At 44.0% G+C, this 288,358-nt stretch overlaps 2 protein-coding genes across 3 annotated transcripts in view; both read right to left on the bottom strand.

Moving 5' to 3' along the window:
* Window positions 1–49,933: 49,933 nt before the first annotated feature.
* Window positions 49,934–227,245, bottom strand: RETREG1 (reticulophagy regulator 1). Of its 2 annotated transcripts, XM_082258410.1 has the most exons (9): window positions 227,067–227,245; window positions 215,892–215,998; window positions 211,042–211,072; window positions 76,658–76,784; window positions 69,767–69,851; window positions 61,073–61,210; window positions 59,282–59,343; window positions 53,185–53,311; window positions 49,934–51,404 (listed from the first exon to the last, which is right to left on the bottom strand). In XM_082258410.1, the coding sequence occupies exons 1-9, from the start codon at window positions 227,192–227,194 to the stop codon at window positions 50,926–50,928; spliced, it is 1,284 nt and encodes a 427-aa protein (XP_082114536.1). In that variant the 5' UTR covers window positions 227,195–227,245; the 3' UTR covers window positions 49,934–50,925. The 2 variants fall into 2 exon arrangements, with proteins under 2 accessions (XP_082114536.1, XP_082114537.1); XM_082258411.1 differs by lacking the exons at window positions 211,042–211,072; window positions 215,892–215,998; window positions 227,067–227,245 and adding an exon at window positions 101,199–101,395 and having other exon boundaries at window positions 49,935–51,404.
* Window positions 227,246–251,947: 24,702 nt separating this feature from the next.
* The window catches only part of MYO10 (myosin X), a 312,628-nt gene continuing 276,217 nt past the window's right edge, over window positions 251,948–288,358 (bottom strand). Inside the window, exons 27-41 of the mRNA XM_082257742.1 lie at window positions 284,972–285,215; window positions 281,732–281,827; window positions 276,725–276,818; window positions 273,176–273,231; window positions 270,463–270,605; window positions 269,980–270,174; window positions 269,439–269,596; window positions 268,872–268,995; window positions 264,518–264,815; window positions 260,982–261,189; window positions 258,256–258,392; window positions 257,600–257,720; window positions 256,670–257,122; window positions 256,187–256,378; window positions 251,948–252,257 (exon numbers count right to left, since the gene is read on the bottom strand). Coding sequence (XP_082113868.1) covers window positions 252,150–252,257; window positions 256,187–256,378; window positions 256,670–257,122; window positions 257,600–257,720; window positions 258,256–258,392; window positions 260,982–261,189; window positions 264,518–264,815; window positions 268,872–268,995; window positions 269,439–269,596; window positions 269,980–270,174; window positions 270,463–270,605; window positions 273,176–273,231; window positions 276,725–276,818; window positions 281,732–281,827; window positions 284,972–285,215 — 2,627 coding nt within the window. The 3' untranslated portion in view covers window positions 251,948–252,149. The remainder of the gene's footprint in view (window positions 252,258–256,186; window positions 256,379–256,669; window positions 257,123–257,599; window positions 257,721–258,255; window positions 258,393–260,981; window positions 261,190–264,517; window positions 264,816–268,871; window positions 268,996–269,438; window positions 269,597–269,979; window positions 270,175–270,462; window positions 270,606–273,175; window positions 273,232–276,724; window positions 276,819–281,731; window positions 281,828–284,971; window positions 285,216–288,358) is intronic.

Genomic DNA, 288,358 nt, shown 5'->3' with positions numbered 1-288,358 from the left:
CCGAGATCGGAGATGCAGGGTGTCAGGCTGACACCTCGCATCACCGATAGCACCCCGGGGGGCGCGCAGAGCTGTATTATCCTGTTGCCGTCATGTCTGGTCAGGATAATACAACCACATTCCCGCCGTCAATCTGCAATAGGGCGGGCGGGAAGTGGGTAAACAAGTGCAGTGCATTCTTCAGAAAAAAAAAAAGAAAAGAAAAATCAGCTTTTTTGGTCAGTAATTTACACCTCATGCACGCAAATATGCAAAAATAAGTGCAAATGTCCATTTACATATAGTGCAGAATGAGAGAATATGTTTTCGTGCATTTGCACGTACGCATATACGCAAAAATGCATGTGAAGATGCGCAGATACATACAGAAAAAAAAAAAAAAGTCAGAAAAAGTAGATGCTCAAACAGGAGTATCATGTGCAAGTGAGCTAATTATGGCATCGCGAACAACTACCTGAATCTGTTGCATGTGCCACTAAAAATGGTGGCAGTTTTTTCTTATTTAACGCAGTGAGCTTTTAGGTCTCTTGCAAACTGCAGCTTGAAAAAGCTCAGTACAGCTTTTTTTTTTTTTTTTTTACTAAGCCTAAATACAGCCAATTAGGGCCCTTATACATGGGCTTCCGCATGTCCGTATATCATCCTATTTTTTTGCGGACAATTTACGGACATAATGTATGTCAATGGCATTTTCGTCCTTTCAGTTCTGTTCCGTTTTTTGGAACGAACAGAACCTTATTTTTCTTCCGTTTAAAAAATGGAACGGATGCAAAAGCGGATGTCAGCGGTGTCATCCGCAATGCCCATAGACATACATTATGTCCGTATATCATCCGCAAACGGATGGGATGATATGCGGACATACGGAGCGTATGTGTCATCCGCTCCGTGAAAAAAAAAAAGTGCCGGAGCGGATCACAATGCGGTCCGCTCCATGTGAAAGAGCCCTAAGTTGTAATGTGCCTATACACACAGGTGCGTAAACCAGCCCCATGCATTCTTGAGTAAAAAAAAGTTATAGAAAAATCTGCTTTTCTGGTCAGCAAATTACACCTCATGCGTGCAAATCCACACAAATGTCTGCAAATGGCCATTTACATATCGTGCAGAAGAATGCAAAAAAATGGATTTTTGTAAGAACTTACCGTAAAATCCTTTTCTCTTAAGCTCATTGACAGACGTAGTCTTCTTGATTCTCAAGAGCTGGGTTATGTTGTCTCCGCAGGAGTAGGACTAGGCAGAATGACAAAACGTTCTGGCTCCACCCTAGGGGCAGTCCCTGAGGGTATATCCTCCCTCTCTCTGCTACAGGGAATCAGTTCTGTTTAAAGCAGTACAGAGAATTTAACCCAACCCAACTCAATGATAGAGGGGCGGGTACTACGTCTGTCAATGAGCTTAAGAGAAAAGGATTTTACGGTAAGTTCTTACAAAAATCCATTTTTCTCTATCGCTCATTGACAGACGTAGTCTTCTTGATTCTCAAGAGCTGGGACATCCAGAAGCAGTGCCACAAATGAGGGGTGGGATTGACAAAATCAAATCCAATCTAGAAGGCCCAACCGGTGCCAAACTAGAAGTTTTAAAGGCTCATTATAAACAAAGAATGAGGCTAAAGAAAAAATTTTCCAACGGAAAAAAACCCTCGAGGTAGACCACTGGTCTCCTCAAATTGCGGCCTGCAAAACCTTGCGGCCAAATGAGGCATCAGACGATGCCATTACATCAACTTTATAATGTTTAGAGAAGGTATGCACCGACGACCAGGTAGCCGCCTTGCACACCTGGACCACTGACGCCTGATGGCGAAAGGCCCATGACGCACTAAGTGCCCGAGTGGAGTGCGCCTTAACAGGGAACGGGGGCTCCCGACCCTTAATAGAATAAGCCTGCACTACCGTCTGTCTGATCCATCTGGAAATGGTCGCGGCAGATGCAGGCAACCCCTTTTTGGGTCCATCTGGGATCACAAAAAGTGAATCCGTCTTGCGAAACGAGTCTGTCGTTTTCAAATATACCCTGATCGCCCGGACCACATCCAAGGAGTGCAAAGCAAATTCCCGAGGATGACTGGGCTTAGGACACAGGGAAGGTAATACAATTTCTTCATTCAGATGAAATTCTGAAACCACTTTTGGTAGGAAGGATGGATTCGGACGAAGAACCACCTTATCTCTATGAACCACCAGATATGGTGAACGACAAGATAATGCGGCCAGTTCTGACACCCTGCGTGCAGAAGTAATAGCCACCAAGAAGGCCACCTTCTGGGACAACGTGGGTAGAGGAATCTCCCTAATATCTTCAAAGGGAGGTTTCTGAAGAACCGACAACACTAAATTAAGATCCCAGGGGGGTAACGGCGCGTGCACTGGCGGAGCCAGATGTCGCACCCCCTGGATGAAATTCCGCACCAAGGAATGAGTAGCCAAAGGCTTCTGAAAGAAGATGGCTAATGCTGAGACCTGACCCTTGATAGTACTCAAGGCCAGTTTCTGCTCAACCCCTTGTTGCAGAAAAGCCAATATTCGACTAATCGAATAAGACCGAGGACGGAACCCCAAAGGTTCACACCATGCAATGTAGGACTTCCATGTGCGATGATAAATCTTTCTGGAAGTCGCTTTCCTTGCTTCAACTAGAGTAGGAATAACTGAAGCTGACAAACCTTTGTCCTTCAGCACCTGGGTCTCAATAGCCAGGCCGTTAAAGCCAGCGATCGTAAAGCAGGATGGAAGATCGGTCCCTGAGACAGTAGATCCTCCCTGAGAGGAAGTCTCCATGGGACGTCCGCCACCAGTCTGACCATGTCGGCGTACCAAGCTCGACGAGGCCAGTCCGGAGCTACCAGGATTACTGGGATTCCTTCCTCCTCTACCCTGCGAAGAAGTCTTGGCAGTAACGCGAGAGGAGGGAAGGCATATATTAGCTGGTATTGCCCCCACGGGGCGATCAGTGCGTCTGCGGTTTCTGCTAGAGGATCGCGGGAGCGAGCCACGAATCTCTGAACTTTCCTGTTGAATCGTGATGCCAACAGATCCACATCCGGGGTGCCCCACCGTAGGCACAACTGGTGGAAAACGTCTGGATGGAGGGACCATTCCCCCTGATCCAGGGTCTGACGGCTGAGATAATCTGCCTGCCAATTCTCCACCCCCGGAATGAACACCGCAGAGATTGCTGGAACAAATCGTTCCGCCCAGCGAAGAATGCAAGCCACTTCTTTGGCCGCTCGGACACTCTTGGTGCCCCCCTGATGATTGACATAAGCCACGGCCGTGGCATTGTCCGACTTGATCCGAACCGGGCTGCCCTGGAGCTGCTCGGTCCAGTGAATCAGACAAAGTCTGATCGCTCTCAGTTCCAATACATTTATCGGTAACCTGGATTCTTCCGGGGACCAAAGTCCCTGGACAGATAACTGACCAAGAATTCCTCCCCATCCGGATAGACTGGCATCCGTGGTCACTATCGTCCAATATATTGGCAGAAATGACTTTCCCTGGCTGAGCATTGGAGACCGAAGCCACCAAACCAGAGACTCTCTGGTCTGTTTGCTCAATCGTATCTGATTGTCCAGGGATTCCGGATTCCGATTCCATCTGAGAAGAATCTCTTGCTGAAGAATTCGGGTATGGGACTGGGCAAATGGGACTGCTTCGAATGAAGCCACCATCAACCCCAGAACCCTCATGCACGTCCGAAGGGAAGACCAGCTGTTGGACAGTAACAACTGGACTGCTGATTGAATCTTTCGAAGTTTCCCTACCGGAAGGAAAACTCTCGTCCTGACTGTGTCTAGAATTAGACCCAGATATTCGAGCCTCTGGGTGGGAACCAGAAATGACTTTTGCTGGTTCACCAGCCACCCGAATTCCTGTAAAGAAATCATAGTAATTTCTATGTTTTGTAGCAAGGTCTGAGGAGACTCTGCATGAAGCAGAAGATCGTCTAGGTAAGCTAGAATCGATATACCTCTTTGGCGCAGAAGTGCCAACACCTTTGTGAAGACCCGCGGAGCCGTGGCGAGACCGAAAGGTAACGCCACAAACTGATAGTGGTTCTCCTCTACGGAAAAGCGTAGAAAACACTGATGTCCTGCGAAAATGGGAATGTGAAGATAGGCGTCCTTGATGTCTATGGACGCTAGGACATCCCCTGGATGCAGGAAGGCTGCTACCGTGCGAATGGACTCCATTCTGAATCTTCTTATGTTGACGAAAGAATTGAGTGCTCTTAAGTCCAGAATTGGACGCACTTTGCCCTCTTTCCTGGGTATTGTAAACAGGTTTGAATAAAACCCTTGAAACCGTTCTGTCCAAGGAACGTGGACTACCACTCCTTGTTGTAGTAAATCTGTGACTGCTCTCCGCAGATCTTCTAAACGATCTGCGGATAGACGGATATTGGAAGGGAAGAATCGCGCCGGTGGGAGAGATCGAAACTCGATCTTGTACCCTGACCTTATGACTTCGCAAACCCATTTGTCCGGGATTCTGGAAAGCCATGGATCCGGGAACCGGCGAAGACGTCCCCCCACCCCAGTTATGGGTGGGGGCGCACCTTCAGGCTTTGGATGGTTTATCTTCAGGTCTGGAGGGGGCGGGCTTTTGCTTGCCCGACCAACGACCCCTGACGCCTCCTGCAGGAGCTTTGGAGGACTTAGTTTTTTCACCCGCTGGACGAAAAAACCTCTTGTGAGCAGAAAAAGAAGGCCCTCGTCTTTGACGAGTTCCTCTACCTTTAAAATTTTGCGGTAAAAAGGTGCTTTTTCCACCGGTGAGATCCTTAATGATCTCATCTAAGTTGGCTCCAAATAGACGCTCTCCTGAAAAGGGGATATTAGCCAATGCTTTTTTGGAACCTTGGTCGGCTAACCAACCTTTTAGCCACAGTGTACGCCTGAGAACCACTGCTGAGACTGATGCTCGCGCCATTAATGGAGTGGCGTCTAACGCCGCATCACATACAAACTGTAACCCCTGTATCATTTGTTCCAACAAATCTGATACCGCCTGAGGGACTTCTTCTAAGTCCCGGCGTAACCACTTGGTCCATTCAGTTACAGCCTGCGAAACCAGACCAATAGCAATTATTGGTCTGAAAGCTGATCCAATCAAGGAAAACATGGTGCGAGACATAGCTTCTATCTTGCGATCCACTGGATCTTTAAAAGACGGAGCGTCTTCTAAAGGAATAACCGTGGCTTTATTCAATCTAGCAATAGGTGAATCCACCACAGGTGGTTCTGTCCATTTCTTAATAAGGGTTTCCTCAAACGGATAACGCCTGTCAATGCGTTTAGAAATATTAAAAGTGCGTTTTGGCAGACGCCATTCTTCTTCGATTGGATTGCCAAAACATTTGGGCAATGGAAAAACCTTCGCCACTTTGATGCGCTTTTTAGTCCCAAAAGGGATCTCAGTTTCAGCTATTTCTGATGGAATACCCTGTAACCTTAAAGTCTCTTGAACAGATACAATGAGTGCGTTTACCAACGCTTCCTCTCGGGCTATGGCGGATGCCGAAACATCCTCCTCACTGTCTGAAGAGACAGGACCCGAGACACCAATACCAGATGAAGTACCTGCAACTGCAGAAATAGACTCAGAGTCTGAATCCGAAGTTTCAGATAATAAGGGGTTAGGCGGGGGTCGCTTTCTTGCGCCCTGTCCCTGACAAGCCACTTCCACCCGGGACACAAAAGTTTCCATAATAGCTGACAAAGATTCAATTGTCAATGGGGTGCTGGAGGATCCCGCAGACCCCTCGAGGGGATCCGGAGGAGATACCTGAGTGGCAGGGTCCATGTTAATACAGGACACCATTGCCAGCAAAAACAAAAAAACTTTTTCTTTTTTTTTTTTTTTTTTTTTTGTGTGTCTCCCCCTAGCGCAATAGCGCCCCTCAGAGTACCTGCTTCTCGATCCCAGAGAGAGAGAGAGGGACCCCCAAGGCTCACCAACCGATGCAGTGCAGTTTCCAACAAACTGCAGTCAGCGTCTGTCTTACACAGACTGGAAGGAGCTGTTTGCTTTTTCCCGGGCAGAAGGCGTGGCTCCGCCCCCTGTGTACGCCTTCCGGCGTTCCCAGCCCTCCACGAGGTAGCTGGGCTCACAAAACATGGCCGCCCCCATAGAAGAGACATAAGACTCCAAAAACATGGCGGCCGGCGTGACCTGAGGACATACATGCATTCGGTCTACGGCAAAATGGCGGCGGACCGCCGATATCGTCTTCCCAGCACATCCACCTGCACTCTGCTAAGAGGTGACATATGGATCTACAGAGATACACTGCACATAAGGTAGGATTATACCTCCTATGTCTGCTGTAATGTTACAGTCTGCTGGGTAGAGTGTTAGCTCTTGAACCAAGTCCACTTCCCACAAACACATGCTGTATTACAAGGGGGACTTGTAAGTATCAGATATATACTGACCATATATGGAGGGGCCCATAATATATACTGCCTCATAATGAGGAAAAAAGGGAACGTTTACTCACCATACCGAACCGACAGGCACCCTCTCTTCACAATACCCTCTCCACCGGGGTGGGGGGTTTGTGGACGCCTCGACTCTCTGGTACCTGGCGTCCAAGCGAGCTTTTAACTCGCAAAGTCAGTCCCTTTACTGGGACTCCGTCGCGGCCGACTCAGCGCACTGGTCTGCACGCGCTCTTAGGCAGAAACCGGGGTGACCACTGGATCTCAACATCCAGCCCGTCGCCCGGCCCCGCATACTTACTTGAATATGTCGCGGCCGACCAAGCGCAATGCCATGGTCTGCGCGCGCTCGTAGGCCGGCTGGGGTGACCACAAGTGTCGCCCAGTCCGGCATTTTTGCTTGAAGATCTCACAGGAAAAAAACACTGGAGAAAACTACCTAAAAAGAAAAAAAGTCTTGCCAGGACCAAAAGATCCCAGCAAGGAACTTAGGTCCTTACTCCTGACTAGACAGAAAAAAACTGATTCCCTGTAGCAGAGAGAGGGAGGATATACCCTCAGGGACTGCCCCTAGGGTGGAGCCAGAACGTTTTGTCATTCTGCCTAGTCCTACTCCTGCGGAGACAACATAACCCAGCTCTTGAGAATCAAGAAGACTACGTCTGTCAATGAGCGATAGAGAAATAGGTTTTCGCGCATTTGCACGCAAATTCGTTAACACTAAAATGTGCGCACATACATACAAAAAAAAAGTCTGCAGAAGTAGATGCTCAATCAGTACTATCACGTGTAAGCGGCCTAATAGTGGCATCCCTAACTACCTGAATCTGTTGCATGTTTTAAAGCAGAGTTCTGCCCGCCCCCTCCAAAAATTAAAGTCAGCAGCTACACATACTGTAGCTGCTGACTATTAATATTAGGACACTTACCTGGCCTGAAATCCAGCGATGTCGGCACCGCAGCTGATGTTTCCATCGGCTATCAGGTGCTGCTGCTGCCGCCATTGCCAGTAATGGAACCCATGCGCAAAGCGCGCTACGCATTTGGATTGGCTCAACGGCAGGGGGGGGGGGGGGGGTGTAGGAGGAGGGGGACCTAATTTCCCTGAAGTGGGGAAGGGTACCGGTTAAAGAACAAAAACGAGAAGACAGGTTTTCGCTCATTTGCTCGCAGAAATGCCAAAACGCATATGCTAAAATTTGCATAAATAGACGCAAATACATTTAAAAACATTTAAAAAAAAAAAAACCTGTGAAAAAGTAGATGCTCAAATAAGGAGTATCATGTGCAAGTAGTCATTAATGTGAGTCAGCCATAAAAGGATAGGAAGTGCTGAAAAGAATTCCACCATTCGTGTCAGCAGAGCAGGAAGAAGAATTATTATTATTACACATCTGATCAGATGAGAAGAATGCACACATTACTGACTGCAATCACCCAGACACATGTATAGAGTGGGAGCATTCATTTGACATGACATTTATTGTGTAGCTAATCACTGAATGCTGAAGCATGCTGTACTTTGTACGCCAAAGGATCCATGAATACATTAATCACCCGTGTACTGTACGAACAGATCACACAAAGCTTTCTATGGCTCACACTCAGCGCTCTGAACACCTATCTACATAAAGGACAGTGTATCCAGCTCTGCCCCATCCGTCACTGTCCATCATTAAAAAATCCTTACAACATACACTCAGTACTTACAGCTACTTGTCTGTCACGTTTTCTCTATGTCACTTCCTTTTTCCGGTCTCCCCATAAACCATTTCCTGTTTCCCGGCCACTCCCAGTGCAAACATGAAGCTTTGGCGACCATCTTGGGTGTGGGATACGCAATAAGTATAAGGTCCGCCTGCCACCTGCTGGTGTTTTTGATAAGTACAGTCTAGTCTGTAACCGTCCAAAACCCATCTTTAGTCAACATATAATAGTGATTGTTTATTGCTTCCTCAGCAAACAGAATTTAAAGTGGAACTTTAGTCAGAAAATTAAAATGGTTCTAAAGGCAAAAAGTTTTTTTTTTTTTTCTCATCTTAAAGCAGAGCTCCACTCAAAAGAGGAATCTTCGCTTGTTTGCTTACTCCCCCCTATCTCCTCTGTCACATTTGGCACCTTTCAGGGGGGAAGTGGGAGCAGGTACTTGTTTTTTGATAGATACTCATTCCCATTTCCTAGAGACCTTGCCGTGGCAAAGTTCGCTCCCCCTCCTCCTTCCACTGCCGCCGGGGCATTCAGAAACTGCAGTGCACTTCACACATGCGCAGTAAAGAAACCAGCTGTGAAGCCACAAAGCTTCACCGCCGGTTTCCCTTAGTTGGGATGGCGGCAGCGGCACCCAAGAATTGATTAAAAATCGGCTGGGGTGCCAACATTGTGGGATCCCTGGACAGGTAAGTGTTCTAATAATAAAAGTCAGCAGTTACAGTATTTTTAGCTGATGATTTTAAATTTTTGGGTGGGAGTGGGGGGCTGGAGCTCCGCTTTAATGTGTTCTGTGCACTAGGATAGAAAAAAAAAAAAAAACCTGTGTGCAGCAGCTGCCCTAATACTTACCTAAGCCCCATCTCGATCCAGCGATGCGCACGAGAGTACTTTCTCATTGGCTGAGACAGCAGCAGGCGCCATTGGCTCCCACTGCTGTCAATCAAAGTCAGTGAGCAAATGAGGAGAGAGAGGGGGCGGGGCCGAGCCACGGCTCTGTGTCTGAATGGACACACAGAGCAGCAGCTTGGCCTAGGTGCCCCTATAGCAAGCTTCTTGCTGTGGGGGGGCACTGGGCAGGAGGGATGGGCCAGGAGCACTGGAGAGGGACCCAAGAAGAGTGTGGCTGCTCTGCAAAACCACTTCACAGAGCAGGTAAGTATAACATGTTTGGTAATTAAAAAAAAAAACTTTAATATCACTTCAAGTCCTGCTAGGACACTTTGGGCTGGCCACTTTTGCAGGTATAGCTAAAACATTAGAAATAAGTGTCTATACTGTTTACAATCCAGTCAGGGCTGGCGCTACCTATAGGCAAGGTAGGCGCCGGCCTAGAGTGCACTTCAGTAGGGGGCGCTCAGTGGTGTTATAGGGGAGGGCTGCGGGCATAGCTTCCAACCACCGGCCGTTCCATCACTTGGCTCCATCTAATTCCCTGACAGGGACACGCTGGCTGTGCCCTTCTCCCTGCAGCTCCCCCCACTGGCACTCTATGGTCCAGGGCGGACTGACCAGTCGGGTGCTGCCCTTGACGAGCATTGAGTCAGGTGGCAGCAGGTGTGGGGTGCGGGGAGCGGGATAGCACCCGGCTCCAAGAGGCAGCGGCGGCGACGGGGAGGAAAAGCAGCGAGGGCAGGACCTCCCAGGACCGATGGACAGGCTGCCGGGAGCCGAAGAACGAGGATAGGCGGGAAGTGCAGGCAGCCGGGGACTGCTGCATCTGCCTGCAATCGGATCCCCTGGAAGAAGCAGCTCCACAACCTGTCCTCCTCACCCAACTACGAGAATGGGACCTGCCCACTGCTGGTATGGAGGTACTATACTGTCTGTGTCACATACACCTTCCTACAGACAGGGGCTGCAGACAGTGCAGAGGTCTCTCTCACTTCCCTCCTCCACATTCACCCACTCCCTCCTAACTCCTCTCCATCCACCCCCCTCCTCTCCACCCCCCCCCCCCTCCTCTCCATCCCCCCTCCTCCTCCTCTCCATCCACCCCCCCTCCTCCTCATCCTCTCCATCCACTCCCCCCCTTCCCCATCCGCCCCACTCCTCTCCATCCACCCCCTCTCCTCTCCCCTCCTCTCCATCCACCCCCCTCTCCTCCCCCCTCTTCTCCATCCAACCCCTCCTCTCCATCCACCCCCCTCTCCCCCCCTCCTTTCCTTCCCCCCTCTCATTCCCCCTCCTTTCCATCCACCCCCTCCTCCTCCTCCTCTCCCCCTCCTCTACATCCACCCCCTCCTCCATACACTTCCTCCCCCCCTCTCCACCCCCCCTCTCCCCCCCCTCCTCTCCATCCACCCACCTCCTCTTCATCCACCCTCCTCTACATCCACCCCCTCTCCTTCCACCTCCTCTCCATCCACCCCCCTCCTCTCCATCCACCCCCCTCTCCTTCACCCCTCCTCTCCATACACCCCCCTATCCTCCCCCCTTCCTCTCCCTACACCCCTCCTCTCCTTCTCTCCACCTCTTCTCTCCCCCTTCTCTCCTCCTCTCTCCATCCACCCCCCTCTCCTCCCCCTTCCTCTCCATACACCCCCTCCTCTCCACCCCCCTCCCCTCCTCTCATTCTGTCCACCTCTTCTCTCCCCCCCTTCTCCCCCCTCTCCATCCAGCCCCCCTCTCTCCCCCCTCTTCCTCTCCACCCCTCCTCCTCTCCTTCTCTCACCCCTCCTCTCCATCCCCCCCCCTCCTCCCCTCCCCCCTTCCTCTCCATACACCCCCTCCTCTCCACCTCTTCTCTCCCCCCCCCTCTCCTCCCCCCTCCTCTCCATTCACCTCTCCCCCCCTTCCTTTCCATACACCCCCTCCTCTCCTCCACTCCTTCCTCTCCATACACCTCCCCCCCCTCTCCTCCCCCTTCCTCTCCATACACCCCCTCCTCTCCACCCCCCTTCTCTCCTCCTACTCTCCATCCCCCTCTCCTCTCCCCCCTCCTCATTACCTAGCGCACACCCCTTAATCCTGCACGCAGCACGTAGCACACTCCTCAACCCTGCACTCAGTACCTGGTGCACCCACAACCCTGCACTATCTAAAAAGCGCACCCTGCAACCCTGCACGCAGTACCTAGTGCACCCCACAACCCTGCACTCAATACTTAGCGCAAACCCCTCAACCCTGCACTCAATACCTAGCACACCTCTCAACCCTGCATGCACTACCTAGGGCACCCCTCAACCCTGCAATCAGTACGAAGAGCACCCTGCAACCCTGCACGCAGTACGTAGTGCATCGCTCAACCCTGCACACAGTACATAGCCCATCCTGCAACCCAGCACTCTATGTGTAGTGCACCCCGCACTCCCCTGCATTCTGTGCATTACACACTCCTGACCCCTGCCACCTACACCGTATACATGGGCAGGGGAAAGGGGGTGCAGTCAAAGGCAGAGCCGGGGGTGTCAAAAATCCTTGCACCGGCCCTGAATCCAGTAATACACGGCCTCACCCTGCTCTGCACATGCTCAGTTGCTCTCTATTTTTAGGCATTTTTAGGCATTGGTAAAGCTGGATACACACTATACAACTTTTGTTGTTAGATTTCCTTTAGATTTACCTTCAACTAAGTAGTGCAAGGGCCTGCCTGATTGCATACAAATTGAAAGTGTTTAGGTTTGACCTATTATATGGTTTTGGTAAATCTAAAGGAAAAAATTCTAAAGAAAATTGTATAGTGTGTATCCAACTTTAGTTTGTAGATCTGCCGAAAGCTTTAAAGCAGAATTAAACTAATTACTAATCATCTAATGTTGGTAGCATAATTAATAATATGGAAGGTATAATCCTTGCTAAAGAACATTATTTTTTTTATCAAGTTGTCATGGGTAAAGTTCAGCTTTAACGAAACAAAACCCTCCTATCCTTTACAGCCAAGGAAGCTGCCATCTTAGCTACTATTTGATCTGCAACTGCCAGGGTGCTGCACCTGTGATCAGTAATGACACCAGCTATTTGATGGTTGAGGACACAAGCAAATGTGACAGTTAGCAGTCCAGGAATGTAAGTATTTTGAAACCGTTAAAAAAGATGGGTTTAGTTCCGCTTTATGATTTACTGCTGTTCGGGGGCTCTGGGCTTCAGTAAAATGGCAGCCTCTGGCAAGAAGAAACAGGAACAATGCTGGAGGCAATTTACAGCACAAACTAATTTTGGTTATTAATGTAGCATGTACAGTATGTTCCTTGCTAAAAAAACATTATTTTTTATCAAGTTGTTATGGGCAAAGTTCCGCTTTATAGTATATCTAAAGCCAAAACATTATTTGAGGGGAGGGTTAAAGCCACTTTAAATTTGTTTTGTCAACTATGTCTCATTAGGAAGTATTCCCTCCACTTCCTTTCTTGTAGACTCAACAGAATGTAGAAGGTTGTCTTTCCAATGTGAAGGAAATCCCCTCTTAGCTAGTTCTTTTTCTCTTACGTCCTCCGACAGTCGCCGCCACCTCTAAGTCATCACTATTCGGTATTGACTTCCGCTCCGCAGGAGTAGCTAGGCATAATACTTAGTCAAAAGAACAAAGACATTTGCATATACACACCCATGGGGGCTGTCCCACTTAGTCAATACCCCCCTGCATTGACCACTCCCAACTCAGTTTTCTTTCTGCCTAGCGTCAGGAGTAGTTAGGCTTTCCCTGTGCTGGGGCTACAGTCTCAGCCTTCTAATCTTCTTTATTTGATTTCTTTTGAAAAATGTCAGTTTTTTCTTCTTGTACTAGCTGTTTATTTTGTCAGCTTTAGTGTTAGTCATTTCTTCGGATGAAGATGGATTCATGCGGAGCTGGGATTCGGACTGACCGCCCTGGTTCTCCAGGGCAGAGGGTCAGATGGACCCCCAGCCCGCCATCGAGCGTTCAGCCATGGTCCATCCTAGCATTATGAACGACCCATCCCTGCTCGCAGCAGGGATGCAGCTGTGAGGTGGCTATCTCACTGGACAAATCTGCGATATGCAGTGTAATGTCCTTGGCAAACGGCATTCCCTGTCAGTTGAGGACAGCAGCCTTCCGTTCTGAGAGGCACCCCACGCCATCTGGTACAAGTAAGTACTTCTGTGTGGGGCCTCTGTTTGGGGTGGCAGTCCTGTGTTGCTGTGTGTCCCCCGTGTCTGTGCCTATTGTGATCCTTGTTGGGGTCTTCTCTATACATGCGCTGCGGTGCTGTGTACCTGTGTGGGGGCCCCTTCCCCTGTGTCACTTTGGTGTGTGTTAGGGGGTGCAGACTTTGTGTGTGTGGTGGCCGCAGCGGGGAAAACCTGCGTGGTCCGCCATCTTTAATTTGGGCAAGCATGTTGGCTTCACTGTGGGCTGATTTACATGCTGTTTTGGCGCCATCCGGCGCCATCTTGCGTGTGGCAGAACGATCGTTCCCTGCACATGTCGGCGGCCATTTTCCCGAAGTCTCCCATTCAGTTCTATGGGTAGCCATTTTCCCTGGGTCTTTTGCAGCTTATAGTTCAGCCTCTCATGATCTCACTTCCTTTTCCTCTGAAGCAGCGATCTAGGTGGTAACACTCTGTGGGGCTCTGCAGACTGTCTCTTCCATAACCTTCTGTTTTGTCATTTCTGGCTCAGTTTTCTTCTCCTATTGGGGGTCTTTTGTCACTGTAATATAGCGGTGGGCTGCGCACTCCGCAGCGGTGTTAAAGGGACAGTACCCTTTTCTTGCACTGTTATTTTCACCTCGAGCAATGGATTCTCAGGATAGCAAATTTCCTCCAGCCCTGGTGGGGGCCCCCAGTCCTGCTGTGGCCCTTGTTATACCTGATTTGGCCGCTGTAGTGGCGTCCTTAGTGTCCAAAATGGAGGTGCTGATGGCTGAACGTGCTGCTAGGAAGAGGCCCAGATTATCTCTCTCTCCTCTGATTCAGATTGTGATATGGCTGCTGCGGCGGGCGTGCCCTTTTCAGGGACTCGCTCATCCTTAGACCCGCTGGGGTCTGAGGGGGAGGCGGAGGGGGTTGATGTTTCTCCCCCGGGGTCGCCTTAAGAACGCACGACCATGGATGAGTTGATTGTTTCTGTTAAGGAAACTTTACATTTGGAGGATGAGCCCAGTCCTCCGGGCATTGTGTCATCATTTGGGACACACAGGACCCGCAAGTCGGCGCAGGTATTTTCCTGCCCCGCTGAGTTTCATTACACTGTTAATGAACTGTGGGGCACTTTAAAGCGTCCATTCCTGGTACCTAGTCGATTTAAGTTACTTTATCCCTTTGCATCGGCTACTGAATCGCGATGGTGTGTGCCTCCACAGGCGGATCACACTGTGGCAGTATTGAACAAGGCTACCTTGATTCCTACTGAGGAGACCCCGGTTTTTTTCGGGATTCCACGGACAGGAGGTTGGAGTCTCTGGCCCGCCATTCCTACATTGTGGCGGGTTCCTTGCTCAAACCTGTTTTCGCGTCCGTTTTGGTGGCTCAGGCGGTGGCTGATTGGACTAAGGTGCTTAGGAGCAACCTCGTGTCTGATTCTGTCCCACCTGCCAGGCTGGATATGGTGGATCAAATTCACCAAGGAGTCATGTATTTGTGCGATGCGGCCTTAAATGAGGCCCCTTTGGTAGCACGCCTATCTAGTGTCGCGGTGCTTAACCGTCGACTGATCTGGCTGAAGAGCTGGTCGGCTGACCAGACATCACGGAAAACAGTTGCTGATTTTCCCTATGCTGGTTCTCGCCTTTTTGGCGAGGCGTTGGATACCTTGGTAAAAGGCGTCATGGGGGGCAAGAGCACCATGCTGCCCCAGAACCCCAAGAACAAGTCCTTTCGTGGCAAGTGGGGTTTACGCTTCTCGACCCAACCAGGGGTCCTTTCGTGCCTTTCGGAATCAGACCAAGGGCAAGCCCTTCAAGGGCCAAGGTGGCCAGAAGAAGCCCTGGGCGGGCAAGCAGAAGTCCGGCAATGCGGTACGGCGGGTCAATCCGCCTCCACCTGAAGGGGCGCCCTCACCCGTTGCAGGGGTGGGGGGACGTTTGCGCGGTTTCCTCCAACCTTGGCTGCTCCGAATTCCGGACAGGTGGGTTCAGGAAATCAGTCGATCGGGGTACAAGATCGAATTCCTTTCCCGGCCGGCGGACAGAATTTTTCCCTCAGATCTTCATTTGACCCCAGGGCGCCTGCAGGACCTGTATCAAGCGGTGCAGGACCTCCTTGCCCAGAGGGTGATTGTCCCGGTGCCCCATCGGGACAGGTTTCAGGGGTTTTATTCCAATCTGTTCACTGTGCCAGAAAGGAGGGCAAGGTGCATCCTATTCTGGACCTGAAAGCTCTGAACCGCTTCGTGCGCATTCGAAAGTTCCGTATGGAATCTCTCCGTTCGGTGGTGGCCTCCCTGAGTCCAGGGGAATTCCTGGCCTCTATAGACCTGAAGGATGCGTACCTACACATCCCCATTTTCGAGGGTCACCAGAGGTACCTTCGGTTCGCCATAGCGGAGGACCACTATCAGTTGTGTGGCGTTACCTTTCGGTCTCGCTTTGACTCCAAGGGTCTTTACAAAGGTGTTGGCGCCTGTTCTAGGCCTGCTGAGGGCTCAGGGCATTGCGGTCTTGGGATATCTGGACGATCTCCTATTAAGATCAAGTGTCCGCCAGGACCTACTGCGCAATCTGTCTACCACGGTACAGACACTCCAGGAGTTCGGATGGACCATCAACGTCCAAAAGTCGACCCTGTTTCCTTCGGTTCATCTACCCTATCTTGGAATGGTTCTGGACTCTGCTCAAGCAAAGGTGTTCTTGCCGGAGGACAAGCTCCGGACCTTACAGGACGAATTCGGGTCCCTCAGGGACAGGCCATCCGCGTCACTCAGGACCTGTATGCGGTCCCTAGGGTTGATGGTATCGGCCTTCGAGGCGATACCCTTTGCACAGTTTCACACACGGTCTCTTCAAGCGGAGATCCTGACCAGGTAGGACAGACTACCTCAGTCTTTGGATCTGAGTGTCTCATTGAGTCGCCAAACCAGAATGGATCTTCTGTGGTAGCTTCAGTCCCCGGCTGTGTCAGAAGGCAGGTCCTTCCGTCCGTTGCTGTGGGCGGTGATTACCACAGATGCCAGCCTGTCGGGCTGGGGTGGAGTTCTGGGCAACCTGTCTGCCCAGGGCACTTGGTCGGAGGAGGAATCCTCCCTTCCGATCAACATTTTGGAATTAAGAGCGATCAAGCTCTGTCTCTTCCAGTGGTCGGACCGACTTCGGGGCCGTCCTGTTCGGGTACAGACGGACAATGCTACCACGGTGGCTTACATCCACCACCAAGGGGGCACCAGGAGTGCCCGGGCGGCCCAGGAGGTGACCGACATTCTGTCTTCGGCTGAGACTCATGTCCCGGCAATCTCAGCAGTTCACATTCCGGGTGTGGAGAATTGGCAGGCAGATTATCTGAGCCGCCAGACACTGGACCAGGGGGAATGGTCCCTACACCCGGAGGTCTTCTAAATGCTGTGTGCGAAGTGGGGATCCCCGGACGCGGATCTGTTCGCGTCTCGGCTAAACCACAAGGCGGAAAGGTTCGTGGCAAGAATGCGCGATCCTCTGGCAGATGCCTCGGATGTGTTGGGGGCCCCTTGGCATCAGTATCGTCTGATGTATGCCTTTCCTCCAATTCAGTTGTTGGCCAGGTTCCTTCGCAGGCCACGCCGGTCCTGGTACACCGACACTGTTCACCTGGCAGTGGCGCCTCCCTGGCGGCTGCCAATGCGGGAAGATCTACTGTCTCAGGGACCGATCTTCCATCCTGCTTTACAGTCGCTGGCTTTAACGGCCTGGCAGTTGAGACCCAGGTCCTGAGAGACAGGGGTCTCTCCCCTGAGGTCATTCCTACGCTGATTAAGGCTAGAAAAACTTCATCCGGTAAGATCTATTACCGTACCTGGAAAGCTTACTTCGCCTGGTGTGAGTCCAGGGGGTTCTCCACTCATTCATACTCGGTGTCGAGAGTGTTGGCTTTCCTTCAGTCTGGAGTGGACCAGCGCCTGGCGCTGGCCACAATAAGGGGCCAGGTATCTGCACTGGCTGTTCTTTTCCAGCGCCCTGTGGCGTCTCATTCATTGATTCGCACCTTCATTCAAGGTGTGCGACATGTGGCTCCTCCAAGGAGAGAGCCTTTACCTCCATGGGACTTGAACTTAGTTCTGCCCGTGTTACAGAGTTCTCCTTTTGAGGACATCCGGAAGATATCGTTGCCTCTGCTGTCTAAGAAGGTTGCCTTTTTGGTGGCGATCACTTCGGCTCGCAGAGTGTCGGAACTGGCGGCGTTATCTTGCCGCTCTCCTTACTTGGTAATTCACAAGCATAAGGTGGTCTTGCGACCTCATTCGCCTTTTCTTCCTAAGGTGGTCTCTGAGTTCCACCTTAATGAGGACATTGTCCTGCCTTCGCTTTGTACGAAGCCTAAGCATCCTAAGGAGGTTGCTTTGCATTCCTTGGATGTTGTCAGGGCGATCAGGGTTTACCTGTCGTCTACGGAGTCCTTTCGAAAGACGGATTCTCTCTTTGTCCTTCCTTAGGGACCTCGGAAGGGCATGGCTGCGTCTGCAGCGACCATTGCCAAATGGATCAGACAGACCATTGAACAGGCCTATGCCTTGAAGGAATGGGTTCCTCCCTTCCCTGTTAAGGCGCGCTCTACCAGATCTTTGAGTGCGTCCTGGGCCTACTGGCATCGTGCCTCGGTGGCCCAGGTGTGCAAGGCTGCGACTTGGTCGTCAGTGCACACCTTTTCGAAATTCTATAACGTGGATGTTCTAGCATCAGCTGATGCCTCCTTTGGCCGCAAAGTTCTCAGTGCGGCAGTGTCATGAGGGACCCTTGTTTTGTTGTGGGTCTCTGACGTTTGGGGTGTTTATCTCCTGGATTATTTGCTTTCCTGGGCTGTTGCTCCTGTTGAGCCTTTTCTGTTGCCCAGAAGGTTCTCTTACTATGCATGTAAGGTGCCTTTTCTACGGTTTCGTCTCCCACCCCTCATGTCTACACTGCTTTGGGACATCCCAATAGTGATGACTTAGAGGTGGCGGCGACTGTCGGAGGACGTAAGAGAAAACTGAATTTTTGTAAAATCTTTCCTGTAAAAGTCCTCCGACAGTCGCCTCCCCTGCCCCTCTTTTTGGGGTTTTTTCTTGTACACTTACTGCTATGCTACCAAACTGAGTTGGGAGTGGTCAATGCAGGGGGGTATTGACTAAGTGGGACAGCCCCCATGGGTGTGTATATGCAAATGTCTTTGTTCTTTTGACTAAGTCTTATGCCTAGCTACTCCTGTGGAGCGGAAGTCAATACCCAATAGTGATGACTTAGAGGTGGCGGCGACTGTCGGAGGACTCAGAGAAAGGAATTTTAGAGGCAAGATTTTACAAAAATTCTTTTTTTTTTCCTGTTCTGGTGGCAACCTGAAATTTTGGATTTACCCTGACTTTTTTTTCTAGTGACACTGGTGATCAGGACAATTAGAAAGGGTGAACATCCCTATCAGGACACAATAAAAGCCTGACGGTGGTTCTAAGCCCTCCCCACTATCCAAAACTAAAAACAATATTTTTACCTAATTTATATTTTAGCTACTGTGTATCTCCAGCTAATCCTGAAATATGTAATGAAGAGAAAGGTTCCGCGCTGAGGATAAACGATGGCTGCAGCCTCCATCAAATATAACCAAAGGTTATAAAAGTATAAGAAAGGGGGGGGTGGGGGGATATGGCGCTGCCTAGGAAAAAGGTGGTGACTAGTCGGGTGTATAACTGATTCAAGAGATGCATACAAATAATAAAAAATGAATAATGAATGAATGAATGAAAAATGAATAAATGACACCATAAATAAAATATATTTTGTGCATGTCATTTCATATATTTATTTATTTATGGTGTCATTTATTTATTCTTCATTATTAATTTTTTATTATTTGTATAGTCCCAGTCACCTTTATACTGGTATTTTACATATTTATGGTATAGATATTGATTTTATCATCAGTCCCTTTGTATGGTTCCATACACCTATATTGATTTCAGCATCTCTTGAATCGGTTATACACCCGACTAGTCACCACCTTTTTCTTAGGCAGCGCCATATCCCCCCCCCCCCCCCTTTCTAATACTGAAATATTACTATTCCTTCTGCCCCCGAGCCCCCCAGCAGCTAGCACACTCCTCCGCTCTCCTCTATGGGCAGGCCTGTCAACTGCCGGTCCTGTATTGTATAAAAGGGAGACCTTTTTGTAAGTCAGCCACCTGGGCTAGTGAATCTACTTTTGCAAGACACTACAGGATCTGGTCTTCATCCAGGTTCTGGCCTTTGGTCGTAAGGTCTTGCAAGCAGTGGTTCCACCCTAGGTATGCATTGTTGGTATCTCATGTGACCGTCCTGGAGGATGCCTTGGCGAAAGTATGACCTGGGGTCCCTAAGAAATTCCCATCATTTTCAGGGATTTCCTCTCACTTCCTGTTTGGCTTTGGGATAGGAAGTGAAGGGAAATCTTCGTAATGGGACACAGATGGCAGAAGAAAATTTGACAGGGGTTAAAACCCTCCCTTGCTCTATCCAAAATGAAAATAAATGTTTGCCCACAGTTCTACTTTAACCCTATAACTGGTATAGAAGTATGGAATACATCATGGAATTCAAAGAGTTAACACTAGCTCAGAACCGCAACCGTGAGCTTGTTTTAAATTTTATTGGCTTATAGGAGAAGGGATTTCTAGCAGCAAGAGGAACACCCAATTCACCTCTACTCTCATTTCAAGAGGGTCATGTCACCCACGAGGCCATTTGAGGCTCAGCGTTACTGAGCTCCCTGCCTGGCCACTGCACTTGTCACACAGGCAGGAGCAGCGACCAGGCCTCTTCAGTAATGTGGAGCCTGTTAAAAATGCAGGTTCAGTGCCATTGAGCACAGCACTACCAGTCAATGAACCTGACTGTGTGACAGACGAAGTGACCGGGGAGGAAAATCTGCTTAGTGACGCTGAGTCTGCACTTTTAACAGGCTCATTGTCACTAAGTTGACTGTGTGTGTTGGACGTACACATACACACAGGCAGCACTACCACTCACGGTGGGGATTGGCAACAATGGCTACCATGAGTGGCATCAGACCCTGACACAACCCTGCTTTTATCAATGCCTCTCTTGGCACTGATGCAAAATTTCACCAATTAAAGCAGAACTACAGTCCGCATTGGGCTTCTTCTGGGTGCACAATCTTCAGCCTCTTGATTGGCCGGTGGGGTATGATGTGACCCTTGCGCATGCGCACAGGAGTAATTAATTCCAGCACCATCTCAGTGAGCCAGGAATATCTGCTGAGCTGTGCAGGAACAGCTCAGTGTACGTTCAATAGAAGTATATGAATATACAGTACAGGTGTTTGTTATTGCAGAAGAGACTGGCCTATTCTGTAAAAAAAAGTGCTTGCCTGCTCACAATTTTTCTTTATTATTATATGTTTAGTTCCGTTTTAGGTGTGGACCACAATGGTGACATGGTTTTGGAATATAGAGTTTATGGTCTATTATTCTTTGCACTCTGTATCTCTCACTTTACCAGCACCAGACATACCCATGGCTGGCAACTTTCCTGACCTAATCAGTGTTCTTACCAGGTCTCTGGGCTACCGTTATGGGCTGACAGAAGAAGTGACAGTGGGGTCCCTAGGAGCAGCAAGGCAGCACTGGAGCAGAGGAGAGCAACAAGAGGAAGTGCAGGCTGCGTTCTCTCCTCCACCTCCTCTCTAAGGCCATTCAACTATAAAGACAGGCACTGCAGCAGGTATCACCATATTGATGATGCCTGTCACGGGAGCATGATCCCCACAAGTATACATCTTTCACTCGAAATCCAAAATCAAGAAATACAGGCTGGACAACCGCCTACTCCAGAAGCATGCTAATATTTTTTTTCTCTATTTGGTGTTTACAATTCTACAATCTCAGCTCCTTTATTGATACTTTTCACCCTGTAAAAAAGTCTATACATGTAGAGGTGGAAAAACAAACTTTGACGGTGTTCGAAGTAAAGAGTTATCTTTCCTATACCCTTACTGCCCATGGTTTTCTAATGTCGGCTTCCAGGGACCTCACTAGAAGTGCAAGGCTTTCCTCTCACCAGATGCTGATGTCTGAGGGGAAAAGGGACCGTTTAAGACTAAGAGATTTATTCCAACTGCAGCCGTATCCTTCCACCTCCACTATTATGGGCTTGTAAGCAGATGTAGGTTATTTTCCCAAATGGAGGTGGCGCTTAACTACAGTGGCTCTGCAGCTGGAGAGAAAGTCAGGAGGAACCTGGTTCCTCTATGTTTTCCTGGGTCACTGGGGAAGTAGTCCGGTTGAATGTTTTTGCCCCATGTCACTCTGGCCACCATCTTGGGTCAGCCAGAGCCTATTTAAGCAAGTTGGTAGTGCAGGGAAAGGTACCCCGTCTGTTAGGGACAGTTTTAGAAGTAGGGAAAGATTCCTGAAGAGGAGAGAAAGCTTAGGGCTGCATCTCCCCTGGACATCTTCCCTATTGGGTACAAAACGACCAGGCCACATTCTGCCTCTCTACAGACACTGTCATTCCAGCTGGAACCTGCTCTGTTCACATGAGTGTGCCTGGTTGGGCAGTCTTTCCAACAGGGTTATTGTGAACTGTGCTGCATTGCTTCAATACAAGTTTATTATTGCACCTGACTGTGTGAATTATTGCTGCCCCACCTCGCTGCATCCCCCTACACATGGAGGCAGTTGCCAGGATATATCCTTTGCAGTGGGTGCGGAAGGAGGACTGGGCTTCAGCATGGCTCAGCTAGGATTTGACCTAGCACTAAAACCGAAGTTTGATGGCTCTAACATCTCTCTGGCAGAATGGGAGGAGAGGCTGAAGAGTGCCGTGCGCCTGTACCAGGTTGTGGCCTGGCTGGTGGTGGAGCTGGCTATTAACGCCTTGGAGGCGGATGCCCGCCAAGTGGTGATGGCGCTGTCGGAGGAGTAACAGGCTACTTTAGAACAGATCGTGTCACATTTGGAGTCCTGTTTGGAGAGAAGCTACCACTGCTCTTTTTAAGGAAACAGCAAGAGGATGAGAGTCTCAATCCGTACACGTTGGCCATACAGAACCTCATTATTGGTCTGAAAGCGGGCCCAATTCGGAGGGCCCTGCAGGAAAAGGTTAGAGCGCAACCTACCACTTCCTTCCATGATGCGGTGAGGGATGCAGTCCCTTGGGAACAAGAAGAAGCGGTTGCAACGGTGGCAGTAACCAAAAAGTTTGAATGGTGTGTGTCAAAGAGGAGGCCCTAGCACCTTCACCCCTGTCTGCAATGCAAACAACCCTGAATAAACTGGCTCAGGATTTGGCTGCCATGAAACAGGAGGTAGCCGCCTCTAAGAAGAACTCACCTCTCCCCCATTGGGGCTAGAACCAATTACACAGGGATCCTGAGGAGGACCGAAAATGCTGGCGGTGTGGCTGTTATAAATACCTATCCAAGAGCTGCGGGCGGTCTGTATTTGGGGACCCATCCAGCCATTGTTAAACTACTAATTCCCTGGGCAGAGGGATGACCCCTGGGACAGACAACTTCAAGCCCCAACAAAGCTGAAGGGGTGGTTACTCCAAGCCCAGTGGTCTCTGTGCTAGTCAACTGGCAAGAGGCCCCATGTCTGATTGACTACCAGGTCAGAGGTCTCCTTCAGAGGTCTACCTATACTGGTTAAAGGCATCACCAGGTGGTAGAACGGGTCAGGTAGTCGTAAGCTGGGGCCCAGTAAATCCTGGGTATGTGCTGGGTAAAAACATTTTGAAAGACCTGGAATTGCCCCACCTACTGGCAAGATATTTACATTTGGGCAGGAGGGCCTGTGGCTGCGGCCTGCAAGCAGTATGGTTTGCACCCCACAAAACAAAAGCTAAATTTGGCACCCTCACAGGAGGTGGTCCTATCCCTCCCAGTGGAGGCCCACCATAAAAATTGAAGGCACCACCATTATGGTAGTACTCTGCAAGGATCTAGAAAGTGGATGGTGGGCCACACACTATCTAAGGTTCACCCCGGAAGAGTGTTGGTAGAGCTTGTCAACCTTGGGACAACTCCCATTTCGCTACCCAGGCAAACCTCCTTGGCAGACTTATACACTGTACCCCATCAATGTATCTCTAAGGCGCAGCCAGAGGTGGAAGCAGTGTGTGCCCCTACAGGCAGCTAGAGATGAGTCCCAATACAAGTCTCTACTGCAGCAGAGACTGCTCCATCAGCTATTAGGGAAGCACTTGCTGGTGTTCGCCACCAGTCCTACAGACTATGAATTGACTGAAGCCTTCAACCACCTGATTCTCACCGGGGACACACCACCAATTCAGGAGCGGTATCACCACATTCCCCCAACATTGTGCCAAGAAGTCAAGAAAATGCTCTAAGGTGTGGTGATCCAGGAAAGTCACAGCCCCTGTACCGCTCCCAGTGTGCTGGTGCGCAAAAAAGACAGCAGTCTGCGGTTCTGATTGGTTTATTACAAACTCAACGCATGCACCCACAGTTCCATTGGTTCTCTCCTCTCCCCCGGGTTAAGGAATCTCTCATGGCACTTAGGCAAACCAAATTCTTCTTCACCTTAGATCTGACCAGTGGCTACTGGCAAGTCCCAGTCCAAGACCAAGACAGGGAGAAAACCACCTTTATCTTGCCCTTTGGACTGTTTGAGTTTAATCACATGCCCTTCGCTCTCAGTAATGACCCCAGCACCTTCCAGCGCCTAATGGGAAGATGACTTGGGGAGTTTATTTTGGGACAATACTGGTTTACCTCAATGACATTAACATCTTCTCCAAGACATTTGAGGAACATGTGAAACATCTGGACCGGGTGTTGATCAAGAACACCAAGCACGCTATCGGGAGCAAGCTGGAGCACAGATGGGAGCGCACCCTGTACTGGTTGGTGGGGCAGCCTTTCTATGCCCTGATCTTTGAATGGCCTGATCCCCTCAAAAAGAGACTGCATTGAAGCATGCTGAGACTCTGTGTGCTGGGTGGTGACTGCCCCGGGAAGCCTACCAATAACGGCTGCAGATCTTCCCCCAGTACATGAAGCCCCTATTGAATGGTTTCTTCCGCCCCCCGAACTTGAGTCTCCTGCTTTTCAAGACCTAGAGGCTGACACCATCAAAGTCGAGAACCCGGAGGCCCCGTCTACTCTATTCACTACTACAGACTGTACTGATTCATCTAAGGAACTAATTACGGCCTCAGGTGAAAAAAGACTGAACGTGCTTCTGACCCCTTGTCACCTGAGATCTCTTGAGTCAACACTTGTTGGGGAACCTGTTCCAAGTAACTCTACCTAGGATCAGGGGAACCAGCGCCCTCTGGGGTCTAACCGTGGGCAGCTCCCTGAAAGATACTCTATGTTGTTTGAAATTGTTTGCTGTCCTTCCCTAATTTGCCTTTGGTTATACTATTATTACTGTCGTTATTTTTGCTCCCATGTTGCTGCACTGCTGAGGATCTGTTAAAGAGGGGGAAAGGGGGGGCTGTAGGTGGGTGCAATTTATTTTCTCCACTGCAGGTGGCGCTCAACTGCAGTGGCTCTGAAGCTGGAGAGGAAGACAGGAGGAACCCAGTTCTTCTGTGGTTTCCTGGGTATCTGGGGAAGTGGCTCAGTTGCATGCTGTTACACCCATGTGGCTATGATAATGACAGCAATCTTGGGTCAGCCAGAGCCTTAAATAAGGGTTAACCCTGGGGTTTGGCATGTTTTATGTGAGTGGGCCGTGCAGGGAAAGGTACCCTGTCTGTTAGGTTCTAGCGGTAGGGAAAGGTTCCTGATGAGGAGGGAAAGTGTAACCCCCAGCACAAGTCTTCTCCCCTCCCAAAGCACATATTCTTTCTCCACCCCCCCCCCCCCAAATCAAAGGAATGCTGGCTGTCACAGAGGGGACAGCCCCAGGCACCCCACAACAGAGGCAGTACAATTGCCCAAACAATTGCCCCCCCCTCAAGGCAAGTTAGGACACAGGGCGTTTAAATTCACGTGTGACCTGGGTGCAGTGCAATTTCAGCCCATTCATTTGAGTGGACTGAAATCATGCCACACTGCACCAAAAGTAGTAAATGCACTACTATAAAAACGCACAGCAACTGGATTGCATGGTATTATTATACAATGCGAGCAAACACACTGATTTTTTCAATGCGTTGCAGGAAACAAGCATGGAATGCAGAGGGAGAGGGCATTTGATTTGGGGAGTGGAAGAAGATTTGTGCTTGGAAGAAGGAAAATTGTGCTGTGAGGTGGAACTGAGAGGCAGGGCGATAGGGAAGAAGGGGGAATTGTGCTGGGACTGGGGTTTTTTGGAGGCTGGAGGAAGAAGATTTGCGTGGGAGGATTTGTCCCGGGAGGGGTAGAGAGGATTTGTACTGGGGTGGTGAGTGTGCAAATTAGTGCTTGGGAGGGGGTATGCTGCTTTTTGCTGAAAGGGTAAATTAGGGGAGAGTGCTGATAAAAGGAGCAAGCAATGAAATTACCCACTCGCCCAGCGCTACTGAGATAAAAAAATATTTGATAGCAGCCACTATAAAGATATCAATATTAAAATAGGTGTGAATAAGACTCTAGAAATGAAAGGCCCATACACACTAGCAGCGCTCAACTAGATGATAAACAAATCATATAAAACCAATAAATAAATGTATAAAATTCATAAAAGACCATATAGAAGACACTGTCCTTAAAAGTGATAATTTCACTTAAATTCTGCTCAGAGTTTAGTTTCTGCTCAGTTTAAAAAAAGAAAAAAGAAAATTCTGCTCAGAGGCCTGTAAAGTTCATATAATTCATGAGATTCCGGACTCAAATGCACTTCACCACGGTGTTAATTCAGACACTCCTGGACCACCATCACCACACCTCAAGCGTGTCCCCCTTAGTAGTAAACACTCACCAGACCCAGGACTTATGATAGCCTTGTCATGAATACACTGGTCTCTGTTCCGTGGTGGAGATAATCTCTGTGGCTCAAAGTGGCAAGCAACCGGAATCCTCGATAATTTTAACCCCTGAACTTGGGCCTCAGCAGTTCATACAGGCAACAGTGGCAATAAGACCATGTGAAGCAAATAAAAGGGACCAATAGTGTAATTCCGCAAAAAATAACACACTTTATTGATGACAACCCATTCCCCATACAATTGCAATCACATAAGGTCAACTTGGTCTCAGCATAACCAGCAAAACATACGTGGGCGTCTGATGTACATCGGTGACTCACCGCTACGTAACCAGCCAGCGGGAACCCGGACCCAGACTTCCGACGTGATAGCAGATGATTGCGTGCTCACGCCCTAAAGGCGTGAGCACGCAATGGTTACATAGGTTACGTAGCATTACACACCCTTGAACCCTGAAGTATGTGTTATGTATCCTAAACCTGACACTGACTGACTGCATTGGACATCCCAAACCCCTATGCTCTACTTTACACACTCCTGCACTATATACACAATAGTGTACATGATATACTTCTCACCAAAGTGTTCATTGTCTCATCAGTTGCTGGTTGCTATGCAGTTCTCCACTGTTTTAATGAAGTTCTTCTATAAGGTAGGCTCAGACAAAGCAATCAAAGCATAATTATAGGTATACGAAAGCATGGGTTTTGTTTAACCACATCTCTTTAAGCATCTCCCAATGCTAAGTGATTGGCAGTGTTGGGGGTAACTAGTTACAAAGTAACTAATTACAGTAACTAAATTACTTTTTTTGGTAACTAAGTAAAGTAACTAGTTACATTACTAATATTGGTAACTACACTACTTTACTAGGCTATAAGAAGTAACTACACTACTTTACTAGGCTATAGGAACGCGCTTTCCTGCGTTACCCAAGCCGTGCCATACAATCGTTATTTGGAAGAATAGAGAGGGATGAAGTTTATGACTTTTTGTTGCACTTTATGTTTTATTCTGTTTTTTCAGGTTTTGTTCTCATGTTTCCCAAAGCCTGTGTTTATACAATAAACTCTATGCAGAAAGTGTATCTTCTTCTACACGGTCAATTAAGAAAGAGGAAAGTAAAGTAATAAGTAGTGAAGTTACTTTTCAAATGCAGTAACTAGTAAAGTAATCTCATTACAATTTACAGAAGTAACTAGTAACTAGTTACATTTTTTGAGTAACTACCCCAACACTGGTGATTGGATACGCCCACATTTTGCCATGCTACGCGGGTCGCAGATCTCCATCCTTCTTCAGTGTCCCTTATTCTGAAGTTCAAATGTTGGAATGTATGGGATTGACCTGGAGTAAAGGTAAGTGAAAGTGGGTAAGCGAGGGCCCGGACTGAGCTTGCGTTATTCACACTTAATTGTCACGATTGTCAGTCTTATTTTTACTACTATCACTGTTAATGTCATTAGGCAAAATTGCCCATTTTATGCCTGCATACTGTCGCAGTTGCCTGTTTGTTGCCCTCATATTGCCACATTTGCTCATTTGTTGTTAGCATGTTATAACAATTGCCCATTTGATGTTAACACATTGTTACAACTGCACATTTGTTGCCTGAGTATTGTCACAATTGCCCATTTGTTTACCACGTATTGTAATTATTTCCCATTTTTAGTACACTGCTATTATGCTATGGCTTTAATTTTGTCACCTCCAGGGATTTGCAGCATTTGCAATATGCAGTGCATGAAACAGATAGGCTTAGACTGCTGTTTTTCAACTCCTGTAATTCCCCTGATATTCTACTGTATGCTGCTATTTTTAGTCATCTTTTTCTTTGAGGATTTCCCTTGAAAGTGACCTGGGGAGCTTCAAGATTGTTCTTATCTCTCATCTTGCCAGTTTAGGTGCTATTTATTGTTTAAGGTACCATACTTAAAAGGTTTTTCCACTTCTATTAAAATGTAGATAATCATTGCAGTTGGGAGTATTGCACAATAGATTATATTATTCCTTTGGAGCCTAAAACTTTTGCTCATGTTTATAGACTCAGTTTGACTTAATAGCATTACAAATGTTCATTTGTGTACTTTCATGAAGTAAATGTAGGGCAAATAAACAAAAGTACGGCTTTGCAATATGTGTATATTTTCCCATGTTTCATCCCTTAAAGTGGAATTCCGGCATAAAACTTAAATTAATACTGCTTCCATCCCATTTCTAACACCTACACTAACTACCCTGTAGAATAAAGATGCATACACTTACCCAGGGCTTTTTTTCACAGAGAATAGATGCAGGAACTCCCGTTTTTCAAGTCACCCCTTGTCTCCGCCCCTACCCACCTCCAAGCACTGTTTCTTGGTTCCACCCATTACCCACCTCCGAAGACCACCCCTTTTAGGTAATACAGTAATATTTGTGGTACTAACTAATTTGTATTGAGCTTGTTAATGATAACAAGAAAAGCAGTAGAATAGATCCCCTGCAGCCAGCAACAATGGACCACTCACAACAAAACACCCCCCTCCCTAGCAGCAACAACAGATCTTCTCGCAGCCAGCATCAGCAGACCCTCTGGAAGAATAGATCCCCCTCCCCAGCAACAATGGACCACCTACAAGAAAATACCAACCCCTTCCTCAGCAACAATAGACCCCTGGAAGCAACAACAGATCTTCCAGCAGCCAGCAACGATAGACCTCTTCCTCAACAGTAGATCCCTCCCAGAAATGACTGACCCCCCTTAGCAACAATAGATCCCCTGCCAGCAACAACACATCTCCCCAGCAACAGACCCCCCTGCAATAATAGATTCCCTCCAGTGACATTAGATCCCCAGCAACCAGCATCAACAGACCCTGCAGCAAACCTCCAGCACCCCTTGCAATTGCATACATTCAGTCCTGGAGGTGCCGGAACTGCGTTCCCCTGCGTTCCTGCTGAAAAAAAGCCCTGTACTTACCTATTCTCAGGCTGCTCTGGTCCAGTCACACACAGGGAGGGGGGATTAGTCAGGGAGGACTGTCTCTTTCTCAGCAGATACAAGCTGGCAGGAGGGAGAGGGGGAGAGACCAGCTGCTGCTGGAGGAAGAGTTCTGCAATTGTGGTCCATCACTAATCCTCCTCCCTGTGTGGGCCCCCCTGTGTGATCGGGCCCCCTACAAGAGGACCGGTGGTCCCCCCCTATGAGCAGCCCTGAGTAAATGCCTCTGTATTTTACAGGGTAGTTAGCCCAAGTGTTAGAAGGGAGGTGGGAGCAGTTTAATGATAAAGATTACCGGTAGATCATTTTATCCAAGAATTCCACTTTAAGGCTCCATGTACACGGGACGCTGGAAATGGCCGTTTAGGAGCAGTTGGGCGTTTTTTTCAGAAGCCCCTGAACCCATCTACATTTTATCTTATCTGTCCATGTACACAGGGTCGTTTACAGTCATTTGCAGGCAGTTGCGTTCAGGGACTGTTTTTAGAACGCAATTATTTGCGTTCGAACGTGTGTTTCCCGGCGTTTCAAACGCACAAACGCGTCCGAACGAGTCTGAACGTGTCCGAACGCGTCTGAACGCGATGACCCGCGTTTAGCGTTCGCGTTTTTCCATTTTAAAGGGGAATAATTTTTATGACCTCTAGGAACGCTTCTAAACGCAAACGCCCGCAAACGCTGCTAAACGCCCGCTAAACGCAGGTACAAACGCGACTGAACGGACGTTTCAAACGTCCTAAAAATTCCAGCATTCAAAGGGACTTTTAACAACGTCCCGTGTACATGGAGCCTAAAAGACCTTGTTAGTACAGATACAGTAAGTTGATCTGCAAGAATTGTACTCAGCTCCTGTTTTGGCAACACACAGTATTTTTTTGGACTGAATAAAAGTAGCACTGACCAGTTTTCTTTTGCTAAACTACTCACAGCCTCCCAGTATCTCCACAACACCAACACTGATCATTCTGTATTTCCTAGATCAGAACTAGATGTCCAATTAAAAAAAAAAGTGATATTAGGGTTATAGGTCTGGTGAACTCCAGCCAGCAGCTAATATATTCCTTGGGAACTCCAGTTGTGAGATTGCATGCCATTATAGTTTCTGGTTCCGTTCTTGCCCTTAAGTTTTGGGTGTTCCCACCATGGATTGAATGATACTACTTCTTCTGTTGCATTCTCCATACTAAAAAATGTAACAGAGAAATTGGAGTTCTTACAGTGAAGGACACAAGTCATGCACATAGTTTATTGCACATTTAGGTGAAAAGTTGTAGGGCCCCTTCACACGAACAACATCATCTTTTATCAATGTTAGCACCTGTTTGCAACAATAAAATATTACTGTAGTTTACACCCCACTGTGTTATTTTTCATCCCAATAAGGCTCTCTTTTTTTCTGGGCTCTTCCAGAAGAGTTTTTTTGCATTCAGTCATTTTAGCCAGGAGATGACTGCATTTAGCCAGGAGATGACTACCAATTTGGTGGTAACCGCTAGGGTACTTGCATTGGGGTATTACGTGACTGGACGCAGGGGAGCAAGCGTTTAAAGGAAATATACAGATTTGTTTCTAGACAAACATGTAAAAACTATCACCTTGATGTTAAATGTTTAAAGCATGGGTGTCCAAACTTTTGGCTTCTCTGGGCCACATTAAGTGTAGAGAAATTTTCTCGGGCCGCATATAAAATATACTTTAGTTAAGCTATATAAGTAATAAAACGCTGCCGTGCCCTTCCCGCGCCACAGCGCCCCATCCCCCAGCACTAATTTAACACAACTAGAGGATGATGAAATGAAATGGAATCCGTATACAGAGGTTTACTTCTTCTGAGAGATATTAAAGGAACACTCTAACCACGATGACCACTTCAGTGATTTGAAGTGGTCATGGTGGTAGAAGTCAGAAACACTGCACATGCTGGGATATGCCCATCCAATGCAGCCTAAACAGTGCCCATCCAATGCAGCTTCCGGAAGACCAGAAGAGAGAGGAAAGCCGCAGAATTACACAGAGCGGGGTACTCCCGCTTACCCGGCGACCGCTGTCATACAAAGTCCTTCCTCCTGGACCAGCTCCTATGATAGACGTCACCAATGTGCTGTCTATCATAGGAGCCGGTCCAGGAGGCGGGCTTCATATGACAGCGGCCGCCGGGTAAGCAGGAGATCCCCGCTCTGTTTGTAATCTGGCCACGCTCGTCTCCCCTACAAGGCAGCCTCTGCCTACAGTTAGTTGGAAGCTGCTGTGGCCGTGCCCCCGACTCGACTTCCTTCCTTCTCAGCAAAAAAAAATATAATTGTCAGGGAGCAGTGGGCCGCATTGCCTGCAGTTCTGGGCCACATGCGGCCCCCGGGCCGCAGGTTGGACATGCCTGGTTTAAAGGCCTTATAATCATTGGTCGATATACAATTTTTTTATGCAATTAGTTAAATTGTTACATTGTTTTTCTTTTTTTGTTGTCTAATTGTCACGATTGTTGCAGTGAAGTAGGGAAACTTTCCAGTAGTAAATCAATGTGCTTTTAGTAAACAAGAATGCTGCATATACAAACTAATTACAGGTAGGATAGGTACACAGTAGAACACGGTGTGGGAAAACCCACGATCTATCCAAGTTCAAAACACACTGCAGTTGCAAACTGCCGCAAGTGTCCGTGCCAGTTCACACATATGCAAAGCGGGAACCCTGCGAATCCACTGTGGGTTCCCACATCACACTCGACTCGCAGGCAGTTCACTCATTCGTATGCGAATGGCTGGGGGTGTCAATACGCAGTAAACAACACCCCCAAGATCAGTTAGCATATGGCAGTGCGAACTGTCAGTTCGGACATGAATCGGATCGCATAGGTGTGAACACCTATGCTATCTGATTCTGGTGCAGACCAAAAAAAGGGTCCTGTGTGACTTTGGTCTGAATGTGATGTAAATTCAGCCAACAAACAGTATGGCTGAATTGGCAACGCACAGACATTGCATGTGTTTTGCATAGCGGTGCGAATCTCATGCGATGTCTGATATCGCATATGTGTGAACCGGCATGATAAGTCAACAACACCCCAAACGCAGGTTGCAAATGCAGTGAATTTGCCTGCATCGGATTGTAGTATCAAAAGTACCATGCGATCCGGTTGCACTGTGTTTCCAAATGTAGTGCATGCGCTACTTTTGGTGTGATGCAGTGGCATTTGAGCCCATTCAAAATGAATTGGCTCAAATTGCACCACACTGAATCAATATGTGAATTGCACAAGAATGCGCTGCACATTCCTGTACGATATATAGTGTGAACTGGGGCTTATAGGTAAACAACACAGAGTATAAAAAGTGATACAAATACCCATATCTCACAAAAGTGAGTACACCCCTCACATTTTTGTGAATATTTTATTACATCTTTTCATGTGACAACACTGAAGAAAATACACTTTGCTACAATGTAAAGTAGTGAGTGTACAGCTTGTATAACAGTGTAAATTTGATGCCCCTCAAAATAACTCAACACACAGCCATTAACCACTTTAGCCCCAGCCCTATTTCGGACACTTTTTGTTCACAAGTTAAAACCAGTATTTTTTCCTAGAAAACTACTTAGAACCCCCAAACATTATATATATTTTTTTAGCAAAGACTCTGGAGAATAAAATGTCGGTCATTGCAAAATTTTTTGTCACGCGGTATTTGCGCAGCGGTCTTTAAAACGCCATTTTTTTGGAAAAAATTTGAAAAATCACATTTCACTGCATTTAAAAAATACTAAACAGTAAAGTTAGCCCATTTTTTTTGTATATTGTGAAAGATGATGTCACGCCGAGTAAATAGATACCAAACATGTTACGGTTTAAAATTGCGCCCCCCCGTGGGATGGCGACAAACTACGGTCAATAGAGATCTCAATCTGCGACGCTTTAAATTTATTTAACGGTTACCAGTTTAGAGTTAGTGTGTAGCTCTTTTTTTTTAATTATTGCCCACGCTCTGGCGATCGCGGCGATACCTCACATGTGTGGTTTGAACAGCGATTTCATTTGCGGCTCGACTTGCGTATACGTTTTTTTTTGTGCGCGAGCTAACGGTGACGGGGACGGCTAAATTTTTTTTTTTTTTTTTCCTATTTATTTTTTCTTTTTTTTTAAACTTTATTACAGGTTTTTAAAAAAAAAAAAAAATCTGATCACTTTTATTGCTGTCACAAGCAATGTAAACATCCCTGGTGACAGCAATATGTCGTGACAGGTACACTTTATGGAGGGATCGAGGGTCTAAAAGACCCTAGACCCCTCCACTACACTTCCCTGTATGCAAAACGCCGAAAACGGCATTTTTGCATACAGCCGTTTTTCAAATCTGCCGCCTTTTGCAGCACAGTAACCCGGAAGTGACGTCATGGACACCGCCTCCGGGTTACGTCATCGGAGACCCGATCGATGCCGTTTCCGGCATTCATCGGGACTCCATCCAGCCGGCGGACGTGCCGGCTGGGTGCTCGGGGCTCCCGGTGGGACGGTAGCCCCGAGCAAACCCTAAAAACCAAAGAAGCTGGACTGGTTTTTGTTTGAGGTGCTCACACTTGAAAACATGCTTAAAGGTACTGTTGTTGCTAGCGGTAACCCAGGGGGACCCACACTTAGCAGCTCCCTTGGGAGTAGTGTTACATTATTATTCTTGAAAGTTAAATGTTGACCTGGGGATCCACAAGGAATTCCCTTAATTTGCAAGGATTTTCTCTCACTTCTTGTTTGGCTATGGGACAGGAAGCAAAGGGAAATCTCTGGCAATGGGACACAGATGGTGAAAAATAATTTCACAGAGGTTATTACCCTCCCTTTGCTCTATCCAAAATGAAAAAAAAAAAAAAGTTGTGACTATAGTTCTACTTTGATTGTATATATTATTGTTATGTGTGTAAACAGGAGTAATAGTTTAGAGTTGATTGCTTGTGTATGCATGCCGCTATTGCCGTTGAGCACTCTGGATCGCTCTCCGTGGAGACAGAACGGCGGTCTGCCATTGTAAACACGGCAGATTGTTGTTCTGTCAGTAATGAACACAGACATCCTTTGTTCTTCTTATTTAGGAACACAGGTCTCTGTGTTCATTCAGTGAATACAACTCCCACACAGTTAGAAAGCACCCCCTAGGGACATATTTAACCCTTTGAGCAGCCCTAGGTTAACCCCTTCCCTGCCAGGGTCATTAGTACAGTAACAGTGCATATTTTTAGCACTGATTTCTGTAGTAATGTCACCGGTCCTCCCAAAAGTGCATATTTTTAGCACTGATTTCTGTAGTAATGTCACCGGTCCCCCCAAAAAAATGTCAGTTAGGTGTTCGATCTGTCACAGCCCGCTAAAAATCGCTGATCGTCGCCATTACTAGTAAAAAAAAAAAAAGACATAAATGAAAATTACATAAATCTATTACCTAGTTTATAGACGTGACGTGATAACTTTTGCGCAAACCAATAAATATACACTATTGGGATTTTTTTTTACCAAAAATATGTAGCAGAATACATATTAACATAGAAACATAGAAACATAGAATGTGTCGGCAGATAAGAACCATTTGGCCCATCTAGTCTGCCCAATATATCTGAATCCTATGAATAGTCCCTGGCCCTATCTTATATGAAGGATAGGCTTATGCCTATCCCATGCATGCTTAAACTCCTTCACTGTATCTGCAGGAAGGTTATTCCATGCATCCACGACTCTCTCAGTAAAGTAATACTTCCTCATATTACTTTTAAACCTTTGCCTCTCTAATTTAAAACTGTGTCCTCTTGTGGTAGTTTTTCTTCTTTTAAATATGCTCTCCTTTACCGAGTTGATTCCCTTTATGTATTTAAAAGTTTCTATCATATCCCCTCTGTCTCTTCTTTCTTCCAAGCTATACATGTTAAGGTCCTTTAACCTTTCCTGGTAAGTTTTTTACTGCAATCCATGTACTAGTTTAGTAGCTCTTCTCTGAACTCTCTCTAGAGTATCTATATCCTTCTGGAGATATGGCCTCCGGTACTGCGCACAATACTCCAAGTGAGGTCTCACCAGTGTTCTGTACAGCGGCATAAGCACTTCTCTCTTTCTACTGCTTATACCTCTCCCTATACATCCAAGCATTCTGCTGGCATTTCATGCTGCTCTATTACATTGACTTCCCACCTTTAAGTCTTCTGAAATAATTACTCCTAAATCCCTTTCCTCAGATACTGAGGTCAGGACTGTGTCAAATATTCTATATTCTGCCCTTGGGTTTTTACTCCCCAGGTGCATTATCTTGCACTTATCCACATTAAATTTCAGTTGCCAGAGTTCTGACCATTCTTCTAGTTTTCCTAAATCCTTTTCCATTTGGCGTTTCCCTCCAGGAACATCAACCCTGTTACATATCTTTGTGTCATCAGCAAAAAGACAAACCTTACCATCGAGGCCTTTTGCAATATCACTTATGAAGATATTAAACAAAATTGGTCCCAGTACAGATCCCTGAGGTACCCCACTGGTAACATGACCTTGTTCTGAATGTTCTCCATTGACTACAACCCTCTGTTGTCTGTCACTCAGCCACTGCCTAATCCACTCAACAATATGGGAGTCCATGCTCAATGACTGCAGTTTATTGAGAAGTCTTCTATGTGGGACAGTGTCAAAAGCCTTACTAAAATCTAGATATGCAATGTCTACTGCACCTCCACCGTCTATTATTTTAGTCACCCAGTCAAAAAAATCTATAAGATTTGTTTGACATGATCTCCCTGAAGTAAACCCATGTTGTTTTTCATCTTGCAATCCATGGGATTTAAGATGTTCCACAATCCTATCCTTTAATAGGGTTTCCATTAATTTGCCTACTATTGATGTCAGACTCACTGGTCTATAGTTGCTCGATTCCTCCCTACTACCTTTCTTGTGAATGGGCACGACATTTGCCAATTTCCAATCTTCCGGGACGACTCCTGTTACTAATGATTGGTTAAATAAATCTGTTAATGGTTTTGCCAGCTCACCACTAAGCTCTTTTAATAATTTTGGGTGTATTTTTGGGTGTATCTCATCAGGACCCTGTGACTTATTTGTCTTCACTTTAGACAGCAATCTTAGAACGTCTTCCTCTGTAAAGACACATGCATCAAACGATTAGTCATCCTTTCAAGTGGAGGTCCTTCTCCTTCTTTTTCTTCTGTAAAAACTGAACAGGAGTATTCATTAAGGCAGTCGGCTAGCCCTTTATTCTCTTCTACATACCTTCCGTCCTTTGTTTTTAATTTAGTTATTCCTTGTTTTAATTTCCTTTTTTCATTTATATATCTGAAGAATGTCTTATCCCCCTTTTTCATAGACTGAGCTAGTTTTTCTTCTGCCTGCGCTTTAGAAGTTCTTATAACTTGCTTGGCCTCTTTCTGCCTAATCTTGTAGATTTCCTTATCTTCATTGCTCTGGGTTTTTTTATAATTACAAAATGCTAGCTTTTTATTTTTAATGATTTGGGCCACTTCTGCTGAGTACCACAGTGGTCTCTTCCTTTTTTTGCTTTTACTGACAAGTCTAATGCAATTTTCTGTTGCCTTCAATAATGCACCTTTTAAGTAGTCCCATTTCTCCTGGACTCCATGTAATCCGTTCCAGTCTGATAAGGACTCATTTATGACTAATTTCATTTTTGAAAAGTCTGTTTTTCTAAAATCTAAAACTTTTGTTTTTGTGTGGTGTGACTCTTTCACAGTTCTTATATTAAACCACACTGACTGGTGATCACTAGATCCCAAGGTTTCGCCTACATTGACATCATATACCGAATCTCCATTTGTGAATACCAAATCCAAAATGGCCTCCCTCCGGGTTGGCTCCTCAACCACTTGTTGCAGAGACAACCCCAGTAGGGAATTTAGAATATCTGTACTCCTGGTAGAACTTGCTATTTTGGTTTTCCAGTTTATATCTGGAAGATTGAAATCTCCCATAATGATAACTTCTCCTTTCATTGTCATTTTAGCTATTTCTTCAACTAGTAGATCATCTAGTTCTTTAACTTGACCAGGTGGTCTATATATCACACCTACACGAGTTACTGCATGATTAGCAAACTGCAGCGTAACCCAAACTGACTCTATGTTGGCCTCACCAAATTGTATTAGGTTAGATTTAATGCTAAAATATTTTTAGCATTAATTTTTAGCATTTTAGCATTAAATTTTAGCATTTTTAGCATTGGCCTAAAATATTTTAATTACCACCAAAAGAAAAGCTCTATTTGTGGGGAAAAAAAGAACATGAATTTGACTTTGGTACAGTGTTGCACGACTGCACAATTGTCAGTTAAAGTAACACAGTGCCGTATCCAAAAAAATGGACTGCTCATTAAGGGGGAACACCTTCTGGTCCAGAAGTGGTTAAGATAATCCAATAAAGATATCACTTTTTACACCTTATATATCACCCAAGTAAGTGATTAACTTCAAGATGTCAATGCAACTGATCCCATCCTCCACAACCTCTGGCTCTTACTGATCACACTCCCCCCCCCCCCCACACACCATTGCCACTAATCCCACACCCTTCACCACAGCCACTGATCCCACTTCCTCACCACCATTGCTGCCACTGATCCCACCCCTTCAACACCACGCTCCCACTGATTCCACCCCCTTCACCACCACCACCGCTGCCACTGCCTACCCCCTTCACCACCACCGCTGCCACTGATCCCACCCCCATTCATCACCACTGCTGCCACTTATCCCACCCCCTCACCACGGCTGCCACTGATCCCCCTTCTCACTACCACCACTGATCCCACCCCCTTCACCACCACCGCTGCTACTTATCCCACCCCCTTCACCACCACCGCTGCTACTTATCCCACCCCCTTCACCACCACCACTGTTACTCATCCCATCCCACCACAGCTGCCACTGATCCTATCGCACCACCATCATTGCCACCCATCCCATCCCACCACCACTGCTGCCACTCATCTCATCTTATCACTGCTGCCACTCATCCCATCCCCCCACCGCTGCCACTCATCCCATCCCACCACCGCTGCCATTTATCCCACCACAGCTGCCACTGATCTCATCCCCTCACCACCGCTGCCACAGATCCCATTCCATCCCCCCATCACTACCACCATGGCTACCATTGATCCCATTCCATTCCCCTATCACTACCACCACCGCTGCGACTCATTCCAATCCCATGCTCCAGAGGGCTAATGCCTTAACCCTGTACACCTGGATAGGAGAGGTGGCGTGGTGGCATATAGATGATCCAATCCCCTCTCTGCTGCAGGAAGAAAATGGAGGAGATTAGTTCTTCTATATGCCGCCACTCCTATCCAGGTGTACAGGGGTGACGCATGGGACTGGGTCGCCCCAGGGGTCAGGGGGGCCTTCATGGTTTCTTGCACTGGGGCCCTGAAGGTTCTAGTTACGCCTCTGGGCTTTAGGGTAGTTGACATCAACAGACTCAATAAACTGATTCACAAGGCCAGTGATGGTGTTGAATTGGAGCTGGAGTCTTTAACAACAGTGTTGGAGAGGAGAATGTTGTCCAAGGTACGTTCAATCTACTCCCACCCACTCCACAATTTACTTTTCAGTCTGAGGAGTATCTTCAGTGATAGATTGATACACTCACAATGCACCACAGAGCAACAAGGAAAATAATTTTTGCCGGTAGCCATCAAATGATATAATACTTCTCTGTGAGTGCTGGATGTGAGGATTTAATCTGGTTTATGATCCAGATTTGTATGTAGTTTTTATATTATGTTGATATTAGGCTAACTATGGGTAATTATTTTTGGGTACTGTTAGAGAAAGTGGTGTCATTTGCTTATTGGTAGTTTGATTTTCTGTTATTTTTTTATCATTGTTATTTATTCTATATAGCATTTTATTAGAATAGTATGGTCGATCACAGTATAGTATTAATTTCGTTTTATGTGGTATTAATTGTTGCTATTGGTAATTTTATTGTTGTTGTGCCTTGTTTGTGATTTTTGTGTTGTCTTGTTGAATGTAATTATATTTTAGTAATTTCCCTTTGGGATTAAAAAACGTATTCTGAATCTGAATAAGGATATGCTGAATTTTTAATTTCTGAGGTCTTCAAAGATATACCCATCTATGGTAAGATCTAAAAAGACCCTAGACCTCCAGTGTTGTATATTATCTGAGGTCTTCAGAGATATACCCATCTATGTTAAGATCTAAAAAGACCCTAGACCTCCAGTTCTGAGGTCTTTCTAATTTCTGAGGTCTTCAAAGATATACCCATCTATGGAAAGATCTAAAAAGACCCTAGACCTCCAGTTCTGAGGTCTTTTTCATTTCTGAAGTCTTCAAAGATATAACCATCTATGGTAAGATCTAAAAAGACCCTAGACCTCCAGTGTTGTATATTATCTGAGGTCTTCAGAGATATACCCATCTATGTTAAGATCTAAAAAGACCCTAGACCTCCAGTTCTGAGGTCTTTTTCATTTCTGAGGTCTTCAAAGATATACCCATCTATGGTAAGATCTAAAAAGACCCTAGACCTCCAGTTCTGAGGTCTTTTTCATTTCTGAGGTCTTCATAGATATACCTATCTATGGTAAGATCTAAAAAGACCCTAGACCTCCAGTTCTGAGGTCTTTTTCATTTCTGAAGTCGTCAAAGATATAACCATCTATGGTAAGATCTAAAAAGACCCTAGACCTCCAGTGTTGTATATTATCTGAGGTCTTCAGAGATATACCCATCTATGTTAAGATCTAAAAAGACCCTAGACCTCCAGTTCTGAGGTATTTTTCTTTTCTGAGGTCTTCAAAGATATACCCATCTATGGTAAGATCTAAAAAGACCCTAGACCTCCAGTTCTGAGGTCTTTTTCATTTCTGAAGTCTTCAAAGATATAATCATCTATGGTAAGATCTAAAAAGACCCTAGACCTCCAGTTCTGAGGTCTTTTTCATTTCTGAAGTCGTCAAAGATATAACCATCTATGGTAAGATCTAAAAAGACCCTAGACCTCCAGTGTTGTATATTATCTGAGGTCTTCAGAGATATACTCATCTATGTTAAGATCTAAAAAGACCCTAGACCTCCAGTTCTGAGGTATTTTTCTTTTCTGAGGTCTTCAAAGATATACCCATCTATGGTAAGATCTAAAAAGACCCTAGACCTCCAGTTCTGAGGTCTTTTTCATTTCTGAAGTCTTCAAAGATATAATCATCTATGGTAAGATCTAAAAAGACCCTAGACCTCCAGTGTTGTATATTATCTGAGGTCTTCAGAGATATAACCATCTATGTTAAGATCTAAAAAGACCCTAGACCTCCAGTTCTGAGGTCTTTTTCATTTCTGAGTTCTTCAAAGATATACCCATCTATGGTAAGATCTAAAAATACCCTAGACCTCCAGTTCTGAGGTCTTTTTCATTTCTGAAGTCTTCAAAGATATAACCATCTATGGTAAGATCTAAAAAGACCCTAGACCTCCAGTGTTGTATATTATCTGAGGTCTTCAGAGATATACCCATCTATGTTAAGATCTAAAAAGACCCTAGACCTCCAGTTCTGAGGTCTTTTTCATTTCTGAGGTCTTCAAAGATATACCCATCTATGGTAAGATCTAAAAAGACCCTAGACCTCCAGTTCTGAGGTATTTTTCTTTTCTGAGGTCTTCAAAGATATACCCATTTATGGTAAGATCTAAAAAGACCCTAGACCTCCAGTTCTGAGGCATTTTCTCATTTCTGAGGTCTACAAAGATATACCCATCTATGGTAAGATCTAAAAAGACCCTAGACCTCCAGTTCTGAGGTCTTTTTCATTTCTGAAGTCTTCAAGGATATAACCATCTATGGTAAGATCTAAAAAGACCCTAGACCTCCAGTGTTGTATATTATCTGAGGTCTTCAGAGATATACCCATCTATGTTAAGATCTAAAAAGACCCTATGCCTCCAGTTCTGAGGTATTTTCTCATTTCTGAGGTCTTCAAATATATACCCATCTATGGTAAGATCTAAAAAGACCCTAGACCTCCAGTTCTGAGGTATTTTCTCATTTCTGAGGTCTTCAAATATATACCCATCTATGTTAAGATCTAAAAAGACCCTATGCCTCCAGTTCTGAGGTATTTTCTCATTTCTGAGGTCTTCAAATATATACCCATCTATGGTAAGATCTAAAAAGACCCTAGACCTCCAGTTCTGAGGTATTTTCTCATTTCTGAGGTCTTCAAATATATACCCATCTATGGTAAGATCTAAAAAGACCCTAGACCTCCAGTTCTGAGGTATTTTCTCATTTCTGAGGTCTTCAAATATATACCCATCTATGTTAAGATCTAAAAAGACCCTATGCCTCCAGTTCTGAGGTATTTTCTCATTTCTGAGGTCTTCAAATATATACCCATCTATGGTAAGATCTAAAAAGACCCTAGACCTCCAGTTCTGAGGTATTTTCTCATTTCTGAGGTCTTCAAATATATACCCATCTATGGTAAGATCTAAAAAGACCCTAGACCTCCAGTTCTGAGGTCTTTTTCATTTCTGAAATCTTCAAGGATATAACCATCTATGGTATGATCTAAAAAGACCCTAGACCTCCAGTGTTGTATATAATCTGTTACAACATATTGACCTTTACTGAATTCCGCAGTACAATGAGCAACTTTGTGGAGGTACCCATAGCTACCTACTGTTGTAATAAGATACAATTCTAAAAAAAAAAAAATGCTGTAATTATAAATAAACAAACACCACTATTACATTTTTTGAAACCTTTATTCATATTGTTATTTGAGCCCTAAATCATTTCATATTCCACCTTACATTTGTATACCGAACTACTTAAATTAGTAAAATATCAAAGTGCATCGTTTATCGTTACGCTGTAAGCAACCTTCAGCAAATTATACAATAAATAATTGAATAAAAACAAATGAATGAACAGTACACATAAAGCTCTAAAAGCATTTCTACTTTAAAACCAGAGGACCTTTTACAAACACAGTAAATTTCCTACTCTCACAGTTTACAAGTACAATCAAAGCATGGAGACAAAATGAAAAGAATTGTATTTTAAAGGGCTAGCCCACCACAACTAAGATTTCAGTTTTTTTGCTTGAAGCTGGAGAAGATAACTCCATAACAGTTGACTATAGGTGATGGGATCACTAGGATTTATGGAAACCTGCACTGAGAGAAGAAAGGGCCTATGATTCCAATACTCCTAAAAACACTTGTTCTCTGGCTTTTTTATGTATTTTATATTATTGAGAAAAAAAGAAAGTTTGGGAATACCCAGATTTTGATAGGAACTAAATATGGGGCAGCTCAACAATGGAGATATAAGACAGCAGGGGGGCAAATCAGCACCAGACTCTGCAAAGAACTGAAATGTTGGTTTATAAGTGGACTGACCCTTTCAGGTACTAAGGTGCATTTCTAGAGTCACTATTCCTTGTAAGCCCAGAGTAACCAATGCTAATGTGTATATTAATCAGGTTAAATTATAAATGCAGATATCATGTTAAATTATAGATGCCTATACTATAAAGAGGGCATCAAAGAGTTTATTTTCTGTAGTCGTAATGTAAGAATGGCACATCATAAGCTCAAATTGGCCTTTACTAGTTATTTCACAGTAACTATCATCTCCCCACTGTTACTATTGGTGGAAACGTCAAGGAAAGCTTTCAGTAAAGGGAAATTCTCAAAAATCTACAGCTCTTTCAGTGAAGTGAAATATACAAATGCTGGTTACAAAAATAGAATGTTACCAGGCTTTTTGATTAACAGCTTTTATATGTATTATATTATCTAAATGAGATTCCTTCTATCAATATACTTTATTCTAACTCTATTCTCAGCTTAGGGATCCAAAACAATTCTTACATTGTCATAGACTTACCTAATCTACTGACATTTTTTATTTTTAAGATACACATGTTTATGTTGTTGTAAATGAAAAGGTATTCATTATAGAGAGCACATTGATATCTATATAATATTATGCAGTGCCTGGACAAGGTCATCCAGAGCCCAGGGCAAGGATGCCAAACTGCAGCCCCCTTTCCCTTAGGGTTAGGGTCAAGTCGCACCCCATCCCTGCAATAAACCATTGCGCCCAGGGCCTCCTGCCCACCCCTTGTCCTGGCCCTGATATTATGGTACGATGGAAGAGCGTCGATCTACAATGAACCATGGAAACCATTCAGAGATGAACATTCATTAGACATTAGGGTTGATTTACAAAAGGCAAATATACTGTGCACTTTGCAAAGTGCAGTTGCACTCTGTAAGAGCAGTTGCTCCAGAGCTTATTAAATGGGCAGAAGCTCCATTTATGTGCAAGAAAAAAATGCTGTTTTTTTTTTTTTTATATTTCCTTGCATGTGATTGGGTATTCTTTGCAAAGTGAAGCTTTACCTCATTTACTAAGCTCTGGAGCAACTGCACTTGCAGTCTATTTGCCTTTAGTAAATCAACCTCATTGTGCGCAGGTGTGAAAATGTGTCCAGTGTTTTAAACTGAATGGCTCAATATGTACATGATTTGTTTCTTGCAGTCCTATCCATTGGCATTACAAATGAAAATGCTCCAGTTTACCCTGTTTAAGGGAGTGTGGCTGACACAGGGGCCTATGTTGGGATTTTATACAGGCACCAAGGGCACTACACTGCCCATGAATGACACAATGGTTTTTAATAAGCCCTTTAGTGTTATTTAGACATGTAACTAACTGTTTTTGGCTTTGTGAATAACAGACAGCAGTATCACAGGTATAAATATATTGGGCTGTGTCTGGGATATATGAAGCAATACAGAATAGACACTAAATTTGAAAGGTATAGCCCTTACCGCAACTACTAACAAAACTGATCACTTTACAACAGTAATGTAAATCAACACTGTGTTCACTGTGAGCCTGTACAGAGCAAAGCAGATATGGCATATATTGTGGCACTTGTCTGGTGAACATTAGAAGAAATATATTTATAGTGATAATAAACATACAGTGTTTAATTGTCAGTATCCATTTATATGTAGGTATAAAGATCATGCCACTGTTTTAATTTAATTTAGGTGCCTTATTTAGTAATTGCTGTTCAGGGATCACATGATGTTTCCCAGGTCATTTCTGTCCCCTGTCTGCTGATGTATGCTCTATAGCAGCAGAGGACTTATGGGCTATGAATCTGTGTCTGCATAGCGCTGATTGGTACTGTGCCGGTCACATGACACAAAAAAGGCTTTTAAAATACACTATCAAAATAAATAAATAATAGCAACAAAGTAATTTAAAGCCTATTACAGATCTTTATTTCAAAGCAAATGTTTATTTTTTATTTTTTGGAATAATGTGGTGTAGGCGGAATTTAAGTTGAATGACAATAGCTGTCACTTTGTTCACACTGTAAAGATATCTGGAGGAGGTTCTGCCAATCAAAGGCCACTCCAGCCTGTGTCTATGGTTGTGTATGTGCTGGGAGTAAAACAGCCTATACATGAATCCCTTTTTTAAACCAGTAGGTTAAAATAAAAAAACTGACATGGTTCCCCAATCTACCGATTAACTTCTTTACAAACTCTCTGCCAATTCCTGGATTGACATAAAACTAGTCCCTTCTGAACCTGTCGAATTTCGATCCATGTTTGCCTCGCTTAAAATGGAGGGTAAGCATCCCTCAATCAACATTGTATATTCCGTCCCAATAGTGTTTAGCAATAGGAGGACTTAGAGGATTAGAGAGAAAGGGGACTGTCATTTACTTCTGTGTATACTCCCACATGTGTGACTCTACAGTCATGTGGGCTGCACGGGTAAGAAAAAGGAGGAAATTACCATCTTAGAAGGGTACTAAAACTTGAGCATGCTCGGTAGATGTGGCAATGGCTGGTCTACACAATCTCAGGCTGCAGTGGGGACAAAGACAAGGAGGGAGGGACGGTGAACAAAATGATCAACCAGGTTTTTTGAAAGCTACAGAAATGTAATATTGCATGTATTGACAGTTTGTAATTATTTGGGTTTAATGACACTTTAATTAGTTAATGGCTGCATTTTTTTTTTTTTTTTACAATAGAGTAATCCTACTGTTATGATTCAGAAATTACAATTGTAAATTCTTGTCACGTGGCAAAATACTACTCCTATTATGTACCCCAGAATCTGGCCTCATTGGTTCATTGTTTCACATCTAAGCTAACCAAGCATAATAATATTACTGATTGGGACTTTAATACAGGTGTTGCTTTTTGTTTTTTGGGGGGGAGGGGGAATTAATTGGTTCCTAAAACCAATTTTTGCAATTGCATGTAATTTAGGAAGTGTAAAAAAATATATATTTATTGTGACATGGGAAAATCACTATATGCTGTTTGTAATTTTTTTTAAATGGAAAAAATAAACAGAAATTGTGTGGCAAGCTTTAAGTAGCTATGGCCAGAGAGGTAATAATTGTTCAGTAGATTGAGATTACCCTGGCAATAACCTCCTATGCAACACATCAATTTTAATATGCATGAAATAAGGCATTTGTTTACAATAGGTATACCTGGCTATTAAATGAATGGGCCCTATGTATACCTAAGAACGCATTTAATTTATGCCTTCGCATGCATGTAAACAAAGTAAATTTACATCATAAGAATATTTTATATGTAGACTAAAAAGTGATAATACATAGACAATCATCTCTGGCTAATGTAAGAGATCTAAAATTATAGGTTTCAAACTAATATTAATGTACCAAAGTAATATTTTAGTGACAAACATGCCATTTAAAATGTAAACATGTATAGGATGTTCGGCCTTGTATACCTTGTTTCCCAAAAAAATTTAAAAAGGAAAAAAAAAGTTATATACTCTGACATCTTTACAAAGTGCCACCTTATTGCAATTTCTATGTTAAAGCCCAACCCTGGGCAAAAAAAAGTTTTCCCATGCACTGCATGGGTGAACTGCTTGTTTTGTCCAAGGAAGAGAATAAAAGCTGTATACTCACCTGATCCTGTGCTCTACCGACAAACGGCGCTCTCCCCGATCCAGCTGTGGACTGTTCTTGACGTCCTTGTGTCCAAAGCAGGTCTTCAGGCTTAATGACATTAGGAACAGTCCACCGCAGGGAGGGGGGGGGGGGGCAGGAGCCATAAGGACCAGTCTTGTGTGGGGAGGATCAGATAGGTAAGTATATCTCTGTTCTCCAATCCCCTAGGCAAAAATTAATAGTTGACCCATGCAGTGCGGGCATAGCCCCACTGCATGAGATAACTTTTTTTTTGCTTTTGGCTTTAAGCATTTATAGCTGAGCGTGTATTCTTACTTGACTCTTGGGGTGCTTGGTGAATTTTTTCATGATCTGTGCAGTAATTCAGAGTGAAACATTTCCTCTGTGCAGGACCTTCCTGTAATAAAGATCAGTCACTGCTGTTCCCAATCCTTTGCAGGGTGATCGGTCTTGTATCCCAAACCCCTTCCCCGCTTTAGTTTTCTGCAGGCAGCTTTTAGTGGCTGCTGGGTTCTTTTCACAGCTCTGCTCTCTGCACAGGCTGTGTGACACAACGGTGAAGTCACTTTGTTTACATAGTAATATCTGCATTTGCAAAGGCATGTGGTGCACATAAAATGGATTTATATCCTTTTTGGCTATTGAGGAACATATATAAATGAAAGATTGTGTCTGGAGTTAGCTTTAAATTTTAAGAAAGTCAAAGTGGCATATGGTAGGACAAGGAATACCGAAAAGTACTTTAAAGTGTATATATGCCCTAACAATCAATTTCTACTATTTGATCTACTGTGGTCTGTTAAATATACCACTGGAAGCATTTTGTTATCTGTTTGATAATTGCAAAAAGGAGAAAAAAAAAACAGTTGATCTTGTCAGAAATTTAGGGATGTCCCGTCTGCACTTCCTGTGTTATCTGAAAAAGCCCTCCCATTCAGAACACAAAATGCCGTGCATTCTCAGCCTAAAACAGGACTTAGGATCTAAAGAGGTTTCAGGCATATCAGTAGGTATTTTTCTGTGCTTGCAAGGTCTTTGGGGCTCTTTCACTTGGGATGTCCATTCAAAAGTTTTTTAAGTCACAAAACCTTTTCAACCTCAGAGTTCTACTCTGCACCTGATGAGGGCAGCAGTGCCAAGAAGATGACTACTATTGGGGGTTGCATGCACAATTAATGTATACATTATGGGTACAGTAGAACAATAGCATACTCAGTATTAATAAAACAAAGGACAACTGTGATGCCTGAAATAAAACTCAGCCAGGTACTAATTTTTTAAGACCTCTCCATAAATAGTGGCCCAACGTTTACAATGTAGGCTTCCCAGCATATTAGTTTACTGATACATGCTGCATTGAATTCTCTAAGGAGTGAAATGAGCATACTTTCTTCCTTCAGCCCCTTGGGATCCCTCTTATAGGTGCTCCTAACACTAAAGGCAGGATCGTTCTTCTTTCAGCCCCTTGGGATCCCTCCTATAGGTGCTCCTAACACTAAAGGCAGGATCGTTCTTCTTTCAGCACCTTGGGATCCCTCCTATAGGTGCTCCTAACACTAAAGGCAGGATCCTTCTTCTTTCAGCCCCTTGGGATCCCTCCTATAGGTGCTCCTAACACTAAAGGCAGGATCGTTGTTCTTTCAGCCCCTTGAGATCCCTCCTATAGGTGCTCCTAACACTAAAGGCAGGATCGTTCTTCTTTCAGCCCCTTGGGATCCCTCCTATAGGTGCTCCTAACACTAAAGGCAGGATCGTTCTTCTTTCAGCACCTTGGGATCCCTCCTATAGGTGCTCCTAACACTAAAGGCAGGATCGTTCTTCTTTCAGCCCCTTGGGATCCCTCCTATAGGTGCTCCTAACACTAAAGGCAGGATCGTTCTTCTTTCAGCCCCTTGAGATCCCTCCTATAGGTGCTCCTAACACTAAAGGCAGGATCGTTCTTCTTTCAGCCCCTTGGGATCCCTCCTATAGGTGCTCCTAACACTAAAGGCAGGATCGTTCTTCTTTCAGCCCCTTGGGATCCCTCCTATAGGTGCTCCTAACACTAAAGGCAGGATCGTTCTTCTTTCAGCCCCTTGGGATCCCTCCTATAGGTGCTCCTAACACTAAAGGCAGGATCATTCTTCTTTCAGCCCCTTGAGATCCCTCCTATAGGTGCTCCTAACACTAAAGGCAGGATCCTTCTTCTTTCAGCCCCTTGGGATCCCTCCTATAGGTGCTCCTAACACTAAAGGCAGGATCGTTCTTCTTTCACCCCTTTGGGATCCCTCCTATAGGTGCTCCTAACACTAAAGGCAGGATCATTCTTCTTTCAGCCCCTTGGGATCCCTCCTATAGGTGCTCCTAACACTAAAGGCAGGATCGTTCTTCTTTCAGCCCCTTGGGATCCCTCCTATAGGTGCTCCTAACACTAAAGGCAGGATCGTTCTTCTTTCAGCCCCTTGGGATCCCTCCTATAGGTGCTCCTAACACTAAAGGTAGGATCGTTCTTGTTTCAGCCCCTTGGGATTCCTCCTATAGGTGCTCCTAACACTAAAGCCGTGGTAGCCATGATGAATATGCGGCCCATTTTCATTATTTCTCCTTGCTGTCAGTTCTTACCCTAAGGCTCAGTTCACATGGTCATGACCTGAAAGTCGCACACATTTTTATGGTGCAACTTTCCTAGGCAACTTTCTGGAGATTTGCTAGCAACTTGAGTATGACTTGATACCAGTTTTAAGCAACTTTCTGGGAATGCCTGGGTAATTAATCTTCCTGTAATGCTGGATTCAAATCACATCAATATAGATGAGGATCTGACTTAGAGGTGACTTCCATTAAAGTCTATGGGCACAAGTCGGATAGAAGTCACCTTGAAGTAGTACAGGAACCTTTTCTAAAGTCAGAGCGACTTCGGTAGTGCTAATTAAGACAGCTCTCATTGACTAACATGGGATTTCCCATGTCATGCGACTTGGAGTCTCTCAAGTTGGATCCCAAGTCGCGGCAGTTTGAACCGAGCCTTAGTGGCTATATATATATATATTGTAGTGAACCACCAACTGAAACATTGTAGTAAAAAGCAGGTTACTGCTAAGTAGGGCAGGGCAGCAGACAGTCATGTAACAAGCTCTAAGAAAATGTATGAAATGTTTTATGTATTTGTAATTTGCAATGCAGAGTAGCTACACTAAGCCTGCCGGTATAAGTATGTCTGCATGTTAATAAAGAACAGTACAGTGTAATTGTCCTTTCAAATCTATCCTCAATCAAGTATTACTAAGGCTAGTCATATTTTAGTGCAATAATGTGCCTATACAACTCATACACATTTTGACCAATCAGGTTGATGCAAACAACTTAGCTGGTATATTTTCTTCTTTCCAAACTGAGTGGCAATAACAGCAGTGCCTGTTTTTCACAACTCTTCACGGAATAACGCATAAAATAGGTTCCCAATGAAACTGTGAAAAATCATGGACTGCTAGTATTACCTGAAAGCATTTTAGAAAACTCAGTGTTAAAGCTGCACTTAAGGTAGATATACAGTAAAAGACACATAATAATGCCACTCTGCATTTAATAATACATCATTCAATGTAGTTTCAAATGCAATTGGTGTAAGTACCCTCATTTGAATTGGTTTTAGCCCCTATACAGAAGCACTCGGACTGGGAGTGGGTGGGGCAGAACTGGGAGCCAATCATGTGTGCTGCATGCAAATATACAGAGAAGGGACATGCTAATAGGAATAGAGACAAGAGTGAACAGAGGGATGACCTCATTAGTCTGTTGCTGCACTTTGGTTGTCCAGTCAGCAGGCTGTAGATAAAGGGAGGACACCACGGCATTCCTTAACTGTAATTTATGTCATTCGCCCAGCTGTGCTGTGTAAGGGGGCTGTGAAAATCTCAGTCCTGGATGGACAGAGATACAAATTCATTGGTAGCTAAAACATTGCCCTTATATGCATATCACATACCTGATATGACTGATTAAAGCTAGACAAGTTACCAACTGAATCCAGCCAGCCAGGGAATTTACATTATCTGCTGTTTCTGTGTACATGGTGCAACAGCCATGTTTACAACTCATAATCGGTAAGGCCCGAAAACTCATTTTAACTAGCACTATAGTTGGATTGCCTTATAGTATATAAGAATTTAAATTATTTTTACTTATGTATATTTTTCTTACACATATTTCAATCAAAGAGATAATGGCACTTTTCCTGAACTTAGTTCGAAACATCTCTTGGCCTGTCTAAATGGTTAAAGTGCAAAGAAAATTTGCAAGTCCATTTGGCAGATACAATCGAATTGCACTCTTATATGGCTATTCTGAGAGTAGAAGTTTGGTACAGGTGACAAGTGATACTAGAAACAAGAATTCTGCATTGTAAAATGGAGCAGCCTTGTACAGGAGAGGACCACAACTGTCAGCCTCTCCACACTTATCTTTACTGCCCATGGCTAGAACTATTTCAGTATTCACAAACATTCTTACAGTCTAAGAGATCTGTTTGTAAACTCTGGTATGCAACCAGTGAAACTTTTTTTAAGTTAAGTTGTATTCCTTTAAAATATAAGAACACTGTCTCTTACCTAACTTACATAAATAACGCAATTCAGCTCCATGCAACACCTCCAAGGGACAGTGGGGGAAACTATTAGTGAGACAGCTGAAGACATCTGCAATAGTTTACATAGGCCTAAAGTGACTAAAGGGAACAATACTTAAAGCTTACGATTTACACATTTCCCTACTTATTCTTGCTGCATAATTAATGCTTGTTTCTATGTGTTCCTGTGAGGCCTTCCCGTCTTCACAATCTGTGGTAAAAGGAGTGGAAACGTTGGTAGGTTAATGCCCACCCAGTAGGCTGGAGAGGAATCCTGAAGACTTTTTGCTCTCAGATTCCTGGCTTGATGAGTGCCCCACTTCCTCTTCTATGTCCTCCAGTTCTGACTGGTCCAAAAGTTCAAAGTCATCAGCTTCCTCAGTGTCAGTATCCTCAATGGAAGTAGGAGCAGGAGTTTGTGAGGAGAGAAAGACTGACTGTAGCTGGTCAGTGATGGCTGCTGAAACAGCGGCTGTGATGACCTCACTAGCCACACCGCTTACTAAATTATATGGCTGCTCACTGCCCAAAAGCAATGACAACGGTGTTACTGAGCTTTTTTCAGCTTTTGCTTTTTCACTATCTTTGTGTCTGCTCTTTGGAATGATAGGTAGACCTATGCTAGAGTCTTCATCATTGGAAGGGGAACCATTCTCAAGAGAAGGGAATTCAGCCAGGCCACTGGTGAAACCTTCCTCCTGGTCACTTGGCCGATCCAGATCTGTGTTAAGAAAACAAAAAAGATTATTGAAGTGCAGAAATAAAATGCACTTTATAAGCAAAAACCAGCGGGCTGAACGAAACCCCCCCCCCATAAGAGCTCAGGAAAGAGTACAGCGATCGCCCCCCCCCCGCTGATCTATTATGTTCTGACAGGGTGGGTGCCCCCACCAGAACAACCGGTCAGTGGCCAATGGATGAGAGTGCTGATCGGATCCTTTTCTGGTCACACTGCTGTACACATGGGCCAAATGTCGGCCAATTCTTATTGAACCGGCTGATGTCACACGATATTCAGCCCGTGGGTACTAGGCTTAAAGTGTTACTAAACCCAGGACCTTGCATTCACTATATCTGGTCTCCCACAGTACACAAAACATGGAAATGCAATTATTTTAGTAAATATAAACTGCTAAATACCTTTTCTCATCAGCAGTATATAGCAGCCTTGTAAATTCTATCAGTGTCCGCCGAGCACTAGTTAAAGCTTGTAGGAGGAGTTTTCATTCTTTTCTGATTGTCCTATGAGGCTGCATGACTCCTGACCCCCTATCTGGACAGTGCTGATTGGCCCTGTGCTGATCACATGCACCCCCCAAAAAAAAAAAAATCTCTAGTACACACTAAACTGAGCCTGTGCAGAGTGTCCCCAAGGCTCTGTACTCTCAGGAGCAGGTTGTACAAGAGTCCTGTGCGTCTTTGACTCAGTTTCAGGTCCGAATCCGTCAACAAATTTGGGCCTGATTCGTCCCTGAAACTGAGAAAGGGGACGCACCAGACCTAGCCTTACATAAATGAACAAAAGCTAATGGAGGACAGGCAGATAAATGAAAGGGCCAACTCCTCTATTTATAGACTTTGTTTCATTCACTATAGTATGGCTTCTATGAATGGAAAAGGTGGGTGGAAATCGAGGACATAATCAGCTTTCTTGATAAGTGCCTGTCATAGGTACCTCAGCTGTATTAACCCCCATCGCACTAACCCCCATTGCACTAGAAGATTACAGCGGACAGGGTGGGGGGGATTTAAAGGAGGAAGAATTTCCGTAATCCCACAGCCAGCACAAGGGACACATCAAATTGACTTTTGATTTGACCTTGTGCTGTTTTTTTTGTAGGCTTTGAAAATGTAATTAAAAATGTAAAGCATAAGGTCTCCCTGTAAAAAAAAATGGCAAGCAAATACTTGCTTTTCTCGCAGCATTATCAATAGCTTATGTAATCAACAGTAAACACCACTTGACATATCTTCATAATCCAACACTTCCAGGAGTGTCAGATTCATGGTCTTCAGTTGTGCTCAGTGGTTCCACCCATAAGCCCTTATGCCACAAAGTAGTGATGCAGGGGTTAGAGGAAGGGACCGAATATAATCCATGAATTGAAAAGATACAGATGTGTTTTGTCAACATTTTACCAAAAAATAAGTTCAAATAAGCACCATATGAGACACAAAGACTATGTTCAGTTATTATGCAACCAAATATGGTAATTAAAAATCACAAGTTCTACAATACCAGATACTACTTAGTACATGGAAAAATAGGGGGAGATTTACTAAAACTGGAGCATTTAGAATCTGGTGCAGCTGCATATGATAGCCAATCAGCTTCTAACTTCAGCTTGTTAAATTAAACTTTGACAATACAACCTGGAAGCTGATTGGTTTCTATGCAGAGCTGCACCAGATTTTGCACTCTCCAGTTTTACCAAACCCACCAATATTGTCTCCTTGGTTTGCTGCAAGTACAGTATATTGCAATAGTGATAGAGCCATACCATCGGATGTATCTGTCTGTGGAGTGTAGCCTTCTGAAAGGTTAAAGGTTCCATTTTCTGTCCAGGACAACTCTGATGGTTCTGTGTCAGAAATTGACAGTTCCTTGACTAATGTTCCTGGAGTGATCTACATGAAAAGATAGACAACGATAAGGTTAACTAAGGTTTCAGTCCGTTGCATTCACTGACATTATCATAGTACACTGAGTATTTTTCCTCACTGATTCACAAGAAATAGTTACTTATCAGGTAAAACACAGCTGTGTGCACAAAGAATAAATGTCTAAAAGGTCTTTAATCTTGTTTTAAATTGCTTTTTGCCTTGTTTACTTTTACCATGTTTCCCCGAAAAAAAGACCAGGTCTTATATTCATTTTGGCGCCAAAAGACACAGTAGGGATTATTTTCGGGGTAGGTCTTAACATATAACGTGCTGTCTTCTCTCGCCCTCTCCCTCCCTGCTTGTCAGGAATTCCCTGTGTGAACCGAGTAAAAGTGTTTGTAAAATCCTAGAATCCACTCTATTATTAGTATATCATGTACAATGTGTGTGTTCCTGTATTATAATTGTGCCAAATACCTTCCGTTACAGCGTCACTCGGCACTTCCGTGACCCCCCTGGAGCTCTTTTCTCTTAGTATATCATGTCCAATGTGTGTATTTCCTGTATTATATTTGTGCCAAATACATGGTTACATAGTTAGTCAGGTTGAAAATAGACACAAGTCTATCTGGCTCAACCAATAAAAAAAAAAAAAAAAAAAAAAAAGAAAACCCAACCATACAATCCCATATACACAATCCTATACCCACAATTGATCCAGAGGAAGGCGAAAAAACCCCAGCAAAGCATGATCCAATTTGCTACACAAGGGAAAAAAAATTCCTTCCTGATCCCCCGAGAGGCAATCAGATATTCCCTGGATCAACTTTACCTATATATATTAGTACCCATTTATATTATGTACACTAAATACCTTAGATACAGCGCCGTTGGGCGCTTCCGTGACCCACCTGGAGCTCTCTTCTCTTAGTAAGGTATATGAAGTCCAATGTGTGTATTTCCTGTATTATATTTGTGCCAAATACCTTAGTTACAGCATCGCTCGGCGCTTCTGTGACCCGCCAGAGCTCTCTTCTACCATATGCTCTAAGCCAAGCAGAGGGGAGGGGCTGAGATCCCCCACTGACAGTTGGGAAAAGAGGAGGAGAGCAGCAGGAGATCAGCTGAGCGCCAAGCGGCGTTGTACCGTAGGTATTTGTCACGAATATAATACAGAAACACACACTTTGGACATTTTATAAACATTATGAGTGGATTCTAGGATTTTTCAAACACTTTAAACTAGGGCTTATTTTTGGGGTAGGGCTTACATTGCAGTCTTCCCTGATAATCAGACTAAGTCTTATTTTCGGGGTAGGGCTTACTTTCCGGGGAAACACGGTGTCAGTTCACATGGATGTGCCCTAAAGAACAGCATGCATGTTACAACACTGTACACCACAACACACCACTTTGTTGAATAGAACTGACTGAAATGTCACTTTGCAACATTTCGATAAAGTTTGAACAAAAAAAGAAATAAGAAAAAAAAAAAAGTTAGAGTGATGCACTGTTTTCTGCACCTTTGTGCCACTCCCTTCACAGGGCACACCAGCGGCTGCTTTCTAACACAGCTGCTGGTGTAAAGGAGCCCTGAAAAGCAGTCTGATCTGCATTACTTCTTCTTGTTGAGCAGCTTAAATAGTCCTGTTTGGCACCATTTCTGAGTTTAATAATGCCTAGCCTCATTTAACCATTTCCTATTTGCCATGGGCGTCATGGACCTGCCTACTATAGTCTTCTGGACTACGTGAAGGAACATCATCACAGTTTGTTTATCAATGTGTGTAAATCTTTGTGTGGGGTGAGTGCTTAAGGATCTTCAGGTAGAACAGCTGTTGTAAAGACTATCATTTTTTTTTTACTACCAAACATGTTATGCCTAACTGTTCTGTGCAATGGTATTGCACAGAGCAGCCCCAAACCCCCTCTTATGGAGTCCCCCATCAGCTTTTTTGACTACTCCTTTTCTTCATCATCATCTTTATCCCTATCAAAACTCTGAGACTCTTGTTCAGGTAATAAGCACCAAAAACTTTTTTTTCAAGCAGCTATAAGGGTATTGGAAGACATGTTTGTATTTTTATATGGGAAACTGGAAATTAGTTTTAAGGAAAACATCGTTGTTTTTTCTTGTTCATGTTCTTATGATATATAAAACCTGAATTTTCATCACACCAAATAATTCTGGTAACACACTACTGAACTCTGTACACTACCATAAATACTACTGACCCCTGGACACTGCTCTACATACCACTCACACTGACCAGAACTTAACCCAGCCAGTTGGGCCAGAACTCAGAGCAGACAGACAGACCACAAACGAATTGAGCAAGTCAGCCCACAGTAAGTCCCGGTTCACACTACCGCGACTTGTCAAGCGACTGGTCAGCCTGACAAGTCGCGGTCCATTCTGTGCTACGGGAACCGTTCTAATAGGAGCGACTTAAGTCACTCCGACTTAGAAAATAGTTCCTGTACTACTTTGGGGCGACATCGGAGCGACTTGCATTGACTTCCATTATGTGAAGTCCGTGCAACTCGCGCCGAAGTCGCGGTGCACGCGACTTCACAGGTCGCCCCCAAAGTCGGATTGCCATAGTGTGAACCGACACTTACAGCTGTTCTGCCCTCATGATGAACTCCTGCATCTGACTTGTGGTGACCAATTAGTGCATGAAAATGAATGCCAAGTCTCTCACTGAAGCTAACTTTTAAGGTGGACTAAGCTTATTTTTTTACAGTAACATTTGTTTTGTTATATTTTTACGTTTTCTTCATGTCGTCTTTTTATATGGGTCTCGCTAGTTAATTTATTTATTTAAAAAAAAAAAGCCACACCCCGGTGGTCTTTGATCTCTTCCACGTTGTTCAGGTAGATCTCCACCTCTTAAAGGTTGCCTACCCCTGCCCTACTCTATGCAAAATTTGAAAAAATGTCTTTAGATGCAGCAGGTAAAAGAAGTATTGAACATGTCACTATTTTTTTAGGTAAAGATATTTCTAAAGGTGCTATTGACATGAAAATGTCACCACAAGTCAGTACCAACCCATGCAATCAATACATACAAAGAAACCAAAACAAATAAGTTCAGAAATTACGTTATGTGTAATAAAATGGAATGACACAGGGAAAAAGTATTGAACTCATGAAGAACGGAAGGTGCAAAAAGGCATGGAAAGCCAAGACACCTGCTGAAATCTATCAGTAATTAGAAAGTAATCCTGCCCTTTGTCAGTGCAAATTAATATCAGCCTGTTCAGTCTCAACTGAAGGCCTATAAAAAGGTGTCTCATTACCAAGGTGTCACACAAGAAACATCTCATGATTGGTAAAAGCAAAGAGCTCTCTCAAGACCTTTGCAGCCTTATTGTTTCAAAACATACTGATGGCATTGGTTACAGAAGGATTTCTAAACTGAGCACTGTTGGGACCATAATGGAAAGAACATAATTTCACCATAAACCTTCAATGACCAGGTGCTCCTTGCAGGGTTTCTGACAGATGAGTGAAAATAATTATCAGAAGAGTTGTCCAAGAGCCAAGTACCAGTTGTGGAGAGCTTCAGAACGACCTGGAATTAGCAGTTAGACTTGTTTCAAAGAAAACAATAATTAATGCACTCAACCGCCATGACCTGTATGCACGCTCACCACACAAGACTCCACTGCTGAAGAAAAAGCATGGTAAAGCTCATTCAACCACTTAAGCCCCGGAAGATTTTACCCCCTTCCTGACCAGGGCCTATTTTGCGATTCGGCACTGCATGACTTTAACGGACAATTGCGCGGTCGTGCAAAGCTGTACCTAAACAAATGTGACGTCCTTTTTTTCCCCACAAACAGAGCTTTCTTTTGGTGGTATTTGATCATCTGTGCGATTTTTTGATCATGCGCTATAAACAAAAAAGTGCGTAAATTTTGCAAAAATAACAATATTTTTCACATTTTTTTTATATGAAATTCCCCCCAAAAAATGTAAAAATCAAAATGTTTTAACATTCTCGGCCAATTTGTTTTATGCCACATATGTTTGGTAAAAAAAATCGCAAAAAGCGTATTTTGATTGGTTTGCGCAAAAGTTATCACGTTTACTAACAAAGGGAAAGATTTTTGTCATTTTTGTTGTTTTTTTTAACGAGTAATGGCGGCGATCTGCAATTTTGTTTGCGGTACTGCGACATTGCGGCGGACAGATCGGACCCTTGACTGACATTTTTGGGGTTACCAGTGACATTACTGCAGTATTCAGTGCTATACATATGCACTGTTACTGTAAAAATGACACTGGCATTGAAGGAGTTAACAGTATTGGAGAGGGAGGGGTTAAGTGTGTCCTAGGGGCGTGTTTCTAACTGTGATTGGCTGTGGCTACTAGTGTAAGAACAGAGATCAACGGTCCTACATAGTAGAACCGTCTGATCTCCATTCTTACACAGGGAAGAATGACAGGCGGTTTTGTTTACATCAGCCACCTGCCTTTCTTCCGGTGTAACGGACGATCGTGAGTGCCCGGCAGGCACACGCGTGGGAGCGCGCCTCCGGCGGCGCGCGCTCGCTCCCTAGAGCCTCACAGGCTAGCGACGTAGCCCTACGTCGCTTTGCCTGTGAGGGGCTGACCGCCGCAGTAAATAGTCGTGCGGTGGTCGGCAAGCGGTTAAAGTTTGCTACACATCATTTAGACAAGCCTGTGAAATACTGGGAGAATATAGTCTGGTCAAATGAGACCAAAATTGAACTCTTTGGATGCCATAAAACAAACCATGTTTGGAGGTCAAATGGCACTGCACATCCCCCCGTAAATTAACATATCAACAGTGTTGTTTGGAGGTGGAAACATCATGGTGTGGGGCTGTTTTTCAGCATATGGTCCTGGCAAACTTCCTGTTATTGAAGGAAGGATGAATGGAAAAATGTACCAAGACATTCTTGATAAAAATCTGCTGCCATCTACCAGGATGATGAAGATGAAATGATGGTGGACATTTCAGCAGGACAATGATCCCAAACACAAAGCCAAGGAAACTCAATTGGTTTCAAAAAAAGAAAATAAAGCTGCTAGAATGGCCCAGCAATCCAATTTGATTTGAATCCAATAGAAAATCTATGGAAAGAACTAAAGATCAGAGTTCATAGAAGAGGCCCACGGAACTTTCAAGATTTGAGTACTGTTTGTTTGGAAGAATTGGCCAAAATCACAACTGAACCATGCATGTGACTATTTTCTCCATAAAGAAGGCGCCTTGAAGCTATCATTTTCAACAAAGGATTTTGTACCAAGTATTAAATAAATTCCAGTTACCGTGTTCAATACTTTTTCCCAGTGTCATTCCATATTTTTTACACCTAACTTAATTTCTGAACTTTTTGGGGTTTTTTTTTTTTTTTATGTATGTATTGATTGCATGGGTTGTTACTGATATGTGGTGCAAATTTCATGTCTAAAGCACCTTTAGGAATCTATTGGTGCTTTTCCACTGCATGGAACCGAACGGTTCGGCTCGCTTTTGTGCTTTTCCACTGCATGGTACGGTGTAGGAACGGTTCGGTACGGTACGCGTTTTTCCACTGCATGGAACCGACTGGTATGGCTCTCTAAAACAGTACCACCTCGATTGTGGTTCCGAGAGGTACCATATCCCACAATCCTTTGCATGCAGTCACTACTAGCCACTGATTGGTCAGAGAATCATTGTTATCCCACCCACTTAACTTTAGTACTTTAGTACTACTTTAGTGGAAAAGCAAACCATACCAAACCGTACCGAACCGTTCCAACACCGTACCATGCGGTACCAGCAGTGGAAAAGCAAACCGGCCAAGCAGGGCCGAGTAGAGCCGAGCCGGTACTTGCAGTGTAAAAGTGCCATATTTACCTAGAAAAATGGTGGCGTTTTCAATACTTATTTTACCAGCTGTACATCTACATGTTAACAATATTCATACAAGCAACAGCCAAATTGATACATTTATTCTAAACATGTTGTTTACCTGAGGATATAATGCAGACAAATCTACTTCACTGTTTTCTTCTGGAGACTTTTCAAGTTTTTCTTTAGGAAAAAAAAGAAATATTTGGTTATTATCTGCATATGGTTAGCATTGTCTACATGATTTCAATCACATTTTCAGGAAAGTAATTGTTGCATGGAAACAGGGAGAAGGCTGCATTTGATTTGTATGTGTTCTTTAGTTTAGAGAAGGCTATAGAGCGTTTTATCTTGGAACAACATCTAATCTTCATACACAGTATTCTTTTATTTACCAGTATGCAGAAACTCTAGCTGTACTTTCAATGTAATGTAATTACAAAGTAATGTAATTTCTGTCATCTTAGCTTTTATATCCCAAGCCTACTAAAACATTTCGAGAAGGCAGCTCTAAAAGATTAAACTGACCATGCACATTTTCATGTACATAAAAGATACAACTAAATAGACTCTGCATAGATATATTTTTAATTTGTTTTTTGGGGCGAAAATGGCAAGATATACTACTTCACTATTGTATCACACTAAGGGTCCTTTCACATGGTCCGCATCGGCCGTTGTACTCCGTTCTGCTCAGCGGGGATCGATCCGCAAATCCCCGCTGAGCAGGCGGATGGCAGCTCTGTCTCCGCTCTGTGTGCAGAGATGGAGCTGTCAGATCCCTGCTGTCCTCTATAGGGGAATCGGATGAGAATGGACCGCCTGTCCGTTCTCATCCGATCCCGTCCGATCCGCTGGACAGATGGAAAATAGGGTTTCCATCCGTCGGATTTCACGGACAGGATCGGATAGCAGCGGGTGTCAGCAGAGATGTCTCCGCTGACATCCGCTGCCCCATAGCGATGCAAGGAGGATCCGATCAGGTCCGCCTAAAAAACTGACAGGTGGATCTGATCGGATCGTTCACGTGAAAGGACCCTAAAGGATTCCTTTATAATGCTACTCCCCTTCCTAAATTCAGGCTGGACAATAATCTGCATGTTAGCAGGCTGTACCTGATAGGTACTCTGAGATATGAGTACCTATAGAACACTGTATTTGGGACATGCACCAGATTTTGCACTCTTCAGTTTTAGTAAATCAACCCCATTGTCTGCTGTCATACCTTCGCACACTTCCTACACATACTGCCTACTGTCATACCCACTTGGACTCTTCTCCTGCACATATTGTCCACTAGGAATGAGCTTGGGTTCAGTCCACACCCATGTTTGACCAAACCTGGAAGCTATCAGTGCCGACCCAATCAGCCTTAACCGGGGCAATCCCTACCCTGCAGCTGCATGTATTCAAAGGGCTGGGGATGCTTTTGACACAATTGACCTAAAAAGTCTCCGGGAATGCCCTAGCTAAGGAAGATTGGGAAAGCAGAGACAGCTTCCTTCCAGGTTAAGCTGAACATGGGTTTGGATCAACCCAACATGGGTCATACCTTCACATTCCTCTCCCGTATAAACTGGGCACCAAGGCATCTTTCTAGAATTTTTGTTTTTTATCCAACCCTTTCAGTTTGATGTGTATGAGTTGTGTCACCAATGAGAATGAAGGGGGTTTTATTATCAACAGAGCAAGCATCACAAACTTTTAGGTAAAATGAAAGAAAGTATGATAATGAAGTCATATAAAAGAGAAGGATGTATCTAGAGTTGGCAGAGCTAGAGAGGGGCGATTTCTCTATAAATAGCTGTATCAGACAATAGAGGCTGCCTCCACTCTTCTGTTCAGTACAGCGTAATGCAGTTAGGCTACTCTGAGGTTATTTATTGACATCCAAAAGAAACAATTCACTTACTAGACCTGGCTTTCATCCACTGGCTGATATACGACTGCAACCCAAAATCCAGCTTCTGCAGAACTGGCTTCAGCTTGCTGTATGCTTTCTGTCCAATTTCATTGCATTTCAACAATGGGCACAAGAAGGCACACAATACTGTATTGAAAACAAAATGAAAGAAATTCAGAATGGCATTTTAACCAATGTTGTTAGCTAACATCCATGTTTACTTTATTTATAAATGTGAAATTCAGTGCATCAACCCAAAAAATAAATGTTATAATCCAGCTGGAGTTGCAGAATCACCAACAAATCAGTGGAACAAATGAAAAGCTAAAAATCATTTTTGGTGTTCAAGACTTTCCATCAGGGTCGTAACTACAGGGGTTGCAGGGGTTGCAATTGCAACCGGACCCCATGCTCTAGGGGGCCTGTGTGGCTCCCCTGTACACCAGGATAGGAGGGGCGGCGGGGGCAGCATGTAAAGAAATCACTGTCCTCCTTTTTTCTCCTGTAGCTGCAGGAGGAAAATTAAGGAGATTGATTCCCCTGTATGCTGCCCCCGCCACTCTTCCTATCCAGTTCACTTGTGTTCTGCTGTCTCTGGACCCCTGTGTGCTCCCCTGGTGCCCCCCCCCCCTACTGTGCTGCATCCCCCCCAATGTGCTCCCTTCCCTTTCCTGCCAGCTGCTGCAGGGGATGTGTCACAATAGAGAACCAGGAAATATGTACTTTACCAGCTCTTTCCTTTTCTGAATGGACAGAGTCCTAGTCAGCGACATTGTAAAAATATAAAAATAAAATGATAAAAAATAATACAATTAAAATACCAAAAAATAAAAACTACTGACACCAGTGGGTCCAGGATCGCAAAGGTCACACTTCGACCAGGCCCTGGGGAGGCTCCAAGATGGTAGGAAGGGGGCCAACTGTAGAACATGTGAAAGGGTCCCACTGCGGGACTGCAATAAAGGGCTCCGCAACGAGAATAAAGGGCCCCAGGATCAGTGGGAAGATCCCCAGGCTTGAAGGGAAGGGCCCTGGCCAGGTGTTTGGGGGGCCCTTCATGGTTTCTTGCACCAGGGCCCTGAAGGTTCTAGTTACGCCTCTGCTTTCCATATACTCTGGCATCATTCTAATTGGCTAATAAGAAACTTAGTAGTATATATAAAGGCTTTTACATGGGGCATATTTGCAGTATAAAAGGATTCGCCATTACACTTCTTGTACATTACACCAGTTTAAAAAGTACATTTGTCAGGTGAAAAAGGATTTACCATATTCACCAACATTTATTCTTTACCAGGAAAGGGTGGTTACTCTAACGTGCTCTATTTATTATAGGTAGAGATGGGCTCTGGCGTGTTAAGAGTCGTAGTTCCAACCCACCTCCCTGATCCCACCAGGAAGCTGACACGGCATACCGCCAATCACAGGCAGTGAGACATTTCCAGGTCTGTGCAGCTGCAGATTGGGAAATGTCTCTCTGTCTGTGATTAGCGTCGGCTTCCTGGCGAGATTGGGTAGGCCTGAGCCTATCTCTAATTATAGGGCAAATTTAGCATTCTTTCCACAATTGTCATTGTTCTATTTTCACTAGTCACCAGCCTATGCAGGCAAATCATTTCATTTTTTTTTTAATTAAACTGCAAACAGACCTCCTTCATCTGGGTAAGTATTTTCACTCAAAGGATTCCAGCACTAAGGATCAGTGTAATGTTGCAACTGGGATCACAAGTGTATGGGAATAGCTGCAGCTACCAAGCCTGTACAAAGAAATGCCAGGCTAAGATGAGCCATTGCTGTTTGCCCACCTAGTGTTTACCTGCACTTAGGGACAGATGAGCAACCCTGGAGACAGACGGAAGGATTCAGGGTCAAACATCTGCCCTTAACCACAAGTAACATATGGGTATGTGGATACATGTGAACAGTGACAGCTCCTCTCAGCCAGTTATTTATTTGTATGTGCTGAGCAGCCACAGCTGTTTGGTTACACGTGATCCCAGTCTCAAGGATCCATTGACTCTTGGGGCTGGAATCTGCTTTATGCAGATAATCCCCTATGTAAGGGGGGCTTTCTAAGGAGTGCAATGCATGGGTTCAATGCTTGTTTTGTCGAAGGGGACAAGATAAAGGAGAAAAATTGATTTTTGTAAAATCTTACCGTAAAATCCTTTTCTCTTAAGCTCATTGACAGACGTAGTCCTCCTTGATTAATATCAACTCGGGTTATACTGCCCTCTACAGGAGTAGGACTAGACAGGAAAGAAAACGTTCTGGCCACACCCTAGGGGCAGTCCCAGAGGGTATATCCTCTCACTTCCTGCTACAGCAAATCAGTTATGTCACAAAGCAGTGTTTAGAGAATTTAACCCAACCCAACTCAAAAACAGAGGGGCGGGTACTACATCTGTCAATGAGCTTAAGAGAAAAGGATTTTACGGTAAGATTTTACAAAAATCCATTTTTCTCTGTCGCTCATTGACAGACGTAGTCCTCCTTGATTAATATCAGCTCGGGACGTCCCAAAGCAGTGCCACAAATGAGGGGTGGGAAAATGGAAATCAAAATCCAATCTAGAAGGCCCAACCGGTGCCAACTAGAAGTTTTAAAGGCTCATCAATCACACGATGAGACTCAACTGAAATTCCAACGGAAAAAAACCCTCGAGGTAGACCACCAGTCTCCTCAAATTGCGGCCTGCAAAACCTTGCGGCCAAATGAGGCATCCGCCGATGCCATCACATCAACTTTATAAAATTTTGTAACAGTATGAACCGACGACCAGGTAGCCGCCTTGCACACCTGGACCACTGACGCCTGATGGCGGTAGGCCCAGGAAGTACTGAGCGCTCGAGTGGAGTGCGCCTTAACAGGGAACGGAGGATTCCGACCCTTAATAGAATAAGCCTGTACCACCGTCTGTCTAATCCATTTGGAGATAGTCGCGGCAAATGCAGGCAACCCCTTTCTGGGGCCATCCGTGATCACAAAAAGTGAATCCGTCTCACGGAACGATTCCGTAGTCTTCAGGTATACCCTGATTGCCCGAACCACATCCAAGGAATGCAACGCATATTCCTGAGGATGATTGGGCTTAGGACACAAGGAAGATAGCACAATATCTTCATTCAGATGAAAATCTGAAACCACCTTAGGAAGAAAGGATGGCTTTGGATGATGAACTACCTTATCCCTATGAACCACTAGATATGGGGAATGGCATGATAATGCAGCCAGTTCTGACACCCTGCGTGCAGAAGTGATAGCCACCAAGAAGGCCACCTTCTGGGATAATGTAAGCAAGGGAATCTCCCTGATATTTTCAAAGGGAGGTTTCTGAAGAACCGACAAACACCAAATTAAGATCCCAGGGCGGTAAGGGCGCGCGCACTGGCGGAGCCAAGTGCCGCACCCCCTGGACACCAAGGAATGAGTAGCCCAAGGCTTCTGAAAGAAGATTGCTAATGCTAAAACCTGACCCTTGATAGTGCTCAAGGATAGTTTCTGCTCAACCCCCTTTTGCAGAAAAGCCAAGATTCGGGTCACCGAATAGGTACGTGGGGGAAATTCCAAAGATTCACACCACGCGATATAAGTCTTCCATGTGCAATAATAGACTTTGCTGGAAGTCGCTTTCCTTGCTTTAATAGAGTAGGAATAACTGAAGCTGACAACCCTCTGTCCTTCAGTACCTGGGTCTCAATAGCCAGGCCATTAAAACCAGCGACTGTAAAGCACGATGGAAGATCGGTCCTTGAGACCGCAGATCCTCCCTGAGAAGAAGTCTCCAAGGAGCGTCCGCGACTAGCCTGTCCAAGTCGGCGTACCCGGCTTGACGAGGCCAGCTCGGAATTTCCAGGATAACTGGAGTTCCCTCCACCTCTATCCTGCGGAGAAATCTCAGCAGCAATTTGAGAGGGGAGAAGACATATAGTAGCTGATACTGCCTTTACAGGCCGTTCAGCGCATCTGCTGCGTCCGCTAGAGGATCGCGGGTGCGAGCCCTGTTGAGCCAACCTACCAACAGATCCATATCCGGGGTGCCCCAATGAAGGGACAGCTGGTGAAATGCCTCTGGATGAAGAGACTATTCCTCTTGATCCAGAATCTGACAGCTGAAATAATCTGCCTGTCCACCCCTGTGATAAATATTGCGGAGAGAACTGGAACAACTGTTCCCCCAATAAGAATGTTGGCCACTTCTATGGCCGCCAGGGCACTCTTGGTGCCCCTTGGTGATCGACCTAAGTCATGACCGTGGCATAGTCCGATTGGATCCGAACCGGGCTGCCCTGGAGCTGCTCCGTCCAGTAAATCAGACAAAGTCTGATCGCTCTCAGTTCCAACACCTTTATCGGTAACCTGGAATTTATCAGAAGAAATGACTTCCCCTGGCTGAGCATCGGAGACCAAAGCCACCAGACCAGAGCCTCCCTGGTCCGCTCACTCAATCGGATCCGATTGTCCAGGGAATCGGGATTCCGATTCCATATGAGAAGAATCTCCTCTTTGGAGAATTCGGGTATGAGACTGGGCAAACGGTACTGCCTCTAAGGAGGCGACCATCAATCCCAGCCAGTTGACGGACAGCAACATCCGAATCATTGACTGAATCTTCTGGAGTTTCTCCGCATAGAGAAACACTCTTGCCAAAGATGTATCCAAAATTAGGCCCAGATAGTTCAGTCTCCTGGTGGGAACCAGGGATGATCTTTGGGAAAAGCAACGAAAACGCTGATGTCCTGCGAAGATGGGGATATAAGGATAGGCATCCTAAATCTCTATGGACGCCAGGAAATCCCCCTGATGCAGGGAGGCCACCACTGTATGGATGGACTCCATCTCTTCCAAGACCAGAATTGGACGCACCTAGCCCTTTTTCCTGGGCATTGTGAACAAGTTCGACTAGAACTCCTCCAAGGAATGGGAACTACCACTGCTTGTTGTATCAAGCTGTCCCCCGCAAAGCTTTTAAGCGACCTGGGGATGTCGACTATTGGAAGGGAAGAATCGCACCGGTGGAAGTGATCGAAACTCGATCTTGTATCCCGACCATATGACCTTGCGAACCCCTTTATCCGGGATTCTGGAAAGCCCTGGATCCGGAAACCGGTGAAGACGTCCCCCCACCCTAGAGATGGGTGGGGCCCATTCTGTCAATCCAATGGGATAACAGTGGCTTTATTTAGTCTGGAAATCGGTGAGTCCACTATTGGTGGTACCGTCCATCTTTGTAATGAGGGATTCCTCAAAATGATAGCGCCTAGCCATGCGTTTGGAAATAGCAGGGCTCATTTACGGACGACCCTATTTGGGCAAGGGAAACCCTTCACCATTTTGGTAGGCTTGCTAGTACCAAAAAAGGAATATGAGTCTCAGCTACCTCTGCCGGTGTAACCTCAAGATTTAAGGTTTCCCGGACAGACACAACTAGTGCTTCCACCAACGCTTCTTGTGCTATGGCGGAGGCAGAAGCGTCCTCCTTACTGTCTGAGGAGACCGTACCTGAGACAACAACCCCAGAAAAGGGACTGCAATGACCAGCTCAGAATCCGTATCTGAGGTATCAGATGACATAGGGGTAGGCGGGGGTCGCTCTTCTTGACCCCCGTCCCTGACAGGCTACCTCCACCCCGGGATACCAAAGACTCCAAAACTGCTGATAATGCATCATCACAAGTGGGGTACTGGAGGGTCCTGCGGCCACCCTGAGGGGATTAGGTGGGGATACATGTGTGGCAGGGTTCATGTAACAAGACACTTGCCAGCAAACACAAAAAAATTAATTGCAAGAAAAAAACATCTTTTTTTTTTTTTTTCTTTTTTTTTTTTTTAACTTAGTCCCCCAGCGCAGTAGCGCCCCTCAGTCTACCTGCTTGGACCCCTCAGAAAGAGAGAGAGAGAGAGACCCCAAGGCTCACCTGATGCACAGAAGTTTTTTATCAACCTGCTTCCAGCACTGTCTGTTACAGACAGGAAGTCTTTGGCTTGCTTTCCCTGGGCCAAGGAGGCGGCTCCGCCCCTTTACATGCCTTCCGGCGCCTCCCAATTACTCCAAGAGGTGTTTGGTCACCTCAAACATGGCCGCCCCCATGCTGGAGACACGAGGCTACGCCAATATGGCGGCCTCGTGCGATCTGCAGGAAAATGGCGGCGGCCTGTGTAGGATAGCGGCGGCTTGCAAGTTAGCAGCGGCCTGCGGGATGTGTGCATTCGGCCTGTGCGGCCTGCGGAAGTGCCTCGGCCTGCGGGAGGTGTCCTCGGCCTGCGGGAGGCTGTGCGGCCTGTGGAAGTGACCGGCTTTCTAGAGGGATGGCGATCTGTGGCTGCAGTAACTCAGGCATAGGCATCGGCCTGTGTACAACAACTAGACAGGTAGGATACCTCTATACCTCAATAGTAATGCCTTTTAGTAGTCTGCCACTGACTTCAGTCACCCTTACAGTCATATATTGACTTTAGATAGTCAGCTCCCAAACCAAGCCTCCTGGTTTCTATTCACAAAAATCACACTCAAATTGGGGGATCTGTGACCTGTTATAGGATAGAGGGGAGACCCAGAAAACCGAGTGTCCGACCATCCCAGAGAGGGGCCCGCGTCCACCAACAAACCCGACAGGGGGAGAGGGGGAACATTCTACTCACCATACCGGAACCAGGCGGGCGCCAACTCCTGACAGAACCCCTCTCCACCGGGGTGGGGGGGCTGTCGACCAATAAGGACGCCGTGACTCTGTTGGTCATTGGCGTCCAGGCGAGACGTTTAACTCCCAGGGTCAGTCCCCGTCCAGTGGGACTATGTCGCGGCCGACCCAGCGCGGAGCTATGGCCTGCACGCGCTTGTAGGCTGAACTGGGGTGACCACTGGATCTCAACATCCAGCCCGTCGCCCAGTTTCAGCGTACTTGCTTGAAGATCTCACAGGAACACTGGAGAAAAAAAGCTGTCTAAAAAAGTATTTCTAAAAAAATCCTGCCAGGACCGAAGATCCTAGCAAGGAATCTAGGTCCTTACTCCTAACTAGACAGAAAAAAACTGATTTGCTGTAGCAGGAAGTGAGAGGATATACCCTCTGGGACTGCCCCTAGGGTGTGGCCAGAATGTTTTCTTTCCTGTCTAGTCCTACTCCTGTAGATATTAATCAAGGAGGACTACGTCTGTCAATGAGCGACAGAGAAATATTAATTCCTCATTTGAGAACCCTTATTCCTCCTTACACTGGAACTCTGCATCGCTCTTCCACATTTTGGAATGTGGGTGGGACAGGGCCCTCCCCTCCCTCACATATAATGCAGGACTAATGGTCCTGCATTGTATGTGATGATGTCAGAGAGCTGTCAAAAAGCAAAGTGGAGCAGCCTCAGTGGACTTAAAGTGCAGTGAGAGGAAGCCCAGAGAGCTTCCTCCAGTTGGAAGGTATTCCAACTTATTCTATTCCCTATAGACTTAATGAGTATTTTAACAGCTTCAGGTGATACACAGAGATGCAACAAATCCTTCCACATACGTGATACCTGTGCAGCCATCTCTTCTCTACATCTGTTTAAAGTCCACAATTTACACAGCTTTTCTGAGCTTCACTAGACAGGGGTCAGGGTTGTCAAACATTGCACAGCTCAGAGAGGAAAGCTGAGTGCAATCTGAAACCTGAGTGGAAGGAATGGACACACACCCTCTATACAATCTCATAGGGGTACATGCTCATCAAAGGCCGTCAATCACAGGCTGTCTGCTGGAGCTTACCTCTCCTGCCCCCCTTGATCCCTTGGAGTCTGCACAACTGGTCAGAAATCACTTATGCAGATAGTAGAGGAACTAAACTGAAAACAGAACTCACACTTGGTGCTTTGGATTGAGGCAAGTACACACTATAGAAGTATATGCTTTGTTGATTTTTCATGTCAGAGGTTTACAACCACTTTTTGGTGACTGAGTTACTTGTGTGGCTGTAAATGTGGGGGTATGCTGGCAAGTTCCTGACACGAATTAACTGGTTCCGGACCGCCCACCGCATATATACTGTGGCAGGCTGGCCCTCCTGTGCGAACCGACGTAGGGCTAAATTGGTTGCATGCCGGCAACTAGGGGCAAGCGCGCCGCGCTCCTGCCCCCCAATCGGCAGCGGGGACTCGATGCACAGGGCAGGTGGCTCCGATTGCTGCCTGACACCCGTTATCGCTCCCTGCTGAGAGAGAAGAACGGTCAGCTTTTGTAAACACAGCTGATTGTTCTTCTCTCTGGAAGGATCACAGAACTCCTGTGATACTTCTATATAGTACCTCAGGTCTCTATGGCCATTCCATAAGCCCCGCCCCCATACAGTTAGAATCACTCCCCTAGGCTCACATTTAACCCATTGATCACCCACAGTGTTAACCTCTTCCCGGCCAGTGTCATTATTACAGTAACAGTGCATATTTTTAGCACTGATTACTGTAGTAATGTCACTGTCCCCCCCAAAAGTGTAAAAAATGTCAGTTAGGGGTCCGATCTGTAATGATTAAGGCCAGGAATGAAATAACTGCATGTATTTAAAATACAGTCTACCTGGGCACCTCATGTATAACAATTTCCAAAAAGAAGTTAATAATGTTACACATCCGAAAGGCTCCAGCTGCCCTTTTTAGTATGGGTTGGTATACAATCTTGAAAAACAGACATTTTACACAAACAATTTTAATGTATGGTGCTTAAAAAAGTACTTACAAATTACATAGGAGAGGACAACTCCTGGAATGTAGCTTCCCAAAATAACGAGAAATGAACAAACACTGCATGCCAGAAGGCAAAACTGCAAAAAAAAAAGAAAAACTGGTACTGTTGATATACAGATATCTCTATGCTTGCTTGTAATATTTACCAATGCAAATCAAAGTCAACACAGACCTAATTGTCTTTTAAGACAGCATACGTCACCAAACTAAAAATGGGACACCCCTTTATGAACAGCCAGTCAACATGACATCATCTCATCTACTGACATTTAAACCACACCCAGAGTACAGTTCAGTGAGTGTAATGGAAAAACACATGTGCCTGTCAAGATATCAAGAGTTGCTATAACTTTACTGGAGAATTACAAAGACTATTGTGCTCAGCTGGAGATTTACAAAGAATATTGTGCACAGTCTGTTTTTTGGCCAGCAAATACCTTACACTTTACATTACTTATCCACCATATTATTAGTTTTGTTTCATCTTCCATCTTAAGCATCTATTATTCAAACCATAGATAGACTTATGCCTCGTACACACGTTCCGATTCCGACCTAGTCTCACGATAATCTGATCGTTAGTACACAGCTTTCGACAGCCGATCGCGACATTTTGGTCCAACAAAATCCGAAGGGACAAACCTGAAAACTTCTGTCGTACGACATCTTCTCGAACGATAATCATTTCGTCAGTACAGTATTCGTACGCTAAAAGTCGATCGACAAATACCAGGCATGATCGGAAACAGTAAAATAATCTGCAGTGGTCAGACGTATATACATCACTTCCGTTACGTAGCTATGAAAAATACACTTGGTCAGTGAATCGTACGAAGAAAGTCGGATGGTTTTTAGGCAGAGTTGCTTTCGATTTTAGTAACATACAACAATTGCGAAACTTTAGTCGTACGATTATCATACGATAATCGGAACGTGTGTACGGGGCATAAGGCTCTTTTCACATATATGCCAATTAGATGCTTTTTAAACTGCACCTGATTCGCACAACATGTGAACCAAACCGGCATCCTATGGAGCCAGTTAACATACTGTATATGCGGTGCACCGGCAGTGTGAATTTACTGTGAATTCAAAAAGAGTCCTGTGCGCTTTCTGAGCTCTGCTGTGTGGTTCAGATGGGAATTCCAGGCTCACTGCCTACTATGGGAAGACATATTGAGGAGAATGTCCCTATGGGGCGGTCACCATGGACATAAATAGATATAACAGTGCCACGTCCTGATTCATGTAGACAAGGAAAAAGCTAAATAGCTAAAAAGTCCATGCTATTTAGCTTTTTCCTTGTCTACTATGGGAAAACATCTTAATTAGTTTTGAACACAACTTCATTTCAATTCAATGAGAAAAAGAAACAGCGTGGGGGACGATCGGGGGAGGGCAGTGGCAATCGGAGCCACTCCTCCCACGGCCGGACACCCGCTGTGTTTAGACAGCGCGGCTCCGACGGCGCGAGCACTAGCATTCCAGTGAGGTAGGTCTACGTCGCTGGACCCATGGGAGCTGCACTACCGCAGTAATATTACTGTTGGCAGTCTGGCCAGCCCCCCCATGTGAATGAGTATGGGGCACATTCCCCTACTTATTCACCAAAAAAAGTGTCAAAAAAAATAAAAACACAGAGAGAGTTTTTGACGATTTCTTTATTTAAAAAAAAAACAAAAACAATTTCCCCCGAAGTAGATCCAACGTCAATCACGATGCACGTGGCCGCCGACCTAGAAAAAATAAAAAGAGGCTGCACCTATCGCTGGCTGCCGATGTCTTCCCCACTCTGCCACCTGACAGTTCTTAAATAGCATAGGGGCGGAGCCACCCAGCGCCATCACTGGGTGTCCCAGCCCCTTGTGACATCATCGATCCAGTATGCATTGGTCGATGCACCACCCGGTTAAATTGCTGGGTGGCTCCCGCCCCTAAGCTATTCAAGAACTCCCAGACAGCGAAAACCAGAGATGAGTGCAGGCTTTTTTTTGCTTGGGTCAGCAGCAGCGTTCATCGTGATTGGCGTTGGATCTACACCTGGGGACATTGATTTTGTTTTTTTAATAAAGGAATTGTCTGTATTTTTCTTTCTTTTTGACACTTTTTTTGGTGAATGAGTAGGGGTACAATATTTTTTTTACCAGCAATGACATGTTCTTGGACTAGCAGGAGTCTATTTGGTTAACTCTCGACTACAAAAAGTTTTTTTTTATATATTTTTTTTTAATAATGTCTCTGTTTTGTTTGATAAAATGGTGAAATTAATTCAGTTTGCTCTGAATTTACCTCTCTGGACTTTTTTTTTTTCTTCTGCAGATGAATTCACAAAAAATTCCACTCGTGTTAATCATTCCTTTTCTCGCAACTCAGTTTGTTAGCAGTTTTATTGCCAGACAGGCAAAGAGTGTTGTTTCTTGCTAGCTTAGATAAACAGTGAGTCATAGATTAGCCTTTCTCAGTTATGAAACTGGTTGTCTATTTGAACAGTAGATCTCCTTATTGTCCATCAAGGTCTTGAGTGTCCTATATGTCTTTGGAAATCAACACTTCAAGGACCTTAAGGCTCCATTCACACCTGAGCGTATCGTTTTCAGGCTTTTTTTGGGCGTTTTTCAGGTGTTTTTTCGGGCGTTTTCAGGTGGTTTTTTTTTGCAGGTGTTTTGAGGCAGGCATTGCAATCTAACAAAAATGCTTGAAATCCCCCCAAAAAAAGAAGCTCACGTGCTTTTTTGAGCTTCAGGCGACAAAACGCTCATATGTGACCAGGCGCCATTGAAATGAATGAGATTTTGCTTATTGGGCGTTTTGAGACTTCAGAGATGAGCATTTTGCAAGCTGAAAAAACGCTCAGGTGTGAACAGGGCCTTAGTTTCGAGACTAGTAAACAGCTAGTGATTTTAAGTTTATATAGGGTCACACTGTGTATTTCCTTCATATTCATCTCTTGCAATTTCATAGCAGAAAAATCCTGACAGTACCCATTCAAGCCTCACCATATCTGCTTGTGGGTAGGCAGTGAAAACGTGGATCAGCTGTCTTTTTTTACTGCCCCATGGCAGCAAGATGAAAGGAACCTAAAAGTGTGTAAATACACCTTTGGGCCTACGTTCACTAAGGCTAAAGTTAGCCATTCATAGATCGAAATTCAGCAACTTCAACAGGAACTACACAAATTTGAGAGGACTTGATCTAGTGATCGACTTTTCTCAAAAGGGACTGTTGGAAAACCAGCATTCGATCAGCGCTTGCAAGTTAAAGCAGCGCTCACAGATTAACTCCCTTAGCGGTATCCCCGTGCGTGACTCGGGGTTGATTTTTCATGCTAGGATCGGTATCCCCGAGTCACGCTCGGGGTAGATGTGCAGAGCCTGCAGCGGTGTTCCTTACCTTCTCCTGGCGATCCAGCGATGATCTCCCATTGCTGTGATCGCCACCGAGATCCCCGCCGCTCGTCCGTCGCTCTGATAACTTCCTGGTTCCGTTCCCTGCAGCAGCAATGGTGCATGGGAGCGGAACTGGGAGGGAAATTCAAAAGTTGCACAAAACACAAACACATAAATGGAGGTGATACAATGTAATCTGAAATTATATATAATAAATGTATATTATATATATATATATATATATATAATATCAATTTATTATATATAAATTTAGATTATATTGTATCACCTCCTTTATATATATATATATATATATTATATATTATATTATATAATAAAATTATATTATTATTCATGCGTTTGTGTTTCAAATTTATCACATCTGGGATGTCTACTAGAGTCTTGTTTTGGTCAGGTTTAAGTCAGTAATTACTAAGAATTGTAGGCCTATAATACATAACGCCAAATTTCCATGCAAAAAATTGTACCGCTTTTGGTACATAATTCCTGACATAATCATACCGCCAGGGAGGTTAAAGCAAAGTTTGATATGACAAAACACAAAAAGTAATGATTGTATTTTTGGACACACACACATTTTCTCAGGATATCTGATCAGACAAAATCACGGAAATGTAGTCAAACTGTGAGAAGCCTCACCGTTGGCTTGAGAAAGGTCCGCTTTATGAACCTACTCAATATGCTATGCTGTTGAATGTATTTGCTGTTTCATAGCTGTATTATAAATGTTGTGTTTTTTTCTACCTAAAGAGGAATTTCATCCTCCCCCCTATAATTTTTATTTTCTTCCCTGCTTACATGATGCTGGGCTGTGCGCATTTCAGATACTCACCCACACAGCGGGTTCCTCTTCTCAGCAGCTGCCGTCAGGTCCAGCACTGCCATGTTGCTCTGTAACATCATCAGAAGGCTGCTCTTCTGGGTTCTGGCGCCTTCCGATGACGCGCCACTAGGTCAGCCCCCATCCTCTTTTAGTGAATGGGATGACCTGGAGGAATGTCAAATATCCCAGGAGGCACTGAGGTCAATTACCTATGGCAGTGATGGCAAACCTTGGCACCCTAGATGTTGTGGAACTCCATTTACCATGATGCCTATGCATTCTGTAGTATAGTTGAGCATCATGGGAAATGTAGTTCCAAAACATCTGGGGTGCCAAGGTTCACCATCACTGACCTATGGCAATGAAACAAATTCTTAAAAAAAAACAAAAAAAAACACATGATATATGTGCAGCAGCAGGATGGAAATTAAAAATTCCAATTCCAATTAAAATGTGAAGATCAGCTTTAAATTTGAACACTGTACCCTTAGTTTGCCATGCAGCAGTACTAGCATCCAACAAATCTTGGCGGTGATTGCACTACCTAGCAGAAAATACATTGTACAAAGTGCTCTAATGTAGAGTACATGTGCTAGTGCACTCTGTGACACGGCAGGACTATCTGTTGTGTAGATTATAGCAGGCAGGTTTTAATGACTTGTTGGAATGCATGAAATGTGACAGAACGTGCTTTACGCTATGGCGTTAATTACACAGGGCTGGACTGTACTAATAAAAGTAAAAACCTTGCGATGGGTCAGACAAGTTAAAGATGACCACATGCCAACCTCAGTTCATCAAATCTTCAATTTTCCATTGTAATTAAACTAAACTAGTCATCATGCTATTCTTTGGCAGTGTTACAAAAAGGTATTAAAAGCATTACATACAAAATAAGTAATCATCTACTTATATTATATGACTGACATGATAGTACTCTAATAAACATATAGGCCCTGTCATACAGCTTTCATCATTTCTACATGAAATATTTTTAGTTAAGGCATAAGTGCAGTTTTTTTTTTTAGTTCTGCTATATGAAATTTTCATGATACATGTCAGCTATAAATCTCATCCCAACCTTTGCTGTCTAATGAGTTACATTGCATTATATACTGTAAGTTAACTGTCTTTGTAAAAAGAAGTGTTAAATCACTCTGATCTAATCAAAATGGTGCAGTAAATCATTCAAAATTATACTGAAATAGAAAATGCCGATTGCTCAAGGCACAATAGTGGATGGACTTGATCTCTTATCAATATTAATATTATCCCTGGAAAATAATTGAAACATACACTCATACAACAAAACTGGCAGGAATATACAATAATCTGTATTAATCTGTTCTGTAATGCTGGATTCAAATTCTGCAATCTGATTGTACTATTACTTTACAACATCTTTTAAGATTTGCCTACAATTATGTAGCACATAGGCCTAGATAAGAAATACATTAAATGTATATCCAGTTGGGTAGGCCCTTGCATTTCATAGTTTCAATGTAAATTGAACAGACTCTAATGTTTGTGTTCATCCTGAAGTGTGTCCACCTTGCCATGATAACACCAAACAAGGTAACAGATTCAAGCATTACTTGTGACAGTAATGGGTATGGGTATGGGTATGAATTAAATAGAGGGCATTAGCAAGTGAGTCTGACATCTGCAAGTGCTTGCAACAACACGCAGAGATGTTTCATTGTTTCATACAAAAAAGAATGAACTTCTAAACACAACTGTCAACTGTCCACCAACTGGTTCCAGCTTTCCAAAAACATAAGCAAGGATTATTATGGCACTTTTCAACTGCAAGTACCGGCTCGGCTCCACTCGGCACTTCTTGGCCCAGCTCGGCTCAGGTTGCTTTTGTACTGCGTGGTGCGAGTCGGCACCTTTCAGCACTGTATAGGCTCTACTCGGCTCGGTTTGCTTTCCACTGTTGTAGTACTTAGTACTAAGTGGGTGGGATTACAACGATTCTCTGACCAATCAGTGGCTAGTGGTGACAAACAATCAATGCTGCATGCAAAGGATTGTGGGATATGGTATCGGTATGGCCTGCTTGGAACCCCAACCGAGGTGGAACAGTTTAAGTGAGCCGTACCGACGCCGTACCATGTAGTGGAAAAGCGCCGCTGTACCAAACCGTACCGTTCTAACCCGTACCATGCGGTACCATGCAGTGCAAAAGCGCCAAAACGATCCGTAACATGCAGTGGAAAAGCGCCTTTAGATAGCTTACCATACGGTAACCAAATACTCATCCAAAGCCAGACTTCAGTTTACAATAAGTTCAGTTAGTCTGCACATATATGTGAAAAACAGAGTTTGAGGATTTTTATGTTGCAGATGTACATAGGTTTACTAGAAAGTACAGTAAAGTTGATTTACTATAGGAGTAGAGTGAATGGTATATTGCAACGCCTATATTCATGTTGAATAGTGAATGTTAGTAATTTTGTTCATTTTGAATAACCAGTCAGGTGCTGAAAAGCATCCTTTCCCCCTAATTTATCTCACACGTGATTGGGTATTCAAAGGCATTAAACCACTTCTACGTTAGTAAATCATCCCCACTATCTGAAATTAACACACTCAAGTTTAACTCTCACAAACTTCATATTCTCTGAACATACAACACTGAATAACATACTTTGCCTGGATTTTGTTGTTTAAAGAGGGATAATTCTTGAAGAAAAGTGCTGTAACTCGACCAGGATTCTTCCATGCATTGACCAAGCTGAGGTTTGCATTCTGAACTAGAATTGATTTCCTCCCACCTAAAAATTAAAAAATAAATTCTGTTAAACAGGATTTACCATATATTTACAGATAATCTACACACATCTATAGCTCTCAGCATCACCAGTAAGGTGTTAGCATAAAAAATAAAAAAAATAAAGGATTTTGGTGTTACCCAGGGTATTTGACACCCAAGGCAGATTTTTTACCACCCTCATAACCTTTTGGGTAAATTTATTTGTAGTAATAACCCTGAAATTGAATTAAAGCAAATACAAAATAATGTCTAGAAAAGAATAACTGTGGTGCCTTATTACATTGGTAGTCAGTAGAAAAGGCCCACCTTACAGTGATGCTCTTGATAGAAGATCCACCTTATATTGGTATTCAGAAGAAAAGAGCTTTCCTAGAGTGGTGGTCAGTAGAGAAGGCTCCTATCACATTGATGGATATTTGAGAAAGGCCCCAATACACTGGTAGTGGTGAAGGGTCAACTTACATTGGTGGTCAGTAAAGATTGGCCCCTTTACATTACTGGTCAGTAAAGAAGGGCCTATTTACGTTGATCAGTGTAGAAGGGTCACCTTTTATTGGTGGGCAGTGGAAAAGGTACCCCATACAATAATGGTCAGTTGGAGGGGTCCCTTATTTTTATTGTCACTTGGGAGAAGACTTGGTGGTCAGTTGGAAGGATACCGCCCTTACAGACATCCAAAAAGATCAATGATGTCAATGGTTACACATCTAAGAAGCTCCAATAGTCCCATGCCATGCCTCTGGTGAGTAACATAAACCCCGGGAACTATACAGGTACTGTCAAGGTGGAAAATCAATCTGCCACTGCCACAGAATCTGATGCAGCTGTGCATAGTAACCAATCAGCTTCCAGGGTTTATTGGCAAAGCTTAAAGTGGTTGTAACCCTAAAATTCCTTTCACTGGCAGCCCCTCTCCTTCATTTAGCCATAACTCACTGTATAAGTGTTTGTTTAAATAGATGCCTCTAAATACCTTTTTCCAGTTATCTTCAGGCCGGTCACGTGACTCCAATCTGCTTTGCTACTCCGATCTAGGGCTACAGCGGGAGGAGCCGAAATCTCTCTCTGATGGTCGCCCAGCACCTCCCACGATAGTCCTGGATCATAGTAGTAGAGCAGCTGGGAGTCATGTGACCAGCCTGCAGATAACTGGAAAAAGGTATTTAGATGCATCTATTTAAACAAACACTTATACAGTGAGTTATCGCCAGATTAAGGAGAGGGGCTGCCAGGATATTTTATAAAGGTTTTTTTCTTTACAACAAATAGTGATAGGGGGGCGGAGACAGCTCACACAGCCACGGGAGCTGACAGGCAGAGAGGGAGGGGGTGAGTAGGACAGGAGAGCTGTGGATGATGGAGGCACGCAGGCAGACCACGGTGTTCGGGGCTCAGCCATGATTATCGTGGTCAGCCCACAGAGGGGGGACACAGGAAGTGGCAGGATCAGCCAGGTTTTTTACCATTTAGAGAGGGGCAGATTAGATAGCTCAAGCACTGTGCTGTTCAATCTGCTTTAAGGGAATATGATGTCTTCTTTTTTAGGGTTACAAACACTTTAATTGAACAAGCTGGAGTTAAAAGCTGATTGGCTACTTTGCATCGCGTTTTGGTAAATCTCCGCCCATATATAGTAAATTGTTTAGAGTCCTTAGGACAGTAAAATGTTAGGGCCCCAAGGATAGTCACAACAAACAGCTGGAGCATATACATAAATGTCAAGTTTCAACTGATTGTATGGCTCTCCTGTAAGTCATAAAAGATCTACTACTATTATATTTAAAAAACACACAAATTTGTATTAACTCTTGGTTATGTAGTCATTTCAAATGCATTTATTTAATCATATTCCCTGTAGTACCTTCTCAATAGAAGTGAACAACATCTGGCAATTAAACTAACCAGAAGATATATCTCAATGGTAAGTTAATATAAGCAGGCTGACCACTAGGTGCCTGTATGTCATCTCCTCCAATAAAAAGACCTAACAAATGATCACATGTGTTGATGCTTTATGAATTTGGCAGGTACCCACACCACGTTACTGCAGAGCATTATAAAGCTTATACATATCCAGAAATGGAAAGATTAAAATGTCAGGACGCACGTGTAGAAGGCACACTGAGCCACGACCTTTTACAGTCTTTAAAGACTTAGGAGTTTATTTATAAACGTTAGAAAAATAACTGTTATTTTTCCACGGTGCCTGATTTCATATTAAAAGATTGATTTTAAGATGCTGGACATATTAATGTCAAGGAAGAAGAGGGTGGAAAGAAGGTACATAGAGACAGATAATTTGAGTTGTGAAAAAAAGAGTGAAGCTATACTTTTCCCCTTATGGGCATAGCAGCAAGCTTTAAAAGGTGACTATAAGTCATAAGTGAACTGGCCTGGGTTCCGTTCACTGAACAAACCCAGCCTGAAATTGCCAAACCCAGTAGAACCCCAACCATAGCACTCAAACCCCAATGAGGTCTGAGGGAGCCACATCTTTTTTTTTTTTTTTTTCTGCCCATTTTCAGGGCCAATTTGCAAGCTATTGTTAAAAAGGGCATAGGTAGCTGGGCACTGCCATGGGGAACAGGTACAAATTAAAAAAAAATACTGTTCAGCGGGGAGCAGGTCTTTAAAACGAAAAATGTAAAAAATACACAATTCCCTTAAATGATATGCATGGGGGAACAAACTGCACTCCTCTGACCCATTTCCAGCTGACAAAATCCACTGTCGGCTGACGTCCCAGACCCAAGCCAGGCATGGGAAAGATCCAGACCATAAGGTCAGGATCCACTCAGATGCCTAGACCAGCAGGCAGCCCCTCCTGCCACAGCCCAGAGCTCCAGTGAGCACTGGAGGGACAAAAGCACAGTAATAATTTTGTTGATGAAAATGTTTCTGTCATTTTCCTTGTTTCCTTGTTTCCAGTGACGAAAACGAAATGAAAAATACTTTTTTTCTCAATTGATGAAAACTATGACGAAAATTAATTCTAATTTTCGTTAATGAACAAAAATGTGAGGGAGGGACTTTTAACCATGTGAACTTCCGCTTTTAATAACAGCCAAATCTGTGTCTGTAGTTTGTTCAAACCCTAAATAATAACATGTTATTAGATTTTTACTCCAGGAGTACATAATGAATTTGGAAATTCTAGAGAAATGCTTAAACAATGCATTACAATTTAACCAATTCCATTAGGTTTTAGTCAACTAAAATGATTTTAGTAGACTAAAATGTACTGGAGATTTTAGTTGACTAAAATAGTACCAAAACTAAAACAATTCAGATGTCTAAAATATGACTAAAACTAAAATTGTATTTAGCCAAATCAAATTTTAGTCAAATTTTAATAAAATCGAAATTTGATGTAAAAATTAACACTGCCAAAGCAGAGAGCCGGTAACTGACTGGCGAGCTAGCTGGGTACAGACGCAGCATCAAATTGATGCTGCATCAGCCTAGGTGAGTTTTTTTTTTTTTTTGTATGTCTATACTTTTCTTTTAATGTGACATCTTTGCCGCAAAATTGTTACTTTGCCTTTAAAGCAGAGTTTCGGCCTCGGGGGTCAAATTTAGATAAAAATACCCCCGGGAAAGTCAGGGTTAGTGCATTCCATAATGGATTGCCTCTGTACTGTCCAGGTTCGCACTTACCTTTTAGAAGAAATACTTACCTTGAAAAGTTCTTCTCCAGAGCTGCCATCTCAGGTGTGGGCAGCTGAAGCCAGCGCGTCCTCTTCTGCGGCCTCTTCGGTGACGTCGGAGTCCCACAATGCACTGCACCGGCCCCGCTCGTCACTTCCGGTGCAAGAGTGGCATCCATGCACAGCTTCTGGGCATGCCCAGAAGCTGTTTAGCAGGGAATAGCGCGCCTGCACTGGAAGTGACAAGCGGGGCAGGTGCAGGAGCATTGACTCCTGGGAGAGCGATGACGTTCAGCTCCCAGGAGTCATCGCAAACCAGAAGTGACGGCGCGGGCCTCGGCCACAGAGGGAGGAAGTGGAAGGAAGGTGAGTATATTTTCTTCAATATCAAGGTAAGTGACCAAAAAAAAAAAATTGGGAGCATCCATTTCTTTTTCAGGTGGCCCTTAGCAAGCGGATGTCCCAAAATCGATTTTTTCGATTTTGAGGCCGGAACTCCGCTTTAAGATACAAGGTACATGTGTGCTTCTATAATTACAGAAGAGAAGTTTGTGCAACACAACACAAGATGTGGGTTCCTATTTAGGTTGTATACATGTTTCCACTATATAGCCCCTTTTTTTGGGTATTAGTGGTACAAAAGCACCTGATGTCCATCAGGTGGTGGTGGAGATGGGAAAGTGTCCCCTCTCTTTTCTTAAGGATTCATCTGATGCTGAAGGCCATATGGCCTGGTATTTGAAAGGTAGGGGCCTATTATTTATCAATGCAAACTCCATATTGTTTATCTTAAATTTGATTTGCTCCCAGGAGTTGTTGTTTATAAAGTATGCCATTTGCACTTGCCTGATATACAGATTACCAATAAAAGGAGAATCTACATATTTTACCATCATGAAAATATGGTGCAGTCAGCATGTAAAATGTGAAAGTCAGATTTATAGTTTCAGATAAATGTTACAATAATGGCATGTATTCTTGAAAATATATGGTACCCTGTGCCAGATTCCCTGTGACAAAGTGCAGTACTAAGAACCTTGTTTGCACTGAACAATACTATTACCAGTCCTAAATTCACCATGGCCCCTTTCACACAAGCGGACCGTTTGTCTGTTTTTCATCCATCCATTCGCGGATGCATCTCTTTGGAAAAAACAGATGTAAATGGATGATCATCCGCATCCGCTTACATCAACATCCATTTTTTGGAACAGATCAAACCCCTATTTTTCTTCCGGTAATAAAAAGGACCGGATGAAAAAACTGATGTAAACAGATAAATGATCTGTTTTTGCATGACAAAAAGTCTCTAGGACTCAAGTGGTAAGGACTCCAGCTGGCGGATGTAAAAAAACGGATGAAAAAAGGATGACTTACTGATGTAAACTTAATCCGTTCTTTCTATAAAAAACATGACTGAACTGATCAAACGAACAGTCCGCATATGTGAAAGAGGCCTAAGAGTTCTCCCTGTTAAAGTCTCAGAGCCTTTAACTATATTAATGATGAAACCAGACCTAGTCTATCCTTCCTGGAGTTTAAACCGTATAGCTGATTTATAATTTTACTGCCATGTAACCCCCTAAAGGTTTAAGTTTGTTTGCAGAAGGATAATGTACACAATTTTAGCAATCTATTTAAAATATCCAAATCCAAACTTAAGACAAATCATGTGATTTCTGTTGGCAGCGACAGCCTGGTATGTCTGCAGCAATGTTATCTCTGACTGCTTGTGGTTCTGGCATTCCACCAAGCTTCTGAAACTGAATCCAGCCTAGAGCACACACACAAGGATTCATCACTTAGGCAGTCTCCCGTCAGCTGCCAGACACAGTTGCCTCTCCTCTTCATGGTATCATCTCATATTATCTTACTCCGAAGATGACTAATGACCTTTCGGTCTCATGTAGTAAGAGTGGTGAGGCAACCTCATGAGCTGTTGGGTCTGGTTGGTTACCAGGTCTCCAACCCACCTCAGATCACAGAGTTTCAGGTTGCAGATTTCCAAACTTGCCATTTTAAACTACGGGAGCAACTTAATCATGTGAGCAGATAGTAAATACTTCCAAGTAACTATTTTGGATCATAGCTCTAGGAAATACAATCAAACAACATGCATCAGGAAAGCAGAGACGTAAACTGAAATGACGTGAATGGATTTCACCTGCTACAGAAATATAGCTGTGACCATCTAGATATGATACCTTTTACTTATATCTGTTGATTATAGTGAAAAGTATGCTCTATAAAAATGGACATGTCCAAAACTAGATGTTATGTATGTTAGCATTGGATATATAGTTCCCCAAATCCCCAATAATGTGACTAACTGGGCAATACACAGGTAGAATCATTGACTGAAAGCATTGGAAATTAAGAGTGACCTTAAAAAAAAATCAAATAGTTACAGATGCTTTTGAGAACCATTATTAAAACGGAGTTCCAGCCTAACACACTCACCTGTCCAACGGTCCAGCGATGCGGCCACCCGAAGCCTCGCTCTTCTCCCTCTCTGCTCTCCGGCGCGGGCATCACTGGTGTGGGCACCCGGCTGTGACAGTTTGCGGCTTCACAGCCGGGTAAGCACTGCGCATGCGCGAGTTGCGCTACACGTCGTGATTGGCCGGCAAACTTCTGGGACCTCTGACATGTCCCAGAAGATTGCAGGGAGGGAGGGGGAGAGGAGAACTTCCGCTCAGGGCGCCGCGGTGCTCCGAGCGGAATCGGGTACCTGTCAAAACTAGGTACCCGCTCCCCCCCAAAAAAAATGACATGCCAAATGTGGCATGTCAGGGGGTTAGCACTACCTAAAGCGGAAGTTCCACTTTTGGGTGGAACTCCGCTTTAAAAATCAGGGACTAAATTAGTCAACAGGAATCACAAAAGGCCCCTTTTTCACTACCATTACAGTGATACTAAACACACAGTTTAATTTACATGTTCCCTTCTATTTCTGTACGTGGATGATGGCATTGTAATTATTTTAATTAAAAAAACATTCATTTTTCCTAATATATATACAGCTGTCACATGACCCAGCTCTTTCCCAGCCTGTCTGAAGGAAAACATAGGCAGGAGGAGCTTCTAGTCCTCTGCTGTTGGTCACATGTTAAAAAAACAAAAACGAAAAAAAACCCAAAACAAACAGCCTTTGGGATACAGAGTAAAAATAAATAATATCAATAAACTTTAAATTGTCATACAAATATATATTTGAAATTAAATTACCTTTTGGCAATAACATGTCATTTATGTTGGCATTGGATATATAGTTCCCCAAATCCCCAGTAATGTGACTAACTGGGCAATACACAGGTAGAGCCATTGACTGAATGATTTGAAAATTAAGACAGCGACCTTAAAAAAAATAGTTACAGTTTTTGAGAACCATTATTAAAAAAACATCGACTAAACTACAGGGACTAAACTAGTCAACAGGCATCACAAAAGGCTCATTTTTTTTACTGCCATTACAGTGATACTAAACACGCACTGTTTAATTTACATTTTCCCATCTATTTCTGTATGTGGATGATGGCATTGCAATTATTGTAATTAAAAACATTTCTAGGTACATTGTCCCTAATTGATATACAGCTGTCACATGACCCAGCTCTTTCCCAGCCGGTCTGCAGGGAAACATAGGCAGGAGGAGCTTCTAGTCCTCTGCTGCTTGTCACATGTTCAAAAAAAAAAAAAAAAAACAATAATATCAATAAACTGTTTTAAATTGTTATGCAAATATATATTTGAAATTAAATCTTTATTATTTTTTGGCAATAACACGTGGGTGGATTTCTGTCAGTCACAGGCTGTATCACACCCCTCCAGCCTGTCTTAGACTAACAGGGAATGGAGACCTCCATCAATCTACATGTAATATTGCTACTCTGTTGTGGTTACCTGGTTAGTGGGCATAGAGGAGGAGGAGGGAGGGAGTGGGCTGTCATTTACCACTGTGTATACGCCCAAATGTGTGACTCTATAGTCACATGGGCTGCTCAGATGTGATTGGGAGGAAATGCTCAGCATAGAAACTCATTGAAAGCTGAGAATGTGCAGAGCTGCCACCACAGCTACAAAATCCCTATCTGAATTGGGGACATGGACAGGAGGGGGAGATAGAGAGCAGCAGGATCAACCAGGTTTTTTGCAGAATACAGAAAACCAATCCCATAGTGACCGCCTGAGTATGAACAGCATGTACTACACCATTTATTGATAGTTTATTATGACGTGGGTTAAGTGACACTTTAAAGCAACCCGTTTATTTGCTAAGTATTACAGAAAACGATCCCAAATATGAACTATCCAGATAATGAATAACTGACAGCATACCCAGTGAACAAAAACTGCTTTTCTTTCCCATGAGACCCAGTTCTTCTCCAACTGGGTGCCACCATCTTGCCTTTTGCACAACAGAGAAAAGAGAAAGCCAGACTATCGATCTTAGCCTGCACACAAATAACACCTCTGTCTTTTCTATGACAGTCATGTGTCATTTTTCTCTGCGTATTTTAGGGGCCGGAGGGATTACTCAGAGACGGAGATGAGGACTTTGCAGACAATTTCAAGCAGAAGCAATTTTTACTTATCAGGGTGAAGGCGCCTGGTTCTTTTTGTATATGGATTAACATATTAAATTTATTAAAAATAAAAAGGGCAGCAGGTATCCTCCATTGCCAGCGCCCATTTTTTCATTCATATTAAGAAGCAATTTTTAGTCTGCTTATACTACACATTTTTTGGGAAGGAGGAGTGTGTTTGAACTATTTCATGAATCAGATTCTGAAGGTAACACTAAATGTTTAGGGAACGGAAATGGTCACTTTAACCACAGGCATAATTGAAGATTAGAGTATAAGACCCGGTTCACACTGGGGCGACTTGTCAGGCGACCTGGTCGCCTGAAAAGTCGCCGCGGGTCGCCTGCCATAGATTAGCACAGGACCCGTTCTAATAGGAGCGACACAAGTCGCTCCGACTTAGAAAAAGGGTCCTGAGCTTCTTTGGGGCGACCTGGAGCGACCTGCATTGACTTCAATGATATGAAGTCCATGCCGGCTGCTCCGAGGTCGCTGTGCGAGCGTTGCACCGCGACTTCACAGGTTGCCCCGGGAAGTCGGGTCGCCTGTATGTGAACGGGCTCTTAACCAATGGGCGTCTTTGGTGCAAAATCTGGTGCAGCTCTGCATAGAAACCAATCAGCTCCCAGGTTTTTCTTTTTTTGTCAAAGCTTAACTGAACAATCTGAAGTTAGAAGCGGATTGGCTACTATGCACATCTGTTTCAGATTTTGCACTCTCCAGCTTTAGTAAATCAACCCCATTTTGTCTCAAACAATAATATAATCTAACATCTTCTAACAACCTTTTACGGGAGAGCTTCTGGACCTTGTTAGGCTCCATGTACACGGGACGTTGTTAAAAGTCCCTTTGAATGCTGGAATTTTTAGGACGTTTGAAACGTCCGTTCGGTCGCGTTTGTACCCGCGTTTAGCGGGCGTTTAGCAGCGTTTGTGGGCGTTTGCGTTTAGAAGCGTTCCTAGAGGTCAAAAAAATTATTCCCCTTTAAAATGGAAAAACGCGAACGCTAAACGCGGGTCATCGCGTTCAGACGCGTTCGGACGTGTTCAGACGCGTTCGGACGCGTTTGTGCATTTGAAACGCCGGGAAACACACGTTCGAACGCAAATAATTGCGTTCTAAAAACAGTCCCTGAACGCAACTGCCTGCAAATGACTGTAAACGACCTGGTGTACATGGACAGATAAGATAAAATGTAGATGGGTTCAGGGGCTTCTGAAAAAAACGCCCAACTGCTCCTAAACGGCCATTTCCAGCGTCCCGTGTACATGGAGCCTTAGGCAAAAGCTGGCCATACACAGTAGAATTTCATTTAACCCCCTCCCATCCGCGCTACAGCCTATATACGGCTGCAGCGCGGACTCGAATTTTCGGGAGGCCATTTTTAAACGGCCTCCAGTGACACGCCCCCCGTGCGCTCCCGCGAGCGCGCATCGGGGAGAATCTGTGTCGGCCGTGTCCCTTGGACACGGCCGATCACAGATCGTGGTGAATGGCCAATCACAGCGGCCATTCACCATGTGATCAAGCCGTCCAATGAGAGATGATCTCATATGTAAACATATGAGATCATCTCTCATCGCCGGCGCTCCTTCCTCACACAGACACTGCAGTGTGAGGAAGGAGGGGGAGCCGACAGCCGCTGGGGACACAGACAAATGTAATCAGGGCACTGAAGGTAAAAAAAAACACACACATTGCCCCCCCATCAGTGCCCACAGTGCCCCCCATCAATGCCCACAATCAGTGCCCATAGTGCTGCCAGTCAGTGCCCATCAGTGCCTGCTCATCTAGGCACTGATGAGCACTGACTGGCAGCACTATGGGCACTGAGTGTGGGCACTGATGGTGCTGTCCATCAGTGCCCATCAGTGCCGCCTATCAGTGCCCATCAGTGCCGCCCGTCAGTGCCACCTCTCAGTGTCCAGCAGTGCCACCTCTCAGTGCCCAGCAGTGCCACCTATCAGTGCCGCCTATCAATGCCGCCTATCAGTGCTCATCAGTGCGGCATATTAGTACCTCCTCATCAGTGCCCATAAGTGCCACCTCATCAGTGCCCATAAGTGCCAACTCATCAGTGCCCATAAGTGCAGCCTATCAGTGCCCATAAGTGCAGCCTATCAGTGCCCATCAGTGCCGCCTCATCAGCGCACATCAGTGAGGGAGAAAAATTTATTTTCAAAATTTACTCGCAGAAAATAAGAAAACTTTTTTTTTTTTTCAAAATTTTCTGTCTTTTTTCTTTTTTTTGTAAAAAATAAAAAACCCAGAGATGATTAAATACCACCAAAAGAAAGCTCTATTTGTGTGAAAAAAATGATAAAAATGTCATATGGGTACAGTGTAGCATGACCGCGCAATTGTCATTCAAAGTGTGAGAGCGCTGAAAGCTGAAAATTGGCCTGGATGGGAAGGGTGTTTAAGTGCACAGTAGGCAAGTGGTTAAATGTTCTACAGAAATTCTAAAAAAAAAAAAATCATCAGAGCATTCTCTTTCCATCATTTAGTCAACTAATTTTGGTCAAAACCCCTATAAATGTCATCCAGGCCTATGATTTAAATGATATGGAGTTCCTGAGGAATAAAACAGGATTCTTTTGTGCCAAGGACTTGCGCTTTACGAACAAAAAACACATTTAAAATTAAGTTTTGTTCGCTTATGGAAAACTTTCCATGCTGGATAGCTTTCTAGCAAAGGAAAACTGCATTGCACATGGATAATTACAGCATTTGGTAAGCTATCATTTCAGTTGTGGAAAGCCAGTTGACAAAAGTCAGCATGGGATTATAATACTAAAGTTATAACTGGTAAACAGATAAGGTTTAGTTGTATGGAATTACTTTCTCTTGATCTGGTTTAGTGAACAATTTTGTATAGTCTTCAATTATGCTAAGATACAGTTCTTGATTATCTTACTGGTGGTTCAATCCAACATCCAGCTGTAAAACTAAATATATGTACCTCCAAGGAGCGTAAATGGCACAGCAGGCACAATTTAGAAGTCCCATAAATAAATCGGTCTAACAAAAGTCTCAATAAGTAAACCTGCAAAAACAAAGTAGGTTTCCTGGAGATAACACGAGTATGCTAAACTTGGGGAAGCTCCTGGATGCTGACCAGTTTTTCCAAGAGAACACTAACATGTGATGGCTTGTGTGTCAACCTGCTGCTTTGGAAGGGTTATTCTTGTACAAACAGACATAAGCACTGAGCCATGTACAGGACACCTACCCTCACTTACATAACCTAAAGTAAATAGAGAAAGGCCAGTCTTGCTTATATAGTCAGGCAGTGCGAAAAGCAATGATGAAAAAACAGTAATCCATATTATTTGATAAGATTTTAAGTTGTATTAGTTTAGAGTTGTCAGAACATACAAAGATAACTGGCAATTGATTCGAATGTGTTAATGCACTTTGCACATTGTTTATTGTTTTATTGTGAAATGTTCTACGTAAGTTTTTTAAAGGGTTTTCATCTGAAGTTTCACTAGTGACTAGGGGCATATTCATAAACAGTGATTGTGACACTGCAGGTAAATCAATCACCGTAATCAATCTCTGCGATTGTGACATGGGTTGTTCTGACTGTTTTTAAACATTTTTAGAAAGCAATTAAAAGTTGTGAAAACAAAAGACAAGATAAAATGTTTAACCACTTCCTGCCCACGCTATAGCCAAAAGACGGCTACAGCACAGGCTTTATTTGCCAGGAGGGTGTACATGGACATCCTTCTGTGATTGCGTTGCGGCGGCGTGCTCTGTGATCAATGCGTCCTTCAGGGTAAAGGGCCAATCACAGCGGCCCTTTGCCATATGATCACCTGTGTTCAATGACAGCTGATCACGATGTAAACACAAGCCGGTTATCAGCATTCCTTTCCTCATGCTGAAAGCATGAGGAGAACCAATAATGAGCTTGTGTGAAAGGGACATCTACACTGATAATTAGGGCACTGATTATCAGTGCAGTCCCACCAGTGCTGCCTATCAGTGGCCACCAATGCTGCCTATCACTGCCCATCAGTGCCACCTACCAGTGTCTATCAGTGCCGAATATTAGTTCACATCTGTGCCACCTATCACTGCCCTTCAGTACCACCTATTAGTGCCTCCTCATCAGTGCCTGCTCATCAGTTAACGCGTTTCACGACTCTGTGGGTCGCTTACTCATAATGTGTTATGAGTAAGCAACCCACAGGGTCGTGAAACGCGTGAACCATGCCCATGTCTGTTTGATGCACAGTTGTTTTTCATGAATGGGAATAAACACTTCAAGTTAATTTTCCTCTGAGTGCGGTCACTTTTTCTCCTTGGATACTTGATTACTGGATGGCGGATCCGACCAGCCACCTGAGTATTTGTGCCTCACCTGAGCGGCTCTTCCTGTGTTGTTTGAATGACCTGCTCATCAGTTCCCACTAGTGCCACCCCATCAGTGTCCATCAGTGTAACCTATCATTGCCCATCAGTGCAGCCTATCAGTGTCCATCAGTGAAGCCTCATCAGCACACATCAGGAGAAAAATTACCTGTTTGCTACATTTTATAACAAAAAACAAAGTGGTTTAGACATTAATGGTTGTGTGTTGAGTTATTATGAGGGGATGGCAAATTTACACTGTTATACAAGCTGTACACTCACTACTTTACATTGTAGCAAAGTGTAATTTCTTCAGTGTTGTCAGATGAAAAGATATAATAAAATATTTACAAAAATGTGAGGGGTGTACTCACTTTTGAGAGATACTGTATATCCTAATGCCTAACACTTATCAAGCATAGAATACCATATTTACTAACATCAGTTGAAAGCTGCCTCTTTGGCACCAAGATCTTATAATTGAAAGACAATCTTCCAAAGAACTGTGTTTCTGTCTTATCTCTGCACTTATTATTGAGAATAAAGCTACTGAGATGAGTCAGTGGTCAGAAGAGTCACCTTTCACAAATGTTATCGTGTAAAATATATTCTCGTAAATATGTACAATCAGTTTGGATGAAAACAGGCACTGATGGTTCCATAGCGGGGGGCGGGGGGACGGGACGGGACGGGACAGAAACAATCATTAAAAAGGAAGTAAACCCTCCTCAGGAAGTTGTACCTATAGGTAAGCCTATGATAAGGCTTACCTATAGGTACTGTAAATATCTCCTAAACATGTACGGTTTAGAAGATATTTACCCTTAATGCAGCCAGTGACGTCACTGGCGCATGCGCTCTGAAGGAACGGCTGATTGTGCCGTTCCTTCAGAGCCCCGTGCCGTGACCGTCGGCTCCCGCGCGCGTGCGCGGGAGTGACGTCACCGCGGCTCCGGCCAATCAGATGGCCGGATGCCGCGATCCCGGAAGACGGGCGACTGAACATGTCGCTCGTCATACAGGTAAGAGAGCGGCACGGCGGGGGCTCGTTCTAAGGTAAGTATTTCATAATGAGCTAGTATGCGATGCATACTAGCTCATTATGTCTTTCTCTTGCAGGTTGTAAAAAAAAAAAAAAATTTTTGAACGAGTTTACAACCTCTTTAAGGAAAGTCCGTCCCAAACAACCAATGTTTTTCCTTATATCAGTTGACCAGAACATGTATGCATTGACTGCCGTGTGTCTATAGTCTTGTGATCTTTTCTCAACCCAGTTGTTACGTTATTTCACACGCATGAGGAGTCTGGCAGAAAAATATGAATCAATTTTATTCCAAAAATCTGTGTCATACACAGATTAGAGGTAGTTTGAGATCATATTCTCAGTATGTACCTGTAGGACTTGCACTTACAGTAACTGGAGAGCTGGACTTTTCCAAGTATCTAAATTGATTTATTGAATGTTATCAACTATTTCCTCTATAATTGCCTTAAACAGCTTTCATTTATCCAGATGTAGTTAAATATGTTTATGAGTTTGCGGTAAGCACAATTGATAACATGGGGTTTATGGGTTTAAAGAATTACGTAAGTGTGATTCTGGGGAAGTTAGTAACCATGGTTTAGTGCAGGAAAACAACATGCAATGGACAAACGACCTGAATACAACGCTAAGTAGAGTTCAGCAATGGCTCAGGACAGATGACTGCTTTTTTCATGCACAAATAGATACATTCCCAGTTCAAAAAAGAATACCCAATCACATGCAAGGAACACAAAAAAATATTTGCTTGCACATGATTGGATGAAGGAAGTCCAAGAGTTTCACCTCACTCACTAAGCTAAGGGAAAGTTCCCTTGCAAAGTGACAATTCCCTTGCAACATGTCTATTTGATTTTAGGATATCAGCCCCCAAGTGTCCAAAAAACACAAAAATGCCCTAAATTCTCAATAAGTGGGGTAACCATGAGCAAATTTAATTACAAAAGCAAGTGAAGCCATATCTTAAAAGCAAGGATATTTAAACAGAGTTCCGGCCACAAAATCGACATAGTCGATTTTGGGCCATCCGCTTGCTTCTAGTCACCTGAAAAAGAAATGGATAATTACGATTTTTTTTTTTTTACTTACCTTGTTATTTCAGAAAAATATACTCACCTTTCTTCCACTTCCTCCCTCTGCAGCCTGCGTCCTCACTTCCTCTTTGCATTGATTCCTGGGAGCTGAACGTCATCGCTCTCAGGAATCAATGCGCCTGCACCGGCCTTCCGGCACTTCCGCTGCAGCGCCTCATTCCCTGCTAAACAGCTTCTGGGCATGCCCAGAAGCTGTGGAGGGATGACGCCCGCACACCGGAAGTGACGAGCGGGGCCGGTGCAGGCGCATTCTGGGAGAAGAGGACACGGAAGAGGACCCAGAAGAGGATCGCGCTGGCTTCAGCTGCCCACATCCGAGATGGCAGCGCTGGAGAAGAAATTTTTAAGGTAAGTATTTCTTCTAAAAGGTAAGTGCGACCCGGGACAGATCAGAGGCTATCCATTGTGGAATGTACTAGCCCTGACTGTCCCGGGGGTATTTTCATTGAAAATTTATTTTTGTGGCCGGAACTCCGCTTTAAGGGCTCTTTCACACGGGTTTTTCCGATCAGATCCGCCTGTCAGTTTTTTAGGCGCATCTGTTTGGATGCCCATTCAGCCCTATGGAGCAGCGGATGTCAGCGGTGACATGTCCGCTGACACCCGCTGCCATCCGCATCCGATCCTGTCCGTGAAATCCGGACAGATGGAAACCCTATTTTCCATCCGTCCTGGGGATCGGATGGGATCGGATGAGAGCGGACAGGCGGTCCGCTCTCATCCGATCCCCCATAGAGAGCAGTGGGGGCTGTGACACCTCCCTCTCCACACTGCAAGTGGAGACGGAGCTGTCATCCGCCGGCTCAGCGGGGATCGGCGGATCGATCCCCGCTGAGCAGCACGGATCCGCCTATGGAGGCGAACCGTGTGAAAGAGCCCTAAGGCTGGGTTCACATATTTGAGAGCTGCGGGTTCGTGCCTGGGGTCCGGTGCGTGTGTGTTCAAGTCTGAATTTTTTCCTGAATTTCACACCTGAACCAACCTCAAACACACACAGGACCCTTTTTCAGTCAACTCCGTGGCCGTCCTGGACCTGCGTGAACCGGCTCCACTGAGAGCCGGTCACACTTGCATGTTAGGAATTGTTTAAATGGTTATTATTACCTTTGCCAGCATTAATACTATGCCACTTTTTTTACTAAAAAAAAAAATGTTAGAAAGTGCAAGCTGACTAAACTGGCATAACCTTATCCCTAAGGTCATATCCCTAGTTTTGGCTGCTGTCAGCATGACGCTGGTATGTTTCAGTACAAAACTGTCACTTCAAGTAGGAGGATTTTATTTGCGCAAACTAATCAAAATACGCTTATTGGGATTTTTTTTTTTTTTTTTTACCAAAAATATGTATCAGAATACAAATTGGCCTAAAAGGATGAAAAAAAATAGATTTTTTTTTTTTTGGGGGGGGGAATGTTATATAGCAGAAAGTGAAAAAGGGTTTTGTTTGATAATAGAGGTTAGGCTCAAGGGTTAATGGCAGGAAGGGGAAAAGTGTTAATGCCTCATATTAAGGGTACAATGAATTCTCAAAGTAAGGGCTCTTTCACATGGACGTTCCGCATGTCCGTAAATCACCCCATCCGTTTGCGGGTGATATACGGACATAATGCATGTCTATGGGATTGCGGATGTCAGCGGATGAAATTTTTTTTTTATTTTTTCTGGAAAAAAAATTAAAAAAACTCACTTTCTGTTATATAACACGCCCCCCCCCAAATAAAAATTAAAAATCTATTTTTTTTTCATCCTTTTAGGCCAATTTGTATTCTGCTACATATTTATGGTAAAAAAAATCCCAATAAGCCCCCGTTCACATAGGGGCGATCCGACTTCGGGTGGCGACCTCCGAGATCGCGGTGCGAGCAGCGCGCCGCGACCTCGGAGCGGCCGCCACAGACTTCATAACATTGAAGTCTATGGCGGTCGCCTCCTGGTCGCCCCAAAGAAGCTCCGGACCCTTTTTCTAAGTCGGAGCGACTTGTGTCGCTCCTATTAGAACGGGTCCGCAGCTTCCCTATGGATGGTGACCTGCGGCGACCTGTGAGGCGACCAGGTCGCCTCACAGGTCGCCTCTATGTGAACGGGGGCTAAGCGTATTTTGATTTGTTTGTGCAAAAGTTATCTCGTCTACAAACTAGGGGAAAGATTTGTCATTTGTTTTTTTTTTTTACTAGTAATGACGGCAATCTGCAATTTTTAGCAGGACTGCGACATTGTGGCAGACAGATCGGACCCCTAACTGACATTTTTGACACTTTTGGGGGGACCAGTGACAATACAACTGCTCACAAGTGTACTCACAAAATATCGGTGCCAAAGCAGGAAGGAATGATGCTGTCTGTGACTGTAGTGAAACATCCAAGAAGTAGGACCGCACTCAAGGCAAAATTGAAATCAATGGTATCCTTTATTCCTCATAGATAAATTCGTACAGACAGTGCATGACAGACATGTCAGGTTGACGCGTTTCACGATACGAATGATCGCTTACTCATAACCACATGGATGTGATACTGTTGTAATTTCTACACCGTTCACCTGATTTGGATGTAAATACCCTCAAATTAAAGCTGAAAACCTGCAGTTAAAGGACATCTTGTTTGTTTCATTTCAAATCCATTGCCGGTGGTGTACAGAGCCAAAAAGATTAGAATTGTGTCAATGTCCCAATATTTATGGACCGGACTGTAAATGCTGCATAAAGCTACTGGTTACATAAACCACTTCTGGACCGGAAGATCTTCCCCCTAATGACCAGGCCATTTTTTGCGAATCGGCACTGCGTTACTTTAACAGGCAATTGCGCAATAGTGTAATGCTGTACCCAATTTTTCCCACATATAGAGCTTTCTTTTGGTGGTAATTGATCACCTGTGCGATTTTTATTTTTTGTGCTATAAACAAAGAAAGAGCGACAATTCTAAAAAAAAATAAAAACTATATTTTTCACTTTCTGCTATATAACATTCCCAAAAACAAAAATTAAAACATCAAATTTTTTCATCATTTTAAACAATTTCTATTCTGCTACATATTTTTTGGTAAAAAAAAATCCCAGTAAGCGCATTTTGATTGGTTTGCACAAAAGTTATCACGTCTTCAAACTAGAGGAAAGATTTACGCCATTTTTATTCTTACTAGTAATGGTGGCAGTCAACTATTTGTAGCGGGACTACGACATTGCGGTGGACAGATCGGATCCCTAACTGACATTTTTGACACTTTTGGGGGGGACCAGTGACATTACTACAGTAATCAGTGCTAAAAATATGCACTGTTACTGTACTAATGCCACTGGCAGGGAAGGGGCTAACCCAGGGGCGATCAAAGAGTTAAATGTGAGCTTAGGGGGTGTTTTCTAACTGTGTGTGTGGGGGGAGGGGGCTTGTGAAATCAGCATAGAGACCTGTGTTCCTAAATAGGAGGAACACAGGAGCTCTGTGTTGATAGCTGAGAAAACAATGGCCTGCTGTGTTTACAACAGCAGACCGCTGTTCTCTCTTCATGGGGAGTGATCGCGGGAACCCGGCGGCAATCGCAGCCGCCAGCCCCATGGATCGGCTTTCCCACTGGCACGCCCCCCCCCCCCTCCCAGGGTCGCTCCCGCGAACCCCTGTACAGGTACGGCGATTCGCAGACACCTGCCACCGTATAACTGCGGCAGGTGGTCGGCAAGTGGTCGATACGATACAGAAAACAGGGATTCTGGGAAATAATACAGCAGCAGTTAGACTGGATTCTTCATTAGCATTATTTGTATGTCTGAATAGTCATGATTGTGTTTGGAACAAAAGCAACAAAATCTTTCAAATAATTGTAGGCCAGTGATATAAATTACACAGCTTAACATGCTTCATCAACTCAAAGTAGCAGTTCCTCTCATGTTCACGTCAGTATGAACAGAGCTGAGGAGCTGAATATGAAGAAGAGATCAGAATACAGAATGTGAAAACGAAAACCTAGACAGTCCAGTCTCTTGAAAGATCACACCAGTCAGTGGGTAAACATGTCTGACTGCTGACTCTAGGGGGGGCTACCTGAGTCTATCTGTATGCACCATGCTCTTGGTAAAGGTGACCATACCTGTATCAATTTAATATTGAATGATGCAACACATATGGTATCCAATGAAAATACAATCTATCAGAAACAATCTATTGAAAACGATCATTTAATTGATCTGTATAATGGTCGCTTGTCAGACACACATGCAGGTATTTGTTTTATCGATCAGAAGTAATTGGTAGAATTCTACTGTGGCCAGTCACCTTGCCAGTGCTGAAACTGACCAAAAGCTAAATTGATTGAATGCAGAGTCTGTGGTTTATAATTCTTATTCAATTCCATAATTTGATTGAATAATAATATGGATCAACTGTACATAAATGTGGCAACCACCCCAATCTATAACAGGCCTTTGCAGCAAGGTGTACATGGAAGGGCAATGTACATCACAAAGAAATAAAATATCTTTTGTTTGTTTGTCATGTGCATTGCCCTTCCATGTGCACCTTTCTGCAAAGGCCACTTATAGGTTGGGGTGGTTGCCACTTTTTTGTACAGTTGGTTGAATTTGGTGCAGAGACGCACTGTATGCCTTCGCTGCCACTGTGCTTCTAATGAGGGATGGGCTCCCTCCAGGCACTGAGGGAACATTTTGTTTGTTGTCTCCCTCCAGGCACTGAGGGGCCATTTTGTTTGTTGTCTCCCTCCAGGCACTGAGGGGCGATTTTGTTTGCTGTTTCTCTCCAGGCACTGAGGGGCCATTTTGTTTGCTGTCTCCCTCCAGGCACTGAGGGGCGATTTTGTTTGCTGTCTCTCTCCAGGCACTGAGGGGCCATTTTGTTTGTTGTCTCTCTCCAGGCACTGAGGGGCCATTTTGTTTGTTGGCTCCCTCAGGGCACACCTGCCCTTAATATATCCATTCTTATATGTGCTCCAAATATGGAGGCTCTGGAAATTTAGAGTTAGGACCACAGTATATACAGAGGTCCCTTGACGTAGACACTGTAGTTTAAGCATATATTTGCAAATGTGTGCAAACAAAACCCTCTGCTTTTAATGTAACTGTAAGGCCCCGTTCACATAGGGGCGACGCTACTTCGCACCGCGACCTCGGAGCGGCCCCCACGGACTTCATAACATTGAAGGCGGTCGCCTCCTGGTCGCCCCAAAGAAGCTCCGGACCCTTTTTCTAAGTCGGAGCGACTTGTGTCGCTCCTATTAGAACGGGTCCGCAGCTTCCCTATGGGAGGCAACCTACGGCGACCTGTGAGGCGACCAGGTCGCCTCACAGGTCACCTCAGTGTGAACCAGGACTTAGACAGAGTCAGTTTGGTTGTTTTGCAGGCTGGCTGAGAAATCTTTTGTTTGTTTGGAATAATAATATGGATACATGTGTGACAACTTTAACTCTTTTAGCCTCTCACTATTCCTAACCTGCCATATGGGTACTATGTACACCACTGATCCAGAGGAAAAGATCAAGCAGACCTAGTCAAAGGACAGCTGCATATAGTTAGGGTGCCACTACTAATGAGGTCAATGACATTTCATCGACATCTGGGTTGGCTGACACATAATGATAGATTATAAATTACCGGGTATGCGTTGTAACCACTATGGGAATACTTGCAGGTGGTCAGGTAACAGCACTCCCCAGCACAATCTGTCTTCAACTAGCACACAGCTGCTGATACATTGTTAAATTCTAAGTAACCACCTGAACATGTATAAAATATCTGAAAATATGAGGTATTCTAATGCTCAAAGCAACCAATGCAATTATCTGCAAAGTATGCAAATTCTTTAACGCTGAAATATTTTTTTAAATACATATTGAGATTGTCTCAGTGTAAGTATCCATATGTGATATCCAAATGACCAAAGGCCGTGGAAGCTGACAATCACTGAAGTAGTTTTCTCTACATATAGTGAGAGCCGCTATCTTCTACGTTCTGTGCAAGCTGCTTCTCCTCAGCACATTAAACACAAGGGTCACCTCTGCAATTCATAGAATGCCTTGTATTTTTTTCAATGAATACAAAGAGTTCTCCAATTGGATGAAGTGGAGACTGAGAGAACCCAGAAACTTGTGACAATCACTGTAGTAGTGCTGACTACTACAGTGATTGTCAGCTTCCCCCATGGCAGTGATAGTAGTACTGTACTGACTACTACAGTGATTGTCAGCTTCCCCAGTGGCAGTGATATTTGTACTGTACTGACTACTACAGTGATTGTCAGCTTCCCCAGTGGCAGTGATATTTGTACTGTACTGACTACTACAGTGATTGTCAGCTTCCCCAGTGGTAGTGATAGTAGTGCTGTACTGACTACTACAGTGATTGTCAGCTTCTCCAGTGGCAGTGATATTTGTACTGTACTGACTACTACAGTGATTGTCAGCTTCTCCAGTGGAAACCTGGATATCACATATAGATACTTACATGGAGCCAAGCTACTAAAGCTAGGTCAACATAAGTATGAAAAAAAAAAAAATCCTGAGCTTCAGCTTTAAGGAAAACACCACTCTGCAGTTTTATGAAGTATTCTTGTTAGTTTTTGGTGAAACCATGCATATAAAAATATTTTTCATGTATATGACACATTCATATCATTTTCATTTCAGTCCTAACATATATAGAAAAGCCAAAGTTTACAGTATTCCAATGTCTTTATTGAAAACGTTGATCAATCCAGTAGTATGGCCATAACCTTGCAGAGCAGCATGCAATCACCATGCTACTGGACTGATTGAGGTTTTCAATAAAGACATTGGAATACTTCAAGCTTTTGCTTTGAGGATACACCGAACAGCCATAACATTATGACCACCCACCTAATATATGCCAAAACAGCCCTGCCCTGTTGAAGCATGGACTCCACTATATCTCTGAAGGTATGCTGTTGTATCTGGCACCAAGCCATCAGTAGCAGATCCTTTAGGTCCTGTAAGTTATGAGGTAGGTCCTTCCATGGATCAGACTTTTTTTACCAGCACATCCCACAGATGCTCGCTTGGATTGAGATGTGGAGAATTAGGAGGACTCAGAGACACCTTCTTCCATTGCTCCCTGGTCCAGTTCTGATGCTCACATGCCCATTGTAAGAGCTTCTGGCCGTGGACATGATTTAACCTAGGCACTCTGACCAGTCTGTGTCTACACAACGATGCACTGTGTGTTCTGACACCTTTCTATCGGAACCAGCATTGACTTTTTTTTAGCAATCTGAGCTACAGTAGCTCTTCTACTGGATTGGAGTAGACGGGCCAGCCCTTCTTCCCCACATGCATCAATGAGCCTTGGCCTCCCATGACCCTGTTGCTGGTTTCCTTGCTTGGACCACTTTTGGTAGATCCTGACCACTACGGGCTGGGAACATGCCACAACAGCTGAAATTTTGAAGTTGCTCTAACCCAGACATCTTGCCATTACAATTTGTCCCTTGTCAGAGTTGCTTAAACCCTTAGCCCCCGTTCACACTGGGGTGACGCTACTTCGGACCGCGACCTCCGAGGTCGCGGTGCGAGCAGCGCGCCGCGACCTCGGAGCGGCCGCCACGGACTTCATAACATTGAAGTCTATGGCGGTCGCCTCCTGGTCGCCCCAAAGAAGCTCCGGACCCTTTTTCTGAGTCGGAGCGACTTGTGTCGCTCCTATCAGAATGGGTCCGCAGCTTCCCTATGGGAGGCGACCTGCGGCGACCTGTGAGGCGACCAGGTCGCCTCACAGGTCGCCCCAGTGTGAACGGGGGCTTATGCTTGCCCATTTTTTCTGCTATCAGCACATAAACTTCAGGGAAAACATGTTCACTTGCTGCCTAATATATCATGTGTCTTTTAACGAGATAACAAATCTTATTTACATTATCTGTCAGTAGTCATAATGGTATGTGTGATCGGTGTGTGTGAATAAATAATCTTCATCTTCTTTCCAATGACTTGATATACGATGGGTGAAAACAAGGTATCAGTTTGGCCCCTTTCACGCGGGTGCACCGCCCGACGGAGTCCGTTCTGCTCAGCGGGGGACCGATCCGCCGATCCCCACTGAGTAGGAGGATGACAGCTCCGTCTCTGCTCTGTGTGCGGAGACGGAGCTGGCAAAGCCCCGCTCTCCTCTATGGGGGGATCAAATGAGATTTCAGTTATCATCCGTTCCGATCCGATCCTCCAGACGGATGGAAAATAGGGTTTCCATCCGTCCGGATTTCACGGACAGGATCGGAATCGGATAGCAGCGGAGATGTCTCCGCTGAAACCCGCTGCTCCATAGGGATGTATGGAGCATCCGATCAGGTCCGCCTGAAAAACTGACAGGCGGATCGGATCGCCCATGTGAAAACAATCACCTTGTAAAGCAACCCATTCAAAATAGAAATGAAAGGCAAACATTTTTGTATAGATATAAACAAAAACATTATAAATATATTTTTTCCCTTTTTTTTTTTTATAAATTATCACATTCTCTCTGTTCTCAGCTGCATGAGAGCTGGGGGGGAAGACAAGCAGCAGCACACTGAGCTTCCCAGTAAATGGCTGTGCAGGGGAGGCGTGTCAGGATAAGCCTCATCATTGGAGGAGAGCTGGCTGAGTTTTCAGCACAGCTAGAGAACTGACCAGGCTGTGCTCTCCTGCTTAGTATGGCCGGTTTTTAATAGAAAAGCAGAGGGACTAGCAGGAACACCAGGCATTTCACACAAAGGAAGCGATACAAAGAGAACAGGAGACTTTCTTACACAATAAATATTACAGCAGGCACGTATCAGGGAATATGAAGTGTTGGGGTAACAAAGGCTTTAACATCAAGGAAAAAAAATGATATACTCCAATCCGTAGACTACAATAACAACATATTTGGCAATTGTCACACCATATTCTTTTTGTTTTACTATATAACTTAAAAAAGACACTAAGGGGTTGATTTACTAAATTCAAATAGCCTGTGTACTTTGCAAAGTGCAGTTGCTCCAGAGCTTAATAAACGAGATAAAGCTCATGAAGCTACCAAAATCACGTGCAAAGAGAATTTAAAAAACAGCATTTTTGTTAGCACATGACTGGATGATGGAAGTCAGTAGAGCTTCCCCTCATTTACTAAGCTCTGGAACAACTGCTCTTCCAGAGTGCAACTGCACTTTGCAAAGTGCACAGCCTATTTGAATTGAGTAAATCAACTCCATAGTGTCTTCTTTAAGCTATATTATTTTTTGTGTAAAACAACCCCTAAGACTGGAGCGGCTAGAATCTGAAGCAGATGTGCTTGGCAACCAATCAGCTTCTAGCTTTCATTTTTAAAGCTTAACTGAACAAGCTGAAGCTAGAAGCGTATTGGTTGCCATGCACATCTGCTCCAGATTTAGGAACCCCCCCAATTTATATTTATGTAGTGACTGTAGATTATCAGGCCAGCTGGTTTGATCTTTGTCTACTTTAAACTTATGTTTTACGAAGGAGTTATCAAGTCAGCAAAAATGTTTAGAAAATATCTTGTCAGTTTGTTTCCTTGGTAGTTGATCTGTTATGTTCCTGCAACATAGCGATTAAATCTAAACCCGTATGTGCCATCAGCAAACTGCACCCTGCTAGAGAACATGTTATTAAAACAACAATGTCCTTGTGTGTTTTCTTCCTCGTTGTGCCTCCACCTGAGAAGAGAAATAAAACCATCAGCTCGTTACCTTTCGTTTAGTTCAAAGTCTTCTCTCTCAGGCATTTCTGCCTTTTTCCACAGACGTTTGTGCCAGTGAGTGTAATCCAGATCCAGAATGGTTCTGTAGAACGTAACCTTCAGTGTCGCTCAGTTGTGTAAGCCCAGTGCTGGGAACGTGTGTGTTTACAAACCTCCTGTGTGTCAGCTTGTCTTGAATGAAGCTGGCTGGGAGATGCCTCTAATTGGTTGTTATAAATAGTCCTGGCTGGGAACTCACCGACTTAGGTCCCCTGGGCTGTGCTGCTTCATCGCTGTCACCTTCTTCGCTGGTGTCTAGGCTACACCCATACAAAGAGCTTTTTACTCATACACTTCCTAAGAATCTCCACTCAAATCTAATATTTATTTCCTTAGGTGTTCATGATCACCAAGTTGTGTCTACCTAACTGGTAAACAGTGTGAAAAAAATAGCAAAAACATAATAACAATCATCATTATCATCTTCAACCTATCATCATGACAAAAAAAAAACATAGTATCAGTAAAAATGCTAAAGTTTGGCAGTCCATAGATGGGGCAAATTTCTTTCAAAAAATTTTCATCATTATCATCTTCAACCTATCATCATTATCATCTTCAACCTATCATAATAACAAAAATAAATAAATAAAAAATACAAAAAACAAAAAAAAAAACAGTATTAGTAAAAATGCTAAAGTTAGGCATCCCATAGATGGGGCAAATTTCTTTTAAAGAAATTTGCATCATTATCACTTTCAACCTATCATCATTATCATCTTCAACCTATCATAATAACTAAAAAAAAAAAAAAAAACATAGTATCAGTAAAAATGCTAAAGTTAGGCAGCCCATAGATGGTGCAAATTTCTTTCAAATAAATTTACATCATTATCATCTTCAACCTATCATCATATCAAAAAAAAACATAGTACCAGTATAAATGCTAAAGTAAGGCGGCCCATAGATGGGGAAAATTTCATTCAAAGAAATTTGCATCATTATCATCGTCAACCTATCATCATTATCATCTTTAACCTATCATCATAACAACAAAGAAAAAAAAAAAAAAAAGAAAAAAATCATAGTACCAGTAAAAATGCTAAAGTTGGTCAGCCCATAGATAGTGCAGATTTCTTTCAAAGAAATTTGCATCATTATCATCTTCAACCTATCATCATAACAACAACAAAAAAAAAAAGAAAAAAAAAAAAAATAGTACCAGTAAAAATGCTAAAGTTAGGCAGCCCATAGATGGTGCTATTTTTTTCAAAGAAATTTGCATCATTATCATCTTCAACCTATCATAATAACAAAAAAAAAAAACAAAAGAACATAGTATTAGAAAAAATGCTAAAGTTAGGCAGCCCATAGATGGTGCAAATTTCTTTCAAAGAAATTTGCATCATTATCACCTTCAACCTATCATCATAAGAAAAAAAACAAAACAAAAAAAAAACATAGTACCAATATAAATGCATAGACGGGGCAAATTTCTATCAAAGAAATTTGCATAATTATCATCTTCAACCTATCATCATAACAAAAAAAGAAAAAAAAAAAGAAAGAAAAGAAAAAAAAACATAGTACCAGTAAAAATGTTAAAGTTAGGCAGCTCATAGACAGTGCATTTTTTTTTTTAAAGAAATTTGTATCATTATCATCTTCAACCTATCATCATTATCATCTTCAACCTATCATCATAACAACTAAAAAAAATAGAAATAAAAAACATTGTACCAGTAAAAATGCTAACGTTAGGCAGTCCATAGACAGTGCAAATTTCTTTCAAAGAAATTTGCATCATTATCATCTTCAACCTATCATCATAACAACAACTAAAAAAAAAAAAAAAAAAAACATAGTACCAGTTAGGCAGCCCATAGTTGGGGCAATTTTCTTTCAAATAAATTTGCACCATTATCATCTTCTACCTATCATCATAACAACAACTAAAAAAAAAAAAAACATAGTACCAGTAAAAATGGTCCATAGACGGTGCAAATTTTTTTTAAAGAAATTTTCAAGATTCCCCCATCATAATGCTGACTGGGCACTCCCTCCTGCTGAGAGATTGTCTTCTCCTGGCAGGAGAGGACAGTGATCATTGCTAGCGGCTATAGCAGCCGCCTACGATAATCAGAAGTGAATCCAGAAGGCTGGTTGTAGCCAAGTTGATTGATCGATCAACTTGGTACATTCAGCCTACCTATTAATGGTTCGAATTTTGGCTGGTTCCTGCTAAGTGTCATCCCATAGATGGGGCACTCTTTGCTTGCTTTGAAAAAGCTGCAAAAAGGCAGTGTTAGACCTGCAAAGGTTGATCTATCTGGCCCCTGGGATTCCCCTGGCCAAAGAATCTTTAACCACTTGCCGTCCGCCCACCGTCAAATGACGGCGGAGCGGAGCGGTGCGGCCATTGTTCTGGGCCGACGTCATATGACGGCGGCCCATTCAGGCAGGGCAGGCGTGCGATCGTGTGCGCGCCGCCCTGCACTGTCGGTGGCGGCGTGTCCCAGAGACACAGCGCGTCACTGGCAGGGGGGAAACAGCCAATGGGCATGGCTGTTTTCCACGTATTCAGCTGTGTTCTAATCACACAGCCGATCACAATAGTAAAGCCCAGAAGAAAACCGCGCATGCGCGATCGGGAGCGCACAGCGCAGTCATGTCGGTGGCGCTGTGTCCCCTATGAACACAGCTAGTCACCGACAGTGGTAAACAGCCAATGACAGTGGCTGTTTACCACGTGATCGGCTGTGAATCCATTCACAGCCGTTCACAAATGTAAATACTGAGCAGTAACTCACTGTTACTAGCTCTTCTCCCTTCACACACCGTTTCCAGTGTGAGGAGAGCAGAGCCAGAAACAGTGAGTTACTGATCTGTGTCTGTCAGTGTAAAAGCACAAAAAAAAACCTGTCCCCATACAGTCATCAGCCCCCCCCCCCAATTGCACCTGTCACCCAACAGTCACCTCATCAGTGCCCAGAAATCTCCACCCATATAGTGCACCTGTCACCAGAGACTGCCATCAGTACCGCCAGCGGTGCACCTGTCACCCATCGGTGACCATCGCCTGTCATCTGTCACCCCATTAATCACCGTCACCTGTCACCCCATCAGTCATCGTCATCTGTCACCCCATCAGTCATCGTCACTTGTCACCCCATCAGCGATAGTCATCTGTCACCCCATCAATCATCGTCACCTGTCACCCCATCAGTGATCGTCATCTGTCACCCCATCAATCATAGTCACCTGTCACCCCATCAGTCATCGTCATCTGTCACCCCATCAGTCATCGTCACCTGTCACCCCATCAATCATCGTCACCTGTCACCCCATCAGTAATAGTCACCTGTCACCCCATCAGTCATCGGCATCTGTCAACCCATCAGTCATCGTCATCTGTCACCCCATCAGTGACCGTCACCTGCCACCTATCAGTCACCTGCCACCCATCAGTGATCATCCGCAGTCAGCGAGGAGGCGCTTCAGATCCTCTGCATGACTGATGAGAGCACCGGGGAGCTCTCATCAGTATCCGAATCCAATTCGGAATTTGAAATCGCTAATAGTAGCGGATCGGAGATGGACTTGGAGGAAGAATGAATCCCTCCTAAAAGGGCACGGCGCTCTGGAAACCAGGCAGCCACAAGGGATGCACCCCAGGATCCTATGCCCAGGCCCAGTACCAGCACTGCCACCAGCAGTACACCCCAGGATCCTATGCCCAGGCCCAGTACCAGCACTGCCACCAGTGATACACCCCAGGAGCGAATGCCCAGGCCCATCACCAGCGCTGCGGTATCACTCCCAATTTCAAATCCCCCTACTACCAGCACTGGAGTGTCACAGATGCTCTTGCCAACCCAAGATGACTGCCCTCCAACTCGGGATGAGCAAATACTCCCACTTTCACCGCACAGCCAGGTGTGCAGGCCAATACAGAGAATTTCACGTTAATTGATTTTTTTGCCCACCAATTTTCTGCAATTGCCCAGCAGTTTATTGTAAACAACCCCCAATCTTCCTATTCCCGTCCGTTTGAGTAGAGAGATTTGACCTTGGAGGAGTTCAAAATGTTTTTGGGCCTCACGATAAACATGGGGGTTACAAAAAAAAAAAAAGAAGGACATGCCTATTGGTCCACCCACCCCATACACAGTATGCTCATATATTCTTCCCTAATGTCCAGGTCCAGGTATGAAATTATTATGCGCTTCCTTCATTTCAGTGACAACAGCCAGTGCCCCCCCCCCAAAATCATCCAACTTTTGACAAGTTATATAAAATTCGCCCCCTTATAAATTTTTTTTCCCCAGTTTTGCAGAACTTTACGTCCCTGATCAAAATATATGTGTGGATGAGTCCCTGCTACATTTCACAGGCCGGCTAGGAATAAAGCAGTATATTCCGAGCAAAAGGTCCAAATATGGGGTCAAATTCTATAAACTGTGCGACAGAGCTACAGGATATCTGTATGCGTTCCGCATATATGAAGGAAGAGATTCGCAGCTCGATCCCCCTGATTGCCCGGCCTACATGGGCACAAACGGAAAGGTTGTATGGGACTTGGCTTACCCACTGCTGAGGAAAGGTTACCACATATACCTGGATAATTATTATACCAGCCTGCCCCTTTTCAAACATCTCTACCTTGAAAAAACCCTGGCCTGCGGAACCACCAGGAAGAACAGGAAGGGCTTCCCACAATCCTTAGTGAATAAAAAAATGAGAAAGGGGGAAATAGCAGCCTTGAGAAACAACAAAGTGCTGGCCTTGAGATGGAAGGATAATAGAAATGTCTATATGATGTCCACCATCCATAATGACACCACAGTTGAGGTTCGAAGAAGAAGAGGTCCTGTTCAAAAGCCAACGTGCGTCCAGGATTACAATCTTTACATGGGGGGGGGGGGGGGGGGGATTTTAATGACCAAATGCTTTAGCCCTACTTAGCAACAAGGAAGTCCCGTTTCTGATACAAGAAAGTTGCAATTTATTTATTTCAATTGGCCTTTTATAATGCTTATGTTATCTACACCAAATCCACTGAAAGCCCCATCTCCTTCCTAAAATTCATTGAAGAAACTGTCAAGACCCTCATCAACCAACAAGGACCGCCCCCCCCCCCCCAGAAAACCTTCGCTCTGACGCTGTTAGCCGACTTAATGAGTGCCACTTCCCAGACCACATTCCACCGCCTGAAGCAGGCCGAAGACGCCAAAAAAGATGCCGTGTATGCAGCAAAAGGGGATTTCGTAAAGATACCAGCTACTATTGTCTGGCCTGTCCCTCCCAACCTGGCCTGTGCATTGGAGATTGCTTCAGACGTTATCATACATCGATAAATTACTAGCCCATAGTTTAATAATTTCCCCGTTTTCATCTGTGCTGACCAATTTTCCTCATATAACCATGCCACTGCCTTCCACATAAACTGACCCTGGCCTGTTTTTCCACTATGCCTCTGCCTACTGTTTGGACTGCTTTCACGTGAACTGACCCTGGCCTGTTTTACCGATTACGCTTCTTCCTACTGTTTGGATTGCTTCCCTGTGAACTGACCCTGGCCTGTTTTATCAACTACGCTTCTGCCTGCCGCTTGGATTGCTTGTACGTGAACTGACCCTGGCCTGTTTTACCGACTATGCTTCTGCCTAACGCTTGATCTGATCTGTTGACCTGCTACTGTAGTACACAGGGGTCTCACATATGTGAGGGGCTCCAGAGTTGTTTTCTTGGATGGAGAAAAACAATTTTTTGGTTCTCTCCGGGTTTCGTAAACTCCGGATTAGGGTCTGGAGTCCGGAGGCTTCAAAGAGATTTGGGTGGGAGAAGCCTCTACCCCTGTCCCCAGGTCTTACCTAAGCACTTGCCGACCGCTCACATTGAGCGTACTGCGGCAAAGTGGCTCGTTATCGTCCAGCGACGTAGACCTACGTCGCTGGACTCCTCCCCTTGTGGGCGGCGCGCACGCGCCGCCAGAGGCTCGCTCCCGCTGTATTCAGACACAGTGGGAGTCGGGCCAGGGGAGGAGAGGCGGTGATCACCGCCGCTCTTCCCCGATCGTCGGGGATCGAGTGAGGAAATCCGCCTGCTTGTGTAAACAAAGCGGGCGGATCTCCTCTGTGACAGGCAGGGACAGATTACAGGATTCAGCATAGCTGAACCTGCGATCTGTGCCTGTGTCACACAATCCCCTCCCCCCACACACGTCAGTAAGCACCAGGCATACAGTTAACCCCTTGATCACCAATAAAGTTAACCCCTTCCCTGCTAGTGTCATTATTACAGTAACAGTATGTATAGCACTGATTACTGTAGTAATGTCACTGGTACCCCCAAAAGTGTCAAAAATGGCAGTTAGGGGTCCGATCTGTCTGCCCCAATGTCGCAGTCCCGCAAAAAAAAATCGCAGATCGCCGCCATTACTAGTTAAGAAAAAACAATAAAAATGACATAAATTCCCCGTAGTTAGTAGCTGCGATAACTTTTGCGCAAACCAATCAAAATACGCTTATTGCGATTTTTTTTTACCAAACATACAGCATGTAGCAGAAAACCAATTGGCCTAAAATGTTAAAAGATTTTGATTTTTACATTTTTTTTGGGGAATTTCATATAAAAAAATGTGAAAAATATTGTTATTTTTTCAAAATTGTCGCTCTTTTTTTGTTTATAGCGCAAAAAGTAAAAATCGCACAAGTAATCAAATACCACCAAAAGAAAGCTCTATTTGTGGGGAAAAAAAGAACATAAATTTAATTTGGGTACAGCGTCGCACGACCGCGCAATTGTCCGTTAAAGTAACACAGTGCCGAATTGCAAAATATGGCCTGGTCAGGAATGGGGTAAAATCTTCCGGTCTTAAAGCGGTTAAAAATACGCTCATTGAGATTTTTTTTGTCAAAAACATGTAGCTAAATACATTTTGGCCTAAATATATGACAAAAATTAAATATATTGGATATTTTTTAACTGTCAAAGTAGAAAAATATTGTTATTTTTTCAAAATTGTCACTCTTTTTTTATTAATATCGCAAAAAATTAAAAGCGCAGAGGTGATCAAGTACCACCAAAAGAAAGCTCTGTTTGTGGGGAAAAAAAGGACATAAATTTCGTTTGGGTACGGCGTTGCATAACCGCGCAATTGTCAGTTAAATTCGCACAGTGCCAAGTTGTAAAAAGTGGCCTGGACGTAAAGCAGGAAAATCCTCCGGTGGTAAAGTGGCTAACCGAGGCCCTCAGCTGACTTACTACCATCATGCCTCTGCCTGCTGCATGATATTAGCTGTAGCAAGAGGCAGTATGTTAATGAAGGGCTGGAGAGTGTTACAATGATTGTCTGCAGTGTACCGGGACCAATATTATGGCTGTGCTGACCATGTCTCTGCCTGGAAAAAATGGATTTTTGTAAGAACTTACCGTAAAATCCTTTTCTCTTAAGCTCATTGACAGACGTAGTCTTCTTGATTCTCAAGAGCTGGGTTATGTTGTCTCCGCAGGAGTAGGACTAGGCAGAATGACAAAACGTTCTGGCTCCACCCTAGGGGCAGTCCCTGAGGGTATATCCTCCCTCTCTCTGCTACAGGGAATCAGTTCTGTTTAAAGCAGTACAGAGAATTTAACCCAACCCAACTCAATGATAGAGGGGCGGGTACTACGTCTGTCAATGAGCTTAAGAGAAAAGGATTTTACGGTAAGTTCTTACAAAAATCCATTTTTCTCTATCGCTCATTGACAGACGTAGTCTTCTTGATTCTCAAGAGCTGGGACATCCAGAAGCAGTGCCACAAATGAGGGGTGGGATTGACAAAATCAAATCCAATCTAGAAGGCCCAACCGGTGCCAAACTAGAAGTTTTAAAGGCTCATTATAAACAAAGAATGAGGCTAAAGAAAAAATTTTCCAACGGAAAAAAACCCTCGAGGTAGACCACTGGTCTCCTCAAATTGCGGCCTGCAAAACCTTGCGGCCAAATGAGGCATCAGACGATGCCATTACATCAACTTTATAATGTTTAGAGAAGGTATGCACCGACGACCAGGTAGCCGCCTTGCACACCTGGACCACTGACGCCTGATGGCGAAAGGCCCATGACGCACTAAGTGCCCGAGTGGAGTGCGCCTTAACAGGGAACGGGGGCTCCCGACCCTTAATAGAATAAGCCTGCACTACCGTCTGTCTGATCCATCTGGAAATGGTCGCGGCAGATGCAGGCAACCCCTTTTTGGGTCCATCTGGGATCACAAAAAGTGAATCCGTCTTGCGAAACGAGTCTGTCGTTTTCAAATATACCCTGATCGCCCGGACCACATCCAAGGAGTGCAAAGCAAATTCCCGAGGATGACTGGGCTTAGGACACAGGGAAGGTAATACAATTTCTTCATTCAGATGAAATTCTGAAACCACTTTTGGTAGGAAGGATGGATTCGGACGAAGAACCACCTTATCTCTATGAACCACCAGATATGGTGAACGACAAGATAATGCGGCCAGTTCTGACACCCTGCGTGCAGAAGTAATAGCCACCAAGAAGGCCACCTTCTGGGACAACGTGGGTAGAGGAATCTCCCTAATATCTTCAAAGGGAGGTTTCTGAAGAACCGACAACACTAAATTAAGATCCCAGGGGGGTAACGGCGCGTGCACTGGCGGAGCCAGATGTCGCACCCCCTGGATGAAATTCCGCACCAAGGAATGAGTAGCCAAAGGCTTCTGAAAGAAGATGGCTAATGCTGAGACCTGACCCTTGATAGTACTCAAGGCCAGTTTCTGCTCAACCCCTTGTTGCAGAAAAGCCAATATTCGACTAATCGAATAAGACCGAGGACGGAACCCCAAAGGTTCACACCATGCAATGTAGGACTTCCATGTGCGATGATAAATCTTTCTGGAAGTCGCTTTCCTTGCTTCAACTAGAGTAGGAATAACTGAAGCTGACAAACCTTTGTCCTTCAGCACCTGGGTCTCAATAGCCAGGCCGTTAAAGCCAGCGATCGTAAAGCAGGATGGGAGATCGGTCCCTGAGACAGTAGATCCTCCCTGAGAGGAAGTCTCCATGGGACGTCCGCCACCAGTCTGACCATGTCGGCGTACCAAGCTCGACGAGGCCAGTCCGGAGCTACAAGGATTACTGGGATTCCTTCCTCCTCTACCCTGCGAAGAAGTCTTGGCAGTAACGCGAGAGGAGGGAAGGCATATATTAGCTGGTATTGCCCCCACGGGGCGATCAGTGCATCTGCGGTTTCTGCTAGAGGATCGCGGGAGCGAGCCACGAATCTCTGAACTTTCCTGTTGAATCGTGATGCCAACAGATCCACATCCGGGGTGCCCCACCGTAGGCACAACTGGTGGAAAACGTCTGGATGGAGGGACCATTCCCCCTGATCCAGGGTCTGACGGCTGAGATAATCTGCCTGCCAATTCTCCACCCCCGGAATGAACACCGCAGAGATTGCTGGAACAAATCGTTCCGCCCAGCGAAGAATGCAAGCCACTTCTTTGGCCGCTCGGACACTCTTGGTGCCCCCCTGATGATTGACATAAGCCACGGCCGTGGCATTGTCCGACTGGATCCGAACCGGGCTGCCCTGGAGCTGCTCGGTCCAGTGAATCAGACAAAGTCTGATCGCTCTCAGTTCCAATACATTTATCGGTAACCTGGATTCTTCCGGGGACCAAAGTCCCTGGACAGATAACTGACCAAGAATTCCTCCCCATCCGGATAGACTGGCATCCGTGGTCACTATCGTCCAATATATTGGCAGAAATGACTTTCCCTGGCTGAGCATTGGAGACCGAAGCCACCAAACCAGAGACTCTCTGGTCTGTTTGCTCAATCGTATCTGATTGTCCAGGGATTCCGGATTCCGATTCCATCTGAGAAGAATCTCTTGCTGAAGAATTCGTGTATGGGACTGGGCAAATGGGACTGCTTCGAATGAAGCCACCATCAACCCCAGAACCCTCATGCACGTCCGAAGGGAAGACCAGCTGTTGGACAGTAACAACTGGACTGCTGATTGAATCTTTCGAAGTTTCCCTACCGGAAGGAAAACTCTCGTCCTGACTGTGTCTAGAATTAGACCCAGATATTCGAGCCTCTGGGTGGGAACCAGAAATGACTTTTGCTGGTTCACCAGCCACCCGAATTCCTGTAAAGAAATCATAGTAATTTCTATGTTTTGTAGCAAGGTCTGAGGAGACTCTGCATGAAGCAGAAGATCGTCTAGGTAACCTAGAATCGATATACCTCTTTGGCGCAGAAGTGCCAACATTGGGGCCAACACCTTTGTGAAGACCCGCGGAGCCGTGGCGAGACCGAAAGGTAACGCCACAAACTGATAGTGGTTCTCCTCTACGGAAAAGCGTAGAAAACGCTGATGTCCTGCGAAAATGGGAATGTGAAGATAGGCGTCCTTGATGTCTATGGACGCTAGGACATCCCCTGGATGCAGGAAGGCTGCTACCGTGCGAATGGACTCCATTCTGAATCTTCTTATGTTGACGAAAGAATTGAGTGCCCTTAAGTCCAGAATTGGACGCACTTTGCCCTCTTTCCTGGGTATTGTAAACAGGTTTGAATAAAACCCCTGAAACCGTTCTGTCCAAGGAACGTGGACTACCACTCCTTGTTGTAGTAAATCTGTGACTGCTCTCCGCAGATCTTCTAAACGATCTGCGGATAGACGGATATTGGAAGGGAAGAATCGCGCCGGTGGGAGAGATCGAAACTCGATCTTGTACCCTGACCTTATGACTTCGCAAACCCATTTGTCCGGGATTCTGGAAAGCCATGGATCCGGGAATCGGCGAAGACGTCCCCCCACCCCAGTTATGGGTGGGGGCGCACCTTCAGGCTTTGGATGGTTTATCTTCAGGTCTGGAGGGGGCGGGCTTTTGCTTGCCCGACCAACGACCCCTGACGCCTCCTGCAGGAGCTTTGGAGGACTTAGTTTTTTCACCCGCTGGACGAAAAAACCTCTTGTGAGCAGAAAAAGAAGGCCCTCGTCTTTGACGAGTTCCTCTACCTTTAAAGTTTTGCGGTAAAAAGGTGCTTTTTCCACCGGTGAGATCCTTAATGATCTCATCTAAGTTGGCTCCAAATAGACGCTCCCCTGAAAAGGGGATATTAGCCAATGCTTTTTTGGAACCTTGGTCGGCTAACCAACCTTTTAGCCACAGTGTACGCCTGAGAACCACTGCTGAGACTGATGCTCGCGCCATTAATGGAGTGGCGTCTAACGCCGCATCACATACAAACTGTAACCCCTGTATCATTTGTTCCAACAAATCTGATACCGCCTGAGGGACTTCTTCTAAGTCCCGGCGTAACCACTTGGTCCATTCAGTTACAGCCTGCGAAACCAGACCAATAGCAATTATTGGTCTGAAAGCTGATCCAATCAAGGAAAACATGGTGCGAGACATAGCTTCTATCTTGCGATCCACTGGATCTTTAAAAGACGGAGCGTCTTCTAAAGGAATAACCGTGGCTTTATTCAATCTAGCAATAGGTGAATCCACCACAGGTGGTTCTGTCCATTTCTTAATAAGGGTTTCCTCAAACGGATAACGCCTGTCAATGCGTTTAGAAATATTAAAAGTGCGTTTTGGCAGACGCCATTCTTCTTCGATTGGATTGCCAAAACATTTGGGCAATGGAAAAACCTTTGCCACTTTGATGCGCTTTTAGTCCCAAAAGGGATCTCAGTTTCAGCTATTTCTGATGGAATACCCTGTAACCTTAAAGTCTCTTGAACAGATACAATGAGTGCGTTTACCAACGCTTCCTCTCGGGCTATGGTGGATGCCGAAACATCCTCCTCACTGTCTGAAGAGACAGGACCCGAGACACCAATACCAGATGAAGTACCTGCAACTGCAGAAATAGGCTCAGAGTCTGAATCCGAAGTTTCAGATAATAAGGGGTTAGGCGGGGGTCGCTTTCTTGCGCCCTGTCCCTGACAAGCCACTTCCACCCGGGACACAAAAGTTTCCATAATAGCTGACAAAGATTCAATTGTCAATGGGGTGCTGGAGGATCCCGCAGACCCCTCGAGGGGATCCGGAGGAAATACATGAGTGGCAGGGTCCATGTTAATACAGGACACCTTTGCCAGCAAAAACAAAAAAACTTTTTCTTTTTTTTTTTTTTTTTTGTGTGTCTCCCCCTAGCGCAATAGCGCCCCTCAGAGTACCTGCTTCTCGATCCCAGAGAGAGAGAGAGGGACCCCCAAGGCTCACCAACCGATGCAGTGCAGTTTCCAACAAACTGCAGTCAGCGTCTGTCTTACACAGACTGGAAGGAGCTGTTTGCTTTTTCCCGGGCAGAAGGCGTGGCTCCGCCCCCTGTGTACGCCTTCCGGCGTTCCCAGCCCTCCACGAGGTAGCTGGGCTCACAAAACATGGCCGCCCCCATAGAAGAGACATAAGACTCCAAAAACATGGCGGCCGGCGTGACCTGAGGACATACATGCATTCGGTCTACGGCAAAATGGCGGCGGACCGCCGATATCGTCTTCCCAGCACATCCACCTGCACTCTGCTAAGAGGTGACATATGGATCTACAGAGATACACTGCACATAAGGTAGGATTATACCTCCTATGTCTGCTGTAATGTTACAGTCTGCTGGGTAGAGTGTTAGCTCTTGAACCAAGTCCACTTCCCACAAACACATGCTGTATTACAAGGGGGACTTGTAAGTATCAGATATATACTGACCATATATGGAGGGGCCCATAATATATACTGCCTCATAATGAGGAAAAAAAGGGAACGTTTACTCACCATACCGAACCGACAGGCACCCTCTCTTCACAATACCCTCTCCACCGGGGTGGGGGTTTGTGGACGCCTCGACTCTCTGGTACCTGGCGTCCAAGCGAGCTTTTAACTCGCAAAGTCAGTCCCTTTACTGGGACTCCGTCGCGGCCGACTCAGCGCACTGGTCTGCACGCGCTCTTAGGCAGAAACCGGGGTGACCACTGGATCTCAACATCCAGCCCGTCGCCCGGCCCCGCATACTTACTTGAATATGTCGCGGCCGACCAAGCGCAATGCCATGGTCTGCGCGCGCTCGTAGGCCGGCTGGGGTGACCACAAGTGTCGCCCAGTCCGGCATTTTTGCTTGAAGATCTCACAGGAAAAAAACACTGGAGAAAACTACCTAAAAAATGTCTTTTTCTTAAAGAAAAAAAAAGTCTTGCCAGGACCAAAAGATCCCAGCAAGGAGCTTAGGTCCTTACTCCTGACTAGACAGAAAAAAACTGATTCCCTGTAGCAGAGAGAGGGAGGAGCCAGAACGTTTTGTCATTCTGCCTAGTCCTACTCCTGCGGAGACAACATAACCCAGCTCTTGAGAATCAAGAAGACTACGTCTGTCAATGAGCGATAGAGAAATTCCTTTGGACAAATGCTGCGGCTGTGCCGACAATATCCCAGTATTGACTATAGACTATATTCCTGCCTGCTGCCTGGAAAATTGCTATTGTAGTCGCTAAGCATGTCCCTGCCTGCTGCCTGGACTAATTCTCTCCTCTGTGGACAACTGCACTACTAAAACCACAGGTAATACTTTTTTTTACACTTTCCTTTATAGAATGTATTTTGTAGTGTAATTCTTGGTATGTACATGCTATGTGTTTAAAATATGAGGGGCCTTCAAAAATGATAGGTTGTCAGGAAATTAGATGTGTATTTTATGTTCTCAGAATGCCTGAAGGTGCTACTTGACTGTTGGGCCTCTGTATGTGGTCAGGCTATGTAAAAGTCTCATGTGTGGTATTGCCATACTTAGGAGGAGTAGCACAATGTATTTTCAGCTATGCTGAATCCTGTGATCTGTCCCTGCCTGTCACAGAGGAGATCCGCCTGCTTTGTTTACACAAGCGGGCGGATTTCCTTAGTCTTTCCCCGACGATCGGGGAAGAGCGGCGGTGATCACCGCCTCTCCTCCCCTGGCCCGACTCCCGCTGTGTCTAAACACAGCGGGAGCGAGCCTCCGGCGGCGCGCACGCGCCGCAGAGAGAGGGAGCCGAGCCGCTCTGCTGTAGTAGCAGCAACGTGAGCGGTCGACAAGTGGTTAAGGGTACAAACACCTCTCCTTTATTCTTCCTTTATTATTAATGAAAACAGAAAGGGAGTCTACTTGAGCACCAGGTTCAGAAGCAAAGGCCTCCATGGGCACAAGTTTCTCAATCACAGCCGGCTATGACAATAAATTTGGAAGCACAGCCTGCCATGGGCACAAGATTTGGAAGCACAACCCGCTATAGAATGCCAGGTAAACCAGTAGCCATGCATGACCCTTTAAAAAACAATCATGTAAACATTTAAATGAATTTATTCGTTCTCTGCGGGATTTTTCCCTTTTTGATTTTTTTAATACCTAACCCTTATTAGTGCTTCTTCAAAACTTTATCCTGGACTTTAGTCATATCATCTTTATTTATTTTCTTTAATGCATAAAAAAATACAGAACATTATTTTTAAAGTAAAGCAAATATTTATTGTTTTATTAGTCAATTACAGTTATATAACGGGCACATACTGTACATCCATACAGTCAAAGGTATGATATGATTTCCAAGAACAGTTGGCTTTTGAAATATGTAAGCCAGAAAGACACTTTGTTGCATTATAACAAAAAAAGTTTTCAACGATATCAAGTGAAGACGGTAGCACTTGGCAGCTACTGTGCGATTTTTGAATGTTGATTGATGTTTTCTTGGCTGTGTTCATGTTGTATAGTATGTGCTAGGTTAGCTGGAAGAGAGTTGCGGTGAAGGGTGAATAGGTTGTCCCCTTTCTTTATCTATATTTCAGCAATTGACCTTTACTTGCACATGGTACTGTGCAATATCAGTATTCCTGACCAAAATTCCTTGCGCTCCTTTTGCGTATATTTGTGTTTGTATTTGCTGTGTATTTTTATGAATGCCCATACAGTAAAATAAACTCTGTCTCTCAGAATGGAATTTTACCTCTTCAAATTAGGGGCCTTTGAGGCCCATAGTGTCAGCTATTGGAGGCCCACTTGAAAGGATAGGGAAATATTTAGATTCCCTAATTAAGGAGCTGGTATGGGATTTGCCATCCTATGTAAAAGACACTGGTGATGTCTTGAATAAAATCAAGGACCTATATTTTGAAGAAGAGGTATTACTAGTAGGGATCGACGTTGAATCACTTTATACGTCGATCCCCAACGAGTGGGGGATTCTTGCGGTATACCACTTTCTGGAAAAAAACTTTCCCCTCAATGGAGCACAAAATGAGTTCCTCTTGGAAATTCTGGAATTCGCGCTTGGAAATAATTATTTCCAATTCCTAGGCCACTTCTACCAGCAGGTCAGGGGCACAGCCATGGGAGCACCATGGGCACCCTCCTATGCTTGCCTCCATTTAGGCATGTGGGAGGAAGAGATAGTCAGGGCCTCATCTATATACCACAGCCATGCCTTAACGTGGCTGAGGTATATAGATGACGTCCTGATGGTCTGGAAAGGCACGGAATTGCACCTTGAAGAGTTTATGGATGAGCTAAACACCAATAATCGCAACATCCGCCTGACATATACAGTAGATAAAAAGCAGATCTCATTCCTTGATCTCAACATCCGCCTGCATGAGGGCAGATTGCTGACATCTACATTCAGGAAAACTACTGCAGCAAATACCCTACTAATGGCTGATAGTTCTCACCCTGAGCCTCTGAAAAGAGGTATACCGGTGGGACAATTCATTAGACTCAAGAGGAATTGCTCTGAACATGGTGACTACTTAGCGGAATCCCGTGAATTATACAACAGGTTCAGGGAACGTGGGTATTCCCACAGGACTCTTCGGAGGGCCAAAAGAAAGGCGGGTCTAAAAACTAGGGAACAACTCCTAAAACCCAAGGACACCAACATGACTGATCAGAACCCGGCAACACAGCCTCGACTGATCACGAGATTCGGTAGCCAATGGCAAGAGGTCCGGACAGTGCTGGAGAGACACTGGCATGTCCTACAAAAAACCGATAGGTTGAAAGATATAGTAGGCCCTAGACCATCATTAGTTGCAAGAAGGGCAAAAAACCTAGGGGACCATCTCATGCACTCTGAGTTTACCAAAGACAATACTCAGAGAAGCTGGCTCACTGATCTCCCCAAAATGAAGGGCATGTTCCCGTGTGGACACTGCCATATCTGCCGCTTTGTCGAGAAAACGGATGTTTTCACGGATGCATTTGGCTCTAAGGAGTACAACATCACCTCCTTTATAAATTGCAGTACCTCACGAGTACTGTACCAAATCATATGCCCCTGCAAGAAAATATACGTAGGGAAGACCAAAAGAACCCTTAGGATAAGAATAGGCGAACATCTTAAGAGCATTAGGCTCAAGGAGGAAACCCCCATCGCCCAGCATTTTCTTGAAACACATGGAGGTGATGCAAGAGGGCTCAAGGTGAAAGGGTTCTGGACCCTTAACATCTCGGCACGTAGGGGTGACTTAGATAGAATACTCCTACGTGAAGAGAAAGCCTGGATCTTTAGGCTAGGCACCCTAACACCGTCTGGACTGAACAATGAGCTCAGTCTTAAGGTATTCCTAGATCCTTAGTGCACCCATTTCATGGAGTAATCAGATGGTTAAGCCACTAGGACCTCATCAAACTCTAAGAGGAGGAACACTGGCCCAGTCTGCTACAAAATTACATCCATCCCCAACTTGGCCCAATGGGCTAATATCCAGATACTTTGGTTAGCCCCTATGTGTCCTCTAACAATTCCTTCCTCTATGGTGTTGTATGAGGATATATAGGGGCTATATATAAGAACCTCCCACAAAGAATATAGGGAATTTCGCAAAATAATAAATTTCCTTAATAATATATATATTTTTTACAAAAACAGAGACTCGATCCACCGATCCTCCATGCTAATGTCAAACATTTGATCTCCTCCGGGGGACAGCACTTTATCAGCTTATCAATGACGGCATACGTAGTACATAAATAGCTATGTTGCCATCTTTGTAAATTGACAAGCCACAAAGTCAGATACTTCGGTTAGCCCCTATATATCCTCTAACAATTCCTTCCTCTATGGTATATTTTCCTCAGGCTGTTTTCCATGTATGTATAAGTACCTCCCACAAAGAATATAGGGAATTTCGCAAAATAATAAATTTCCTTAATAATATATATATTTTTTACAAAAACAGAGACTCGATCCACCGATCCTCCATGCCAATGTCAAGCATTTGATCTCCTCTGGGGGACTGCACTTTATTAGCTTATCAATGACGGCATACGTAGTACATAAATAGCTATGTTACCATCTTTGTAAATTGACAAGCCACAAAGTCAGATACTTTGGTTAGCCCCTATATATCCTCTAACAATTCCTTCCTCTATGGTATATTTTCCTCAGGCTGTTTTCCATGTATGTATAAGTACCTCCCACAAAGAATATCGGGAATTTTGCAAAATAATAAATTTCCTTAATAATATATACATTTTTTACAAAAACAGAGACTCGATCCACCGATCCTCCATGCTAATGTCAAGCATTTGATCCCCTCTGGGGGACTGCACTTTATCAGCTTATCAATGACGGCATACGTAGTACATAAATAGCTATGTTACCATCTTTGTAAATTGACAAGCCACAAAGTCAGAATACTCTCATCAAGATCTGTACATATGTTTTTATATGTTCGTTTTGTTTTTAAATATTCTTTGCCACTGAGCACTTACAAATGTGATACCATTGTCTGACCACAAGATGGCGATAGTCTGCATTATGGGACAGCTGAAATCAATTGCCAAAAAAATCAGGACTACTATTTATTCTGCCCAAAGAGACTACACCATTTTAAGTTCTGAAGAAGTGTGCGCAGGGCACGCGAAACTAGTCAACTGGTCGACGCCAGCACCTGACAGGCACAGTAGGAAGCTTACCTACCTTCTAGAGGACCAGCACGGCCAGCACGGCACACCCACGTGGGACGCCAGAAGCAAGCAGCGCCGCAGGAGCGGTGGCATCTTACTGCCTGATACAGAGCATTGGAGTGAGAGAGCTTCCCGGCTGCACTTCCGGAGGTCTGAGCACCGGCCAGGGTGAGCATCCCATTGCAAGGGACAAGAGGAGACACACCATCCACTGTGAGTAGATGACTGATCAGAGGTACTGGACTTCTTCATCCCACATTTGAGTCAATCAGAGAGGTAAGGTGAGCGATACGATCCCCACACACAGACACTGTATGTTACTTATCCTTGATGGACTGACCCAGGACTATGGATGGATCACCGCTATTAAACCCTTTTTCCTCTGACTAGGTGGGCCCCATCCCTGATCAGTATCACTACACACACTTTAAGACAGATATATCCTGTATCCCTATCTTTGCTTTGGTAATACCTCCCCAGTTCCGGATTGGCCTGCTCCCTCCGTGCACCACGGGCTGAGACTGAAGTCCCATCAATACTTCATTGCCCCCGCCAACTGTAGATCCAGTAAGATCTTGTCCGTGTCCCATATCTACCGGGTGATACATATACCACCCCCATCACATGATTGGACTCTCTGTCCCTATGACTATGGAAGTGCCGAACAGTCCCTGAGATCTCCACAGGGAATCAGCAACTGTTTACATGTCGGGTGGCCACCCTTTTTATGTGTATATTTAGATTTGTGATATACCATATACTTCCTTAAATCTTAGATTGGTTGCAATTATGTGCAATCTATATCACCCGAACATGGACAGTCCTTGCTTACCTTAAGCAGGTCCGTTTGCCCTCTGCCGGTCATTACCATACTCACCATTAAGCTTTTCCAAGGTACACACCATTTTTACATAAACTGGATACAGAGCAGTAGACACCTCTACACATAGGGTTGAGTAAATTGGTGACTCAAATGAATTTATCATACGTCACCCGCTCCCCATAGTAAGCTCCTAAAACAGAACCCCAGTAGGTGCCACAGGTGCCAGGCAAGGTTGATGCATTTGCATTTCATGCACAACCGACACCGACCCGAGGGGTCGGCCATCAGCTACCGAGTCTCAATCTGTAACTAGGTAGTTTTTTATTTATTTTTTGTATCTATCTTATTGATTTCCATATTATTTTTTGTATGTACTGCACCCAAATTTAATAAAGGTTATATTTTGTTTTTGCACAAACCAATCCCTGTGAGCTCTTCTTTAGCAACCTTCCAGAGAGGGTACCTTCCCTCTCTCTATTTCTGTGTTTTTGGTTACATGCCTGGTTGCGTAGGGTTCCCGGATCAAATTATCCGTATGGGTATGCTTCAATAAGGTCAGAATTTACTGACCTTAAGGCGACTGGATCCCATCCACAGCACAGCTTTTTATCCGAAGGTCCATTTAGTTTATGTGATTCCAACTCTGAATCCACTTTCCTGTGCTGCTTGGCCTGGTTGAACTAGTAGCCATCTCGAGGTGCATAGCCGCCCCCCGGTGGTGTGGTCCCCTATACACGGACCCATCTTTTATCACTTTTTGTTTTTACCACTTTGAGTTATCCTGACTATGGCCTTTGTATTCGACGATGCTTTCGACGCTGAGATAAGGGCAACCTTTGGGAAGGACTCTACTGCAGAGGAAACAGCCGAGGAAAATTTAAAACTACAGTTTCGCGAACACAAAAAATTATTAATTAAATCCCTCAACCGGAGGTGGGACATTCTGTCCCTAGAGTCCTATATTGAGCAGGGAATCATCCCAAGAGGACTAAGGGAACGAGTCATCCCTGCCTTTCATCTTCAAACAGATAGATTCCTTGCGAAGTGGAAGGAAACCTGTATCCAGCACGGCTTAAATGTTATGAGACTGATTGTAGAAGAAGAAAGAATCCAGCTCTCTGAGCTCCAGGAACAAATAAATCAAACTACGGTAAAATTAGAGCCACTTAAGAACCTTGAAGACTTTGAACACCAAAACGACCTCCTTAAAAAAGAAATCGAAAGAGCACAAAAAACACTGCGGGCGACTAAACATTCTAAGTTCCAGAGGGACCTCGGTGACTGGGCGACAGGGGAAATATTTGACCTGACAGCCCAAAATAGGAGAGGTAGATCGAAGAGAAGGGGTAGAGGCTCAAGGAGCCGATCCTGGAACGAATCCACCATCTCAGGAAGTGAAGAGGAGGATCGCTCGGTATATTTTTTAGAGGAGGAACAGCCAGAGGAGAACCCTCCTCCGGCCCCCCCAAAAGGTATTCTGAAGAAAGCACAAAGAGGGAGGGGAGGAGGAAAAGGAAGAGGAGGGGGAGGAGAAAGAGAAAGAGAAAGGATTGTCACGAGACAACAAAAGGATCGGGCCAAAAGCCGACGATAAATAGTGACAACACAGAGAATAATTTATCTAGCATAATAATCCCACCCCCCCCAGCCCAGAACATCAGGGAGACTACTGTGAGTGAAGGTGATCAAAAGGTGATTAACCTTTCCCAATTTCCATTAGAGACCAGACATATTAAACTTTTAAGAAGAGGCCTATCTTTCTCACCAAGTGAGAAAATGGACCACTTCGAGGTCTATAAAGATGTCTGCCTATACCTAAGGAAAGTATACTACAAATTGCTTTACTCTGTTGAGGGAAGCAAGAGTGAAAGTAACCATATCACTGACCCAGTGGATCTAGAAGCCCTTGAGATACTGAACTCCCTATTAGAAGAATCTGAACCAGGGGAGGAACCACCCCAAGAAAACCTACCAGGCCTACGCAAAGCAAACATCACCATTCGCTCCACATCCATGCCCAAGTTCAGTAGTAATAAGTGGCTGGGAATTTTTCTCTCCTTGGTAGAGGAGGACCTCAAAAAGGTCAGATGGGATTGGTCACCCCCAGATAATATCTCTAAGGAAGAAAGGAGGGCCCTCTACGAACTGAAACATGCCACCAATTTAGTAATCAAGAAGAGCGATAAAGGTGGGAATGTTGTACTACTATCCGAGGAGATGTATGAGAGTGAGATAAGGAGATTACTCTCTGACACACAAACCTACAAGAAAACACCACAAGATCCTTTCCCAAGTATAGTAAAGAGACTTAATGAAAAACTTGATTTCGCCAAGGAGGCAAATTTGATTACGGGTAAAGAAAAAACTTTCCTGAAGATTGTAGATTACAGCATTCCCACCTTCTACGCTATTCCCAAGATCCACAAAAACCCACTACGACCACCAGGGAGGCCCATAGTGTCAGCTATTGGAGGCCCACTTGAAAGGATAGGGAAATATTTAGATTCCCTAATTAAGGAGCTGGTATGGGATTTGCCATCCTATGTAAAAGACACTGGTGATGTCTTGAATAAAATCAAGGACCTATATTTTGAAGAAGAGGTATTACTAGTAGGGATCGACGTTGAATCACTTTATACGTCGATCCCCAACGAGTGGGGGATTCTTGCGGTATACCACTTTCTGGAAAAAAACTTTCCCCTCAATGGAGCACAAAATGAGTTCCTCTTGGAAATTCTGGAATTCGCGCTTGGAAATAATTATTTCCAATTCCTAGGCCACTTCTACCAGCAGGTCAGGGGCACAGCCATGGGAGCACCATGGGCACCCTCCTATGCTTGCCTCCATTTAGGCATGTGGGAGGAAGAGATAGTCAGGGCCTCATCTATATACCACAGCCATGCCTTAACGTGGCTGAGGTATATAGATGACGTCCTGATGGTCTGGAAAGGCACGGAATTGCACCTTGAAGAGTTTATGGATGAGCTAAACACCAATAATCGCAACATCCGCCTGACATATACAGTAGATAAAAAGCAGATCTCATTCCTTGATCTCAACATCCGCCTGCATGAGGGCAGATTGCTGACATCTACATTCAGGAAAACTACTGCAGCAAATACCCTACTAATGGCTGATAGTTCTCACCCTGAGCCTCTGAAAAGAGGTATACCGGTGGGACAATTCATTAGACTCAAGAGGAATTGCTCTGAACATGGTGACTACTTAGCGGAATCCCGTGAATTATACAACAGGTTCAGGGAACGTGGGTATTCCCACAGGACTCTTCGGAGGGCCAAAAGAAAGGCGGGTCTAAAAACTAGGGAACAACTCCTAAAACCCAAGGACACCAACATGACTGATCAGAACCCGGCAACACAGCCTCGACTGATCACGAGATTCGGTAGCCAATGGCAAGAGGTCCGGACAGTGCTGGAGAGACACTGGCATGTCCTACAAAAAACCGATAGGTTGAAAGATATAGTAGGCCCTAGACCATCATTAGTTGCAAGAAGGGCAAAAAACCTAGGGGACCATCTCATGCACTCTGAGTTTACCAAAGACAATACTCAGAGAAGCTGGCTCACTGATCTCCCCAAAATGAAGGGCATGTTCCCGTGTGGACACTGCCATATCTGCCGCTTTGTCGAGAAAACGGATGTTTTCACGGATGCATTTGGCTCTAAGGAGTACAACATCACCTCCTTTATAAATTGCAGTACCTCACGAGTACTGTACCAAATCATATGCCCCTGCAAGAAAATATACGTAGGGAAGACCAAAAGAACCCTTAGGATAAGAATAGGCGAACATCTTAAGAGCATTAGGCTCAAGGAGGAAACCCCCATCGCCCAGCATTTTCTTGAAACACATGGAGGTGATGCAAGAGGGCTCAAGGTGAAAGGGTTCTGGACCCTTAACATCTCGGCACGTAGGGGTGACTTCGATAGAATACTCCTACGTGAAGAGAAAGCCTGGATCTTTAGGCTAGGCACCCTAACACCGTCTGGACTGAACAATGAGCTCAGTCTTAAGGTATTCCTAGATCCTTAGTGCACCCATTTCATGGAGTAATCAGATGGTTAAGCCACTAGGACCTCATCAAACTCTAAGAGGAGGAACACTGGCCCAGTCTGCTACAAAATTACATCCATCCCCAACTTGGCCCAATGGGCTAATATCCAGATACTTTGGTTAGCCCCTATGTGTCCTCTAACAATTCCTTCCTCTATGGTGTTGTATGAGGATATATAGGGGCTATATATAAGAACCTCCCACAAAGAATATAGGGAATTTCGCAAAATAATAAATTTCCTTAATAATATATATATTTTTTACAAAAACAGAGACTCGATCCACCGATCCTCCATGCTAATGTCAAACATTTGATCTCCTCCGGGGGACAGCACTTTATCAGCTTATCAATGACGGCATACGTAGTACATAAATAGCTATGTTGCCATCTTTGTAAATTGACAAGCCACAAAGTCAGATACTTCGGTTAGCCCCTATATATCCTCTAACAATTCCTTCCTCTATGGTATATTTTCCTCAGGCTGTTTTCCATGTATGTATAAGTACCTCCCACAAAGAATATAGGGAATTTCGCAAAATAATAAATTTCCTTAATAATATATATATTTTTTACAAAAACAGAGACTCGATCCACCGATCCTCCATGCCAATGTCAAGCATTTGATCTCCTCTGGGGGACTGCACTTTATTAGCTTATCAATGACGGCATACGTAGTACATAAATAGCTATGTTACCATCTTTGTAAATTGACAAGCCACAAAGTCAGATACTTTGGTTAGCCCCTATATATCCTCTAACAATTCCTTCCTCTATGGTATATTTTCCTCAGGCTGTTTTCCATGTATGTATAAGTACCTCCCACAAAGAATATCGGGAATTTTGCAAAATAATAAATTTCCTTAATAATATATACATTTTTTACAAAAACAGAGACTCGATCCACCGATCCTCCATGCTAATGTCAAGCATTTGATCCCCTCTGGGGGACTGCACTTTATCAGCTTATCAATGACGGCATACGTAGTACATAAATAGCTATGTTACCATCTTTGTAAATTGACAAGCCACAAAGTCAGAATACTCTCATCAAGATCTGTACATATGTTTTTATATGTTCGTTTTGTTTTTAAATATTCTTTGCCACTGAGCACTTACAAATGTGATACCATTGTCTGACCACAAGATGGCGATAGTCTGCATTATGGGACAGCTGAAATCAATTGCCAAAAAAATCAGGACTACTATTTATTCTGCCCAAAGAGACTACACCATTTTAAGTTCTGAAGAAGCGTGCGCAGGGCACGCGAAACTAGTCAACTGGTCGACGCCAGCACCTGACAGGCACAGTAGGAAGCTTACCTACCTTCTAGAGGACCAGCACGGCCAGCACGGCACACCCACGTGGGACGCCAGAAGCAAGCAGCGCCGCAGGAGCGGTGGCATCTTACTGCCTGATACAGAGCATTGGAGTGAGAGAGCTTCCCGGCTGCACTTCCGGAGGTCTGAGCACCGGCCAGGGTGAGCATCCCATTGCAAGGGACAAGAGGAGACACACCATCCACTGTGAGTAGATGACTGATCAGAGGTACTGGACTTCTTCATCCCACATTTGAGTCAATCAGAGAGGTAAGGTGAGCGATACGATCCCCACACACAGACACTGTATGTTACTTATCCTTGATGGACTGACCCAGGACTATGGATGGATCACCGCTATTAAACCCTTTTTCCTCTGACTAGGTGGGCCCCATCCCTGATCAGTATCACTACACACACTTTAAGACAGATATATCCTGTATCCCTATCTTTGCTTTGGTAATACCTCCCCAGTTCCGGATTGGCCTGCTCCCTCCGTGCACCACGGGCTGAGACTGAAGTCCCATCAATACTTCATTGCCCCCGCCAACTGTAGATCCAGTAAGATCTTGTCCGTGTCCCATATCTACCGGGTGATACATATACCACCCCCATCACATGATTGGACTCTCTGTCCCTATGACTATGGAAGTGCCGAACAGTCCCTGAGATCTCCACAGGGAATCAGCAACTGTTTACATGTCGGGTGGCCACCCTTTTTATGTGTATATTTAGATTTGTGATATACCATATACTTCCTTAAATCTTAGATTGGTTGCAATTATGTGCATTCTATATCACCCGAACATGGACAGTCCTTGCTTACCTTAAGCAGGTCCGTTTGCCCTCTGCCGGTCATTACCATACTCACCATTAAGCTTTTCCAAGGTACACACCATTTTTACATAAACTGGATACAGAGCAGTAGACACCTCTACACATAGGGTTGAGTAAATTGGTGACTCAAATGAATTTATCATACGTCACCCGCTCCCCATAGTAAGCTCCTAAAACAGAACCCCAGTAGGTGCCACAGGTGCCAGGCAAGGTTGATGCATTTGCATTTCATGCACAACCGACACCGACCCGAGGGGTCGGCCATCAGCTACCGAGTCTCAATCTGTAACTAGGTAGTTTTTTATTTATTTTTTGTATCTATCTTATTGATTTCCATATTATTTTTTGTATGTACTGCACCCAAATTTAATAAAGGTTATATTTTGTTTTTGCACAAACCAATCCCTGTGAGCTCTTCTTTAGCAACCTTCCAGAGAGGGTACCTTCCCTCTCTCTATTTCTGTGTTTTTGCCTTTGACACAGGCTTTCCGCCCGGCGGACTCTATTTTGCTCACCGGGGATTGATCCGCCGATCCCCGCTGAGCAGACGGATGACAGGACTGTCTCTGCTCTCTGTGCGGAGACAGACCTGTCAGATCCCCACTCTCCTCTATGGGAGATCAGATGAAAATGGACCACCTGTCTGTTTTCATCCGATCCTATCCTCCAGATGGATAAAAACACTATTTTCCATCCCTCTGGAGGATCAGATCGGGGAGGATCGGATAGGATCGGATGAAAACAGACCGCTTGTCCGTTGGCTGTCTGATACAATCCTCCCCGGACAGGATCCGATCGGATAGCAGCGGGTGTCAGCGGACATAGGAGTGCATGGAGCATACGATCAGGTCCGCCTGAAAAACTGACAGGTGGACCTGATCAGAAAGCCTGTGTGAAAGGACCATAACATTTTACTGCATACATGCGTATTTGCGCACATAAAATACTGACCTGCAACTCAGATTTCTGTGTTTTTTTTCATCTATAGGCAGTGCATGTTTACGTGGGCGTGTGTGTGTGTGTATAGGCACATTGAAAACAATAGGCTGCATTTTGGTCAATAAAAAAAAGCCTGAATGCCTAAAAACGCTGAGTTTTTAGGCATGATTGTGCAAGAGGCCTTAGGGATGTTTGCATGTGGGGAGGATATGGGCAAGTATTCTGGTTTGGTACCATACAGTATGTTAAACACCAGGCACAGCTCTTTAAAGCAGAAACTTCCCCACTTTATGCCCTCCTTCCTCCTGTTCTGTTGCCACTTGGTTGGGGGGGGGGGGGTGAGTACCCGGTACACCGCTCCCACTTCTGGTCAGACCGCCGTGGCAATCCCCTGGAAGTTATCCCCTCACACACAACCTTTTGGGACACATCACAGTTCCCAGAAGGCTGCGGGTCCGTTTACAAAGTGCAGAGCCCTGCGTATGCGCGATAGGCAGCCAGCAGTGAAATGGCAAGGAATCACAGCTGGCTGGCCATAGTAAATATGCTGGCCCCAGGGACCCACAGACCAGCAAAGAAGCGGTTCGGGTGAGGATAGCGATGGACCCCTGGACCGGTGAGTGTCCTTTTATTAAAAGTCAGCAGCTACAGTACTTGCGACTGCTAAATTTACATTTTTTTAATCCTAAAGGCTGAAGAACCACTTTAAGCTGGTCAGAAGGCATAGTGTGAGATAGATAGAGGACCAGGTTGTTAAAAACATTTTTTTAAAAAACTATTTTGTTTTAGCTTTATAGTGCAAAACGTGTCGATAAGCATTCATTTCTTAGACATTTACAAGTAGGTGAGATTGGAAATATTTGATGTAAACAGTTTGTTGGGATACATTTTTTTCATTACTAGTATAGCACAGTGTTTTTCAGTTCAAAAAGCTTGGGTTCTTCTGATCTAGGTTATACATGAAAAATTGCCATTGAGGGTGTCAGCTGTCTTGAATATTTGGGGGCATGACCACAAATGGTGGTCTAAATAGCTTTTTTTGGGTTATATTAATGGAAATTTATTAAGCAACAAGTTGAGTATGTGTGCTTAGGTTATGGATTGAACGCAAAGTATGACCTATTCTCTCCACAGCTCACTCGGAATATGTTTTTTTTTTTTCAGCCATCTTGTTTCTATAAGGTATAGGACGTTGTAGGTGACAACTGACCTAGGTTTGCCTTTTTGGTGAGAGGAATAGTGATGTAATTTTGTGAGAATGGTATTGTATATCAATAAAATTTGATTTAATTTGGGATGTCATGTAACAGTGGAGTGCTAGCCTTGGTGTTAAGTAACATAGTTGATGAGCTGGGGATAGTATAGAAAATGGCTTGAGGGGATTGCCCTTTTTCCTTGTAACAATGAAAACAAAAATATTTTATCATCTAGATCTAATAGGTCTTTGTTTACCTAATGCATCAAGAAACTCATATGCTACATATTTAGTGTTCCTGCCCCTAAGCCCCCCTTCACATTGGCGTGATTTGACAGCCTACTGCCAGCAATGGGAGAGTCCCAATTGGCGCAACGCCGACTTTGCGGCGCTGCAGTGAAAAAGTACTCAAACTCCAAAAGTAGTTCCTGCACTACTTTTAGTGACTTCGGGAGCGATTTCAGTAGAGTTCTGTGCATGAAGCTGCATAGATGTCTTTGAAGTCGCCCCCGAAGTCGAAATAAAATGCAGCTTTGAAATTGTGCTAGTTCAGATGAAGTCACACTATTTCAAAGCCGCGTTCAGTGTAAATGAGGGCTAAAGGAATGTTTGAGAGACAATAAAATTTGAAGTGGAAAATGTAGTAGTCCAAGGGTGTGTCTTTTGGGGTTCGAGGTCTTTTTTTTGGGAAATTATTTATATTGTTATCCAGTGTCCAGCACATCTGAGCAAACAGGTTAAGGCTGGCCATACATTTTTGATTTTCTTGTACAATTTTCTTTTAGATTTACCTTCAACTATGTAGTGCAGGGCGTGCCTAATTGGATACAATTGAAAGTTGTTTACTTTTTACCTCGTATTATATGGTTTTTGGTAAATCTAAAGGAAAATTGTACAAGAGGATTGAAGATGTTTGGCCAGCCTTTAATTTCCTGATGTCTGCTAGATTTGCCCCAGGTGGGGTGGGATAATAGGAGTAAGGACCGTGTTCTCCAAGGCTGGCCATACATGGGTCGAATTTCAAAATAATTTTCTTTAGAAAATCAGAAGTTTTGTGATTCGATGGTGGCACCATTGATTTCGAAATTCGACCAGCCAAGACTTCAATTTCATCCCATTTTGCTAAAGCAAATTTTTGTGGCTGGGAACCTTTGTTTCTTTCCGTGAATTTCCTTTTCTTGCACTCATGCACATTTCTTTTTCAATTATGTTTCTTGCAGGATTCATTGATTAGAAAATTGTTCGTTTTTCAAAACATTTCCAACATGCTCGATCACTCAAATTCAATGACCGCACGAAAATTGGCCGTTGCTGCTGCCCATTAATGGAAAAAAATACAAACGAAAATTCTTAGATAAGATTTTCTAAAGAAAATTATTTCGAAATTCGACCCATGTATGGCCAGCCTAAGGCTATTTTGCATGCCAAATTAATTGGAGGAAGTTCCTCTTTAATTTTTCTCTTTTTTTTTTTTTTTATCAAATGTCAAATTTTTCAAATTTCATATTAAAAAGGGAAGAGCCTTCATAGGATATAGCACTCTAGCAAAAATAATAGTTCAGTGAATAAGATCAAAAGGTCTCTCCGAGTTTGCAACACTAATAATCTTGGTAATACCTGGGGTGTAATTTAGACTGTATCTGGTTTAATAGCTCCTTGATCTACAGGATGTGGTGTGTTCTGATATGTTCTTTAACAAATGCATGAGCCTGAGGGTATCTTATTTGATGATGTGGTAGTTTGATTGTACACAGGTGGGTTTCATTCAACTAATTATGTAGCTTTTATAGGCAACTAGTTCCACGAAAGCTTATTTAAGAGTTTCAGCAAAGTAGCTGAATATGATTGTAAGGGATATTCTTATCACTAACACTGTAAGGAGCCCCTTCTTCCACTTAACACCAATAAAAGGGGATCCTTCTCTCGCTAACCACTTATAAAAGAGGGCACTAGATAGACCATCAATATAAAGGGGCACTACAATTTTCACTCTCTGCAATTCTGTTCTGATAATTATTATTATTATTTTTCATTATTACTATTGAGCAGCCCTGGGTTTCAAATACACAAATTACACTCAACAGTTCAATACATCATAAATATTAAAAATATTCAATATTATATTCAATGTGCAATAAATCGTGCAAAACAAAGTCTCTAATGTCCCAATCAAGAGGGTTAAACAAATAATGGCCAATGATGGAAAACACAGACTTGATAGGAGTGAATCTCAAACGCCTCTACCTCCACACGTTCACCCAGTGATATGTATAGGTACCGCTTACCAGAACCACTGGACCCCTTGATTATAGGGGGTCATAAACGCCTAATTGATCCACACTTTATCCGACCATGCACATCCCACTCTCTCACCAGCGAGAGTGTGTAGCCACATCAATGGAAAGCTTCAAAACCCAGCCATATATAGGGAGAAAAAACAGGCTCTCATGGTGCAGTATTTCTCATCATAAACATTTATTTGATAAAAAAATGCACTTACTCAAATTCAATGGTTAAAAGCCTTCAGATCATAATACAGTTGCAGGGGATAAGGAACGCCGCTCCACGCCTGCGTTCCTCCAACCCAGAAGTTTACGGTCTCACGTTCCCGACGCATGTTTCGTCAGTCCGCGCTGATCCCCTGATGACGTCAAGCTGCTGACTTTTAAAAAACAGGCACTCACCTGTCCCATGGTCCAGCGGTAAACTCACCCCAGCCGCCTTCATCCTCTGTCTTCCCTCGGTGGCATCGTCCTCTTCACTATGGACACCTGGCTCGGACAGATTGCGGCTTCACAGCAGGGTGCCCTGGTTTGGTGAATGTAGTCTTCTGGGACCTGTCAGTGTCCCGCTCCTCAAAAGTGCCAGTTGTGCAAGAGGGGGGGCGAGTCCTTAAAGCGGAACTTCCCCTTTTGGGTGGAATTCCGCTTTAACTTTCTGTTCACGCTAATGAACCATAGTTCACGCTAATGTACCATAATGTAATGAGCCATAGATCTAGTAGTTATAGGCAGGTATTACTTGAGACCTGAAAATAATTTCAAGGGTTCTTCCTTGTTAAAATAGTTGAGACTGGCTGGTCTAGTTATTCAAGTACCCCTGTCATAGCACACTCAGGTCCCGTAACATCCTGAAGTTTAGAAATTAGGCCATGTCCAGGACCTAACACAATCCATGAGTGGACAATGGCCTTCTGAGGTTTTTCCTGAGTTCTCCTCTCCTGTCTCTAGGTAAATGGAGGCCTCAATTTATCCCTCCATAAGAAAAATCACATTTAAAAAATAAATTGTTTAGGAGTGTACATCCAGCAAATATATTAGTGCATTTTTAGCCTCTTGGTTATCTTTTTCCTGAACAGGCTTCAGTGCCCAAACTATTTATGATTCAGGTTTCTGGCAAAACCTATCATCTTCCTTCTGAAGAAACCCTTGATTGCAGATATATTCCAACCTAGTCCAACCCCCAGGCCACCTGGCTGTTTTCCACAGTAATATATATATATATATATATATATATATATATATATATATATATATATATATATATATATATATATATATATATATATATATATAGTCGCGTCCATAAATATTGGGACATCAACATAATTCTAATCTTTTTGGCTCTATACACCATACACATATACTCTGAAAAACAGCCCAGGCAGCCTGGCAATTCTTCAATTCTTCAGGAAGGAAGATGCTGGGTGTGTATATACGTGTTTGTGTATATATATATATACATATACATACCGCGGTTAAAAGAATTATTGAACACGTAACCTTTTTTCTAGGTAAACATATTTTTAAAGGCACTATTGACATAAAAGTTTCAATGTATCTCGATTACAACCCATGCAATCTATACATACAAGGAAACAGTATTATATATACAATATATATATATATACTGTATATGTACTGTAAATATAAGGTTTAGGAGGATGGACAGTGCCAGCAGGTAAAAAAAAGAATCAGGTGGGTGCAAAAAAACTCCCACCAAAATAATGTTCACTGAGCTGTAACACCTCTGTATTACATACACATCATTTTATTATAATGGAATTCACATGCATAATTTGTAGTACGGCTATTTGTCAGGGCCTGGACTTGAAGCTGGGACTCTGCTTGCTGAGCCACCTGGAATGCTAGACAGCTCCCTGGACAATTCCTTGAATGATGCTGCCCTGAATCTTGTTTGTCTTGAACCTTGAACTCTTTGCTCCTCCCATGAACTTCCTGATTTAAGCCATGTTGCTGCACTTCCTGTTTGCCAGCTTATTGTGCTCCCTCCAGCCAATATCTCACTTTTGTCTTTCCTGCTGCCATCTTCTACCATTCGTTACTGACCTTTGGCTTGTTCCTCGACTACGCTTCTGGTTAATCCCAATCTGCAACCATTCATTCCTGACCTTTTGGCTTGTTTCCTGACTATGCTTCTGCTTGATCGCTACCTGCTATATCGGCTACTGGATCCTGGCTTGCTCACCTCCTGGTGGGGCAATCCTGAGGACTGCGACCTGGTACTAACACGCAGCAAAACCCATCTCTACCATTAGGAGCTCTGGTGAGGACCGATTGGTACTTAGACCCCGCACCTCAGGTGAACCTGTAACATCAGCCAGGATGACTTGCTTGTATACCTGTCCTGCTTGTCGGTGGGTGCTGCTCCACTGCTATAGATACTGGCCTCCAAGCCTGATTCCAGACTGTGACACTATTATTCAAAAAGTGAAACTCAACAATGTGCAAAAACTGACATGACACTGTCTGTAAAGGGCAATGACCAGTACGGAAGCACTGTGCTGCATTATTGAAAACTAGTCCGGCAGGGTAAAGTAACAACAATTAGAGACAAAGCCAGGAAATGGCATCAAACTTCAATGTAGGTCTCTTTTGAAATGAAAAGCTAGTTTGATGGCAGTAAGTTCCTATCGCATTATCACATTAGCATGCCATGTTTCACGGAATTTTATAACACAGGAAAGGCCGTCATGCCGCTACCCCTCAAGGTTACACGGAGTTTACAAATTTAGGGAATTACCTTTGAAATTTATCCTTAAGAGCTATTTCCGTTACAATCAGGATTTCATTTTCTGTTCCGACATAAAGTGTTTATCATATGATAGCTATTATAATACCATATAAGACTAACAGATCCAAGCATAGCTGAGAACCGATATAGGATTTACAGCATTATCAGGAGCCTTTTTTTGTATAAATGTGATATCCAGCGTGTGGAAGGCATTTGGGTTAAATCAATGTCACAAGCTTGCCACCAGACAAGACTTAAACAGATTTAGTTGCTGGGTCTGGTGAGCTGTGCTGGAGGCTTGTCACAGGAACACAGTGCATGTCTCCTGAATAAACACAACAGCTGTTTTGCTCATTCCTGTTAACAGTGTATCATGTGAACTAGCTGCAATCTTCAGAGACCACATGATAAACAGATTCACATTATACATGAAGCTTCCACACAGCCTGGTTACTTTTCATGGCCAGAGTATCAAAATAAGTATTGGCACTATTCACGTATATTACCACCCTGGGTTCTGATAACATTCCTGGCTTTAGGAAATTAAGCATTTTATGACTGATCTTATCATCAGGTAGTGCAGGGACCAATGATCAGGGCATGCATGTTAGGACTACGATCCAAATTCATATATGCGAGCCTGCCAGGAAGATGTCACCTGTACAGCCCGGTCATCGGTGGCCAAGGCTTTCCCAAGCCACATGTATACACACCACCTGTATATGTGCAGCCGCAGGGGTGGGGAAAGCCTTGGCCACAGATGATTGGGTCATACAGGTGACAACTTTCTGACAAACTTGCATATGTGGGTTTGGATCCTAGTCCAAACACACCCAAGCTCATCACTAGCAAGGAAAAGAAAGAAGCTGCACCTGAGCATAACGGTCATTCAATAAGGAATTTAGGAAACCTTTACCTCTGATTAGAAATCTTTAGTACAGGCTGCTGATGACGTGACGATCTCCACTTAGCAGAAGGGGGACAGGAGAAAGACTCCCTTATTGCATTTCCGAAACCCATCCATCCTCACTTCTTCATTTTTCTATTTCTTACCACTTCACATATTTTTAATACATAAATAATACATACAGGAAGGTTTACATGTAAAGTCCACTCATCATTCTATTCTATCATTTATATTCATATAGGCCTCAATCATACTTATGCTGGGTCATCATGAGGACACATGTCCTGATATGATCTTGACAGATTGATGTTATGCCACACATTGTGCTGTGCTTCTATTCTCGCTGGTCATGTGTTTGACCTGCTTATTTCTTTACCTATTTTTGTGCCTCATGAATATGCTCTAATGAAGGGGTAGGCAACCTTTAGAGCACACTGTGCCGAAAAATGTTTTCAAAGAAATTGAGTGTGTCGATTTTATAACAAAAATATGTCAACTTCACACTCTCAATCACAAAAAGGAAATGTCGTAAACTACTTGAGTAATAGTGAAAAATTAACATCCTGCACTCTCATGCCTCAGATCAGTCCCAATTCCTTCAGATCAGTCCCAATTCCTTCAGATCAGTCCCAATTCCTGCACCTCCAGTTCTCAGAGCAGCCCCAATTCATGCACCTTCACACCTCAGATCACTGTACCCCCCTGCAAATCTGTTCCACCACTGTTCCCCCCTGCTCATCTGCCTCACCACCTGCTTATCTGCCCCACACACTACAGAATAACCCCAATTCCTGCACGTCCAGGCCTCAGATCAACTCCAATTCCTGCACCTCCAGTCCTCAAAGCAGCCTCAATTCATGCGCCTTCACGCTGTACCCCCTGCAAATCTGTTCCACTACTATACCCCCCCCCAGCTCATCTGCCCCACCACTGTACCACCCTGCACATCTGCTCCGCGGCCGTACCCCCATGCTCTTCTGTCTCACCGCTGAACCACCTTCTCATCTGTCCTACTGAGCTATATCAGTTCTCAGCTATGCTTTGATCTGCCCATCTGTCCCACCACTGTAACCCCCTGCTCATCTGTCCCACCACTGTAACCCCCTGCTCATCTGTCCCACAACTGTAACCCACTGCTAATCTTCCCCACCACTGTAACTCCCTTTTTCATCTGCCCCACCACTTTACCTCCTGTACATCTGTTCCACCTCTGTACCACCCTGCTCTTCTGCCCCACCAATGTTCCTCCCTGCTCTTCTGCCCCACCACTGTAACCACCTGCACATCCGCCCCACCTCTGAACCCCTCTGTACTTCTGCCCCACCACTGAACCCCCCTGCTTATCTGTCCCACCACTGTAAACCCCCTTTTCATCCGGCCAAACACTAAACCCCACCAACCTTCGATCATCTGTCCCCCCACTGTAACTCCCTGCTCATCTGTCCCACCAATGCATTTTTTTCACATCTGCCCCACCGCTGTACCCCCTTGCTCCTCTGTCCCACCACTGAACACCCTTCTCATCTGCCCCAGCACTGAACCCCCCTGCTCATCTCTCCCACCACCGTAACCCCCTTCTTATCTGTTCCAACACTGAACCCCCCTTGCTCATCTGTTCCAACACTGAACCCCCCCTTGCTCTTCTGTCCCACCGCTGAACCCCCTTCTCATCTCTCCCACCCCTGTACCTCCTGCACATCTTCCCCAACATTATACCCCCCTGAACATCTGCCCAACCACTGTTTCCCCCTAAACATCTGACCCACTGCTGTATCGTACCCCCTAGCTCTTCAGTCCCACCGCTAAAGCCCCTTCTCTTGTATTCCAACACTGGACCCCCTTGCTCATCTACCCCACCACTGTATCCTCCTGCTAATCTGCTCCACCGCTGCACCCACTTCTCATCTACAGTACGATATGCGCAATATCTAGGGTGGTGCAAGAAAAAAGAGATGAGACATATCTATCTGTTCTGGCAAACTCATCCCCATTGGTCCGCCTCCCGTATCCAGCCCGGGTGATTGTATGTGATATCACATACAAAATTTGGTGTTATCGCTCTCTCATAGTGGTCACTGGAAGTTCAACATGGCACGTCATGGCAAAGAACTCTCTGAGTATCTGAAAAAAGAATTGTTGCTCTGCATAAAGATGACCTAGGCTTCCCCCAGTTGGTGGGTGGGGCTAGCAGGACTGTGATTGGCTTCAGCAGTGGCCAATCAAAACACTCCTACACCTGGAAACAGGAACCGTACCCCCCCCCCCCCCCCAGCAGAACTGCACCAAATCTCTTACTCATCACAAAGTGATCGCAGCTACAGCAAAGTTGGAGAACCAAACGTTTCCCATCTTTTACAATGTGTGGGGGTACAGTGCCTCCCCCTCAGTGCAGGTGCGGCGTGGAGAATTCAGAGATTGGAATGCATTAGTGTGGTAGAAGCTGTGTCTCACTGACACTTCCCTGCACTGCTCTGCTGATTGTGAGGGAGTCGCGTTCCAGCAAAAGAGGCCTTGCATGCAACTTGTAGCACCCGTGTTGGGGGTTGTCTACCCCTGCTCTAATGTATGATACTTTCTATAAATAAAGAATGCAGAAAAAAATACATTTGTGACACATTTCTAGCAGTCTGCATGTAGTTGGAAACGTTGCACCAAATTCATGAAAACCCTTAGACATTTTCATTGTTGGTACTGACTGGTAGTGACAAATTCAAGCATTTCTTATTTTCATCACTTTCGTCACCAAATGGTGCTATTGTTGTGACAAATTCATAAAGAAACTTTTCAATATCGGAGACAAGTACACTTACATTTGCATGCCTATAAACCTGCATAAAGCTTCAGATAACAGCTGTCTGAAAAACTGACAGGTGGACCTGACCGGAAAAGAGCCTTTAAGCTGAACTGCAGGCACACTTTTATGTAAATATATTGCTCAAAAGCAACAAATGATATAAATCTACTTTTGCAGAATTGTCATGTACAGTGTCTCCTAATATGGGTGCCCTGTCCTGACCAGGAGAAACTGTGCGTGTATCTTTGCTTTTCTTTTTCCCATTTTCAGTGTGTCTGTTTTTGTGAGTGTATTTTACTTTGATTTTGTTATAAGCGTATATCACTTACTTCGTTATGGATGCAAAAAAACTATGGGGTTGAGGGGGGGGGGGGGCATGGATATAAGACCAGTTACCCTGCATTGGGAAAGCAAGCAGCCAGAGTTATGTGCAGCCTATTGCATTAGGGTGTGCACCCCAAAGCTCAAATTCCGTTCTTTGCAGCCTCAGGGCCAGGACGAAGGGTGAGCAGGAGGGGTGACTGCCCTGGTTGCAATGGTTTATTGCAGAGATGGGGGCGCCCTGCATCAGATACTTCTGCTACACGGCTGACAGGAGTAGTGACAGAGACATCACTGCTAATCCTAACTCTAAGGAAAGTGGAGGGGGGGGGGGGGGGGGTTGGTGTGCAGATTATCTTTGCCCTGGGCACTGGATGACCTTGTCCCAGCACTGTTCATGGGACAGTAAATTAGATGGGGGCCAACACAGCGGAGGCCCGGGCAGTGGGGAGAATCGGCACTGCATGCAATGATTAGGGTGTGCCCAGGACACCCCTGGACACGCCTATGCGTGCAGCGGGTACCTGTCTTTGCTACAGGAAACTTCTACAGAGGCAAAATGACAGTTTTTTCACACTGGATTTTTGCACTGACATGGAAAAATTACACAAAGCACATTGGGACTCAAGTAAAAATACATGCTTCTTGTATTTAGACAATTGTTTATATTTCTGAACTTCAACTTTAATTTAATCTTAGATCTACTTTAAAAGCACATTTTTTTTTTCAAAGTGTTTTCTTTCAATGTCTTGCCTTTTAAAAGTTGGTCCTACTATTATTTCTGTCCTCCATGGCATAAAGAGCTGACTATCAGTATAAGATACACACCGATCCTCTACTCACCTGTCAATGAACCTACCCCCTTGCCACCACTGACAAATTAACTCACCACCCCTATGCAGACCAGGGACTTCCTATAACTAGCAGTGAAATTCTTCAATATGAGCACAACTATCGCAGCATTTTGGATGCAGCATTTTGGATCAATGGCGGCAGCTATTGATGTCACCATTGCTGCCGCCATTACTAGAGATGTTATGACTAAGGCCTTATAGGCTGAAACGCATCAGTTGATCTTATCAGCAGTTGTGTTCTATGGTTCCTGAATAAAGAGCAAGATTTTTTAAGAGCAATCTTTCTACATGCGGATCATCTTTCTACATTACTAGAGATGTGTCCTGGCCTTCTTATAGGGACAGGTTGTAAATCTGTGGGAAGGAATTTTTTATTAACACTATTGCAATGCAAGGGAAAAAGAAACAATGCAGCACGAACTTGAGTCCCCTTAGCCTGCAATGGTTTCTTGTTTTGAAACAATAGTGGAAACACACTTTAAGAACTTTTTTTTTTTTTTGCTAATACAGGCACACATTTAACATCCTTACTATTGGCGGGTGTTTATACTCTTATCTAAGAAGTAAAACATTAACTGTGATACAGTGAGTAAACACTTTGGTACACAAGAATAAGGAACAACGAAAATAAAAAGTACATTTGCACTACTGAAATCAACACTTCATTATTTGTTTTGTGTTTTTTTTTTTTCTATTATCTCTGCATGCTTTGATTAAGAGCCCATTCAGACTAGCGCGACTTGTCAGGCGACTTGTCAGCCTGACAAGTCGTGGTAGGTCGCGGTCCATTGAGTAGTACAGGACCCGTTCTAATAGGAGCGACACAAGTCGCTCTGACTTAGAAAAAGGGTCCTGTACTACTTTGGGGTGACCTCGGAGCGACTTGCATAGACTTCCATTATGTGAAGTCTCTGCAAGTCGCGCTGAAGTCGCGGTGCACAGCGGTGCACGCAACTTCACAGGTCGCCCCCCAAAGTCGGATCGACTCAGTGTGAACCGGTTCTAAAGGGAGAATAAAATACCCAAAAAACAAAAAATACATATATAAGTTATATATATATATATATATATATTACCTATATAAGTTATTTAAAATCAGATAAAATAACCTGGTTTAAAGCAGCCCTGTCATGAAAATAGAAAAAAACATATCCCTAAAAAAGTGAAGCGTACATACCCACTTATTCTGCTGTCCTCGCTGCCAGACGCAGATCTTTTGAACAGAAATCGCCACTTGAATTTTGTGCAGGAACTGACACTTCCAGAAGTGACAATCTCCTGGTCCCCTGCTGTACTCAGTGGTTCCGCACGCTGACCTCCACATCCTAAATGTGACCTATAGTGGTGTGGAGGAGGTGGGCATAAAGAACCACTAAGTGCACCAAGCAATGGAAAACTCCCAGAGGTGTCAGTTTTTAAGCAGACTCTAAAGTGGAAGATTTCTTACCAATAAAAGTTTGGCAATGTGGGCAGTGCATAAGGTGAGAATTTACTCTCTTCTTTTGTATGGACATCTTTTAGGGGAATTGAAAGTATAATTGAGGCCTTCTCTAAAGCATATCACTTAGGCATCAGCTCTGCTCAACTCCACTAACAAATGTTAATGGCGCTTCACCTTTGTAGAGGAAAAGAAAACTGTATTTCATATTACCAGCTAGCCCTCCTGCCGCCTAAATTTAAATAATGCAATATGCAGGTTTCATCTGCATTCTCTCTTGAAGTCTTCTAAGCGTATGGGGAAACATTTTTCAGCAGCCCCCACACTGGGGCGTTACATGTGGGCATGTCATTGGGACCCAGTGCTGGGTGTAGGAGGTGAAGGCATTGCAAAGCTGAGCATTTATGCCACATTATGTCATACCTCATGCATCAAGCTGTGGTCCCAAAAGACACTACAGATGCATGCAATTACTACAGCCAATTCAGGAAGTGTGTAAAAGTGTGGTCGCTTCATAGAAGGAAATTAAAAAATAATTTAAGATTTTTATTGGAAGTAAGTAGTGGCACTTTGCTTGTATTGGCAAAAAAAGAGTGTAATATGGTCTCTGATTAATTTTACCGTACTAAATAGATATTTTGTCATGGTCTGCCTACAGTTTACAACTTTAGTTTCGCAACAGAGTTGCTTTTGTTCAGGCAAAATGCAGTATCAAGATTAGGAGAGTAATCAACATGATTGGGCTCTTTATGAATAAGAATCTGAATAGGAGATTCAGATAAATACTGAATATGCCTTTTCAAACTGGAGAAATTTGTAGAAAAACTGGTATCATTGGCAATGGCAAATAATTTATTTTAATTATTAAACAAGTTAAGTCTTTGGCTGAGGGGTGCCATCTCTAGTGAGAATAAGAGTTGATAGGGTGTGAATCCAAATGCTCAACTTTGGGGATGTTTTGTGAGCATTGCCCATGTTCAGGGCAGTACAGCTAGCCCTCCTGTACTGGGCCCAGGCATCATCAGTTCAAAAGGGGGGCCCAGGCACTTGCCAAGCAGTATTGTCCTATTGTTGACACTTATGACTCTTGTGCTGTGTTGCTGGCTTTGACTTTTCTTTCTGCACTGTAGAGGAAATCTAGAACCAGCACCCCCTTCCTTCTGCTGTCTGGGACCCCTGTGTGTCCCTTTCCTCCTGCAGTGCTGCCGTTTTCCCTCCTCTCCCGCTGGCAGCTGCTCTGGGCACACAGGGGGGTTATTTCAGGATAATGAGCGGGGTGGGGATCTCACCATCCTGAATGAACACACCACTGAACGCTCAAAAAGCACGGGGGGGGGGGGGCAGATATTGACTTTGTTCCTCTACTCACTTGAATGGGTCTTGTTCAACAGGGGTATCATTTCTTACATGGCTGTAAAGCATCGCAAGCATTGCATTTTAGCAAAAATAACTTTTGATATTTTTGGAGAAGGGGGGCCCTGTCAGTTAGGCTGTATAGGGCCCCGTGATTTCTATCAGAAGCCCTTCTCATGTTGATAAATAAGCCTTTCTAGTACGATTACTACATTGGTAAAGGGGAAGAGGAAAGGGTAATTCTAGACAGAGCTACTTGATGGTCAACACCACTCTTGCCATCAATACATTTTCTGGATAAAATCTGTTATCTTGTCTTTTGTCCATCTAGAGTACCAAACAGGCAAACGTTGGGTGGAAATAGGACAGGGGCTTCTGACAGTTTTGACAAAAGATACAATTGTTTCCATTCAAAAGTTGTTCTCTTAAGGACCTGCAGTGATGGCTACGTCCAGCAGCGATCATCGTAGGTACCTCTTGGCTAGGCAGACAGCCATGGATAGCTGTAGCCACTGCTAACCTGTCATTGAAGTATACAAGGCTTGGCGGCTGCAGCTAGCCATTCACAGGTGGCAGAAACAGATTCAGGAATCTGAGAATTCCTGCCATCATTATCATTCGCACCAACGCTAGTCGACTATACAAATGTAACCTTAATCTGAAGAAGAGCAAAGTGGCCAGACACCCCTGCTCTACTTTTCCCATTCTCTAAAGCAGGGGTAGCCAACCTTAAAGAGGTGGATAACCTACCTGAACAACATGGGAGAAGTCTAAGACATCCGGGCACAGTGTCACCTCGACATATCTGATTTAAACATCTAATTGTCATACTACCGTGTCGCAATCCCGTCCAGTGCATGGCAACCATGGGTTTAAATCAGGTGGTGAGGAAGCAACATATTGTCTCCTCACCACCTGTCAAACACACTTGGATTCTTTTTTAGAGGAGTAGCAGTGCCTGCTGCACTTTTGAATGAACCCTTATTTGCAATTGGCAGCGTCACCCTTAACGCCTGTTCACACTTAAAGTTGGGGGTGGTAAAACCCTATTTAGCACTGTGTTACTTTAACTGCCAATTGCTCCGTCATGCAACACTGTACACAAATAGACTTTATGTCATATTTTTCACACAAGTAGAGTTATCTTTTGGTGCTATTTGATCACCACTGGGTATTTTATCTTTTTGCTGTATAAACAAAAAAACACTGAAAATAATAATAAAAAAATATTTTCTACTTTCTGTTTTAAAATATATCAAATAAAATAATTTTTTTTAAAAAAATGAGGTCAACATGTTTTCTGCTACATGTCTTTGGTAAAAAGAATAATCACAATAAGTGTATACTAATTGGTTTGTGTGAAGGTTATAGCGTTTCCAAACTATGGTATATCCTCGTATATTTGAAAACTGATCAATCCTGATCTCCTTTCTTGAGGCCCTTAAAATGCCAGAACAGTACAAATACCCCCAAATGACCCCTTTTTGGAAAGTAGACAGTCCAAGGTACTTAGTAAGAGACATGGAGAGTTTTTTGAAGTTATAACTTTTTGTAACAATTTGTGGAAATTGAAGAAATTCAATAAATTATTATTTTTTTCACAATTTTTTTATATTGTGTCACCGATGCAGTACAGCATCATCATATCATCATATGACTTGTGTGGCAGTGATCAGGAATACTGATTGGTAAAATTATGATAAAAAAATATATAGTAATTTTTTCTTTTACACTCTGATTGCATTCACCAAGCGGCCGGGCACTGGGAGCTGCAATCTGCTGTGTCCGGTGGACACAGCGGTCGCAGGAGCGGCACACCAGTGCGCGTGTGCTGGCCTGTAGCTGCCACCTTCTTGCAGTAAACCTACTGTGGGTGGGCAGCAAGCGGTTAAAGACCAGTTATCTGCAAAGTTCTATATATATGATATAATATGAAAACTCTGGATTACCAGCCAGCCGCTTGTAAAAGTTAACCGTGCTTTATTGGTCTTTCAAGACAAGCAAACAAAAACAGTCAGCCAGTCGACAATTGTCGCAACATGAAAACAATATTACAGCTCACCGCCCCGCCAGTCCCACACTGGGGTTTTGTGTCTGCCTAAGGGCTTCTTCACACTTGACTAAATTTCTAATGCTTAACAAATGCTCCTACTGCGTTCGTTTATGAGCTTTAGTATGGGCGTTAGACTAGCGCCAATGAGCTTTAGTAAGTGCGTTAGACTGGCATCAATGAGCTTTAGTATGGGCGTTAGACTCGCGTTTTACCACCGTTAATGATGAGTTAAAAATGCTTCCCAAATACCCTATGCACAGTTTTGAAGTGTTTGATGAGTGTTAAGGCACGTTAAAACTGTTCCACAAAATGCCTATCCCATAAAAAGAAATAAATTAATCTTACCGCCCCACAACCGCGCCGCAAAAGCATTACCATAGACTTGAATTGGAAGCTTTGAAAGGCTTCAAACGCCTCCTGACTCAACATGGGGCTTTCATTTTGAAGCAAAGCGAAGCTAAGCTGACGCTTCATGTTTTGATAATGTGAACAACATTGTGTTCTGTCCATTGTATCATTTGCATGGACATGATTAACGCCCCTGAAACACCTGCTTTTAATGCCAGTGTGAACTTAGCCCAAAGCCCCGTACACACGATCAGATTATCGAACGATCTATCGTCCGCTTTTTGTTGCTTGCTAGTCTCATGTCGAAAGTGAAGAGGTTATTTTCATACGAATTTACCCGTACGACAGAATTCAACTTCAGAAGTGATGTCATGTGATGGATTGTTTTGTATGTGTTCTTTCGTCTCTGAGCATACCTAGTCTTGCTCTTAAGATTTTTTTCAGACGAAAACTGTACTAATTAAACGAAAATCGGACATTGTGTTGATGTACGATAAAAATATTATAGCCTGCACATCCAGTTTTTGTCATCCGAAAATTCGTAATTGGCTGTCGAAAGCACTATACTAACAAGCCGAAAATCGGCAGATCGTTAGTCGGACGAAATTTCCCTTCCGATTTTCGTATCGTGTGTATGGGCCTTTAAGGTGCCACAGAAACTGCAGGAAGCTCAGTCTCCAGAAAGTCCACACCTCCTAACAGCTGTGAAGACCTGCTTATTCCTTCTGGCTACTTTTCAAGACTAGCTTGCAGTTGGCTTAACCCCTTTATGACAAAATTTCCTGTAATCAGAGTTTGGAGGCTCTTTCCCAACAAAAAATTTCTCTGAGTCTCTGTATTCTGGGTCCTCTGTATTTCAATCCTAAGAAGTACTGTAATTCACCTGTATGGGTGAGAACCCTTGAATACTCAAAATGCATGTAAGTCGTCCCCTTTAATGAGAACACAACCCAAAATAGTGGGGAAGTATACCTGCCGTCCTGGAAACATTCCTGGCGTCCTCTACAATGGCTATAATTTTAAGAGTTTAATATTCGGTATGTTTTTTTATTTTTTTTTCTACACATAAAAGCAGGGGTTGTGACAGACCACAACACTGTCAGAGGTGCTTTCAATCACATGGTTTAAATCAGGGGTCTTCAAACTACGGCCCTCCAGCTGCACTGTCGGGGGTGCTTTCAATCACATGGTTTAAATCAGGGGTCTTCAAACTACGGCCCTCCAGTTGTTCAGGAACTCCAATTTCCACCATGCCTAGTCATGTCTGTGAATGTCAGAGTTTTACAATGCCTTATGTGATGAGTAGTTCCGCAACAGCTGGAGGGCCGTAGTTTGAGGATCCCTGGTTTAAATCTTTTGAATACTATCATTACATCTACAGTACATTAATCAGAATAGAATATGTTTGACGATAGCGGTTCTTTATAAATAGATTTAGGTTCAGAGACACCTGACCCATCTGTAGTAGCATGTAAATCTATGTCAGGTAAAGCTACTATTGCTGTCCATATTACTTAGAGGCCACAGTCATGGGGAGCTAGAGCATTTAAAGTGCTCCAACTTGTCGGCGATCTGCTGCTTCCAATTTTTAGGCCTGGTGCCTTAAAGCACAACACATTTGGATTTAAGGAGAGACAGGGGTGAAAACATGGATGATGATGGCTGAGGGAGTACGTCAATATTGCTTCATACCCTGCCACCATCTAGACTAGATCCAGTGGCAGTACGAATTTCAAAAGGTTCAACATTTATGCTTATGTGTACTAAAGGGTTGTTTAACTTTAGCTAACACATTTTTAAATCAAATATTAATCTATTTAATATTCTATCCAAATAGAATATCAGTTTATCAAGGGATATCAGACATCTTTGATGTTCTATTTACAAGGCATTTTAAAAACATGGTAGAAGTGACACAGCAAAACTAGTGGCTTTGTTTTTAATGTTTGTCAAGTGACCTCCCATCTGATGTCACTTTCTAGTTTGGAAGAGAAGCAGTTTCTGAGAATAGAAGGACATACTGTCACCAGCCACTAACATACTTGCAACACTTTAGTATGTTTGTGTAATAGTATATAATCAAGCTTATAGGACTTAATAATTATTTATCTGCTACAAGCTGGTGTTTAGTGTTCCTTTTGTGGGCTCAAAACAAAATACATTTAAATCACCATCCCTTCAGGATATTGCTATTTTCCATTCACATTATCTTTTTCCCTTAACCTGCCTTTCACTTTTACAATATACACTTGTTATCTCTTTTTCATACATTTGAAAAAAACACCAAGCCCCATAATGTGGATCTATACTTAAAGCGGAGTTCCACCCTGGATTTTTTTTTTTTTTTTTTTTAATACCCCCGGGACAGTCAGGGCTAGTGCATTCCACAATGGCTAGCCTCTGGTCTGTCCCGGGTTGCACTTACCTGTTAGGACAAATACTTACCTTGCAAACGTCTTGTCCAGCGCTGCCATCTCAGATGTGGGCAGCTTGAAGCCAGCGAGATCCCCTTCGGCGTCTTCTTCCGCCTTCTTTGGTCCCACGATGCTCTGCGCCGGCCCCGACGTCACTTCCGGGTCGCGCGCGTCATCCCTCTACAGCTTCTGGGCATGCCCAGAAGCTGTTTAGAAGGGGATGACGCGCGCGACCCGGAACTGACGTCGGGGCCGGTGCAGGCGCAATGATTCCTGGGAGCAATGACGTTCAGCTCCCAGGAATCATTGCAGAGCCAGGAAGTGACGACGGGCCGCGGCCGAGGAAGGAGGAAGAAGGAAGTAAGGTAAGTATTTTTTCTTCGCTACGAGGTAAGTAAAAAAAAAAAAAAATATGCGATTATCCATTTCTTTTTCAGGTGACCCGGAGCGAGAAGATGGAGGTAAGTATAAAAATAGGGTGGAACTCCACTTTAAATGTTAAAATACAGCATACAAGGTGTGTCTAAAACGTTTGGTGAATGGTATAAGAAAACAAACACATTACCTTTTTTTGGCCTTCAAAATAATCGCCATTCTTCACAACACATTTTTGGCAACGTTCATAAAGCTTCTGGAAACTGTCAGCAAAGGCCTTTTTAGGATTCGATTGCAGAATCGCTGTCACACATTCTTGGATTGCCGCCACATCCGCAAAACGTGTGCCTTTCATGACGCACTTCAGGTGGGTAAACAGAAAGAAGTCTGAAGGCACCAGATCAGGGGAGTACAGTGGATAATCAAGAACAGGTACCCTACGCTGAGCCAAGAATGGGCGCACATGGATCACTCAGGCACGTCAGCAACATCTACTGTCCAGTCCTGAGCCACCCTAGACGAACATGGTGGGTGCGTCATAGCAACGCATTTCAAAACTTTGTTGTAGAATGCAGCGTTCACGGTTTGACCCACGGTAACAAATTCTTTATGGATGATGCACATCGTGTCATTGCTAATGCCCAATTTCTCCGCCATCAATCGTAGAGTCAGTGGTCGATCTTGTGCCAGCATTCATAGCACTCGCTCTATCATGTCTGGGGTTCTGCCTGTCCATATCCTCAGTTGTTACCTTCTCGTCGTAAAATCTATTGAATCAGTAGTACACACATTTTCTGCTCACGGCTTCCATTCAATTCACTTGTACCAACATTTTATGCGTCTCCATCTCTGTTTTCCCCAATTTGTAGCAGAACTTGATGTTCACTTTTTGCTCCATTGCACTGTGCCCTCACCTCCCACACTGACTACGTTCAACTGCCTGCAATGGGTTTACCCTGATGTTCACGTGTACTATAGGTGGCGCTTCTCGACGTGTCTTTGTATAGCCATGTGCATGTGCGCGCACCTGGCCCATGATCCTGTTGAGATATTGGACCATTCACAGAACTTTTTAGACATATCTTATATGTTACATATGTTAAAGCTGAACTCCAGGTATGATCTGTATTCCATAGTTACATGAGTCCAGCATGGCACAGCGTAAGTATGCATAAGGCTACATGTACACTGGCCACCCCTAAATGTAACTCTCCTAGCAGCAGAAAGATGCTAAACAACAGCGTTTGCATTTTTTTGCTAATATGTTCCTCCTCTGAACAGGATTTTTCTGCATTCAGGAGAGGGACGTTTAACTGCCCTTAAACTCTGCTGCCCCTAATCTCTGATAAAAGCCTATGTGTACATGGACACCTTGGCTTTTAATGAGTTGAGTTGACTTGACTTTAGGGGCTTTGGCAAAAAAAAACACCAAAAGCTCCTAAACTCACGTTTAGGAGCAGCAGTGTACATGAGGCCCTACTCATACCTGGTGGGCCATTGGAGAAGCTGAAAATCACTTTAGTAGTCATTGCTACTACAGTGATACCCACCATCTTCTGGGTCCTGTTGATTGTGATGTCACTACCTCTCCGCTCCACCTCGTCAAATCAGAGAGAGAACATCTTGCCTTAATTAAAACAATATAAGAGTTCTTTGAATAGTGGTGGTTCCAAGCAAGTGACCTCCGCAGGTCCTGTGTGCAGAAAATGCCGCTCGCACAGAACCTGAGGAGGACCTGGAAAATCGCAGCTATCACTGTAGTAGTGCCGATTACTACAGTAATTTCAGTTTTCCCAGTTGCCCCTCTGGGTCAAATGAAAAAAAAAAAAATTAATAGTGTGTACTAGGCTTTAGAGTTTAGGTTTAATAGACTTGATAAAGTTGCTCTGTGTGCGGCTATCTTAAAACAGCGTTTCGGCCTCCCCCTACAAAAATTAAAAGTCAGCAGCTACACATACTGTAGCTGCTGACTTTTATTAATAGGATACTTACCTGTCCTGGAATCCAGCGATGTTGGCACCATAGCCGATGTTTGCATTGGCTGTCGGGTGCTGTCGCCGCCTTTGTCGCTAAGGGAGCCTGGCAGTGAAGCCTTGCGGCTTCAAGGCCGGGTCCCTACTACGAATGTGCAAAGCACGCTGCACTCTTTTACTGGCCTAGCAGCAGGGGAAGGTGGAGGGAGGAGGATAAGGCCAAACTTCTGACGTACCTCGCCGCGGCGGAGTCTGACGGAAGTGGGGACAGGGTACCTGTCAAAAACAGGTACCCGCTCCCCCCCGAAAGGTGCCAAATGTGGCACCGGAGGGGAGGAGGAGACAGATAAATGGAAGTTCCACTTTTTGGTGGAACTGTGCTTTAAATAAATAAAAAGTATTATAAAGTTTGAAAACACCCAGCTGCTTAGATCTGTTAAAGCTAAATTCCAGGTATGTTTTTTTTTTTTTGCATAGATGCATGTGTCCAGCTTGGAACAATGTAAGTATACATATTCCATATCTGGCCAATCCCTGAGCAAGTGAAGAATCACTGTAGTAGCTGCTGCTACTACAGTGATTCGTGCTGGCTTATAGATCCCATGCCGAGCAGCTGCCTTGCTGCATAGTAACCACAGAGGGATGCCCGCTCGAAACAGGCACCATTCAGAGAACCCCTTGTACTTTCACAATGAATACAAGTCATTCTCTGATTGGAAGAAGTGGAGATTATGACATGTGTGATAGCACAGGACCATGAAGGCAGTGAGGATAACTGTAGTAGCGGAGACTACTACAGTGTATTTTCCACTTCCACAGGTATCGGCCAGGTATAAAATAATATGATTTATGTTACTTACCGTAAAATCCCTTTCTCTGAGTTCATTGATGGACACAGCGCTCCATTCAGGTTATATTGCCCCCTACAGGAGTAGGACTCTAGGCAGAAAAAATTATCTTGGTTACGTCTATGGACAGTCCTAGCTGGTATTAATCACCCTCTCTCTGCTCCAGTTTAGTAACAAGCATTATCAGAAGTATTAAAAAACTCCATAGAGGGGCGGGTGCTGTGGCCGTCAATGAACTCAGAGAAAGGGATTTCATGGTAAGTGACAAAAATTCAATTTTCTCTTTCGTTCATTGACGGGCACAGCATTCCATTCAGAACCATACCGACGTCCCCAGGCAGTGCCAGCAAAAATGAGGGTCGGGGCAAAAAACCCAAGCCTAAACACAAGAAGCCAAAACTAGGCAACAGCAGCTCAACAGAACAGGAGCCCATCTGAATAACAAAAAACACACCCCTAGAGAGGGAACAGACCCCCTAAACAGCAGCCTGCAAAACCTTACAGGCAAAGGAAGCATACGCAAATGCCAAAACATCCACCAACGACCAGGTGGCTGCCTTGCAAACATGTTACACTAACGCCCGATGACAGAAAGCCCAAAAGGCACTAAGCTCCCAAGTAGAGTGTGCCATCATAGGTAAAGGAGGAACATGACTCTTGATAAAATAGGCCTGAATCACCATATGTGTGATCCACCCGGAAATGGTAGCAGAAGAAGTACACAGCCCTTACCTTGGCCCATCCGTGATCACAAAAAGAGAGTCTGACCTCCGAAAGGACTTTGTGGCTGCCAGATTCACCCAAATCGCCCTAACCCCATCCAGGGTATGCAAAGCAAATTCCTTGGGATGAGAGGGCATAGGGCACAAGGAAGGCAACACAATGTCCTCATTCAAATGGAAGTCAGAGACAAATTTTAGTAGAAACGTTGGACAGGGACGAAGAACCACTTTATCTTTGTGGACCACCAAATAGGGAGTACGACAAGATAAAGCTGTCAGCTCCAACACCCTGTGAGCGGAGGTAATAGCCACCAAAAAAGCCACCTTCTGTGACAACGTAAGCAGAGGAGGCCAAGGGAATACCGCACTGGTAGAGTCATTTGTCGCTAAAAAAAGACCGCCAGGGCAGACACCTGGTCCTTGATGATGCTCAAGGTCAACTTCTGCTCAACACACCGTTGAAGAAAAGCCAAGATCAGAGCGAATGAAAAAGATCTAGGAGGAGCGCCGACAGACTCACACTACGAGATATACGCCTTCCAAGTACAATGGTATATTTTCCTAGAGGTAGACTTCCTAGCTTTTAGCATGGTTGGAATTATGGACCCTGACAATCCTCTATCCCGCAACAACTGGCTCTCAACAGCCAAGCTATCAAAGCCAGCGACTGTAAAGAAGGATGCAAGATCGGCCCTTAGGACAACAGGTTCCCCCTGAGAACCTCCAAGGGACGTCCATGTCCAGCCACACTAAGTCGGCATAGCAGGACCAGCGAGGCCAGTCCCGGGGCCACCAGAATGACCGGAATCCCTTCCACCTCGATCCTGTGCAGGAGTTTTCGGAAGAAGCTTGAGAGGAGAAAAAGTGTAAAGCAGACGATACTGGCTCCATGACGCCACTAGTGCATCTGTGGCGTCTGCCAGAGGATCCCGTGACCTCGCCACAAACCTTGGTACCTTTTTGTTGAGCCAACAGATCCACATCGGGGGTGCCCCACTGCAGACACAGCAGATGAAACACATCCGGATGAAGGGACCTTTCCCTTTGGTCCTGCTGACTGAAGTAATCCACCTACCAATTGTCCATGCCTGGAATGTATAAGGTGGAGAGTGCCAGACCGTAGCCCTCTGCCCACCGAAAGGATGCCGGAGACCTCCAGCAGCCCTGGTGATTACCATAAGCCACCACCGTCGCATTGTCCATTTGGATCTGAAAAGGACGCCCCAGAGACATGCCATCCAGTGATCCAGGCACAGCCTGATCGCCCGAAGTTCCAAGACATTGATCGGAAGTCTGGATTCCTTTCAGCATCCAACAACCCTGAGCTGATCTCAGCTCCAGGACACCATCCCACCCAGACAGGCTGACATCCGTCATGACCACTGTCCAATACAGGAGGAGAAAAGACTTGCCCTGTCGAAGAATCAAAGAGGGAAGCCACCAGGTCAAAGAACCCCTGGCCTCCTGGTTCAGACAAATCTGATTGTCCAGAGACTTGGGACACTCTTCCCACTTCAACAGGATTCTGTTCTGAAAGAACCCCGTATGGAACTGTGCAAACGGGACCGCCCTGGAAGGTAGACACCATCAGGCCCAGTACTCGCATGTAAGTCTGTAGGGAAGACTACCTGTGGGACGGCTACTTCTGGAGTTTGTCCAAAGGGAGAAACACTCTAGCCAGTGCTGAATCCAGAGTCAGGCCAAGATAATCCAATTTTCTGGACGGGTCAGGGCAGACTTCTGATAGTTCAGAAGCTAACCGAACACCTGTAAGGTCTGGATTGTGACCGCCCCATCGCCAGGTAATGCAGAGAGGACTCTGCCCACAAGAGAAGGACATCCAGATAACCCAGCACAGCAATCCCCACCTGATGCAGCAATGCCAAAACTGGGGCCAACACTTTTGTGAAGACCCAAGGAGCGGTGGCAGGACCAAAGGGTAATGCCACAATATAGTGCTCCTCCCCAACAGCAAAGCGGAGGAAACTCTTTGTGTCGGGCACATATAGGAATGTGTAAATAGGCATCTTTGATGTCAATAAAGGACAGGAAATCCCCCTGATGCAGGGATGCCACCACCATTTGAATAGACTCCATTCTAAACTTCTGCACCCGCAGAAAACAGTTCTGGGCTTTGAGGTCCAGAATCTGACGACCTTGGCCCTTTTTTTCAGGACCGTAAACAGGTTTGAATAAAACCCTTGAAACCGTTCCAAGACCGAAACCAGGACAATAACCCACTAAATCAAAAGATCCTGCACCGCCCCTAAAAAATCTTGCAGCCGATTTGAGAGCAGACGCACATTGGAGGGAAAGAACCCATTCAGAGCACAAGAACGGTACTCTATCTTGTATCCATATAGAATAACTTTGTGGACCCATTTGTCGTTCACTAAGGAGGAACACGGAGCTGAAAACCTGCGAAGATGCCCCCCCCCACCCCAGTCATGGGTGAGGGCGAACCTTCATGCTGAGGAGGCCTTGTCTGTGGGTCTAGAGAAACCCGCTCTCAGCTTGACAGTCCAGGGTTGCTTGGAGCCTCCCGGGGAGGGTTTGAAAGATTTTTTACCCTTGTCAGTGGCCCCAGGGGAACGAAAAAATGTTTTATGTGCCGAGAAAGGACTGCATCTACGACGAGGCTCCTTCCCCTTCTCAGACTGTGAAAGGAAGGTACCCATCACCCCTCCCCCCCCCCCGCCATGAGACTCTTAATGAGTCATCCAGGGTAGCCCCATCAGGCAATCATCTTGAAAAGGCAAATCAGCGAGGGCCTTCTTGGAAGTTTGGTCCGCAGACCAGCATTTAAGCCACAAAACTCGCCTAAGCACCATTCCCCAAATGGAGAGCTTGAAAAGAAAAGTAGCCACATCCAGAGATGCATCGCACATGAATTGCAGCCCCTGGACCAACTGGTCCCCTAGCTCAACGTAGGCAGGGGGAACTTGCTCACTCCCCAGACCGTGGCACAAAAGCTTAGCCTGCTCAGTTAGTGTTTGAGACACTAGGGCAGTGCCCAAGACCAGCCGCAATGCTGCAAAGTAAACATGTTGCGGGCCACAGCCCCCACTTTTCTATCAGCCGGGTCTTTAAAAGATGGGGATTGTTCTACTGGAGGCATGGTTGCTTTATTCAACCTGGAAATCAGAAGTGATTTCTCAAAGGCATACTGCACCGCAAAAAGTTTGGGCACTCGCAGTACACTGTCAGGGGGGCTTGGGAGAGAGAAGGAGAACTCACAGCTCCTGCTAGTGCATAGCTCAGGTCTGTGCGCGCTCGATGATCGGACTGGGGGGTGGACAACTGGATCTAAATATCACCCAGCCCGGCAGTTGATTGTAGATCTCCAAAGGAAAAAAACAGGAAGGAAAAAAAAAATGCAAAAAAGAGAAAAAATGCCAGAACCAAGGATCCCAGCAGGCAGCTAGGTCCTTACTCCTGAGACTAGGCAGAAAAAACTGGATGCCTATAGCAGAGAGGGGGATTAATACCAGCTAGGACTGCCTATAGGCGTAGCCAAGTTTATTTTTTCTGCCTAGTGTCCTAATCCTGTAGGGGGCAATATAACCCATGGTTCAGAATAAAGCACTGTGTCTGTCAATGAATGAAAGTGAAATGTATCTTTAAGGTATCGAAGGTGGACCAATATAATTATGCAAAAAAACAACATATACAGTATCTCAAAAAAGTGAGTATACCCCTCACATTTTTGTATATATTTTATTATATCTTTTCATGTGACAAGACTGAAGAAATTACACTTTGCTACAATGTAAAGTAGTGAGTGTACAGCTTGTATAACAGTGCAAATTTTCTGTTCCCTCAAAATAACTCAACACACAGCCATTAATGTCTAAACCACTAGCAACAAATGTGAGTACACTCCTAAGTGAAAATGTGCAGATTGGGCCCAATTAGCCATTTTCCCTCCCCGGTGTCCTGTGACTTGTTAGTGTTACAAGGTCTCAGGTGTGAAGGGGGAGCAAGTGTGTTAAATTTGGTGTTATCGCTCTCACTTTCTCATAATGGTCACTGGAAGTTCAACATGGCACCTCATGGCAAAGAACTCTGAGGATTTGAAAAAAAAAAAAAGAATTGTTGCTCTACATAAAGATGGGCTAGGTTATAAGAAGATTGCCAAGACCCTGAAACTGAGCTGCAGCAAGGTGGCCAAGACCATACAGCGGTTTAACAGAGGTTGCCTTTGGGAAATAGACGTATGAGTGCTGCCAGCATTGCTGCAGAGGTTGAAGGGGTGGGGGGGGTCAGCCTGTTAGTGTTCAGACCATACGCCGCACATTGCATCAAATTGGTCTGTATGGCTGTCGTCCCAGAAAGAAGCCTCTTCTAATGATGATGCACAAGAAAGCCTGCAAAAAGTTTGCTAAAGACAAGCAGACTAAGGACATGGATTACTGGACCAATGTCCTGTGGTCTGATGAGACCAAGACAAACATATTTGGTTCAGATGGTAACAATCGTGTGTGGCGTCAACCAGGTGAGGAGTACAAAGACAAAAGGGTCTTGCCAACAGTCAAGCATGGTGGTGGGAGTGTTATGGTCTGGGGCTGCATAAGTGCTGCATGCACTGGGGAGCTACAGTTCATCGAGGGAACCATGAATGCCAACATGTACTGTGACATACTGAAGCAGAGCATGATCCTCTCCCTTCGGAGACTGGGCCGCAGGACAGTATTCCAACATAATAACGACCCAAAACACACTTCCAAGACTTCCAAGAAAGATGCTGAGGGTAAAGGTGATGGACTGGCCAAGCATGTCTCCAGACCTAAACCCTATTGAGCATCTGTGGGGCATCCTCAAACAGGAGGTGGAGATGCGCAAGGTCTCTAACATCCACCAGCTTCATGATATCGCCATGGAGGAGTGGAAGAGGACTCCAGTGGCAACCTGTGAAGCTCTGGTGAATTCCATTCCCAAGCGCTGGAAAATAATGGTGGCCACACAAAATATTGACACTTTGGGCCCAATTTGAACATTTCACTTAGGGGTGTACTCACTTTTGTTGCCAGCAGTTTAGACATTAAGGCCCCATGCACACGGGGCGTTAGAAAAAACGTACGTCAAAGTTAGTTCTGACGCCGGAAAAAGCAGCTGTAAAAACGTGCTTTCAGTAGCTTTTTCCATTGGCGTTATTGCACGTTTTGCCACGTTACTTTTATCAGCGTTTTTTTTTTTCTTCCATTCAAAATCAATGGTTCCCTATGGGAGCCTATTGATTTGAATGGAGGTCGCACCGCAACACCGCAAGTCGGATCCGACATGCGGGGTGACTTGCGCTGTGGGAATCTTGAGGGGGAACTCCACGCCAAAATGGGAAAAAAACGGCGTGGGGGTCCCCCCAAGGTTCCAAACCAGGCCCTTCGGGTCTGGTATGGAATTTGAGGGTAGCCCCATGCCAAAAAAACGGCGTGGGGTCCCCCCAAAATCCATACCAGACCCTTATCCGAGCATGCAGCCCGGCGGGCCAGGAAGGGGGAGGGGACGAGCGAGCGGCCCCACCCCCCCTGGACCACACCAGACCACATGCCCTCAACATGGGGGGGGTGTTGGTGCTTTGGGGCAGGGGGAGCTCTGCACCCCCCACCTCAAAGCACCTTGCCCCCATGTTGATGAGGACAAGGGCCTCATCCCCACAACCCTGGCCAGTGGTTGTGGGGGTCTGCGGGCAGGGGGCTCATCGGAATCTGGAAGCCCCCTTTAACAAGGGGCCCCCCAGATCCCGGACCCCCTCCCTATGTGAATGGGTATGGGGTACACTGTACCCCTACTCATTCACCACATAAAAGGCAGTGTATGGAAATAACGACAAGAGACGTTTTGGAAAGTTTATTAAAAATCTTCATCCGACTCTTCTTGTCTTCTCCTCTCCGGGGTCTTCTCCTCTCCGGGGTCTTCTGCTCTTTTGCTGTCCGCCCTTCTTGTCTTCTCCTCTCCGGGGTCTTCTGCTCTTTTGCTGTCTCCTCTTCTTGTGTTCTTCTCTCCGGGGTCTTCTGCTGTCCCCTCTTCTGCTGTCCTCTCTTCTTTTCTTCTCCTCTCCGGGCTTCTGCTCTTTTGCTGTCGGCTGTCGGCTCTTCTTCCTCCAGTCCTCCTCCGACGACGTCTCCGCTGATTATGCCTATCTCCGGTCTCTGCAGCTTATTATATAGCCATTAGGGGGGCGTGGCCCCGATGACGTCATCGGGAGGCCCCGCCCCCTAATGGCACAGATGACGTCATCTGTGACATGAGGGGGCGGGGCCTCCCGATGACGTCATCGGGGCCACGCCCCCTAATGGCTATATAATAAGCTGCAGAGACCGGAGATAGGCATAATCAGCGGAGACGTCGGAGGAGGAGGACCGGAGGAAGAAGAGCCGACAGCCGACAGCAAAAGAGCAGAAGACCGGAGAGGAGAAGAAAAGAAGAGAGGACAGCAGAAGAGGGGACAGCAGAAGACCCCGGAGAGAAGAACACAAGAAGAGGGGACAGCAAAAGAGCAGAAGACCCCGGAGAGGAGAAGACAAGAAGGGCGGACAGCAAAAGAGCAGAAGACCCCAGAGAGGAGAAGACAAGAAGAGTAGGATGAAGATTTTTAATAAACTTTCCAAAACGTCTCTTGTCGTTATTTCCATACACTGCCTTTTATGTGGTGAATGAGTAGGGGTACAGTGTACCCCATACCCATTCACATAGGGAGGGGGTCCGGGATCTGGGGGGCCCCCTTGTTAAAGGGGGCTTCCAGATTCCGATGAGCCCCCTGCCCGCAGACCCCCACAACCACCGGCCAGGGTTGTGGGGATGAGGCCCTTGTCCTCATCAACATGGGCGCAAGGTGCTTTGAGGTGGGGGGTGCAGAGCTCGGATAAGGGTCTGGTATGGATTTTGGGGGGGACCCCACGCCGTTTTTTCGGCATGGGGCTACCCTCAAATTCCATGCCAGACCCGAAGGGCCTGGTTTGGAACCTTGGGGGGGACCCCCACGCCGTTTTTTTCCCATTTTGGCGTGGAGTTCCCCCTCAAGATTCCCACAGCGCAAGTCACCCCGCAAGTCGGATCTGACTTGCGGTGCGACCTCCATTCAAATCAATAGGCTCCCATAGGGAACCATTGATTTTGAATGGAAGAAAAAAAAACGTATAACGTGGCTTAACGCACGTTAAGCAACGTTATAGCAAAGTTATTCAGCTTTTAGCAGCGTCAGGCGTTTTTAACGCTGTAACGCTAGTCCTCAGAACGCGCAGGTCGTGGGTTCTTGTTGCAGCTTAAAAACGCCTAGGCCACTTACAGCTCAAAAACGTCTGAGTGTGCATGAGGCCATAGAATAACATGGAGGGGCGTTTTTAGGCTGCAAAAAGAAAACGCCTGACGCTGCTTACAGCGGCGTTAAAAACGTCCCGTGTGCATGGGGCCTAATGGCTGTGTGTTGAGTTGTTTTGAGGGGACAGCAAATTTACACTGTTATACAAGCTGTACACTCACTACTTTACATTGTAGCAAAGTGTCATTTCTTCAGTGTTGTCACATGAAAAGATATAATAAAATATTTACAAAAATGTGAGGGGTATACTCACTTTTGTGAGATACTGTACATTGAAATCAGCTTTATTAGTTTTGTTTGAGACCATACTACTTTAAAGTAGACAAAGCCTTTTTGGCTTCCGATGAGGAAGATGAGGGTGGGGTTAAAGACTTTTAGGTGCTCTGTTAACTGCAGTCTATGTCCCCATTAAAGAAACTTCCTGTACCAGTGATACCTGTCACCTGTCAGAATTTTCCTCAGATAGGATAGTTACCAAAAGAAACCTGTCACTAGTAGGTGAGAGAAAATCTTCAAAATCGATGCACGGATAGAAATAAATATTCAACGGAAGTTCTTACCCTTTTCTACTCTACTATATAGTGATTTTATTGTTGGAAAGATTTACCTTCCATTCCTAACATAGTGACATAACAAGGCATGAGCAGAAATCTAGGCCACACACAGCAAAAAAACAAAAAAAACAAAAAAAAAAAGGATACAGCACATCCTTCTTTCTTGCTGAGGTGAGAATGGTATAGCGCCCCCTGCTGCCCCCTGGGATATCCGCGTAACACACCCCAGGCAAGTTTACAGATTGGCACATGTGCATCACGGAATCCTGCGAATGTGCAGATGTGGCACAGGTCTTTGGAATACTTCACGCAGGGGATTTCCTCCACATGTGCACAGATGCCGCAAATGTCAAGGTCCCAGATACCAGCGGGTCCCTGAGACCAGCCAGAGACCTTCGCCACATCTGCACAAAGTGGCATGGGAGAGGAGGAGCAGGATCAATATATCAGGGCACTGAAGTTCCTCATTAACATTATTTTCTGGGTTCAGGCCTGCCCGGCTCTGACAGTTTAAGGACGAGTGGTGGCTACCAGTCCAGCTGCCTTTACATTTTTCAAAGCATAAGGACATAAGTCATATTCTCAAAGTCTTAACCATAGTTCAGTTCAGTTCTCCTAGGATTTTTGTCTAATAAATATGTGACACGTTTCTCCTAAATATCATTGCGAAACAATCCAGGAACATATAAATCCAGTATCCAGTATACAGCACAACATATGCAGGGATTGCTCATGAGAACACTGTGTTTCTTCTCTGTGTTACATAAAAGACGCCTGCACTTACTCTTTATCTACAAGCACAGAGAGAGACAAAACATGTTATTGAGTTAATCTGCACAGAGTTTTATAACCAAGACGCTATCTCTTCATTATCCAATAGGATTCAAGCACAGGTAACACACCCACTGGTGTCACAACAGCCAGGATATTTGCAAGGATATGTCGGTCAAACCTTTTAGTTTCAGTTTGCTCAGCAAAGTACACAATCAACTAAAAACAAACACAGTTAAAGTAGTGGTAATCCGCAGTTAACCACTTCTGGACCGGAAGGATTTGCCCCCTTAATGACTAGGCCATTTTTTGAGATTCGACACTGCGTTACTTTAACGGACCATTGCGCAGTCGTGCGACGCTGTACAATTGATGTCCTTTTTTCCCCACAAATAGAGCTTCCTTTTGGTGGTATTTGATCACCTGTGCGATGTTTATTTATTTCGCTATAAACAAAAAAAAAACGACAATTCTGAAAAAAATAATATATTTTTCACATTCTGCTAAAACACTTTGCTAAAACATTCCCAAAAAATAAATGTAAAAATCAAATTCATCCTTTTAGGCCAATTTGTAATCTGCTATATATTTTTGATTAAAAAAAATCCCAATAAGCATATTTTGATTGGTTTGCGCAAAAGTTATTGCGTCTACAAACTAGGGAAAAGATTTATGTAATTTTTATTTTTTATTTATTTTTTTACTAGTAATGGCAGCGATCAGCAATTTTTAGCGGGACTGCGACATTGCAGCGGGCAGATCTGACCCCTAACTGACATTTTTGACAATTTTGGGGGGATAAGTGACATTACTACAGCAATCAGTACTAAAAATATGCAATCAGTACTAAAAATATGCACTGTTACTGTAAGGCACTATGTACACAGGACGTTAGAAAAACGAGCTGCAAAGCTAGTTCTGACGCCGGGAAAAAGCAGCTGTTAAACGTGCTTTCAGTAGCTTTTTCCATTTGCGTTATTGCACGTTTGGCCACGTTGCTTTTAGCAGCGTTTCTTCTGCCTCCATTCAAAATCAATGGTTCCCTATGGGAGCCTATTGATTTGAATGGAAGTCGCACTGCAAGTCGGATCATCCTGATCCGACTTGCGGCGCGACTTGCGCTGTGAGAATCTTGAGGGGGAACTCCACGCCAAAAATGGGAAAAAAACTGAGTGGGGGTCCCCCCCAGGTTCCAAACCAGGCCCTTCGGGTCTCGTATGGAATTTGAGGGTAGCCACGGCGTGGGGTCCCCCCCAAAATCCATACCAGACCCTTATCCGAGCATGCAGCCCGGTAGGGCAGGAAGGGGGAGGGGACGAGCGAGCGGCCCCAACCCCCCGGACCATACCAGGCCACATGCCCTCAACATGGGGCGGGGGGTGTTGGTGCTTTGGGGCAGGGGGAGCTCTGCACCCCCCACCCCAAAGCACCTTGCCCCCATGTTGATGAGGACAAGGGCCTCATCCCCTGGTGGTTGTGGTGGTCTGCGGGCAGGGGACTCATCAGAATCTGGAAGCCCCCTTTAACAAGGGGGCCCCCCAGATCCCGGACCCCCTCCCTATGTGAATGGGTATGGGGTACACTGTACCCCTACCCATTCAGCCCATAAAAGGCAGTGTATGTAAATAACCACAGGAGACGTTTTGGAAAGTTTATTAAAAATCTTCATCTGTTCTTCTCTGCTCTGGTCTTCTCCCTCTCCTGGTCTTCTGGTCTTCTGCTCCTTTGCTGTCCGCTCTTCTGCTCCTTTGCTGTCCGCTCTTCTGCTCTTTTGCTGTCTGCTCTTCTGCTCTTTTGCCCTCGGCTCTTCTCTTCTTCCTCCGGTCCTCCTCCGACGATGTCTCTGGTGATTATGCTGGTCTCCGTTCTCTGCAGCTTGTTATATAGCCATTGTGGGCGTGGCCTCCAATGAAGTTACCGGGAGGCCCCGCCCCCTCATGTCACAGATTACGTCATCTGTGACATGAGGGGAGGGGGCCTCCCGATGACGTCATCGGAGGCCACGCCCACAATCGCTATATAACAAGCTGCAGAGACCAGAGACCGGCATAATCACCGGAGACATCGTCGGAGGAGGACCGGAGGAAGAAGAAGAGCCGAGGGCAAAAGAGCAGAAGAGCGGACAGCAAAAGAACAGAAGAGCGGACAGCAAAGGAGCAGAAGACCAGAAGACCAGGAGAGGGAGAAGACCAGAGCAGAGAAGAACAGATGAAGATTTTTAATAAACTTTCCAAAACGTCTCCTGTGGTTATTTACATACACTGCCTTTTATGGGCTGAATGGGTAGGGGTACAGTGTACCCCATACCCATTCACATAGGGAGGGGGTCCGGGATCTGGGGGGCCCCTTGTTAAAGGGGGCTTCCAGATTCCGATGAGCCCCCTGCCCGCAGACCCCCACAACCACCGGCCAGGGTTGTGGGGATGAGGCCCTTGTCCTCATCAACATGGGGGCAAGGTGCTTTGGGGTGGGGGGTGCAGAGCTCCCCCTGCCCCAAAGCACCAACACCCCCCCCATGTTGAGGGCATGTGGCCTGGTATGGTCCAGGGGGGGTGGGGCCGCTCGCTCGTCCCCTCCCCCTTCCTGCCCTACAGGGCTGCATGCTCGGACAACGATCTGGTATGGATTTTGGGGGGGATCCCACGCCGTTTTTTCGGCGTGGAGCTACCCTCAAATTTCATACCAGACCCGAATGGCCTGGTTTGGAATCATCCTGCGACTTCCATTCAAATCAATAGGCTCCAATAGGGAACCATTGATTTTGAATGGAAGAAAAAAAACTTATAACGTGGCTGAACGCAGGTTCATCACTTTTGGTCACGTTTGGTCGCGTTCGGCCACGTTTCTGCGTTTGAAACGCCGGGAAACACGCGTTTGAAAGCAAATAATTGCATTCCAAAAAACGTCCCTGAACTCAGCTGCCTGCAAATGACTGTAAACGACCCTGCGTACATGGACAGATAAGATAAAATGTAGATGGGTTCAGGGGCTTCTGAAAAAAACGCCCAACTGCTCCTAAACGGCCATTTACAACGTCCCGTGTACATGGAGCCTAATAATGACACTGGCAGGGAAGCGGTTAACCCAGGGGTGATCAAAGGGTTAAGTGTGAGTCTAGGGGAGTGTTTTCTAACTGTATGGGGGAGGGACTTGTAAAATTATCACAGAGATCTGTGATCCTTAATAGGAGGAACACAGGCACTCTGTGTTAATTTTAGAGAGAACAACAGTCTGCTGTGTTTACAACAGCAGACCATCATTCTCTCTCAGCGGGGAGTGATCGCGGGTGCCTGGTGACAATCACGGCCGCCAACCCTGTGGATTGGCATCCCAGTTGCCTAGTGGAGGCGAGCATGCACTCGCCCCCAGGATCGCTCCCACAAACTGCCATACAGGTACAGTGGTTCACACAGCTGAGCCAACCTGCCATAGTATATCTGCCACGGGCGGTCGGCAAGTGGTTAAAGAAAAAAAAAATCCCCTGCAAAGCAATGTCATCGCATACTAGCACATTATGGGTGTCTCACCTTAAAACTAAAGCCCCGTACACACGTACCGATCATCGGCATACAAACTATCGTCTTTTCTCCCCGGGATGTCGGTGTCTGTTGAAAAGTGCAAAGACTGCCCAAGAATTTTGTCCGCCGACTACAGCCGACTGCAGAAGTGATGTCATGTAATGGTTAACTTTCCCTGTGTTTTTTCTTTTCTGAGCATGCCCAGTCTTGCAAATCTGCGGTCTGTCGGCAGAATTCTGTACTGACTGGCGAACAATCGTCCGTTCTGGTGTCGGCATACAAAACTTTAAATGCTTGCAAGAAAGACTCTTGTCCGCAGAATGTGCGCAGACAGCTGTCGGAGGCACCATACTAACAAGCGTACAATCGGCAGATCTTTCGTCCACCGACGTTTGTATGCCGACGATCGGTACGTGTGTACGGGCCTTAAGCCCTTCACCCCGCTGAGATGGCTTCTATTTTCACCCAGTGGATTGGGGCTTGATGACGTCACTCCCGCTCATGCATTATGGCACAGGCTCTGAAGGTCGGGCCTACTGTGTTTGCGGTGATGTCACCGGCTGCATGCACTCTGAATATCTCCTAAACAGTGCGAGTTTAGGAGACATTCACAGTACCTGCAGGTAAGCCTTATTACAGGCTTACCCGTAGGTAAAAGATGTTTACATAGTATACCTAACACTTAAGCCGGCCATAGACAAATCCAAATTCAGCTGGTTCGGCAGGAATCAACTGAATTTTTATCCATGTATGGGCAGACTGGTTGTACTGAAGTCTATCTATCGATCGACTACAGTACAACCTGCCTGTTAGATTTTTTTTGTTCAGTCAGTTCCGGCTATAGCAGCTGGCAATGATTAGTGTATTCTGACGGCTGGAAAACCTCCTTCTGTCAGAATACAATAGCGCAGCGGGAACGATTTCCCCCTATCAACACTGACTGTGTTGTAACACGTGATTGAAAGAAAATTGCAAAATGTATGACCTGCCTTAGTGCATACAGTGGGGGAAATAATTATTTGATCCCCTGCAAATTTTGTAAGTTTGCCCACTTACAAAGAAATGAAGGGTCTATAATTTTTATCATAGGTGTGTTTTAAATGATAGAGACAGAATATCAACTAGAAATCCAGGAAAAAACACATGATAAAATTTATAAATTGAGTTGCAGTTCAGTGAGTGAAATAAGTATTTGATCCCCAAGCAAAACCTGACTTAATACTTGGTGGAGAAACCCTTGTTGGCAAGCACAGATAGACCGTTTCTTGTATTTGGTGACCAGGTTTGCACACATCCCAGGAGAACTTTTGGTCCACTACTTACAGATAATATTGTTATAAACTGAATTCCAGTTCAGTAAGTAAAATAAGTATTTGATCCCCTACCAACCAACAATAATTTTGGCTTTCACAGACTGGCTACAGTATGTGCTCATGTGGTACACAGATTAGTCCTGTCAATTTAAGGAAATTGCTCCTAAAGACAACTTGTTATGTGTATAAAAGACACCTGTCCACATAATCTCCTTCTTCCATTCAGCCCTTGTTCACATTGGAGTGATTTGTCATGTGATTTGACCTGACAAATAGCAGGCTATTGCCGGCAATAGCACCGTCCCAATTGGTGTGATGCCGACTTTGCGGCGCTGCACCGATTTCCAAAGGTAGTTCCTGCACTACTTTTGGCGACTTTGGGTGCGACTTCAATAGGCATCTGTGCATAAAGCTGCACAAATGTCTTTCAAGTCGCACCCGAAGTCGCAATAAAATGCGGCTTTGAAATTGTGCAAGTTCTGATGAAGTTGCATGATTTCAAAGCCGTGTTTAATGTAAATGAGGGCTCAAACCCACCATCATGGGCAAGACCAAAGAGCTGTCAAAGGATGTCAGGGAAAAGATTGTAGAACTGCACAAGGCTGGAATGGGCTACAAGACCCTCAGCAAGAAGGTTGGTGAGAAGGGGACAACTACTGGAGTGGTTATTCGCAAATGGAAGAAATACAAAATAACCATCAATCGCCCTTGGTTTGGAGCTCTATACAAGATTTTGCTTCATGGACTAGAGATGATTATGAGAAAAGTGAGGAATCAGCCCAGAACTACACAGGAGGAGCTTGTGAATGATCTCAAGGCAGTTGGGACCACAGTCCTTAATCAAACAATTGGTAACACAATATGCCGCCATGAACTAAAATCATGCAGCGCACACAAGGTCCCCGTCCTCAAGAACGCACATGTACAGGCCCATCTGAAGTTTGCCAGTGAACATCTAAATGATTCAGAGAAGGATTGGGAGAAAGTGCTGTTGTCAGGTGAGACCAAAATTGAGCTCTTTGGCATTAACTCGACTCGCCGTGTTTGGAGGAAGAAAAATGCTGACTATGACCCTAAGAACACTATCCCTACAGTCAAGCACAGAGGTGGAAACATGCTTTGGGGTTGTTTCTCTGTTACAAACCGACTGTCGCATTGAGGGGCCAATAGACGGGGCCATGTATTGTAATATCTTTCTTCCCTCAGCCAGAACACAGAAGATGGGTCGTGGATGAGTCTTCAAGCATGACAATGACCCAAAACATACTGCCAAGGCGACAAAGGAGTGACTCAAGAAGAAGAACATTGAGGTCATGGAGAGGCCTAGTCAGTCTCCACACCTTAATCCTACAGAAAATTAATACAGGGAGTTGAAATTTCGAGTTGCCAAGCGACAGCCAAGAAACCTTAAAGATTTAGAGAAGATCTGTAAAGAGTGGACCAAAATCCCCCATGAGATGTGTGCAAGGGACGTCTTACCTCTGCACTTGCCAACAAGGGTTTCTCCACCAAGTACTAAGTCAGGTTTTGCTTGGGGATCAAATACTTATTTTACTCACTGAACTGTAACTCAATTTATAACAAATGTATCATGTGTTTTTTTCTGGATTTTTGGTAGATATTCTGTCTATCACTTAAAATACACCTATGATAAAAATTATAGACCCCTCTTCTCTTTTTAAGTGGGCAAACTCACAAAATCTGCAAAATCTATTTGCACATGTTCCCCTTGAAAAACTAAATAAAAAATGTCAAATCTTGGTGGGAGTTCTTTAACTAGTTCCCTACCGGCGCATTGTAAAATGACGCCGGCAGGTACACTTTCTCCCTCCGAGAAGCCGTCAAATGACGTCTGCCCATTCTCGCACGCCCCCGGAGGTACGCATCGCGGGGATCGTAAATGAGGCATGTCCCTTGGGACACAGCCCATCCCGATCAGTGTAAAGAGCCAATAAAAATGGCTCTTTACCACGTGACTGGCTGTGTCCAATCACAGCCGGTCACAGAATGTAAACAAGTCGCAGTAACTAGCTATTGCCGGGTTCTCCTCTTCACACACCGATCCTGTGTGAGGAGGAGATTGGGGTAACAGCTTGTTACCACCCACAGTACATAGCAAAACTCTCAGATTGCCTACCTGTAATAAAGAGTACCTGTCACCAACCCATCAGAGTACCCAAGTTCCTATCTGCAGCCCATCAGAGTACTCGAGAACCTGTCTCCAACCCATCAAAGTACCAGAGTACCTATCTGCAGCCCATCAGAGTACCCAAGTACCTGTCTCCAGCACATCAGAGTACCTGTCTCCAGCCCATCAGAGTACCCCAGTACTTATCTTCAGCCCATCAGAGTACTCCAGTACCTATCTGTAGCCCATCACAGTACCCAAGTACCTGTCTACAGCCCATCAGAATACCCTAGTACCTGTCCCCAGCCCATCAGAGTACCTGAGCACCTGTCTCCAGCTCAGAGTACTGGAGTACCTATCTTCAGACCATCAGAGTACCCAAGTACCTGTCTCCAGCCCAGAGTACTGGAGTACCTATCTTCAGACCATCAGAGTACCCGAGTACCTGTCTCCAGCCCAGAGCACCCGAGTATTTATCTGCAGCGCATCAGAGTACCTAATACCTGTCTCAAGCCCAATAGAGTACCCGAGTACCTGTCTCCAGCCCATTAGAGTACAGAGTACCTATATCAGAGTTCCTGAGTACAAAAGGATCATTTAGGGGGTATTTGTACTGTCCTGACAGTTCAGGGCCTTAACCACTTGCCGACCGCCGCACGGCTATTTACGGCGGCGGTCAGCCCCTCACAGGCAAAGCGACGTAGGGCTACGTCGCTAGCCTGTGAGGCTCTAGGGAGCGAGCGCGCGGCGCCGGCGGCGCGCTCCCGCGCGGTCACGGACTCTCCTGCGCGTGTGCCCGGCGGACCCGATGTCTGCCGGGCACTCGCGATCGTCCGTTACACCGGGAGAAAGGCAGGCGGCTAATGTAAACAAAGCCGCCTGTCATTCTCCCCTGTGTAAGAATGTAGATCATACGGTTCTGCTATGTAGGACCGTTGATCTCTGTTCTTACACCAGTAGCCATGTCCAATCACAGTTAGAATCACGCCCCTAGGGACACACTTAACCCCTCCCTCTCAAAAAAAGTTAACCCCTTCACTGCCAGTGTCATTTTTACAGTAACAATGCATATGTATAGCACTGATTACTGTAGTAATGTCACTGGTAACCCCAAAAGTGTAAAAAATGTCAGTCAAGGGTCCGATCTGTCTGCCGCACTGTCGCAGTCCCGCCAAAAAAATCGCAGCTCGCCGCCATTACTCGTTTAAAAAAAAACAACAAAAATCTTTCCCTTAGTTAGTAAACGCAATAACTTTTGCGCAAACCAATCAAAATACGCTTTTTACCAAACATATGTAGCATAAAACAAATTGGCCTAAAATGTTAAAAAAATTTAGATTTTTATATATTTTTTTGGGAATTTCATATATAAAAAAATGTGAAAAATATTGTTATTTTTGCAAAATTGACGCTCTTTTTTTGTTTATAGCGCATGATCAAAAAATCGCACAGGTGATCAAATACTGCCAAAAGAAAGCTCTGTTTGTGGGAAAAAAAGGACGTCAAATTCGTTTAGGTACAGCGTCGCACGACCGCGCAATTGTCAATTAAAGTCACGCAGTGCCGAATCGCAAAATAGGCCCTGGTCAGGAAGGGGGTAAAATCTTCCGGGGCTTAAGTGGTTAAGAAATGAGATGGGCCGTCAGTGCATCAGGTGTGATCAATTTTTAATGGTTTGCTCCATAGCTTGTAGACTCTCTAACTTTCACACAGACTAAATTGAAACCATATGCAGCAGTATAAATTTTGGCCCAAATTTATGAACAAAAATTACTTATTTGCAAATATTTATAATATAAACTAAAAAAAAGTGTTTTTTTTCTTTTCAAAACTTTTGCTCTTTTTTTACTTATATCGCAAAAAAAAAAAAAAAACCCAGTGGTGAAAAAATACCACCAAAAAGAAAGCTCCAATTGTGTGAAAAAATGATAAAAATTTGGATTGGGTAGAGTGTTGCATGACTGAGTATTTGTCATTCAAAGTGAGAGAGCACTGAAAGCTGAAAATTGGTCTGGACCGGAAGGGGGTAAAAGTACTCAGTATTGAAGTGGTTAAATAAAAGCGAAGATTAGCTGCATTCTAAAAAAAGAGATTCTATTGACTTTTAAATGTCATCTATAGAAAAGTTTATCTCATATATTGCTCTGCACACTGTAACTGAGGTTTGCGGTGTTTATTGCACATACCATGCTCCCTCGTTCACTAGTTATTTCTGTAAATCTACAAACACTTAAATAGATTATGGAAAGCCCTACCACCTGATCATTATGACAATGGACATTTCCAGCTATGGATCTATTAATCATCAACCAGTTTCCCAGCTTTCTAACATTTGACTTTGTGATTCCTAAAGCTCTAGTGTAAAAATAAACTTTATGAAGCTGATCCAATGCCGCACTCGCATTCTTACGCCTTGTAAATTTTCCAGCTGTATCCAAGCAGTCATCTGTAGGCCAGAGATGGAGTGAAGTAACAGAAAAATCTAAGATGACAGATTTATCCCAGCATCATAAACACAGAACCAGTAAGCTGAATACCAACTTGTCCCCATGTCCTATCACCATAGTGCTACTCGAACGAAAAGGTCACTGTGGTGCCTGCTTCAATTAACTCTTCAGAAATAGGTGGACATAATGTGCCAACCAGCTTCCCCTGACACTAAAGGAATGCCCTCCCATGACACATCTCTGTCTTAATCATTCAGCTCAGGCTAGGATGTGACATTGCAGTGACTATGACTCAGGAAATAAACTTGGTTTAATCACTCCGTGTCATTCTATAGTTGTGACCTACAATGTGTACAAGCTGGTCTAAACTTGGGCATATACATTCATATTCTGACTGGCCAGTTCTTGAAATGTAACAGAAAGTATATCAGTGATAATACAATTTAAAACCCTAGGGCTCCTTTCACACGAACGATCCGATCAGATCCGCCTATCAGTTTTTCAGGCAGACCTGATCGGATGCTCCATGCATCCCTATGGGGCAGCGGTGACATCTCTGCCGACACCCGCTACTATCCGCTTCCGATCCTATCCGTGAAACCCTATTTTCCATCCGTCTGGTGGATGGGATGGGATCGGATGAGATCGGATGAGAACGGACAGGAGGACAGCGGGGATCTGACAGCTCCATCTCTGCACACAGAGCGGAGACGGAGCTGTCATCCGCCTGCTCAGCGGGGATCAGTGGATCGATCCCCGCTGAGCAGAACGGACTCCGTCAGCAGATGCGGACCGTGTAAAAGTACCCTAAATTGTTTTTGGTTTTAAACCTCAGCCATGAAGTATGAACAAAGCATATCCCTATATAGTGTGTGTTTGTCTCAATCCAGAGCATAAAGTGTCACTTTTGTCTGCTGTCTTGTTCCTCTGCTATCAGCATAAGTCACTTCTGACAAGTTTTCCTGACACCAAGCGAAAAAAGGTGACAGGGTAGAGATTTTCCATCACACAGCCTGGGATTGACAGCCTCAGCTCTGTTCCTGTGTGCGTTTTCTGGGGTGGGGGTGAGGAATGACAAGATGTAAGAGTTACAAAAGGATAAGAAACTATAACAGTTTCTGTTGAACAATATGATATACAGTGCCTTGCGAAAGTATTCGGCCCCCTTGAACTTTCCGACCTTTTGCCACATTTCAGGCTTGAAACAAAAAGATATAAAACTGTAATTTTTTTGTGAAGAATCAACAACAAGTGGGACACAATCATGAAGAGGAACGAAATTTATTGGATATTTCAAACTTTGTTAAATAAAAAACTGAAAAATTGGGCGTGCAAAACTATTCAGCCCCTTTACTTTCAGTGCAGCAAACTCTCTCCAGAAGTTCAGTGAGGATCTCTGAATGATCCAATGTTAACCTAAATGACTAATGATGATAAATAGAATCCACCTGTGTGTAATCAAGTCTCCGTATAAATGGAATACAAGTGAGGAGAGAGACCAGCGCTATGGACTAATTCACAGAGACCTTATTGCATAAAAATAGGTTGCAGCCACCAACCAACCATTATAAAATTAGGGGTCAAGTATCATATAGGGGGAAGGTAGTTGGAAACGGCTCTACCTTTTGTATATAAAGTAAAACCAACAGTGTATCCAGACCACAGGATATGTGCAAAATAAAGTGCCAGTGCAAAGAATATGTGCATACAAGATAAACGTGCAGATAAAAATTGTTAAATATATAGCTGGATAATTAAAAATCACAAAGTGCTGGTGAAAATATTTAATGTGACAAGATATGATATATGTATATAGTCAATAAATACTGATAAAGGCATAAACGAAGTGCTTACAAAATAAATAAGAAGTGAAAATGAATGGATGCAAAGTGGTGATGGTGAGCTTTAGGTGCTTGTGTCCCAACTTCCACTAGAGGTCGCACTCACCCTTCAGCAAAAATATCAATCGTGGCTGCAAAGGGTAAAGGCAAAAAACTTCCCAGATCTGGCTCCTATGTATCCTTACGGACCGCTGGATCCCATCTGAGTGTTTAAGCATAAAAGCCTCATAGCGTAGTATGTAGTGTTAATATTACAAAAGGGAGCAGCAGTAATTCACGGTTAAGCTGTAGTTGATTGACTCAGAACGTGTTTGCAGCGCCGGAGAGCTTCCGCGTTCCACACACGGCGGACTGCAGACCGGAAGTGACGTTGACGTATGGTACCGCCCTACGCGTTTCGTCATTGGACGTCTACTGGAACGGTACGTACGGTCCGTTTAAAGCGCAGAGAGCATCATGAAGAACAAGGAACACACCAGGCAGGTCCGAGATACTGTTGTGGAGAAGTTCAAAGCCAGATTTGGATACAAAAAGATTCACCAAGCTTTAAACATCCCAAGGAGCACTGTGCAAGCGATAATATTGAAATGGAAGGAGTATCAGACCACTGCAAATCTACGAAGACCTGGCTGTCCCTCTAAACTTTCAGCTCATACAAGGAGAAGACTGATCAGAGATGCAGCCAAGAGGCCCTTGATCACTCTGGATGAACTGCAGAGATCTACAGCTGAGGTGGGAGACTCTGTCCATAGGACAACAATCAGTCGTATACTGTACAAATCTGGCCTTTATGGAAGAGTGGCAAGAAGAAAGCCATTTCTTAAAGATATCCATAAAAAGTGTCGTTTAAAGTTTGCCACAAGCCACCTGGGAGACACACCAAAATGTGGAAGAAGGTGCTCTGGTCAGATGAAACCAAAATCTAACTTTTTGGCAACAATGCAAAAATGTTATGTTTGGCATAAAAGCAACACAGATCATCACCCTGAACACACCATCCCCACTGTCAAACATGGTGGTGGCAGCATCATGGTTTGGGCCTGCTTTTCTTCAGCAGGGACAGGGAATGGTTAAAAATGATGGGAAGATGGATGGAGCCAAATACAGGACCATTCTGGAAGAAAACCTGATGGAGTCTGCAAAAGACCTGAGACTGGGACGGAGATTTGTCTTCCAACAAGATAATGATCCAAAACATAAAGCAAAATCTACAATGGAATGGTTCACAAATAAACATATCCAGGTGTTAGAATGAGAAAGCAAGAGTATATCAGCGCAAGCATAAAAGATAAGAACCAAGCAGCTGAACACAAAGGTAAAAATACAACACCTCATGTATAAAAACATAATAAATTCTCAGATAAAAGTCCATATTACATATAGTTACATAGTAGGTGAGGTTGAATAAAGACAACAGTCCATCCAGTTCAACCTGTGTAGGTGTGTGTGGCTGCAATCATCTCACATACCCCTGTATGTTCTGATCCTTGAGATGTACGTCTAATAGTCTTTTTAAAGCCACCATACTACCCGCAGAAACCACCTCTTGTGGTAGAGAATTCCACAATCTTGTAGCCCTAACCGTAAAGAACCCCCCACGTTGCCTGAGGTTAAAACGCTTCTCCTCTAATGGCATTGTGTGCCCCCGAGTCCTCATGCAATCCCTTCGACTGAACAGCTTTTTTTCTAAGCTGAGATCCCCATTGAGATATTTAAAAATTGCTATCATGTCCCCCCTCAGGCGTCTCTTCTCCAGGGAGAATAAATCAAGCGATTGCAGACGTTCTTCATAATTAAGGTCCTCCAATCCCCTAATTCGTTTAGTTGCCCTTCTCTGGACTCTCTCCAGCTCCAACACATCCCTCCTGAGGACTGGCGACCAGAACTGGACAGAATACTCCAGATGCGGTCGGAACAGAGTTTTATAAAGTGGAAGGATTATAGACTTATCTCTGGAATACATCCCTTTCTTTATGCATGCTAATATTCTGCTGGCCTTGGCAGCTGCCGCTTGACATTGCATGCTGTTGCCTAGTCTATCATCAACCAAGACTCCCAGATCTTTCTCCATTTTTGATTCCCCCAAGGGTTCCCCTCCTAATGTGTATTGTGCTTTTATGTTTCTAGTCCCCAAGTGCAAAACCTTACACTTCTCCACGTTAAACCTCATTTGCCAAGTCGTTGCCCACTCCGTTATTTTGTCCAGGTCATTCTGTAGGATATCTGCTTCATGCTGTGAAGTTATTGCCCTGCCCAATTTTGTGTCATCTGCAAAAACTGATATCGAACTACTGATCCCGTCCTCAATGCTGTTTATGAGTAAATTGAACAAGGTTGGTCCCAGGACTGAGCCTTGGGGGACCCTGCTTACTACCTCAGACCAGTCTGAGTATGCGCTGTTTATTACCACCCTTTGGACACGCCCTTTTAGCCAGTTCCGTATCCAAGAGCAAACCCTGCTGTCGATACCTGCAGACCTTATTTTATAAATTAAGCGCTTATGGGGAACTGTATCAAACGCCTTAGCGAAATCTAAGTACACCACATCCACTGGTCTGCCCCTATCTAGCTCACAGCTCACCTCCTCGTAGAATGTTAAGAGATTGGTTTGACAAGAACGCCCATTTGTAAACCCGTGCTGGTTACTGCTGATGATGCTGCTGTCTTTAGCAAACTCTACGATATAGTCCCTTATCATCCCCTCCAGAAGTTTACATACTACTGATGTCAGACTAACAGGCCTATAATTTCCCGGTATATGCCTCTGACCATTTTTGAATATCGGAATCACGTTTGCTTTCCTCCAATCCCCTGGTACATCTCCTGTCCTAATACTGTCAGCAAAGATCAGGAACAGTGGTCTAGATATAACCTTACTGAGTTCCTTGAGTACTCTCGGATGTACGCCATCCGGGCCTGGTGATTTGTTTGTGTTAAGTTTATCCAGCCTTTCCCTGATTTCACCCTCTGTTAGCCATAGTGGCAAGTCCTGTGTATTACTACTAACCATACAGTCATGGTCAGTGTACCCCTCCGTTTCCTGTGTAAAGACTGATGAGAAAAAAGCATTCAGCACGGTTGCTTTTTCAGTGTCCTCTGTAACCATCCTCCCATCATCGTTAATTATGTGTGCAATATGCTCTGCCCTAGTTTTTTTGCTGTTGATATATTTAAAGAATTTCTTTGGGTTTTTTTTACTATCCTCCGCTATTTGTCTTTTATAGTTTATTTTAGCCATCTTGATTTCGTGTTTACTCCTCTTATTTGCCTCCTTGTATTGGTCGAAAGCCAATACTGTGCCCTCTGATTTATATTTCCTAAAGGCCAATTTTTTACCCCTAATAAGTTTTTTAACGCTACGGTTTAGCCAGCCAGGTTTGGCTTTGTCTCTTCTAAATTTATTTCCCATAGGAATGCACTGAAAGATGCATTTGCTTAATATGTTCCTAAAGCATTCCCATTTTTCCTCTGTGGTCAGTGATCCCAAGGTTTGGTCCCAGTTAACCCTTTCCATCAATGAGTACAATTTTGGAAAGTTTGCCCTTCTGAAGTTAAGGGTTCTTATGTTCCCCACATGCCTTGCTATATTGTTATTTACGCTAAATGTGATCATCCTGTGATCGCTAGAGCCCAGGTAGTCCTGGACTCCTACCTCCGAGATTAGGTCTGGGTCATTAGTGATCAATAGATCCAGGATTGCGTTTTCTCTAGTAGGAGAATCCACCAACTGTGACATGTAATTATCCTGTAAGGTTTCCGTGAATAGACGGGCCTTATGTGAGTGTGTAGTCCCCTCTCCCCAGTCAATGTCGGGATAATTGAAGTTCCCCAATATGATGATTGATCCTAGCTTTGCCACTTTACCCAATAGTGCTAAAAATTCCAGCTCTACCTCCTCCCCTTGTTTAGGTGGCCTATAGCAAACCCCCACAATTACTTTTCCCTTTTCTCCTTCCCTATGGAGTTCTACCCATACAGATTCTAACTCCATACTCATCCCTTCCGTAATGTCACTCCTCTCTATCACCTTTACATTGTTCTTGACGTAGAGACATACCCCTCCCCCTCTTTTTCCTACCCTGTCCTTCCGGTACACCGAATACCCTTGGATATTTGCCAGCCAGTCATGTGAGGGGTCGAACCAAGTTTCCGTTATTCCCACAAGGTCTATGTCCTCCTCATGTACTAATATTTCCAACTCATCCATTTTATTAGCTAGGCTCCTGGCATTAGCATATTCCCCTCTTAGTTTTACGGAAGTTAAACGTGATTGGTGGTTATGTTTATTCCTGTTTGGTCTGAGGTTCTCCCGCACAGACCTATCAATTGACGTTGTGGACCTACTGTCGCTGCTGACCCTACAACTGCCTTCAGTCCTTTGCTCCCTCCTAACTGACTCTACTTCTGAGCCCCCCCCCCGTCTCCTAGTTTAAAAGCCCCTCCAACTTGGTGGTCATCTTTCTCCCCAAAAGAGCTGTACCGTCCCCATTAAGGTGCAGCCCATCCTTACTAAAGAGCCGGTAGCCGACTGAGAAGTCAGCCCAGTTCTCCAGGAACCCAAACCCCTCCTTCCTACACCAATTCCTCCTCTATTCCAATATGTCGGAGCCTCAATGATAAAATGCCATGAACCTCTGTTAAAATCCTTAGGTATGAGAAAGGGAAAAGTCCATTGGTACAGTGAAGACCCAGAGAAAGTGCACAGTGCTGAATAACAGTATAAGGTGCATCTCACTCAGTGCACAATCCTTCACCAGTAGTGCTAGCCTCTCACCTGATGGCTGTGATGAAACAGCCTTTAGACATATAGAGCCACACACAACTGCATCTCACAATAGACCTCCTCGCAACACTGATTCGGACATCCCCCTCACTCAGAAGATCATGGAATCCCCATAGAAATGAACAAAAGGCATACCATAGTGTAACACTGTATAGGTATATACTTTAATGAAAAAAAGAAAGCCTCTTACATGTAAATGGGGAAAAAACAGCGGTATAGTACAGCGTTCCAAAGCCGAACACTTTGGACAGGGACTGCAAGTGACGTCACGCAACTCCTCCACCCTCCGCACGTGTTATGTCCATGGGGCGGGACTTCTTCAGCATATGGGTGGAGGAACGGACATCACCTATTATAGAAAAGATGCGGCTCAACTGACCAATACACATCGTTGCCACACTGCAACACGGGACACCAATCCGGAAGTGAAACGGAAACCAGCTACGTGTGCAGCCATATTCGGCTCCGGGACACCTCAACAAGAATTAGTGCAGACCGGAACTTGAGAAGAGAAGTCCTCGTTTGAATACCCCTAATGTATATAAAGAGAAAAAAGACTCTTACATAGAAACATAGCCCGTATGCAGTTAACTGTGCATAAAATTATGTCTACAGCAAAAAACAAGGGCATCATAAAAACAGATATAATTAACTCATGATTCACATATGTACTTGGGAGGAGATAACGGCATGTCACCTGCAGTCACCTTGAGGAGGCTATGGAAACTACAATAAAATTTACATAAACAAACGCTAAATACATAAAATTAATATATACCAAAAATATAAAATCCACATTGTATGATATATAAAATCTTATTACATATTATAAAAAAGCATAAAACATTAGCATAAAAGATTACCGGTCTGAAATAAAACAATTGAGGTCAAACTCCACATTGAGACCTCTACTGACCCCTGCTTTCGTCTTGAAATATCAAAAAAGATTCTCTTTTACTAAGCTGTCTTACAAAATTGCCCCCCCTCCAATGTTTTTTGACCTTCTCGATCCCCCAAAATTTAAGGCCACTGGGATCTTTATTGTGAAAGTGTTTAAAGTGCTGTACAACATGATGTGCTTTGTGGCCCTTTTTAATACTGCTCATATGCTCCGCCACCCTCACTTGCAACGTTCTTGAGGTGCGGCCGACATATTGCAGTCCACAGTTGCACTCCAAAATGTAAACTATCCCAGTGGACGTACAGGTGATCAGGTCCTTGATCTTATAGAATTTATCTGTAGTGTGAGCTATAAATTCCTTTCTCTTTTTTATATTACTTTTAGATGTCCGACAGGCCACGCATCTCCCACATGCATGAAAACCAGATAAAAAAGAGAAGAATTTATTCTCACCACTTATTGGGGGGTCAATCACCCCTGGTGCTAACAAATTTCTAATGGTGGGAGCTTTCTTATAGACAAATAATGGTCTAGCCGGTAGGGTGGGACCCAATATCTTGTCTTGTTGGAGTATAGACTAATGCTTAGCTATAATTTTTTCCACTTTTTTATGCTGAGCATTGTAATCTAAGACAATTCTGTATCCCTCATTACCCCTAACTACGACAGGATTCTTATTGGTCAACAGATTAGACCTTTTAATGTTTTTAACCTCAGAAATCTCATCATCCAACTTGTTGCCACCATATCCCTTTTCTTCAAAGCGCTGCACTGTGCGTTTTTTTTTCTTATTTATTGAGGTGTTGTATTTTTACCTTGGTGTTCAGCTGCTAGGTTCTTATCTTTTATGCTTGCGCTGATATACTCTTGCTTTTTTATTGTATACTTACCAATTTACTCATATCCGGCAGCAGCATTATGGAAACTATGGATGTGTTCAATTATGTTGAGAAGAGAGAAATCAATTTAGGAGATATCTTTTCCAGTAATCCCGTACTTAAAACAGATGGGGATGTAGCATCACTTTTTAAAAGATTAAGTTATGCTTTGGAAAAGAAAATGAAACTTTGGTGGGATATCACCTCCTTTGAACATTATATAACAGCAAAGATTATTCCAAGACGCCTAAGGTGGGATATTCCGCCTAATGATGGCCTTTTGGACAAAGAATCTTTGGATGAATGGAGGGATTTTTTCACCAGGAAAGGTTTCAAGCTTATCAATTTTTTACTCCAGGGAAAAAAGAGAAAAATGAAAATTGTGGAATGCCAGATAAAGGATACCCAGTCCTCACTAGAAACTCATAAAGAGACTGAGGAGTATAGTAGATTATCAGGTGTCCTCAAGAATAGGTTGGCCAAGTGGGATCTAGAGATACAAACTAAAAAGAAAAATAAGTTTATCAGGGATCTCACAGACTTAAATACTGATAGTGTATTTAAGTGGCAAAAAAACATGGTGAATGGAGATAATAATATGACTGTGGAGGAACCAGAACCGCCCCAGACTCCGGTGGTTGTCCCAGTTAGACCCCCTACTCGCCCACCCCCAGTTCATTATTCTGAGTCACAGGAATTTGTACCTGTTTCCAACAAAAGGGGCAAAAAGAAGAGGGGAGGTAGGGGAGGGAGAGGGACACATCCCACAGGAAGGAAGAGGGAGAGGCCAGTACCATCATGGCAATTCAGGTTCTAACTATAATCAGTCTGAATATTATCAGAAAGCTCATTATTATACCTATGGAGCAGGTCAGTATACGTCTAGCCCAATTAGAGGGAATAACCGAGGTAGAGGGAGACCTCCTTCTAGACCGTATAACCCCACAGTGACCACACATAATAGGTTTGAACCTTTGCAACAGGAGGATAATTTTTTAGGGTATCAGGGGGGTTGGGACAGAGCTCCTCCAACCCCCTCCCCCTCCCTCCTCATGTTGCACAGGAGAACGGATGGTGAAGGAACCACAGTCCGGGACCTGCCAGCCCGTACCCAGGGAAAAGAAAAAATTCAGAGGTAACAGAGGAGGCAGGAGATTACAAAAGAAAAAAATTCCGGTAGAAGCAGGAATCTTTAATTTAAGTGGAGTCCCTTTAGATCTTAATGAAATGAGGGTTCTGGATAAAGGCCTCAAATTTGCCCCAGTCAGAAACCTAAACAAGTTTCAGACTTATGTGGGGATAAATAAATTTATCAGAAGCCTTAATATTAAAAAATATTATCTTTCGAACCCTATATTAAAGAATTCTCAACAGACCAAGGCTATGGTTTCTGAGCCTGTTATACAGACAAGCACCAAGTTGAAAAATAAATCCACTTTTAATCCGGTCAATAAGGATAATACGTTTTTAGATGTTTTTAAGAATATGGTGTGCAAACATTTAGAAAATCTGAAGATTAGGCAATTGACTGATCCTATGTCAATTAAAACAGGTATCAAGTCTTTAGAAGCCAATAAAAACATAGTAATAAGACCAGCTGATAAAGGCGGAGGGCTGGTGGTTCTAAGTAAGGACTATTACCAAAAAGAAATGTAACGGTTACTTTCAGATGAGGAGACGTATAAAATTTTACCAGGTGACCCTCTTTTGAGATATAAAGGGGAGTTACAAAAATTAGTAAATTTGGGGAATGAGAGAGGTATTTTGAGTAAAAAAGATACACCAGTTATGTACTGTTTACCAAAAATGCATAAAAACAGTGAGGCCCCTCCGGGCAGACCGATAGTCAATGGTATTGACTCTGTCTCATCCAGATTAGGCCAATACATTGACCTTCACCTCCAACCCCTAGTTGTCTCTACACAAGCTTATCTGAAAGACACCAAGCATGTAATTCAATTACTGCAAGACCTTCCATGTAGCCCGACATCTATTGTAGTGGCAGCAGACGTAGGTTCTCTTTATACAATTATCAACCATGAAGAGGCGCAAGAGGCTGTGAAATGGGCATTTGGTCATTCTGATTTGTCCAGGAAGAAGCGTATTTATCTAAAATTTGTTTTTTGGTTTGATAAAAAGTATTACCCACAGTCTAGAGGTGTTGCTATGGGCGCCCGCTTCGCTCTCAGTGTGGCCAATTTATTTATGGCCCACTGGGAGGAAGAAGTCATTTTTAAAGAGCGTCCGCCAGAATTATTATGCTACAAGCGCTACATAGATGATGTATTGCTTATCTGGGACGGTAGTAGAGACACTTTGGATGTTTTTATGACCAAAATGAACAATAATGATAAGAACATAGTCCTTACATGGACTATTAGCGATAGTAAAGTGGTGTTCTTAGATCGTGTTATCTCTAAAGACAAGGATCAGTTTAAAACGCACATGTATTTTAAACCCACAGACCGGAATTCATATATCCCGTTAGATAGCTGCCATCATAAAACTTGGCTGTGCAATATACCAAAAGGACAATTTGTGTGGTTAAGGCGAAATTGCACATTGGATGATGATTATGTTGCACAGTCTCAAGTCCTAAAAAAACGTTTTGAAGAAAAGGGATATGGTGGCAACAAGTTGGATGATGAGATTTCTGAGGTTAAAAACATTGAAAGGTCTAATCTGTTGACCAATAAGAATCCTGTCGTAGTTGGGGGTAATGAGGGATACAGAATTGTCTTAGATTACAATGCTCAGCATAAAAAAGTGGAAAAAATTATAGCTAAGCATTGGTCTATACTCCAACAAGACAAGATATTGGGTCCCACCCTACAGGCTAGACCATTATTTGTCTATAAGAAAGCTCCCACCGTTAGAAATTTGTTAGCACCAGGGGTGATTGACCCCCCAATAAGTGGTGAGAATAAATTGTTCTCTTTTTTATCTGGTTTTCACGCATGTGGGAGATGCGTGGCCTGTTGGACATCTAAAAGTAATATAAAAAAGAGAAAGGAATTTATAGCTCACACTACAGGTAAATTCTATAAGATCAAGGACCTGATCACCTGTACGTCCACTGGGATAGTTTACATGTTGGAGTGCAACTGTGGACTGCAATATGTCGGCCGCACCTCAAGAACGTTGCAAGTGAGGGTGGCGGAGCATATGAGCAGTATTAAAAAGGGCCGCAAAGCACATCATGTTGTACAGCACTTTAAACACTTTCACAATAAAGATCCCAGTGGCCTTAAATTTTGGGGGATTGAGAAGGTCAAAAAACATTGGAGGGGGGCAATTATGTACGACAGCTTAGTAAAAGAGAATCTTTTTGGATATTTGAGATGAAAGTAGGGGTCCCTAGAGGTCTCAATGTGGAGTTTGACCTCAATTGTTTAATTTCAGACCGGTAATCTTTTATGCTAATGTTTTATGCTTTTTTATAATATGTAATAAGATTTTATATATCATACAATGTGGATTTTATATTTTCGGTATTGTGACAGGAAGTCACGTAAATCTGTGGGTGTTGTCACAGACGGGAGATACATTTCTGCATTGTTTAGACAATTCACCAATTACAATCGGGTGTCGGCTGCAGAGGTAGCCAGAAAGGTTTAAGGACATTGGAAAGCTTCAGCTATTCAGGATGAGGCAATTAAGGCCTCTATAAGTTATCCAGAGGATGACTACTAATTGCTGCCTCCTGAAGCTGTGTGCGTTAAGGAGAGCAGTGAGCTGAGAGACTTCTGAAGGTGAGGTGGTGGACTTTTTCTGTGCGTAAAGAAAACAAATGGACTATTGGTCTTCTGCTGTATGACCAGCAGTGTCTGCCCAGCAGTAGGTTGGGACAGACACCATAGGTAGGTTCCTGTGTGTGAAGGTAGACGCCCAAAGTGGCCAGGGTTTATTTTATGTTTGTTTGATTTATGCTGTTTGGATGCTTGCACTTGTTTCCAGCAAATTGGAAAAATAAACCATAGACCGTTGTTTTCAACCACTCCTCGGCTGTCTCTCTGTGTAACGAACCCCCCCAAGGGGTCACCCACACCCACTACCGAGCTAACCCCTTACAGTATATATTAATTTTATTTATTTAGCGTTTGTTTATGTATATTTTATTGTAGTTTCCATAGCCTCCTCAAGGTGACTGCAGGTGACATGCCGTTATCTCCTCCCAAGTATATATGTAAATCATGAGTTAATTATATCTGTTTTTATGATGCCCTTGTTTTTTGCTGTAGACATAATTTTATGTACAGTTAACTACATACGGGCTATGTTTCTATGGAAGAGTCTTTTTTCTCTTTATATACATTAGGGGTGTTCAGACTAGGACTTCTCTTCTCAAGTTCCGGTCTGCACTAATTCTTGTTGAGGTGTCCCGGAGCCGAATATGGCTGAACACGTAGCTGGTTTCCGTTTCACTTCCGGATTGGTGTCCCGTGTTGCAGTGTGGCAACGATGTGTATTTGTCAGTTGAGCCGCATCTTTTCTATAATAGGTGACGTCCGTTCCTCCACCCATGCGCTGAAGAAGTCCCGCCCCGCGGTTGTAACGCGTGCGGAGGGGGGAGGAGTTGCGTGACGTCAATTGCAGTCCCTGTCGGAAGTGTTCGGCTTTGGAACGCTGTACCATACCGCTGTTTTTTCCCAATTTACATGTAAGAGGCTTTCTTTTTTTCATTAAAGTATATACCTATACAGTGTTACACTATGGTATGCCTTTTGTTCATTTCTATGGGGATTCCATGATCTTCTGAGTGAGGGGGATGTCCGAAGCAGTGTTGCGAGGAGGTCTATTGTGAGATGCAGCTGTGTGTGGTTCTATATGTCTAAAGGCTGTTTCATCACAGCCATCAGGTGAGAGGCTAGCACTACTGGTAAAGGATTGTGCACTGAGTGAGGACACCTTATACTGTTATTCAGCACTGTGCACTTTCTCTGGGTCTTCACTGTACCAATGGACTTTTCCCTTTTTCATATCTAAGGATTTTAACAGAGGTTCATGGCATTTTATCATTGAGGCTCCGACATATGGACTTTTATCTGAGAATTTATTATGTTTTTATACATCCTTTTATCATACCCTTATTGATCATTGTAGCGCTGCACTGTGCGTTTTTTTCAGGTGTTAGAATGGCCAAATCAAAGTCCAGACCTGAATCCAATCGAGAATCTGTGGAAAGAACTGAAAACTGCTGTTCACAACGCTTTCCATTCAACCTCACTGAGCTCGAGCTGTTTTGCAAGGAGCAATGGGCAAAAATTTCAGTCTCTCGATGTGCAAAACTGATAGAGACATACAGCTGTGATCGCAGCAAAAGGTGGCGCTACAAAGTATTAACTTAAGGGGGCTGAATAATTTTGCACCGCCAATTTTTCAGTTTTTTATTTGTTAAAAAAGTTTGAAATATCTAATAAATTTCGTTCCACTTCATGATTGTGTCCCACTTGTTGTTGATTCTTCTCAAAAAATTACAGTTTTATATCTTTATGTTTGAAGCCTGACATGTGGCAAAAGGTTGCAAAGTTCAAGGGGGCCGAACACTTTCGCAAGGCACTGTAAATCGAGGAAATGTTGACTTGGATACATTTTTTAAAAGCAGATCCCCCCTGGAAGCAGACCCCCTGAAGATCGTGATGGAGTCTGCCTCGTGTGAAAGGGGCCATATTGTAAAGGATGAACTTAGCCTTTTAACATTACAATAATAAACTTTTTTTTCAGCATAGTTGAAACTAAGCAGCCCATAGATGAGTCAGTTTTTTTTATCCCCTGTCAGAACACATTGGATCGTTAATACAGCATTTGTCCAGTCCCTGCTGAACCAGCTGAATTTCAATCCATGTATGGCTGGCTTAAAGTGATTGTAAAGCTTTCATTTTTTTTTTTTTTTTTTATTAAAATAATAAACATGTTATACTTACCTGCTCTGTCCAGTGTTTTTGAACAGAGTGGCCCAGATCCTCCTCTTCCGGGTCCCACAATGGTGCTCCTGGCTTCTCCCTTCTATCGGATGCCCCCACAACAAGTAACTTGCTATGGGGGCACCCAAGCCATGCTGCTGCTACGTATGTCCATTCACATACGGAATCGCGGTTCAGCCCCGCCCCCTCCGTATCCTAAATTGGCTCATTGGCTGTGATTGACAACTGCTGGAGCCAATGGCTCCCACTGCTGCCAATAGCCAATCAGGAGTGCAAGTCCCTGCAGAGGCAAGGCTCTCGTGGACATTGCTGGAGCGAGAGGGGGCTCAGGTAAGGGGGGAGAAGGCTGCTGCACACAGAAGATTTTTTTACTGTATATAGACATTAACAACAAACTTCTCTTATTTGCTACCTTAGGCCTCATGCACACTGGACGTTTTTACAGCTGCTGTTAGCAGCGTCAGACGTTTTTTTTTGCAGCTGCAGAACGCCCATCCATGTTATTCTATGGCCTCATGCACACATAGAGCTTTTAGGAGCTCCAAGTGGCATAGGCGTTTTACAGCTCCAAAAAAAACCCAGGAACTGTGGGTTCAGGAGCTCCAGCGTCAAGCTGCAAAAAACGTCTGACGCTGCTAAAGGCTCCATAAGGCTCCATAACGTTGCTTAACGTGCGTTAAGCCACGTTATACGTTTTTTTTCTTCCATTCAAAATCAATGGTTCCCTATGGGAGCCTATTGATTTGAATGGAAGTCACACCGCAGGTCGGATCGGGGTGATCCGACTTGCGGTGCGACCTGCACTGTGAGAATCTTGAGGGGGAACTCCACGCCAAAATGGGGAAAAAAACGGCGTGGGGTTCCCCCCCAGGTTCCAAACCAGGCCCTTCGGATCTGGTATGGAATTTGAGGGTAGCCCCGCGCCGAAAAAAACGGCGTGGGGTCCCCCCCAAAATCCATACCAGACCCTTATCCGAGCATGCAGTCCGGCATGCCAGGAAAGGGGAGGGGACGAGCGAGCGGCCCCACCCCCCCTGGATCATACCAGGCCACACGCCCTCAACATGGGGGGGTGTGGGTGCTTTGGGGCAGGGGGGGCTCTGCACCCCGCACCTCAAAGCACCTTGCCCCCATGTTGATGAGGACAAGGGCCTCATCCCCACAACCCTGGCCGGTGGTTGTGGGGGTCTGCGGGCAGGGGGCTCATCGGAATCTGGAAGCCCCCTTTAACAAGGGGGCCCCCGATCCCGGACCCCCTCCCTATGTGAATGGGTATGGGGTACACTGTACCCCTACTCATTCACCCCATAAAATGCAGTGTATGGAAATAACGACAGGAGACGTTTTGGAAAATTTATTAAAAATCTTCATCCGGCTCTTGTCCTCTCCGGGGGTCTTCTCCTCTCCGAGGGTCTTCTGCTCTTTTGCTGTCCGCCCTTCTTGTCTTCTCCTCTCCGGGTCTTCTGCTGTCTTCTGCTCTTTTGCTGTCCGCCCTTCTTGTCTTCTCCTCTCCGGGGGTCTTCTGCTGTCTTCTCCTCTCCGGGGGTCTTCTGCTGTCCGCCCTTCTGCTGTCCAATCTTCTTGTCTTCTCCTCTCCGGTCTTCTGCTCTTTTGCTGTCGGCTGTCGGTTGTCCTTCTTCCTCCGGTCCTCCTCCTCCGACGTCTTCAGCGATAATGCCGGCCTCTGGTCTCTGCAGCTTATTATATAGCCATTAGGGGCGTGGTCGCCAGATGACGTCATCGGGAGACCACGCCCCCTGGTGTCACAGATGACGTTATCTGTGACACCAGGGGGCGTGGTCTCCCGATGACGTCATCTGGCGACCACGCCCCTAATGGCTATATAATAAGCTGCAGAGACCAGAGGCCGGCATTATCGCTGAAGACGTCGGAGGAGGAGGACCGGAGGAAGAAGGACAACCGACAGCCGACAGCAAAAGAGCAGAAGACCGGAGAGGAGAAGACAAGAAGATTGGACAGCAGAAGGGCGGACAGCAGAAGACCCCCGGAGAGGAGAAGACAGCAGAAGACCCCCGGAGAGGAGAAGACAAGAAGGGCGGACAGCAAAAGAGCAGAAGACAGCAGAAGACCCCGGAGAGGAGAAGACAAGAAGGGCGGACAGCAAAAGAGCAGAAGACCCTCGGAGAGGAGAAGACCCCCGGAGAGGACAAGAGCCGGATGAAGATTTTTAATAAATTTTCCAAAACGTCTCCTGTCGTTATTTCCATACACTGCATTTTATGGGGTGAATGAGTAGGGGTACAGTGTACCCCATACCCATTCACATAGGGAGGGGGTCCGGGATCGGGGGCCCCCTTGTTAAAGGGGGCTTCCAGATTCCGATGAGCCCCCTGCCCGCAGACCCCCACAACCACCGGCCAGGGTTGTGGGGATGAGGCCCTTGTCCTCATCAACATGGGGGCAAGGTGCTTTGAGGTGCGGGGTGCAGAGCCCCCCCTGCCCCAAAGCACCCACACCCCCCCATGTTGAGGGCGTGTGGCCTGGTATGATCCAGGGGGGGTGGGGCCGCTCGCTCGTCCCCTCCCCTTTCCTGGCATGCCGGACTGCATGCTCGGATAAGGGTCTGGTATGGATTTTGGGGGGGACCCCACGCCGTTTTTTTCGGCGCGGGGCTACCCTCAAATTCCATACCAGATCCGAAGGGCCTGGTTTGGAACCTGGGGGGGAACCCCACGCCGTTTTTTTCCCCATTTTGGCGTGGAGTTCCCCCTCAAGATTCTCACAGTGCAGGTCGCACCGCAAGTCGGATCACCCTGATCCGACCTGCGGTGTGACTTCCATTCAAATCAATAGGCTCCCATAGGGAACCATTGATTTTGAATGGAGGCAGAAAAAAACGCTGCTAACAGCTACTGTGGCCAAACGTGCAATAACGCTAGTAGAAAAAGCTACTGAAAGCACGTTTTTACAGCTGCTGTTTCCCGGCGTTATGTAAACAGCTTTGGAGCACGTTTTTATGACGCCCTGTGTGCATGGAGCCTTTCAGTCTGTAAAATATATCATTGAAAGTGTTTTTTTATATTTGATAAACAAAATAAATTGTTAATAATGTCAACAATTCAGAACTGTCCTGTATTATCTCAAGGAGTCTAATTATGTGGTAAGGAGTACTGCGCTAAATTAATAAAACCAAAAAAAAATCAATAGCTGCTAACACTACAATTGACAAAACATTGTAAATGGAGATTATATACTATAAAAGTGCAGTGCTAAGAAAACAGTTCTGTGAAAAACACTAATGCATATCACACATATATAACATAACACACACATTAAAGTGCAATGTGTTTAAAACAATACTAATAATAAAAGTCCAATTTATAAAATAAAGAAAAGTCCAAGAGTGGAAGATTCTGGTGCAATTCAAGAAATTATGAATGGCAGCCATGATAATCCATATATACATATCCATATAAAGTTTAACATGGCACCTTATGGCAAAGAACTCTGAGGATCTGAAAAAATGAATTGTTGCTCTACATAAAGATGTGGCCTAGGCTTTAAGAAGATTGCCAAGACCCTGAAACTGAGCTGCAGCACGGTGGCCAAGACCATACAGCAGTTTAACAGGAAAGGTTCCACTCAGAACAGACCTAGTCATGGTCGACCAAAGTAGTTGAGTGCCGTGCTCAGCATCATATCCAGAAGTTGTCTTTGGGAAATAGACGTATGAGTGCTGCCAGCATTGCTGCAGAGGTTGAAGGGGTGGGGGGTCAGCCTGTTTGTGCTCAGACATACGCTGCATACGGCATCAAATTGGTCTGCATGGCTGTCGTCCCAGAAGGAAGCCTCTTCTAAAGATGATGCACAAGAAAGCCTGAAAACAGTTTGCTGAACACAAGCAGACTAAGGACATGGATTACTGGAACCATGACCTGTGGTCTGATGAGACCAAGATAAACTTATTTGGTTCAGATGGTGTCACAAAGTGCAGAGAGAAGGTGCACAAAGACCCAATGAGAGACTGAGCTGCAGCAGATACTTAGCCTGAGCTGAAGGGGGCATGCTGCTTGCACACTGCAAGAAAGCATTACACATACATATCTAGCGCCCGCAGCCTGTCCTAAAACCAGACCGCGAAGTTGACACCATGAGTTTAAGGAAGTGGTTTTAAAAACCAGACTATCCAGTTCTAAACCAGCCTTGTGCCAACCCTAGTGTAGATGTAAACATTGCTTCTTGAATAACATTAACCCCTTCCTACTCACCCCAGCGTCCCTTTAAAAGGTTCTGAACACCTGGGGGGCAGGAAGGATCAGCGATCATGTGACCACTGCGGTTGGCTGTCACAGTGGTCACATAATAAGGAACCGGTCCCATTGGCTACTGATTGTAAGCTAGGACCAAGAGCTGTCTCTGACAGTTCGGTCTCAGTGCTGCAAGCATGCAGTCAGAACATGTGCGGCGTGTGCCTGTTAAAACCCACCCTTTTGGCACCACCACCTATATGTGTTATGTGTAACATAAGGTTAACTTACAAAAAGGTTTGTGTAACGATAGCATTGGTTACATACGTTTTTTTTTGCAAAAGTGGAATTGTTTATTTATTCTGTGTTGGCCTCACTTATGGGGGTTCAGATTTAAAGTGACACTAAACAATATCCTTATTTTCTAAAATAATAAACCATACGCGTCCACTAGTTTATGGCTCTGTAATCTATTTTTCATAAAATGTTTTCCTATTGTGTTTTTCTGCCTTCATGTAAGGTCCTTAGTGAGCTCCCGAACCTCTCCTTTTCATCGTCACTTCTGTTTGTTTGTAATGAGCAGTGCACATCAGTTGTGGTCGAAGGTTGAAGGGGTGAGGGGTCAGCCTGTCAAAGCTCAGACCATACACCGCAGACTGCATCAAATTGGTCTGCATGGCTGTCGTCCCAGAAGGAGGCCTCTTCTAAAGGTGATGCACAAGAAAGCTCATAAACAGTTTGCTGAAGACAAGCAGACTAAGGACATGGATTACTGGAACCATGTCCCATGGTCTAAAGACACCAAGATAAACTTGTTTGGTTCAGATGGTGTCAAGCGTGTGTGGTGGCAACCAGGTGAGGACACCAAGATAAACTTATTTGGTTCAGATGGTGTCAAGCGTGTGTGGCGGCAACCAGGTGAGGAGTACAAAGACAAGCGTGTCTTGCCTACAGTCAAGCATGGTGGTGGTAGTGTCATGGTCTGGGGCTCCATGAGTGCTGCTGGCACTGGGAAGCTACAGTCCATTGAGGGAACCATGAATGCCAACATATACTGTGACATACCGAAGTAGAGCATGATTCCCTTCCTTCAGAGACTGGGCCGCAGGGCAGTATTCCAACATAACAACCCCAAACACACCTCCAAGATGACCACTACCTTGCTAAAGAAGCTGAGGGTAAAGGTTATGGACTGACCAAGCATGTCTTCAGACCTAAACCCTATTGAGCATCTGTGGGGCATCCTCAAACAGAAGGTGGAGGAGTGCAAGGTCTCTAACATCCACCAGCTCTGTGAGGTCTTCTTGGAGGAGTGGAAGAGGATTCCAGTGGCAACCTGGGAAGCTCTGGTGAACTCCATGCCCAAGAGGGTTAAGGCAGTGCTGGAAAATAATGGTGGCCACCCAAAATATTGACACTTTGTGCCCAATTTGGACATTTTCACTTAGGGGTGTACTCACTTTTGTTGCCAGCAGTTTAGACATTAATGGCTGTGTGTTGAGTTATTTTGAGGGGACAGCAAATTCACAGTGTTATACAAGCTGTACACTCACTACTTTACATTGTAGCAAAGTGTAATTTCTTCAGTGTTGTCACATGAAAAGATATAATAAAATATTTACAAAAACGTGAGAGGTGTACTCACTTTTGTGAGATACTGTGTATGTATATATATATATATATATATATATAGCTTTTTTTATATATTTATAATCTTATATTTTTCCTTGCCTGGTTTCTCCTTTCCCCTCTCATCTTCACACTAATGACATTTTTATACAAAACCTTTCTATTTTCATTACATTCCACCTGGCAGCACTAAGGTCGTTTGTTTGAATCCCAACCATGGCACTACCTGCATGGGGTTTGCATGCTCTCCCTGTGCCTGTGTGGGTTTCCTCTGGGTACTCCGTTTTCCTCCTCCCACACTCCAAAGACATGCTTTTAGGTTAATTGGCTCCTGTCTAAATTGGCCCTAGTACATGTATGTATGATTGTGTGATAGAGACCTTAGATTTTAAGCTTCTTGAGGATAAGGATTGATGTAAATGTATAATACGTATCTAAAGCAATGTGCAAATTGGCGGAGCTATACAAGTACCTGAAATAAATAAAAAAGTAAAAATTTTAGCCATAGTGATGTTATCACTGGCACTCTGTATTTCCCAATGCAATGCAGTCAGATTTATGTCTAGTGGGAGAGACCACCAGGAGCTGTACAGGAGCTTCTTGAAAACATCACAGCACCCTGGCTCAGTACTCTTCTCAAGCACACTTAGCAATGATACATGGAGTAATCTTGCTCTTAGGAGCAGTTATGCACCTATCAAAATTCATATGCAAGCTGATTGCCTTTGGTAACACCCAAACGTGATGCTGAATAAAAGGGGCAGGCAAGAGACAAAGCTGAAGAGTAATGTCTCGTATACACGCAACGAATTTCCGCCGACCGGTCATCCATCTTTTGTCCAGAGTGGTGTTTTGTTGGTTGGAATGTGCCTAGACTGCACACAAATTTTCCCGCACGACAGAATTCTACTTCAGAAGTGATGTCATGTGTTGGTTTGCTTTCTTTGTGTTCTTTCTTCTCTGAGCATGCCCAGACTTGCTCATAAGATTTTTCCCTGTCGAAATCTGTACTGACTGCACGAAAATCGGCCGTGATTTGACGGAGGACAAAAATTTAGTCTGCACACCAGATTTTTTTCAGCCGAAAAGTCAGAATCGGTTGTCAGAAGCATCATACTAACAAGCCGAAAATCGGCAGATCGGTCGTCGGACGAAAATTCCCGGCCGAATTTCGACTCGTGTGTACGGGCCTTAAAGGGCTAGAAGATGTTGGACATCCTCCAGCTCAGAAATAAGGTGAGCTCTATCTGACTTGCTGCAGCTTCTAATGCACACCGCCAAAGCTCACAGTGTGCAGTGAAAATTGAAATAAACAATTTCAGTACGGGAGAGGAGCCTCTACAAGTCTGCAAGATTGAAGAGCTTTAAAGCGGAGTTCCACCCTAAAAATGAACTTTGCACCGTCCGTTAGCTTAAAAAAACCTGAAAAAAAATTGGATAATTAATATATATTTTTTCTTCACTTACCTTGTTTCTAATGAAAATAAACAAACCTTCCTTCCTCTTCCTCCTTGTGCGGCCACGGCCACCGACGTCACTTCCCCCTTTGCATAGCGTCCTGGGAGATGAGCGTCATCAATCCCAGGATGCAATGGGAACGGCCAGCCGCTACTCTGATTGCTGATCGGCATTCTGGGTAGCCAAGAACCAGGAAGAGGGACGCAGCGGGGGACACCACGGCTTCTGATGCCCGCACCGCTCTGCAATCAATTTTAAAGGTAAGAATTTATCTTTATTCCATAACTGTAATGTACTGTAATGTGGGGTTAGTGTTAGGGCAATTGGGGATATGTTAGGATTAGAGGGGTATTTTTAGCTTAAAAATGTATTTTTGTCCGGAACTCCGCTTTAAATAAGCACTCCAGGCACTTTCCCATGGAGTGCGGACACAGCCCCACCGTTAACTGGTCGTTTCTGTCTAGGGGATTGCAGAGCGGAGAGACACTTACCTATCCTATGCGTGCAAGACAGATCCCTTCTGCTCCTGCCCATTAGCGGTCTTGTGAATGGACTGTTCCTGACGTCATCACACCCATAGACTGGCTCTGGACGTGAGGAGGGCAGGAAAAATCTACCGCTGGACGGTAGGTTTTTTTCCCAGAGAATCGAAGGATCGGATAAGTATAGCTTCTCTTGCGCCCCTGGACAAAACAAGCAGTTAACCCATGCAGTGCAGGCACCGCCCCACTTCATGGAAAAATAACAAAAATGCCTGGAGTTCTTCTGTAAGAATGCTTTGGCATAAAGTATATGGTGCTGTTTTATAGTTGCAGTATTGCAGTATTTTGGCATTGAGCCTAATTTTGCCAAATCGACCCTGCCTGGTGCTAGCTTCTGTGTAGTTGTTCTATTACTGCTTTCCATACAAATCTAGGACTCCCTCTACTGGCAGAAACAGAACTGACAGTTTTTCTCCCAGTGGTCCCAGTGGCAGCTCTCTCTTTGTACCAGCCCGTGTCCATCCTCTGTGTACTCTCATTTCACTATGGTCTTCTCCATATTGCCCCCTGACCCTCTTATGTGGCTTTATATAATCTGTCACCATATGTAATCTGATGAATGTCTCAACAAGCAATGATATTTTATATAACCTGTGTATATTTACCAACCAGCATGGCAGGGGAGATGACGCATGGTTAATCCAAGGGGCATCCCTCAGAGCTCTGCATATGTTTCTATTGGATGTGTGTTTTATAAATCCATGGAACACCGAGATTTCACCACAGGACTTTTATAGGAATTTGTTATAGTCAAAATATTACATTTTTTATTCCTTTCTACATTGTATTTCATGTATTACTAGTGTGAAGTTTGTAAAAGTACTTTGCGATGAATCTGCAAAATTTTACTTACTTGAATTCTGTGACACATGCTCATTATGCCCTGCCTTCCGAACAGCAGAGGTGCTGAGAGGAGCAGTTTCAGGAGGTGGACTCAGTACAGAATCACTGCTTGCAGGCAGCAAGGTACCATGGGATATGTAGTCCTTAGAATTCAAAAGTAAACAGAAGTGAAAAAACTGCAAAGCATGAAGGGAATCTAGGAAGTTGTGGAAAGAGATAGCCAGCAGACAGGCAGCACCCACAACAGGAATGGAGATTTTTTCAAGTAAGCTTGTATTGGATTGTCAAATATAACTACTGTTTGTATTTCTATTACAATGACATAACTATAAAATGAAAGTGTATGCTGTAATCCCTTTACAACACATATGCCAACACAAGGCCCTGTCATGTGGCCCTCGCATCCAGTTTTGCAGCCAGAACATGGTAGGGTAGTTGCAGTTGCACACCCCTACACCCTGTACACAGCACACCCCGAACTTTGTATTTTGTACGTAGCGTACTCCTGAACTCAGCACTCTGTACGTGACACACTCCTGAACCCTGCATTCGGTACATAGCGCAACCCTAAGTACTGCACTCTGTACATAGTGCACCCCTGAACTCTGCATTGGTGCTTAGGGCACCCCTGGAACTGCACTCTGTGCTCAGGGCACCCCTGCACTCTGTACATAGTGCACCCCTGTACCCTGTACATAGTGCACCCTTTTAAACTGCACTCTGTGCATAGCGCACCTCTGTACATAGTGAGCCCCTAAACCCTCCACTCTGTACATAGCGCATCCCTGAACCCTGCACTCTGTACATAGCGCACCCCAACTACAAATGACCCCTTTGAGTGCAACCATGCTGCTGATGTGGCCCGCAATGAAATTGAGTTTGACACCCCTGCTTTACAGCTTCCCACCCAACCCCCGGCATCCCTGTAATAGGGTCTATACCCCCAAGGGGGCAGGAAGAATCGGTTGATTATGTGACTACTGTAATTTGCTGTCACAGTGGTCACATGATAGATAGCCAGTACCACCAAATTCAGAATAAGTAATGCTAACTGAGAGCTATCTTTGACAGCTCGGTCGCTCTGCTGGAAGCACGCAGTGAGCACTCTGTCAGCACAGAAAGCTCTGACATCCGTGGATGCATTTGTGCACCACGTAGAGGCATTAAAGTCCACCCCCTTTGCTGCCGCATATATGCGTTACATGGGTGTGATGGACTGCCTGGCAACCTGCCTGGGTGTCTCTGCCATGGTATAGCTTCCTCCACTCTGGAACCAGATATGAGCAGAGAATTGCACCCAAGAACTAAACGACACTAGCTTAGGTGCAAACTGGAACTCCCTTTATTGTAAATTCACACAGAATATATACCAAACAAATCAGGTAAGAGCTTAATCATATTATATTAAACAATGAAAACTGTATACAGTAATACCATCAGCACATCTTATGTAGGGATGCACCGATCCGACATTTTTGGATCCGATACCGATATCTGGCGTTGTGAAATCGCCGATACCGATATCAGAACCGATCCGGAGCTACACACAAAGCAAGCGGCTGCAGTACAGAGCAAAGCCGCTGCTTCATGTGTGTGGCTCCTCCATTCACAGGCGGAGTGCATCTGATATCACTCCGCCTGTGAGCCAGACCTATACAGGAAGTAGCGGCTCCCATCCCATACTACTACTGCACCTAGTAAGGGATGGCTGAGCCGTTACTCAGCAAAAACCGGATCGGCCAGTGGATCGGTCAATGTTACCGATCCCCCGATCCATCAAAAATGGCCATATCGGCGCCGATATCCGATCCGAATATCGGATTGGTGCATCCCTAATCTTATGAACACCCAACAGCTAACAGTGATCCAATCAACAATAAATTAATTACCATAAACACATAAACATCCACAATGGTTTGGTAATGAGGTAAATTGGACACAATACTAATCACATATCCAAGAGGATTAGCAGACAGACAGAAACAAGAGGTGACGCAATTAACAATGGGAATACACACCTAGGAGGCACACAATGTGGAATTATACAATGAGAGGAAAACACTTTAATAAACAGATTTACACAAAGCAGCAGGACATTTCAGCAACAGTTTGTTTGATTATAATTTTCTGTTTATAGAGTCTCTTAGTCTAGGAGGGGGTTGACCCAGTCAAGATTGTTTTGGGCTACTCATTCCATATCCCAACAAAACACAGGTGCCCCAAATCTGTATCCAGGTCCTAGGTTCCCAGAATTTGTGTGTTTTGGGGAGAAATGGACCCGAATCTGATGCAAAACCACTCCAATGGTCCCCTAGGCACAAACCTCCCAAATAGAATAGAAACCCCCCAAATGCCAGGGCTCATAGTCAGTAGGTAAGAGGCTACCCTGCAGTCTCCTCTAAAAGCCCCTGTCCCGGTTGCGTCTGTAACAATGGGCAGCAAGAGATTACGTGATTTATCTCAAGAGTATACAGTAAGCACTGAAATATCACTTTTAGGAAGTCAGACCCTTTAAGATATAAAAAAAAAGCTTGGGTAAAAAAGCTTTCTCCCTAGTCTGTAACATTCCAGGCAGAGAAATGTTTCCACAATGAAAGATTCCTAAACAAACATCAGCACATTTGCTAAGCCACAGATCAACAAGTACCTGCTATGGCAATTCAGATCACTGGCATTATACAATAACGCTATTGTGGTGACTTCAACAGGTACATTTCGTGTTCATGAAAAAAAGCTGGGCAGATATATTTTCTGTTCATGTGCTAAAATAAAAATTCTTATGTTCTGTATTATCCATTGCGGAATACAGCTCCATATATTCATATGCCAAGGGATGTTGAAAGTGGTTGGCATACCACAACAGTAAAACAATGAAAAAGTTCACAGAGCAAAATGAACAAATTTGTGACCAAACCTGACATCCAGTGATGCTAACACATTTACCTTGAAGAACTATGTGATAAAGCCTTACATACCCAAAAAACATTCCTGATTATAAAAGGCCCAGGAAACACTCACTGTCCTAATATATTAAACCTTGGCAAGAAAAAAAAGGAAACCTTAATCCTTAACTCACACTTAAAGCGGAGTTCCACCCTGGGAAAGTTTTTTTTTTATAAAAATACCCCCGGGACAGTCAGGGCTAGTGCATTCCACAATGGATAGCCTCTGATCTGTCCCGGGTTGCACTTACCTTTTAGAAGAAATACTTACCTTGAAAATGTATTGTCCAGCGCTGCCATCTCCGGTGTGGGCAGCTTGAAGCCAGCGCGATCCTCTTCTGCGCCCTCTTCCGTCTTCTTCAGTCCCACGATGCACTGCACCGGCCCGGCCGTCACTTCCGGTGGCGCAGCGTCATCCCTGCACAGCTTCTGGGCATGCCCAGAAGCTGTTTGGCAAGGTATGACGGCGCCTGCACCGGAACTGACGTTGGGGCCGGTGCAGGCGCATTGATTCCTGGGAGCGATGACGTTCAGCTCCCAGGAATCATTGCAAGCCAGGAAGTGACGAATCGCCGTGGCCGCCGAGGGGAGGAAGAGTAAGTAAGGTAAGTATATTATCTTCTAATCAAGTTAAGTAAAAAAAAAACAAAATTGCGATTATCCATTTGTTTTTCAGGTGACCCGGAGCAAGAAGATGGAGGTATAATTTTAGGGTGGAACTCCACTTTAAGAACAAGACCTGATGAATCCACAGCACAGGAGTGGGACTGGAAGCAGGAGAACCTTGCTGGGGCCCTCTGTAACAATATATAAAGAATTAGACTTCATAAAAGAAGCTTTGGCATTCAAATGAACCCCAACGGCGAGCTAGTCCTGCAAGTACAGGTTTATATACCACCACTGAAGTGATGGTCTTAAAGGAGGACCACAGCAATTGATTTCCTGGACAAAAAACAGAATCAATAAATGGTCAGCCAATGGTCAATGGCAAAAGAGCATTAGTGTTACTTGTAAGACTGTGTTACCAAATATAACTTAAAGCTTTTATCTAAACAAAGAACAAGCATTTTATAGACTTCAATTCTTAGATGTGGTGGCTACACTAGTTTTCTTTTTTCCAGGCTATTTGTTTATTTTCACCTGGTGATCCTGCCAGTAACACACTTCTTGTACTAAGATGACAATGCTCACCCTAGGCTGCTCACTCTTGACTTAGACTACATAACACCTCTCCTCATCTCCATATTATAGTATGGAGGTGTCCACAGAGAACTAGGCAGAGCTAATAACACTTGGATTGGAATTTCAGTGCATCACATGCAGAGTGCACAGGAAGTTAGGAGTTTGCTGATCTTGGGTAGGATCAACAGTCCTTATTCACACTGGGCACAAAAAATCTGCTTATACAGGCGTCTGGCTTTATTTCTTTCAGCCGGTTAAAGCAAGTCTGTTAGCCTATGTGTCAATGCACATTTGGACATTTACAGGAGTAAATGCAAGTTTGGGGTGGCGGAACTTGACTGGCCTGCACAGAGTCCTGACCTCAACTCCATAGAACACCTTTGGGATAAATTAGAGCGTAGACTGCGTGCCAGGCCTACTTGTCCATCACTGCCTAACCTCACAAAGGAGGGGTCTGTGACTAAAAGTAATGTGCAGGATTTTGCAAAGGAGTGCGGTTATTTGCTACCCTGTGCTACGCTGTAGCCTGTCCCGAGGGTGAGTAGGGCCAGTTATTCTGTGGTCACAAGGAGTGATGTCAGTGAAGGTCAGGCCAATCTGACACTATCTGGTAGCTCCTTTAAATGCCGCAATGTGGTCCAATTGAGGTGGACTGGAGAAGTGCCCCCCCCTCCAAATAGGAGAGATGTGGTAGACCGTATTCTAGGGTAGGGTTTAAATGTGGAGGAGATTTTTGCCCTTATCACCCCAATTGGGTCATATGAGTATGACCTCTCCTTTGTCAAGGCGATAGGATTAGATGTCTTCTGGGAGAGGTATGAGCGGGGGGGGGGGGGGTCCCCAGGGGGGAGTCCCCAAGATGGGCAGGTTTATCACTCAAAGTAGTCTTTCGCCAGCCGTTATACAAAAACTTCACTATTCTAGTATGTAATGAGTCCATTCCTGCTGCGGATCTGGTGGTGTGGTTGGGGAGATATGTGGATGTCCAAGCTCCCTAGAGGAAAGTTGCAGATGATAGGGGGATATGGGTGGGAGGATGGACAGTGTTGGTAAAACTGCATGTCACAGGTAACGTTGATAAGCACATCTCCTTTATAGGTCGTGACAGGATCATTACTTTTTTTGCAGGACAACCAAAGCCGAGTCATTGCTGTGGTGAAAAGGGGCATTTTTCAGCTCATGTTCTGTGCAGAAATGTTCCCTCTGTCAGGGTATGTTGCAAAGGACTGCAATAGTATTTGATGTAATGACTGTAAGTCACCCCTATAACCTTTGCCCTGAAGCCCTTCATAATCAGCTGGAGATGGTGGAAGAGCTGCTGAGGAAGGAGGAGGAACATAGGGGGCAGCAAGTGGTTGGTGGGACTGTTTCAGCTAGTCCTAAATGGCCACCACAGTATCTGCTGACCAGTCTATGCTCCCTACTGTATTGGTGTCTACTTTGGTTGTGTGTTCTTCCCCAGTAGTGTTTCAGGTGCCCAGTGTTCCAAATGTATATAGGTCATCCAGATTGGCTGAGGCTGCGAAAGGGCCAGATTTGTGCAGATCTCATGTGGCAGCTTCATCAGGGCCTTCCCTGAGGCAGCGTAAGACTTCTAGTGGAGGTTCTAAGGTGAAGAAGGGAGAAGTTGACACTGCTAGTTATGTAGATGAGGCCTTTCAGGGTAATGCTTCAGGGGAGAAGGGAGAGTGGACCAAGGTGGGGGAAAGGGGAAATAAGATAGTCCTGTCCTCAGCCTCCTCGGTATTATCTATAAAGGTAGATGACCTACCTCTGGGAAACAAGTTTGGGACCTTATCTAAAGGGGAAGAGGAGTCTTCTAAGTCCGTGTCTCAGATGGAGGAGGATGGGGTAGAGTGTTGTCTAAAGAGGTCAGAGTCACCAGTAAGGGGGGAGGGAGCTCAGGCTAAGAAATGCCTACCTCAATCACTCTGATGGCAGCTTCCACTCCGATAAAGGTGGCAAAGATTAATGTTGCTAGCATAAAATCTGTAATGGCACCTAATATGGCCTTATTTTTGCTCAGTGAGATGGATACTGATATTTTATTTTTGCAAGAGAACCGGTTAAAAAGCTTTGCCGATGTCCACCTGGCAAAGAGGGAGTGGAGGTGTGGGCCCTCCTGGTCTCCTGCGGCTAAACCTTACAGCAGAGTTGCAGTACTTTTTACTGCCATTGTAACGTGTCGGCAGGTTATAGAGTTGGAGATTGGAAGGTGTATGGTCCTGGCCGTCCCTGTAAAGGGACATGATCTACGTTTAATAAATATGGACCACAAACTAGGTGGGACAGGAAATGCTCCTTGACAAACATTAAGCCTTTCCTTTTTACATCTCGGCAAGTTGTCTTTGGAGGTGATTTTAACACCGTCACTAGGACCAAAGAAAGGAAAGGCTCCACCGACAGCCTGACATATGATAGCGTCTTTCTTAATATGATAGCCAGGAAAGCAGGTCTGGAAGATGTGCCCAGACACCACGGCTTAAACATTTAAGTGAGGCAGTTGTGAGAGCAGGATAGATAGTTTTTTTTCTTTTTTTAAGGGGGACTCTGCCTTTTCGGCTCCTGAGTGTCGAATGGTGGAGTTCTCTAATCATCTTATGCTATCTGTTATTCTCAATGCTTCAGATATGCCAACTAAAGGAAGGGGAATTTGGAGGATGAATTCGGCTCTGCTGGATGACGAGGGGGTAAGACAATCTTTTGAGGATTTTTTTCAGGCTCGGGTAACTATCCTGGATTTCGGAAGCAGTAAGTTGAAGTGGTGGGAGCTTGCCAAAAGCCGGATCAGTGAGTTTTTCAAGGCCATAGGAAAAAGGAAACAGCTTGGTAAGTACATTGCCTACCAGCAGCTGTGGAGAAAACTTGATCGCCTTGTTTAGTGTGTTGGAGATTCAGGGGCGATCTCTGAAGTGAAACTTCTCCTTAGGAAGTATCAGTATGACCGGCATGCTTCTTTGGTTTTGGAAAGGGACTAAGGGAAATATCACTCGCCCGACCCTTATCAGAACTGCAAACAAAGCGCAGCTGTTAAGATGGTTGTTAGGCTAAGGGATAGTATGGGCTCTTTGAGAAAATCCAGGTCGGGGATCCTGGAGGTCTCTAGGTCTTTTCACGTGGATCTTCTGGGGCAGAAGTACCTAGATCGGGCAAATATGTTGAGTTTTCTGGACTCTACACCAGGTCTGGGAAATTACATTCCGCTGTCAAGTTTGACGGGGGGAAATCACAGCAGAAGAGGTAGTCAAAGCTATAGACAGTTTGGCTATTAAGAAAATGCCTGGGCCAGACGGATTGAAAAAAAAAAAACATTGATGTACTTCTTGTTTGCAAAATAAAAAATTGCCAACTCAATATTGAACCCTACGGACTAAGACTGGAATGCCATTAAAGTTCATGTGCATGTAAAGGCAGGCATCCCAATACTAGTGTATATATAGTGTATGTATGAAGATTTTCCAGCAAGTAATGCCACAACTGGACATAACTTTTTTTATTAACTTGCATAGGTCATTCAAATTCCACATGTTTGTTTGTAGAGTAAAGCCTCGTACACACGCACCGATTGTTGGCCGTGAATTTTTGGCCAACGTCCGATCGGCCGATTGTCGGCTTGTTAGTATGATGCTTCCGACAACTGACTGCGACTTTTCGGCCGAACAAAATCTGGTGTGCATGCTATAAAATTTTTGTTGGCCGTCAACAGAACGGCCGATTTTCCGTCAGTCAGTACAGATTTCGGCAGACAAAAATCAGATGAGCAAGACTGGGCATTCTCAGAGAAGAAAAAACACACGGAAAGTAAACCAGCACATGACATCACTTCTGAAGTTGGTTGTTGTTGGCCGAAAAAATTAGTGTGCAGTCTAGAGCACATTTCAACCAACACAACAACACTGGACAAAAGACGGCCGATTGGTAGGCCAACAATCAGTGCCTGTGTACGAGGCTTAACTCTTCATCTATAGGAACTCTTCTTTTTTGTGGTAACTAACGGATTCCAAGAAGAAACAATGTACCATCATTGAGTTCCACTCACTGATAATTCGTATCAGTGATCGCAGTTGATGGTCTCCCACTGTGTGGTTTGTTCCCCTCTTTAAACTTCTTTATCTATCTGTACACTATGCTCTTGTCAATGGTGTCAACTCGGTAAACATTCTGTAGCCTCCTGCGCCCCTCCTTCATCATGAACTCAATGACAGCAGGTTGCTTTTGCTTGGAATACATTAATGAAAAAGAAGAAGAGTTAAGCCTCGTACACACGTGCAGATTGTCGGCCGAAAAGATTCGGCCGACGACCGATCGGCCGATTTTCGGCTTGTTAGTATGATGCTTCCGACAGCCGACAGCGCACTTTCGGACGAACAGAATCTGTCGTGCAAGCATTAAAATTTTTGTAGGCCGACACCAGAACGGCCGATTGTTCGCCAGTCAGTACAGAATTCGGCCGACAGACAGCAGATTTGCAAGACTGGGCATGCTCAGAAAAGAAAAATGACAAGGAAAGTTAACCATCACATGACATCACTTCTGCAGTTGGCTGTTGTTGGCCGACAATATTTGTGTGCAGTCTTTTGCAGTTTTCAACAGACACGACAGACCTTGGACAAAAGACGGCCGATCGTTCGGCCGACGATCGGTACGTGTGTACGGGGCATTACTATAGAGGAGTTGCTCTATCAACTTGTGAAATATGAATGATTTTCATAAATTAATAAAAAACGTAATGCCTACTTTTGTATTACCTTTGGTTCAGCCCTCATATTTACTGTTGGCTTCAACACAACACAATAAGGTTCCCCTAACACTGCAAGCCATCCAGGTCAAATGTCGGATGTTACTGTACATTTCAATCCTGTTCCACATTCATCTACAAGTCACAGGTTAAATAAATATAAGATTGCATAGAAGAGCTTTGCATTTGCTTAAAAAGTGATAATTCAAGAAGAGTGTGCTCCTGACAACTGCAGGCTATATATATATATATCAAGGGAAGGGGTATACGATACAAGTATATATTTGCACCTTTAGCACCATCTGAGAACAAGCTGTGCTGGATTAATAGATATTACACTTCATACTTGACCAAGCATAGAATGTTCAATGGTATGTGAGAGTGGGAACTACATCCATTTGATATGGGGAAAACGTAATTCCATATGCACAATATCAGTCAATATTCCAGTCTGAAAACATAGGCAATCCTGGGGATTCATTTTAAATACTGAATTGGTAAGTTAAAATGATATGTGAATGCAGCACTTGTAAACAAGGCAAGTATAAAATGTTCCTTTGGTACATAAAACTCAGCTAAAAACCTCTAAAATCAGTCATTGCACAACCACAATCGCTGGGATCAGCTGGTTGCACCTGGACAGGGGGCATGGTATTTGGCTGGTGACAGTGACGTACTTTTGGCTCTAAAATCTACAACCCGTTTCTGCACTGCCTACTACTGCGGGCTCTGATTGGCCACTGTAGTGGAGGCTCGTTTTGGCTGCTTCAATCTACAGGACACCCCCCTCTAGTCTTCAGCAGCATTCTGCCATTTCCAGGAGGTACATGTCTGTAAACATTACCACAGGTTTAAAAGTGACACGAAACAATGGACGTTAAACTAAAAACTAATTCCAGCATAGAGTACTATAACATTGCATTTTGTAGAATGATAAAAATGTTTTCTGCATACCTTTTTCTTCCCTGCTAAATGATCACCTCATATCAATAGTTCTAGCATGTATGGTTCCAATAGGTTACTTTATGTAATCATTGCACTCTGTACACTAGCTGTATTTGACCTACTCCTGGCCACTGTACTCTGTATGCTAGGCTGTATAGGACATACTCCTGGCCACTGTACTCTGTATGCTAAGCTGTAAATGACATGCTACTGGCCACTGCACTCTGTATGCTAGGCTGTATATGACATACTCCTGGCCATTGCACTCTGTATTCTAGGCTTTATATGACACACTCCTGACCACTGCTCTCTCTATGCCAGGCTGTATATGACACACTCCTGGCCACTGCACTCTAAATGCCAGGCTGTATACGACATGAAACAATGGACGTTAAACTAAAAACGAATTCCAGCATAGAGTACTATAACATTGCATTTTGTAGAATGATAAAAATGTTTTCTGCATACCCTTTTCTTCCCTGCTAAATGATCACCTCATATCAATAGTTCTAGCATGTATGGTTCCAATAGGTTACTTTAACTAATCACTACACTCTGTACATTAGCTGTATTTGACCTACTCCTGACCACTGTACTCTGTATGCTAGGCTGTATAGGACATACTCCTGGCCACTGTACTCTGTATGCTAAGCTGTAAATGACATGCTACTGGCCACTGCACTCTGTATGCTAGGCTGTATATGACATACTCCTGGCCTCCGCACTCTGTATTCTAGGCTGTATATGACACACTCCTGACCACTGCATTCTGTATTCTAGGCTTTATATGACATACTCCTGACCACTGCTCTCTCTCTGCCAGGCTTTATATGACACACTCCTGGCCACTGCACTCTGAATGCCAGGCTGTATACAACATACTCCTGGCCACTGCACTCTGAATGCCAGGCTGTATATGACACACTCCTGACCACTGCACTCTGTATGCCAGGCTGTATATGACATACTCCTGACCACTGCACACTGTATTTTAGGCTGTATATGACATACTCCTGACCACTGTACACTGTATGCCAGGCTGTATATGACACACTCCTGACCACTGCACACTGTATGCCAGGCTGTATATGACACACTCCTGACCACTGCACTCTGTATGCCAGGCTGTATATGACACACTCCTGACCACTGCACTCTGTATGCTAGGCTGTATATGACACACTCCTGACCACTGCACTCTGTATGCTAGGCTGTATATGACACACTCCTGGCCACTGCACTCTGCATGCTAGGATGTATATGACATACTCCTGGCCACTGCACTCTGTATGCTAGGCTGTATATGACATACTCCTGGCCACTGCACTCTGTATGCTAGGATGTATAAGCATACTTCGGACCACATCACTCTGTATGCTAGGCTATATATATGGCATACTTCTGACCACTGAACTCTGTATGCTAGGCTGTAAATGACATACTTCTGACCCCTGCACTCTGTATGCCATATTGTACAACAATTGCTGGTTGACCAGTAGTCACTGACTATGTTAATGAAGTTCTTCCTGAAGGTAAGCAGGTAATCACCACCGGAACACCACCTCCTTAAAACCCCTCTGGGTGCCCAAGGTTGGACCCTCCCCCAGGAATAAAAAATTTATTTATGGCCTTGGGACTATAGAATTCATTTAAAACCCAACAGCAGGAACCCTGCATTGCAATGGCTAACTGCATGTTTATTCTAGGGAGGGTAAGACTCCATTCACAAAAATGCGATTTGTCATGCGATTTTGGACATCAAAGTCACATGACAAATCACACATCATTCTATTTAATAGAACCTGTTCAAAAAGGTGCCTGCGCTACTTTGGTGCGACTTTTGATGCGACTTTGATCCATAGAATGTAAATTTGGGTCAAAATCGCACTTAAAGTCACATCAAAGTCGCTCTCCAAAGTCGCACTGGAAATCGTGAGACTTTGGAGACGCACTAATGTGAATGGAGCCTTAAAATACTTTCACTTATCTGACTCTATTGTTCTCCAGCATGCGGTGTTGCCTATGCTCCATCAGTGGACAGTCTCTTGGTGTCATTATGCCCAATGCAGGGCTATGCCCCCTGCATCAGCCTTGATGGCCTCAGAACCTTGAACCACTAGAGCTTGGGGGAAAAGACACTGCAGGGACTGGTCCATCAGCTCAGAGGAGAGGAGGATCCGGTACATAAATCTTGTCTACTAGCAGTTAACCCTGACAGTGGAGAGAATTTTTTAGGTTGTCCAGAGTTGTGCTTTCATATGCATACACAGCACCAGACTTTCTGAATATATGCTGTATTTTACACTTCCCATTAGCAAGGAGCCAATCAGGGATACACGTTTTAGGGTAGCCTGATAATATCATTTAATAAAAACATTATCAAATTTTACTTAAATAAATCTTGCATAGCCATTCTTTACTGAAATCTTACCTGATTAGGATATTTATAATGATGGTATACTTGCCAATAATATCTGTTAATGGATGTGCTTACTTGTGCCATAGTTTATATAGAGTGATGACAAATTTCCCTACAATGCTGCCTCCTGCTGGAAGTTTTAGACTGATACAAGTTTGATCTTTTTTAGTTACAGCATACTGTACCTCCCAACTTGATGGACAATAAATGAGGTACACCTTTTTAGCAGACAGTATGAAAGCTTTAAATAAGACCCCTTTATGAGGACTATGAAGATTTAATGAACCAAAAATGACTGGTTCAACTCACAAGCGTAACATTTTCACCACTACTTTTCCTTTATAATGGTTTTACAAGTAATAATAGCAATGATACAGAAGATGGATGAGAGATTTAAGCTGGATACACACTATCCACCTTTTGTGGTTAGATTTCCTTCAGATTTACCTTTTCTATGTAGTGCCTGCCAGATTGCATACAAATTAAAAGTGTTTAGGTTTGACCTCATATTATATGGTTTTGGTAAGTCTAAAGGAAAAAGTCTTCAGAAAATTGTATAGTGTGTATGGCCCATTAGTGTTGTATAACATGTTTGGCAATTAAATTATGCACTTTTATAGCCATTCATAGCTCAGACAAAAAAAAAAAAGACAAATTGGGGGGTAGAGAGGCAGAGGGGTCGAGTTCTCAATCTGCAAATGTAAGTTTCCTGGCTTTCATGCTGACTTTCTTGGCTTTAAAATAGAACTATGGGCAAAACTTCATTTTTTTTCATATTGGATTAAGTAATGGAGGGTTATAACCCCTGTCAGATTTTTTTTTCCATCTGTGTCCCATTATGGAGATTTTCCTTCACTTCCTGTCCCAATGCCAAACAGGAAATGAGAGGAAATCCCTGCAAATGAAGAGAATTTCTTGGGGACCCCCCAGGTCACCAGAACTGATGTCCCCATTGGAAGATTTCCCCTCTATTACATTTCTTGGGACAACCCAAAATTGGGATTTTCTTTTACTTTTATCTTCACTTTCAATGATTTTGGTAAACAGGACAAATAGAGGGGGTGAATCTCCCTAATGGGGGCACAGACAGCAATGAAAACTGACAAGAGTTCTAATCCCTCTCCACTCTATCCAAAACGAAAAAAAAAAAAAAAGTTTATCCTCTAGTTATAGTTTAATACCTTTAGTTACTGCCAATGGATCAGCATGGCACACATGTAACACAGTGCCCCCAACAGAGGTTCTAAGAGGAGAGTGCGAGAGAAGTATTAAGAGTACCACACTATAGGACATAGAAATGTTTAATTCAATTACATTATTGTTTTGTATTGTAGCCCTGATGAAGGGGGTCTAAGCCCCTGAAACACGTTGGCTGTTTTATACAACCTTAACATAAAACTATTCAAGTTCTCTTTGGAATCTGACCACTAATTCTCCTAGACACCTTGATGTATACTTGATCCAGATCAGTGACATAAAAAACTGAGCCAGAGACACCCAGATAACTAGCATTTTAGGAAAAAGATCGTCACCTACAACCAACATGTTTTTTTTAGTACATTTCCTTTAGGACTTTGGTCGCTAAAGGGAGAAATTTCTGGTGTGCAAAAATACATGCTTAATGAATTAATACAAAGAAAAATGAGTGAAAAGTACACCATCTTATACCATAGCACTCACATTGTATTTCACTCAGCTCAATCAAGTGCATTATAACAGGATGCTGTGAGTTATTGCACTATGACTTACAAAACACCCAAATATTTTAGTGTTTGCTTTGCAGCATAACATGCACTATATCATTCTTTAGAACTTTAAAAATAGTGCAGAAGTAGTACAGTAGTTCTCAGAAGTGAGTTACTAGGAAAGCTGGTTCTAATGAATAGACATTAATGATGGAACTTAATCCACACATGAGCTTCCAAAAAATACAGAGACTATTGGCAAATGCTTTACGTGGGTAGTATGAGGACACGGTCTGGGACATGTAAGATAAAGATGCCATCCTATTACAAACTTTATAATTCAGACATGTGTCAGGAATGTCCATTTAGTAAAAAAGAATGTTCACCTAGCTCTGATTAAGGGGAATTTGTTTTCACTTTAATCATGCAATCATAATTATGCAGAAATAAAAACTTTAAAGTCATAAGCTAATTCCAATTTTCTTTTCTTTTTGTTAAAGGAAAATTCCATATTTTGCAAAAACAAAAAACCAAAAAAAAAAAAAAAAATAGAGGTGCACCGAATGTGGTGCCGAACCCAAAAATGTAGGATGCACTTGACCGAAAACCGAAACCAAAAATGACTGACAGTTTTTTAAAAAAATATTTACAGTATCTCACAAAAGTGAGTGCACCCCTCACATTTTTGTAAATATTTTATTATATCTTTTCATGTGACAACACTGAATAAATTACACTTTGCTACAATGTAAAGTAGTGAGTGTACAGCTTGTATAACAGTGTAAATTTGCTGTCCCCTCAAAATAACTCAACACACAGCCATTATTGTCTAAACTGCTGGCAACAAAAGTGAGTAAACCCTTAAGTGACAATGTCCAAATTGGGCCTGATTAGCCATTTTCCCTCCCCGAGGTCATGTGACTTCTTAGTGTTACAAGGTCTCAGGTGTGAATGGGGAGCAGGTGTGTTAAATTCGGTGTTATCGCTCTCACTCTCTCATACTGGTCACTGGAAGTTCAACATGGCACCTTATTGCAAATAACTCTCTGAGAATCTGAAAATAAAGATGGCCTAGGCTATAAGAAGATTGCCAAGACCCTGAAATTGAGCTGCAGCATGGTGCCCAAGACCATACAGCGGTTTAACAAGATAGGTTCCACCCAGAACAGGCCTCGCTATGGTCGACCAAATTGAGTGCACATGCTCAGCGTCCTATCCGGAGGTTGTCTTCACGAAAATCGATGTATAAGTGCTGCCACGATTGCTGCAGAGGTAGAAGGGGTGAAGGGTCAGCCTGTCAGTGCTCAGACCATACGCTGCACACTGCATCAAATTGGTCTGCATGGCTGTCGTCCCAGAAGGAAGCCTCTTCTAAAGATGATGCACAAGAAAGCCTGCAATCAGTTTGCTGAAGACAAGCAGACTAATGACATGGATTACTGGAACCATGTCCTGTGGTCTGATGAGACCAAGATAAACTTATTTGGTTCAGATGGTGTCAAGCGTGTTTGGTGGAAACCAGATGAGAAGTACAAAGACAAGTGTGTCTTGCCTACAGTCAAGTGATGTGGTGAGAGTGTAATGATCTGGGGCTGCATGCACTGGGGAGCTACAGTTCATTGAGGGAACCATGAATGCCAGTATGTACTGTGGCATACTGAAGCAGAGCATTATCCCCTCCCTTTGGAGACTGGGCCGCAGGGTAGTATTCCAACATGATAACGACCCCAAACACTCCAAAATGACCACTGCCTTGCTAAAGAAGCTGAGGGTAAAGGTGATGGACTGGCCAAGCATGTTTCCAGACCTAAATCCTATTGAGCATCTGTGGGGCATCCTGAAATGGAAGGTGGAGAAGAACAAGGCCTCTAACATCCACCAGCTCCGTGATGTCATCATGGAGGAGTGGAAGAGGACTTCAGTGGCAACCTGTGAAGCTCTGGTGAACTCCATGCCCAAGAGGGTTAAGGCAGTGATGGAAAATAATGGTGGCCACTCAAAATATTGACACTTTGGGCCCAATTTGGACATTTTCACTTAGAGGTGTACTCACTTTTGTTGCCAGCGGTTTAGACATTAATGACTGTGTGTTGAGTTATTTTGAGGGGACAGCAAATTTACACTGTTATACAAGCTGTACACTCACTACTTTACATTGTAGCAAAGTGTAATTTCTTCAGTGTGGCCACATAAAAAGATATAATAAAATATTTACAAAAATGTTTGGGGTGTACTCACTTTTGCGAGATACTGTAACCTTTAATATAGAATTGTATTATGTATGACTTTTTAATTAATATCATGAATTTAAACTATTATGAATTTATTGTTGGCCATTAGAGAAGCTCAAGAAAAATGTATCCCCTTAAAATCTATGTATGTTTTCACACTGGTCAGTTGCGCTTCTGTTGTGTTGTTAAAAATCCTGCTTGCTGCATTTTTGGGCAGTTAAAAAAACTGCACCAAAAACACACTTCCCTGTTGAAATGCAAGAATGCATTAATAACGCACCTGTGTTTAGTTTTTTATGCGGTTTTTCAGTCACATGACCTATAAAGAGGAGAAAGGGGTGGGGATGGTTTGAGGGTAGGGAAGTTCTCCTCCTTCCCTCGCTCCCCACAGTCTTCTGGGACACATCACAGGTCCCAGAAGACTGTGGGACCATTCACAATGAGCAATGCGGCTTGCGCATGCTCAGTGGGCACCCAGCTGTGAAGCCGCAAGCTGTCACAACTGGGTGCCCACAGCACTAAGGACTGAAGACTGGTGGAGAAAAGGGTTCAGGTGAGCACAGCCATGGATCCTGGACAGGTGAGTGCCTGTTTATTAAAATGTCAGCTGCTACAGTTTTGTAGCTGTTGGCTTTGAATTTTTACAAAAACTACAATGACTGGAGCTCCTCTTTAATTTTTAAAACAACTATTTTTGTCCCCTTTAATGGCTGCTTTAAAAAAAAAAAAGATATCAATGTTGGAAACAAAGTGGAAGTAAACTCAAAGGCATAATTTGCCAGTATAGGTAAGCCTATATTAAGGCTTACCTATAGGTACTGTAAATATCTCCTAAACTTGCACTGTTTAGGAGATATTTACATTATATGCAGCCGATAATGTCATTGGCGTATGTGCTCTGAAGGAACGACCACCCGTGCCATTCCTTCAGATACCTGTGTCGTGAATGACAGCTCCCCCGCACATGTACGGGAGTGACATCCTCGCGGCTTTGGCCAGACGGATCCGCTGACCCGGAAGTAAGACGGGTGAAGATGGACGCTGCCTCCAGTGATGACATTGCATCGCTGGAGGGCTTCATTTTCGAGAAAGTGTCACATAATGCCTTTACCTTGCAGATCCGAAAAAAAAAAAAAAAAAAACAGCGGTTTACAACCGCTTTAAAGCATATATGAATGCTCACCTAAAAAAACAACCCATTCAGAAATAAAAGAGAAATCCAAGGCAAAATGTTTGTGTACATATACATATACGGTTGGCATAGAAAATATTTACCCCCCCTTTAAAATAATCACATTTTGTGGCTTTGCAGCCCATTTATTATGCAGCTGTATTTACTCAGTGCAACCTATAACATCCAAGTGAAAGATATAACACCAAAATGTCAGAAAACATTTTTTAAAAATTCAAAAACAGAATCACTGAGTTGGAAAAAGGATCACCCCCTTCTTAACCACTTAAGCCCTGGAAGATTTTACCCCCTTCCTGACCAGGGCCCATTTTGCGATTCGGCACTGCGTGACTATAACGGACAATTGCGCGGTCGTGCGACCCTGTACCCAAATGAAATTGACGTCCTTTTTTTCCCACAAACAGAGCTTTCTTTTGGTGGTATTTGATCACCTGTGCGATTTGTTTTGATCATGCGCTATAAACAAAAAAAAGCGACAATTTTGCAAAAATAACAATATTTTTCACATTTTTTTTTATATGAAATTCCCAAAAATTTAAAAATCAAAGTTTTTTAACATTTTCGGCCAATTTGTTTTGTAATACATATGTTTGGTAAAAAAAATCGCAATAAGCGTATTTTGATTGGTTTGCACAAAAGTTATTGCGTTTACTAGGGAAAGATTTTTGTAATTTTTATTGTTTTTTTAATGTAATGGCGGCGATCTGCGATTTTTTTTTTTTTTTTGCGGGACTGCGACATTGCGTCAGACAGATCGGACCCTTGACTGACATTTTTGACACTTTTGGGGGTACCAGTGACATTACTGCAGTAATCAGTGCTATACATATGCACTGTTACTGTACAAATGACACTGGCAGGGAAGGGGTTAACTTTATTAGAGATGCAGTGGCTATGTGTGTCCCTAGGGGCGTGCTTCTTACTATTGTGGGATGTGGCTTTTCATGTAACAGCAGAGATATACGATCCTACATAGTAGGACCGTATGATCTCTGCTGTTACACAAGGGAGAATGACAGGCGGCTTTGTTTACATTAGCCGCCTGCCTTTCTCCCTCTGTAACCAATGATCGCGAGTGAGCGGCGGGGGGGGGGCCCCGTGAGCGAGCGGGGGCGGAAGCGCACCTCCAGCGGCGCGCGCTCGCTCCCTAGAGCCTCACAGGCTAGTGACGTACTCCTACGTCACTTTGCCTGTGAGGGGCTGACTTGTAAACTCAATCAAGTGTAGCTAATCACCTTCTCAATGGCGCACAAAGCCATTGGACTTTCAACTGTGTTTAGCTGTAGTCATTTTGATTAGCTCAGCATAAAAAGTGATTTCATGGAGCATTTCAGTCCCTTGTGGTGCAGCTGAAGCAATCAATCAACTTGAGTCCTGCTGTCTGTGTCATAGTCATGTTTGTTATTATTATTATTTTTTCTTTTACCTCTACATCCGCTTTAAGGGCCGGTTCACACTTGTGCGATGCGGGAAGGCTGCGAATATGCAGCCTGTTCCCGCATCGCATCCGCACAAGTGCAGTTCACACTGCCATATGCGATACGCAGGGGGTGTCAATTAAAATGTTAACGACACCCCCAGTTTGATCGATTATCGCAGTGCGATCTGAAAGTTCGCACAGGATCGGATCGCACAAGTGTGAACCACTGTGTGATCCGATCCTGATGCGGCTGAAAAAATGCCTCCTGTGCGTCTTTGGTGCGGGTGCAGTGTGAATTTCAGCCATACAAAGTGTATGGCTGAATTTGCATCCGCACAGAGATCGCATGTAATGAAGGAGCAGTGCGCTCCAAATTACATGCGATCTCCGCAGCCGCACATATGTGAACGGGCACTAAATCCCACTGAAAATCAGTGGAATAACTTGAAGACTGCAGTCCACAAATGGACACCATCAAATTTAACTGAACTTGAGCAGTTTCACAAAGAAGAGTGGGCAAAAAACGTAAAGTCTAGATGTGCAAAGTGAGTAGAGACATATCCCAACAGACTAAAGGCTGTAATTAAAGCAAAAGGTGGTTCAAAAAAATACAGACAGAAGGGGGTGATCATATTTTTCAACTCAGTGCTTCAAGTCCGACCACTGGAGGACAGGCAAACTGTTCTCCCACCACAGCCAGAAAACTGACCACACTGGAAATGATGTGCACCCATACCTAGTGTGGTCAGTTTGAAATAGGAAAGCAGAGGGACTGGCAGGATCACCCGGTATTTCACACAAAGAAAGAAATACAAATTGAAGAGGATACTTTTTAACACAAGTACATGGTACAACATACACGTTAGAAATATGAAATGTTGGGGTTAGGCCCCTTTCGGACGGGCGATCTGATCCCATCTGCCTGTCAGTTTTTCAGGTGGACCTGTTTGGATGCTCCATGCATCCCTATGGGGCAGCGGATGTCAGCGCTGACATGTCTGCTGACACCCGCTGCTATCCGATTCGATCCTGTCCATGAAATCCGGACGGATGGAAACCCTATTTTCCATCTGTCTGGAGGATCAGGTCGGATGGGATCGGATGGGATCGGATGAGAACGGACAGGCGGTCTGTTCTCATCCGCTCTCCCCATAGAGGAGAGCGGGGATCTGACAGCTCTGTCTCTGCACACATAGCGGAGACGGAGCTGCCATCCGCCTGCTCAGCGGGGATCGGCGAATCAATCCCCCACTGAGCAGAACGGACTCCATCAGGCGGTGCGCCCGTGTGAAAGGGGCCTAACAAACACTTTAATAATGCATTATTGTAATTTTGTGCAGCACAACGGTCCTTTAATGGATGGGCTTTATTATAAAGGGAATATTCATATAAAGGGAAACTTCAATGATTATCAGATGTAAAGGAATACAGCATAATAAAGATATGTAACGAAATTCACTATACCTTTTGACAATACCTCTCCATAGTTGCGCACCTGGAAAAAATCAAGCACACATCATGCTTAAAACAGAAAAAGGGAAGCTCTGCTTGCCTAAACATAAAAAGACTAGAAGACAAGAACTGCGTGTGTGCTTTTTATAGTTTTTCTTCCTTTTTTTTTTGTACAGTGAATCTATCATTATATACATTTGGAACGTAAGAAAAGGCACCAAAAGTTATACATCCAAAACAGTTTAGGATGGGTGCTGATGAGTTGAATTAATCAGCTTTTTATATTTCTTGAAGAGTACAGCAATGAGATTTTCCTACTGACGTTTCCATATCCAGCCACTAGCTACAGCATTTACTTACACTTGCTAGACATTTGAACAGTTAAGTTACTTTACAATAGATGGCGCAGAGTGAATCTCCCTCACCTTAAAGTCACAGATGGACGCAGGAAATAGGAGAATTTGGAATGTTATTGTGCTTGATTATCATATGGAGCCAATGTGTAATTGAAGCCTCATGCACACTGGACGTTATCAAAACGCCAGTCCTCATTTGAGTTGGGCAAGCACAAGCAGATATCTGCACACTGATTATTCTCAGGTTGGTATCATTCAGTAATAGCCCAGCCTAATTTGACAGCACAATGTCCCACATACAGTATAGAGACATGAATGGGGCACCCTGCAATACACGGACTCATTGAATACACAGACAACCTTTGTTAGAAACTACGTATCCTAGAAAAAAGAAATGTGGACTTTACCGGTACAAATAAGAAGACGCTGACATATATAAAAATTATACAAAATTTTATTATTACTTAAAAAATTATCTGGATCATTTATATCCTAAAAAGGCTGTATATACTACCACCTTTTATTTGTATGTTTTTTTAAGGCTACTAATTGCATCAAAATTATGAGATGGGATGAGAGACCACCTCTATGATGTAATATGGCTGCTGTCAGACACCCCATAGGCTCAGTATAGTGGATGCTGAGGTATACAATTTATGATTAATGAGCTAATTGTTAATACATTTTTTATTTCGATCACTCCAATTATGACATATTCGAGACACCATACTGAGTATAAATAAAAGTGGATACAACAGGATGTAAGTTCCCTGTGAGGTAGATGATCTAAAAGGCCCACTAAGGCCTTTAGCCTTAGTGGGGCTTCCAGCTGGTTGTGGTTCCTATCTTTCTCCCCGGAGGATTACCCCATTCCTTGCTGCCACCTCTGTCCACCTCAAATGTATTGTTGCACATTGGTAGGTTGACACATATAATTGTTTGTATCTGAATAGGAAGATCATTTGTAGACTTGTAGTGTGTGTGTGTATATACAGTATCTCACAAAAGTGAGTACACCCCTCACAATTTTGTAAATATTTTATTATATATTTTCCTGTGACAACACTGAAGAAATGACACTTTGCTACAATGTAAAGTAGTGAGTGTACAGCTTGTATAACAGTGTAAATTTGCTGTCCCCTCAAAATAACTCAACACACAGCCATTATTGTCTAAACTGCTGGCAACAAAAGTGAGTAAACCCTTAAGTGACAATGTCCAAATTGGGCCTGATTAGCCATTTTCCCTCCCCGAGGTCATGTGACTTCTTAGTGTTACAAGGTCTCAGGTGTGAATGGGGAGCAGGTGTGTTAAATTCGGTGTTATCGCTCTCACTCTCTCATACTGGTCACTGGAAGTTCAACATGGCATCTTATGGCAAACAACTCTCTGAGGATCTGAAAAAAAGAATTGTTGCTCTACATAAAGATGGCCTAGGCTATAAGAAGATTGCCAAGACCCTGAAACTGAGCTGCAGCACAGTGACCAAGACCATACAGCAGTTTAACAGGACAGTTTTCACTCAGAAGAGGCCTCGCTCAGCGCCATATCCAGAGATTGTCCTTGGGAAATAGACGTATGAGTGCTGCCAGCATTGCTTCAGAGGTTGAAGGGTGGGGGGTCAGCCTGTCAGTGCTCAGACCATATGCCAAACACTGCATCAAATTGGTCTGCATGGCTATCATACCAGAAGGAAGCCTCGTCTAAAGATGATGCTCAAGAAAGCCCACAAACAGTTTGCTGAAGACAAGCAGACTAAGGACATGGATTACTGGAGACCTATGGTCTGATGAGACTAAGATAAACTTATTTGGTTCAGATGGTGTCAAGTGTGTGTGGCGGCAACCAGGTGAGGGGTACAAAGACAAGTGTGTCTTGCCTGCAGTCAAGCATGGTGATGGGAGTGTCATGGTCTGGGGCTGCATGAGTGCTGCCAGCTCTGGGGAGCTACAGTTCATTGAGGGAACCATGAATGCCAACATTTACTGTGACATACTGAAGCAGAGCATGATCTCCTCCCTTCAGAGACTTGGCCGCAGGGCAGTATTCCAACATGATAACGACCCCAAACACACCTCCAAGACGACCACTGCCTTGCTAAAGAAGCTGAGGGTAAAGGTGATGGACTGGCCAAGCATGTCTCCAGAACTAAACCCTATTGCGGACCTGTGGGGCATACTCAAACGGAAGTTGGAAGAGCGCAAGGTCTCTAACATCCACCAGCTCCATGATGTCATCATGGAGGAGAGTAAGAGGACCCCAGTGGCAACCTGTGAAGCTCAAGCCCAAGAGGGTTAAGGCAGTGCTGGAAAATAATGCTGGGCATACAAAATATTGACACTTTGGGCCCAATTTGGACATTTCACTTAGGGGTGTACTCACTTTTGTTGTCAGCGGTTTAGACATTATTGGCTGTTTTGAGGGGACAGCAAATTTGCACTGTTATACAAGCTGTACACTCACTACCACTACTTTACATTGTAGCAAAGTGTCATTTCTTCAGTGTTGTAACAAAATATTTACAAAAATGTGAGGGGTGTACTCATTTTTGTGAGATATTGTGTATATGTAAAAGTGAAAATCCGCAAAATAGGAAAAACCCTATTAGAATGCATGCATTGTAGGCATGTTTATTTTACTGTCACTGTACGTGTAAAAAGCATTTTAAGGTCTTTTAACCGCTTGCCGACCGCCGCAAGTAAATTTACTGTGGCGGTCAGCCCCTGCCAGGCAGAGTGACGTTAATTAATGTCACTAGCCTGGGAGGGTCTGGGGAGCGAGCGCGCGCCTGCGGAGGCGCGCTCCCGCTCCCGCGCGGTCACGGACGCCCCCGCGCGTGTGACTGGCGGACCCGATGTCCGCCGGTCACTCAGCGATCGTCGGGGGAGAGGGAGAAAGTCAGGCGGCTTGTGTAAACAAGCTGCCTGTCATTCTCCTCGGTGTAAAAACACTGATCAGACGGATCTACTATGTAGATCCGTTGATCAGTGTCCTTACACCTCAAGCCACAGCCAATCACAGTAGAAAGCACGCCCCTAGGGACACACACAGCCCCTCCCTCCCAAATAAAGTTAACCCCTTCACTACCAGTGTATTTTTACAGTAACAGTGCATATGTATAGCACTGATTACTGTAGAAATGTCACTGGTAACCCCAAAAGTGTCAAAAATGTCTGTCAAGGGTCCGATCTGTCTGCCCCAATGTCGCAGTACCGCAAAAAAAAAATGATCGCCGCCATTACGCGTTAAAAAAAAAACAACAAAAATGACAAAAATCTTTCCCTTTGTTAGTAAACGCGATAACTTTTGCGCAAACCAATCAAAATACGCTTTTTGCGATTTTTTTTTTACCAAACATAGGTAGGATAAAACAAATTGTCCGAAAGTGTTAAAAAATTTTGATTTTTACATTTTTTTTTGGGGAATTTCATATAAAAAAATGTGAAAAATATTGTTATTTTTGCAAAATTTACGCTCTTTTTTTGTTTATAGCGCAAAAAGTAAAAAGCGCACAGGTGATCAAATACCACCAAAAGAAAGCTCTGTTTGTGGGAAAAAAAGGACATCAGATTCGTTTAGGAACAGCGTTGCACGACCGCGCAATTGTCTGTTAAAGTCACGCAGTGCCGAATCGCAAAATACCCCCTGGTCGTTTAGCAGGAAAATCCTCCGGGGCTTAAGTGGTTAACACACTTTAAAACAATACATATACAGTATATAATGTGTTTTTTATTTAGTCATTATCGGTATCTTCCTATTGAATCCTCAGATAGCCCTGAAAAAGCTGTACAAGAAGCATGTTGACTAAGGGGTATCTACTAGTAAAAGTTATGTGATTTGTGGATACATACAGAATATATATTGTATATTAAATTAAAATTGTACATTTAACAATGCTTGGTGTCAGCCATGAAGAAATATTTTTATTAATGGAAACCATATTTTTAGGATTTAAATGATCCAGATATTTTATAAGTAATAATAAAACGATGTATCATTTTTATATGTCAGCATTATCTAATTTGTACCAGTAAAGTCCGCATTTCTTTTTAGTTGGATACATAATGATATTTTGGATGTGGTACAGGGGCGGTGGCCTCTATCTAGTAGTTTGCTAGAAACATTAAGAGCCCATTCAGACTAGCGCGAGACGACTTTGGGGGCGACCTGTGAAGTCGTGTGCACCGCTGTGCACCGCGACTTCGGCGCGACTTGCAGAGACTTCACATAATGGAAGTCTATGCATGTCGCTCCGTGGTCGCCCCAAAGTAGTACAGGACCCTTTTTCTAAGTCGGAGCGACTTGTGTCGCTCCTATTAGAACGGGTCCTGTGCTAATCAATGGACCGCGACCGAGCGCGACTTGTCAGGCTGACAAGTTGCCTGACAAGTCGCGCTAATGTGAATGGGCTCTTACTGTTGTCTTTTTTAGGTTTGTAGTTCATGACAAATATGTCCAAAAATTTGTAAACTACGTGATAGGAAGAATAAACTCAGATCTACTCACCTGTGTTTCTGGACAGCAAAAAATGTTTACTAATCTGAACCAGAAGAAGTCCAAGTAAAATCAGTGACAGTAAATTATAAATTCTCCAGGGGCTCAGTGCTAGAAACCTGAAATACAGAACAAAACACACGATTGTAAACTACAATTTGCATTGAAAGATATCTGCTAGCCTCATCTTATGTTCCCTATCGAAAATTATATAGGGTTCCACATACCCACAGTAAATCTAAAAACTAAAACTATTCTACGAGGGGCGTTCAAGTCAAATCGGGTCTTTTGAGTTTATATTATGAAAGAACAATTTTCAAGGAGTGGAAACTGCATTCATTTTTCAACATATTCCCCTGCTACATTTATACACTTATCCCAGCATTTAACTAATGCCTGGAAAGCTTTAGCATGGAAAGATTTGTCAGTACGCCTGAACCATTCTAGGACAGCCTGCTTCACTTCGTCATCAGTGCTGAGATGCTGACCTCCGAGGAACTCTTTTTATGTGCCCATTAGAAGTCTTTGCAGACGAGCGCGTAGGGTACGGCGTGCTGACGTCACTGCGCTGCCCTGAGGACGGGCTACACGAGAGCCGGCCGGCTCCCTGAACATGCGAGTTTTTATCTGTATCATGTGAGTGTTATTTTATATATTTATTTAATAAATGCTGTACGGTATCACACTATCTAGTCCACTTTTTTCTTTATGGTGTATTGAGCTCCATCTTGTGGACATTACTGGCATTACTATCCACTTCTGGCCATAACCTAGGGGTTTGCCGGAGTTGGGATCTCTTCAGAGTGGCGCTGTGAGGAACCATTCATAGAGGCTCATTTATACCAGAATCTGGTAAGAAGACATGTATGTCACTTGTGTGGGAGCACCGTGGTGATTAACATTACAAGATCATTTCCATTCACTTCACTCATTACCTTGATTCTGGATTGCATTTTTGGGACTATATTAAGTTCTATTTATGGACTACCTCATTTGTTCACTTATATTATTCATGTGTTCGTGATTTTTAACGGTCACAATCATTGCACTTTTATTATTTGGTTTTCACTGTTTTAGGTTTATTCACTTATTCATATGTTTGTGATTTAGTGGTCATCAGACATACACATATTCACTATTTTTGTTGTCCACCTGGCACTTGGTGCTCATTTATTGCAATATAACAATATTTGGGTGAATTTCTATACTCACTCTATTACTATTGTGATTGGTGTCTTCCACATACCCATCATTAGTTCTCATTAGCGCAGCTTATTTTTATTTACTTTTGTGTTTGGTGTTGTCTCACTTAAAGCTGCTGCTTTATATTATCCTTTATTGCTAGCACGGTTACCCTTATTTGACCTGTTTCACGACAGGTTATGCGCCAATTATCCAGGTTTGGGCGTTCTATGTTCTGAATGTTCACAGGAATGACTGCTGTGGACTGGGAACCACCACGGCCGGGATCGTCACTGACATGCGTACAGCCATTTTTAAAACGTTATTCCATTTGAAGGTCTTACTGCGGCTGAGCGTCTTGTCACCTTATTGTGCTTGAAGTCTTCTGTAGCTATCCGTGGGTTTTACGCCTTGGTTCAGAAGAAACGTCATCACCACACGCTGTTCCATGCACGCACTAACACTGTTGTCTGCCATCTTAACGGTCTCTGGATACACTTGCCACTTACTACTGCATGTAGTACCGCCACGCTAGCATCCCTTTTTATACCTGTAAAACTAAAAATCTTGGTTTGACTTGAACGCCCCTCGTATGCTGACATAAATTGGATTGAGGCCCTGGAATCCTGCCATTTATTACCCATGAGAATGGAAACCCCAATTTGTATCCATTGATGTTATTTTTTAAATACAAGCCTCTATCCATTCCTTTAACTACTAAAACATGTTACATGCTCTGATGGGAAGAGGAACTCTTCGCCAGAGGAGGATTTAATGGAAATATGGGGTCCAAAGCCAAAAGCTCATTCAATATTTTGGCCTTGAAGAACTCAAACCAAGTCCTCTTACTCTAGTACTCACTTCCCAAACTGCTACCACAGTGGTCACCTTTAGGTTTCCATACCTGTGGACAGAAAATAACGATGTTGCATATATGGTGGACTTGCCCCAAGGCTCACAAGTTATGGATAGTTTATACATTGATTTATACTGTTCAGGGATGTAACTTACTTAAGGACCTTCTGCTTTACTGAACCACCCAAATGTCCAACACTCAGAAGCAAAATGTAATTACCTTTATCTTTAGCACCAACAAACATACTGTAGCTTGCTCTTGGAAGTCTCTGGCATTAAATTTGAATGGGAACCTGACTAATGAATTATCAGCCAATTACTCTAACACCCACAAGAAATTCCTCAAAACATGTTCCCGATAAATATCCATTTATATCCTACTCCCAACCAGATAGAAAGGTGTTGAACATTTGAGCTATGTGAGTACCTAGATGGACAATGGGAGAAGGAAATGTATCTGCCCCCATAAGTCTTAAATGTTCTTCCTTCACCCTCTCTTCCTATCTCTCTTTACTCTTTTGGACTTTTCTTTATACCATTTCTAGGCTCATAATTTGTGTCACTCACTCATTTCTTCAGCAGGCTATAGATGGACAAAATAAGCCCAAGGACTGGCCGAATTTCTATTAACCACTTGCCGACTGCCGTCAGTAGATTTACTGCGGCAGTCAGCCCCTCACAGGCAAAGCGACGTAGGTCTACGTCGCTAGCCTGAGAGGCTCTGGGGAGCGAGCGCACGCCGCCAAATGCGCGCTCCCGCTCGGTCATGGACCCCCCGCGCGCGTGTGCCCGGCGGACATCTCGCGATCGTCCGTGACACCGGGAGAAGGCAGGCGGCTAATGTAAACAAAGCCGCCTGTCATTCTCCCCTGTGTAAAAATTGTGATCATACGGTTCACTGTTCTTATACAACTAGCCACAGCCAATCACAGTAAGAATCACGCCCCTAGGGACACACTTAACCCCTCCCTCTCAAAAAAAAGTTAACCCCTTCACTGCCAGTGTCATTTTTACAGTAACAGTGCATATGTATAGCACTGATTACTGTAGTAATGTCACTGCCCACATGGAAGAAAAATATATTTTAAATATATTTAAAAAAAAAAAAAATTCCCCCAAATATATTGGAAATATATTTGAAATGCTACAATTTTGGCCATATTCAATATATTTCTAAACATTTTTCCCTAAATATATTGGAAATATATTTGAAATGCATCAAATATATCACTGTAGTGTATATAGTGTATATAGTGTGTATATAGTGCAGAGTGTGTACAGTATAATATTGTGTATATACTGTAGTTCTGGAATTATGTAAAGTACAATATAGTGTATACAGTGAGAGTCTGTAATGAACAAAAGGAGTGTGTATACTGCAGTAGTCTGTAATCTACAATATAGAGTACATAGTGCAGAGTGTGTAATATACAATATAGTGTACATAGTGCAGAGTGTGTAATATACAATATAGTGTACATAGTGCAGAGTGTGTAATATACAATATAGTGCACATAGTGCAGAGTGTGTAATATACAATATAGTGTACATAGTGCAGAGTGTGTAATATACAATATAGTGTACATAGTGCAGAGTGTGTAATATACAATATAGTGCACATAGTGCAGAGTGTGTAATATACAATATAGTGCACATAGTGCAGAGTGTGTAATATACAATATAGTGCACATAGTGCAGAGTGTGTAATATACAATATAGTGCACATAGTGCAGAGTGTGTAATATACAATATAGTGTACATAGTGCAGAGTGTGTAATATACAATATAGTGCACATAGTGCAGAGTGTGTAATGTACAATATAGTGTACATAGTGCAGAGTGTGTAATATACAATATAGTGTACATAGTGCAGAGTGTGTAATATACAATATAGTGTACATAGTGCAGAGTGTGTAATATACAATATAGTGTACATAGTGCAGAGTGTGTAATATACAATATAGTGTACATAGTGCAGAGTGTGTAATATACAATATAGTGCACATAGTGCAGAGTGTGTAATGTACAATATAGTGCACATAGTGCAGAGTGTGTAATATACAATATAGTGTACATAGTGCAGAGTGTGTAATATACAATATAGTGTACATAGTGCAGAGTGTGTAATATACAATATAGTGTACATAGTGCAGAGTGTGTAATATACAATATAGTGCACATAGTGCAGAGTGTGTAATGTACAATATAGTGTACATAGGGCAGAGTGTGTAATATACAATATAGTGCACATAGTGCAGAGTGTGTAATATACAATATAGTGTACATAGTGCAGAGTGTGTAATATACAATATAGTGCACATAGTGCAGAGTGTGTAATGTACAATATAGTGTACATAGGGCAGAGTGTGTAATATACAATATAGTGTACATAGTGCAGAGTGTGTAATATACAATATAGTGCACATAGTGCAGAGTGTGTAATATACAATATAGTGTACATAGTGCAGAGTGTGTAATATACAATATAGTGCACATAGTGCAGAGTGTGTAATATACAATATAGTGCACATAGTGCAGAGTGTGTAATATACAATATAGTGTACATAGTGCAGAGTGTGTAATATACAATATAGTGCACATAGTGCAGAGTGTGTAATATACAATATAGTGTACATAGTGCAGAGTGTGTAATATACAATATAGTGCACATAGTGCAGAGTGTGTAATATACAATATAGTGCACATAGTGCAGAGTGTGTAATATACAATATAGTGCACATAGTGCAGAGTGTGTAATATACAATATAGTGTACATAGTGCAGAGTGTGTAATATACAATATAGTGTACATAGTGCAGAGTGTGTAATATACAATATAGTGCACATAGTGCAGAGTGTGTAATGTACAATATAGTGTACATAGTGCAGAGTGTGTAATATACAATATAGTGTACATAGTGCAGAGTGTGTAATATACAATATAGTGTACATAGTGCAGAGTGTGTAATATACAATATAGTGTACATAGTGCAGAGTGTGTAATATACAATATAGTGTACATAGTGCAGAGTGTGTAATATACAATATAGTGCACATAGTGCAGAGTGTGTAATGTACAATATAGTGTACATAGGGCAGAGTGTGTAATATACAATATAGTGCACATAGTGCAGAGTGTGTAATATACAATATAGTGTACATAGTGCAGAGTGTGTAATATACAATATAGTGCACATAGTGCAGAGTGTGTAATGTACAATATAGTGTACATAGGGCAGAGTGTGTAATATACAATATAGTGTACATAGTGCAGAGTGTGTAATATACAATATAGTGCACATAGTGCAGAGTGTGTAATATACAATATAGTGTTCATAGTGCAGAGTGTGTAATATACAATATAGTGCACATAGTGCAGAGTGTGTAATATACAATATAGTGCACATAGTGCAGAGTGTGTAATATACAATATAGTGTACATAGTGCAGAGTGTGTAATATACAATATAGTGCACATAGTGCAGAGTGTGTAATATACAATATAGTGTACATAGTGCAGAGTGTGTAATATACAATATAGTGCACATAGTGCAGAGTGTGTAATATACAATATAGTGCACATAGTGCAGAGTGTGTAATATACAATATAGTGCACATAGTGCAGAGTGTGTAATATACAATATAGTGTACATAGTGCAGAGTGTGTAATATACAATATAGTGTACATAGTGCAGAGTGTGTAATATACAATATAGTGTACATAGTGCAGAGTGTGTAATATACAATATAGTGTACATAATGCAGAGTGTGTAATATACAATATAGTGTACATAGTGCAGAGTGTGTAATATACAATATAGTGCACATAGTGCAGAGTGTGTAATGTACAATATAGTGTACATAGTGCAGAGTGTGTAATATACAATATAGTGCACATAGTGCAGAGTGTGTAATGTACAATATAGTGTACATAGTGCAGAGTGTGTAATATACAATATAGTGTACATAGTGCAGAGTGTGTAATATACAATATAGTGCACATAGTGCAGAGTGTGTAATATACAATATAGTGTACATAGTGCAGAGTGTGTAATGTACAATATAGTGTACATAGTGTAGAGTGTGCAATGTACAATATAGTGTACATAGTGTAGGAGTCTGTAACATACAATATAGTGTACATAGTGTAGAGTGTGCAATGTACAATATAGTGTACATAGTGTAGGAGTCTGTAACATACAATATAGTGTACATAGTGCAGAGTGTGTAATATACAATATAGTGTACATAGTGCAGAGTGTGTAATATACAATATAGTGTACATAGTGCAGAGTGTGTAATATACAATATAGTGTACATAGTGTAGAGTGTGCAATGTACAATATAGTGTACATAGTGTAGGAGTCTGTAACATACAATAGACAGTAGTTTATACAGCACAGGTGTCTGTAATACACAATATAGTGTATATGGTGCAGGAGTCTGTCATACCCTCTGCACTCCTCCCTGCACATACTGCCTGTTGTCATATCATCCATACTCCTCTCCTAAGCGGGTGAGGCTTTCCCCGCCCTGCAGCCACAAGTATATAAGGGGTGTGTACAGTATATGTGCGATTGGGGGAATGCCTCAGCGGCTTATGAATGGCCCAGTACAGTGACAGCTTCCTGCTGGGATAGCTAAGCTGAGCTCAGACTAGTATCCAGACACACCTTAGCTCATCCCTAATCTGCAACTACTTAAAGGCTTAAAGCCTATTTACTTCAGCACTCTTCAACAGTGTAAAATCACCAAGAGACACTGCAAGTAGGGTTACTTCCTCATCCCTTTAAACCAGGATACACAATAAACCAGAGTTCCACCCGTTTTCGTGTTTATTAAAAGTCAGCAGCTACAAAAAGTGTAGCTGCTGACTTTTAATAAACACATACTCACCTGTCCCGCGGTCCAGCGATGCGACCGGGGGAGCCTCGGTTCTCGCCGTCTTCTCGCCGTGGCGCCGGCATCTCTGGTGTGGGCACCCGGCTGTGACAGCTTGCGGCTTCACAGCCGGGTGCGCACTGCGCATGCGAGAGTCGCGCTGCGCGTGCTGATGCTAAATGGTCAGGCAATCTGACATGTCCCAGAAGATTGCAGGGTGGGAGTGGCAGAGGAGAACTTCCGCCCGAGCCGCCTAGGCGGCCCAAACGGGAGTGGGAGCGGGTACCTGTCAAATCCCCCCCTAGAAAAAATGACATGCCAAAAGTGGCATGTCAGGGGGTCAGGACCACTTTTGAGTGGAACTCCGCTTTAATTACACAGGTTCTGTGGCTGATTAACCACTTATGGACCGGAAGATTTTCCCCCTTAATGACCAAGCCATTTTTTCTGATTCTTCACTGCCTTACTTTAACGAACAATTGCGCGGTCCTGCGACGCTGCACCCAAATAAAATGTATGTCCTTTTTTGCCCCACAAATAGCTCTTTCTTTTGCAATTTTTATTTTTTGCGCTCTAAACAAAAAAAGAGCGACAATTCTGAAAAAAAATATATATATTTTTTACATTCTGCTACATAACTTTTCCAATAAAAAAAAAATAAAAAATCAAATTTTTTCATCATTTTAGGCCAATTTGTATTCTACTACATATTTTTGGTTAAAAAAAAATCGCAATAAGTGTATATTGATTGGCTTGCGCAAAAAGTTATCGCGTCTACATACTAGGGGAAAGATTTATGTCATTTTTATTTCTTTTTTTTTTTACTAGTAATGGCCGCGGTCAGCGATTTTTAGCGTGACTGCGACGTTGCGGCAGACAGATCGGACACCTAATTGACATTTTGACACTTTTGGGGAGACCAGGGACATTACTACCGTAATCAGTGCTAATATGCACTGTTACTGTACTAATGACACTGGCAGGGAAGGGGTTAACACCAGTAGTGATCAAAGGGTTAAATGTGTCCCTAGTGTGTGCTTTCTAACTGTGTGGGGGATGTGCTTATAGAATGAACACAGGATCCCTGTGTTTATTGCTGACAGAACAGCGTTCTGCCGTGTTTACAACAGCAGACCGCCGTTTTGTCTCCACGGGGAGCGATCGCAGGTACCCAGCGGCAATCACGGGTATGCCGTATATCTGCGTGGCTGGAGGGCAAGTGATTAAGGTGGTAATTAAACTCACTTGGTGCCTTATGTGCATTATATCAGCCTCAGAACCTGTCTAATTAATATGTGTCCTGGATTAAAGAGATGAGGTCGCAACCCTAACTGCAAGACTTGTTCATAGGAAAATAAATGATTGCATGTTTTCTTTTTACGTTTCTGTAGCAACTGATCAGCAACTATTCATGCAATTCATAACCTAGTTATACCATAACATATTAGTAGCATAAGGAGAGCTAGTAACTTTAAAATGAACTGTGTGCATAATACATGCAACTGCTACAATCTTCTTCTGAAGCTCCACTTCTGCATTGCCCTGCCTTTCTTGAAATTAGTTAAAGGGGAACTTTGGGATAAGCAAATATTGTCTGAATCCCAGAGTCATGTGTATTCTTCTTTGAACCTTGGGATGCTTTGTATATTTCTTCCAGATCTGGGCAGTAATCTAGAACAAAGCTTTGCCTCTGTGGAGGAGCTTCCTGTAATAAAGACCGGTCTCTGCTGCTCTCTTTCCATGTGCAGGGTGACTGGTCTTGTCTCCACCCCCTTCTGTAGATTTCTGCATACAGCCTGTAGTGGGTAGGGCCTGTTAGGTCCCTCCCACAGCTCTGCTTTCTGCACAGGCTACAGGTATGCACAGCACAGTGATACCTCTTTTACAAGGAAATATCCCGGTTTGCAAAGGTAGTTGGTGCATAGACTAGATATGATCCTTTGTGGATGTTGAGCAATATATTTAAATATATGTGAAGGGGCGTGTCAGACTGTTGGAGACCCTGGCCTATGCGCTCTGTGCAGGAGAAGTGGTCTGACTCTACTAGGAGTGAAGGGGCATGTGGACTGCTTGAGACCCTGGCCTATGCGCTTTGTGCAGGAGCCACGGTCTTACTCTCCTAGGATTTACGGGGCCTGTCAGACTGCTGGAGACCCTGGTCAGTGCGCTGTGTGTGGGAGACGTGGTCTCACTCTCCTAGGAGTAAAGGGGCGTGTCGGACTGCTGGAGACCCTTGCCTATCCGCTTTGTGTGGGAGCAATGGTCTGACTATCCAAGGAGTGAAGGAGCGTGTCAGACTGCTGGAGACCCTGGCCTATGCGCTGTGTGGGGGAGCAACGGTCTGACTCTCTCCTAGGAGTGAAGGGGTGTGTCAGACTGCTGGAGACTGTAGTCTATGCGCTGTGTGTGGGAGCCCCGGTCTGACTCTCCAAGGAGTGAAGGAGCGTGTCGGCCTGCTGGAGACCCTGGTCAGTGCGCTGTGTGCTAGTGCCGTGGTCTGACACTCCTAGGAGTGAAGGAGCGTGTCACACTGCTGGAGCCCCTGCCCTATGCGGTGTGTGCGGGAGCCATGGTGTGACTCTCCTAGGAGTGAAGGGGCGTGTCTGACTGCTGGAGCCCCTGGCCTATGCGGTGTGTGCGGGAGCAGCGGTCTGACTCTCCTAGGAGTGAAGGGGCGTGTCACACTGCTGGAGCCCCTGCCCTATGCGGTGTGTGCGGGAGCCATGGTGTGACTCTCCTAGGAGTGAAGGGGCGTGTCACACTGCTGGAGACCCTGGCCTATGCGCTGTGTGCGGGAGAAGTGGTCTGACTCTCGTAGGAGTGAAGGGGTGTGTCGGACTGCTGGAGACCCTGGCCAATGCGGTGTGTGCGGGAGCAGCGGTCTGACTCTCCTAGGAGTGAAGCGGTGCGTCCGACTGCTTGAGACCCTGGCCTATGCGCTGTGTACGGAAGCTGTGGTCTAATTCTCCTAGGAGTGAAGGGGCGTGTCAGAATGCTGGAGACCCTGGCCTATGCGCTGTGTGCGGAAGCAGTGGTCTGACTCTCCTAGGAGTGAAGGGGCGTGCCACACTGCTGGAGCCCCTGGCCTATGCGCTGTGTGTGGGAGCCGCGGTCTGACTCTCCTAGGAGTGAAGGGGCGTGCCACACTGCTGGAGCCCCTGGCCTATGCGCTGTGTGTGGGAGCCGCGGTCTGATTCTCCTAGGAGTGAAGGGGCGTGTCTGACTGCTTGAGACCCTGGCCTATGCAGTGTGTGAGGGAGCCGCGGTCTGACTCTCCTAGGAGTGAAGGGGCGTGTCGGACTACTGGAGACCCTGGCCTATGCGCTGTGTGCGGGAGCCGCGGTCTGACTCTCCTAGGAGTGAAGGGGCGTGTCAGACTGCTGGATCCCCTGGCCTATGCGCTGTGTGCGGGAGCCGCGGTCTGACTCTTCTAGGAGTAAAGGGGCGTGTCGGACTACTGGAGACCCTGGTCTATGCGCTATGTGTGGGAGCAACGGTCTGACTCTCCTAGGAGTGAAGGAGCGTGTCGGACTGTTGGAGACCCTGGTCTATGCAGTGTGTGCGAGAGCCGCGGTCTGACTCTCCTAGGAGTGAAGGGGCGTGTCGGACTGCTTGAGACCCTGGCCTATGTGCTGTGTGCGGGAGCCGCGGTCTGACTCTCCTAGGAGTGAAGGGGCGTGTCACACTGCTGGAGCCCCTGGCCTATGTGCTGTGTGCGGGAGCCGCGGTCTGACTCTCCTAGGAATAAAGGGGGGTGTCGGACTGCTTGAGACCCTGGCCTATGTGCTGTGTGCGGGAGCCGCGGTCTGACTCTCCTAGGAATAAAGGGGGGTGTCAGACCACCTAAACTTTTTTAAAGAAAGATTCACCCTCCCTGTTGTCCTAATAACTTTGCCATCTAAGGGATCAGAAATGTAACATTTTACAGTTGTCACCATAACAGGACATGACATCTGCCAATGGGGACTCTTGTTACAGAAACAACTAGGAGGGGAGATTTTGACACTTTGTGTTTTCAGCAGGAAGCAGAAATAAAGTGACAGTGGGATAGAAAACTAAAAATGGAAATATTTTGTCTTTCTACTTTCTAATGATAGCTTTTGTTTTCCCTGCTGAAGTCAGATGTCTATTCTAGGTGAAGTGTGATCCTGTATGGAGGACAGGACTGTGATGTGCAGGATTCCCCCCGATCCATCATGACAATGCAGGCCAGCACAGCGCTCATCCCATCCTCCATCCTCCCGGGATGATGACAGCCAGGCAGCACCTACCAGAAGAGCACGTTACAGCCCATGAAGACGGCCAGGCTATGGAGAGGCCTCCTCCAGGTTATGGTGTCTGCTAGACGCTGCATGACATCAGGCTGCCGCCCCTCTCCCCCATGCTGCCCACCGCTCATGATCGATGTCCACCGGGCTCCTTCTCCCTCCCCTTTCGGTGCTCATGCACGGTCCTCCATAAACAGATCGCAGGTGGGATCGGCTCTGACACCTCCCCGGCTTGTCATATGGAGGAGGCTGGATGAGGGGCTGCCCCCCCTACACGTCACAGTGCGCACACAGCCCGGGGGCAGCAACTCGGGCACTGGCAGCATCACCAACCACCACCTGTTATCACCAGATCCCCAGGGGAGGCACATCCATCTCCAAACATCACCCGACCACCAGATCCCCCAGACTGTCACTGTACATTCCCCACCAGCCACCACCTGTCTTAACCAGATCCCCAGGGAGGCACATCCATCACCTGACATCACCACATCCCCAGGACTGTACATTCATCACCAGCCACCACCTGTCATCACCAGATCCCCAGGGAGGCACATCCATCACCAAACACCACCAGATCACACAAACTGTACATTCCTCACCAGCGACCACCTGTAATCACCAGATCCCCAGGGAGGCACATCCATCACCAAACACCACCTGTCATCACCAGATCCCCAGGACTTTACATTCATTGCCAGCCACCTCCTGTCATCACCAGATCCCCAGGATTGTACATTCATCACCAGCCACCACCTGTCATCACTAGATCCCCAGGGAAGGGAACATCCATCACCAAACACCACCTGACCACCAGATGCCCTGGACTGTACACTCCTCACCAGCCGCCACCTGTCATCACCAGCTCCCCGGGGAGGCACATCCATCACTAAACACCCCCTGACATCACCACATCCCCAGGACTGTACATTCATCACCAGCCACCACCTGTCATCACCAGATCCCCAGGACTTTACATTCATTCCAGCCACCTCCTGTCATCACTAGATCCCCAGGACTTTACATTCATTGCCATCCACCTCCTGTCATCACCAGATCCCCAGGATTGTACATTCATCATCAGCCACCACCTGTCATCACTAGATCCCCAGGGAAGGGAACATCCATCACCAAACACCACCTGACCACCAGATCCCCTGGACTGTACATTCCTCATCAGCCACCACCTGTCATCACCAGATCCCCGGGGGAGGCACATCCATCACTAAACACCACCTGACATAACCACATCCCCAAGACTGTACATTCATTACCAGCCACCACCTGTAATCACCAGATCCCCAGGACTGTACATTCATCACCATCCACCACCTGTCATCACCAGATCCCCAGGGGAGGAACATCCATCACCCAACACCACCTGTCATCATCAGATCCCCAGGGGAGGAACATCCATCACCCAACACCACCTGACATCATCAGATCCCTGGGATTGTACATTCTTCACCAGCCACAACCTGTCACCATATCCCCGTGAATGTACATTTATCACCAGCCACCACCTGTCACCACCAGATCTCCAGGGAGGCAAATCCATCACCAGCCACCACCTGTTGTCACCAGATCCTCAGGGAAGGCACATCCCTCACCAACCACTACTTGTTATCACCAAATCCCCAAGGGAGGCACATTAACAACTAACCACCACCTGTCATTACCAGATCCCGGGGTAGGGGGGGGGCACATCCCTCACCAACCCCCCTCTTATTGTCACCAAAACCCCAGGGAAGGTACATCCCTCACCAACTGCAACCTGTTATCACTAGATCCCTAGGGGAGGCATATCCCTCACCAACCACTACTTGTTATCACCAGAACCCCAGGGGAGGTACGTTCCTCAACAACCACTACTTGTTATCACCAGATCCTCAGGGGAGGCACATCCATCACCAACCACCACCTGTCATAACCAGATCCCCAGGGGGGCACATCCCTCTCCAACCACCACTTGTTATCACCAGATCCCCAATGGAGGCACATCCATCACCAAAGACCACCTCTCATTAACAGATCCCCAGGGAGGCACATCCATCATAAGTAACCCCCTGTCATCACCAGATCCCCAGTGGAGGCACATCCCTCACCAACCACCACTTGCTATCACCAGATCTCCAAGGGAGGCACATCCATCACCAAACATCTCCTGACCATCAGATCCCCACGACTGTACATTCCCCATCAGCCACCACCTGTCATCACCAGATCCCCAGGAGAGGCACATCTATCACCAAATACCACCTGTCATCACCAGATCCCCAGAACTGTACATTCATCACCAGCCACCACCTGTCATCACCAGATCCCCAGGGGAGGAACATCCATCACAAAACACCACCTGACCACCAGATCCCCAGGACTGTACATTCCTCACCAGCCACCACCTGTCATAACCAGATTCTCAGGGGAGGCACATCCATCACCAAACACCTCCTGACATCACCACATCCCCAGGACTATACATTCATCAGCAGCCACCACCTGTCATCACCAGATCCCCAGGACTGTACATTAATTAGCAGCCACCACCTGTCATCACCAGATCCCCAGGACTTTACATTCATCACCAGCCACTACCTGTCATCACCAGATCCACAGGACTGTACATGTATCACCTGCCACCACCTATCATCACCAGATCCCCAGGGGAGAAACATCCATCACCAAACACCACCTGTCATCATCAGATCCCCGGGACTGTACATTCCTCACCATCCACTACCTGTCACCACATCCCCAGGAATGTACATTCATCACCAGTCACCACCTGTCATCACTAGATCCCCAGGACTGTACATTCATCACCAGCCACCACCTGTCATCACTAGATCCCCAGGACTGTACATTCATCACCAGCCACCACCTGTCAACACCAGATCTCCAGGGAAGAACATCCATCATCAGCCACCACCTGTCATCACCAGATCTCCAGGGGAGGCACATCCCTCACCAGTTGTTATCAACAGATCCCGAGGGAGGCACATCCATCACTAACCACCACCTGTCATCACCAGATCTCAAGGGGGGCAAATCCCTCACCAACCCCCTCTTATTGTCACCAAAACCCAAGGGGAGGCCCATTCCTCACCATCCACAACCTGTTATCACTAGATCCCTAGGGGAGGCATATCCCTCACCAACCACTACTTGTTATCATCAGATCCCCAGGGGAAGCACTTTCCTCAACAACCACTACTTGTTATCATCAGATCCCCAGGGGAGGCACATCCATCAGCAACCACCATCTGTCATCACCAGATCCCCAGTGAGGCACATCAGTTATCAGCCACCACCTGTCATCACCACATCCCCAGCAGAGGTACATCTCTCACAAACCACCACTTGTCACCACCAGATCCCCAGGGGGGCACATCCCTCACCAACCACCACTTGTTATCACGAGATCCCTAAGCGAGGCACATCCATCACTGAGCACTACCTGTCATTAACAGATCCCCAGGGAGGCACATCTATCATCAGACACCACCTGTCATCACCAGATCCCCGGTGGAGGCACATCCCTCACCAACCACCACTTGTTATCACCAGATCCCCAAGGGAGGCACATTGATCACCAACCACAACCTGTCATCACCAGATTCCCAGGGGAGGCACATCCATCACCAATTACCACCTGACTACCAGATCCCCACGACTGTACATTCCTCACCAGCCACCACCTGTCATCACCACATCCCCAGGAGAGGTACATCTATCACCAAATACCACCTGTCATCACCAGATCCCCAGGACTGTACATTCATCACCAGCCACCACCTGTCATTACCAGATCCCCAGGACTGTACATTCATCACCAGCCACCACCTGTCATCACCAGATCCCCAGGGGAGGAACATCCATCACCAAACACCACATGACCACCAGATCCCCGGGACTGTACATTCCTCATCAGCCACCACCTGTCATCACCAGATCCCCAGGGGAGGCACATCCATCACCAAACACCACCTGACATAACCACATCCCCAGGACTGTACATTTATTACCAGCCACCACCTGTCATCACCAGATCCTCCGGGGAGTAACATCCATCACCAAACACCACCTGTCATCATCAGATCCCCGGGACTGTACATTCCTCACCAGCCACCACCTGTCACCACTAGGGATGATCGAACGGTTCGGGTCGACCATCGGTTCGACCCGAACATTGACTGTTCGAAATTGCAGTAGAGCAGGATAGTGGCTCCGCTCCTTTCACACCCGGCCGTTTTTGTTGCAGATGTTTATTGGGCTTTTTTGTGGACATCTTTGGAGGCAGGCATGACATCTGAACTTCTGTGTAGGGGTATATATATACACACACACACATGTATGTATATATACACATACACATATATAGGTGTGAAAGTAGCAGAACCCTATGCCTGCGCTAATGAAATAATTTGCAGGCATAGGGCTTCGCTCCTATCACACCTATATGTGTGTATATGTATAAATACATATAAGTGTGTGTGTATATATACCCCTATACGGAAGTTCAGATGTTATGCCTGCCTCCAAAGATGCCCAAAAAATGCCCAAAGAAAAACACCTGCAACAAAAACGCCCAGGTGTGTTGTTGCAGGCGTTTTTTTTGGGCATTTTTTGGGCATCTTTGGAGGCCGGCATAACATCTGAACTTCTGTATAGGGGTATATATACACACACACTTATATGTATTTATAGACAAACTCACATATAGGTGTGATAGGAGCGAAGCCCTATGCCTGCAAATTATTTCATTAGCGCAGGCATAGGGTTCTGCTACTTTCACATCTATATATGTGTATGTGTATATATACATACATGTGTGTGTGTGTATATATACCCCTACACAGAAGTTCAGATGTCATGCCTGCCTCCAAAGACGTCCACAAAAAAGCCCAATAAACGCCTGCAACAAAAACGGCCGGGTGTGAAAGTAGCGGAGCCACTATCCTGCTCTACTGCAATTCTAATACAAACAATCTTTTTTTTTTTCTGGTTCTGGACATGCTACAGAGCTGAAACTTCACAGGTACACTTCTTAGACCCACCAGACACTAAATCCAAAGAAATCTCTTTTTTTTTTTCAATAATTTTTTCAATAATTGGCTCTATCCAAAATTACAATTTTTAAGAACTTTTTTTTGTGTGATTAATAGTCCCTGGGGCATAACCCAGAACCCTAGGCAATTTTTAGGGGCATTTATTGGGTTTTAGGGCTTCAAAATTGTGTTTTTTGATTACTGAAGTTCGGGTCCCATTGATTTCAATGGGGTTCTGAAATCCGGGCCGAAATTTCGGGAAGTTCGGGTGTTCTGGTCGAACCAAACTTTTCAAAAGTTCGATCATCCCTAGTCACCACATCCCTGGGAATGTACATTCATCGCCAGCCACCACCTGACATCACCAGATTCCTAGGACTGTACATTCATCACCAGCCACCACCTGTCATCACCACTAGATCTCCAGGGAGGCTCATCCATCATCAGCTACCACCTGTCATAACCAGATCCCCAGGGGAGGCACATCCCTCACCAACCACCAAGTTATTATCACCAGCTCCCCAAGGGAGGCACATCCATCACTAACCACCACCTCTAATCACCAGATCCCCAGGGAGGCACATCCATCATCAACTACTAGTGATGGACGAACATCGGCCGGGGCGGTTCGCGAACGCCAGCTGTGAATTTTCTCAAAAGTCAGCGAACCGCGAGTTGACTTTAATGGGAGGCGAACTTTAAAAACCTTTAGGTCATATTTGCAGCCACAAAAGACGTACTAGCTGTGCACAAATAGTCCCAACACATGAACAATGTCATAACAGAAGTATTGCAATTGAAAAAGTTGCCCTAAATGTTTTATTTTTTTTTTTACAGCAAAAAATATATATATATTTTTTTATAAATCAGCCAGAACTGACAGCAGCCGGTAAATACATTGTCTAATACATATAGGGTCCATTCACACATCTGTGACAACCACTGGATACCTGCCTCTATAGTAAAAAGACTGTGATAGACCCTAAAAACGACATTGAAGCACCTTAAATGACTTTTGTGGACATTGACATAGCGATTTGTGTGAGATCAAAATGAGTGATTTGTGTGTGACTGCAGCGGATCTCTAACAGCCCCTAAAGCAACCAAAGGATACCTGGCCCTATAGTAAAGAGACTGTAATAGACCCTAAAACGACATTGGAGCACCTTAAATTACTTTTGTGGCCATTGACATAGCGATTTGTGTGAGATCAAAATTAGCGATTTGTGTGTGACTGCAGCCGATCTCTAACTGCCCCTAAAGCAAACACAGGATACCTGGCCCCTATAGTAAAGAGACTGTAATAGACCCTAAAACGACATTGGAGCACCTTAAATGACTTTTGTGGACATTGACATAGCGATTTGTGTGAGATCAAAATTAGCGATTTGTGTGTGACTGCAGCCGATCTCTAACTGTCCCTAAAGCAACCACAGGATACCTGCCCCTAGTATTAAAAAGACTGTAATAGACCCTAAAACGACATTGGAGCATTTTAAATGACTTTTGTGGACATTGACAAAGCGATTTCTGTGTGACTGCAGCCGATCTCTAACTGCCCTTACAGCAACCACAGGATACCTCTGTAATGTTCTGGTACCTCTGGTACCCTTGTCTCCATATTTCTCCTCTGCTAATTGCGTCCCATCTTGTATAACAAGAGACGCATATACCTTTAAGACCGGATGACATCATTGCCGAGCGCCACTATGAGCGGCTATTTCAATCGCCGGTTTGCTTTCACTCATCGCTCGTTCAAACCACATGTTCACCGCACCTCTTCCTGTGAAGTCGGAGCTGCTGACATTCTCCCTCGCTGAACCTGAAGCCGGAAACCTCGCTGGTGATCCGTGTCTCGCTACGGGATCACCCTTCTCCAATGGACACTGTTACTACTAAACCTTTCTAAGTGATAAGTACCCCGCAGGGGATTCTTACTAACCAATCTCCTACTGTCATCTACTGCAATTACCAAGACTATCTGTATCTATCTATTCACTATCATCTGCATAGACTGTTAGCTCTTGGGACTACCTTCAACTATCCTTGCACTAGGTTACTCTGTCTAAGTATACTCCATCTGTGTCCTCTTACCATCTGCACTATACTTGACATCAGAACCTATCTGCTTCACCATCACCTGCAACTCTCCTATTACTACTTCTAGTGCTCACCATATAATAGCCTGTCTCTCATCTATATATCCTCATATATTCTATCCCTCCACTAAACATCTATTAATATATATGGTATATAACAGGCTGTACACGGTGATGAAGTCCTGAGAGTTGGATATGTTTGTTCAACAGATTCTCTACAAGGCTACTGAGTGTAATAATTCTGCAGCTGTAAATCCATCCACTAACAAAAACGCATGAACGTTACAACCTCTCCCTAAGCTCAAAAGATACTAGACCTATACCGAAATACCAGCCCTGGAAAGGACTTTTGTGGACATTGACAGAGCGATTTGTGACTGCAGCCGATCTCTAACTGCCCCTAAAGCAACCACTGGATACCTGTCCCTAACCTGAAAAGAGACTGTAGAAGGCCTATACCGAAATACCAGCCCTGAAAAGGACTTTTGTGGATCTTCACAGCACTATTTGTGTCTAGCAAACCCTCCCTAATGAGCACAGCAGACCTCTCCCTACACTGGCAGAAAGCGGAATGTGAAATGGCCGCCAGATCGGGGCTATTTATAGGGTAGGGGGACTGTCCATGTGCTGGAATGTTTCAATTGGCTGTCCCGTTCCACCTGACGGCTGTGTCATGGGTCAAAGTTCTTCTGAATGAAAAAGAAAATGGCGCAGTGGACATATTCACGAACATCGGCAAAAGTCCGACTTTTTGCGAATTTGCGAACATGTAAAATTTGCCGCGAACCGACCGCCGGGCGAACCGCAAGGCCATCTCTATCAGCCACCACCTGTCGTCACCAGATATCCAGGGGAGGCACATCCCTCAGTAACCATCACTTGTTATCACCAGATCCCCAAGGGAGGCACATCCATAACAAACCACCACCTCTAATCACCAGATCCCAAGAAGGGCACATCCTTCACCAACCCCCTCTTATTGTCACCAAATCCCCAGAGGAGGCACATCCCTCACAAACCACAACCTGTTATCACTAGATCCCCAGGGGAGGCACATGCATCAGAAACCACCATCTGTCATCACCAGATCCCCAGAGAGGCAAGTCTATCATCAGCCACCACCTGTCATCCCAAAATCCCCAGTGGAGGTACATCCCTCACAAACCACCACTTGTTATCACCAGATCCCTAAGGAAGGCACATCCATAACCAAACACCACCTGTCATCACCAGATCCCCAGGGGGGCACATCCTTCACCAACCACCACTTGTTATCACCAGATCCCCAAGGGAGGCACATCCATCACCAAACACCACCTGTCGTTAACAGATCCCTAGGGAGTCACTTCCATCATCAGCCACCACCTGTCATCACCAGATCCCCAAGGGAGGCACATCCATTACCAACCACCACCTGTCATCACCAGATCCCCGGGGGAAAACATCCCTCACCAACCACCACTTGTTAACACCGGATTCCCAGGGGAGGCACAGCCATCACCAACCACCCCCCGTCATCACTAAATCTCAGGGGAGGCACATCCCTCACCAACCACCACCTGTCATCACTAGAACCCCGGGTGAGGCATATCCCTCATATACCACTACTTGTTATGACCAGATCCTCAGAGGAGGCACATCCATCAGTAACCACAACCTGTCATTACCAGATCCCCAGGGAGGCACATCCATTATCAGCCACCACTTGTTTTCACCAGATCCCTAAGGGAGGCACATCCATCACCAACCACCACCTGTCATCACCAAATTCCCAAGGGCGGCACATCCCTCACCAACCACCACTTGTTATCACTAGATCTCCAGGGGAGTCACATCCATCATCCACCACCTGTCACCACCAGATCCCCAGGGGGGCACATTGCTCACCAACCACAACTTAATATCACCAGATCCCCAGCGGAGGCACATCCATCACCAACCCCCACCTGCCATCACCAGATCCCCAGTGGAGGCACATTCTTTGCCAACCAAAACTTGTCATCCCCATATCCCCATGGGGGGGCACATCCATCACCGGCCAGCATCTGTCATCACCAGAATTCACCCACCTCATTTTAACCACTTAAGCCCCGGAAGATTTTACCCCCTTCCTGACCAGGGCCTATTTTGCGATTCGGCACTGTGTGACTTTAACAGACAATTGCGCGATCGTGCGATGCTGTACCCAAATTAAATTGACATCCTTTTTTCCCACAAACAGAGCTTTCTTTTGGTGGTATTTGATCACCTGTGCGATTTTTTGATCATGCGCTATAAACAAAAAAAGAGCGACAATTTTGCAAAAATAACAATATTTTTCACATTTTTGAAATTCCCCCCCCCCCCCCCCCCCCAAAAAATGTAAAAATCTAAGTTTTTTAACATTTTAGGCCAATTTGTTTTCTGCTACATATGTTTGGCAAAAAAAAAAAAATCGCAATAAGCGTATTTTGATTGGTTCGCGCAAAAGTTATTGCGTTTACTAACTAAGGGAAAGATTTTTGTCATTTTTATTGTTTTTTTTTTAACGAGTAATGGCGGCGATCTGCGATTTTTTTTGCGGGACTGCGACATTGCGGCGGACAGATCGGACCCCTGACTGACATTTTTGACACTTTTGGGGGTACCAGTGACATTACTACAGTAATCAGTGCAATACATATGCACTGTTACTGTAAAAATGACACTGGCAGGGAAGGGGTTAACTTTATTGGAGAAGGGGGGGTTAAGTGTGTCCCTAGGGACATGATTCTAACTGTAAAGGGATGTGGTTGTTTGTGTAACTACAGAGATATATGATCCTACATAGCAGGACCGTATGATCTCTGCACTTACACAAGGGAGAATGACTGGCGGCTTTGTTTACATTAGCCGCCTGCCTTTCTCCCTCTGTACCGGACGATCGCGAGTGACCGGCGGAGATCGGGTCCGCCGGTTACACGCGCAGACATGTTAGGGAGCGAGCGGGGGGGGCGGGAGCGTGCCTCCGGCGGCGCGTGCTCGCCCCCTAGAGGCTCACAGGCTAGCGATGTAGTCCTACGTCACTTTGCCTGTGAGGGGCTGACTGCCGCCTTAAATAGTCGTGCGGCAGTCGACAAGTGGTTAATTCTACATATTAATTGCAGTTTGTACACATAATTAGTAGTTGTTTGTGCCTTATGGTGTACATACATGAGGTAATAAAACTGAACGATCAAGCTCCAGTTAGACAAAATTATCGAATCAGGCATCGATTGAGCAAGCCAAAAATGGCATGGCCAAGCAATGAGCAATAAATAATGGTGTAGTGGTTAGCATTTTCACCTACTAGCAAAAGGGTCACTGGTTAAAATCCCACCCAGGACACTACCTGTCTGGAGTTTGCATGTTCTCCCTGGGCCTTTGTGGGTTTCTTCTGTATACTCCAGTTTCCTCTCACACTCCGAAGACATGCTGGTAGGTTAATTAGATCCTATCTAAATTGGCCCTACTATGTGTACGTATAAATGTGAGTTAGGGACCTTAGATTGTAAGCTTCTTGAGGGTAGGAACTGATGTGAATGTACAATGTACAGTATATGTAAAGTGCTGTATAAATTGACAGCGCTATATAAGTACCTGAAATAAATAAATAGTGATGGGTTCAACAGATAGGTTGTGGCGGGGAAAAAAATATCATACAGGGTCAAGTGATGATGTTTTTCTTGCCATACATGCTTCAATAAAAACTGAATTTTTGTAAAATCTTACCTGTAAAATTCCTTTCTCTGAGTCCTCCGACAGTCGCCGCCTCTTCATATTCGTCACTATGGGGTTATTGACCTTTGCTCCGTAGGAGTAGCTAGGCAACAGAATATGTCAATATTAAAAGCTTTTAGCATATCCCACTCCCAGGGGGTGGTCCCCTCAGTCAATACCCTCCTGCTTCCTGTATCCATACCTCAGTTTCAGTAGAACAGCAGTAGAGTACATAAACAAACCCCAAAAGAGGGGCGGGGGCGGCGACTGTCGGAGGACTCAGAGAAAGGAATTTTACAGGTAAGATTTTACAAAAATTCCGTTTTCTCTTACGTCCTCCGACAGTCGCCGCCTCTTCATATTCGTCACTATGGGGACGTCCCAAAGCAGTGCATACATGAGGGGTGGGAAACGCAGCCGCGCCTAAGGCAACGCAGGACCCACATTAGAGAAAGGAACCTTACCAAAGGAAGGAAACCAGCTGGGTAGCATGAAAAAAACTTAGCTCAACAGGAGCAACAACCCAGGAAGAACAAATAACCTTGGGATAAAAACATCCCAAACAGCCAAAGGGCCCAAAAATAAGGGACCCTAAGGTACTGCCGCACTAAGAACCTTGCGGCCAAAGGAAGCATCTGCCGATGCCTGAACATCCACTGTATAGAACTTTGAGAAGGTGTGAACGGACGACCAAGTCGCCGCCTTACACACCTGGGCCACAGAAGCTCGATGATGACAGGCCCAAGACGTACTCAGAGATCTGGTAGAGTGCGCCTTCACAGGCATAGGGGGAACTTTTCCCTTCAAAACATATGCCTGCTCAATAGTCTGTCTGATCCATTTGGCGATGGTAGAAGCCGACGCCGCCAAGCCCTTCCGTGGCCCCTCAGGAAGGACAAATAGAGAATCCGTCTTGCGAAAGGATTTAGTCGCTGACAGGTAAACCCTGATCGCCCGAACAACATCCAAGGAATGTAAATCCACCTCCCTCGGATGCTTAGGCTTCGTGCAAAGTGAGGGCAAGACAATGTCCTCATTGAGATGAAATTCCGAGATCCTCTTCGGAAGAAAAGAAGGGTTAGGTCGCAAGACCACCTTATCCAAGTGAATCACCAAATACGGAGACCTGCAGGACAAGGCTGCCAGCTCCGACACTCTGCGAGCCGAAGTGATCGCCACCAAAAAAGCGACCTTCTTGGACAACAGAGACAATGAGATCTCCCTGATCTTTTCAAAGGGAGCATGTTGCAACACGGACAGAACAAGGTTCAAGTCCCATGGAGGCAAAGGCTCCCTCCTTGGAGGGACCAGGTGTCGCACCCCTTGAACAAAAGTGCTAACCAAAGAGTTAGACGCCACAGGGCGTTGAAAAAGAACAGCCAGAGCAGAAATCTGACCCTTAATCGTGGCCAACGCCAAACGCTGATCCACACCCGTTTGAAGGAAAGACAACACCCTAGACGCCGAGTATGAGCGAGGGGAAAACCCCCTGGACTCACACCAGGCAAAATAGGCCTTCCAAGTACGGTAGTAAACCTTCCCTGAAGAAGTCTTTCTAGCGTTGATCAAAGTATGAATGACCTCCGGGGAGAGACCCCTATCCCTCAGGACCTCGGTTTCAACAGCCAGGCCGTCAAAGCCAGCGACTGTAAAGCAGGATGGAATATCGGCCCTTGAGATCTTCTCGAAGAGGCAGACGCCATGGAGCGTCGACCGCCAGATTCACGAGGTCTGTGTACCAAGACCGGCGAGGCCAGTCTGGCGCCACCAGAATCACCGTGAGCGGTTCCGAGGCCAACCTGCGAAGGAACCTGGATAGTAACTGAATCGGTGGGAATGCATACATCAGTCGATACTGATGCCACGGAGCCACTAACGCGTCCGACGCGTCTGCCCGAGGATCGCGAACAGGTCCACATCTGGAAGACCCCACTTTGCGCACAACATCTGGACGACATCCGGGTGGAGCGACCATTCCCCCTGGTCCAGGGTCTGGCGACTCAGATAATCCGCCTGCCAGTTCTCCACCCGTGGAATGTGAACCGCCGTGATCGCCGGGACGTGCGTCTCGGCCCAAGACAGAATGTCGGCCACCTCCCGAGCCGCTCGGGCACTCCTGGTGCCCCCTTGGTGGTTGATGTAGGCCACCGCTGTGGCATTGTCCGTCTGCACCCGAACCGGACGGCCCTGAATCCTGTCCGTCCAACGTCGAAGGCAGAGATTTATCGCCCGCAATTCCAGAATGTTTATCGGAAGGGAGGATTCCCCCTCCGACCAAGTACCCTGGGCGGACAGAACGCCCAGAACACCACCCCAGCCCGACAGGCTGGCATCCGTGGTGATCACCGTCCACGAAAGAGGGCGAAAAGACTTGCCCCCCGACACCGCCGGGGACTGTAGCCACCACAGAAGATCCCTTCTGGTGCGAGGACTCAACGAGATCTGAAGATCCAGAGATTGCAGTCGCCCGTCCCACCTGGACAGGATCTCCGCTTGGAGACCCCTCGTGTGAAACTGGGCAAAGGGAATCGCCTCAAAAGCCGAGACCATCAATCCCAGACACCTCATGCCTGTCCGGAGGGACGAGCACGGAACGTCCCGGAGAGACCGTACTTCTTCCTGAAGCGTCCTGAGCTTGTCTTCCGGCAGGAAGACCTTCGCCTGAACAGAGTCCAGGATCATTCCCAGGTAGGGAAGACGAACCGACGGGCACAGCGTCGATTTTGGAAAGTTTATCGTCCAACCAAACTCCTGTAGAGTTTGCATTGTGACGGACAAGTCTTGCACCAGACCCTGACTGGTCGCAGACCGAACCAGAATGTCGTCCAGATACCCCAGGACCGAGATGCCCTGGGCTCTCAATAAAGCCAGAACCGGTGCAAGCACCTTGGTGAACACCCGCGGAGCCGAGGCGAGACCAAAAGGTAGCGCCACGAATTGGTAATGATCCTCCGCAATGGCGAATCGAAGGTACCTCTGGTGACCCTCGAAAATGGGGATGTGAAGGTACGCATCCTTCAAATCGATGGATGCCATGAATTCTCCCGGAACTAGAGCAGCCACCACCGAGCGCAGGGATTCCATGCGGAACTTGCGAACCCGCACAAAGCGGTTCAGAGCTTTTAAGTCCAGAATTGGACGTACCTTGCCCTCCTTCCTGGGCACAGTGAACAGATTTGAATAAAACCTCCGAAATCTGTCCCGATGAGGCACCAGAACCACCACTCCCTGAGCCCGCAGGTCCTGCACCGCTAGGTGCAGATCTCTCAAACGCTCCGGAGACAGTTGAAGATTTGAGGGAAAAAATCTGCTCACCGGCCGAGAGAGAAACTCGATCTTGTAACCGGACCGAACGATCTCCTGAACCCACCTGTCCCGAACGCGGGCCAGCCAGGGTTGAAGAAAACCGAGCAAACGTCCCCCCACCCCAGAACTGGGTGAGGGCGCCCCTTCAGGCCGCATTGGACCCGGACTGGCTGGACTTCTGCTTACCTGTCCACGGCATCTTTTGGGAGCCTTGACCTTTGAATGGTTTGCCCTTATAATGCGACCGAAAGGCACGAAAGGACCCCTGAGAGGGTCTAAACGAAGCATGCTTCTTACCTTGAGCACCCTTAGCCTTGTGAGACTGGGGCAAGAGCGTGCTCTTACCCCCCGAGATCCCCTTTATCAGCGTATCCAGGGAGTTGCCAAAAAGGCGAGATCCCATATAGGGCAGATTAGCCAAAGTTTTGCGAGAAGATTGGTCCACAGACCAACATTTCAGCCAAATCAAGCGGAGTGTCAATACCGCCACGCTGTGCACACGTGCAGCCAAAGGGATTACATCTAAGTCCGCATCACACAAATACATGACACCCTGATGAATTTGATCCACCATAGCTAACGTCGTCGGCGGGGCAGAATCAGCCACCAGGACGCGCCTGAGCACCTGCGTCCAATCTGCGACAGCCTGAGCTGCCATAAGGGAAGCAAAAATAGCTTTTAGCATGGAACCGGTAACCGAGTAAGTATGGCGGGCAAGAGACTCCAGTCTCCTGTCCGTGGGATCCCGGAACACCGGGGTATCCTCTGCCGGAATCGCAGTAGATTTATTCAAAACCGCCACCGCGTGATCCACCGGAGGCGGCACACACCAACGTTCATCAGTGACGGGCGTGAAAGGGTAACGCAGCTTGAACCTACTTGGCACAGCAAAAGGCTTCCTTATATTGTGCCATTGTTCACTAACAGCGCGCTGAAAATCCTCAGTGCAAGGAAAAACCTGCGATGATTTGCGTCTCCGCTGCGTCCCATAAGAGGCCAGGACAGCAGGAGGACATGGTTCATCCTGCAAATGCAGCGTTTGTTTGATAGAAGCAACCAATTCATCCATGATTGCAAGCTCTTCAGACGAGCCAGGGGGGGAATCATCAACCCCTTCAACCTCTGCCTCTCCTTCCGACCCTACAAAGTCCAGGGACGAACGGGACCCCGATAAGGGGACCCCAGCCATAGCAGCCCCATCACCATCACCCTCTGAATCAGAGGAAATTGAAACTCTGGGCTGTTTTGTGGATTGAGCAGCCACAAGCATCTGCACCTGAGCAGCTAGGTTAGCCACAATGGTAGCCAAGTCGCCCCCCTCGGGGGAAGCAGCAGACCCTTGGCCCCCCCACTAAAGTGGGAGGAAATTTGCTTTCCTGAGAATCCATGCCCCAAAAGTTTGCAGGAAAAAAAGGGGTACTGCCCCTTTAAGAGCGCGGCGAGCGTAGCCCCCCGCACACACACAGCACACACCGACCCTCACAGGGAGAAGTACAAAAAACTTAGGCAAGGAATACAGGAATAAGGAAGGTAAACCTGGAGAGATCCCTCAGGCTGCTGCATTGATCGCTGGTCTCAGGACAAAGGAAGTGATGTAACACAGACCGCTCCTATAAAGCCTATGGAAGGCTCCACAAACATGGCTGCCGGTGGGGGACTGCAAAAGGCAGAGCATGCAGCGCTGACATGCGGTCTGAGCGACCGCCGCCAAAATGGCGGCGCTTGGCGCCAAAAACGCCGCTCTCCTCACACAGCAATGGCCAGCATATGCTAATAATAAAAAAATGGCGGACCGCAGCAGCGGCCGCCGCATGTATGCCTAAACATGTCTCACATCATGCCCCACAGCATACAGCATGTCACACAGAGAAAATACACCGCTTGCAACACAGCACAGTGCAGGATGGCCCCCCTCCTTGCAGCCCACAGAAGGCAGCAAACCAGACAGGGAGCCCAATAGTGTGTACAGAAAAGCAGGGTTACACAGTCCCAGACTGACACCCACTAAAACAGACAGGTCCCCACACAGAGTACACTTACCTTCCGAACGGCGTGGGGAGCCCGCCCAAGCAATCAAGCCGCTGCACAAAAGACAGGGAGAGTCGCAGCCAGGACGCAGTAGAACTGCGGTGCGAAACCGCATAGCGTCCAGTGAGGTAGCCACCTCACCGCAGCATCCCTGCAGCGAACAGGGATGGGTCGTTCACACATGCCAGGAAAAAACCTGACTGAACGCTCGATGGCAGGCTGGGAAGCCACTGGCCCACAACCTGCGACCAGGGAGGCCAGCCCGAGACCCAGCCCGCACGATCCTCTTCATCAGAAGAACTAACTAACGCTGAAAAAAGTAACAGCTAAGTAAAGAGAGAGAAAAAAAAAAACCTCAAATAAAATCAAAAAAGAAGATAAAGGCTGAGACAAAAAGCCCCAGCACAGAAACAGCCTGCTACTCCTGATAGCTAGACAATGAAACTGAGGTATGGATACAGGAAGCAGGAGGGTATTGACTGAGGGGACCACCCCCTGGGGGTGGGATATGCTAAAAGCTTTTAATATTGACATATTCTGTTGCCTAGCTACTCCTACGGAGCAAAGGTCAATAACCCCATAGTGACGAACATGAAGAGGCGGCGACTGTCAGAGGACGTAAGAGAAAGATCATTTTCATCTGAGAGGGATAACTAATCTGTAGTCAACAACTCATTTGATCGAAATGCCACACACACAGGAAAACACAATTTGATCAATAGTTAAAATATGTAAATATTGATTGCATCTCTGTTTTCACAATATAATCTCCTAATCTAAACAAAAGAGATGCAATTGTATTTATAATTAAAAATGATACTTCGTTACATTCAGCGGGCTGTACCACTATGGAAAGCAACCAGGAATTAAGGCAGGGAAGAGGTGATATATCACCTCCTAGCTGCCTGTCAACCTCCCTCTCAAAAATAATCCAAAAGTAATCTACCGCGTGTAGGCAGGTGCGTCTGTACTTCCCACAGCAGGTGGCATAGCTGAAATGGAAGGAAGTTGGGAGTTTAGTTCCTCTATGGCAGTGGTTCTCAACTCCAGTCCTCAGGACCCACTAACAGGCCAGATTTTAAGTATTACCTTGGGGAGATGCAGACTAGAGTACTGCAATCACTGAGCAACAAATATATCACGTGTGATGTATTTGAGTTAACTTGCAAACCTGGCCTGTTAGTGGGTCCTGAGTTGAGAACCACTGCTCTATGGCTTCCTGCGGTCACAGGAAAACAGCTGTCTGATTAGGCATTGGTTCCTTAGGTGACTCCAGCTGCCATCTTGGGTCAGCCAGAGTCTGTTTTAGACTCTGGCGCCTGAGTTTGGCACGTTTTATGCGAGTGGCTAGCATAGGGACAGGATCCCCATCTGGCAGGGACAGTGCTTAGAGGAAGGGAAAGGTTCCAGAGGAGTAGGGATAGTGCAGGGACTACATCTACCTTTCATCTGGAAGCCTCCCCTTTGGGTGTGGACCAGCCAGGTCACATTCAGCTCCTCGTTGCAGATGCTGTCAGAATCTTCAAGTACTCAGACCACTGTCTCGGTTCATAAGTGGCTGCGGATGGGTGTGCCTACCCACCAGGCCTGAATATGCTGTGTTGAACCTTTCTACAATATCACTGTATAGCCTGACTTGGACTCTGTGTGTTTGTGTGTTTACGGCCCACCACACCATGCTGCACCTTGCTCACAATATGCCTAGTCCTCAAGATATGGTACAGGCTGGTTTGGGACCTGGTGTGAGCGTGCAGCACTTTTCAGTGTCTCCTTCCACTCAGATAGAGAGATGTTTTACCCATTAAACTCTCACACTAATGCCAAGGCCGCTCCTAATGGTGTCATTGTGATTCTCGCTCCTCCTTCCATACCAGCTGCAAAGAGGGTTCAGTTCAGGACTCCTGGCTGTCCTTGAAGGTGGCCAATAACCTATCCATTATGGTTAAAGGAGTTACTGTACCTGGGTGTGGATACAGATAGATTCCCAGGTAGCGTAGAAGGTCGGTGTCGTGGTGCCCTGCAGTCCAGTAGTTTTGGACGTTCCTATCATACAGAGCATCAGTGTGCTGAAGGACCTGGACCTACCCTGTCTGCTGGCTAAGACAGAATGAGCGTGATGGTGTGCACAGGGCTGTGGCCTGCGAGCTGTCTAACTCAATGTGTTCAGGGCTTTCGAGGCCTACCAGCGGGCAGCTAGGCGGCAGATCGGGGGGGGGGTGAGAGCTGTCTACACACCTCCTTACAAAAGCTACCCCTGGTGCCGTGAGAGGTTGTCTGGTCCCTACCTGTTGGGGTCCACTAGAAGCTGCAAGGGGCCAAGGTGATGGTTGAGTCCCACAAAGACCTTGGAGTGCCAGGAGAATGGTTGGCAGGCTGCATCTTGTCAAAGGTCCACTGAAGAAAGGTGCTAGCCTAGCTCATCAACTTGGGAACCTCCCTAAATCACACCACCATTGCGGATCTACGTGGTGCCCAGCCCCTGTCTTTCCAGGCCCTTAGGGGTGGAAGCTGTGTGTGCAAGCTGCCATAGCCTCCTTGGACGAAGGGCAATACAGGCAGTTACTCGAGCAACTGGCTGTTCATTTCAAGGATTACACTATGTCTCAACAACCTTTTCCCCATTACCAATAGAAAAACACCTACTGGTCTTTGCAATCAGTCCGAAGGACTAAGGCTGCATTGAGACAATTGACCACCCAATACAAAAAGGGTTACTCCACCCATCCTGGAGCGCTATCGTTATATTCCCCCAGTTCATTGCCAGGAAGTCAAGCTCTTGATCCATAACATGCTTCAGAGAGGAGTAAATAGAGAGAGTAGCCACCGCTGTCATTTTGATACGGAAAAAAGACTGCAGCTTGCGGTTCTGCATGAACGGATTGGAAGTTGAATGCCTGTACTCACCAGGATACCTACCCCTTGCCCAGGATGAAGGAGTCACTCGTGGCACTGGGCCAGGCCCAATACTTCTCTACACTCTACCTGACGAGCGGCTACTGGCAAGTCCGAGTAAGGAAACAGGACTAGGAGAAGACAGCCTTTATCACCCCCTGGGACTGATTGCGCTCAATCACAAGCCCTTTGGGCTGAACAATGCCCCCAGTACCTTTCAATGGTTAATAGAAAGGTGTTTAGGGGATTATCATTTCAAGACTGTACTCATCTATTTCGATAACATCATAATTTTCTCCACAAGGTTTGAGAATAACATACAACACCTGCACCAGGTATTGGTAAAGAACCCAAAATGTGAAAGAGGCAGCAAGCTGTAGCCCAAGTGGGAACACACCCCCAATCGGTGGAGAAGCAACCTTTTGCACCCATCCTTGTGTACAGCGTGGTCTCAGAAGGCCCTGAGACCTTGCATCCTGAGTGGGGGGACTGTTCTACCAAACTGGCCGCAACCAGAAGAGATGACGAACAAGAGGATGAACCACCCATGCAGGAAGTCCCTTTTAAGTGGTATCTGCCGTTACCAACCACTGTCCACCCACAAAATGTGCAACATTACCCAATAATGATGGACCAATGACGAGGGAAAAAAGAGTAAACAGGTCAAGAAGGTTCAAATGGAGGGCTGAAGATAATCCAGAAGTGAGCCCAGATGACAGATCAGAGGTACAAGCGTGAATATAGAGGTGAAAGGTTACATTTATTGGTCAGCTGTTTTCCCGCCAAAAGACATGTCACCAAAGCAGGCCCACAGAGACATGGACCTAATTACTATAGCCCTTTATTAAGAATACAATTATTTTGAAAGAACAAATGGATGTTAGGGGTGACAATCCAATGGGGCCACTTTCCTAGTTTTTTCCTTTTGTGGCCCAAACAGGATTACATGGCTGTTCATGTGCAGAAAAGTTGAAATGTTGATTTTTGTAATGTAATAAATTGAATGAAAATAAAATGCTACTATAAAAAACATAATGAGCTTTTCTGTAAGGGCTTGTTCACTCTTGCGGCCGACCACCTCCGCCCCTCTAAATCCAAGAGATTAGCCAGCTTGTTTAAAGTATCAAACAGACAGTAAGAACGTGACATACCACTTCCCAGATGCCTGTGCCACCCTTTTGAAGCAGAACTAAACTCAGAATTCCTCATCTCTACTCCAATAGTCCAACACCCATGAGATCCCTCAACGGCATCTTCTCCTTGGCATTTTTGGCCAACTTGATAGGCCACTGCAGAAAGATGTCACTCCCATGCATGCATGGGAGTAATTCATTCTGGCACACTAGTGCTGGAAATATAAACTAAACTGAATATGCATAGCTTAGTGTACATTCTGCAGAATATTGAGAACAGGCAGGTATCTTTATTAAAAAACTTGCATGGTCATAATTTTTTTTATGACTTTATTTCCTCCTTCACACTGCTATTTAGCCACATACACCAGATTCCAGTGACAAGAATAGATGGATTCTTATGGCTGGAATGACAGGTGCATTCGAATAGAAAAAAATTGACAGGCTGACAGCAGTCATTTCTATTCACATGTAGTCGAAAACCAATTAGTTACATGCAGTTTGGGAGGATGTCTGAGCCTGGATGCTGTGAGATCTATCCTGGCTCATACACCAAAGCAACCTTCTTAGGGCCAGTTGGTAGTTCTACAGAGATATGAAACATGTCACTGGGACATGCTTTAAACATTTGTATGCTGTGCAGTTCAAATCATTTTCCCTACACAGGTAAGGTGCAGAGTCCTCCTTCACTCAGCATTCTGCATGAATTTCATGCTGCCAGGGAAAATGGTTTGATAATCATAGAACTTGGTGTCAGTGGTTACTTACCTTAGGAGAGGCTCCACATCCAATGCTGCCCACTCTTTCCTTGCCCAGAGACATAAGCTTTGGAAATATGCACCATTGGACAGGATATTATTTCTACACTGGATGGCCTTTGGGCAAACGAGTGTTCCTGACCCATCGAGCCTAGCACCCCCCTCAGAGCTGCGTGAGAGAGAGGGGTTCATTATGAATTGGAAGCATACTGGAGGATCTGGTGGCAGGACAATCTGAACCTGGGGTCAGTGACACCATTATGATGTCACCTGCCTCTAATTTATTCAGCAAACTGCCACTGTTTGAATAGGGGTAAAGAAAGATCTCCACATCAGGGTCTCAGAAAGTAGTAAAGACCCTTCAGATGTCAAATTGTGCCAAAAATGTGAAAATGTTTGTGAGTCTGGGTGTAATTTTGCTTGCTGCCCATAGCAACTGCACTAAGCTGGGAAAATGAGCAACCAGTGCTGGCAGGTGGGACGAGAGGGCAGTCCTTAGCAAACACCTCCCAACAGTCATGGTGGAGGGAGGAGGTCTGTACTAGTGTGGAGGGAGGGGGTCTACACTGGATGGAGAAGGTCCATACTGGAGGGGCTCAAGTCTGTAATGGAGAGGGGATCTACACTGGTGTGGAGAGAAGTCTATACTCAAAGGGGGGGGGTCTGTACTGGTTGGGAGGGAGTGGTTCAGTTCTGAAGAAGGAGTATGTACTGGTGGGGAAAGAGAGGTTCTGTACTGAAGGAGGGGGTCTGCACCCTGAGCAGGGGGAATCTGCACTTCTGGAAAGGGAGATGTGATATGGCTTGGAGGAGGAATAAATTCTGTGGGGGTGGTCTGTACTGTGGGTCACTACTGGGAGGGAGGGTTGAGCTGAGAGGGGTTTAGTACTGTGGTGGGAAGACTATGGGATCTATATTGTGGAAGATATGGGTTTTGTACTTGGAGAGGGCACTTTTTGGTTGTACACTGGCCTGTGTATTACGTACCTCTGACTACTGCACTTTGTTATGTACTCCTGACACCTGTACACTGTGTTTTATGCACTCCTGACCCCTATAGACTGTGCGTTTAATACTCCTGACCCCTGCTCCCTGTGGTTACACACTCCTGGTCCCTGCACACTGTGTGTTATTCATTCTGGAGCCCTGCAGTCTGTGCGGTATGCACTACTGACCCCTGCACTCTGTGTGATATGCACAACTGAGCCCTTCACTATAGGTATTATGCACCATTTGCACCCTGAGTATTACTCACTCCTCAGCCCTGCACAAGGGTAGGCTGTGTACAGAAAGATTTATTGAATGGAACTGTTGGGATTTTTAAAAATTAATTTGCCGAGTAGAGATGAGCTCAAGGTTTGGACCACGCTTTGGCTGTTTGGGCATTTGGACAAACTCCTGAACATTTACATGTTTGGTAGAAGCTGAATGCCATGTATCATTGTGGTATTACTACTGCTATTATGCATGACAAATTCTTGCCCAGTGGCTGCCCTAGGAAATTCAATTTGTGGCATGGTGATTGATGTTTTTGTTTCTACTGAAGCTCAGGTTACTCACACAACTTATCAGGCCTGGAGCTCTCCAATCATTAGGAAGCATGAGTTTTGTTAAATGCAGAGTTAATGGTCAGTTTGATGGACCTCTGAAGAACACTGATTTTACATAGAGAGCAAGGGTCCTTCTGTGCAGCTTCTGCAAGGAGACAGACCTTTCTACTCAGGCTGTGGCTTTTTTTTTTACAAAGAAAACAAATACTTTACATGCCTTTTGTTTTGATACACTTGAAACTTATTAGCTGGTTTAAACTGAAAATTGAATTGGGCTTTAAAATTTGGAAACCCAAAATCATAATAAAGCATAGCGGGGGGGGGGGGGGGGGGGGGGTCATCAATTCATCGAGCCTGATCTACCTTTCAATCATAGCCAGGTGACGTGTTAATTGTGTTTCCTGTCAACGCCTGATCTAAACTCCTCCTCCCACATATGCAGAGAGGCACAGGGAAGGAGTATATCTAGCGTGCAGTGATGATCCTCACCCCCTCCTTTCAAGTCCATCTCAGGCACTTGTGTTTGATATCACAGGGGATGGACGAGTGAGGAGGGGATCTACAAACCAGAAGAGCGAGTAGTAGTATGTAGCCTCCTTACACAGTGACAATGTGAATGCTGCGCTGCTCAAATGTTGGGCTCAAAATATCAAAACAAAACAATATCAAAATTGTTATCGATCATTGGTGCAATTATTTTCACCCATAAATTGGTATCTGATATGTTTATTTATCGTTTTATTTATCGTTTTTGACAATGATAAATCCATATTCAACTTAATATTTAAAAAATGCTGAAATAAAGTTCATCAGGTTTACTTTCACGTAATGCTATACTGCATATAACTCAAATAGAATCCAATCCTTATGATACAATGTGCTTGTGCATGATCATTCCGTTTGATACTATGTGCTAAATTATAGAATGATAGGGAGCAAAAACAGTGCCTTGAATGAATCCTTATTCTGTGTCTCCATGATGGGCGAGCAGAGGCAGACGTCCACTGGCCTACTGACCATCCACTGGCTTGCTGTCATTGTCCTCTGCTCTACCGACACCATCTACTGCCCTACTGATACCATCCACTGCAAGACTGAGACACTGTTCTCTGATCTGCTGACTCCTATAATCTGCACTACAAACTGCAAACCTCTGTACACTGCCTTACATACTACCAACATCTGTACTCTGCCCTAAATCCTGCTGCCAGTCCAGAATTGAGGCCAGGCCAGGAACTAGTTAAGCATGTTAGCCTGCAGTAGCACATTGTCTGCCTTCATGATGGACTCCTGTATCAGACTTGTGGGGGTGACCAACTAAATTCCAAACATGATAAAATTGTGAATGAAAGTAAATGCTGAGGCAAAAGCTCTAAGTTTATATTTTTATAGTGACATTTGTGTTATTATATTTTTATAAGTTTTCTTTATGCCATCCTCACAATTTATTGGACACTTGCTAGTTAATTTCTTTTTCTAAAAAATAATATATAAAAAGGCGCTAGACCCTGTGGATCTTTGTTTTCTTCCATCATGTTTTTCAGGTAGATATCCACCTCTCAAAAGTTGAGATATCCACCTCTCAAATAGTATAGTATCCTTTTAAGATAACATTTTCCCAAGCCAATTCATATTAAATACAACATTTTATTGACAAGTATTTATTTTACAATGAATCCAACCTTTTAACATACATTATTTCCATTGCAGTATAAAGATTTGGTTCCTGACGCTTCCCACTGGGTGGTATTATGTTTAGCTTCATAATAAAACTTTTCATACAAAAATAAAGCACTCACATTAACCTATTTACAAGCACTTTGACCGCGCTATTAAAAGGTATCAAGTAAAGAAAACATCTGTAGACCAAGTGCTACCAAAATAGTTTAAGTATCTTCATAATAAGGCAGTTTATAAATACTGATTACCATTCTATTAGCTAAGTCATCTCTTAATTTAAAATACAGCAGATAGATGATGTACAGTATACTGGCTATAAAGAAAACTTAATACAACATGGCAGGGGTGGAATTTAACATTATTGACATATGAACTGTTGAGAAACATACAAATAACTAAACAAATAAACTGTACACACAATTGCACATCAACATTCCCTTTCTTCTGAAACTCAGAATAAAAATAGAATTTAAGACTCAAATATTCACAAAAAGGCAAAATACTAAATTCCAAGCAAAATGCTTGCTGCTTCATAAAAATGTCCCTGGAGAAGGCTGCCTGCAGCACTCCAATACTTTCTCTTGAGGAAAACAGGTGGGCACACTTCTTATTTTTGGCCGCTAAGAGTGAATTCGGACTGAAGGCACGTCACTCTGCATTAAAGGCAGGTTGCTTTATTTTCTAAGGCAATTGTCAGTGTGAAGAAGTACAGCTTTGGGGATCTTGCTGGCAGTTAAAAATGCTTTAGGCACTGAATCATCTTGGCATTGCTTGGTGAAGAGATGAGAACTTTTCCAGCTAATAAAATATAAAGCACCATTTGCTTATATGAGAATCAGGCAGTGTTGACAGCTGATATGCAAGAATCACTGTCTTCACCTAGAACTTCCTTGACTATGGCTGCTCTCAGATCGAGTAGTACTGAACCTCTTCTTTACTATCATGCTGATGTAGGCCTTCATAAGCTTTGCGATATCAACCACCTGTATCAATGGGGAAAAAAAAGCTTGTTTAATACATACCAGATAGCTTTTTATCAACAATAAACAGAAACGCTCTGAGAATGCCAGCGCAGATTATTAGGGCTTGCATGCACACAGATGTTTTCAGATACATAAAACTGCTGGCATTTTCCTGTGTCCAGGGAGCCACAAGTGGCATGTACAACTGGCCACAGAAATGCTTGGCTGTACTTGTTTGTACTTGTGTAAACCTATGTACTGTATCAGTAACAAAAGAGCAATATCATTCACATATGTACTAGTGCATATAGCCATGCACTTCTATGGCTGGCTGTATGCGCCACCTGCAGTTCCCCAGGTGCTAGAAAACACTGGCAGTTTTATGTTAAGGCTCCCTTGCACCTGCAATCGTTCATGTGTATGTAACCTAATGCTGGCCATACACTAGACTGTACGTAAAATCGTTTAAACTCAATTTCAAATAACAAACATTCGATCGTGATAGTAAACGATTTTGCCATCATGTAATGACCGTAAAGGACATAAATTAATCTGTTTTCCATTCGTTTTGTCACATATGCCTAGTGAAAACAGTTCGGATGAGAAACATTACCTTTTTAATTTATTGTTCCTTTTCAAAACGTGTCCTTCGTATTGTTTAGCTCAAAAACGTCACAGACGATTTGTGCCCATTAACTGGCCCGAAAAACGAATGAACTGTCCAAATGACAGATTTTCTAACGATTTTTTGTCTAGTGTATGGGCACCATTATAGTAGGAGGATTGTATTTATGGTTTTGTGGCCAGGATGGTAATACGTCACTCTTTATCAAACAGGTTAGTGTCAGGGCACAGAAAAACACATGCAATATATGTCTTCAATACATGTACATCCCCATGTTTATCAATGTATAAACCCCGCTAGCACAGAAAAATACCTGCTGATTTGCCAGAAATGCACTCATCTTCTACATTTCTGTTGTGACTGACAAAGTGCCTTTTCCAGACTGGAATTGCATGACGTGATCTAAACCAGGCATGTCCAACCTGCGGCCCGGGGGCCACATGCGGCCCTGAACCCCAGGCAATGTGGCCCACTGCCCCCTGACAATTTCTTTTCTTGCTGGGGAGGAAGGAAGTCAGGTCGGGGGCATGACCACAGCGGCTTCCAACTAACAGTAGGCAGAGGCTGCCTCGGAGGGGAGGGGGGGGGGGGGAGGTGAGCATGTGCAGTGTTTCTGACTCCTACCACCATGACCACTTCTTCAAATCACTGAAGTGGTCATGGTGGTTAGAGTGTTCCTTTAATATCTCTCAGAAGAAGTAAACCTCTGTATACTGATTCCATTTCATTTGATCATCCTCTAGTTGTGTTAAATTAGTGCGGGGGGGTGCGGTGGCGCGCGAAGGGCGCGGCGACATTTTATTACTTATATACCTTAACTATAGTATATATTTTATATGCGGCCCGAGAAAATTTCTCTACACTCAATATGGCCCAGAGAAGCCAAAAGGTTGGACACCCATGGTCTAAACCCTGTGCCCAGTTGTATCTTGGTAAACTACAGAATCCCTCTCAGCATCAAAAAAATATTTTTCACGTATTGAACTGATATAACAAAATACTTACAATGGTATATTTAAAAGATCAAAAGGCAGCATATACGAGGCATTCATATAACTGAATGTATGTATTAAACTATAGTAATACTTGTTAGGATTTACCATTAAATGAACCTGTAACAAGTCTGGATGACACCAGCTAAACATATAATTAAAATAAGCATCATTAGAGCTTACTCCTATTGCAACACATGTGTCAGAACAATCACAAAATGAAGAGACAATGGTAGCTAAAATTATCGGCTAGGTTCGCACTATAGTGCCTGCATGGTGAAATGGAGCGTTTTACTGTGCAGGCAGCTTAAAGTGTCAGCCCCACATCACACTGATTACTTTTTCTTTTTTAACTTTATGTGATGCATTACATCACACAAAGTGTGTACAAGCCTTAAATCTCAACTTTTTATGTAAAGTTTTGCTTGGCTTCCCACTCCTATTTTCCTTCTAGTCCTTAACCACTTCAGCACCGGAAGATTTTACCCCCTTCCTGACCAGGCCCTATTTTGCGTGAATTTAACGGACAATTGCGCAGTCGTGCCACACTGTACCCAAATGAAATTGACGTCCTTTTTTCCCCACAAACAGAGCTTTCTTTTTGGTGGTATTTGATCACCTGTGCGATTTTTACTTTTTGTGCTATAAACAAAAAAAGAGCGACATTTTGAAAAAATAACAATATTTTTCAAATTTTTTTATATGAAATTCCCCCTAAAAAATGTAAAAATCTAATTTTTTTAACATTTTAGGCCAATTTGTTTTCTGCTACATGTTTGGTAAAAAAAATCGCAATAAGCGTATTTTGATTGGTTTGCACAAAAGTTATTGCGTTTACTAACTAAGGGAAAGATTTTTGTAATTTTTTTTTTTTTTTTTTAAACGAGTAATGGCGGCGATCTGCGTTTTTTTTTGCGATACTGCGACATTGCGGCGGACAGATCGGACCCTTGACTGACATTTTTGACACTTTTGGGGGTACCAGTGACATTACTACAGTAATCAGTGCTAAAAATATGCACTGTTACTGTAAAAATGACACTGGTAGGGAAGGGGTTAACTTTATTAGTGATCAAGGGGTTAAGTGTGTCCCTAGGGGCGTGCTTCTTACTGTAAAGGGGTGTGGCTAGTGATGTAACCACAGAGACATACGATCCTACATAGCAAGATCGTATGATCTCTGCAGTTAGATCAGGGAGAATGACAGGCGGCTTTGTTTACATCAGCCGTCTGCCTTTCTTCCTCTCCACCGGGAGATTGCGAGTGACATCGGGTCCGCCGGTCACACGTGCGGACATGTCAGGGAACGAGCAGAAGCGGGAGCGTGCCCCCGGCGGCGCGCGCTCGCCCCCTAGAGGCTCACAGGCGAACGACGTAGTACTACGTCACTTTGCCTGTACGGGGCTGACTGCCGCAGTAAATGTACTTGCGGCGGTCGGCAAGTGGTTAATGCTCCGTTCAGAGTAGTGCAATTTCAGATGCAACTTGAGTCACACATGATTGCATGATGATGGAAATCATAATGTTTTCAAAGGTGCCCAATCACATCAATGCAACTCAACGATTTTGGAAAAGGTTCCTGTACAACTTTACTGCGATTCCAGCATGATTTTGTCCCCATAGAACATGCAAACCAATTCATAGTAGCATCAAAGTAGCACTACATAATTGCACTGAAAGCCGGGTCAAAATTTGATCGCCACAGTGTGAACCTAGCCCTAATGTGTGTTAAAGTGGTTCTAAAGGCTCAAGGTTTTTTACCTTCATGCATTCTATGCATGAAGGTAAAAAAAAACATTTTCTGTGCAGCAGTGCCCCAGCCCCCCAATACATACCTGAACCCCATCGCGATCCCCCTCCTCATTGGCTGGGACAGCAGCAGGCACTATCAATCACAGTAAGTGAGCCAATGAAGAGAGAGAGGGGGCAGGGCCGAGCCACACCTCTGTGTGTGAATGGACACAAAGCCATGGCTCGGGAGCAAGCCTACTTGGGTTCTCCTATTGCAAGCTGCTTGTTCTGGCGGCACTCAACAGGTGTAAGGGGCCAGGAGTGCTGGCAGGAGACCCAAAAAAGGGAGGATTGGGGCTGCTCTGTGCAAAACCAGTGCACAGAGCAGGTAAGCATAACATATTTGTTATTTTTTAAAAATTGTCTTTAATATCACTTTAAGTTTCGATGGGTTTAACATTCATAACAAGCATTTCCTTCATCAACCATAATCTTATCACTTATTTAAAAATGCTATTTCTAGCTCATGCCTGCAATGTGTTTGCCTTTTCTGTTATTCTATCTGATGCCAGTGTGTAGGCACATTTCACCTATAAACTTACCGCACTGGTTTCAAATAGAAGTTCCCTTTCGTCAACAACAATCTTGTAGGTATTGGCAAGTGGAGCACCAAAAGAAAGGATATGTTCATAATGAAACACTTCCAAAGGTCTCCCCTCTCCTCTTTTGTAGACAGAAACAGCCTCAACACTGACACCCAGCCACAGCTCTTGTGGGAATCCACCTTCTTTGCACTGAAATATATTAAAAAAGCACATCAAAAATGTTAAGGCGGTACCTAGGATACAAAGAATCTATGACAAAAAAAGGAAGTTATACTTTATAAAACAGACTAAAATCAATGTTACAGGCTAACTGCTACAGAGAAGAGTATACTATACTGTATTATATAATTAACTTTTTTGCACATAACATGACAACCAGTATATGTTGGCGAATAGTGTTATTCTGCTATGTAGGGCAATGCTGCAATAATTTAAATAATCAACTATAAGAAAACCCATTCGGTAACAGAATGCTCCTACCTCAACTTCGAATAAAGTTGATCCATAGCCAGGCCATTCTTTTATGAGAACCATATACTTAGTCACGCACTGATCTGGATTCAGTCCTTGTAGCTTCTTCCATTTGTCAGTAATATTGGCTTTGGTTGACAGGACCTCTTCTTTCAACCACATGTCCAGCATTTGCTCCTCTTCTACCTTCTGTTTACTCACAGAACCACTTCGGAAGCTTCTCCTTAATGTTCCTTCTAAGAAACTAGACCTCTTCCTCTCAGTCCTTTCAAATGTTGTAGAGGCTTTGGTGGATTGAGTTACACGGGCCCTTAGTCTATGCACTGGGTAAAAGTCCTCCATCTCTGGCACATTAGTTTGTAGACTGTAGTCTCCCTGTGAATACTGTAACCTTAAGGCTGCCAAGGCTTGCAAAGTATCCTCAGGTGCTGGGTAATGACCTCGAATAACAGCTTCATGTGCCTAAAGATACAAGGTCTGGGTCAGCAAACTACAGTGCATAAGTTAAACTGATTTTTCAGTTAAATGATTTAATCAAATAAATTAGGCCCATGTCACACTTGCAACCCTGACATTGGTAAGCCACAGCATTGCTAGATCAGTGAGGTGATGCACCCTCGCTGACAAAAACTCTGCAGCAAGTGTGCCACCAGAGAGCGAGTGACGCCTCACTAACGAAGTCGATCAAGAAGTGACAAATGCAAGCAGGTGAGTATTCCACCTCCCTGCTGCATCTTTTATGGAGAACCTGTCTCTGACAACAGTATTGCAAATGTGAGAAGGGCCTTAAACTGCATGTTAGTTATCACCCTCTCCATTGCTGTAATTAGCGTATAAAACAAATTTCCATATAACATTCTGAAATGTCTTCTGCAAGAGACAAATGTGAACAAATCACCATGTTTATGATTTTTTATGTTTAACTGTTTTTTTGCTTACCTGCTCAAACATGAACACATATTCAACACTGTCTCTTGGCACATGTTCTGTATCCAAGAAGCAGTAAAGTTTAAAGAAGAACTTCCATGGTTGATCTCCTGGTTCAGCACTGACAGCAAGCCTGTGGTAAAAATATAACACAGTATATAGTCACCTACTGAAATGCAGAATATGATTTGTGAGAGACTAACTGTAATAGGGGCCAGAAAATAAATCTGTGCTTTGGCGATGCAGAACGGAGCACCAGTTTACTGTAATGTTTATTCCTCCTTTCTCTGCTCTCCTGCTGCCCTGTTCACAATGGGTGAGGAGAAAAGACTCTGTGTAAGCCCAACTTGGAACTTACACAGCACTGAATACTCTTTCCATTCCTATGTAACAGAACTGGATGCTTGAGTGGCCAACCGCAAAGTATATGAACTATCACATGGGAGAAAAGGGGTCATATCACATGTTCCCCCTTCCCCGGAAGTGCAAGATATTTCATGGCACCTTTTTTTGGCAAATACAGCAAGAGAGAGAAGGGAAGGGAAGTATAAGCATGGGCAAAGTATGGGTTTACTTTAAAATATAAATTTGCAACATATAAGATATTAATCGCTAAAAAGTAATCAAAATATTGTAATAAGATGATGTCAAACTATTGCAGAACTTACTTTTCAAATTTTGCTAACACATCTGCCACCACCGATCTGCTTTCTATGGCTTTCTCTGTGACCCCATTGAATTCAAAAAGAGAAAACATATTTCTGCTGTCTTCCATTGCCAGTCCCCTAATCAACTTCTCTACAACCTGAAAAAAGAATGATAATAATCAGTAAATATCACTATACCATTTAAAAAGTACAATGATTGTTTTTTTTTTTTTATACACAGTCTGAGAAACTTTTATACAGCAATGAGTTACTATATTAGTATGAGGCCCCATTCACACAAAGCTCAGTGGGAATGCGAGTTCCCGCTAGTGATTTAAAAAGCACACTTCACATACGGAAACGTGCAGCGTGCATAGGGCAAACCATTCACTTGAATGAGCGACCCTATACGCGTTTGTTGCCAAAGAAGCTCAGGCATCAAGTTTTAGCCCACAGCCAGGCACGATTTTGTCAAATAGACTGTGCACTTTGCAGAAGCAGTTGCACTCTTTTTTCTTAGTTAATTTGGTAAAGGTTCACTTTTTAAATGTAGCACCCTACAGGTAGGTGCTAGGTAAAACTATAGTGAGCCTTGTCTGCCTAACAGCAGGGCTGTCTCTCCTCCTGTCTGAGGAAGGTGGATGTCTCGGGGTGTCGCCTGAGAATCCAGAGAGTGCTGAGTTGAGCTGAGGGGATCCGGTGTGCCGAGAGCCTGTGGAGAGAGAGAGGGGTCCAGTCCCAGGAAAGCCTACACAGGTCGTGAGTACTGTGGATTGCCCCTGGGGGTCTGCCTAGAGTCAGAGGGGACCACTCCGGAAGAGGTTCTGGGATCCAGTGTCAGCTAGCTGTAAAGGGGGTACCTAGGTTGAGGACCCTGAAGTTGTAAAGGGGGTGCATAGTCAGTGGACCCTGAAGAGTTCAAGGAGTAAAGGGGGCAACTGCAGTCTGGGCCCTGAATTGTATTGCGTGTGCCAGTTACAGTGATAGTTATTCGAAGTTCTACCTCAAGCTGTGCCAGGCGGGGGAAAGTATTCAGAGACTTACATAGTGAAACAGTGTCAGGAGTTCTACAGTTCTCAGTCTTGGATCTACTGGACTACAGGTCGGGAATTCAACACTTCTTCTGTTATACAGAGTGTTCTCAAGAGTCAGTGAGCGTTGGCTGGCGCCGGCTGGTGTCAAGGAAGCGCCAACGAGCATTTTCAGGATCGAAGTCCCAATTGTAATTAGTTCAACCCGAAAGGAGTATCCCACTCATTCCCATCCCCTTAATTTATTATAAAAAACCACAAACAAAGATGCTGGAGTTGTCACTGCTTCAGTTGTCACACCTGGGGCTCAGCTCACATGGGCTGGAGAGGATCCCGGTACTAATGGCAGACCCACATCATGCCATAGGCCTAGAAACCTTACTACATAAAGAATACCCAATCAGGTGCAAGGGAAATAATAAAAAAAAAAGAAAAATAATTTTTGCCTGCACATGATTGGATGATGGAAATCAGCAGAGCTTTACCATGTTTACTAAGCTCTGGGGAAAATGGGTGCAACTGAACTTGCAGAGTGCACAGTCTATTTGCTTTTAGTAAATCTACATCTGGTAATGTTAATGCTGGTAATCAACCCCACAGTGACAATAATGAGGTCAGCAGCCTCTCCTTTCTTGGCTTTTAACTGTTATGTGAATTTTGAAATATGTGCAAGCAACTGAAGCTCTGTACTGTATGTTTGGAGTCAGGATGTTCTATATATTGTAGTAGCACTTTGATGAAAGCAGGCTCTGGCTAACAGTCATTAATATATATCCATTTTTGTTCAATTAAAAATAGAATTCCACAGATAAATGAATCTAGGCAGTGTTTATGAGAAAATGCATGACAAATTATGTTTTGGCAAAATGAACCATACAAAAGTAGAAAATGAGTCAGGACCACCAGCAAAATTGCCCAGAAACATAACCACAATTTGATAGTGATTAAATAAAAAAACATTGGAAACTAATGGAAAACAATGACAGCAGAAAGCCTCAATGGGGACTTCAGTTCTCTACTAGCTATTCTAATAGGTTCTTTTACACTGATGGCTGAGAGCAGTAAAAACAGGAGGCTGAGCTGCAGTTTACGGCAGCCCACAGGAATTCTAACATTACAGCCTAACAGGGCTGTATGCATGCCGCAGCTGAGACAAATTCAAACTTGGACTGCAGAGTTTTACAAGCGGCACCGTCTGCCAAAACGCTTGGCTTATGGTTGTAATATGGTCCTGCAATGTAAAACATTGCCATTTGCTACTTTAAAAAAAAGAAACAGGCATCAGGAAGTGGAAATAGTGCCTCCTAAATGCTTGCCAGCCACCTTCTTTAAAGCATACCACCGTAGATCGCTCTTCAGAGGAAGGTAAGCCATGACCGTCTGCCTGAAAAACCCTAAAAGCTTCAATTATTTTACACAGCTACAGATCATAGTCATTGAGGAATCCTATTAAAGCCCATGTACAGCTTGTAACCTTACTTTATGTCCATATACTGTATGCACAACTGTTAAGCTGTATACTGTATATAACTTTAAAACGGTAAATATTCTGTCGGCTTTTATTACTTGCAATGATTATAATCTCATTTTTATTTTATGTTGCAGCACCCAATTTTTTTGGTCAAAAGACAACGTTATTATTAACATCTTAGAAAGCGATGAGGTCTACAGCAGGGGTAGAGGGTATTAGACATTGAAATGAATGCCGGGTCTCACCTCGCCAGCTGTGGTGTGGGAGTTGATAGTGATCTTGCATGCTCCTCCACCATGGCAGTACACAGTTGTTGTAATTTCCTGCCTGTTAATTAATGCTTGAATTTCATCTCGAGATGGCACAAACTCCCTGCATTTGGTTTTCTTCAGTGACTCGTAAATAAACACAGCATACTTTTCCATTTCTGAGCCTTGATACTGTTCCCGATTCCTACAAAAGCACACAAAGACAAAAGACAGATTATGAGACTATTACAGATAAATGAAACCTACAGAAGAAATTACTGAGAAAAAAACCCTCACAAAACTAATATATCCTTATTTCTGCCTCAGCTCCAGTGTGGCACTATTTTAAATCATGCCAAAACTAGTAAAGACTTGAGCTTCTAGTGTTTGTTGCAGAATATTTTTCACTTTGGTGGGATCTATAACAAACAATATAGCTGAAGTTAGCACCATATTCCCGCAGTAATCACTGTCAGGTCTGGAATTAAGAATACGCTGCTCTTGTACATACTACATGTAAACTCCTGCACTCTAAGAGCTTACAGTCTAAGGTCCCTATCTCACATGCATACACATTTCTACAGCCAATTTAGAGAGGAGCCAATTAACCAATTATTAGCATATCTTAGGAGTAATCGGCATGTCTTTTGGAGAAAACCCACAGGGAGAGCATGCAAACTCCATGTACTTAAAGTGGAACTTTAGTCAGAAAATAAGATCCAGCTAGATCACTTCAGTCTGCCCCCTTACGCATATAAAGCTATGTAAAATACTAAAAATAGGTGCCTATACTGTTTAAAATCTAGCAATACACTGTCTCAGCGTGCTCGGCACCTGCTCAGTTGCTCTCTATTTTTATATATTTATTACTATATTTACTATATTTTATATATTTGCTGTTCAGGGTCTCTGGGCATCAACAAAATGGCAGTCTCCAGGAAGAAGAAACAGAAACGATGCTGGAAGCAATTTACAGTACACTAAGTTTAGTAGCATAATTAATAGTGTGGAATGTAGGTTTCTTACTAAAGAACATTATTTTTTATAATCAAGTTATGGGTAACATTTAGTTTAAAGCCCTGGTTAGGATTCAAACCGAGGAGGACCATAATGCTGCAAGGCAAAAGTGCCAGTGTGGCGGAGATTTACTAAAACTGAAGCGTGCTGGCGGAGCCCTCTCTCAGTGTCTTCCATCTCGGCCATTGTGAGACTTGAGTCACTTTCCAGTCTTGGAGTAACCACCTCCCTTTTAATTTTACTTTACAGCGTAGATCATTGGTGTGAGCGATTATGTCTTTTGTGAGCATGCAGATAGGTGTCTATATCCTCCCCTCCCCCCCCCTTTTTTTTTTGTTTGTTTGTTTGTAATGTACTGTTAATTTCCTAGGTCTTGAGAGTTTCTTTAAGGGTGGCAAACTGCCACACGGACAAACCACTTAGTAGTGTGTTTGCAAATTGTGTCTCCTCATGTGAGGTTGACCTATTTTCGCACTATTCATGGTAAAGACTTGCTCCTAGGCCGGGTCAGCTCTCTACGGATGCTGGTTGTTTGGTCCCAGGGGGTCCTAGGTTTGGCGCACTGCAGGAGGGTACCTGATTGAGGACTCACGGCCCCCCCCTTCTTCTGCGTGGTCCAACAGGGTCCCCAGGTAGCTGAGTTAGCTCTTCAGTCATACCTGCAGAGCTGACCTGCCTAGGCCTGTTTGTTTGAATACATGAATATATGAATTGGCCAGTGTGTGTCACCCTCTTGGGCTGTCTTTATTTCTTTATGGGGTTGCTCTACAACAAAGCTTTGCTATATCTTGTATCATTGCTTTTTTCTTGTACACGTTTTCACATTTCTACTATTTTGCAAATATGACAGTGCTCAGATTAGCATATTGTGTTGTCTGTAAGAATATATATAAAAAAAACAAAAAAGGAAAAAAACATCTGGTGCAGCTCTGCATAGTAACCAATCAGCTTCCAGGTTTTATTGTCAAAGCTAATTTAAATAAGCTGAGGTTAGAAGTTGATTTGCTACCATGTACAGCTGCCCCAGATTTTGAGTGCTCTAGTTTTAGTAAATCTCCTCCTGTGAGTTGTTCACTGCAACCATGCTTCTATGACACTTCCCACTAAAATATTCCTGTATATTGTTAATAAACTAAATTAGGCTCCGTTCACATGTAGGCGTTTTGGGGTGTTTTTGGGGAGTTTTTTTGGGGAGGATCAGCTCTCAAAACGCCCAACAAGACAAATCCTATTCATTTCAATGGCCCCTGTTCACATCTGAGCATTTTGACGCTGTATACAAAAAACCCAACGCTCAAAAAAGTACATGAGCTTCTTTTTGGGCAGATTACAGGCGTTTTCCATTGATCTCTATTCAATCTAAAAACGCCTGCACAAAAATCGCGGTAAAAATCGTGGTAAAAATCGCCGCAAAAATCGCTGTAAAATCGCGGTAAAAAACGCGCGAAAACGCTACGCTCAGGTGTGAATGTAGCCTTAATGTCTTTATTTTTTCAACACAGATTACAGGAGACCAAAGGTTCAATTCACAATACTTTAATACAATTAGTATCTTTATGTAAGCCATGTGTAATTTTCAGATCTCATGGGAGTAAATTCACATTGAAAAAACTATCACTTTTTTTTAAAAAAAAGTTCCTTATCCAGTGTTTTAACCTTGTGAACTGAGACTCGTGTCTCTTAAAAGAGAAGTATGGGAATTTGTTTTCTTTTTGGAATCATACTTACTGCTGAATCCTTTCCCCCTGCTGGCTCTAAGACTGAGAACCAAGCGATCAAACACTGCTGATTGCTTGATTCTCAGGGTTTCCTGGGCAGAGAGCTGGTGACTGTTAGTCCCCACTGTCTGGTTTGCTCTCTGTGGCTTGCTGAGAGGCTGAGCCGGGTGCCGGTCCAGGCATGATCCCGACCATATAGCCACAATCTTTCCAGAGCCTTGACCAGCTCTGTGACATCTGCCGACAGCAGGCTTCAGCCCCTGGGATCCATAGAAGAATTGAAGCCAAAACGAGCTTTGGCTCTACATCTCCTTTAAGGGAGCTTGTAAGGAGAGGAATACAGGATGTGCCATTTCTCACTTCTTTATGAAGACACAAGCTCTGGGGCTGTCATCCTCATTGTTGCTTCACAACCTAGGGAATCACTTACCTGTAACAAGCATTGCAGGAAGATGTCTTTACAATCCACTAGCTAAATGCTTGTCCCAAGTCAGTGATTCTGTAAATATTGAAGCAAGGATGAGGGTCCCCAGAGATTGCACCCTTCAGAACAAATCAGTAATGGCAGCTCCCATATTTCTATTCTGACATTTGATTACTTTGGAAAACTTGGGTAGAAAAATAAAGTTATCCAATGGCCACATATATTGCTGGATGCCATTGTCTTCATGCCAAGTTTAAGGGTCATCAAATATGTTAGTTCGATACAGATAACCCTAAACCTGGCTGCAATTTATTGCACTGGTATTACTGTGGATTATTGTCAGAGTAGGTATATTGTCTTTCATTAAAGCTCACCTCTTAAGATGAAACTTGAGATACTTGAGAATGCTGCGGCTGGGTGGGAAGGTGCAGCTCAGGCAAGTGAGTATCTGCCAGTGGTACAAGTTCCCAGTGCTGCCAGGGTGTACAGCTCTATTCGTTTGTTTGATAAGCTGGCAGTACAGTTCATCTCTTAGTGGTCGCAGATCATGGCCAGTCTGCAGGATGCCTTGAATTAATGGAACAGGATCAGACAGAGACTCCAGCTGCTGCAAAGAATTGAAAATCTTGATGGCTTCATCCTGGAGGGTGGTGTAGCCTTTGTCTTTTAGCACTGTAACATGATATTACAAGATGATTAGATTATATAGAGGAGAGGGTTGAAGCAACCTAAAAATGAAAAATCAGTGTGCATATGAAGATAAAACAGATCCAATACTGAATCATTAACCCTGATCCTGAGCTGTCCTTAGTCACAGATCTCCTTTGCTCCCTCATTTCTCCCCCACTGTAGATGTATTGCCTTCAGAGCTTCTGATCATCCTTGCCCCTACAGATATTGACTCTGTATGTCTTCCTGATGCTAAAAAAATTCCTAAGTGCCTCCTCTTAGGGTCTTTGGGTCTGGCATAGATTTTACCGGGAACTCCACACAAACATTTTTAAATAAAATGGCGTGATTCCCCCCAAAAATTCATACCAGACCTTTATTCGAGCATGTAGCCTGGCAGGCCAGGAAAGGGGGGAAGCAATTGCCCTCTCCCTTCTCCTAAACCACACCAGGCCCCTTTCCCCACCCCACAACATGGGAAGGGTGCTTTGGGGTGCCCTCCAAAGCACCTTGTCTCCATGTTGATGGGGACAAGGGCCTCTCCCCGACAACCCTGGGCTGTGGTTGTCAGGGACTGCAGGTGGGGGGCTTGTCGGAATCTGGAAGCCCCCTTTAACAAGGGGGCCCTCAGATCTCAGCACCCCCAATGTGAATTAGTATTGGGTAGTACCCCTACCATATACCAAAAAAGTGTCAAAAAGTAATAACCACACGAAACAGCACTCATACATCTATTTCCCAAAGACAACCTCTGGATTTGACGCTGAGCAGGTGCACTTAACTTCTTTGGTCGACCATGGTGAGGCCTGTTCTGACTGGAACCTGTCCTGTTAAACCATTGTATGGTCTTGGCCACCGTGTTGCAGCTCAGTTTCAGGGTCTTGGCAATCTTCTTATAGTTTAGGCCATCTTTATGTAGAGCAACAATTCTTTTATTAATTTTTTTTTTTTTTTAGATCCTTAGAAGTTCTTTGCCATGAGATGCCATGTTGAACTTCCAGTGACCAGAACGATAGAGTGAGAGCGATAACACCAAATTTAACACACCTGCTCCCCATTCACACCTGAGACCTTGTAACACTAACAAGTCACATAACACCGGGGAGGGAAAATGGCCAATTTGGATATTTTTACTTAGGGGTGTACTCACTTTTGGTGCCAGCAGTTTAGACATTAATGGCTGTGTGTTACGTTATTTTGAGGGGACAGCAAATTTACACTGTAAGCCCCCGTTCACACTGGGGCGACCTGGTTGCCGTAGGTCGCCTGGCATAGAGAAGCTGTGGACCCATTCTAATAGGAGCGACACAAGTCGCTCCGACTTAGAAAAAGGGTCCGGAGCTTCTTTGGGGCGACCTGGAGCGACCTGCATTGACTTCAATGTTATGAAGTCCGTGCCGGCCGCTCCGAGGTCGCGGTGGGAAGTCGGATCGCCCCAGTGTGAACGGGGCCTTATACAAGCTGTACACTCACTACTTTACATTGTAGCAAAGTGTAATTTCTTCACATGAAAAGATATAATAAAATATTTACAAAAATGTAAGGGTGTGTACTAACTTTTGTGAGATACTGTATATATATATAAAAGATTCCTCACATCCCCACTGTTTTTTTTTTTTTTTTTTGCTCATTCAGTTATTTTTATTTTTTAGATTCTGTTATGATGTACTGATATATTAATCTTGGATAGTATCAGCGTTTATCTTAAGTATTGTATGTGATGCATATTGATTTGTATTGTTGTCTATTTTAGATACTATGATATTTTGAAAATCTGTCTGATATGTACACAATGTTTGGATTCTGAAGAAGCTATTTCAGCGAAAAGCGTCAAGCTACAAGCAGATTATGTGATGCATTTTAGACATACATCAATATATTTATATGACTATGGAAATTATAATTTTTTTCATTGTTTGTAATCTTCAATAATCGGATAATATCCTTTTTATAATTTTTGGTCTCTGTTGTTGACATAGAGGCACATTTAAATCCCCATATCCAGTGTTTGGTAGAATTATTACCACCTTATCATAGTCCTTTCCCTCTCCCTCCCCCCTTCCCTACTAGTTGCCTACCAACCTGGTTATACAAACTATTTCACATTTTTACCCCAGGGGACGGTGCCAGTTGATCCGTAGATAGACCTTTTCACGTCATACAAATTTCATATATATTATATATATATATATGTATTTTTTACTGACTACTAAACAACAGAGTTTACCCTATGCCGACTGGTAAAAGTGCTTATAATTTATGCTAAAACCCTACAATCATATACTCCCGAGAAATCAGTTGATGTTGGAAAACTCTGACAAATACTACAATGCAAGGGGTATGGTAATCATTACCACCACACCAAAAATGGTAGAAAAGAACATCTATTTCCCTCATGACCAAAAAAAACAAATTTTGGGGGACTTATAAGGTGGATTATCTCTCAAAGAAATTGACAATGCATAGACAAAAAATAAATAAAATACAAAAAGGAAAAAATGTGGACTAGACTAATCAAGCCCAACATAACAAAAGGCCTAACAGGGTTAAGGGTACAGGACCCTGCTATGAAACATCCAGAAAATCTAGATATACATCACAAATAATCAAATATATCTGTGGTAGTAACAGTAATTACTAGCGTTACCTAGTGGAGCTGCTGATTACCATTGCACAACAGCAAATGTAGCTGTATAGACAAGCACTGTAACCATTAACTAGCTACAAATTGCCTCTTTTCACATCTCTGCTACAAAGTTGCTGATGTGACACAATCCTAAAACCATGTCACACCAACAACCTGTACATCTGTAACAACAGCAGATCTCTCTGCCTATGTTATCTGGAGATTTATACCTGCTCACAGAGTTGCTTTTGACTTAAATGCCTGTCTTTTGAACAACAAATTACTGATGTGCCATAATCACTAACAGCTAGTATAGATAACATAAATAGCAAAGGAGGCTGGCAGTTCTATACCTTGCTTCAGAAAGTCAACTTCTCAGCCACTGAGTTACTAATACAGCTGGAATCTGTGCAATGCAGACTTTTCACTTTATATAATTTATTTGTAGTAACAAAAAACACAACCCCCCCCCCCCCCCATAACTCTCTATCTGCTCTAAATCAATGCTATGTGACACAGCCTTTAAAGCTTGTGTTTGCGTGCCTCAGAACTGCTTCTGTTCCCATACAAGTCAATGGGAGCTCAACAGCAGCCTAAAGCAGTCAGGGACAGCTTGAAAGGAGGTCAAATGCAGGAAAAAGTTGCCTGTTGATGAACACTGAATGATCTCAGAAGAAAATCAAACTGATTTAAAATGCAAGAGGAATCCACATAAAAGCAAGTTGTATTTGCCTGCTTGCCTTTGCCCTTAGCAACATTAGGCGTGTGCTCATTTTATTTTTCTTTTCATAAAAACTTCACTGTATGAATGTCCTAATCATTTGCATAGCCATCACAAATCATGCCTATATTTTACTTATTATGTTTATTTCCTATGAATGTCAACACCATCTAGTGGCCATAATACAGTATTTCCTAAGGCATTTCAGGAATTTTTTTTTATATAAATAGACCCCGCTGTATAGCTAAAGAAAAAAAATAGTATATGCCTCATGTTACTAATAACTAGTGTACTCTGTCAAATACAGCTTTTGCTTTCATATGGACTCTTGCATTTGAAATCAGTTTCATGCTCTTTTGAGTTCATTTAGTATTCATCAACAGGTAAATTCTGCTTCTGCTTGCAGAAGAAAAAATAAAACTGTATCTGTAATGCACATGTGATCTTTTTTGTGTTGTCCAGATTCAAGGTCCAAGTATGCAAACTCAGCCATAATAATCATTAGCACTCTCCAGCAGCTAGGCCTCTGCTCTTATTATTTATCCAATATAAGAAAATACCACAAAGAAACAGATCAAACACATAAGATTGATATTTTTTCACTCTTGGCTAAATAATCAGCTGTTCATGCAAATCAAATTCACTGGCTATCCTCTCGTTGATGTTTCTGCAATGAATGCACTATTTGATAAATAAATATTTCAGCACTTACAGTTCAAATTGAGGTCTCCATAGGGAAGGGGTAATAAAGGAGAATGCAGGGGGTGATGTGTATATCTCAGTATTGGGTTTCTTCTGTAAATCTGCTCCACAACTTCAGAGTTCAGGCAGTTCTCCTTTAAAAAAATCAATAATATATTTAAATCAGAACATACATTTATGTAGGTCATTAAGATAATTAGTCCAGATTTAGGCTACTGACACTCTTTACTGTTTTGTATTTATTATTATTATTTTTTTTTATCTGATGCTTTTTCTTTTTAATTTAATAGAAACGCATATCAACTATGCACCTAATATCAACACATATTAAAAAGTGCTGATATACATCATGAATCGTATTTACATGCTTAGTTGTAAGTTTTAACCACATGAGTTGGCACACGTTCGACAAAAGCACAAAGGTATGCTTGCTTATATAAATGACTTACCACAATTGTTTTATTGTGCTAAATACAATACATGGTGTACAAGCTGGAATACCAACTGCAGAAATGCCAATTTGTATTTCATTCAATTCAGTAGGTGCACTAACAGATTTGATGTATGTTCTTCTTACCTTAATGTCCTGTATAAGTTGCTGTGTTGGAGTATCAATAGGTGCCTTAGTGTCTATGACATTCTGAATAGCACTGGCCCACCTTGCAGCTTCATTTAGCAGTTTTGTGTAAAGACGATAGCAGTGTTTGCGGCCATACACTATTACATTCCAGTATCCTGTTATTCAAGAAAAGATAGTTAACATGTATGTAATAACTTTGTTTACATATGTAAGCATGGTAATCATGTCCTGCTCCACAAAGTGTAGCCCATCCAAACCATTTTTTTTAAAACTTGGAATAGAGTGAAAAAAGGTTAGATCCCTTTTGAGGGTTTTCTGATGGTAATTCCCTGTTTTAGGGATTTCTCTCTCTTCACTGGAACCACAGATAGCAAAAGACCTGACAGAGATGTTAACACCCCCCCCTAATAAATAAAAAATTAAATAAAAAACGGTTTGCTGGAGTTATGCTTTTATTTGTGCAATCCAGTCATTAACATTAAAGCCAGGAACCTGTGAAACTAGGGAGAAAAGAAAAAAGAAGTGAAATGTATCTTACCAGTTTCCTTAAAAATCTTCTCCTCGGGCTGTACCACAGAGCAGAGGCTGTTCAGAACCAAGGTCCCCAATTTCATTGCGTTTTTCTCTGAATTCTTATAATAGTCCAGGGAATTATGGGTAAGAACAAACCATCGCTTCTTCAGTTTCAATGAGGACATCCTAGGGCTATTTTTCACCTCCTTGTATAGCCAACCTTTCAGATCATATTAAAATTTAGTATTTTGCTAAACAGTATGTCCAAAAAATGTTTTTTCCAAATATACGATTAGATATGATAAAATCAAAATGACAAAATATGATAAACATAATGTATTAAACTGATGATAACAAATGTGCCCTTTATCCAACATATCCATTGTGCATCTTCTCACTTCAAAGCACGTGTTAATAAATGCTAATTTCTTAATGGTGGAACATATTGTGCAGAAGACATCCAATGGAAAAGCAGCAGAGACTTTCGATACAGAGACATTTTCCTTACCTCTGACAATGAATTCCTGCCCTTCCACTCGGGTGTCACCCTTGGATCTCTGCAGTAGTGTTATCCAGTGATGCATTTCTTCTGGGGTGTCTGAGTTACAGTGAAGAACACGGTTTGCCGTAATGATTACAAAGGAGTTTGGTCTTAAAGCAAAAAAACGGAAATGTATTTAGCTGTAGGCAGCATGGGTAATGTTTGCACAACAGTTACTCACCCTCAAATTATTATCAATACTTGTCTTGTTTCATTTGAAATAAGTGGAAAAATTTCACTTTTATGTTATTTACAGTAAAGTTGCGCTGAGGTTTTGGAAAAAGTGACAGAGAATGAAGGAAAAAACATCCATAAACATCTAACATCAAAATAAAACATGCCTAAATGCCAGTGGACATTTTCCATTGTGTGGTTTAGGCAGATATAATACTATATACAAATACTACTAATATATTTCAAAACTGTACATTGTTGTGCCCTGATTATTAGGTCTATATAAGGCCCCTTTTACACCAACGGAACTGATCGGACCTTCCAGAGCTATCTATAAAGTAGCGGATGTCAGGGGACATGTGTTCGCTGACACTCACCGGCATCCGATCCAATCTGGGCCGCTAAAACAGATGGATGGGGATCCGTTCTCTATCTGTCCAATGGATTGGATGACAGCCGGGTGGAAAAGGACAAGCAGTTTGTTTCCATCCAACCGCACCACAGAAAAGAGTGGGCTGTTTCTGTGTCCACTCTGCATAGCTGAGCAGACACGGACTCGTCATCCACCTGCCTAGCGGGGATCGGCGGACAGATCCCTTGCTGAGCAGGCAGATTTCCCTTAGCAGAGTCTGCCCCGTCTGCAAGGGGCCTAAAGGAATAACAATAATAATTGCTCATTAAAGTGAAAAATTAGTCTGAAAATCAAATGCTCAGAGATCACTTCAGACTGGCCCCTTTTGAAGGTAAAGCTATGTAAAACATTAAAAATAAATGCCTTTACCTTAGGCCCTGCCTCATTCTGCTCTGCACATGCTAATTTATTCTCCATTCTCTGTCTAAAATCAGAGCCACTAGAGGCTGATCATCTTACAACTTTATGATTTACTGCTGCGGAGGGTGGGTGAAGAAAGCAACAGGAATACCACAGACTGTGTAGAGGGTAAACAGATTAAGGAGGGAGAAGAGAAAAGCAGGAGAGGTGACAGGACAAACTCTGCTGCCAGGAAGATACAGAGTTAAGCAGCCCATAGATTATGCAATTTTCTTTCCTTCAACCACAATACATAATGATAAAAATCTATACGAAGAGCCCTGGATGATTCATTTGGGAATGGACTGTCAAATTTATGAACTTTTTTGGATATATCTAAATTATTATTATTTTATTAATTCATTTCACAGATTTCACTATATAATATTGATTGATGTGATTCTTATTATTTATTAACATTATTATAGTGTTCGTACAGCTACTGCTTCTCCATAGGATAACATAGGCCACCTGCACACAGCTCCAGCCACAGAAAAAACAAAAAACAAAAAAAAAAAAAAACGCTATACTCTTAATGTCAATGCATACATTCTTTTTTTTTTTCTTTTTATTCTGTTGCTTCTATTTCTTTCCCATTTTTCTGGTTGGAAAAATCCAGGGGGCTGTTCCATCTAGTTTACGTGCTTTGTACAAACTTTGGGCCTATGGTACATGACTCATTGTTGAATCTACTATATTTTGCATGTTGTATTACACATACCTGCTTGGCTTGATTGTCTGCATGTCTGCTAACTATTCTATGTATTAAGGAACGTGCTTTGTTCTCTCTACTGGTTATGTTCGCCCCTTGTCTTTTTGCATAAATAAAGAATTTCCAAAAAAGCCCAAAATGCTGATTAACACTTTACAGGCCATGGCATCCAGGTGAATAAGCCCCAAGAGATCATTCACACATAGAGCTTTATAAATTAATAGAGGTTTATCTTTAGGATTTAGCAGGAACTTTGGAAGTTATGTTGTGTCATCTAATAAGGATTTTAGTGTATTTTTAGCAAAAATATTGTTTTCATATTTTCGAGGAAGGGGGGCCCTGTTAGGTAGATTGTACCAGGCCCCATAATTTCTAACAGCAGTCTTGTACCTATGAAAACCATTTCTGTTACATACATGTTTATACGTGTGTAAAAGTCAAGCACTACCCAACAAATAAAGTGTACTGAACATTTGGTAATAAAGGGGGTCTGATTACTCTGTTCCCCTCAAAGAACAATAATAGTAATAAAATATTGACCTAGACCCTGGAACTTAGGGCAATTATTAGCACAGAAGCCAAGATGTTAAAAAGTAACTACTGTATAATGTTCTTACTTTATGGGATTTTATACATTTTTATTGATAAGATTTTTGTTTGCTAAAAAGGCCAAAACCTGTGTTGCACTTCTTCTTTTATTTTCTTATAACATTTCATTGCTATTTAACCATACATATATGCTACAGTTATTTATATTTCATTAAGTATATAAAGCCAAGGAAAATATGTAATCATAGAGTGCACAGTAAAAGCACTCTAAGGACCTGCCACCCATCTAAAAACCCTTTTAGTATGAAACAACCGCTTATTCTATACTAATGGTGTATATATTTTTTTTCCAATTCTAGTTAATCAAAAGGATTAAAATATCTTTTCTGGCAATTGGGGCCAAGTGTAGCCAAAGATGCATGCTTAAGGCTTACCTGTCAGGGTTATCAGAAGCACAGACTGAATCAATCATTCCAACATCCAACGTGCCCTGTAGAAAGAACATAATAGTTTGCTTTGTCCACATATCACATCAGTTAGAAAAATAAGTTTAATTAATATAATTTTTTTCTAACAATCATTTTTGTTCTAAAAAATGAAACATGAAAAAAAAAAAAAATGTGAACTATAGGAACTATATAATTACTGCTAGAATAACATTTACATGAACAGGCCTAAATCTAATGAACAGGCCTTAAAGGTGGTAATTAATACAATATCTGTTTATTTTTCTCAGATCATGTAAATACTGTATCCTATGGTATATATCAATCAGTGCCCTTTGTTATCAGATATTATACACTTCATACAAGAAGTCGGGTGACTACTGAGAAGGGGGGGGGGGGTAGGAACAGGAGCAGTTGCAACTAAACCTGACCAAAAAAACTCCACTTGTCCATCATTTGTGTGTTACTAAGTTCCAGCCACAATGGAGGATTCTGATGAAAACCACACCAGGTAGACCTCTCCTGTCGGTAGCTCAGAGTCTCTTGACGTTCTTCAAAGCAAGTCCGCACATTCACGCTAAAATGCAAATAGGTCGTAAACTTGGCAATTTGGGGAGCCTTATTTTGAATATGGGTCACCAAAGAAAGAGAACAAGACTATCCATTAACAGGATACTGGGCACAGGGGAGAAGGATATTCATATTTGTGCTGTGGACCATTGGCCAACAGGAAAAATAGTCAGTTTTATGAGTATAATGGGCAGGGTAGAGTATTAAGAGTGACATGAAAGATGGGGTGTTCAAAGCTCCCAGGACCATATAGCTCTAGATGTACCCTTGAATATAGAATTAGATACAAAATGACATGATAAAGCAGAATTCAATTGACTGGAATTATTTTTGTAAAATGTAACGTTATCAGTGAGACAACTATGTGCAGACAAAGGGGTTGATTTACTATAACTGGAGGGTGCAAAATATGATGTAGCTATGCATGGTAGCCAATCAGCTTCTAACTTCAACTTGTTCATTATGCTTTGACAAAAAAACAACTGGAAGCTGGTTTCTATGCAAAGCTGCACTAGATATTGCACTGTCCAGTTTTAGTAAACCAACCCCAAAGTTTACACAACTAAAATCTCAAAAATGGAATCTTGCTTATGTAAAAGATCTAATACAATTCTCATCTATATTTCCAAACCCATAGGACAGGTTAAGGACAGAATGAACAACCTCTCTTCTTTGTCATCCTGAAGTGTTTGATTTCTTCACAATAAAAAGGTATACAAGTGAATTATTTTATTCAATCCAGCGATAGGTAATTAAAGTATCTTCTTATATATCCCTGCCAGTAAAACTTCTGCATCTAAATTACCAGCACCCTCCATATACTGTGGGAATTTATATTAAGTCTCAACTGTGTATGTTGCATCACTGGCACTACAGCAAGAGAATGGAGACTTGTTCGTGGGGAAAGAGCAGGATACTCTGGCTAGAAGACCCCAGTGTCCGAAATTCTAAACATAGAAGTCACAGGTGATTTGATATACTAACATCTTGTCTTGTCTTGAATCACCTTTTAGAAAGACTAACTAACCAATCACACAACATATAAGCATGTATACCGATAAAAAATGTTTTAGAATTAATGGCCTTTCAGAACGTTTTATACATTTTAAAATGCCATCATTTTCCTAAATAAAATATAACAGTCTCTACAGGATGATATGTTCTTTTTTCAGAATATGTTACAATTTATGTACTGCGTTCAGGTGAATCCAGATGTGTGGAGGAGTTTTGCTAGCTGGCAGATACAGTGCCTTGCGAAAGTATTCGGCCCCCTTGAACTTTTCGAACTTTTGCCACATTTTAGGCTTCAAACATAAAGATATAAAACTGTAATTTTATGTGAAGAATCAACAACAAGTGGGAAACAATCATGAAGTGGAACGAAATTTATTGGATATTTCAAACTTTTTTAACAAATAAAAAGCTGAAAAATTGGGCGTGCAAAATTATTCAGCCCCCTTAAGTTAATACTTTGTAGCGCCACCTTTTGCTGCGATTACAGCTGTAAGTCGTCTGGGGTATGTCTCTATCAGTTTTGCACATCGAGAGACTGACATTTTTGCCCATTCCTCCTTGTAAAACAGCTCGAGCTCAGTGAGGTTGGATGGAGAGCGTTTGTGAACAGCAGTTTTCAGTTCTTTCCACAGATTCTCGATTGGATTCAGGTCTGGACTTTGACTTGGCCATTCTAACACCTGGATATGTTTATTTGTGAACCATTCCATTGTAGATTTTGCTTTATGTTTTGGATCATTGTCTTGTTGGAAGACAAATCTCAATCCCAGTCTCAGGTCTTTTGCAGACTCCATCAGGTTTTCTTCCAGAATGGTCCTGTATTTGGCTCCATCCATCTTCCCATCAATTCTAACCATCTTCCCTGTCCCTGCTGAAGAAAAGCAGGCCCAAACCATGATGCTGCCACCACCATGTTTGACAGTGGGGATGGTGTGTTCAGGGTGATGAGCTGTGTTGCTTTTACGCCAAACATAACGTTTTGCGTTGTTGCCAAAAAGTTTGATTTTGGTTTCATCTGACCAGAGCACCTTCTTCCACATGTTTGGTGTGTCTCCCAGGTGGCATATGGCAAACTTTAAACTACACTTTTTATGGATATCTTTAAGAAATGGCTTTCTTCTTGCCACTCTTCCATAAAGGCCAGATTTGTGCAGTATACGACTGATTGTTGTCCTATGGACAGAGTCTCCCACCTCAGCTGTAGATCTCTGCAGTTCATCCAGAGTGATCATTGGCCTCTTGGCTGCATCTCTGATCAGTCTTCTCCTTGTATGAGCTGAAAGTTTAGAGGGACGGCCAGGTCTTCGTAGAATTGCAGTGGTCTGATACTCCTTCCTTTTTCAATATTATCGCTTGCACAGTGCTCCTTGGGATGTTTAAAGCTTGGGAAATCTTTTTGTATCCAAATCCGGCTTTAAACTTCTCCACAACAGTATCTCGGACCTGCCTGGTGTGTTCCTTGTTCTTCATGATGCTCTCTGTGCTTTAAACCGACCTCTGAGACTATCACAGTGCAGGTGCATTTATACGGAGACTTGATTACACACAGGTGGATTCTATTTATCATCATTAGTTATTTAGGTCAACATTGGATCATTCAGAGATCCTCACTGAACTTCTGGAGAGAGTTTGCTGCACTGAAAGTAAAGGGGCTGAATAATTTTGCACGCCCAATTTTTCAGTTTTTTATTTGTTAACAAAGTTTGAAATATCCAATAAATTTCGTTCCACTTCATGATTGTGTCCCACTTGTTGTTGATTCTTCACAAAAAAATACAGTTTTATATCTTTATGTTTGCAGCCTGAAATGTGGCAAAAGGTTGCAAAGTTCAAGGGGGCCGAATACTTTCGCAAGGCACTGGATACAAGTTGTGCAATGCAAATAGGCTTAGCAGGATTAATATAATGATTAAAAAATAAACTAAGCTGAGTAATGAAAGGATTTTCACTTACCACAGCATTTTGTGGATTTGCTTGCTCATCGTGCATCTCCCGAATCTCCTGCTCTGTGGATGAATGGACCTGGCTCATCACACTGAACCATTGGCTGTAGACACATGACAGCAATTATTGGATTTTGCACCAGCACATTCTCTCCCTGTCTATGCAGCACAGGTTTTCAGTCTTTCTTAACACTGTTTCACTAACACATGAAGACTAACTCAACTGCATTGCATTGCTTAAGGTTGTTAGTAACAAAATAACAATAAAGAAAATTAATATTAACTTAAACCAAACCTGTGCTTTGCCCATGTAGAGCAAAAAAATATTTATTTTAATGCCCCCCACTCAGCAGCATATACTCATCCTTCTGCTCCACTGTTTCCCTGTTCAGCCACCTGACACAAGGATAGAATCCCTGTTTAAGTTCCAGTTATAATTTTTGCTCCCGGGGTAAGCATAGCAACAAGCCATACAATAAGTATATACTGCTGTGCAGAAGGGCATTAAAGCAATTTGTATGTGCCCATCATATGCTTGCTTTAAAATTAGAAAGATTTAAATTTTAAAATATTTAACTTAAATTGTATGTAAAGCCAAATCTTTTTTTTTTCTAGTTCTTGATAGATTGAAGAAAGGTCATAACATTTGTCAAGTTTATATTGGTGTATGTGTCTTTACTATGGAAATTCACTCTCTACTGGTCCCGGGGACCTCTGTCTCTGGTTCAGAAAGTGAAAAATCCAAAATTGTTGTCACAGGAACAGGAGGTCCATTGAGATGACAACTATCTAGTACCAAGATCAGACTTTTGTGTTGCTGCAATATGCAGTGCGGCACAATACACATGTTAATGTGTTGCAGTGCCAATCATTTTCTATGACACCTTAACACGCTAAAGCAACACACCCACATTGCAATGAGCTGCAACATTCTACCATCATAAAAGTTAAGGTGCAGTTTCCTGTTTGCTGGGGTGCAATGGCAGCCCAATCAAAATGTGTCCTGGCCTATAAGGGGTTATCCCTTTAGCTTGAAGAGATCACCTTAAAGTTGTCCATAAATGAATCAAAGTTTGGCCTGTACCAGGTGAAGTTCGATTCATGTGTGGCCACTGTGGTTAAACGGAAGTTGACCTATTGGTCGACTTCTGTTAAACTGCCGTGTTGATAGTCTCTCACTCGATCTGCGATTAGTATTACAGCAGTTCCTATTCTTGCACTTTGCAATCAATAAGCCCAGTAAACTGTAATAAAATAAGTGAATGTTTATAAATATATATATATATATATATAAGAAACAGCAACCATGTAACACAGCTAGAATTGCTGCTTTTATATGTCCATGCCTGGCCCCTTCCACAGTGGACGTGGACGTGCAGAACGCTTTATATGAATTGCTCTCTTTGTTTACTATCAACATACTCACAATCACTATCTCATCAGTGTTTTGTGACATAGGTCACAAAATAGAATAATCTCAACACAACAAGCAGTACTTGGTGATGACATGTATTTCAGCAATGCATGAACAGAACAGCCACACCCTAGCACATAATCAAAGGGCACCTTCCACTCCACTTTTTATATAAACTTGTGTTGCATTTAAGTTGTAAATAAAGGCAAAATGTTATTTTAGTTTTGGATAGAGTGGAGATAGATTAGAAAACCTGTCAGATTTTTATTGCTCTCTGTGCACCCCCCTTAGGAGATTAGGAGAACGTCCCTCTCTATATGTCCTGTTTACCATTGTCATCGAAAATTAAAGTAAAAGAAAATCCCAAATTTTGGGTTGTCCCCAGAACACTAATAGAGGGGAAATCTTCCAATGGGAACACTAGTTCTGGTGACCTGGGGTCCCCAGGAGTTTGTTTTAATTTGCAAGTATTTCCTCTCACTTCCTGTTTTGCCTATGATACAGGAAGTGACGGGAAATCTCCCCAATGGTACACAGATGACAAAAATAAACTTTCCAGGGGTTATAACCACTGTATCCAAAAATAAACAATGTTTTTTTCCTATAGTTCTACTTTTTACTTTTTCTAACATTTATCATACATTAAATTATTTGAACGTGCTGTGTGACTAGCTTACAACAACTGTGGACCAGTCATAAAAGTATGTTTTAACAAAGAAGCCAATAGGCACTTGTTTTAAGATGGCCATACATGGAATACATTTCAGGTGATTCCTGCTGAATGGGCCAAAATTCAACCCATGGGTGACACTGCTGACATCATCCAACGCGACAAATGCCAATTTTTGAATCTATTTATGACGAAGGAGCTGGGTTGAAAAATATTAGCTGAGTATTTGTCCTAATGTATCTGGCTGCAGTACTGCTTCAGTTACAAAGCTGTAGCTAGAGAAGTTTTAGTGAATGCAAAACTCATGGTCTGCATACTTGTTCTGGGACAGTGCCTCTTAAAACTTGGAAGGGAATAAATCAGTGTGACAGCAAGTCAACTAGTATTTTCAGAAGAAAGGTCAGTAACGACAGTCCTCGTGATTTCCTTAGTAAAAGTTTATCTTGCTGCCTGGGATTTTACTTAATCACCAGCAGATGGCACTGCAACCATACTGGTTCATTAAACAGCAACATAGAGCAAACAAAAAATACATCTTGCTATTTATTAAATAGTATGCACTAGGAATTATAAATATCAAAACAATTTATTCATTGTAACCAGACTTGATGGCTGTTTAACATGAGATATTTTATTTGCAACACTGATATTATAAGCTAACTTATATGTAAACACATAACTACAGAACACCCCCATCTCCAAACATACATGACGTGTTCTGTAATCCAGCAGTGGAGAGAATTTAGGCACCGCTGACGCTTTAGTAGAAGCTCACTGGATTTTGGTTGGGATCAATAGAAATTTTGTGGTACGTGAAGTGTTTTTAAAGAGAAAACATTGTAAAATGTAGATGTTTTGCTTACGGTCTTTCCCCAGACATACATTTTAAATCAATTACATTTAAATAAATAATAAAATATATTACTAGTTTATCTATAAATAAATTTTCAGCTGTGCCATAAATAAAACCGTTCATCATCTTACAAACACATGCTCACCGTCTACTTGTTGGTAATGTCTACTATGGTCTACATCCACTCCCATACAATAGTAAAATGAGTCATATAGGGAAGGGGGCTATAATAGTTAGTCCTCAAGTACATGTATGCTTAGCAGCTCTTGAGTGCTGAGTAGTAAAATCCTAGATGCTTTCTGGCATCCGAGGAGCTGTGTACTGCTGCCAATACAAGTGAAAGGCTATACACAGAAACCGTGATTGCAGGTAAATGATATATGAGCATTTATTCGTGCTTGCGTGTTGGAAGCTTCTCCTCGAACAAGCCCCTTCCACGTTTGGACAGAAGCATCATATGCATGTGCTCAGATAAACAGGTATACAGATACAGAAGCCAAGTTGTTTATCTGAGAATGGTCACATGCAGACATTCACATATATTGGTAGCTGTACACGGCACATCTGAATCTTTGGGTACCAGAAAGCGCTGGGGATATTACGCTTCAGCACACACCAGCTACCAGGCATCCATGTGCATTAGGCCTAGAGCAACAAGGAAAATAAACAAATCCAGTATATTTTTTATATTTTTATTAACTGATAGGTGATGATACTGATAGTGATTTTTTGCTTTTAACATTACTATATTTCCATTTGTTTTAACTGCTACACCACAAAGGAAGGGAGCCATTTAGTTATATGTAAACAGCAAGGATGTGCTGTAACCATCTTATCCAATTAGATGCATAAACCTTTAATAAATCTGATCTGTAGACAGGGTAGGATTTGCCATTAGGCAAGATTGGTCTGCACCTATGAGTGTCACAGACAAAAAGGCAGCTCTCCCCTGTATTCATCACACATTTTTGTCCATTCTCAATAGAAACCCAGTCTTGACATACAGCAAACAACTTTTCTAAGCCAGGTTAGGACTAGTAAAATTAAACCACTTTCTAAGTGCGTTGATCCTAGCAGAGGGGGGGTTGCTTTGGGTGGTAGAGATTGTTAATGGAAATTTGACCCTTTCTGTTCCTGGTTGTCACAAGTCTTCATATCACTGCCCTTTGCAACAGGTTAAAAAAATAAACCTCAAAGGTGTGTTTTTGCGGAATGTGGGGGAACGCCTCCAGCACTGAAAGTATGTAATGGCAAGGGGTGCTGGGGTGTGCTGGAGAGTCTATTAATGCTGGCTGCTGGGGAATCTATTGTTCCTGGAGGGGATCTATTTTTGCATGGTGGACGTCTACTATTGTTGCAGGGGGTGCTATGTTACTGGTGGGGTCAGTTGTTGCTGAAAGGGATCTACTGTTGAGGGAGTGGTCTAATGTTGCTAGCTGTAGGGGATCAATTGTTGCTGGAGGGCATCTATTTTTGCATGGCAGTCTATTGTTGCAGCAGAGGTCTTTTGTTGCTGGTGGGGGGATCATTGTAGTTAGTTGGGCTTATGTTGCTGGGGGGTCAATTGTTGCTTGAAGGGATCTACTGTTAAGGGAGTGATCTATTGTTGCTGGCTGCTGGAGAGTGTATTGATGCTGGGAAATCTGTTGTTGGGGCCAATTGTTGCTGGGGGGGGGTCTATTGTTGCTGGGGGGAATCTATTGTTACTGGGAAGGGTCTATTGTTGCTGGGAAGAGTCTATTGCTGCTGGGGATCTACTGTACGGCTTTTCTTGTTATTGTTAACAAATTCCATACAAATAACTTATCACCACAAAATGATACTTGGTTCTGTAATCTCTAAAAAGGGGGTGCTGGGAGGTGGGTAGGGGGTGGATTCAAGGTGTGTTGCTCAGAGGGGGGTAGGTAGGCCGAGAAAAGAAGTGACTGCAACACAATAAGTGTAATGGGGGATTTCCTCCTGTGGGGCTATTGTGTTCTTTTCTATAGCTACTATGTTGCTATTATGTTGAGAACATACTGTGATTATTTCTAGAGGCTATAGAGGCTATCGACTGCATGCATAGACTGCATTTTCTTACCTTGCATCTTCTGGTGACTCAGCAATTAAATGGTACGTCCGATTTTCCACTACTATATCAATACCATTTTCCTTGCCTGCGTTGTCGATGATCTCCCTAAAATATTTTTTGGACAAAGGCATATTTTTAAAGCAGAACTAAACGCTCTCCATCAACAGTAACTATTTTTAATCCTTATTCTTCTAGCATTAGTAAATAAATAGTAAGGTACAGTATATTATATTTTCTTGTTTTAACCTTTTTTTACATTTCTTCTGTTCTTTCTGGTTTCTGGCCTAAGCTAAAATTATATCATACATCCCAGGAGTCTTCATGGGCATTTTCTTTTCTTTTATCTAGAGCAGAGGAGGAGGGGCTTTCTCAGCTAAGCAAACCCTCCAGCCTGCATGTCTGAGCTAAGGACAGATGGATTCCACTAATGCTACATGAATCATCTGCCTTTTCTCAAGGTGGGTGCTGGGGAGAGATGCCAGGGGAGGTTTAACAAAGTAACCCAGGGGAAGTTCAACAAAATAACCCAGGGAGTCAAACAAAAAAAACCTCACGGATTCCCGCACCAACACAAGCGATACTGATGCAGGGATCTCCCCAGCAGTACTATCGTATTCTCCCCTCCCCATGTCAGTATGCACAGATCATTGCTGCAAGTGCTGATCACATCCTTGTTTTCCAGCATTAAGGTTTGGCAGAAGCCGTCGTTGGAACAGCTTCTGTTGGACAGCAAAAGGATCATTGGACCGGTTCAGCAGGAATGGTACATGTATATCCAGCTTTATTCTTATATATAATAAATGGCAGATTTCAGTGAGAGCTGTCAAAATGAGCTACTGCTGTAGTGTTAAAATCTGATAGATGTTGCAGGCACTGTTTACTTAAAGTATATCTGAACCTTCACCTTGTAAAACAACCTATACAGTTTAAAATGAAAGGCAAAACATTTGTGTATACAAATACCTTTTTGTTTAATATTTTTTATAAGTGATCAAATGACCTCTGTTCTCACCTGCATAAGGGGCTTAGAGAGCTGGGGGTACAGAAATGGCAATACATTGATCTTCCCAATGCGTGTGTGTGTGTTTTGTTGGGCGGGAGTTAGAGTCAGTGCATGAAGAAGTACATCTTTATATTTCCACAATGTCTAGATGTGTAAACATAAGGTACATGTGTCTAGATCAGCCTTTTTCAACCAGGGTGCCCAGGCACCCTGGGGTGCCTTGAGGTTTCTTCAGGTGTGCCTTGGAAAAATGCCTAAAAATTGCCCATAAATTGTATACAAGACGGCTTGTGGATGAAGGCTGCCTTTAAAATACACTGAGTCAAGCAGAAGAAGAAGAAAAACATAGGAACACTAGTCAGAACCAGTTTATAAACGTGTATTTGCTTTGGAAGAATAAATCATCTTTAATGGTGGGTGTCCTACTTGGATGAGTGGATGTTGCTGCATTATGTAAAACTATTAGAATAAGGGTGCCTCGAGACTGTACATCATTTTTAAAGGGAGCCTCGAGATTGTCCTTAATTTTTAAAGGGTGCCTCGATATTGTCCTTAATTTTAAAAGGGTGCCTCGAGATTGTCCTTAATTTTTAAAGGGTGCCTTGACTGAAAAAAGGTTGAGAAACACTGGTCTAGATTCACATGACTTCACGTCTGTATTAGAGAAGCCACAGCTTAAAAGCGAGAACATGCATGCTGAAAATATCTCTGTGTCTGATATCCCTTCTGTTTTAAATTCAGCGATAAGGACGTTCTGGTAATCAAAGTCAATCAAAATTGCGTTCTAATTCAAATACAGTAGAATGTCTAGCTATAACATGCAATGCCATTTTGAATGTAGTGTTTAGGGCCTATTCATACTACTGTAGCATGCTAGCAACATGCTACATATAACATATTTAATATAACAGAATGTTTATAAAATTTTATAAACAAACATTCAAAAAACCATGTTATCAATTTCATGCTTTGCCCTGAAGTTAATATGTAATACGGTAACAAGTGTTACTCTCTATTAAAATGAGCCACAGACATCATTTGAAATGTTCTTGAGATAATACATAATTAGACTGATTAATCCCTGAAAGCTCTCTAATAATTTGTATCCATATTGTTAAAATGCTTATCCATTTTGATCACAGGAGCAACTAGTGAACAATGTATACAGAAAAGGAACTAGCTAATATGACTGCTAGTTATTTAGGGCTAATATTTCCCACTGAGGATTTGTTTCATTCATTTGAAGCCTCCTTTGTAAGTCTCTAAGGAAATGCCTGCTGTACTATGCTCACTAGCAGCGATGGCTGTCTTTGATGTCTTGCTTTGGGTCACAAGATCCAATTGTTCTACCATGCATATATTGCAATACAAGGACAACAATATGATTAATATTAAGGCCCGTGTATACAAGGGCTGATTATTGGCCGAAATCAAACTGGACAGTAGAAGCCGGCAACCATTTGGCTTGTGTGTACAGCTGCCATCCTAACAGAACCCAATCCCACGACTGGCTTCTGTCGAATGAACACTGCAATACAAAAAGGAATGGCTGCACACCACGGCTGGTCCTGGATTCTTTTAGTAAATATCTTTAAACATGACATAACCATTGGTTATGATTAAGCACAACATTTGTGTGAATCGTGTCAACCATTATTGACCCATCAGTGTCCTGTTAGTGAACATATTTAATAAAAGGATCTAGGACCAGCCGTGGTGTTCAGCCATTCCTTTTTATATTGTACAGTTGGCGGAGGCGAGCTGGGGTGAGAACACACGTGTGGAGTCTATCAAGCAAATCCCTCTAACCTTCTCTTTAAATGTCGAACGAACATGTTGGAAAACCAGGAACTGACCAGCATCGGATCAGCACTGGCAGTCAATGGCTGTGAGCACTGACCCGTGTGTTCTGGCAGGGGGCAGCTCCCCCTGTCAGAACATGGTACAAAGCAGGGGAGATTTCTGCACTAACATTGCTTGTGTTAGTACAGCAATTTGTCAGTTTTTTTGTTCAGCCTGCTGTGTTGAAGGAAAAAAAAAAAAAAAACTTTTAGTGTGTACCAGGCTTGAGGAAAAGAATTTGCCAATCAATACTAAGCATACCATTTTTTTTACATTTGCAAAGGATGTGTGATGTGCTTGACATGATTAAGAAAGGCAAGAAGTTGTCATCTAAATTTGTGTTTATCAACCTAGATAACTATAGCTCATCAGCCACAGTTCTGAAAACGTTTTCTTGAACGTACTTGGCTTCCCGCAGTTCTATGGTCCCCTTCAGTTTTTCTTCACTATCACTTTCAAAGTACATGAGCTTGGACTGACGAAGAACAAACCAGCGTTTTTTCCAGTTCCTTCTAGAAAGAGTTGATGATCCACCACCTTTTTTATAAAGCCAACCCTGTTTCAAGGCCTCCTGCTTAGACCTGAACCATAAGAATGTCTCATCTTTCAAGACACACCAACGCTTCTTCCATGTGTTCATCATTCCACCTGCCAGAAGCACAGTAAAACATTTATTATTGCATGGAATGGTCCATGTAGAAAAAAATATCTATAGGAATAAGTATTTTATCATTTTACTTTAGCATTTAGAATTGTATTCTGATATGGTAAACACAAAGAATTACAACTGAGGCAACTGGCATTTCAGTAGACAGCCTTGTCTATTCTAATCTGCTTTGGGGCTGTCTAGTTGATCGATAGTGTTTCAGAACTCTAGATTCAGGATCCAGTAATAGAGCAAATCTTGCCCTCCAGTAGGTATATGTACACTAACTATTCCATTAAGGCTTATGTAAACAGATATGAAAAAAGCACAGGTAATAGATTTTACAGTTTGACTTTGAGCATCAATATTATAGAACGCTAATTCTAAGCACCAGTCACAAAAATAACCGCCCACACTATAGATTTTCAAGCTATATATATATATATATATATATATATATATATAATTTTTTGTTGAAACACACTAATATTTCTTTTGATAGCATAGGCATTTTAAGAACAAAATGCAATTCACAAAAACACATAATTTTTGTTCATAGATTATTTGAATCAGTGATATATCTGTTCATGAACTGAGCATTGAGAACCACTGCCATAGAACATCATTTATACTGTAAGTGCGATGCACAAATCCATTTTTTTTTTATTTCTTTAACATTTCACCCGACATTGAACAGGTAAATACTAGAGTATTACTATATTATTTATATATGAAGAAAACATTTTGTTCTTGACAAATAGAGTTTTTATGGGGGGGGGGGGGGGGGATGGAGAGGCAAAGGGAAGGTTAGCATAAGAATCTGATGGGTCATTAAAGTGAATCTGGTTCCCTGCATTGATAAGTTTCTTTTAAGTCCAGCTAGCCTGATAAAATCATAGAAATACTAATAATCATATGTTTCTGGCAAACCACTAAATATGCAATAAGCATGGAAAATGACTTTATGGAGGCTGCAAGAAAACAAGTTTGACAGCTTCAGTTAAGTATTCCCCTTAAGCTAGAAACTGCTACCACCCGGTAAAATGACATCAGTGACAGTGCACTATGTTTGCTCTCTCAATTCTATATCCACAATACAATGCTCATATTATTTACGGATACATTAGTCTTATGTGTTTTACGTCTGTGTCTAATGATCTGTTAGTGTCTGAAATGTGATCTGCCGGGGTAGTCTGATGGATTTGCTTGTATTCGAAACTGTCCTGGTTGACAGCAGTATTTGACACATGGAAAATAAAATGTACAAAAGCACCATAGTAGGCATAATCTGACTTAGAATTATGAATTTTAGTACTGTGGATTATTAGAGATAACACTTATTCTATTCATTCTCATGGAAAATCTTGTTTGAAACACACACATTTGCAAATTGAAATCTGGGGTCCAAACACAAAAAAAAATGGAATACATTTAAGCTGGCCATAAACAGAGATTGATTCCCCTATCAACACAGCCAGTGTTGCCGGGGGAATCCCTCTTGTGGAGCCATTGTGTTAGTCGCTAGCAATAATCACATGTAAAATCTGACAGGATGGTTGTACCCAAGTCGATCAATGGATCGACTTGGGTACATTCAGCCTGCCTGCACATGCGGAACTGGCCGAGATTCAAACTATCAATGGCTGGATTTACTCTGAAACAAACAAGTGAATAATAAACAGCTCTGGATCTATAATCTGGCAATACAATTTGAGGGTTGGGGGAAGAAGACTGCGCCAATCTCCTATTTTATTATATATTACTTATATAAGTCTTCAATGAATAAAACATTTGAAGTGGTTCTAAAGACTTATCTTTTTTTACCTTCATGCATTGCCCCCCCCCCAAACTTACCTGAGCCCCTTCCTAATCCATCGATGTGCACAAGAGCCTCGGCTCTCTGGGGACTCTTCCTCCTCATTGGATGAGCTGCTATCAATCACAGCCAGAGAGCTAATGAGGGAAGAGAGGGGGCGGGCCGAGGTGTGGCTCTGTGTGTGAATGGAAACGCAGAGTTTCCGCTCTGGGAGGAGCATGCTTAGGTGCCCCCATTGCAAGTTGCTTGCTCTGGGGGCACTCAGTAAGAGGGAGGGGCCAGAAGTGCTAGCGAGGGGCCAGAGGAGAGGAGGATCAGGGCTCCTCTGTGCAAAACCAAAGCTTTTTTTTATAAAGCAAGTCTTTAGAGTCCATCTAAGAAATTGACATTTCTTCATAACACACTTAAAGAAAAATTGTACTCACTCTCTCCTCTAATTAACGTAAATCCATAATAGGTAGTATATGCCCTCTGTATCATATTAGGTACTAAACAGTTGTCAATGGATGTGCTGCTATCCTAGCAAATACTAAAGTGAAAATTGTATAGGTGCCTCCATCTTGCTTTTCTTTTGAGTAAGCCTGCCATACAATACACAATTTTCTTATTAAATTTCCTTCATATTTACATCCAACTATGTAGTGCAGGATCCTGCCTAATTGCATACAAGCTAAAAGTGTTTAGGTTTGACCTCATATAATATGGTTTTGGTAATTCTACAGAAAATTTGTATAATGTAAGACAAGCCTAAGTGCAGAGGGACATGTTGGCCCTCAAGATTTCTACAGAAAGCAGACAGCAGAGGTAAATAATCCTCATGTCCACATCATCAGCTGGGGAAAAGTCAAATTATATTAGATTTGCAGGTTATCTTATAAAGCATACAGGTATCAGATGCTGAAAATAGAAACACTTATAGTTAGCTCTCATTGAGCTCCAAAAGAATATTTGATTAGCTCCCCTATTATATTCTGAGTTTGGGGTTTGCTTGTGGCACAGTATCAATTACTAGGCTAGTATACAGAAATCTGTGTTGCTAATAAAGTATTATTGCTGTTAATGATAATAACATTAATAACACAAAACTTAAAAGGGATTGCTATAGGTTTCAAAAAAGGTGACATTTTGCTGAAGAATTAAACATTGGTATTATACTATTGATGTAGCTACAATTAACCTTGATTTGATTCAGGTCACGTGCTTCTCCCTCTCCAGATGTCAGCTATAGACATGCAATAAGCACGACCTGTAATGATTAGAGATACCCCTCAGCATGATCTCTTTGAGGCTCATTATGCAGAAGTGCCCGAGCGTGTGCCCTGTAATCAG

Source organism: Pelophylax lessonae (genome assembly GCF_965119305.1).
Source record: "Pelophylax lessonae genome assembly, chromosome: 5".
Taxonomy (NCBI): domain Eukaryota; kingdom Metazoa; phylum Chordata; class Amphibia; order Anura; family Ranidae; genus Pelophylax; species Pelophylax lessonae.
The sequence above is the reverse complement of the archived record's forward strand: the minus strand, read 5'-3'. Positions and strand labels throughout refer to the sequence as shown.

Bases quoted from the DNA above. Each gene is read 5' to 3' on its own strand.
- RETREG1 (XM_082258410.1), bottom strand. From the start codon at position 227,194: ATGAGCGGTGGGCAGCATGGGGGAGAGGGGCGGCAGCCTGATGTCATG. The intron at 215,999-227,066 runs GTAGGTGCTGCC...TCTGTATTTCAG, and splicing joins GGCTGTAACGTGCTCTTCTG to GTTTCTAGCACTGAGCCCCT. The intron at 76,785-211,041 runs GTATAGTGAATT...TTTAATTTTTAG, and splicing joins TGGAGAGGTATTGTCAAAAG to GTGGGAGGAAATCAATTCTA.